Source organism: Vipera berus (genome assembly GCF_964194415.1).
Source record: "Vipera berus genome assembly, chromosome: 12".
NCBI classification, from domain to species: Eukaryota; Metazoa; Chordata; class Lepidosauria; order Squamata; family Viperidae; genus Vipera; species Vipera berus.
In genome coordinates, this window is record NC_138215.1 from 19325672 (window position 1) to 19565202 (window position 239531).

General features: G+C 46.0%; 9 protein-coding genes across 20 annotated transcripts; 5 read left to right on the forward strand and 4 right to left on the reverse strand.

The window, feature by feature from the left end:
- Positions 1-49700: 49700 nt before the first annotated feature.
- Positions 49701-53802, reverse strand: CIMAP1C (ciliary microtubule associated protein 1C; the record flags this gene model as incomplete). Its single annotated transcript, XM_081336997.1, has 4 exons — positions 49701-50179; positions 51106-51219; positions 52621-52731; positions 53673-53802. The coding sequence occupies 4 exons, from the start codon at positions 53800-53802 to the stop codon at positions 49701-49703; spliced, it is 834 nt and encodes a 277-aa protein (XP_081193123.1).
- Positions 53803-62351: 8549 nt separating this feature from the next.
- CSPG4 (chondroitin sulfate proteoglycan 4) lies at positions 62352-105499 on the forward strand (the record flags this gene model as incomplete). The annotated part of the gene is made up of 10 exons (XM_081337751.1): positions 62352-62448; positions 90361-90524; positions 91038-94610; positions 95268-95747; positions 96704-96880; positions 98676-98874; positions 99821-99955; positions 100333-100496; positions 101257-101440; positions 102332-105499. The coding sequence occupies 10 exons, from the start codon at positions 62352-62354 to the stop codon at positions 104281-104283; spliced, it is 7125 nt and encodes a 2374-aa protein (XP_081193877.1). The 3' UTR covers positions 104284-105499.
- Positions 105500-112249: 6750 nt separating this feature from the next.
- Positions 112250-134058, reverse strand: SNX33 (sorting nexin 33). Of its 2 annotated transcripts, XR_014027738.1 has the most exons (3): positions 130744-134058; positions 121885-122774; positions 112250-112570 (listed from the first exon to the last, which is right to left on the reverse strand). XR_014027738.1 is itself a non-coding variant. In XM_081337752.1 (2 exons), exons 1-2 carry the CDS (start codon positions 132179-132181, stop codon positions 122521-122523), a joined length of 1692 nt encoding a protein of 563 aa, XP_081193878.1. In that variant the 5' UTR covers positions 132182-134058; the 3' UTR covers positions 121481-122520. The 2 variants fall into 2 exon arrangements, 1 of the variants encoding a protein (XP_081193878.1); XM_081337752.1 differs by lacking the exon at positions 112250-112570 and having other exon boundaries at positions 121481-122774.
- A 1083-nt stretch (positions 134059-135141) lies between these two features.
- On the forward strand, positions 135142-144673 carry SNUPN (snurportin 1). 3 transcript variants are annotated; one of them, XM_081337702.1, is made up of 9 exons: positions 135180-135439; positions 136265-136439; positions 137171-137357; positions 139789-139893; positions 140451-140547; positions 140698-140795; positions 141520-141597; positions 142547-142627; positions 143453-144673. In XM_081337702.1, the coding sequence occupies exons 2-9, from the start codon at positions 136282-136284 to the stop codon at positions 143771-143773; spliced, it is 1125 nt and encodes a 374-aa protein (XP_081193828.1). In that variant the 5' UTR covers positions 135180-135439; positions 136265-136281; the 3' UTR covers positions 143774-144673. The 3 variants fall into 3 exon arrangements, 1 of the variants encoding a protein (XP_081193828.1); XR_014027732.1 differs by lacking the exon at positions 143453-144673 and having other exon boundaries at positions 135142-135439; positions 139789-140547; positions 142547-142629; XR_014027733.1 differs by lacking the exons at positions 135180-135439; positions 143453-144673 and having other exon boundaries at positions 135934-136439; positions 139789-140547; positions 142547-142629.
- Positions 144674-149557: 4884 nt separating this feature from the next.
- Positions 149558-171723, forward strand: PTPN9 (protein tyrosine phosphatase non-receptor type 9). Its single transcript, XM_081337698.1, has 13 exons — positions 149558-149827; positions 158740-158883; positions 159456-159545; positions 159825-159949; positions 160465-160570; positions 164154-164264; positions 164939-165267; positions 166422-166515; positions 167362-167431; positions 168054-168132; positions 168574-168724; positions 169261-169468; positions 169862-171723. The coding sequence occupies exons 1-13, from the start codon at positions 149795-149797 to the stop codon at positions 170074-170076; spliced, it is 1755 nt and encodes a 584-aa protein (XP_081193824.1). The 5' UTR covers positions 149558-149794; the 3' UTR covers positions 170077-171723.
- Positions 171724-178937: 7214 nt separating this feature from the next.
- On the forward strand, positions 178938-204714 carry SIN3A (SIN3 transcription regulator family member A). Of its 3 annotated transcripts, XM_081337598.1 has the most exons (22): positions 178938-179282; positions 185659-185768; positions 186238-186459; positions 186680-186856; positions 187685-187791; positions 188101-188383; positions 189646-189894; positions 190437-190589; positions 191413-191571; positions 192359-192439; positions 192827-192945; positions 193390-193600; positions 194723-194839; positions 195521-195759; positions 195995-196178; positions 196951-197512; positions 197948-198117; positions 198732-198905; positions 199818-199910; positions 200262-200356; positions 201037-201244; positions 201774-204714. In XM_081337598.1, the coding sequence occupies exons 3-22, from the start codon at positions 186271-186273 to the stop codon at positions 202002-202004; spliced, it is 3801 nt and encodes a 1266-aa protein (XP_081193724.1). In that variant the 5' UTR covers positions 178938-179282; positions 185659-185768; positions 186238-186270; the 3' UTR covers positions 202005-204714. The 3 variants fall into 3 exon arrangements, with proteins under 3 accessions (XP_081193724.1, XP_081193723.1, XP_081193725.1); XM_081337597.1 differs by lacking the exon at positions 185659-185768; XM_081337599.1 differs by lacking the exon at positions 185659-185768 and having other exon boundaries at positions 192362-192439.
- Positions 204715-208194: 3480 nt separating this feature from the next.
- CRABP1 (cellular retinoic acid binding protein 1) lies at positions 208195-214697 on the reverse strand. Its single transcript, XM_081337270.1, has 4 exons — positions 214546-214697; positions 213692-213870; positions 210409-210522; positions 208195-208899 (listed from the first exon to the last, which is right to left on the reverse strand). Exons 1-4 carry the CDS (start codon positions 214613-214615, stop codon positions 208849-208851), a joined length of 414 nt encoding a protein of 137 aa, XP_081193396.1. The 5' UTR covers positions 214616-214697; the 3' UTR covers positions 208195-208848.
- A 5210-nt stretch (positions 214698-219907) lies between these two features.
- Positions 219908-228534, forward strand: SKIC8 (SKI8 subunit of superkiller complex). 4 transcript variants are annotated; one of them, XR_014027700.1, is made up of 12 exons: positions 219909-220499; positions 220801-220828; positions 221544-221649; positions 222262-222434; positions 223015-223163; positions 224022-224115; positions 224222-224315; positions 224680-224772; positions 225418-225496; positions 225597-225782; positions 227039-227102; positions 228145-228534. XR_014027700.1 is itself a non-coding variant. In XM_081337486.1 (10 exons), exons 1-10 carry the CDS (start codon positions 220488-220490, stop codon positions 225684-225686), a joined length of 918 nt encoding a protein of 305 aa, XP_081193612.1. In that variant the 5' UTR covers positions 219909-220487; the 3' UTR covers positions 225687-225850. The 4 variants fall into 4 exon arrangements, 1 of the variants encoding a protein (XP_081193612.1); XR_014027699.1 differs by lacking the exons at positions 227039-227102; positions 228145-228534 and adding an exon at positions 225902-226030 and having other exon boundaries at positions 219908-220499; XR_014027701.1 differs by lacking the exon at positions 228145-228534 and having other exon boundaries at positions 227039-227180.
- Positions 226221-235607, reverse strand: DNAJA4 (DnaJ heat shock protein family (Hsp40) member A4). 4 transcript variants are annotated; one of them, XM_081337484.1, is made up of 9 exons: positions 235526-235607; positions 234328-234436; positions 233551-233688; positions 229869-230049; positions 229153-229257; positions 228086-228313; positions 227391-227621; positions 227206-227306; positions 226221-226781 (listed from the first exon to the last, which is right to left on the reverse strand). In XM_081337484.1, the coding sequence occupies exons 3-9, from the start codon at positions 233680-233682 to the stop codon at positions 226566-226568; spliced, it is 1194 nt and encodes a 397-aa protein (XP_081193610.1). In that variant the 5' UTR covers positions 233683-233688; positions 234328-234436; positions 235526-235607; the 3' UTR covers positions 226221-226565. The 4 variants fall into 4 exon arrangements, with proteins under 4 accessions (XP_081193610.1, XP_081193608.1, XP_081193611.1 ...); XM_081337482.1 differs by having other exon boundaries at positions 227206-227621; XM_081337485.1 differs by lacking the exon at positions 234328-234436 and having other exon boundaries at positions 235526-235575.
- Positions 235608-239531: the final 3924 nt, after the last annotated feature.

A 239531-nucleotide genomic window follows, 5' to 3' on the forward strand; every position in this document is an offset into this window, starting at 1 on the left:
AAGTTTCACAGACCTTCGTTAAAGAGTCTTCCATTGGACCTCTTCAGGAGATCTCATCGTCCTCAATTTCCTTGAATGTGAGAAGTTGCCTTAGTCATTTTCACTCTGAGGTATTTGCATAAATTTGTAGCTTTCCAAATGTTGTTACATCTCTTCACTTTGGACTTCAATGGCCTTAGCTGGAAGCTCCCAGTGCATCATAGGACAAGAACCTAACTAGAACTGAGGTCTCAAAACTTGCAACTTTAAGACTTCTGGACTTCAGCTCCCGGAATTGGCTGGAGAATTCTGGGAAATGACAAGTCTTAAAGTTGCCAACTTTGGAGATTCTGGATTAGAACAATTGGCACTAGGGAAAAGTCCGACATACTATACAGAGTCTACTTCTGAAAAAAAAGGCTATTCTAAATTTGATACATAAATAAAAATATCCAGAAGCAGAATGTCCATGAACAAGAAGCGCCCCCTGCTCCATACCCCTTGTTTGGTATACGTTTAAGACATTGGGTAATTTTACAATGCTGGAAATATTTATCCTCAGGCAAAGAAAAGTTATAATGGGAAATTTCTTGAGCTATGTTTCTCTTCCCCTGCATCTAAAATATGTATGATGCTAGGAAAAGACACTTCGTGAGAAAAGTTGCTCACCTGAGCTGAGCTTTAAGATAAACCTGGCCAGGTAATGTTACTTCGTGAGCAACTTGCTTTGTCAACAGTTGTTTAGGCGTCTAGCTGATTTTCCTCTGTTATGTTGCTAAACGGTGATTTAACCAGGGTTGGTGGGACATCTTCTCGGCGGGAAGGAAATTACTTCTCGTGCAAAATCGAGGCTAGAGGCAGTCTGAGAATCTCAGCATGGGAGAAATGTGCCAGAATTTCAGAAAAATAAAAGCCGCTTGTTAATCGGTGACATTTTGGCGATGCAGGCCTGCTCTATGCAGCTTCTCTGGAGTCCAACCACGGAAATGTCAGCTTGGAAAATGAAGCATATCTTACACAAATGCCACAAGTCTGCAGTGCAAATTTGTTCCCCCTCTTTTATCCAGGATCTGGATTGCAAAGAATCCACTGCTTGCCGGTGTCAGCTGACAAAAACACGGGACAGTCCTTGACTTACGCCAATAACGGGGACCACAATTTTCCACTGCTAAGCAAGGCAGTTGTTAAGTGAGCTGGATCCAATTTAAGAACATTTTTGCCAGAGGGGTTAATTGATTCACTGCCCTTCTTAAGTGAGCCATGCAGTTGTTAAGCGAATGCAGTTTCCTCCATTTGACTTTGCTTCTCTGGGAAAGTAGCAAATGGGGATCATGTGACTTTGGGATGTTGCAGCCGTCATATGTCAATGCTGCTAACATCGGATGGTCTTGCTTTGACAACATTGGAGATGCAGCCATTTTATGTTTTACTCTTAGAATTAGAGTTAGAATTAGATGATACTTGGGGGGGAGGAGAAGGAATGTGCAAGGGAATTTAGTTAGATATAACAATACTATAGAGTGTGTGAACCAAGATGATTGAAATAAGAGATGCTAAGAAATGGCGGGTTGGAGAACTGGAGGGGAAGCCTGCATTTCAAACGAATTGGAGAATGTGATTTATGACTGTTAATTAGAGGAGGGAATTGTGCTTTGATACCAGGTGTTCAGGGGAGGGGAATTCAGATTTTGGCGCTGCCTGTGTATGTGCCGATGCTATGTTTCTCGAATAAAGATACTTTAAGGTAAACAATGCCTTGAAGTTCTTTGAAGAGTTTCATGGTACATACATACATGTTAGTGGCCCACCGTTTGAATTACGTGAACTATGGAGACGCTGTGGCAGTTTAAGTGCAAGGATTGTTACAAATCACAATTGTTGTGGGTGCTTCATCACTGGAGGGTGTCAAGAAGAGATTGGGTGACAAGATAGCGATGTTCCAATAGCTGAGGGGCTGCCACAAGGAAGAGGTGGGTCAACCTCTTCTCCAAAGCCCCAGAAGGCAGGACAGGAAGCAACAAATGGGAACTAATCAAGGAGAGAAGCAACCTGGAATTAAGGAGAAACCTCCTGACAGTTAGAACAAGCAACCAGTGGAATGGCTCGCCTCCAGAAGTTCTGGGTGCTCCATCACTGGAGGTTATCAAGAAGAAACTAGACAACCAATGCTCTGAAATGGGTTTAGGGTCTGCTACTTGAGCAGGGGCTGGACTAGAAGACCTTCAAGGACCCTTCCAACTCTGTTATTCTGTTAACCCCAAGTTATGCTGGCTGGAGAATTCTGGGAGTTGAAGTCCGTCGCCTCCCAACTTAAAGTAGCCACTTTTGAGACACATTGGGCTAGTTGATCCAGAGTCTCCTTTCCTGGGACCAGATGTGGTTTGGCATCAGCTGGGAATCTCTTCTCTTTTCATGTGACTTCAGCACAAAACCTACTTCCTACCTCAGCACTCCAGTAATTGCTAAGCGAGGCAAGAACAATTTTAGAAAAATCATTTCTGCACAAGTAAACAAACACCAAGTCCAGCCTTTTAATCTAGCCTGTGTTTTGCCTGTGGGGGGGGGGGAGGGAAGAGGACCATCCCTCTTCCTTTTCAGCATAGTTGCACTAGCCTCGCATTAAACCCGGTTCATGTCAGCTTGAAGGTGTGTTACTTTTGTAAAAGTGAAAGGCACCTACCTTTCCAATGCTTCATTAAAACCAGAGTGCTGGTTTTATTTTCATTTCCCGTGTTCCAACCCTTTTGTTCCTTCCCCACCAGAGCTTGCAAAAAAACACACAAAAAAAAAACCACAGTGAGAGACAGTTTGGAGAAATGCAAGCATTTCCTGACTTCATTTAATGACCGCTCCAACTCACAGTGACACTGAACAAAGGGACTTCTGATCATTTCCCACCCTTAACAATCGTTGCAACATCCCCTCAGTCACATGAATCAAAATTCAGACACTTGGCAACTGACTCATATTTATGACGGTTGCAGAGTCCCGGGGTGACGGGATCCCCTTTTGTGACTTGACCAGCAAAGTCAATGCGGAAGTCAGATTCACTTAACAACTGTAGCAAGAAAGGTCCTAAAATCAGGCACAGTTCACTTAACATCTGTCTTACTTAGCAACCAAAAAGTTGGGGTCAATTGTGGCCATAAACTGAGGACCATCTGTAAATAACACCCAATTTTTCGGACGGTCTTTCGGAGGTAAATTTAATCTTTAATCACGGGATGGTTTATTTCCAAGACATTAAATCAAAGTGACAATTTGCTTCTGTTCCTTCTCCTGTCTGTTTTTTTTTCCCTGGTGGGGCTTCTGACATGTGATACCAAGGAAGCGACGGGCGCCTTCAATTTAGTTAACACAGGTCTAGAGATTTCTGCTTCTTGCTTCTCCTTAGTGGCATTTGACCTGCATTTCAAATTGGTTTCTGACCCAGATAACCTGGTTGCTAGCTGGATTTTCTTTTCATCTAGAGGCGAAATAAATTGCTGGTTTTTCAGACTGACTCCCTCCGGACATTTTTCCACCCCTTAGTGGGTGGGTGTTGGTGGAACCCCTGTTTTGTCTTTGATGACGTGACCCCAAGATCCAAAACGTGGCAGCCAAGTGCAACCATTAATCTAATATCTCTGGACCATCCTGATCAGTCAAGACACTCACAATCTGTGGAATGGCTTGCCTTCAGAAGTTCCGAGTGCTCCATCCTTAGAAGTCTTGAAGAAGAGATTGGACAACCATTTGTCCAAAATGGTAGAGGGTCTCCTGCTTGAGCAGGAGGTTGGACTAGAAGACCTCCAAGGCCCCTTCCAGCTCTGTTATTCTGTTAAGTTCTGTTTAGTGGTCACAATGATGGATCCAATGGGATAGGAACACCCTATCATCATCCATGATGATTAACCTATCATTCTCAATGATTACCTGATCATCCATGATGACTTCACATGTTCCATGATCCCTCATTGGTTAGGTTTCCTGTAGGAAGGAGAATGAAAGAGAAATAAACCATCATATCAAAGTCCCCAGTAACAGGGAACCAGCAGTAGCAAATATACTATTCATAGACAAAGATTAAAGAGCAGTGAGGACATATTTCAGTCCCAAACTACTTCAGAAGAACATTCAATACAGGCCTAGTTAACTTTGTCTAGAGGAATGAGAAATTCCAGTGGCTTCATAGGGTGCTGAAGTGTGCGCTTGTTAGCTCTTATTATATCTTATGATTGTTTGTTTGGGGGTTACCTAAAATAGCATCGAACATATATTAAAGGAAACAGCCCTTGCTCTCAAGATAACAGCTTAAGGGATACAGATTGTCAAGCGTGTTGGAAATGAGACCCTGCAAATAAAACAATATTTTGCTCACGTTAAGGCTCTATAAAAAGACCTGAATAAATGGATCTGCTCTTACAAGGCGTTCTTTCTTCATGGCTTTATCAAACAATCATCTGGATGTTAGTTAGGTAGGGAAATCTTTGTTGGGAGACTTGAAAAATCAAGTGTGGGACAGATCATCCTTAGGCTGGATTACTCCAACTTCATCTTCCTTAGAGAAAGCTTGGTTGAACTGCTTATCAGGTCAGTGATAGCCAAAGGCCAATGGAGATTCTCCATCATCCAGGTTGTCCCAAAAGTGCTTTTTCAGGAGGCAACTGGACTTTGGACTTTGTTCTTCTTTGAAGACGTTTCGCTTCTCATCCAAGAAGCTTCTTCAGCTCTAACTGGATGGTGGGGAATGAAAGGATTTGGAAGGATCTGCAAGGAGCACAAATCCTTTCATTCCCCACCATCCAGCCAGAACTGAAGAAACCTCCTGGATGAGAAGCGAAACATCTTTAAAGAAAAACAAGAAAGTCCAGTTGCCTCCTGAAAAATCACCTTTGGGTCAGTGATAGTCCTTAGCATCTGCTCAGAAGCAGTAATCATTTACTGAATTGATTTCTATAACCGCCTATCTCAACAAGTGGCTGAAATCCTAAGCCCAGTGGTGGGATTCAGCTGGCTCGCACCTCTTCGGCAGAACCAGTAGCTAATTTTTTGTTGCCCAGGCCCAGAATGGACTTCTGGAAGCAGCATCTACACAGAGAACCGGTTGTTCACCTATTTGAATCCCACCACTGCCTCAGCCCCCCTTTTTTCCGGCAAATTTGCTTTTCACAGCATCTACTTGCTTATCCATCTAGCTCTCTCTAGGTTCTCAAAGCTAAACATTGGCAAAAACCTTGATGGCACTCAAAGGAGCCGTCAACAGATCGATGGAACTAGATATAATCTACCACCCGGTCAAGTGCCTGATTCAAACTGTACACAATGAGGCAGGCCAATCAAAATAGAACTGGCACTCTTCCCGACCACCATCAACTGACACTTCCTAAGAAGCTCTCAACCCCAACCAACCTCACGGAAGTCAAATTCCACACAGACAATATCCTCCTTTTTGATCTGTTGCTCTGAGGAAGGCTTGTTAAGAAGCAGGGAGAAATATCTCTACTAAATGCCTCTGCATTGATCTCCTGCAGAGTATGAGGAAGAGGACCTCAAAAGAAGCCTTAGAAGCTTCGAACAGAACTGGAGAAATGGCTTGAAACTGGCCAACGCTTGTCAATCAATAACCCTATATAGCAGGAATGGGCAACTATGTCAACTTTATGAGCTGTGGGCTCATGGCTGGCTCAGGAATTCCAGGAGTTGAAGTCCACTGGTCACAAAGTTGCCAAAGTTGGACACTCCTAACTTAGATTGATCATTGATCATTCCTCAAGAATCTCAAAGCAACCTGCCTAGAGCTCACTCCTTCTTTTACTCTCAGAGTAACCTGAGAGGAACCCAATGAAGTCATCCAGTGAGCTGCTAGAGTTGGGTGGACTCCCAACTGTAGGTAAAGAAATGTCTCTACAATCAAAGATTGAGGTCCTTCTTTAACTTTTTTTTTAAAAAATATATCATCATTTTCTGGTGAGGAATAGACTTTGATCTTTGAATGTCCTTTTTCCTTCAACTCCCAACTAATTGAACCAACACAATTCAAGTGTTTGATCATTCCCTTGGCAGTGTTATGTTACTAACTCTTATTATTACGGAATCTTTGCTAATCTGTTATTTCACCTGATTAGTATAAAGTGTTCCGTGTGTCTTATATTTTTAAAAAGTTACAAGACGTCAAAAGTCATGTCTCAGAAAGTCAATGTGAAATATATTCCACCTTTTAGAAGAAGTGCAGACAGGAGCCATTCTGACACAGTCATCCAGTGAAGAAATACATTTCAATCTCCTTAAAGAGTCAGTGGAGAGAAACTTCATATAATAAACCTCTTTAAGATTTTGTTCCTCCAATGCATCAGTCTTCTTTTTTGTTAAAAAAAAACTTGTTAGAAAGGAAAGTGAGATCATCTAATTGATATTTTCCACCATGGAAAGCGCGCTAATGAAGAGGAAGTGTTTAGTGTTACTTTATATGTAGTCCTTGTTTAGTGGCTGCCTTATAGAGGACCATTTGCAGCTCCATAGTGATGAAATAAGGGACGTGGTGGCTCAGTGGGTTAGGACTGAGTTGTCGATCAGAAGGTCAGCAGTTTGGCGGGTCGAATCCCGAGTGCCGCGTAACAGAGTGAGCGCCTGTTACTCGTCCCAGCTTCTGCCAACCTAGCAGTTCGAAAGCACGTAAAAATGCAAGTAGAAAAATAGGGACCGCTACGGTGGGAAGGTAACAGCGTTCCGTGCGCCTTTGGCGTCTAGTCATGCCGGCCACATGACCACGGAGACGTCCTCGGACAAGCGCTGGCTCTTTGGCTTTGAAACGGAGATGAGCACCGGCCCCTAGAGTCGGAAACAACTAGCACGCATGTGCGGGGGAACCTTTACCTTTACCTTTACCTACCATGGAAAGGGCACCTGAATTTGGTGTGTTTGGTGGCATATCTTTCCATCATGACTTAGTTTTTTTGGGTTGTTCACATAACCCAGCTGGGAAGTTTAGATGGTCTCAGAATGCTGGAGAAACGATTGTCCAAGCAAAAAGCAGGATATTGACCTTCATTCTTTGGCCTTTTGTGACTAAATACATGCCAGAGCACCACATTCAGGCCACAAAAATCCCTCCGAAATTTTCTTCTTCTTAGAAAACAAGTTCAAAAATAATTTCTCTTGGAATAAGAATGGGGCTTCTTGGTCAAACTCCAGACTCTCGGCAACTGACTCAGATTTATGACGTTGCAATGTCCCAGGGTCACGTGATCCCATTTTGCAACCTTCTGAGAAGCAGAATCAATGGGGAAGCCAGATTCATGTAGTGACCGTGCGACTAGCTTAACAACTGCAGTGATTAACTTCACAACTGCGACAAGAAAAGTCGTAGAATGGGGGGAAACTCACTTAACAAATGCCTTGCTTAGCAACAGAAAGTTTGGGCTCCACTATAGCCGTAAGTCAAGGATTACCCGTAGCTCAGTTCCACTATGAATAGAGCTCGGGTTTCATATCCAGCTTTTCCTGGAATTCTTTCCTAATGGATTCATAACTTTTTCATAATAAACCTATTTGGTCGCTGTGTTCTTAGGAAACCATAGCTGAAGGAGAGTTTGTTGATGTGGTTGTTTCCACCGCCATCCCTGGTCCCGCTCTAGCATTTGACAAAACAGGGGATCAATTGTGATAGCTCCCTCCTCTTGCCGTAAATTCGTTTCAACTTAGTTGAAAGTGCCGAATGTCTCTCTTTTAATAAAATGCTTCCTCTTATTTTATTTTTATTTTTTATTTTAATTCCATTTATATCCCGCCCTTCTCCGAAGACTCAGGGCGGCTTACAAGCTTAGCAGTAGCCTTCATTCTATGTATATGCCTGCTTGTTAGGGCTTTTGCCCCCCCCCAAGCGGCATTATTACAAAGGCAGCTTAATTGCCCCCAACAATCTGGGTCCTCATTTTACCTACCTGGGAAGGATGGAAGGCTGAGTCAACCTTGAGCCTGGTGGGACTCGAACCTGCACTAATTGCAGGCAGCTGGTGTTACTTAAGGAGGCATTAGCCCACTGCTCCACCAAGGCTCTTGTTATGTGGTCCTCTCCCCATTTGTGCAAAAAAATGGGGACATCCTGATTAACAGAATATAAGCGGGTGGATTTCTTTCCTACCTTGACAAAAGCAGAGCAAATGTAGCCTCTCTCTCTCTCTCTCTCTCTCTCTCTCTCTCTCTCTCTCTCTCTCTCTCTCTCTCTCTCTCTCTCTGTGTGTGTGTGTGTGTGTGTGTGTGTGTGTGTGTGTGTGTGTGTGTTATTTGCACACCAAACACATAACCTTGGATGTCTGGAGAAGGTTTCTCCTTAGCTGGCCTTTGCTACCCCATCCATCACAGTCAAGCTTTCTTGACCATTTCAGCCCTACATATACGACTTGATAAGTGGCCCTTAAATTGCTCCACCAGTTTTGTGTTATGGCTGGTCTTTGCTCTCTTGCACATGTGTGAAATTGCTTTTTCTCACACGCAAACACGCACGGGGAGTCCTTGGGGCAACTTTGCCCTGGGGGGCACCCAGGCCTGTCAAGTTCAAAGCAGGGGTTCCCACCCAGCACTCTCCAAATTCAGAGGGTTTCAAACTTACATTCCTCCCAGTTAGCCACATGGCCAGCAGCTGATAGCAGAGATAATCCAGCATCCCGGCGGTCACGTGATCAGAATTCAGCCACTCGGCCACTGTCTCGTATTTATGACGGTTGCAGTGTCCCGGGGTTCATGTGATCCCCTTTCGGCAAGCAAAGACAATAACAATAACAATAAGGTTCAGTTGACTGAGGTTCATGTTTAATGAATAAAAGATAATAATAACAGTAGAGTTGGAAGGGACCTTGGAGGTCTTCCAGCCCAACCCCCTGCTACTGACTTAACAGTGGCCGTGATTCCCTTAATAGCCGTGGCAGGAAAAAGTCGTAAAATGGGGCAAAATTCTCCAGAGCCCCTGAAAGCAGGACAAGAAGCAACGGATGGAAACTGATCAAGGAGAGAAGCAACCTGGAACTAAGGAGAAACTTCCTGACAGTGAGAACAATCAACCAGTGGAATAACCTGCCTCCAGAAGTGGTGAATGCTCCAACACTGGAAGTTTTTAAGAAGAGACTGGACAGCCATTTGTCTGAAATGGTATAGGGTTTCCTGCCTTAGCAGGGGGTTGGACTAGATGACCTCCAAGGTCCCTTCCAACTACTTCTTCTTCTTCTTCTTCTTCTTCTTCTTCTTCTTATTATTATTATTATTATTATTATTATTATTATTATTATTATTATTATTATTATTATTAAAATTCACTGAGCAACTCTGTCTCTTAGCGACAGAAATGTCAGCCCCAGTTATGGTTGTAAATTGCGGACTGCCTGTATTTCAGTCTCAGTTCCTCCAGGAAAATCCCTGCAATCTCAGACATTCCCAAAAGAAAATAAAAACTTTGGACAGAATTTTAAAAACACACCCCTCCCTGCCCCTTAATATAACCACTTATTATTCATGTGGGTTTTTTTTTTTCCCTTCCCTTTTCCTTGCTGCAGGGATGAGAGCTGGTTTGGTCCTCCCTCCGGACTCTCGGCTGCTTTCGCAATCTCTCTACTGCAGAGAAACCTTCAAAACACACCTTGACATTTCACTCAAACTGAAAATTGAGCAGCCGGTTAGTGGTCTGTGGCAGATCTTCCTCCTCCCCCCTCCCACGAGACCCTTTCATCACATAAATAAAATTTTTCCTTCTTCGTAGTTCCCTTAGATCTTTTCATCTGGGCTAAGAAGCGAAGTCTCTCGGGGGGAAGGGAAAATAACCCTCCTGCTTTTGATGAAATTCAAGGTTGGCCAGGCAAATTAATCTCATCCTGAGCAAGTAGTTCACCTCCTTGGGGAAGCCCCCTCTCGTTGCTTTCTGATCTGGAGGCCGTCTTGACTGCAGGCCAGGCTGATGGAATGGGAACTTTGGCATCTGGATTGGGCAGACCTGGCCCCAAATTTAAGAGGCTCTTCTGCTTTGCTTAGCATTTGCACGGTAAGGTATGCCCAATGGATCTTCCCAAAGGTGTTTTTTCCAAAAGGCAACTGGACTTCCTTGGGGTTTTTTGTTTGTTTGTCTGTTTTCCTTGACAACATTTCGCTTCTTATCCAAGAAGCTTCTTCAGTTCTTGGATGAGTTCGCTTCTTCAGAACTGAGGAAGCTTCTTGGATGAGAAGCAAAACGTTTTCAAGGGGGGGGAAAATCAAGAAAATCCAGTTGCCTTTTTGGAAAAACACCTTTGGGACATCCATGTCCTGGATGATGGAGAATCTTCGCAGACAAATCCCAGTGGATATGCAGGTTCAGACGACAAAAGGAGAAACTCATAGAACGTAGAAGAATAGGGTTGGAAGGGACTTTAGAGGTCTTCTAGTCCAACCCTCTGCTCAAGCAGGAGACCCTATTCCATCCTGGACAAATGGCTGTCCAATCTCCTCTTGAAAACCTCCAGTGATTGAACACCCACAACTTTTGTAGGCAAGCTGTTCCACTGATCAATTCTTCTCACTGTCAGAAACGTTCTCCTTGGCTCTAGGTTGGCTGTCTCTTTAATGATCTGCCACCCATTGCTTCTTGTCCTGCCCCCATGTGCTTTGGAATTACAGAATTAGGGGCTAAGAGAGTTGGAAGGGGTTTTTGAGGCCTTCTAGTCCAGCCCCTGTCCATGCCAAGAGATCTATTCCATATGGTTGTTCAGTCTCTTCTTGAAAACCTCCAGTGAGGTTATTGACTCTGGAATCACTCTTGAAGTAGTTGGGTCCAATCCGGTACAGGAAGAGAAGCTCTCCAGCGCTCACTGCACTGAATCCAGACCAATATACTGGTGCCTTTCCAAAACAGCTTCTCAAAATTATTTGCACAATTCTACAAGATACAGAAACCAGGTCTGTTCGTGTAGGTTATTCAGGTCTTCCACCCTTATCTTATTTTTTTTATTTTCTTACGAGGAATTTGATTTCTGCAAAGAATTAGGCAGCTCCTGCAAATCTTAAGTCACCCTAAGCTTGGCTGTTAATTCCTCAGCCTCATCTTTTTATCCACTTGCTTCCTATCTATTAAATGCATCTGACAAAATCCACCTTTTTTTTTTGCTCTGGAGATCTCGAGAGAGAGCCAAACATGGCTGGCCAAACTCACGTGAGATTTCCAACTAATTTATAAAGGGGGTTAAAAAAACAACCACCACCACCAAGGTTTTTAAAACAATTCCAAAGAAGGCAGCTGGCTCTGAAATCTACTCTTCCTTTTGCCTTGGTTTTAAAACACAACATCAGGATGGGAACTTGCGCTCCACACCAAAGCTGGATTGGGTGGGTCTGAGGCTGGTTCCAAAGCTGGAGATAAGAACAAGCCAACCAACATCTCGTGAAGATCAGAAGTGAGGAAGAGGACATGCCAGGCCATTTTGACAAGTGACCTGCTAGTCCAATCCAACAGATGAGATGTTCAGCTTGACTTGGTTCCCAGAGTGTTTCATGGAGCAGATTCTAATTTTGCTCGATTGGCAGACCTGGAGCTGAGATTTTTAGCTAGGGAAAGGAGAGGTATCGGATCTGAATTCTGACTCCGGAGCTCGTCAGACAGGTAATTAATTTTTGGCTCTTAACTGAATGGTGTTTGGCGGTGGAGAAATATTTGAAAATAGCCATACTTATTCTAAGGTGCTTGCATAGGGAATATGCATAGTCTCATTGCAGAAATGCACCATATATGTCTTCTTAAATCTGTGTTCGCAAAGACACGGCTGTTGTGTTCCCATAACAGCTTCACTCAAAATATAATGCAGGTAATCTTCAACTTACCAGCAGTTGTTGAATGGTAAAAAAAATATGCCTGTTTGGGAGAATGGATTCAGACTTAGGACCACGAGATTTGCTTAACAATTGCCACAAAAATGGTTGAAAAAGTGGTAATGTGGTATCTGAACAACCACAATGACTTAGGACCAGAAATTCTGGTTCCAATTATGCTCGTGTCAAGTATTACCTGTAAGTGGCTTAATGCAGTATTTCTCAACCTTGATCACTTCAAGAGATGTGGACTTCAACTCCCAGAATCCCCCCAGCTAGCATGGCTAGCTGGGGAATCCTGGGAGTTGGTCCATCCATCTTAAAGTGGCCAAGTTTGACAAACACTGGTTTAATGTAATGTGCTGATTTATATCACTTGCTAATCTAAGTCAAAAGATGCTGCTTAGCTTAGAGCACTACGTAGCCCCTGCTGCAGTGTGTACGTACATATGTGTATGTAAAATGCAAGCAAAATGACAGGGGGATATTGCTGGCTGGGGATGTTGGACGCTGTAGTCCAATACATCCAGAGCATACAGCACTGAAGGAAAGTAGGTTCCTTAATAGAGAGCGAGAATTATTAGTGGTTTGAGTCTGATATAATTTTCTCCTCTTCAGGGGAAAAATGATGTCAACAGCACCAAGATAAATGGAAGTTACACAACCAAATATAGACATGATAGATGTGTTTCCAAACAAGTGAGAAATTAATGGCTAAATAATGGAGAAAAGAAGAGCTCAACCAAAGTTTTTAAAAACGCAGCCCTCCTCCCTCAAAGAATGAAAGTCACAGACAAACAAGAAGCAGAGCTTTAAAAGGAAAAAACAAAAATTCATCCGCAGGAGGCAATCCATAAAATTAAGCATCTTTTCTGGTCTCCTGAGAAGACATCCTGCGTCCTTTTGTCCAGCTTGTGAGTTGTCAGAAGAGTCCTTCCTTCTCCACCCCCGTCACTATTTTTTTTTTGCCTACCTCTCACCTTTTTAATCCTGGGGGGGGGGGGTTGATTGCATCAGATTAATATCTGAGCTGGAAAGACCCACTGGTGGATGATGGAAAAAAATCAAATCCATTCGATAAGGCATGTTCTGTGGTCTCCCCAAAAGAATGAGCCGAGTTAAGAAAGAGAAGGCAGTCGAGGCCCGGGCAATGTTTCTCCACCTCGGCCATTTTAAGATGGGCGGACTTCAACTCCCAGAATTCTCCTGCCAGCAACCACCATGACTGGTTGGGGAATTCCAGGAGCTGAAATCCTATATAAAAATGCATGTGGAAGGAAAGAAAGAGCTGAGCTTTTGAACTAAAGCCTGGCTCACGCCCCTCTGCAGGACAGCCATCCAGATAAGGCGGCTTCCCCAGCAGGTTCAGCAAGCTTTGCTTTCATCTAAATCTCTCAGCGGATCAAAAAGATCCTCTTCCTACCAGGCTGGCTCTGGGTCTGTTTGCCGCAGCTTTCAGCAGCTTTAGTTCGGCCTGGGCTGCAATCAGCAAGAGCTCGTAGTAATTCACAGAGCCCAATTAGCCCTCTACATCCCTTAACGTTTTTTACAAATAGGAGTAATCTCACTCAGCTGGGAAGGGGAGGGGGGGCGCTCCCAAAGAACCTGGAAAAAGAAGAAAAGAAATGGTGAGACAGAATTGCAGAATCCCATCTAAAGTGGTGCTAATGGGACCGTCGCCCACCTCAACACCTGAGAAAGCTGGACAATTTCATCTAGTTCAGCAAGCTTCAAGAAAGGGTCTACGACAACTCGTCACAGCCAACTTGGTGCAGCCAACTAGCCACGGGCCAACTCACTGCGGGAGTTCTACTAATAGCAAAGAAACAGTGGAGTGGAATCATTATGGAAAGGATGCCAAAGGAGGCACAAAATGAAATGGGAATGAGAAAAATGGAAATACGGTACTTTTTAAAATTATTCTTAATAATTAAACTGAATAGTCGAATTGTCCCGTGGCTACTTGGCCGTGGCAAGATGTCCCAGGGGAGCGGGGGGTGGAGTAGCAGTGGTGAATTGGCCATGATGAATTGACTGTGACGAGTTCACCGTGACAAGCTGGCCGTGCCGAGTTGGCTGCAGCAAGCTGTCGCATTCTGTCAAGGAGTCCATGTTTGTGGGCCTTTTCTTGCTGAGAAAAGATGACCTTGCAAAACCTTTGGATTCCATTCCTAGCCAAACATGTCAGGCAGAAATTTCTAGAAATGGCACTTCCAGCACGTTTGCAGCAGAACCACATTGAGGAAGGGGATCAGCACACTATATCTGGAGAGACCACCCACAATCCTGCTTTATTTCACGTTTTAATTTTAAAATCTTAAGCCCTTGAGGACCATCTAAAGGGAATCAGCTCCCCAAATGCAGCAGAATTCACTTTTCGAGTGGGCGCATGTAAAATTGTACTTGCAAAAACGGTTGAATCTACTAAAGCCCGTAATCCGGTATTGTTGTCATTGTTAATGTACTGCACGGAGAAGGTTTGAGTAAATACAATGGTTCAAACTAAGGCAAGCCCAGCAGTTTTCTATATACAGAAAGCAATCCACAATGTCTTGCTACCAGCCATCCCCATTTTGCTACAACATTTACCTTCTGTTTTCTCATCTCATCCATCTTACCAACAATGACCAAACAATTTTGCAGGGAATAAATCCTGATTTTATTTTATTCCTTCTAGGAGAAGGAGGTGGGGGGGGGGGTGGAACTGCAAAGCGCAACTCCCTCACCCAGGCTTTTAATCAACACCCATTGCTCCCAAATAATTCCACTCCCCGGAGGCATCAGTTATCTGCCAGCATTTTCCGAGTCTCAAATGGAAGTTGACAGGTGGCTGTGGAGGAGGGGAAGAAGACAGAAGACATCTTGTTTGGTTTGCTGTCACCTCATCCAATGAACAAAATGACCGTTTAATATGTTTCATTCCAACAAAGCAAAAAATAAGAAGCCAAGTATCTGAGACACATCTTCTCTCGTGATGACCATCACTCAAAGCTTCATAAGATTCTCTTGGGAGAATCAAGGACTTCTTTTTGGCCCCTAATCAGAACTGAAAGATTTTCTTCTTTGACGGAACACCAGGGACCAGGAAATTGTTGAGCTCTACTTGATGGAAGCAGATACTGGAGATTTAAATTGGGTGGACCATCTATAGAAGGAAAGAAGAAACACCACACTTTTTTGTACCTTGATGGCATTTTTCACATCTTTTTGTGTCGATTTCAATACGGGCCTTGAAAAATGCTGGAATGAGAAAAAGCTTAGATGAAGTGGACTTTGCTCAAGAGAATTGGGATGTTGGTAGGCCTAATGCCCTAATCCTAACCCTAATCCTAATTTACAATTATTCTATCGTAAAAAAAATCCTAGAACAGTTTACTATGCTTTAAAACATAGTAAAATATAGGCTTAACACCATGGATGAACCCAGTCTCAGAAGGAATTCCATAAACTTTAGCCACAGTTTTGGGACAATAATAGACAATAACCTGGTTTGGTTTTCCTCCCACCAAGCTCGTCCATCCTCACCTGAAGAAGTATTCCAAGGGAGATGGACCTGTTTTGTAGATGCCCTGCAATAACTCGGTAAGCGTTTTGTTAAGGAGAGTCTCTTTGACTTATTCCTACCACGTCTGGGATCATTAGAATCCACCCACTGTAATTTCTCACTTAGGAAAATGAGTATGTGGTAAGCGTTCAGGCTTAGCGCCACAATGCATTTTTCACCCTAGGTAGATATTAGGAATTATCCCGCATGCAAACGCTGAGGGTGAAGCCAAGGGCACCTTCCCTTTACCAGTAGAAGCAGAGAAGACCTACTGACATCTCAAGTGCCTCTTCTCCAAAGCAGCCGAGAAATTGGCCTGACCTCTCTGGTCAGCCCTTTAAGGGAGGACAATTAATTTTGCCTTTTCTTTTATTGCAAAGTTCCACTCTCTAGTAGGCTACGAGTTTTTCTCCCCCCACCCCTCTCCAGATGGTGGCTGAACAATCATGCAAGACAAAAGAGATAATTAAATATACGACTGAGGGTGCTACTCCTGGAGTCTGACTCAGCTGTAAAACGTGTGTAATTACCAGCATGGAGAAGGTTTTCACCCACAACATGTTGATGTTCCCAAAGCAATTTAGAGAGAGAGAGAGACTAAGGATGTGCACCTCGGAGGGAGACAGCCTGTAGGGGCTATTTAAGCTATCAGAGCTAACCTTTTGTTCCCGGCAGGGATTCACATTAAAGGACCTCCAAGAGGAAGTGGCTGTCCAGCTTCTATCCAAACATGCCTAGTGAAGTAGAACCCACAACCTTGCTTGGTTATTAGGTCTGTGGTCATTCAGTTCTTACTATAAGAATTCTTTTCTAATATTCAGTTGGAATCTGTCTGTGGGGTCCTGGGTGCCCTCTGTGCTCCGTGGTTTTCTTGCAGACGTTTCATGACCCAACTAGGTAGCATCATCAGTGCTAGTAAGGAGTGGGGGTTTTGGAGAGGAGGAGGAGGAGGAGGAGGAGGAGGAGGGGAGGAGGACAACTGTAGGGTCCTTGGTGCTGTCTGTGCTTGGTTGTTTTCTTGCAGACTTTTCATGACCCAACTAGGTAGCATCATCAGTATAGCTTTGATGATACTTTGATGGTGATGATCATCATCATTACTGATGATGTAGTTGGGTAATGAAACCAAGCTCAGAAAGCATCAAGGATCCCACAGTCCTCCTCCTCCTCCTCCTCCTCCTCCTCCTCCTCCTCTTTTCACCTTTTTTTGTAGGCCTTCTATCACATGGCTCCATGTGAGAAAGGATGGCAGGTAGGATAAAAGGTGCTGTCCAAGTCAACTGTACAATAGTGAATTGAAAGCCGCCGTGTTGTGTCTCTGCGTGGCCGTTCTCTAAGTACCCAATCAACCTTATTGGGGTGACCTTTCAGGTGTTGATAAGCTGCAGTTCCCAGCATCCCTTAATAAGGATGGGCAACTGGACTGCTGGGAGTTATAATTCAGCGACATCTGGAAGTCCAACTATCACCTAACGTGATGGCATTAGGATACAATTAGCACTGCCCACAGATGCAGTACAGAGCAGGTTGCTTTGGCTGATACCTCCTCTTCTAGATTATCTGCGGCATGATTGATGCCAGCCCCACCTTCTCCCCAAATCACATATTAAATTACAACTCCCTGTTATTGTTTCTTTGCCGGTTACCATTGGTCAGGGAGCAAATGGAACGAGGAAATGGGTTTTCTAACCTCAGAATCCTGTAAACAGTATACAAATGAAAACATAAAAAAAAGAGCCATAAAGTTTACAATGTAAAACGAGCAATCTCAACTAAAGCCATTGCAAGGAGGGGATGGCCCACGGACCATTAAGTGGAATGGCCCCCAGAACACCTCAGCCCATTTTCTGCTGCTGCTAATGAAATTTATATCTCTCCATTTGCATTGTTAGTGCCAAGAAAGCTATGACGTGATCGCAAACTTGTCCTGAGTTGTTGTTAGTAGCAAAAAGGTTACTTCTCTCTCTCCTCCTCCTCCTCCCTCCCTCCCTCCCTTCATACCATTTCTCCTTCCTTTCCTTTCCCTTCCTTCCTTCCTCCACATTGCCCAGGATTATCGGCTTCCAAGTTGACTTCAACTTGAAGGAGATTTTACTTTTCACCACGGGTGAATCTTAGCCTACTTACTTAATCAACAGTGCCAGATTGGGGCTTCTAATCCTAACGCTAGAAGGTGGTAATAAAGCTACTGAATCCAACCCCATCTGTTCAAGAACCCACATTAAGGCCACGGTGACAGATGGTGCCCAGCTTGTTCTTGAAGACACATGAGGAACATCTCTACATCATTGGTTCTACTCTCCAACTGAAGTCTTTCCTAACAGCCAAAGTGGGTCTGCGTTCTGGTACTTAAAGCACTCCTTTGGGGTCAGGAGCTCTGGTGATGATGGGGAGCCCTCCATGGCCTTCCTCTGCTTGCCATCCATTTGTGTATTTGGAAAATGACACACACACACATGAACAAAGATGCAGCAGTCCTGTTTTCTCAAGGTTAAGCACCCTCCGGCTCCTTCAATCTTCTCCCATAGAACTGAGGTTCTATTGTAATTTAAGGATTCCGGACTTCAGAACGCATTTCAATTTCACCGAATCTTTAAAGTGGGAAGCCCAGAACCAAACCTAAGACTTGGACTGAGGTTTGATCAATGAAGCATGAAATGTAATTTCCAATGATTTTGAAATTCCAATTATAGTATACCGCCACCAACCCCTCCCCACCCAAAAAAAATATCTGGTTATTTATCAAGCTAAGCTACCCTGTTTTATTGAACAACTCACTGAGTTTGCAAAGCATGTTAGCATTTTAAGAAAACACAGTCATGTGGCTTCTAAGATCCAGCGCTAGGTTCACTTAATTTGCTAATCCAAAACTAAATAAAGTCTTATGGATTAGTGCAATCTTTTACAAGGAAGCGCATTCTATACCAGACATTGATTGCATTTTTAAATCCAAGCCTTTATTGGAATCTTTTAGGGAAGAGGGAGACTTCGCTGATGCAATCAACTCACAATTCTTAAGAACAATAGATAGCAGCCAGTGGGAAACAAACATTTATTCCTGTTGTAAAGGTACTCTCTGCATTGACTTGTAAATTGCCTGCCAAACTCAGATTCCAGTGTTTGCCTCTCTGGGCAAAAAGTCACTTTCAGATAAGGAAGTAAAACCAACAGCTTCAATGGTCCCAATTGGTCTTTGCCAACAAACATGGCTTGGATGCTTCATGACCTAAACCAGCCACGGTGAGTCTTCTGGGTGCAGGGGGTCAAAAATTCAGACCATCTCTAACTTGACTCTGCTGGCATGTCACTGAGCCCCCTCCCTTTGAACAAAAGACAAATAATTCTTTATATATATTATTATTTTTTTAAAAAAAACACAGACCGATCATGAGTGGTGCTACATATTACATTAAAAATATCATATGAGTAAAAGGAACTCATTTTTGGAGGCTCAGGAGACTGTGTGACAGCAGACCCCATTCTCACACAACCTCTGCAGCCTCTGAAAATCACACAAGAATGGAGCCTGCGTTGGAGAAAAGTTGTTGGGTGTTGGTGAATGTTGGCGTGTCGCCCAAAACATCATGGTGTGCCACCTTTGACACGTGTGTCACAGGTTCGTCATCACTAATCGAAACCCTTTACAACCCATTTACTTGAAGATAATATTCTTCCTGATTATTTCGTTCCCTGAAACTGGCTGATAGGCAGGAACTGCAAAAAAAAAAAAGAAGACTTGCATGTTTGCCTATAATTAATCTGAATTTTAGTCTTTGGAGATGTTACTTACTCCCAAGAATTGTCTCCTTTTAACCCGAGGATGACTTAATAAATAACTTGAACTCATAAAACAAAACAAAACAAAACATTGTCGCTTCTGGGTGTTGTACGTATTGCAAGTTTGTTGGTGTTAAGTCTCAGCGATGGGTAAAAAAACCAATGCAATTAAAGAGATTCCATTCATAATGCAGGAGATGATAGCGAAAGGTTTCCCATATCTACGATGCCCTGTGGTGGAGGAATAGAAAAACTCACTCTAATCTTTTGATATTTATATTTGGCTGAGCTTTTTTTTAAACACCACCACCACAATAGCCAGATAATGATTGTAGCCCTCAAAATGTATTCTTCTCAGGAGAAAATTCTGATTCTATTTAGGAGTGAAAATTCTCCTCTACATTAAATTATGCTGAAATTATTTTTCCAGCATCTCAATCCCTTCAGTGCCCAAGCGGATGTCTCTGGATGCTAAAAGAAAGACATCAAGGCTGCTACGCTCCCTTGTTCTTTATCTTTTGTGTTGAAGATGTAGAAACATAAAATCCTAGGGCTGGAAGGAACCCTGGAGGTCTTCTAGTCCAACCCCTCCTTTAGGGTATTGTTTAAGTAAACAATATCCCAATCAAAGAATTGTCAAAGAAGCTAACAATAAACAGCCCAAATTAAGTACCATCAAGCCCCCTCCCACCAACACTGACAGGGCAAGCCACTAGAGTATAAAATGACAATATATCTCACTCCTTACCAGCACTGATGATGATGTAACCTAGTTTGGTAACTGAAATGTCTGCAAGAAAATAGCCAAGCTCAGAGAGCACCAGAGACCCTTCAAAGATTAGAAGGAAAGTCATCCAGTGCTGTAAAACCTCTTGACCCAAGGATTCCTAATAGCTGAAAAGCAGTTAATAAAACTAATTCTTTAAGTGATTGGCAAGGAAGTATGCCAATCTAGTGTCATTAAAGGCACCAATCATGGGTTTAGCAAGATGACTATTCCCTCATCTTCCCCAGCAATAAACCCAGCTGAGACCACTGTCCTGAAGCCTCCTTATCAGAAGCAGCTGTCTGGAGTACTTGTGGGTGATCTCAAGTCCTCCACTACTTGTCCAGAGAGGAGCCAGTCTACTCACAGCTCTTCATTCCACTCCATTTTTAGCTGAACCATCTTGTCTGGCAGTCTCTTGTTGCAAGCGCATTTGAATGTACGCTAAGAAAAATAACTCAGTGTGTTTCTTTGATGTGAAACAGGATGCTTACTTTGGTCTGCAGGCAGTGTATTGTAACTGAGAAGAGATGGAAGACTTGGTTTCAAATTTCTGAAAAGAAAGTCTTTGGAGTAAACTGAAAGAAGTACCATATTTTGTATGCAAATTGTGGCTGTGTTCCCGGGGTGTGGATGTTACACCGAGCCAAATGAGAAGAAAATATTGCCTAATTTAGGAGAAGCCCAAAGTTTACAGAAGCTGAGTTCACACAGCTATGCATTAAGCCAAAGCAAGGTTTTGTTTGGCTTCAACATAACCATCCAAGTGTGTCTTATGCAATAATCATGGCTCAACCCATCATAACTTCATGCCATTTTCTGAAAAGAAACCCCCGAGGAGGAATACAGGAGCATCAGATGTGTTGTAAAAGAAATTGCTGCACGCTTTAATTTCGTGGTATCTTGTTCATCGTTCCTGCTCTCCATTGGACTGCAAATGAGCTGGTCCCTAATGGGATGAAATTCACACCTCGGGAGAAGGTGAGGATCTGAGTACAAAAAAGAGGTCGAGGAAGAGATGAACTATCCCGTGGTTAATTTAATGCGCTGCCTCCCTCCTCCTGCTTAGGATAATATTCTATTCAGCGTTTTAAAAGGCAACCAGACAAGAATGAAGTGGTAGGCCCAGTTCAACCCAAATTGTGTCCTTCTGCCATTCTCTAAGGGAAGACAGGCGATGCTGATCCTAGGGATGGTCCGACAAGGATGGCAGAGGAGAGGTTTCTATGGCAACAGCAGGGAAGGCAGCACACGGGAAAAGTAGGTTTGGGGGCTAACGGAGAATTAGGTCAGAAAATAACTTTATATGCAACGATGCCCGGAGTGGGCCTCTGAGGAAGGCTGCAGAAGGCAACAAATTCACCTTGTGACCAGATTGCTATGGAAACTATCTGCAGACACAGCTTCGGAGCACCATGCACCCTCGGTACAACTCTTCCCGGGCCGTGGGCAAGCAATCAAGCCATCCTCGTGACTTGCCTGTGCAACAGGCAGACTGGTCTTGCCATGATCTGTCATCTTGATCCCTCCAGAAGTAAGGGAATCACTGTTCTGGAAATTCCTTGGTGTAATAAAGAAGTGGGAATTGTGATCTGAACGTTTTTGGAGGACATTGGCTTGGTCTAGACTGGTGTTCCTCAACTTTTAAGGTGTGCAGACTTCAAACCCAGAATTCCTCAGCTGGTTGGAGAATTCCGGGAGTTGAGGTTCACACATCTTAAAGTGTCCGAGGTTGAGAAACCCTCGTTCAGTTCTCACTGAAGTTGTGGGTTGAATGGTATCACGTCGCTTGGAAGGTAGTAATTCACACAGATCTTAACGTTCCCTATTACTAAGAAAAGAAAAGAAACACATAATGAGAAATCAGGGTTAGATCTTCTCAAAGGTATATTGAGATCCATCCATTTCCATTCTTTGGTCCCAGTGTTGGTTAGCTTTTTTTATTTACAGAGAGACCATCATCTCTTTTCAATATAGAGAAGCTGTTTAGCTTGAATGCAAAGAAATCAACGGTGAAAGAGTTCTGTAGGATCCCCTACGCTGGGTCTTCTACTTTCATCTCTGTGCCTGAGGTATTAAAACTTTATGCTCAAATATTTTTAACTTTCTTTAAAAAAAATCAGGTTTGCATTTGGCAGCCAGCACTATCGCTTTCTGTTTTGTCACCTCTCAACCGGTGCAGCTATTTTGAATTATATTTTCTAGGCTGATATGCATTCCATGCTGAGACTAGGGGCTGTGCCAGAAAGCTAAACCAAGTGAATGAATAAAACTCTTGGATGGAAGATGAGGGGTTTTTTTAAAAAAAAACAGACCAGTGTTCCCCGCCGCCAATGGCTGAATTCTGTCTGTTTTGCTCCCAAGAGTCTCACTTTACTTCAAAAACCTTATTTCCATCGTTGAAAGGTTTTTGCACAAATGCACACCCCATTCAGAATTGAGAAAGTGTAGCTGGGGGCAACGTAAGGCGCATATTTCATTCAAAGAGAGAGTTGGGCACCCATCCACCACCCCCGCCTGGCATCAATGGTTCTTGTTCATAAAAAAAGAAAAGAATGAGTGATGATGGCACCCTTTGTATACACCACACTAAAAGTGCCATGAAAGCCACAAAGCTGATTAATATCAGCATATAAATAAATCTAGTGCCAATAAGTAAGGAAATCAAGTCTAGGGGGAACAGAACTAGGAATGCAAGAGAGGAGAGAGGATAGAAAAGGGAGAAGCAAATCCTGTAAGGAAAGAAAGAATGATGTCTTCTTCAACACTAGCCTTAAGCATCTGTTCCAGCTGCCTTCGTCTGAAGAGGTTCTTCTCTAGACCCAAGATCCCAAAAATCTTGCTAGATTAATATTTGACAGCCAAGCAATCTTGTTCAGCATTCATGCTCTCCGTTGGATGGCCAATGAATGGACCCCTAATGGGATGAAAGTCACACCTCAGGAGAAGGTGAGGATTTGAGTACAAAAAGAAGAGATGAGCGATCCCAGAGGTGCTCTTAGCAAAAGCTGCTTCTGTATATCCTTCTTCTCAAATGCAGACATGGTGGGTGTACTGTGACTGTCTCATATCTACTCAGGAAGTCTCTCCCGATATGGTAGCGAGGTTTTAGACCCTCAGTTTCCATCTAAACCATTGTCTGTTTTGGAGCATGGAACTAAGATAGCAATTTTTTTTGTTGCCCAGGCCCAGAATGGACTTCCGGAAGCGGCATCCACACAGAGAACAAGTTGTTCATCTATTTCAGGGGTAGGCAACCTTGGCTCTTTTATGACTTGTGGACTTCAACTCCCAGAATTCCTGAGCCAGCCATGCTGAGGGGAAAGGGAGAGGTTTCCAAGCTGAGCCATGCTGGCTCAAGAATTCTGGGAGTTGAAGTCCACGAGGTTGCCTACCCCTGACCTATTCTAATCCCACCCCTAGTCTCTAAACTCTACAATTTGCAGATGCTGCTCGCCTCCCGTTGGCCTTGAAGCCAGCCCTGGCATTAGAAGCCAGCCCTCAGAGAGAGAGAGAGAGACTCCGTCTCCACCCTGTTCCACCATCATTTGAAAGTGTCTCATTCAAGGAGAAAAAGATCTGTCTGCCAGCTCCAGCAGGCCAAAGCAATCGGGGATGGATGAAGTGTCTCCCGTTCAGCCAGTTTTAAATTTGTTCTGCCGGCTTCATTCTTCAGAGTTTCATTCCAGAGTTCGACCTTCTGGGCCTCCTTATAGATGGCTCTCCAATTCCCACCAGCCGGCGTCAGAAACAAGCAGGCTTGACATTTCAGAAATGTGTCACCTTGCAGAGACCGCTAGCAGATCCGATCCGTCGCTGCCTCTTCTGCTCTGCTGCCACAGGAAGTCCTCGGCGTACGACTGCAATGGAGCCTGACATTTCTGCTGCTAAGCGGGACATGGGTTACGCGGGATTGCCCCCATTTTACGACTTTTCTTGCCACCCTTGCTAAGCGAATCACTGCAGTTGTTAAGTTAGCCACACTGTCATTAAGTGAATCTGGCTTCCCCCACTTGACTTTGCTTGGCAGAAGGTCGCAAAAGGGAATCGCGTGACACCCCCTGGGATGCTGCAACTGTCATAAATAGGAGTCAGCTGCCAAGCGTCTGAATTCTGATCACGTGATGATATAGATTTTAATTTAATTTAATTTAATAATTTGATTTCTATACCGCCCTTCTCCCGAAGGACTCAGGGCGGTGAACAGGGCAATACACAATAAAAATATTATACAAAAATTAAAAAGCCATTAAACATTATGCCCTTAAAATTAATACATATTACAATTAAAACTATTTATAAAAACCCAACCCCATCCCATCAGACCAGGCCAGCTTGTTCGAAAAAGAAAGTTTTGAGAGCGCGCCGGAAGGAGCGAAGGTCGGGGGCCGTCCGGAGCTCAACCGGTAAGCTGTTCCAAAGGTCTGGCGCGCCCACAGAGAACGCTCTCCCCCTGGGGGTCACCAATCGGCATTCTTTGATCGGAGGCACCCTGAGGAGGCCCTCTCTGTGGGAGCGCACTGGACGGAGGGATAGATGAGAGAGAGAGAGAGAGAGAGAGATGATGATGATGATGATGATGAAGAAGATAGAGAGATAGATGATGAAGATAGAGAGTGAGATGAAGAAGAGATAGATAGATAGATAGATAGATAGATAGATAGATAGATAGATAGATAGATAGATAGATAGATAGATAGATGATAGAATAAGTGTAGCTGCCCTTTCATGACATCAAAGCAAACTGCAAATAAGTCACCTCTCCTGGAATTAAAAAAAAACCCAGCTTGCTGGTTTGCTGATTGATCGGTTGATCGATTAATTAGATTGCTACCCACCGCAATCAAAAGACTCTCAGTAGTACACAGTATAGTCATCAAATACAGAATATCATCCACAATATAAACATTTTTTAAAAAAGATAAATGTGAAAGAGAAGACATTAAAGCATCCCCAGCAACTCTCCAGAAAATAACATTAGTTTGGGCTGAAGATATATTTAGCGGCGTTAAAAAAAAAAGTTAGCAATACTACAATTACACTGGAGCATTATTGTGGTGGAAATCTTCCTCTTGAGGAGCCGGGTTCATAGTGATTAAATAGGGAAGGAGATTTATTTTCTTCCTTTTAAAAATGTGATTTTAAACTGCTCTGAACAGACACCAAGATAAATGCTAGAGAAGAAGCTTGATCATCTCTCTCCAGCGCCTCAAAGGAAATATATCATTTCTAACAGAATTTCAAGATCTTTGGCATCTTACACTAAACCAGCACTGGGGATGTCTAGTCTAGAGAAAAAAAGGAGTAGGGGTGACATGATGCGTTTGAGAGGCTGCCCCAAAGAAGAGGGGCTCAACTTATTTTCCAAAGCACCAGAGGACAAGACAAGGGAGAAACAACAACAGATGGAAACTAATCAAGGAGAGAAGCAACCTGGAATCAAGGAGAAACTTCCTGACAGTGAGGGCAATTAGCCAGTGGAACTGCTTGCCACCAGAAATTATGGATGCCCCAACACTGGAGGCTTTTAAGAAGAGACTGGAGAGCCACTTGTCTGAAATGGTATAGGGTCTCCTGCTAAAGCAGGGGGTTGGACTAGATGACCTCCAAGGTCCCTTCCAACTCTATACTGATTGATAAGAGCTCTTTTCATCCAAGAAGCTTCTTCAGAATTGAAGAAGCTTCTTAACAGAAGAGCAGAATTGGAAGGGACCTTGGTGGTAATAATAATAATAATAATAATAATAATAATAATAATAATAATAATAATAATAATAATAATAATAATAATAATAATATAATAATAATAATAATAATAATAATAATAATAATAATAATAATAATAATAATAATAATAATAATAATAATAATAAGTTGGAAGGGACCTTGGAGGTCATCTAGTCATCTGCTCAGGCAGGGGGTTGGTCTTCCAACCTAAGCCCCAGCTCCGGCGGGAAAGCCTCTATCATTTCAGACAAACGGTTGTCCAGCCTCTTTTTAATGTTTTCAAAGAAAACAACAAAAACAAAAAATTTCCAGTTGCCTTCTGGAAAAAAGCACCTTTCAAAGTTTTGTGGAACTTACCTTCAATCCTCTTGTCAAGGAGCTAATAATCTTTGATAACTTGAAAACCCTACCGTGATATTTTTTTTAAAATATATTTTATTGTTATTTTTTATCATTACATATGTGTAGGGCTTAGTAAACGACGTGTTGTCTGGGTCCACATATTTAACTTAATAATAATAACAATAATACATCTTCCATTCCTACTGTCTACTCCCTTTTTCTAGCCATTTGTAGTATGAAAGCGGAATCTGAACCCATGGCACGGCAGGGAAGAAGGACCGAATGGGACCCTGAGCTGAATCCAATTGATCTACTTGGTATTCTCCTCGTGTCACCCATCCTTCCTTTTCTGATGGCTTTCCAGGTTCATCAAGGCAACTAGTAGGCTACAGAGATTTCCCCCTCCCTCTCTGCTTCTCTTCGCCTCCATAAGAAACTATCAGTAATAATTAAATTTGTCTGCCTCTCCCCTTCTCTTGCCTGCATCTGCAGATTTATAGGCGGTTTCATTTCCAGTCATGACACCTGTTCCCTGCTTTAATATTCCAGATACACACTGCAACAAGATCACCTTATAAACGACTATCAGAATACACTTTCCACGGGATGAAGCTGTTAGGCTAGCAAGCTGGGAAGGAGAGAAGCTCCTCTGACACGTCAGCTAATGAAGCCGTTCCAATCCACAGGCAACGATTTCTCTGCTCAACCAGCTCGACCAATTTGCTTATTAAAAAATGTGTCTGGTTATCTCGGCTCCTGGCTGCTTGGGTTTCATTAGACGGGGGTGGGCCATTCATTTTGCCAAGCAGACAGACGAGAAACTGGGACGGCGGTGGAGGATGGAACCAAGAGGGCTGTGAAGGTGCGTAACTGTGCACACATGCAGAAATCTAAACTGAAAAAAGCAAAACAAATCATAACAATAAAGCTACCCCCAGGGACAGGGCAGGGATAGCCAAAGGGGCAGATGTGGCCAGATCCTCCCAAATGGCAATGCAATGTTTGATTAACCGTCATTCCTTGAATAACTGATCCTTGGGAGAGTCCCTACACCCCACCTAGCCATCTGGAAACCTCATTGCCTCATTCTCATGACATGATAAACCCAGCTTTAACAAGCTGGGGTATTTGTGCTTACAACTTATTGAGTTAACACCTGGATAAATGCTGGGCTATGCTGTGTCTTCAGAAGGTTTGACGTCCCTCTGGGATGGTCGGTGTGTGTGTGTGTGTGTGTGTTTGTGTACCATTTGGTTAGTTGTTAACTACCATGCGTCATGTCCAGCCCACTCCTAGCCTTCCCTAGCCCCCAGGAGCAAAATTACTTATTGATTTTCGAAAGAGCTATCTCTTATTACTCTCTGGAATCTGATGCTGCATATAAACATCAGGCAAGCTACAGCGCTGAAGAATGAAGCCAGCAAGCAAATATATAAAACCAGGAGGCAGTCAATAAGGGTCATCTTTCAACTTATGGCCAGAATCAAAACCAAAATTTGCTAAGCAAGGGGGCTGTTAAGTGAGTTGGGTCTGATTTTATGACCTTTTGGGCCACAGTTGTTAAGCCAATCACGACAGTTATTAAATGAATCGGGGCGGTCGTTAAGCAAATCAGACTGTTCCCCCCACCCACCCCACAATTGGCTCTGCTGGTCCAAAGTTGGTTGGGAAAGTTGCAAAGGTTGAATATGTCCCCCCGGGGTCCTGCAGTCATCATAAATAAATAAATAATTTTGATCACATGACCGCGGCGGGGGGGGGGGTGCTGTGATGATTGAACTGTGCTTGTTTGTGGAGACTCTCCATCCTCCAGGTCCTGGATATCCCAATGGCACTTTTTTTCACGAGGCCACTGGGCTTTCTTGTTTCTCTTTGAAGATGGTTTGCTTCTCATCCAAGGAGAAATTTCCTGACAGTGAGAACAATTAACCAGTGGAACCACCTGCCTCCAGAAGTTGTGGGTGCTCCAACACTGGAAGTTTTGAAGAAGAGACTGGACAGCCCTTTGTCTGGAATGGTATAGGGTTTCCTGCCTGAGCAGGGGGTTGGACTAGATGACCTCCAAGGTCTCTTCCAACTCTGTTATTCTGTTATTCATTTGTGGGGGTGAATAGCAGGTGGAAATCAACCAAGTATCTGTGATAAATTACGAAGAATGGGAGACTTGCCAAAAGAGACCCATTTGCACTGAAACCAGAAATCACAGTATGTGTCCAGCCAATTAAATGCTTCTGCTGTGCTATAAGACAAAACTAGCCATTTAGTGCTCTTAATTTCTCCTTGCATCCTGCTAAGTTGCACTGACTTTCTTTATTGTAGGAAAGGCATCTCCTTTGACTGTTAAAACCTTTTTTGCTTTCTTTGAGGGATCCTCAATTTTCCTGCAAGGCTGTCCGACTTGAGCACCAGTGGTTAACTTTTATTTGGAAGGACCTATTTTAATATTATTATTATTATTACGACTTTCTTAATGAACCAGTAGTTTCAAACATTTTGCACCATAAACCCGAGATAAGCACTTGGAAAAGAAAGAAAGAAAGAAAGAAAGAAAGAAAGAAAGAAAGAAAGAAAGAAAGAAAGAAAGAAAGAAAGAAAGAAAGAAAGAAAGAAAGAAAGAAAGAAAGAAAGAAAGAAAGAAAGAAAGAAAAGGAGGGAGGGAGGGAGGGAGGGAGGGAGGGAGGGAGGGAGGGAGGGAGGGAGGAAGGGAGGGAGGGAGGGAGGGAGGGAGGGAGGAAGGAAGGAAGGAAGGAAGGAAGGAAGGAAGGAGCGGAGCTTGTCCCCTTTTTCTAAGAAGGAAGAGAATAAATAAATAAAGAATAAAGGGCGGTATAAAAATGTAATAAATAAATAAATAAATAGGGCTGACTTAGAAAGGAAGGAGAGAAGGGAGGGAGGGAGGGAGGGGAGAGTGAGAAGGAAGGAGAGAAGGAAAGAAAAGAGAGAAGGAAGGAAGGCTTGAGCACTTACTTTGAAACCGTTTTAGACCTTTAAACTTTAAAGAATTGGGAAATGGCAAAACCAGCCCTTTTCATTCTGCTTTGACACCTCACGTGAGCCCAGAAAATGATTTCATTAAGTAAAGCAGTTCATCCTGCTCTTTCAGAGTATCGCTTCCAGTCTTTAGATCCGAGGAAGGATTTCCATTTGATTATCTATTACTCCTTTCAAATCAAGGGCTTCCCAGTCTCTTGACTCCTGCATTTAGACGGTTACTCCAGCTAAATCAGGGAGAGGCAGATATTTCCAAGTATTCACAAATAGACTTCGAACTGCCATAAGCCCTTAATAGGGGCAAGCAAAGTGGAGAGTCAAGTCAGTCCGTTATCTTTGGAATCAGGTAAATTACGCAGTTCTATTTACTGATAAGTCTCACAAGTCAGGCAAAATAAATTTGTCCAGAAACCATCCAAAGAACCAGGAGCCAAATAATTCCAAAAAAAGAAGTTTCAGGGACGATCAATAAGTGCCAACCCATTAAATTGTTTGTCATTGCAAAGAGCCCGGATAGTCATGTTTTCACACTGAGTGGAGAAGCAACTTGCCTGTGGGCATAGCAGCTCCTTGTAATTATGAGGTTAGGGAAAGATCCTTTATGCCATTAAGTCTCATACTTCCACCTGGCACTTTCAAGAGTCTTGGGTTCCTAAAATCATCTTTACCAGTTCCACCTTGGCTTGGCTCATTTTCTGGATGCTGCACATCTGCAAGGGTGTTCCCTGCCCTCGATCCTTTTCAGACGGGGAATTCTCCTATCCTATGGGGATGTAATGGTGTGTGAGAAAGACCTTGAGAGGCGAAGAGATGCTGCTTAAGAAACAATCAGATAAGAGAAGGCACAGCCCTTAGCTGCAACATGGATGGAGATTGAGACTCAGAAGGAATCCTACCTAGCTTCTCCAGCAAGATCCTGTGGGAACACGGGAACATTGGCTGAGACACCATCTGTTGTGCCACTGTGAGTTGTGCAAATTCCGTCCGGCTGTTGTGTTAATTGCATCGTGGCATTCTGTCAAGGGGTCATCTGTGCATCCACTTGCTGCTGGTTGTTTCAACAGCACTGCTGCCGGATACTTAGCAGATAGTGGAGTTCCTTGAAGACTGGAGGTCATTTGCAAAATTCCCGTCTTGGAAGAGCGTAAGACACTTGCAAAATTGATGCCAGCCTTCCCAGGTAGACCAGGCAGGAAACACAGCCAGATGAACTAATGCTGCTTTATTGAATGGCTGCATTAACAGGATCTTGCAAGTCTGAAAGAAAAAAATCTCCCGCCATCTCTTTTACAGCCTGATTAAGTGAGGGAGATTCCTTTCTGAGTGTCTTTCTCTGTCCGTTATGCAGCTGTGGGCTATGCCTTCTCTTATCTGATTGTTCCCTAGGCAGCATTTCTTTGACCCATGCTCCAGGACTTTCTCACATACCATTACACAGGACAACTTAACAAGCACCAGGCCTAACATTTGACCTTTCACCCTATCAGAAAAGCCAGCTTGCATTTGTCTGTCTGCTTATGCACATACGTCTTTTCTGGCACTCCAACTAGCTGCCTAAGAAGCGGCTTTCTTTCACACATGGTGCATACAGAAAAGCATCTTCAGCTCCTGGGAACACTGGATGAGCAACGGAAAGCAAAGCAACTCAACCACTTTGGTTCATGTTTAGAAGGAATGGAATATTCCCTTGTAAAAGAGCTTAGAAGCGATGCTTTGCAGATGCCTTCAAACAAAAGCTCTCCTTTGAAGTTCTGCACACCGCTCTAATATCTACCATCTCCACACTTTCATCTTTTAACATCCACCTGTCTCCACGAAAGAAAATCATGCAGAGTTCAATTTGCATCAGTAGCTTTTTAGGTAGTGGAAAAATAAGGGATTCGGAGAATAAATGATGGGCCATGATAGATAAAGCTACAAATCCAGTATGGATTTGTTAATGATTGCAAAATCTTTAAGATGGATGGATGGATGCATGCATGCATGGATGGATGCATGCATGCACGGATGAATGGGTGAATGGATGAATGGATGAATGGATGCATGATGCATGTACAGATGCATGCACAGATGCATAGATGCATGGATGCATGGATGGGTAGATGGATGGATGGATAATGGACACATTCCTGCTTGAGCAGAGGACTGGACTAGAAGACCTCCAAGGTCCCTTCCAGCTCTACTCTATTCTTCTCACATTCCCACATAAAGTATACATGCTAAATCATGGACTCTCAAGCCTGGCAGCTTGAATATGTGTGGACTTCAACTCCCAGAATTCCCCAGGCTGTGACACGTGTCTTCTAGGCCCTACATTGATTGCCCATCAGCTTCCAGATTCAATACAAAGTGCTGGTCTTAACCAATTCACCTCTTTATGGCTTGTCACCTGCCTACCTGAGCTATATCTCCCTGCAAAGGCTGCCTTCCTTGTTAGACCCCTGCTGGGTCAAGCAGTTGGATGGCTGCTCTTTTAAGATTTAAACAGGTGAGAAGATCACCCTTGCCCATCGATCACTGTGGGAAGGCAGCTGTGTAAACCCAGCGCATTACCTGCAAACGGGCAAGAATCCTACTTTAACATGGCAAAAGTTTGGCTCTCCTCATTTAGGTTTGATCAATGGCCTACTAAATCGCACACTCGGTGGCTGGAAAGAGTTGCATTCTGACTGTTTTTGGAGAGGAAAAGGCTTTTCATCACCCAGTGAAGGTCAACACCAGTCGATAGATAACTTTGTTTTAAGAAGGAAACGAGGAAATTTACAGTAAGTTTCAGGTCTTGGGGTAGGCTGGTCCATTTGAAGACCTGAATTCAATTCAATTCCTGAATTATGATCCTGCAGCATCGTACATTTCAGGAGGCTGGAGGGAACTTAACACATTCTTGGCCTTCTTGTCATCACCACTTCCAAAACAGATACTTCGCCATGCATTGGATGAAAGTATCCCCCTTGGAGCGGTCAAATGTTTGTTTCATTTGGGTACTACGTTTTTAAAGAAATTTAAAATTTCATTGCTTCCTCTTCTGCCTTCCGGTGCTTTGGAAAATAGGATGACCCCTCTTTTTTGTGGCACCCCCTCAAATATCAGAACACTGCTATCATGTCCCCCCCAATCCTTCTTTTCATTAAACTAGACATACCCAATTCCTGCAAATGTTCGTATATTTTAGCCTCCGAATCCCCAATCATCTTGGTTGCTCTTCTCTGCACTCTTTCTAGATCTTTCTTATATCATGGTGACCAAAACTGGATAAAATATTCCATGGCTGTACTCAAGAACAAAAGGCCATCTCCAATGAAAGTGGCCAAGAATTATTTTCCAAGATCCAGAAACTCTGGTCAGAAATAGCAGGCACAATTTGCAGCTACCTAAATGTCATTAAACTATCTGTTGAATGATGTAACAGTCTACAGATGAAGGTTGTGGGTCCCTTATCTCTAGAGGCTTTCAAGAAGAGGCTGGAGAGTCATCTTTTTTGTGGTGGTTCCTGCCCATTGCCGAGGGCTGGACTGGGTGAACCTTGTAGCTTTTTCAAATTTTACCATTGTATGATTGTATCATTAATATAACTATACGGGCTTTCATTTTCAATATACGTATACAAATGGCTTTTAAAAGTCCAAATTTGTTCCCAGCTTCTGGAAGATCACTGAAGGAAGGGCCAGAATGCAGAGAGGGAATTATATCCACCCTGCAATTTTTAAGAAGAACTAAGCTCTAGGATACTACCTAGGTATCTAATACTACCTGCTCGCTTAAAATGAAATTCACTCACACATAAAATGTTGAGAGGATCACTCCTAATTACCAACATTTGTTTTGGCAGCCAGTCACAGGGCCTTGGGCTAGTCTTCAGACTATTTCCTGGTTCCTTCCGCCCTTCCAAATGAATTAGTCAGAAGCTGGAAATATTGCTCACCCACGGCATAAATCTCACCAAAGAAATATCCTGGTTGCAGAAGCATCACTAGGAAACAAACATCAGGCCTCTGGATTATGAGGCTCATAAAAATTCTTCTTCTTCCTCTTCCTCTTCCTCTTCCTCTTCTCCTCCTCCTCCTCCTCCTCCCCTTCTTCCTTCCTCCTTCTTCCTTCTCCTCCCCCTCCTAATTAGGGTTTCAATTGGTTTAGTTGGGACCATAAGTAACCTGCAATGTTGGCAGCTGTTAAGACAAGCATAACCAAGAAGCATCTTTAAGTACTAGGTAGTTATGACACTTATATTAACCAATATCAAATAACCGAGGAGGCTGTTTCCAGCTTCATAAGTGTCTTGCAAAAAGAAGCATTTTACTGCCTTTTTAAATTCCAAGGGATCAGACGTCATTCAAGAGTGAGTTGAGCCTTAATCCGTTTAGCAATGTTGCCCCATCAATTGCTCTCCTGAGACCGAAGGAGAGCCGAATCAGACAAACGGAAGTTCCTTCTCCAATCTTGAGTGTCAGAAACAGATTGTCCAGGTATTCTCCCAGTGCTTCAATCTTTCTGAGTCTCTGGTCTCAGCATGGGATGCTTTACAATTCTTCTTCTCAAATATTTTAGATCTGACAGCACGTAATTGGCCGTCTCCGATTATTTCTGGGCCGTGGCGTGACTACTTGACAGCTTGTGAAATCACAGATGGGCTGACAGTTGAAAGAAGCCTACAGCACTTAAATTGCAAATGTGAGCCTCAGGTTTTTTTTTTTCCCCTTGGGGGAGGGAGGGGTAGGAAATAGGCAAAATACCCCCTCGGCAACTGATTCAAATTTATGACCTTCGCAGTGTCCCTGGGGGTCATGTGATCCCCTTTTGCGACCTTCCGACAAGCAAAGTCACTGGGGAAGCCAGATCCACTTAACAACTGTGTCACTAAGCCACTCTGGCAAGTAAGTTCGTAAAATGGAGCCGCGCTCACTTAGCAGACGTTTCACTTAGCCACAGAAATCTTGGGCTCCACTGTGGTCGTAAGGCAAGGACTAAGCTGCATCACTCCCGCCAGCAGTGGTGGGATTCAGCCGGTTCGCACCACTTTGGCAGAACCGGTAGCTAATTCTTTGTTGCCCAGGTCCAGAATGGACTTCCGGAAGCGGCATCCACGCAGAGAACCGGTTGTTCACCTGTCTGAATCCCACCGCTGCCGCCGAGCATTTACTAGAAGCACCGCCGACAGTTGCGAAGGGCCTTTAATGCGCCCGCTTGCTCCGCTGACCCTGTTAAAAGAGTGGCTCAGAGAGACGGTTTATTATACACCTGGTAAATACTTGCTATTGGAGTTTAATTCAATTAGCACCACTCCGCAGTCGATCAAACGGAGAAGAGGGCTATTACCGAGGAACGTATATGACGATATAACTAACGCCGAGAGAATTGCGACTATTTTCCCCAGTCGGAATTATCTGGGAGTTTTCTCCTATTGATCCAGGAGTTCTGTGTGTACTTCAGGACTATTGAAAACAGAGCCCAGTGGAAAGATTAACTAGGCAGTTTTTGAATCCTTGACAGGCCGTTTACCGTTCTAGCCTTCTCATATTTCCTTTCTACTGCTCCCTTTATTCCTATATTTTCACTCAATTACCTGCCGAGGTCTTCCAAAGAGAATAATCATTTCGTTCCCCTCCCTTTTGCTGGATTTTTATTTATCATTTCATTTCTCTGTTTTTGCCCCCTTAAAAACCAATTCTCGGGGCATCGCACAATCAAAGCAAAAGAGAGCTATAATTCTACCATCTAGCCACGCAATCACGAAATAGACATGGTAGGTGAGAAGTTTAATAGCTGCTAGCAAACAAACGATTGCAGGGGGGGAGAGGGGAATAAAATAGGCTTGTGTTTGGTCAAATTTTGGGAGTGCGAGAGAGAAAGAATGAAGATGGCAGAGCTGCTAATTCAAATCACAAGCTACGATTGTTTCGGGATGGATGAGAAAAGAATTTGGCATGGATTTTTTTATTTTATTTTATTTTATTTTTGAAGCATACAAGGTCCCGTTTATGAATGACTGCAATTTGCCACAAAATAATAATTCTTAAGCATGCATTATGTTTTTCCTGGAAATGGGAGAAAGTATTGCTTGTGGAAGTCTGCAAACTACGAATTCCAAAAAAGATGAGTCACAGCATTCACAATGAGCAGTTGACTAGTCAAGTCAACTTGACTAGAGGCTTCTAATCAGAACTGTTTACTTGTTGGCTGATAAATGTGTTCCTCTGCTCTTCCTATAAAGTAATTCCAAAGCTGGGCACAGTTAATGGTATGCAGAAAATTAAAACCAAAAATTAGAACAATAAATCAGTGACCTTACAACAGCAGCTGCAATCCAGGTTGTTATCCTTGGTAGAGCAGTGGGCTAATGCCTCCTTAAGTAACACCAGCTGCCTGCAATTAGTGCAGGTTCGCATCCCACCAGGCTCAAGGTTGACTCAGCCTTCCGTCCTTCCCAGGTAGGTAAAATGAGGACCCAGATTGTTGGGGGCAATAAGCTGACTTTGTAATAATGCCGCTTGGGGGTGTGTGTGTGAAAGCCCTAATAAGCAGGCATATACATAGAATGAAGGCTACTGCTAAGCTTGTAAGCCGCCCTGAGTCTTTGGAGAAGGGCGGGATATAAATGGAATTAAAATAAATAAATAAATAAATATGGCCTTCCAATTCCAGATGAATGTCTTCTGCAATTCCAGAATTTCAGGACAGAACAGAACAGAACCGAATATTAGAGTTGGAAGGGACCTTGGAGGTCTTCTAGTCCAACCCTCTGCTCAAGCAGGAGTTCCTTTACCTTTCTGGATAAATGGTTGTCCAGTCTCTTCTTGAAAACCTCCAGTGATGGAGCACCCACAACTTCTGAAGACAAGCCGTTCCACTGGTTGATTGTTCTCACTGTTAGGAAATTTCTCCTTAATTCCAGGTTGCTTCTCTCCTTGATTAGTTTCCATCCGTTGCTTCTGCCTTCTGGTGCTTTGGAGAATAGGTTGACCCCCTCTTCTTTGTGGCAGCCCTGCAAATATTTGAACACTGCTATCATGTCCTCCCTTGTCCTACTTTTCACTAGACTAGACAAACCCAATTCCTGCAACCGTTCTTTATAGGTTTTAGCATCCAGCCCCCTAATCATCTTTTCCTCACTCTTTCTAGAATTTCTACATCTTTTTTTATATCGCAGCAATCAAAACTGCATGCAATATTCTAAGTGTGGCCTTTCTAAGGCTTCATAAAGTGGTATTAATACTTCAGGTGATCTCATATGATTTCAAGGCAACACAGCTCCAGATTTTGATTTTATTTTATTGTTAATGTTGATTTTGCTCAGGTTTTTACATGGCTCCCTTTGAAAGATTCTAAGCAACTTACAGTCCTGTATAAAGCGATAGAGGTAAAAATAGTACAGTTAAAAAAAAAGAACAGAAAATATATATTTAACTATTTTCATTTTATCTCCATCTCAACCATCCATCTGGTTCCCAAAGGCTTCTTTTTTTTTTTAAGTCAGGACTTCAAAGTGTTTTTTGCAACTTAATAGAAGTTGGAGAAGGCTGTGGCGAAGGATACAGCAGCTGTAGAGGAGGCCCCCCCCCCAAAAAAAAATGAGACAAGAGGGAAAGGAGGCTGAAAGCAAAAGGCAAACATTAGCTAGACAAGAAGGAAATTCCATCAGTGGGAAGCTGGTACTGATCAGCTGAATCACTGGTCTGTTTCAGCAAAGTTCTCGTAAGACTTTTCGGGCTGTGCAAAACAAATCAGTAAAATGAACTGCTGCTTATATTTAGCAGCTGGGAAACGCTGCCCTAAGTGGCTTTAACAGCTTCTCTGAATCTCTGGAGCCTTCCTGCGTACGAAAGGGAGGCGTTTGGAAACCATGGGCTTCCAAGAGAATCAATCAATCCTATTGATCTTGGAAAGACTTAACCAGGTAAGCTTCCGTCACTCGAATACTCTACCGAGGAGTATGTGTTTTCCTGATTTGCAACCCAGGTAGAGATTCTTCATTTCCAGGTCTGTAAAGCAATTCCCCCCGAAACGAAGCACATCACCATTCACACTTTCCACAACTGAAAAGAACAAGGTGTGAGGCCACACGGTCACTGGAATTATGAGAGCAGGGGTATCCACAGGTAGGACAAGGTTTCTCATCCTTGGCAATTTCCAGGTGTGGGGACTTCAACTCCCAGAATACTCATTGAGGATCACATGGGTGGTGGAATTCTGGGATTTGAAGTCCACCTAGCTGGAAATGCTCACGTTTGGGAGATACAGCCAAACAGGATGGTCCAAACAGCGAAGATGGCAGCCTGTACCTATTTTTTACACCGGTCCCATTTTGTTGTGGCGGTACTTGGTTAGGTTTTTGTTAGAAAAAGGAGTTTCACCACCGAAGGCAGAATTATAGGCAGCTCAGGAGAGACTTTTCATTCCTGAAGTGTCCCATCCATCGCCTCTCTCTGCAGCTATTGTAGCATCTCTGTGGGATCCATCTTTACAATGCACTGACATTTTATTCCTTTGTACTTTGTCTGAAAGGTCACGCATTCCTTTTTAGTTGTATGTTATTATGGGGCCTGGGTGGGGGGGGGAGGCGTAGACACCAACAAAAAAATCAGCAATAAATCTTTCAAAGAATGTAATTTTCCTGCTCTGGAAACCCCCAAGCAGGAGCCCTGCAGCATCAGTTTATTTTCTCTAGTTTTTAAAATAAACTTTGGAAGATGTCTTAACTTTTGAATCTGAAAACCCTGGCTGATGCACACATGTGATTCTCACAAAAGTGAATTCGTCCGTAATTGTCTTCTGTTTATAGAATAGAATAGAGCTGGAAGGGACCTTGGAGGTCTTCTAGTCCAACCCCCTGCTCAAGCAGGAGACTCTATGTACCATTTCAGACAAGCGGCTGTCCAATCTCTTGTTGAAAACCTCCAGGGATGGAGCACCCACAGCTTCTGGTGGCAAGCCGTTCCACCGGTTAATTGTTTTCACTCTTAGGAAGTTTAGTGCCTTGCAAATGCAAATCAGGTTGCAAATTATTTTGCAAAGTGTAAGTTTCCCTTAATGAATGCATATTGCCCCGATGTAATCTCTTACAAAAAATACCCACTGTCGCTGTTTATGCAGCACTTTCAATATTGCATCTTCTTTTCGAGGGCAAATAGAAGGCAGACCAAGAAAGGAGATTCCTGACCATTTTCCCCTTTTGCCCCATTTTAGGCTTTTGTGGCAGGGGAGCAATACATTGTCTTTAAGAGCCCACCCCAAAGTACCCCTCTCTACTTCATTTGTTGCAGAATTTCAAGGCTGGCTACAGTCCTGGGATTATCTGGCCTTCATAGGCTAAGGACTTCCCTTTGGGCGTTGCAAAAATTAGATTCTCCTGATTTTTTGCGGGATCCCATCTGAGTCCACCGCTGGGACAAACGGTTTATTCTTCCAAGCTTTTGGGTTCACGCTGAAGCCCATCCTCAGTTACTTTCTCTCTCGCTTTCCAGAATATATTCTGGAGATATTCAGATATTCTGGAGAGACCGAAGTTCCCTGAAGATGGGCTCCAGCTTAGAAGAATAAAGTTTTGGTCCCAGTGACTGACTCAGATTGGATCCTGCAACATTAACCTGGGCCACAAATATTTGCTTTCATTCGTACGTGCTTTTTGTCCAGAGTAAGTATCAGGAGTAAAGTAGCTCACCCGTTCCCCTGATTCTGGATTGATGCAACAGCAGAAGAAACCTGCTCTTAGCATCCCCTTTTCAGCTTTTGGAAGGATGGCTGAAAAGGAGTCTGTCTGTCAACAGCGGAAGGTGGCATCAATGGCCAAAGCATCACCTTGGCATGCTTCAACAAGCTCTCGAGGTGAGACGAAAGGACGGGCATCTGACAGCTCTTACAAACACTTGCCACCTCTCTTCCCGTTGTCAAGTGCCTGAAAGAAATCATTTAAGTGATATTTGTTTGTTCTGCCTTAGCGAGCTCACTTTTCATGTTTTCAATTAGGCTGTTTCTGCTTTTATTCCACCAAGACAAACCGGTCCAACTCCCATTCCCAGCCAGAGGTGCTTTGCTGCAAAGGTAGAGCGCTGAGGGCCACCAGGTGTGTTTGTTTGCGCATGACGCTTGCAAATTTGTGCTTCAGTCCGGTAAGCGCAAGCAAAAATGGAAAAAGCAAGAGGATTGCTCTGAGAATCGCATGGTGGGAGAAATTAACTTTCTGGTCCTCAAGGTGACTGCAAAAACACAGGTTGGGGAGACCTCAAGTTGCAGCAAAAATAAGAGGCAGGATTTCCCCCTGGGTTCCTCACTTCTCTTATCCAGAATCTGAATTTAAAACTTGTGCCCTAAACGATCCTTGTTCTGAATTTGCGGATTCCATGAAAATCTATCTTGTTAGATGGGGAAAAGGGTTTTATTAATTATTCTTATGGTTGATCACACAACCAGCCAGATGTTTAGACTGCATTTGGCATTTTTGGTCCATCCATTGAACCCTTCCCAGCACCTGGGATAGGCAGAAGTTGTTATTCAAAGGTCTCATCCTAGGATGTCAGCTGTTCTGAGTCGAGCTGCCTTTTGCAATTGATGGTGGAATTTTGTCAATGCCGATGATGTTTGAATGGTGCTCCAGATGTTTTGGAATTGTATCCAGGCCCCTATTACTATTGATATTATTTTTTCCCTTTCTTTCTTTTGTCACAGTTGTTTCACTTTTATTTTATTTTATTTTATTTGTATATTTGTTTCATTTGCAGATCTTCATATTTTAGAATTCCCCCCCCCCAGTTCTTTCTCTTCTCTTCTCCTGTCTCAAAGTACTGCCACATCCACTATCCAGACTTTTTGGGGTGTCTTTCATAGTGACAATTGCTATTATTATTGCATTTAGTTCACTCCTGTTGACGAGACTAGATAAACCTCAGTAGGAATGGCTAGATCATTTTGTTTCCAATCCAGGACACGTTTCGCTCATCTCTGAGCCCTTTTTTATTTGGTTTGCATTTTTTCCCCGTTAAAACTCCCTCTTGCAAATCTGCCAGTCTAGCCCCGTCATTAAAACGTCCACTTTTATATGCATCGCATCCTTGAATTCAAATTCTTCAAATTGGATGCCTTTTTGATGCTTTTATTTTTAGCCAGGATTGGCAGAAGTACAAACCCTGAAAGATCTGCAGTGACCTAAGTGCAATTCTCAAAGTCCAAATGAAGCTGGCCACTTGAAAAAAAAATTGCCACAGGCACAAAACCCAGAAGCAGGTCAACTTCTGAAGACACGATTCTAATCATCTACAGATGTCAGAGCAGGGGGCCACGGAGAACATTCCAGCCGCTGTTGCTCTTGAGTGGAGACGGCCTCATGAATAAATATGCCAGCACCCTAAAATTGCCATTTTCAGCCTGAGCTTCATGCTTTCTCTCCTGTCTGCTTTGCATTCTATTGCAGGAGATCCAAAGATGCGGGGATGGGGGGGGGGGAACGACACAACGGAAGAAGGGATGGTGAAAGTGATGGAGGGATGGTGGAGCCGGCAAAACTGACCTTTCGAATGAAGGAGAAGAATTAGTTTACTTTAGCTTTCGTTTTGGGAACCACCCCTGGATTTTTCCCTTGAAACCGAAAGCAATGAAACTTTAATTTGGGGTACGGGTGATTAGAATGTGACTTTGTTGCTATAGAAATGGTTCAAAGCATTTAGAAATGGAAAGGTTTGAAGCTGTCACTTTTTTCTGGGATTCGCTATTTTTTTCCCCCTCTTCCTTATTCACTTCTTTCTGCCTTTCACCAGAGAGAAGATGCAGTTCGGTTTTTAAAAAGACTGCGTGGCTGACTGGCTCTAGCAAGCATCAGCAGTAATTCTGTGCCAGCCCCTTCCAGACTCTTAGAATCTACAATCTTTTGTCGTTGCCTTCTTGTAAAAGAAGAGCAAGAGGGAGACGAACCCATAATTAAGTTTCCTTAGAAAGCATCCTTGCATCTGGACCTCCATTGTCATGAACAAGCTGATCAGAAGCTGTTCCTTGATTCCTGTTCCTAATTGCTAATTATTATTATTATTATTAGCATGATTACAGGATCCTTTGTTTCTCCATTATACATTCGGAACAATCTCCAGGAAAACACAGCAACAGAAAAGAGTCCTCAGAATTAGTATTTAGCAGGGCAATTGAACAGGAAGCAAGAATATGGCCGTCAGATATTGTGAATTTTGTAAAGTCCCAAGAAAATCCAAGAAGGGAACACATATTGTCAAGACTTCTAAGTTCGTGTGAAAGGTATAAATTAATATAGGCCTGTTTTATGCCGAGACTATCACTTCTTTTTTAGGTTAATGCATTTCCTCTATTTTTGGCAACGGCGTGCAAGTGATAAGCTTTCCATTAGAGTAGTAAGCACATCACGAGGAAACCCACATTACTCCATGTAGCCTTCATGCTCCTCAAGCATCACCTTCGGCCAATGTTTCTAGACACAATCTTCTTCTCTCCAGATGTTAAGGGAGTTGGAAAAGTCTTGATGGTAGCCAGATGTCAGCAAAGGAATATCTAAAGCCAGATTGGGTTGGCTTAATTTTTTCCCATATTTTCAGGTGTCCTGTCATCTCATTTGAATCCAAGTGGCCTCAGCTCTGGGCCTCCATGGATAGCTTCATTGATGCTGGTTCACTTTGCATGATGGTTTCTCCTCCTACTTTCACTTTGCATTGTGGTTCTCTTACTTTCACTTTGCATGATAGTTCTTCGCCTACTTTCACTCTGGATGGTGGTTTCTCTTCCTACTTTCACTTTGGATGGTGGTATCTCCTCCTCTGGATGGTGGTTTCTCCTCCTACTTTCACTCTGAATGGTGATTCTCCTCCTACTTTCGCTTTGCATAGTGGTTCTTCTCCTACCTTCAGAGAAATTCTAGTTGCTGGGTCAGTCCTTCCCCTCTTGCCCCAGTCATGCAAAAGCTCTAAAGCATCATGGGAAACAAAACAGTACAGAAATGCTGAGGCCAGACAGGCCTTCCATATCCCAAGAGGGGACCTTCCAGAGTCCAAGAGAACTTGTGTGGCAAGAAGAGATGTTGTTTTCCCTGTTCCTGCCTGGAGTAGACCCTGGTGGCTTCCTCCCCAGTGGGCAGTGGACTAATGACAATGACACAGCCATGATAAAAAGTTCTGGCAACAAGATTTTCTTGGCTGTCACTGCACTCTGGAAATAGCTTTATTTCCATCTACTGCCAGCTGACGGGTCTCCCCAAAGACTCCGCTGGATCCAGCAGAGCTGAGATGGCGCAGACTCTTCTGGAGAGGGGAGGACAAGCATGACTTTGGGAGATCTCTGGGGTGAGGAAGCTGCCAGCCTGAGTGACACTTTTAATATTATACTTATTATCAGTGGCACAACAAGGGCAGTCCGAGTCCTGCTGTTTGCTGGACTGCTTCCATCCTATATGTTGCCAGTCTTCCCATCTAAGGGGGTCTGGCATCCATAGGGCTTTGTTTTCATGGAAGAAGAGGAAGAGAAAGGACACCACTAGGTCCAGAAGAACCAGTCCATTTGCCAACTCTACAATGAACCTGGCTGCAGCCATCTTTCTCCTCATTCTAGGTTGCCAGATAGAATGGAGGGAGGGGGCTTGCCCAGGTGCTTCACTAATCAAAATAATCTTCTTTCCCGTGGGAACCAAGGTCATCTACTGCTCCCACGATCAGGGACTGGGCGTCATATAAAAAAGCCCGCCAAATAAATATATATGGGGGACATAGTTGATGGCATAGTTTTGTGGGTGGGATATTATACTTTGTAACTGGGTAATTTTTAGTGGGAAATTCAGATTTGGTTTCACTTTTGATTGTGCCGATACTCTGTAATGAATCAGCGAGACAAACTCAGATTAAAGTAACAGATGAATTATCAAGTTAGTTGCACCCAATACATTGGAGGAAGCTCCATAGCAAAATATGTGACTTAAGAAACTTATTCAGCTCTCTTTGATTAGCTTCCATCCATTGCTTCTTGACCTGCCTTCTGGTGCTTTGGAGAATAACTTGACCCCCTCTTCTTTGTGGCAGCCCCTCAAATATCAGAAGACTGTTATCATGTCCCCCCTAATCCTTCTTTTCATTAAGCTAAACACAGCCCATTCCAGCAACTGTTCTTCGTATGTTTTAGCATCCAGTCCCCTAATCATGCTCATCTCTGCACTCTTTCTAGAGTCTCAGCAACTTTTAAATTGAGAACATTTCCATTGGTGCCTATTAAAAAGAAATAACTAGAAATATGCTGCATCAGTCAAGTGGATTTTCCTAACATCTTAGTCACCCCCGAGCCAAGTTTCTCCTCAAAGCAGAGTTGGAGTAAAATGGGGTGAACTTTCTAACCACAAACCCTCAAATTGGTCCAGCAGAGAAATTGAGCATGCAGACCGTAAGCTGCCTTTCTGCAACCTTTCCCAAGAAGCGATTCAGATGAGGCCTGGAGCCCATCACCCACCCTCCAAGGCTGGACCTCTCCCCAGTCCAACTAATTTCCCCCACCGCCATGATGAATAGCTCTGTCAACAGAGTGACAACTTTCTAATCTGTTGGAAGACAGATGGGTTCCCTCTGGGAAGAGGGAAAACTCACCAATGAAGCTTGAACAGGACTGAGAAGAAAACAATGATGTGGAGAATTGGGCGGGGGGGGGGAGGGAGAGATAGGGAGTGGGAGGGATGAGGGGATATTTTCTTGAGATTTTCACAAATCTTAGTTTTCTACTTTCAATTAAAACTCAAAAGTTGTTTAAAGATGTGCCATTGAAGAAGGTGGAAACGGAGATGGTAATCTGAATATTTCTGCTTCTCCTTCTGTCTTCCACGTGCACACAGTCGCATGCACACCGTCACATACACACACAGCCAGCCACCAGATAATTGGCTAGTCCTCTGCGCTGAAAGATGCAGATAAATAGTCATATTTCAGATGATGAATTCTAGCTGGTAGTCTTATCCACTGTTTTGGCTTGGCTTGTCTGGTGCCTAAAATAGTTAAAGAGCTTTGAAAAATGAGGAGGGTTTCTGGGTTCTTACAAGGTTTTCAGCTTCACAGTTGCCAAGGGGCGGTGTGTGATGAATGAAGGTTGGGAAGGGAAGAGGGGGGAGGAGGAGGAGGAGGAAGGAAGGAAGGAAGGAAGGAAGGAAGGAAGGAAGGAAGGAAGGAAGGAAGGAAGGAAGGAAGGAAGGAAGGAAGGAAGGGGAAAGGGAAGAGACTGAGATTTCTGGGAGTTGAAGTGCATCCATCTTAAAGTTGAGAAACACTGCATTAGAAGAATCCTGCTGGACGGACACCAATTATTCAACTAATCCAACACAGATGCATTCATTGAACCCAGCTGTCCAATCCTGGCATCCGGATATATTGAGCTACACATTGTGGGAAACCTGGTTTAACACAGACTCAGAATCACACCAACCATACTTGGTGGCCGGCGTGGTGCTCTTTCACAGGGATGGTCATAGCCCAAGGGAGGATCATCTGCAGAAGATAACAGACTTGGTAGCCACATCCTCTGGATTTAAAAAAAAATGTCTCCGTGAGACAAAAAATCAAATTCTGGATAGTCCAGGAGCAGCAACCAGTTTTCCGTCCCCAAACGATAACCCTATTTATCAGTGTGATTCATTTTTAAAGTCTAGGTTTTAACTGCTGATAATTTAACCATATTTCTCTTCTTTTCCCTGCCGCTTCCTACAGCTTTGGCAGGGACAGCTTTCCCGCAGATCCAGATGTGTAGATATTTGAGGCCCAGTTTGTACAGGCCTGTTTGGTATCAGACGATGTTGGCAATTAAGCAAAGGCTGACAACAAGTGTGTCATAACAAGCACCAAAGTCCCAACACCACAGCAAGAGGCCTTCTAATTACTACTAGATCAACTGCCGCTCCGAATCTTTCTCACTGCATTATTTTTACCCTATTCTCATTCAGTCTGAGGGAGCAGAAGTGGCTTTTGATGTCTTCCCCCCTTCCCCACCCCCTCAAGGAGACAAAAAATTCTGCCATGCTGAAGAAATTTCCGGAGCCTAAGAGGGAAAAGGGAGGTTTCAAACCAAGGCAGAGGAGGAAGAGTTAAGACTTTTCAGCCTTACCGCCAGTGAGTCCTCAGTCCATCCATTAGGAAGTCCATGTGAAGTGAGATCAAACAGCTTGCCATCCCTCTGCCTTAAAGCATCACTAATTAATGAGAGCTGGAATATATATTTCACCTAATTTCTAGGATTCTGCAATCTAACTCTTCCCCCTCCCCTCCCTCCCCCCCCCCCGCGTTAAACCTGATTAATGAGATCTTGTTTGCTTGGTTTTGCAAGACCATCCTCAAGTTCCTTCTCAGAAGAAGCGATGTTCTTCAAAGGCAACATTTGCAGTATGCATTCCTCTCTCTAGAACGCTGCAACCCCCTTGGCTTCTCCTGCTTCAGCTGAAGCCCAGGAGAATTCCCCTTAGGGAGCTCTCACGTGGTCTTTCAGATGAGGAAGAGGGACAGCCAAGCAGATGAGGTGATACCTAGCTAGTTCAATCTAGGATGTCACATTCTTTCTAAGATTTCTATCTGGCTAGAGATGGAGCAGCTCAACTAGACTGCATGGCCAATACTCAACTGCTCAGGGACTTCTGATGATCACCATCCTGACCTGGGGTAAGGGGCAGGATGTCTGTGAAGATTCTCCATCGTCCAGGTCATGGTTGTCCCAAAGGTGCCTTTTCAGGAGGCAACTGGACTTTCTTGTTTTTCTTTGAAGATGTTTTGCTTCTCATCCAAGAAGCTTCTTCAGCTCTGACTAGATCCTTCCATTCCCCACCATCCAGTCAGAGCTGAAGAAGCTTCTTGGATGAGAAGTGAAATGTCTTCAAAGAAAAACAAAGGAAGTCCAGTTGCCTCCTGAAAAAATCACCTTCAGGATAAGGGGCAGGAACTGGTATAGCCCAGGGCACCAGCCTACCCCCATTGCTGTCATGGTGGCTTCCGTAATGGCTGGCACCATCTTCCTGCTTCTCCTCCTGGGGTCTCCTCAAGCAACTGCAATTGGAAGATTCAGCTTGAGACAGTCTCTGGTCAGTAGCAGCAACAGTTGGTGCTTCTTCTCTTTCTCCCCCAGCTTTTTCTTATTGTGCTATCTCTAAACCTTCAGCAGTTCCTGAAGCCAGCTCTTTAATGGCCCTGCTTTACAATAGTGTGCATTGTGAAATTCTGCAGTGTTAATCAAGCCAGTCACGGCTCAAATCATCGATTTGATTCAGCGAAATGATCCAATTTGATTGACTGTTCATCTTAGGCATTCAAATGAAATCAAGTTGATTTCATTTGGATTCTGAATTGATTTTCCCCCTCCCCCCCCCCCAAAAAAAAGCTGTTTCGGTCCAAGGGCAGAAGTGTGCACATCACTCGGCTCAATCCAATTCAATCCGACGCTTTAAACTGACTTTCTGATTTGGAGAATCGGAGCAGAACAGCAATGCAGTCCCAAAATCACCTTTGAATCAAATCAAATCTCCAAGTACCATACATGCACAGCCTTCCTTAAAACCCAGGGCTTTAAAGCAAATCCTTAGTTTTATCTATGGGGGGGGGAATAGCAGAGCAGATGAAATTCTAGAGAAGCTGATTTAGGAAAGGGATTTTCCTTGACTCCATGGATGGCAGGAGAAAACCAGTGTAGGAGAATGTTTGCTAATATATGGCCCGTAAGTCCAAAATCCTATCCAGAAGTGGTCTAATGGCAACCCGGCAGTTGTAAAACCGACTTTGGGGAAGTTGTGATGGGTATGGAAGTGAAGGTAAGGCAAGATCCTCATTCACACCCTAGAGTGTCTTCTAATTCAACCACAAAGAAGAGGGGCGTCAACCCATTCTCCAAAGCACCTGAGAGCTGGACAAGAAGCAAAGGATGGAAACTAATCAAGGAGAGAAATAAGGAGAAATTTCCTAAGTGTGAGAACAATCATCCAGGGCCCCTTCCGGCTCTATTCTTGCATCATGCCAGTTACTAGTGAGAAAATGGCCAAAGAGAACTCAAGGTCAACATTAACCATGGACTAGAAGGAAGCAACATCAACATGTTAAGAGTGGAGAGTTGGCACATTGTATTTTGACCAATTAACTCCAACCGACTTCCAAAAACTCCTCACTTCCCCTTCCTTCTTCTTGTTCTTCATCCTTCTTTACTGGATGGTCAAAATCCAGCAGACCCACATCCAAGGAAAATTACGGCCCCTCCTAACAATTTGTGGCTTTGGAACATGGCTGACATCCTCATGCAGTTGCATAACTATTGAGCATAAACCTGCAAAGTTTTCCAAAAGGAACAGGATCCAACAACATCTAGCCTGTATATTTAGTGGGAGGTTTCTCTATAGTATTACTTCATTTAGGAACAGATTCAGTCATTTTTCCCCCAAAGTGTTTTTTGACACAAAGTTCAGTACATTATACAGAGTAAGGATGTGCAGTCCATTGATCCTTCATGATCTTCTCTTTCTCTTTCTCTTTCTCCTTCTCCTCCTCCTCCTCCTCCTCCTCCTCCTCCTTCCTCACCATCATGGTCATCATTGTATTCATCTTTTCCACCATCTGATAATGCATAGTTCTCTGTTCATTTTTCTCTGGGCCATAAGATTATTTAAAATTGATAAATAGGTGATAGACAGGGAGACAGAAATATGAGTATGCATGTGTACATATATTATGCAACTAATCCCAATTTGTGATGTTCAGTTGCTCTGCAATCAAGATCTATGATGGTAAATAAGAACCCAACGAAGTTCACCAAAGGCACACACATCTACGGAGTTTATTTCCTAAGTGTAACACTTTATCTGGCACACTTAAATGCGTCTTTTGTACTTGCAAACACCTTCCCTAATGTGTGCAGGCAGGATTTGAATATTCCAAGTGCATTCTCATGAATGTGCAAGAGTGAGGTATCCCACGGCAAAGCTTTTTCTCTCAGACTTGAAAATATGCTTTATGGAGTAGAGACTTTGTATTTCTAGAGTCTTGGGTATGAGAAGGAAAGCAGCTGGAAGCTTGGAGAATTAACATAAGGGTTGGAGAGTTCAAGGCCGAAGAAAAATATCTTCGGAGGAAGTCTTCCATGACAAGCCATGTTGATTTATATCAGACATGTCAAACACAAGGCCCGGGGGGCCGGATCCGGCCCGCAAAGTGGTTTCATGTGGCCCGCGAAGCCATCCTGGAAACAGTGAGGGAACGGCCCCCATTGCCTTGGCCCTGGCCCAGAGACCCTCCTTCTGCCAGAGACCCTCAGATCTGTCCCACTCCTGCCCAGGCCCCCATAGGCACCCTTGATGCCAACGATGTAGAGCTGGCCACGCCCACCCAGTAGGCCATATGCACTCTAGCCACGCCCACCCAGTAGGCCACGCCCACCCAGGTCACACCCACCCAGCCCCCTGAGGGCAACCGCCATGCTGATGCGGCCCTCCATGAAATTGAGTTTGACACCCCTGATTTATATGAAGAAAACAGAAAGAAAAACAAGTTGGCAGGTCCGAGGGCGACCTTCTTCTCTAAGTGTAGGACAATGAGAAATTTCAGTAATGGAAACATGCAAAGTCTAATTTCTATGATCAGCATTATTGTCATACCAAGAGAGGCACCTAAAAAGGGCCAGAACCAGGTGAACTTTTCAGAACAAGATTCGGGACACAACTGGTGAGTCCAACCACCCCAATTCTGAATTAAATCAAGATAGCTTAGTTCCCAGATAAGGTCAATGTGAATTCCACCCATGGAGGATTTGATGAACCATGGGGTGACATCGGATGGAACATAAATAACTAAAGAATAAGGTTGGCTTGGGATACTGTGCTGTCCTTTCTTTCAGGATTTGCATTTCTGGGCAATCACAGAATAAACACTGGCCCATCCCTTTACCTTGGGGGTGGGGGGCTATTTCTGCAGGCTCTGCTCTCTCCTTGTTTTCTTGCCATGTTGGGTTGCTATCACCTACAAAAGGTAGAGATTGTGGAAGCTGTCCAGATTTAGTCCAAAATCGTAAGACGAGGGTGCCATCTTCTGGACAAGGTCTGTAATCCAAACAGTAAACTTCATATTGTATATTCCTTGGTGTTGAGTGTACTTTCTGAACTACAATTTCCAGGAGGCCAAGGCAACTTGGCTAATGGTGTGGGATGCTGGGAAATGTAGTTCAGCATCTTCTTGTAGTTCAACTTTTGGGCATGCAGATAGCCCCAAGTTATTATTGTTATTACTCAACTGATGTTTATGTATTTAGACAGAACCTTAAGATGAAACAATTCAATTCAATCTCTAGATTAAATAATCAAATTCCTTCCCCGAAATGGACAGCAGAACCCAAGGCCCAGGAGAACCTCTGCACCAAAGAAGGCATGCTACCAACTTATTATCTACAAATTATTTTATTGCACTTTAAATAATCACAGAAAAAGGACAATTTGTCTCGCTTCTCTTAAGAAACCTTTTCCAACCATAAATCCACAGGGAAGGGAAAACAATAGATAAAGTCACTTTCTTGAAAAAAATATTATCATTAGATTCCAGAAGGATGAGAAAGAAGACAGGAAGAAACTTGGACAGGATTTTGCAAAGGAGAACTTTGCTTCCATAGACTGAAAAATGACCCGCAGCTCCAAAAGAACCATCATCCACAACTCCTTAACACACACTCTCACCTCACCCTGCCCAGCAGCTGCTTTGAACCTAGCACACGAAGCTCTCCCGGGATGAGACCTTCGGCATCTGAACCTTGCTGAAGATCTTCTTGTCTTCCACTTGTGGCCCACGCTCATTCCTGGATAAGGCAAACCGTAGGCGTGCCATGGGCATATTCGGAGTGGCGAATGCCCAGACTGAAGCACGGGGCTCTGGGCTTGTGGAGGGTGACCCGTTCTGCGCTATAGTCCAGCGGGCCCGGCGTATGCTCCTTGCTGGAAGGAATGAACCTTTGAGACATTGTATAGGAAGGCTGATGTCGCAAGTAAACATCTGGCTCTGGAATAGTGTAGGCGGCTGGACCAGGCCCTTTCCTCACCACATAATCTCGTCCGGGAGCAATGGAAGTGATCGACAGGCAGGGAGCTGCCCTTTTATTGGGCACCTTGGTGCCCACAGTCCCAGGCAGTGCATATTTGTTGGGAGCTGGAGTTGGGTTATTCAGCCAATAGGGCGTTCGAGCACCTATGGTATACACTGGAGCATTCGGTTCATCAATGGGGTGCAACTTCTCCACGTGATACTCGTTCGGAGCGGGAGTTGTCTCTATAGCTAGGAAGCCGGAGAATATTATTATTATTATTATTATTATTATTATTATTATTATTATTATTATTATTATTATTATTATTATTATTATTATTATTATTATTATTATTATTATTACTATTGGCAATGACTCTAAGGGAATAACAGAACTGGAAGGGACCTTGGAGGTCTTCTAACCCCCTGCGCAAGCTCTGAAATGAGACGGGGTCTTCTGCTTGAGCTGTGTGTTGGATTCGAAGACCTCCAAGGTCCCTTCCAACTCTGTTATTCTGGAATCCTGCAATCCCATTTAAAAGAACGATCCTAGTTCCTGTAAAAGAGGAGAGCCTTGGTGGAGCAGTGGGCTAATGCCTCCTTAAGTAACACCAGCTGCCTGCAACTAGTGCAGGTTCGAGTCCCACCAGGCTCAAGGTTGACTCAGCCTTCCATCCTTCCGAGGTAGGTAAAATGAGGACCCAGATTGTTGGGGGCAATTAAGCTGACTTTGTAATAATGCCGCTTGGTGGGGGGGGGCGAAAGCCCTAATAAGCAGGCATATACATAGAATGAAGGCTATTGCTAAGCACATTGATTTGTGCTTTAGATTGTAAGCCGCCCTGAGTCTTCGGAGAAGGGCGGGATATAAATGGGATTTTTAAAAAAACAAAACACTTAGGTCTGTTGTTGGAACTAGTAATGAGGCCAAAGGAAGTGAATGTGGGGATTCCCCATCTTGACTAAGATTGAGCTTGGCGTTCCCAAGTTTTTTCAGAACTCTTGACGAACAGCATAGCAAGAAGTTACGTATCTTTTCATCGCAACCATGATTTCGAAGACTGGCCACTTTTGACATTGGCTGGGAAAAGGTTTGTTTCATTCTCAGGATTTTTTCTCTCCCCCCATAGCTTCACCCGGTCCATCAATGGAAGCATCTGCTACTTGCAACTTACTTGTGCTCTTTCCTCGCTGTTGCATGAAGAATGATACCGGCCTCCATATCCCTAAGCGGGAAACACTAGGATCCACATAGTAACAAGGCCCAGGGCTCTCCAGCACCATGACTGCTTGCAAAGGAAAGAAGAATTGTCTTAGGAAGCCAGACCTGGCTTTCTGGATTACTTCATGTGGTTCTAATGACCATCCATTTATCTAGCTACCAAAATGCTTGAGGAAGCAGGAAAGGCCGCTTTCCAAATAATCTGGTCACAGTCTTTCAGGAGGCAATTAACTTCTAGCTGGGCTACCGTCCTAAAACTGCAGATTCGGGAAATGAATGAATCAAAACGGCTCTTTATGAGTCATCTGCTCAAGAAAGGAAACCACTCAGTCCACTCAACTCCCAGCAGGTGGCCATCCAATCTTTTTATCAACTTCTAGCAAGGAGAATCGAGCATTTTCCCAGCCCTTTAGAAAGTCTGCTGTAATAAATTCTCAGTAGGACTTTATTTTCGAAACGATTTTGGGAAAATAGCCACTGCTAATCATCAAAAGATATGGAACACAGGGCTTCAATATTATACCACTTTCTTACTCAGTTGCCAAGTCCAACTGAACATCCCGTTTAAATCAATATGGACTGCTCTCACCCACAGATCCCTGATTATTCTGATCAGTCTTCCAATTGTTTGTGAACTGCAGCTCCTGTCAACCCTTAGCATTAGTCAAGCTAGGAATTGCTGGTGAGAACTAAAGTTCAACAGGTAGAGGGGCCACAGGTTGATCATCCTTCACTTAGATCACTCCAAACCTGGCAACTTTAAGACTTGTGGACTTCAACTTCCAGAATTGCTAACTGAGGGATTCTGGGAATTGAAGTCCACAAGTCTTAATGTTGCCAAGTTTGGAGACCACTAACTGAGATAAACTCAGAGGTCTTTCTCCAGGATTTCAGCCATGCAAGATTTGGTTATGAATAAAGGCCACTTCAATCATAACCTCATTACACTGAGAATGCCTTCTGAAGAAGCCCCAACGGAGTCTTCCACCATGTCCTTAAGACCTCATTTTCTCTAAAGCGTTGAAAAGAGCCACTTAGAATGTGTGAATTGCGTCATTGATCTGATTTCATTCAGGATTAGTTGAAGATTCTGTTTGAAATACATATGACAGAAAGGTTTGGCACTGTATGTTTGCTTCTGGACTGGGTCTTTTAAGCCCCCAAAGTCCTATTTTGATTTTTGCTATGAAGGTGAGAATAACAGAATGTAGTTTATTTCCTGGGCTATTACTCCCATTCAAATGGAGACTTTTTTAAAAAAAAAGAACAAAGGCGTTTTGGTCACAGATCTTCTGAGTTCGGTTCATTTTGGGCCTGAAAACATAGTACATCTCAGGAATACAAAGTGCACAATACAGGCAAAGTTTGCTTGGTGTGGTGATTAGGACACATGCATTCATGATTAGCATGAATCAATAAGAATCCTTTGTAAGTTTCTTTAGGATCCAGAATCCTTTTCTCTGCTTACATTTTGGGCTGGACTTCACCCGCATGGTAAAAGCTGGCTCAGCATACTTAGTGCAGTCGTGATTCTTAATACCAGTACAAGGTTGTCGGTTATACTTCCCAGGTCCTGGACCTAAAATGGAGTCAAAACCATCAGCTGATCATGGAACTCACAACCAGAGAACCAGAGAACGCTTTCCTAGAAACACAACAGGACAAGTGTAGTCACACTCAAAGTCTTGGCAGAAAGCAACAGGAATTGATCTGATCATTCTTTTTAGGGAGCATCATCCAAGTTCTCTAGGGAACATCTCACTTTTCCTGCAAGCTCAATTTTGGCAACACTGTGCCCTGTTGGGTCATCATTTCAGAGATATTTCCTTATCTAAACAAATAAACAGAATGACCAAAGACAAGCAAAAATCCAGTGGGAGCAAGAGTGACTTCCAACTTCCCGCTGGCTTCCCCATTGACTTTCCTTGTGAGAATCTGGCAGGGAACATTGGAAATCTTCCCTGCCCTTCCCTTCCCTTCTTGGCAGGCAGATAAGTGGCTGCCGCTAGATGGGGAAGGAAATGAGGGATTGCATGACTGGCTGGGAAACTGTCACAGAATGTCAAAAACAAAGATCACAGCAGCAGTGCAACAGCAGCCAGTAGCACTGAAGCAGCCACAACTTCCCCAAATTTCATTCCCTCAGGAGTCATGGGTCCCAGATTGTGGCTTCCCATTTGAGGTACCTTGATTAAAAAATTGTTGCCCTATAATGCACTGTTCTTCCCAGTTAGAAGTCACAATGAGAGTTGTATTAGTCTATAGTATGGTATGCTTTCCAGAAAATAAACATGATATCTCCTTTCCTTTTCCTGTACTTAGTTTGTTAGTGGTCTCATCCCATAATTCTGAGCTGGGCAGATGAGGTGAATGCACAAATAAAGCAGTGGGCTAGATTGGGTCCAATGGCTGCAGGCTGACAATTCTCTATTTGTGGAGACATCAAGTCTCTCGTCTCCTGATCATTAGGAACACTCTTCTATTTCATCAGCTTTTCTTTTCCCATGGCACCCAACTCACCTTTATATTTGGCACTGATTAAGGCGTACTTTTTCGGTCCAACTGGTGCTGTAGCTGGATTCGGAGACGAACCAGGCTTGATGAAGTAGGTAACTTTCTGATCGCTTTTTTTCAATGCAGATGTTGCCATTGGAATAACAACGCTACGCTCTGCGAGGAGGGAGGTTGTAAGTAATGCACCACTAAGTTCCCTGTGCATAAAATGAAACTGAGATGACTTGAGTACATGCAGATCTGGAACCCCAGAAGCTGGGGTCAGGGCAGAAGGGATCAACAAAAGCAAGATGACAGCCAGAATGCTGATCAAATCCTCACCCGACACAAAAGATTTGGGCTTCCTTAACTGCCCCTTGACTCCACCCAATCTCCAAGTAATTGATTGAGTTCATTACAAGATGCAAATCTTTCATTATAAGCTACAGATATGGGCCGGGCACCCTGGAATCAAGTAGTAACTGTCTAGTCTAGGATAGTTCAGATACGTTGAAGATCAGTTCAGATAAATGGACGATGAATGTAGATAAGGTAAGAAGAAAAAGATCTACATGGGTGTTGAATATAATTTCAAAAATGTGAATAACCATAAGGTTGAAGGAGATGAGAGAGGGGCAGAAGGAGGAGAGGGGAGGGGAGGAGAGAGGGAGGGAGGGAGGGAGGGAGGGAAGCTTGGAAAAGTAAGTATTTGACTTCTCCCTTTTTCATTCTCCAACCAATTTATACTGGAAGTACTTACTGACCTGTGTGATACATATACATATACATATGCATATACATATACATATACATACACACACATACACACACATATGTGACTGGTGACTTTTTTGCCCATCCTGCAGCTGCTCCTAGCAGCTTAGGGCAAACCCACCGCATCCTCTCAAAAAAGGCCATTCACAGAAGCTAACGCCCGGATGACGACGACCCGAAAGAGATGAAGGAAGAAAGAGACGGGGGATCAAGGCAAAGCAAAAACATGACTAGATGAAAGCAGCAATCGTGGCCACGTGAGAGACAGCTCTGACAGGAATCCGGAGGGAAGTTTCTCAGTTGGGAACATCAAACATCCTGCTGCCTCGGGATCAGAAGCGTCCGCTCAGAACTCAACAATGGAAATTGTTGCCATCACATGAGCTGACAGATCTCCAAACAGATGGATGCGAGCATTTAAAAAAAAAATCAATCTCCTAATTCTCTTTCTTTTCAGGAAGGAAAGGAGGGAGGGAGGGAGGGAGGGAGGGAGGGAGGGAGGGAGGGAGGAAGGAAGGAAGGAAGGAAGGAAGGAAGGAAGGAAGGAAGGAAGGAAGGAAGGAAGGAAGGAAAAAGAAAGGGAGAGTGGAAGAGGGAGGGAGGAAGGGAAGAAGGAAAAAGAAAGAGGGAGAGTGGAGGGGGAGGGGAGGGAGGAAGGAAGAAAGGAAGAGGGAGAGGGAGGAAGGGAGGAAGGATGGAGGGAGGGAGGGAGGGACAGTGTCAAAGACAAGAAGTGGACATTTCTTTTTATCCTGGCACTCTGAATGAGGAAAGAACCCCTTCCCAGCCATCTTGACCTACCCAACCTTGACAGATCTGGAAGCTGGCTAAGGCTGGGCAGGGAGATCCCTGGGAAGCCCAACAGACCTTGAGGCTTAGGCTATGGAAGAAGCCAGATGGCTCTCGTAACATTAATGGGGGATGAAGCTGGGGTTGTTCTTATGACAACCAATTAAAATAGCCTCTCTTTGCCTCCTTGGGGTACTCTGCTGCAGCAGCTTTTCGGCCTAGCCAGGAGATGAAGCGGGTGGTCGATTGGAAATAAATCACTCCTGCAGCATCTTCCCAGCCCCTTCCCCTGGATCCAAACGCCCACCAGCTGCCTTGTGGAACATCAACAGTTCCTCCTCTCCCCATTGGCTGCCTGGTTGCTAAGGCAACAATAACGCAGGCTGGAAGGCTAACTTGTTATTCTCATTTTACTATGATTCTGGCAGAATATGGCCCAAACTGGCCTGCATCGGGAGCTCATGGCTGGGCCTGTTCCTTGCAATGAACAGGAGCTTTGCAGAGTTCATTCTGGTCCTTGAATAGCCCCCGTTATTTTTCTTCCTTCCAAAAAAAAAGGTTTCTCTCTTTTCACTCTTCTTCTTGAAGTGCTCTAAATGTTGGTCCAGATGTTGGGTGGTATGGCTTAGAGTTTCCTCTATTGCAGTAAGAGAGGCCGGGGCATTGAGTTCGTTTTCTACAATATTCCAAGAGGAACAGCCAGAGGTCAAGAGAAGGAAGCCTAAGCCACACCAGACAACTTGAGATGGCAGGATCCAATCCAGGTCAGTCACCGGGACCAGAGATTTAGTCTTCCAAGCTTTCAGTCCATCCTTAGGGAACCTCTCTCAGATTGGACCCAGATTGGATCCTGTAACATCTTGACTGAAGACTCCTATCATACGTCCCACCAAAGCAAGAAATGGACATTCGTGGAAGCAAACATTAAATGGAAACCCTAAGATGGACTTTGAAGTCCAGTTGTGGTGGACAATTTTTGCTTGAAGGGATAGCAACCAGAAAATTGCACACCTTGAGAACATTTCCAACAGCAATGGCTTGGCGTGGTATAAATATCCACTGCAGCTTTGCTCTGTCTTACTGTGAAAACAGGAAGGGCAAATAAATTGAGAGAGAGAGAGAGAGAGAGAGAGAAGAAGAGAGAGAGAGAGAGAAGAAGAAGAAGAAGAGAGAGAGAGAGAGAGAGAGAGAGAGAGAGAGAGAGAGAGAGGAGAGATTAAAGTTAGAAGAAGCCATTCCAGAAAAATGAGCGCGGGGAAGTAATGAAATTATTTACTTGTTTGTTCATCAAATGTTGATACTGCCCATCTTGCTCTCATTCTCAGCTCCACTTAGCTGCTGTTGGACTAACCTGGATGCTGCAGATGACCCACTGGGACTGTTTTTAAATGGCAGGTGTTCCATGCTGCATTGTGGGACGCCAGGGGCGAGATATAATTTGCTTATTGACTCTTCAAAAAGCTCTTAAAACGTGACATTCTGGGCAGAGTTTGTTTTAACTGTGGATGGCTCCAATTCATTTTTCATATTCATGGTTTTCACCTTGGTTTTATGGCCTTATCGTAAACTGCCTAGAAAAGGTTGATAGCTGTGGTAGATAGGAAATTTGCCGTTATCCCTGTCTCAGGGAGAGATTTGCAGAAGTGATCACGATTCTCCCCCTTCTTTTAACCACTTGGGTGGGCGATGCACCATCCAAAAATAACAACCATGAGATGCATTGCAATTCGGTGAGATTTTTTTTAGGCAGGAGCCTATGTGTTCAGGATTTGGAAACCCCACACCATTGCTCCATGGATGGGTTGGGGTGGAATTGTTGGCATCCTGCTCCTCTGCAAATGTACGCATCAGGTTTGAGAGTGTTCAGGGCCAAAACAATTCACTGATTCCTCCTTGATGATTGGACATCATCCTGACAATGATGCTGTTTTGAGCCACACAAGGAAAAGGGGTGGGTTTGGATGGACAACATTTAATGGGCAACAAATATAAAAAGTAATTTAATGGATGATAAAGGGTCAGCAGGCAAGATATAAGAAGCATTCAGTGGAAGCTTGTTAAAGAGAGATTCAAACTAGAACTAAGGATAAATTTCCTGACAGTGAAAACAGTCAATCATTGAATAGCTTGTCTCCTGGAGTTGTGCGTGCTCCATCACTGGAGGTTTTCAAGAAGAGACTGGGGATGGCATGAGGCTCCTACTATTAGCAGGAGGTCTAAGGTCCCTTCCAGCCCAATGATTCTATGTTTGGGGTGAAATCCATGGGGCAGCTTTAACGAAGTGCCTCTTATGTTCGTCTCTTGAAGCAAGGTTCAAAGATCCTACCTTACATATTGTGGTGGGTATTTGAGTAAAAGAAAATGGATGGATCAGAGGATTAGTACTGGGTTGTAGAAGCCCAGAGTCTTCCAGAATCTGCTCATCTTTTCTGAGTCGGCCTACTTGTGGGGAATGTCAGCTGCCCCCAACTCCTGAAGAAAAATAGAATCAAAATCTGTCAAAATAACAATTTCTGAAGCGTACACCCCATTGACTAAAAGCATGGTTTGCTAGTTTGCTTGGAAGAGAAGAAAAAGTGGGATGACTCACACACCAGTCTCTGCTTTGGGCGCCAGGGTGGGGAGGAAGACACTCGAATGATCCTGAGTGGACTACAGGGTTAGGGAGAGAAGAAGAACTTGGCCAGGGCCAATCAGTGGCCGAAGGAGCCCAGAGCAGTTGGTGACAAAGGTTCTTCCCTCCCCAGCCATGTTTCTTGAGAAAGATAACAGCACCTCTGAGCTTCTCAAAGGAAGAACGCCAGAGAACTAGAATCTGTTGCAACCATAATAGGGATGTTTGGCTTGTAGGCAGGTGGCCAACATCTCATCCTTGGATGGAAGACACAGACTGAGGTTGAAGACATACGTAGCTGTCTGCCACACAGGAAGTCAAGCCCCCCGCGGTGGCTCAGATCCCTTGCAGTTGATTCTTTCCCCCCCCCCACATGGATCCAGATGTTGAGCTGGAAAGGAAGACAAGCCAACAGCTGCAGAGAAACAAAACGTTTCCACTGAGAGCAGTTTTGGCTGGAATTTTTTTAGAGATGGCTGCAGCTCCCTTAGACCTTTCTGGTGTTGAAGGAACCAGGGGGAGGGGACATGGCTATGAAGCGAAGCGCCCTATATAACTTATTTATTTATTTATTCCATTTGTTTGCCGCCCATCTCATCACGAGTTGACGCTGGTCCATCCCAATGTTTTCTTTGACAGGAATCAGCCTTAGGGGGCAAATAGGGGTGAAAAGGCACAGGTTGAAACCAGCTGGAAGGAGGGCTGCTTCACACAGGAGAGCCTAAGTATTCCCAGAATACCATAAGGCAGGCATAGCTATTTATTTTATTAATAGAAGAGGATATTTGTAGGTTCGAGGCCTCGTTGCCCTCTGAGCTGGGTGGTTTTCTTGCAGATGTTTGATGACCCAACTAGATAACATCATCAGAGCTAAAAGAGAGTGCAGCTTACAGAGAGGAGGAGGAGGAGAAGGAGGAGGAGCCATTTTGGGAGGATACCCTTGCATTAAGGAGTGTCTTTAGGAGGAGTATTGAAAAAAGTCAAGTGGGCCGCCCTAACTACCCAGTCAAAGCCCTCCAAACTCAGGGTACCCCCCCTCAAACTTGCCAGCAAACCTTCCCCCACCCTTTGTTTTTTCCATACTCCTATTTTGGCTTCTGTCCTGCTGTTGTTGTGATGAAAATGACAACTGGTTCCACATGTTCCCCCAGAGGCCTTTCAGAGCTTTTGCCCTTGGCTTTTACAAAGAGACTCTTTTTGTGTCTGACACAAACACGGTCAAGTGTTCGACGATCATCTGATAGGAGGATTAAGGAGGTCCTCAAATGGAAACGGCACTCGCAGGGTGTGATTGTGATGACATGATAGAGGGAGCCGGCAGAGCTGATGAACTGCCCTTCACTGAAATGAGATCTAGAAGATTATTGGTTGCAGCTCATTATGGTCTCCTTACAAGGTGGGTGGAAGCGGGCCAGATCTATAGTAAATAGTGGTTAGAATCAGGTTGTAGCGGGACAGAATCAAAAGGTGATTTTGAAGATGGAGTACTTTTTGCTATTTGTATCTATCCTTCCTTCCTTCCTTCCTTCCTTCCTTCTTTCCTTCCTTCCCCCATTCCTCCATTCCTCCCTCCCTTTCTCTTTCCTTGCCTTTCCTTCCTCTCTCTCTCCCTTTCTCCCTCCCTTGTTCCTTGCCCTTTCACTCTTCCTCCCTTCCTCCTTTCCTCCCTCCTTCCTTTCCTTCCTTCCTTCCTCCCTCCTTTCCTTTCTTTCTTTCTTCCTTCCTCCCTCCCTCCCTTCCTCCAACCATGTTAGAGGGAGCAACCAAACTGGAAAGAACCATCCCAACAGACTTTGTTGAATCTTAACTCCTGATGCTCAACTGGGCAAAGGTTTCTCCACCAAGACTCACTCCCAGCTGAACCCTGCGAAGATGCTCCAATAGGCTTTGTGAGTTATGCCTGCTTTCCTTCTCCCCGTGGCAGGATTGCAATCAGTAACACCAATAAATAAGGCTTGGAAATCTTGGCTTTGCACAGTGCTGACGATTTTATATCCAGCCTCTTGGAAGTGCTGCTATCTATAGGCATCAACAGTCCCAGGAAAGGGAAGGGAAAGGAATGATGTAAACAGGACTTAGCCAGAGCAATGATCTATACGTTGCATTGTTGTGGTGTGTTGCCAGTCGCCAGCCTATAAATAGGACTCGCAGAGTGGGCAGAGCAGTAGGCCTTGCATGAAGGAAATGTTTGTCCAGGCGGTTGTCAGTTGGGTGAAAAGAGAACTTGTGGGTCTGGAGCATGAAATAGTTGTGTAGGAGAAGAGACGGTCCATTAATAAATCTTACTGGCTTGGTCCAACTGTGGTTGCTGGTTTGTTGGTTCCATTTTTGGTTGGCCATAGTTCATTTCAAAATAGTTTGTTGAATAAGTCCTAGTTACTGAGTTGAAACACAATGCGAAGCCATAAACCATGACTTACAAACTGGCTGGGTTCATTCAACACGGCAAGCCAAAGCCAAGCAACTGTAGTTGCATAGGACAGTATGCAAATCAATTATCTGGACCGCTTCACATAATGTTGTACAAATCATAATGCCCATATTCACATATTGCCTCTGTCACCACAGCTCTTGTTTACCTGGTTTTTCCTTGTTTCCCACCTTTTTTCTCCTGTGTGCTCTGTGATTTACCTCAGAATGACGTTCCTGTGTGGATTTACCTCACGATGCTCCAGTTTGCCTGACTATCTTGTATACTGTAAATATATTTATTTATGTAAACCTACAAGTTCGTGTCAGCGTCTATGACTTCATTTGGACACCAGCTGCACAATTCCCTGACAGAGTCATATGTCTTCATGCAGTCGGCCTTCTTCTTCTGCCCTGCACATGTTAGATAATCAGCTTTGTGCCTCCATTAAAGCCATCAAGATAGGAGAAACATCTTAGCGGTCCCAATTGGTGGATGGGCAGTTTAATGTACTCAGAGAGGGATACTGAAAAGATCTGGGATGTATCGTATATTTGAATATTTGTCACCTTCTTCACAATAATGAAAAGTAGGGGAAAGGATGGAAGCACCTGACCTACCATGCGGAGCTACGATGGAGAAATAGAAAGGAATCTGTTGCAGAATCCAGTCAGTCCAAATCACTCAAGTTTGTCCAAAGAAGATATTCCAGAATCTTAATTCAATTAAACAATGAATTGACTAAAACCCAGAGGGAGAGGCTCATAAAAGTCTTCACAGAGCCAAGCAAGCACTACATTTACATAAGATCTTTATTAATGATCTCGGAAACAAGAATAAACAACCCATTAATTCCATTTCATAGTTCCTGTCCAAACGGGAGCCACCACAGTTGTTGATTCAAAAAAGAGGTCAGACTGTCAAGTAGGAGAGAGCAAACCTCCAAGCAAGTCCCCAGGCTGGATCAAAGGCCCTGGCTGCCTAGTGTGAATTTGGGGTATTTGTCAAAGAAGCAATACTTGTGCAAATGGGGGCTCCAGCAAAAAGCTTGCTAGATTGAAAGAAAGCCAGCTGCAGAAGCAGATGTTGTACAATGCAGACCCACCCAGAAACGTCACTCCAGAGCATGAAACCAGAAGCATCTTCTTTGGTTTGAAGACCCTCAAGGTCAGAGGTGGGCAGGTTCCTAAGGGGCCACATGCAAAACTGGAAGGGCCACATGAATAGGGCTGTGAAGGTACACAGAGAGAGAGAGAGAGAGATAAATTGAAAAAGAAATATAGCAGTCGCTCTCAAAAGCAATGCAGTTGTATGGCGTCCATTTATTTAGATTTGATTTCTAACTTCCAGTTGACCTCAGGTGGGCCAAACAGGGACAGCCAATGGGCTGTATATGGCCCAGGGGCCCTAAAATGCCCAAGTCTGTTCAGAAAGATCTGATGGTCATCCACATACATCCGTGTTACAAATAGCCCTTGGAAATGAAAATGGCCATTTATGTGATGGGTAGTCCACGACTAGAGGTTTCCAAGAAGAGACCGGAGTGCTTATCAATGGGTAGATATCTACCAAACTGCTTTCCTCAGGCTGAAGAAATGTTCCACACTCCCAAAGAAGTGAAAGAAAAACTGGACAAACACACAACTGGTCCATGATTTTTCAAGTGCAAATTCACCAGATCTGGATTACAAGTTCGCCTTCAGGTTTTAAGTTCGACTCTTCTTCCCTGCCTCGTGAAGCATCTTCCTGTCACAGTAAAAGCTGGAATGAGCTCAACCGCTCCTTTGGAGGCCCAAATGATTTGGGGAGAGAAAAGAAAAGAGAAAAGAGAGTGTTCTGTGCCTTTGCGTTGAGAGATGGGGAGGAACTGACGTTCCCTTTAAGAGGGGAACTCATCTGTAATATGAGAGGTGCTGCTCTAGCCCAGCCTGCTTGCGACTGCTGAGGAAATTCAGATTGTCCCTCCCTGTCCCAGCAGCAAGTTTATTAAATATAGTAGTAGCTGAAAACTCAATTGAAAACAGACAGCCTCTGTTTCTAACGCCTGACTCACCCACTTGATCCTTCTCGGAGCAAGAGGGATGATCTGAAGCCACGGGCCACACTTGTAGGCAATACCATGGCATCTAGACTTCCTCGGGGGACTTGGGCTTGCTGGCCAATATTCCAACTTCTGCTACATCTTCTTCCTATCTGCGCCAATCCAGAGTCAGGAGGTAAGTCATCCTTCGCCCTTTCCTCATCTCTTGTTCTTCTGGATTTGAGGGGATAAAAAGCAATGATGATGGAGCTGTAGCCAAAGTCAAGAATGAGCAAAATTCACATTTCGAGCCAAGTCAATGCATCGGATGGTAGAAGGTCTCCATCCCAAAGGGACAGAGAGAGGCTGACACTAGTCTGACAGCTTCGCAAAGAAAGGAATGGGGGCAAGGAGTGAGCCAGAAATTTGAAGAGACGTACCGTTTTTTGGTTTTCTATCTTTCCAGTTAGAACTTTTGGAATTCTCAAGCCTGGCGTTTGGTGATCTTTAGAAAAAGTTCCTTCTGGACTGTACTTAAATTCCAATTTTCAAGTAGCAGCAGTCTTCTTAAAGGCAGGCTCCACTGAATAGATCAAATCAGAGATCAGCTGGAGCTGAGGGTGACAAGAGCACCAATCTGAGGTGGACATCTCAACTATGTGAGATGTGGGCCCAGATGGTCTCGAGGTCCCAGTTTACACCAATGACAGGTTGGGTGATTGCTAGGCTATGAAATGAATCTCATCGGTGGAAAGTTGAGAGGAGTTGGCTTCTCTTTACCTTGTTATGGGAGATAAGAAATGAACGTAGTCTGAAGGTCAGTGTTCTACCTACCAAGTTATGGGATTTGAGATACCATCAGTATCTTTTTCAGGTCTTCTTACAGAGGGCATAACAAGGTTCTCGGCCTCTTTTCTCCTGCTGAGATTGCTCCGAGGACATCACTTCTTAGAGGGAAGAGGCATGGAGATCTTGAGGGCCAACTGCTGAATCGGAACATACCACCTGCCTAGTTGCTTGAATCTAGCTAAAAATTGGGTGATGAATAATGTTTCTTGAGATACAAGGAATCCTAGGTCTCTTAAAAAAAATCTGAACTGCTGATTGTTTTACTATGCAGAGAAACTGCTTCTCCACCATGGAGCTAGTCAGCAGTTCCTTGAAAAGAAGCATGACCCTAGATTTCATTATTATCAAGAGGAAACTGAAAATGTTACAGACCCAATAAAGGCTGTGAAGTCAAAAGGAAGCGGAATGTTAACTGCAGACCTCATGAAGCACCGATTTATCATTGCTGCCCACTTACAACGCCATGTGCTTCTTGCCCTTATATAGCAGAAGTATTTTGCCCGTATTTTGTTTATCTTTCCAAATGGAATATGCTAGGAGAAATAAATGCATCTATTTTTATTTTGTTGGGTTGGCCTAGGTTCCAAAAAAATGGCATACTGTACATGCATCCTTTATTTGCTCATGAGAGGGAAGTTTCTCATAGCCTTTGCTGTTTGGTTGCCTAGACAACAAATCAGCTTTGAGTTGAACTCCCGTGTAGGAAAGGAAAATCATCAAGCTGGCCAGAATGCAGAAACACTTATTTACATGATACTAGTTGGTTAATGACAAACAAAGACTTTGAGGTTTATTGCACCTCAAAGTCTTCTTTTGTCATTAACCAACTAGTATCGTGTACTAGTATCAACCAACTAGAAACAAGAGGAAAGATGCTTTTAGGAAAATCTTCAGACATTTGAATAAAGAAGTCTTGATCAGAGAGAAAAAATATATCTCATGGTTCTTAAAATTAGGAAGGGCTGATTGATTGAATGAATGAATGAATGAATGAATGAATGAATGAATGAATGAGGAAACAAATGTCATGGATGTTGGTCAAAGGTGAACCACTAAAGGTCACTCTTTAGGGTCCAAGACGGACAGGGGGATTTGGGTTAATTACAGAAGCCACAAGTCACAATTCCTAAATTATGTAGCTAGGACTATTTACTTAAAAATAACTTTTGTATCAGATGTCAGTGAAGGTCAACCTGAAAATGTCCATGTTTTTCTGATCCCCAATCTCCAGCCTCCCTCATCACCGACCAGGTACTGATTACATGGAAATTATAATAGTGTAATATCTAGAAGCCCTTAAGTTCTTTGCCCCTTGGCATAACCTTTGAAATAATTCCTCCATGGGTTTATTTTGTGCCTAGTATGCATGATCCACCGTGGATGGTATCAGGGATATTTCACGACACTTAAAGCTGGAGGCCAGCAAAGATCGTGGTGGTTTAGAATGAGAGAGGTTGAAGTCAAACACATCGGGGGAAGGTTCCTCTCCCCATTTCTCCATAAATATCTTGTGTATGTCTGCAGGCTTTGGGCTCCCTGGAGCCTACTGAAATATTCCTCTGTTTGTGGAGTGGTGCCACTTTGACTGGAGCAACCAGGGAGTGCCCATCCCACAGCCTAGAAATAGAGAAATCCCTGCCAATGAATCCATCTCTTTTGAATCTCCCTGGGTTTTTTTTGAAGGTGAAGTCAGGTGGTGCCATCTGGGTGGGGATCCGAGCCTGCAGAATGAACAGTTGCATTCATTCTGCAGGACAAACAAGCATGCAGAATGCCAACCAATTTCCAGAGGGCGTTGACCACATTTTATCCACTGGGTGGTTTCTATAACTTGGCCCTAAAAATTTTTGGCAGTTCTCCCTCATTGGCTGTACTGTCTTTTCTATTTCATCCTTATCCTTGCTAGAACAGCCCCCTAAATCATTAAGGAGAGGACCTTATCCATTTGGATCCAACGTAAGGCTGGATTCTTCTGATCATCCTAGACGTCCCTCCCCTTCCCACTGGCTTGAATATTTTGTTGCAGTAGAATACAGAATAACAGAATTGGAAGGGACCTTGGAGGTCTTCAAGTCCAGCTCACTCCTCGAGCAGGAAACCCGGCCTAGACCATTTCAGTCCAATTACTTCTTTAAAACCTTCCAGTGATGGAGCACCCATAACTTTCTGGAGGCAAGCTGTTCCACTGATGAATTGATCATTTATCACTGATCATTAATCACTGATTATTATCACTGATCATTAATCACTGATGATATATCACTATTACTTATATGTACACTGAGAGCTTTTGCACTGGAGACAAATTCCTTGTGTATCCAACCACACTTGGCCAATAAAGAATTCTATTCCATTCCATTCCATTCCATTCCATTCCATTCTATTCTATTCTATTCTATTCTATTCTATTCTATTCTATTCTATTCTATTTTCTTGCTCTACATTCTATTCTATTCTATTCTATTCTATTCTATTCTATTCTATTCTATTCTATTCTATTCTATTCTACTTTCTTACTCTATATTCTATTCTATTCTATTCTATTCTATTCTATTCTATTCTATTCTATTCTATTCTATTCTATTCTATTCTATTCTATTCCATTCCATTCCATTCCATTCCATTCCATTCCATTCCATTCCATTCCATTCCACTCCACTCAATGATAGGAAGTTTCTCTTCAATTCTAGGTTAGAATTCTCCTTAATTCATATCTCCCACTTTGCTCCTTTATTTGCTCTTCTCCATCTCTAAAGGATGATCAGGTTTGCAAGATGGAGAACTCTTCAAACAGCCTTGAATTTGCTGAAAGCCAGATTATTTTTTTCCAACATCTCACCCCTACATTGGAAATTATTGAGTTTCTTTGGTCAGTACCTGTCATGACTAATTTTTTTTTTCCATTATTGTTCATGCTTGTTCTGGCATCATCCATTGATCATGCTTTCTGTAAAACACACTGATTTGAATTTTTTAAAAAATGATGATGATGAGATGGTATTTTGGTTTTGTGCCACATGTTGAACTGCTCTTTGTAGCTGAGAGGTGGAAAAAAATTACCCAGAGACAGCAGAAGTAGTTGGGTTTGGGTTGGGGTTTTTTGTGCCCTAGGAAAATTGATTTGATGACTATCAAGAATGGCTGCCTTATGAATTCATAATCAATATTTAGTCCTGTGGAGATATATTGGGATTGATAGATAAGCTAATCTTCATTGCAGTTCTTGGAGAAACAGAGTGGACCATAAATAGTATGCTTAGATATGTGTATATCTAACACTTTGAAAGGTTTTGTCACTGGCTAATTGCTTAATTGATTGAGCTATTGGATTTGGTATTTTCTGGCATTTAAAAGAATAGAATTAAATTACATATACATGGATTCAAATAGCTTGTTTGCTCATCAGTTTAATGAGCCTGATTAACGGTAATTTATTTTCTCTTGAAAGCTAATGTGGAATTAATAGATTCATTATCATGGAGAGATCATCAGAAGAACAAAAGAACTGTTTATGTATTTATTATTGGAAAATCAGTAGATCATTAATGTGAGAAACGTTTCTGAGGTAATAACTGTATGATGATAAATACAATTAATTGTAGTACCTCAGATTAATCAGCCAAATAGCATTATGGAATATTTTACATTACTCTCTAATGTGTGCATTTCTGTACAATTCTTCGACCAATTGTGCTATTCATTAATTCCACAGTCTTGCACATCTGTTCTGACACCATATTTCTTATACCATCTGCTGACAAACCTTCGCGCTGATACAACCAATCGCTGGCTCAGTTCTAACATTATACTAAAGGTGTGCAGTTTCTCATTTTTCCCCCTTCTTTTTGGCTGCAATCATCTCACCCTTGATCATGTCACCCAAATTCTCTTCTCCTCTTCTTCATCCATCAAACTGGGGTTTTTTTCCTCTCTCCACTAGCTAAGATCTTCTCTTTTCCCAGTTTTTGCACCCAGATCAACTTGAACCAGACATAACCCCTGATTATCTCATTGGCTTTTGTAGCTTTGGCTGTGAAGTTTCATACAAGAGCATGGTTTCCAAAAAGAAGCTGGATCATCAGACTTGGGTCCAGCAAAATATCAGGGATGTTGAGTCAATATTCCTCCTGGCTTTTGAGAAGAAGAAAAGGACAGCTTCCAGCTACCTCAAAGAAAGCATTCTTCTCGGGACTTACCGTTGCACACTATTAGCACATGGAATTGAATTTTAGGGTGTGGCTAAAGCTGAAAGGAACGGTAAAATGTAATTATTTTTCTTTGATGCTGTTTGCCATTTCTTGACATTAGTTTAGATTTCCTGTTGGAACCTGTGAGTTTAGACACACTTTGTAGGACAATATCTGGATTCTCCTGATATTTTCCTTGGTTCTTGGACCAATGAGTTGCTCACCCAAAAGAGCCAAGCTATATCCAGGAATTGATTGATCCTGGCTGTCACTTCACCATCTGAATTTACCAGATTAATTCCTCTTCATCCTACTACTAATTCACTATCCACTTGTCAATCCCACCAGGTAGACCAACCCAGGGAATCAGCTCCATAACAGGCTAAAACTTTGACCAGGATTTGTCTGAGAAATAAGCCAAATTATTATTATTATTTTTCTGATGGAGGTCTTCTAGTCCAAACCCTTGCCCAGTGCAGGAGACCTTGCACCATCTTGGACAAGTGATTGCCCAAACTTTTCTTGAAAACATCCAGTGATGGAGCACTCACAACTCCAGTAGGCAAGCTGTTCCACTGATTAATCGTTCTCACAGTCAGGGAACGTCTTCTTATTTCCAGGTTGAATCTCCCTCTGACGAGCTTCCACCCATTGCTTCTTGTCCTGCCCTCAAATGCTTTGGAATAGAAATTGACCACACTTCCCTGGGGCAGCCCTTCAAGCACTGGAAGATGCTATCACATTTCTCCTAATCTTTCTCTTCATTTTGTTGTTGTTGTTGTTGTTAGCTGCGAAGTTGTGTCCGACCCATTGCGACCCCATGGACAACGTTCCTCCAGGCCTTCCTGTCCTCTACCATCTTCTGGAGTCCATTTAGGCTCATGGCTCCTGCTTCAGTGACTCTGTCCAGCCACCTCATTCTCTGTCGTCCCCTTCTTCTCTTGCCCTCAACCTTTCCCAGCATGAGGCTCTTCTCCAGTGAGTCCTTCCTTCTCATGAGGTGGCCAAAGTATTTGACTTTCAACTTCATGATCTGGCCTTCTAAAGAGCAGTCAGGGTTGATCTCCTCTAGGACTGACCGGTTTGATCGCCTTGCAGTCCAAGGGACTCGCAGGAGTCTTCTCCAGCACCAGAGTTCAAAGGCCTCAATTCTTTGGCGCTCAGCCTTTCTTGTGGTCCAACTTTCACAGCCACACATTGCAACTGGGAAGACCATAGCCTTAACCATACACACTTTTGTTGACAGGGTGATGTCTCTGCTTTTTAGTGTGCTGTCTAGATTTGCCATGGCTTTCCTCCCGAGGAGCAAGCGTCTTTTAATTTCTTGGCTACAGTCCCCATCTGCAGTGATCTTGGAGCCCAGGAAAATAAAATCTGTCACTACCTTCTCTTCATTAGACTAGGCATATATAGTTCTCTCAACCGTTCATTGTATGGTTTACCCGCCAGACCCCTGATCATCTTTGCTGCTCTTCTCTGCACTCTTACTAGAGCCTCTACATCATTTTTACATTCTTTGTTGCCTAAACACGTCCAGCTGATCTCAAGGATGTGGTTGATCATGGGTGATGAAGGCTTTGGGATTTTGATCATTTAGCAAACGGACATTTCTAGAGGGAACTTTACAAACTTGCTTTTCAGTTTCTACAGGCCTCTTAACCTCAAAAGTCAGGACAGCCCCTTGCAACACCCTTGGCAGGGCATCTATCTGGCTGAATTTTCTGTGCTACTTGGAACTGAGTAATTCACTCGTTCTCTCCCCATCCCGTCTGCCCCCGCTCTTCTTCGCCGCCTGGCTTATTTTAAGGCTGCTGTCCTGAAACAGATGAGAAAAGGAACTTCCAGCTGATGGGAACCAGGGGATAAAAAAGATTTGAGACAGATGAGGAAAGAACCACCAATATCATGGGAACCTAAGAGTGATTTGTTGATCTCAGTCTCATTTTTAGCAACCCAATGTAAATTCACAAGGCCATGTTCCCCACAAAGGTTAAACATGGGTTTAATCCAGGGGCTGGAATCCGTTTTATTTTTGTAGCCTGATTGAAAGTCAGCAGGAAATGCGGTTTCATCAGCAGATAAGGAAGGATGATGTAGATTCTGCAGGAGCCTCCATCCTTTTTCCCAAAGCTGGATGAATTTTACTCTTCCGAGGGGCCAAAAAATGAGTACAAAGTTTATTTTCTTTCTTTCCCCCCTCTCTCACCACCCCCACCCCCCCCACTGGAACCAAAGAGCAATGGCAAAATTGTTCATTTTGTTGCAGGATGCTTCAGGTTCTCTGAGATCTTGCCTGCAGAAGTTCTCTCCTTCCTGGAAGGCAGCTGAGTAACGCATAAGCTTTAGAAGGAGGGAGGGAGGCAAAGAACTAAAGAATACACAATGTGAAATTCAGAGTGAGTTACGAGCTGAGCTCTAACATCTCCAAAGTTGGGCACAGTTTGGAAATAGTTCAGTTGTGTTCACAGCCCAGCTTTGTAGCTGCCTGCCTTCCTTCCTTGCACCGACTGATGCAAGAAAATCTTATTTATAGTTTTTAAATGTAAAGGTATTGCTGTATTACCCTGATCTGTAGGGTGGGGAGGGGCCCTGTTAGGATATCTATCTATCTCTCTCTCTCTCTCTCTCTCTCTCTATCTATCTCTATCTCTCTCTATCTATCTATCTATCTATCTATCTATCTATCTATCTATCATCTATCATCCTGTGTCTCTATCTATCTGTCTGTCTGTCTGTCTGTCTGTCTGTCTATCTCTATCTATCTATCTATCTATCTATCTATCTATCTATCTATCATCTATCATCCTGTGTCTCTATCTATCTATCTGTCTGTCTGTCTGTCTGTCTGTCTATCTCTATCTATCTATCTATCTATCTATCTATCTATCTATCTATCTATCTATCTATCTATCTATCTATCTATCTCTCTCTCTCTCTCTCTCTCTCTCTCTCTATCTATCTATCTATCTATCTATCTCTATCTCTCTCTATCTATCTATCTATCTATCTATCTATCTATCTATCATCTATCATCCTGTGTCTCTATCTATCTGTCTGTCTGTCTGTCTGTCTGTCTATCTCTATCTATCTATCTATCTATCTATCTATCTATCTATCTATCTATCTATCTATCATCTATCATCCTGTGTCTCTATCTATCTATCTGTCTGTCTGTCTGTCTGTCTGTCTGTCTGTCTATCTATCTATCTATCTATCTATCTATCTATCTATCTATCTATCTATCTATCTATCTAGAATTTGATTAACTTTTAATGGCAAAGCTAGTTCTTTAGAACTAAATCAGACCTGCATCTCCATAGGAGAATGGCAAACAAGCTTAAAGCCAATTATTCTCAAGTCCTGGCAATATTGTTAGAAGTTATATAGCTCAGTTTTTGCTATAAATTGCCTGAACAGGCACACACTGCAGTAAACCATTATACGGTTTCCCTGTTTCTGGTTTAGCCAACAGTATAAAGCTGGCTATTTGAGTTATAACTATGGTTTATATCTTCACTTTCTCTGTGAGCCTAACCAGCTGTGCTTTATTCAACATCCATGGCTGAGCACTTAATAGCTTGCTGCAATATAGGGATTCACACCCTTAAAAATGATATATTTTAATTTATATATTCATCAATGGTTTGACAAAATTATCATGCATAGAACAAGAAAAAAAAGAATGTAACCAAGGGTCTTCAAGAGACTCTAGCCCAAAGATGTTACCTAGCTGATTTGATCCAAGTTACAAGGCTCGGTTGCTAAATTTCCACACGCATTTTTCCTAAGTCAAAAACTCGCCTGATGTCTGTCTGAATGGGACTGGACTCTTGCAAGCCCAAGCAAAGTTAGATCCTTGATGGATCCATGTCCAACATTTTGCAGATAGATAGTTTGTCCAAGCAAAATAGGGGGAAATGTGGACTTACATCTTAGCTCTACATGTATTGAAAATACTGGGATTCAAGCGTAGACTGAAGATTTTAATTTCTATTAATCCCTTTTTAATAGAACTTCATGGACATAATTGTGATTTAGGGATGAGCATTTCTCCTCTATTGGAATATGTACATATTCCTGTTTAGTCCAGTTGGACGCCAACTGTGTTGCCTCAAGCCAGGTTTAAGCAGAAGTGTGCCCAGTGAGTTCTAGATTACAGTGATGACTTTTAACTGGCAAAGCTCTTAAAATTGTTTTATCTATCACTATAACATACCTGCAATGTTAAAAAGAGAGAAGGGAAAGTTTAACAAGAAAAAAAATCTCTAAGTATTCGTACTTTCACCATCTACTCTCAATAGAGACATTAAGCTATCCTCCTTCTGTCTTCAGTCCTCTGAAAACTCAGATCGTCAAGCCTTTTATTCTCAAGAAAGGCCATCCAACTCAAGGGGAATTTTGGGTGTGTGTGGAAAATGTGTGTCTGGCAGTTTTAATATGCCCAAACTGCTACTGTACGTTTCCCCAGAGTTTGGATTTAACTTGAATTAATTGGGGGGGGGGGGTTAGAGCAGACTCTTGAATTTGAGATAGAAAAGTGATAAGGAAGGTCACCCTTACATGAAATGATGCACAACACCACAAAGACAGTTTCCCAGTTCCATCTGTTTGGGTTTAGGCCCTTGTGTGAATCCAGTTTACCAACTAGGATTTGCGACTATTAATGTGTCACCCACGGGGATGTCCACAGGATATGATCCAAAAAGATGTCAAAATGGTGGCCTCGACATGGTAAGCAGACTCCATCAGATTTTTCTAGGCAACCCAGATTTTTCCATTCAATCCCACCACTTCAGCTGTCATCGTGACTTTTTTTTTAAAAAAACTGTACCCTGAAGACCCCACCCCGCCCCCACCCCCCACCCCGTCATGCAAGCCAGCCCATTGTGGTTTATTCCACAGAGACAGATAAACCAATATATCTCAACATGATGGGTGAACCTCACCAACGTCAAATCCCAATAAATCACATGCTGGTTTGGCACCAAGGGTTGTAATTTGATTGATGCAGCCTTGGAGAGGAGATTTGGGGGGGTGGGAGCGGTAAACAGGCACAGGAGGGGGGTGTTTTGTATTCCTTGCAACCAGAGGCTGCAAGAACAACTAGGAAACAGAAGCCAGGGGAGATCTATAGTGGTTTTGGTTGCTTTTTGTTGTTGTTTTTTTAGTTTTAGGGCACCCTGGAGATTTTCCCAGTCCTAACAACCGTGTCTTCAAATGAATCAGAGTCATCTTCTGTTTCTCCTTTCTTTTTCCCCCAATTCCTTTCCGACTAAGGGAAAGGGTGAATATTTATTTTCAGCTGATGAATACATATTTTCCACTCCTCCTCCCTTCTAAGGCATGATCCACTCGTTGTAATATATATAATTTTTCAGGACAGCTTGTGCAGTACGGCTGGAAACCACCCCCGAGATATTACAGCACCATTGGCTGCTGGGCAGGATTGGCAAAAACTGAGAAACAACAGCCCAGAAAAAGAGAGAGAGAGAGAGAGAGAGAGAGAGAGAGAGAGAGAGAGAGAGAGAGAGAGAGAGAGAGAGAGAGAGAGAGAGAGAGAGAGAGAGAGAAATTTCTCTCTCTGACTGGCTGCAGTCAAAGAAAGCTGCAACTAGACTGAGCAATGGGGAAGGGTGGGGTGGGGTGGGGTGGGGCTGGGCATGTGGGCACAAAGAATAGGGAGATGCTTTAAAGGGGGGGCAGTGAGGATACCCAAGGAACGACTGATGAGTCAGCTTTTCAGAAATGTGTTTGCCTGGATCGCACAGAGGGAAAAATCCTTGAGAGAAAGAATGTTGCAGAGAAGAGCAACTAAGATTATTAGGGGACTGGAGGTTAACATATATGACCAACGGTTGCAGGAACCAGGAATGTCTAAGAGGAAGACTAGGGGTGACACGATAGCAGCTTTCCAATATTTGAGGGTCTGTCAGGGAGAAGAGGGGGTCAAAGCACCTGAGGGCAGGACAAGATGCAAGGATGAAAACCTATCAAGGAGAGAAGCAATCTAGAACTAAAGAGAAATTTCCTGACAGTTAAAACAATTAATCAATGGTACAGCTAGCCTCCAGAAGTTGTGAATGCTCCATCACTGGAGGTTTTTAAGAAGAGACAGGAGAGCCATTTTCCAGAATGATATATGATAAATGAGCAGGGGGTTGAAGTAGAAGACCACCAAGGTCCCTCCCAATTCTGTTATTCTGTTACTGTTTGTGTTATCTCATATTGTACTTGAATTGAGTTTCATTTGTGGTGCAATCCAGAACACTATGTGGAAGAAGGCTTCAAACGAACTAACCACAAAGTACAAAGGGTCCATTCTCATTCTTGGTCAACCACAACATGATCTAACACCTCAGTGGGGAACAAGAATACACATACGATCCCACAATTGATATTTAAATCTGACTCCTTCACAATCGGAAACAAAGAGGGCATAGGGAAGGAGGCCAGCCATTCAAAAAAGTCCTACAGTTGGGACACCATGCAGTAGATGCCTTTTGTGGTTGTTTTTGTTGGTGGGGGAGGGTCTTCTCTGAGCATGGTTGCTTTTCTGCAGACATCTCATGACCAGGTTAGAGAACATCATCAGGGCATTTTTGAAGCCGATGAGATGGTTCTTCAAAACTTACAAGATCTTGTTATGATGGACCGAGAACGAGAACCCTTTCCATTTTGTTGCATCACCAAAGGATCCAATAAAGTATGCCCATTGTCTTCTCATTTTTAATTCCCAAATTCAAAAAGACCCTCAAAGAGTCTTGAACTAAATGAGCACAGGAAGATGGCAAGCAACATACAAGACTTGCAGCTTCTTGTAACCAAAATCCATGTCCCAAAGCTGCTTTTTCAAAAGCCAACTGGACTTTCTCGGTTTTCCTTGAAGACTTTCGCTTCTCATCCAAGAAGCTTCTTCAGTTCTTCAGAAGCAAAAAGGTCTTCAAGGAAAACCGAGAAAGTCCAGGTCCCTTTTGAAAAATCAGCTGTGAGACAACCGGGACCTGGATGAACGGATAATCTCCACAAACTCCAGAAAGACAATGCTTTCTCAATTCTAATTGAGCAAATTTATGAGAATTAACTACACAATATCAGCTCTGTTAAGGATTCCCTTATCCAGCCACCCACTCCCCTAAATAAGAGCCCTTTCTGATGCCTCATTTCTTTTAAATTATTGTTTGGCCCCGCACAACAAATGCAGAATCTGGGGAGGCCTTCGGGGACAGATTGAAGATGATGCGTTCTACATCAGCAAAAAGAGGCTGGCTGCCAAGAAATGGAGTGTATTAATTAAAAGCAGATCTTTCCTTGCCAACAGACTAAACCTAGGAATGAGGCTATCTCTCCCTCTCTGCCTTTGGGAGTGAGGAAGCTCCCCGAGGAACGTGCCCATTCTCTTCTCTGCTTGCTTTTCTAAAGCAAGGATGCTTGGTGGTCTTTTTTTATGCATCCTGTCCCACAGAATTTCAAGGATGCTGGTGTCATTTCCTCTGAGAACCGAGGCGGGGGCTGGTTGAGAAGAAGACCGTGTTGGCCGAGAGAGGAAGGTGGGCCGGCAGAACGGAGAAGACGAGGCTCTGATTCTGCCTTTGTTTCCACGACCTTCACCGCCTCTAAAACTATCTTGGGGTTAGGGTTGAGGAGAGCCATCATTTACGCCTTCCCTACCTTGTTCTCGAAAGGAGAAGAAAACTGGATTATATGTTTGGGTCCTGAAAACTTGGCAAGTGCCTCTCCTGCACAAAACCACAGGAGGAAAGAAGCTCTCCGGTTTTTCAGGTGGGGTGGAAGAGAAGGAAAACCTCTGTCAGCCTCTTTCCAGAAGATAGTTGGGATGGTCTAAATGCGTTTTCTTCTAAGTAGAGCAATTATTTTTAAGAAAATGAGCATTTGTTTTACCACAGGGGGAAAAGGGGTGTGGGCAAGAGGAGGAGGAGGAGGACTGTGGGGTCCTTGGGGCTCTCTGAGCTGGGTGGTTTTCTTGCAGACGTCTCATGACCCAATTAGCTAACATCATCACTGCTAGAAGGGAGGTGGGGTTTGCAGAGAGGAGAAGGAGGAGAAGGAGAAAGAGAAGCATCCGTGGAATTCTTTACCATAAGATGTGGTGGTCTGACTAACTCAGATTGCTTTAACATGAGATTGGATAAATTAATAGAGGTATGGGGAATCAGAGCTAGTTGTCTCCTCAAGCTGAAGGCCTACAAAACCCAAGCAATGGATGGAATAATGACAAGAGAGGAACATCTCCAACGTCCGCTTGTGACACCCCATCCAAAAAAAGTCTGCTGGTGAGAAGCAAAATGCTAGACTAACGTGGCCCTTGGCCTGATCCTGCTGGTCTCTCCTTATGTTCTAGAGATCTCCAAATAGGGCCATTGTTAGACTCGGTCCCCGGCATCTTCAAATAGATCTGGCAACCATCGACTGAGTCAGCTTGAGGGGACCAAAACAGCTTCCTGTGTTCCTAATTTAATGCAGCTCTGTGTTTAGAACGTTAAGGACTGCAGTCCTACATTATTTTTAGGGGTAGACCATAATGAGTCTGTGGTAAGGGTGGGCGCCAGCTTTGCCCACAGAAGTTCTATCCTGGGCAATTCTGAAGAGAGCTGGCCAAGATGGGAATTGTTGAACATTACAAACAGGGGGCTGAAACTTTGGCTCAGAGAAGTTCTCAGTAGTCCTAATACATAAACGTCCTGGGTTCCTATATTATACTAAGACATGGCTTAATCTTGGCTTATTGAACAAACCCATTGTGGCTGAGTTGGCATAGTACAATACCTTAAGTCATAAATGATGGCTTACAGGGCAGAATTGTTGGGTTCACAGACTATATTACATCAATGCCAAAAATCACAGTATGACATGGGATACAACTACAGGCATCAACAGACCAGACATAAAGCAAATGAATGAACAGCTAAAGGAACTGGGAATATCTATAATGAAGTGAAGGAGTAGGGGTGACTTGATAGCAGTCTTCCAATATTTGAGTGGCTGTCACAGAGAAGAGAGGGTCAACCTCCTTCTTCCAAAGCACCTGAAGGCAGGACAAGAAGCAATGAATGGCAACTGATCAAGGAGAGAGTCATCCTGGAACTAAGGAGGAATTTTATGACAGTGAGAACAATTAATCAATGGAACAACTTGTTTCCTGGATTTGTGGATTCTCCATTGTTGGGGGTTTTCAAGAAGAGATTGGACAACAATTTGTCCAGAATGGTATAAGAATTTCTACATATAGGATATGGACTAGAACAGGGGTCCCCAACTGCCAGTCCATGGACCAGTGCTGGGTTGTGGCTTGCCAGCAACGGGTCTGCACAAACAAGAAAAGCCCCATCTGTGAGATGCAGGCAGCACACAAAACCACACACTCTTTGGTCCACAGAAAAACCTCTCTCCATGTAACTGGTCCCCGGAGCCCCAAAGGTTGGGGACCTCTAGACTAGAAGACCTCCAGGGTGCCTTGCAGCCGTGTGATTCTATGAATTTTTGATCCCGTGACATACAAGGAAATGTAATTAAATATTATTTTAAGGCACATTTTGAAATTATAGTGGGAAGGGGTTGTACTTCATCCCTTCAAAATTTACTCCACAATTGACCATTTGCTGCCCTGCCCACCTCCTGTAGTTGCAGAGATACCTGCCAAAATTGGGTAGGGGGCCATGAAGAGCCCCTGGCCCAACAGCACTACACACCCAACAGAGAACAGCTTCGAGTATGGTACAAATGTCTTTTCAGATGACGTTAAAGGATAAAGAATTCCACCAGAAATAAGAAGGGGTGATGTGGGAAGGAAGAAATAAGGATGCTGGACACACCTCAAGTGCAAACGTTACAACGGGGAGACCAGCTGAGTTCTGGATTGCACAGTAGAGACTTAATAATAAGTTGGCTTTCCACACCTGCCAAAGTTTCACTATTAATAGCTCTGAGTCATCCTTTTCCTTTCTTTATTTTGCTTTCTCCCCCCCCCCCACTTTCACGTCAAATGGAGTTTGCTGATCCTCCATCAGAGGCCCTTCTGGGCTTCCCACAGTTGTCTCAAGGCCAAGAGATCCCCCAGAAACCTTCCAGGGAGAGGTTCAAAAAGCAAGTTGGTGGCCTGCCAGCAGCTGCAATGGATGAAGAGAGAGGGAGTGGATTCCTAAGAGAAATTCATTGATGGGATCTGCAAACAATTGATTTTTCAGCCCACACAATCTGTCCTCTGAATTCACACAACCTGTCCTCTGGATTTGTGAGCAATGCAGCTCTGGCCTCAGCAAAGGTGGGGAATTCCTGAGGTCCAAATGGCTGTAGAAGACCCACAGGATTAGAGCTTTGCTCCAGTGAACGTCTAGAGGTTGGATGGGCTCCACCATGAATCCAAAAGCCCAGGTGACTAAACCTCTGGTCCCAGTGACTGACCCAGCTTGTATTTGCCTTCATTCATGAGTTACAACATCATCTCCATTAGAGAAGGTTGATAGCATGCCCAGAGACTTAGATGCTTTGTCCCTTCTCTTTTCCCTAATATTTACAGGATTCCCCTTTTTTCTGGACAGCAGTTCAACTGTAGATATTCTTGTAGACTTTTCCCTCGGGGAGAAAACAATGTATGAGTCAGCCACAGAAAAGCATTCTTCAAAGCTGATGCCTCTGGAGCTCTACTGATTCCCCTTTTAGCATCATTCCTCCAGAACAGGAAGTTTCACATTCCCAGAAGAGACTTTTCACCTTCATACTTCCTTTTTCTGTGACTTTCCGTGGCCCAAATCTACATGGCTGAGATGACAATTTGGGGTCAACATCTTGCAGGGAGCGGGGGGGGGGGGAAAGCTGTTCCTGTTTCTCTACATTCATGCACGTTAACAATGTGCTGTTTCTAAGCTACCACTTGACTTGGGTCAACCCCTCAAGTAGACCAGACTGGAAACACGACATGATGAGATACTCTTACTTTATTATTGACAGAATCTTGCAAATCTGAAAGTGTAGATCTCCCATCGTCTTCTTTTCCGCCCTGATGAGCTCGGACAGATCCTCTCCACATTTGTTTTTTTCACTTCCCGTTATTCAGCTGTGGGCTCCCCAGCCTTTTATCAGATCATTCTCTGCCCTTTGTTGCTTAAAGTCATGCCCAGATATCACTACATTTTGTATGAAGGAAGAGATGGGCAAAGAACCTCTTGGCCAAACTGCCACCTTTCTAGAATCTATGTTACATTTCTGCTTCCTCAATGAAGTGGGGGTGGGGGTGGGGGGAGGGAAGGGAGTCAAAAAAGCCAAGAAGGCATGCAATCCTAGCCCCACCTCTTCTTCACACATTGTAACTGTGACCCATATCTTTGATGGCACCATCATGTCACCATTTTGATATTTGGGTACCCACACTCAAGAGATCCCTACCAGGTATGTTTCATTGACACGGGAAAATCCCATTCCTGGGTAGACAATTACTTGTTCTAATGCTCAACTAAAATTTGATTGAACATTCTGGCCAACATTTGGACAAACCAGGCAGCACGAAAGCAATCTAATTTTTAAGCTCTCATTTACTCATCCACCCTCTCTCTCTCTTCTACTAATTAGCCGCTTTCCTTGAGAGTCGAGCATAATAAGATTTGTCACTCTTTCAGATACAGCGAGTCTTGGCTATTCATTGTAAGGAAAGATAATATAGCTACCTCTCTGGAAATTAAGTACCAGTGGTTGTACTTGGAGTATTAATGTTCATTGATTGAATATTATAAGAATAGATAAAAGTCACAAGTACATCAACCTCTTATTGATGGCTGCATTTCTCTATTGATTGCTTTCTTCCCAATTGAATCTGGTGCCATTGAATCTGTTGGAGAGCAGTCATCCCAGACAGGAGGAGGGATCAAGTGAGGAATTAGTCTGGACTCCTTACATAAACACAACAGGGCAAGGTCCGACCCCACTGAATGCCTTTGAGCCTTATCTAGTCTTTCCCAGGTGAAAGTTGCCAGTCCGGGAAGATTCCTGTATTATAGGCAGAGAACAATAAAGTAGCCAGTTAGAACTAGTCTTGGTCTAGTTGTCTGTACATGACAGAATAATTATTTTCCTCACCATGCCATGAAAGGGGGAAGACCAGTTCATCAAATGAAAACCCACCAACTTTGGTTGGTGCCTCTCCAAATTGGTTTGGGCCAGAGCGGTTGTAGACCTTCACAATTTCTCCTCTGCTTCCTCTTAACCAGGACTCCTATCCAGGTTGGAGATGCCTTTTTTGCAGAAGCTTCCCTACAGGATAGAGAAATCTGGGAGTCAGGGTGGAGTCCAGATGTCCACGCTGTAAAATAGAAAGAAGGAGAGAGAGAGAGAAAGCAGTGGGTGAAGTTGCAAACCACATCCTGTGGGGCTATGATGATCTTTCCAAGCCAAATTCGCTCTGGCAGGGCTCACCCCAAGAGCGCAGCTGAATCACACTACAAAGGCTTCATTTAGACTAAGAAAAACGCCGTCTTTTCCCTTCTCTGGCTTTACTTCCCTATCCTTGTGCAGCCTCAGACTTCATTTCCAACTGTTTGGGGAGAGGTTTCCAAGGCAGGACGTTGAAGGAACGTAACTTATCCTCATTTGTTCCACTCAAGAGCCCGCTAAAGATCCGTTCCTGGCTCGAATGCAGTCTGCTCTCGATGGGCATCAGGCCAAGCCATGGTCTGCCTTTCAATTGCGCATGTCTTCTTCTGTTGCTAAAAGAGAGCTTGTCAGTCGTAGTCCCAAACTTGTTGCAGAGATATATTTTTTCCCGTATTTCTCTGGAAAAGGTTTTGCAGCTGGTTTTGTTTGGGACGATGGCGGATGCAACTGTCTTTTTCTCTCAGCCACATTCTTCCATTTCTCCCAAAAAGGCTGAGGTGTGGGACTCTCTTTTGAGATCTTCCTCAGGATTTAATAACCATGTGAGAAATCAAGGCAGGCTGTAGACCATTTTAGGGCATCCATTGGAGGTGTCAGCCTCTTCCTGTAAAAAATCATGGCATTGCATGCATGCTGGCTGGAGCATTCTGGGAAAGGAGATCCACCCACCTTAAAGCATGCTGGCTAGGGAATTCTCGGAGCTGAACTCCACCTATCTTGAAGTTGTGAGATAGCTGAAAGGCATCTTTACAAATACACACTCGATTTCTCCTCCTCCTTCTCCTCCTCCTCCTCCTGTCTTTAAAGCAGCAGCCCCCCCAACCTTTTGGGCAGCAGGGACTGGTTCTGCAGACTGGAGTGGGGGGCCTGTTTTCGCATGCTACCTGGATTCCATGGATGGGACTTCACTTGTTTGCACAGCCCGGTTGGTGGCATGCCACTGCCTGGTGCCGGTCCTTTCCCCCACATTTCCCATTCTATTTTTGCAATCATTCAAGTTCCACCTCTGATCCCATCGTCCAATTCTTCTGGCTTCCCCAAACCAAGCACCTATTACAAGAAAGGGACATTCGCACAGGATTAGCTGGTCTGCTGCCGCAAAGTCTCTTTGTAACGCATTCAGCACAAGCTCAGCTTCAGAGCCCCACCCGTCTTGGGAGGTCTTGACTTCTCCAATCAAGCCTCTTGAGGTCTCTTTCTCCATAATGGGGGTCTTTGTCTCTCTCATCCAAGCTACCAAATCAAAATTTTTCCTCTGAGCAAGGGGGGGGGAGGAATAACCCTGTTATTGTTAGTCAGAAGCAGGCATGGAGTGGATGTTGTTATAATTATTATTGCAACTGATTTATTTACAGACTGGGCAAAAGAAGGAAATTGTTCATCCTGCGCAACAGAAGCAAAGAAAAGGCAGGCGGGCAGTCTGGCTAGAGCCTTCCTGTTGTTGGGAAAGGAGTGGCTTTTCCTCGGAGCAAATCGGGAGGGCCAACTGTGCAGGGAGACAAGTTGGTTGGCAAAGATTTACGAACCTTTTGGTGGGGCAGGACCCCATCCAGTGATTTCCTGCAGGGCCCGCCATGGGCTTCCCACCCTTCTTCGGCAAAGTTCTTCATGATTCATGAATGCCAGCCGCGTTACCTGGCAGGATGGACTTGAAATGCTATGTGGGTGTGAGTGTAATGTATAGTGTAGAGGTCTATCTCTATCACTATATATATATATATATAGCTGCATCCTAATCTATATGTCTATACTGTATATCCATATCTGTATCATCTATATCTATATCTAAATTTATTGATCAATTGATCTATCTACCTACCTATATCTTTGTCTAAATCTGTCTGTCTGTCTATCTATCTATCTATCCATAGTTGAGTGCCTATAGAAATTAAATATTTATAAAAATATCTATTATCTGTATGTATCTAGCATCTGTTTGTATATCTATCTATCTCTATTCATCTACATTATAGCTATATCTAAATCTAAATATCTTTCATATCTGTAATCTATCTATCTATCTATCTATCTCTGTATAACTATTCTATTTCTTTATCCATCTATCTCTATCTCTCTATTTCTATAATTCTTTCTATCTATCTATCTATCTATCTATCTATCTATCTATCTATCTGTCTGTCTATCTATCTATCTATCTATCTATCTATCTATCTATCTATCGCTATCCATACATCTTTGCAAAATGACGAGAAAGGTAAGAGAGGCCTAGTGGATGGTGATTTTTGATCCAGAGTTTGACAAATTCTGTTGAAGCCTGCAAGTATTCATGGTTAACTTGCACTCTGGAAGACAGGTCCAGTAAAGGCTGTTTATACTAGTTGGGTGTTGCCAGTTAAAAACCCCTTAATATTACACATTTTAAACAAGCTTCTCCTTTCTTAAGCTTCTCCTTTTCTGTGGCAGAGTAAATGGAAGCTAAAAGCAAGGAATAAAAGCCCCCTTTTTAAAGGTTGCAGCTGTGGGAGCCTCAGAGTGGTCCCTGGTGGGTTTATATATAATTGACTCTTTTTCCATGTGTAGAAAGTGGGAGGGGAATGCATTCCTCTAAAGAAGATGTGTTTGTACTGAAGCAGAACTGGAGATCTGGAAAAATGTAATTTAGACGAGGGTCTCAGAGCCTCTTCTGTCTTCACCAATGTGGGTACCACCACCCTTTCTGGTCTCTAGATTCCAGCTTGCCCACAAATGGTCTTTCAGAATTCTCCACCCAGATTTGTGGACAAAACAACCAGGTAGATGAATCTTTGAAGGTCTTCAGATCCAGACGAAATCCTTCAACCATCCCTAGCAATATTACTTGTGAATAAGATCCTGGGAAGAGATCCTTTAAGGTGGTCTTCCTTAGACTGGAAGGGTCAGGAGCCAAGAAGGCTGCAGATCCTTGGAGAAAAGGTTAAGTGACAATTGTTCCCGATCTCATTGCCCAATGGTTGACCCCTTTCTTTTCCTCTGAAAGTCTGAGATTCATCTGATGGTGGACCTTGGAGAGAAAAATGCAAGAGAATTTGTCTGCATTAACCTATTTCTTCTCTTTCTCTGCTCTCCTGCATCACGCCTCACCACTGCAAAAAAAAAAAAAAGGGAAGGATCATGCCCTCTTCCATCCATCTGGGCCTCTGCCTTTCAGAAGAATTTGGCCCGGTGCACAGCTGGCTTGGAGTACACCAAGTTTTTTCTAATGTCTAAGGTCCTCCAACCTCTGCTTACACGCATGCATGGAATAGGGCATGTGGGAGGGAATGGAACATCTAGATTCCTCTTAAAAGAACAGCCACAAAACAAGGCTGTTCAATGTGTCAAATCCTTGATCACCCCTCTTCCCTGGAAATGCAAAGTGCCCCCCCCATTTCATAGGACCTATGAAAACCAAGAATGATTTGTTGGGTTTCTTCCAACGTAATTCTGTTCCTCCTGCTTTAGCTTTTCTCGTCCTGTAAGAATTGTGCATACAAGTCCCAGAAATAATGGACTTAGTCAAGCCAGATGTGCTCAGGAATGTGGTGATTCCTCTCCTTTTCTCCATCCAGTTTCCCTTTGAGAATTCCCACTTGGCTTTCCTTAAATAAAACATTGAGATCCACAGTTTCAGGATGATCCTTTCTCTGCATACAATGGAGGCATTCTTTGTTCCCCAAAGCAAAAAGAAAAAAATAATTGGAAGAAACGTTAAGTCACCTGCTCTGCAATAGGTGCTATTCTTGCTGACATCCTTTTTTCCTAGTGCAGCTGGCAAGGGGAGCTAGATGCCTGCTTAGATGGATCTTCTTGAAGGACAGCCCTTCCCCACACAGAAGGACCTGGGGGGAAGCCCAGTCTGGATTCCAGTTTGGTGGTTGGGGAGTTGAGGGCAAAGAAGCTGCAGGGATTGTCTGACTCAAGAATGTGGGACTCTTGGGCCCTTGGAGGTTCATGGGAATGAGCACAACTTGCTTGCTTTTTCATTCTATGAATTGAGAAAGGGGAAGGAAGGAAGGAAGGAAGGAAGGAAGGAAGGAAGGAAGGAAGGAAGGAAGGAAGGAAGGAAGGAAGGAAGGAAGGAAGGAGAAGAGGAGAGGGGAGAAGGGAAGAGAAGGGAAGGGAAGGGAAGGGAAGGGAAGGGAAGGGAAGGGAAGGGAAGGGAAGGGAAAGGAAAGGAAGGAAGGAAGGAAGGAAGGAAGGAAGGAAGGAAGGAAGGAAGGAAGGAAGGAAGGAAGGAAGGAGAAGAGGAGAGGAGAGGAGAGGAGAGGAGAGGAGGAGGGGAGGGGAGGGGAGGAGAAGAGAAGAGAAGAGAAGAGAAGAGAAGAGAAGAGAAGAGAAGAGAAGAGAAGAGAAGAGAAGAGAAGAGAAGAGAAGAGAAGAGAAGAGAAGAGAAGAGAAGCTGTCTTCCTCATTAGCCATGGTGGGAGGTCATTTTCTTTGAAAGCAGCTTTGAGTTTTGCCTTCGGCCTCAGGATCTCGTGTGGTGGCTTAGCTCCCAACACGTTCCACAAACACGAGCAGACAAGACCCCGGCTGTTTGGCACAGCAAGGAGGACCATTCCCCCATGTGTTTTTCTGCCTTAAGAAAACGGCGCGACTGCAGCCAGAAACGGGCAAGAACAGATGGTCCCTTTCAGGGTGAGAACTCCTCTGTGTGCGCTGATAGATAATTAAAGAATTCTTTTAATAAAATCTTGCGCACACCACCGATTTCCTCTGGCACACCTGCCATTTTTTTCTCTCTCACACACAAACACAGCAAACTCCTGCTGATCTCTTCCTCAGAAACCTATATTATCTTACTATCGGCTGGATCCGCCCTGTTAAAACACCCTGCCTTTCTGCAGAAAAGCTCTTTTCCCAAGGATGGGCCGACCCATCGAGCTTCCAACCGTCAAACTGAGTTGAAGATTTAACTCCATTTGAGAGACCCTGCAAAATTCCCCCAACTCTTCAAGCGATTCAAAGATCCCGACTGGATTCCGTATCTCGGCTCCAGTTGCTCCACTACCCAATAGCAGCACGGCCCAGATGGCTGTCTTAACTTCTCCTGTGGCATCTTCTTCTGTCCGTTTATGTATCTGTCGGGATAGCAGAAATAATATTTATGCAGCCAGTCTTAAGGATGGCTAGGTTAGTTTTGGAAACAGCGACGTCCTTTTTTAAAATTTAATATTTTTCTTTTAAAAAAATTAAATTTGGAATTTTAGTCCATAGCAGCTGGATAATACCATCTTGCCGACCTTGTGCTGCAGGAAATGATGACTAAAATTTAGGATAGGAAATGACTAGATCTACCATGGACCATTAGGCAATTAATGCATAATTCATTAATCGAATTAATTCACATTTAATAGCATAAAAGTAAGTAAACACATCCTCCCTGCTGCTTTTCATCTCTCTCTCTCTCTCTCTCTCTCTCTCTCTCTCTCTCTCTCTCTCTCTCTCTCTCTCTCTCTCTCTCTCTCTCTCTCCCCCTTCCTCTTTGCTATCCAGATCAGCATTTGCTCTGGGAGGGAGCCATTCATTTTCGCGAGGTAGCTTAAAAACTATTTCAAAGGATTTAATTTCTTTGTTCCTAGACTCAGGAGTTCCTCTTTGCTGGCTGGCTCTTTTTTTGGATGAGCTACTTCTAACAGTACAAATGAAGTTCATGCTGGCACTGACTGTTTATTGTTTGGAGACAAAACAACACACAATGGCAATCAAATATACAAGAATCCTGGATGGCTCTTTCCATCTTTTGCAAGATTCCTTCTCTTCCTCCACCTCTCCAGCTTTCTTGGGGCTTGAGATGCAAATCTTTGCTCTTCAAATACAACAGAGTGAAGTTTTGAAAAGCAAGGAAGGGCTGAAGTTTAAAGGTCATGGACACATCTATCTATGGGGGTGTTGTTGTTTACCATTTGCAACACAAGGGATGCCTTAGAAAGTGAGTCTTTGGGAGAAGAGAAATGGAATGTCTAAACTATTTTTAAAATGAGATGGCCTGGGGGCCAGAGAGGAGGGACAGTCCTGCCTTGGATTCTTCTTTCGAGAAATAACAACCTGACTTTTGTGTATTTGGAGGGCAAGCTGCAGCAAAATATGCCTTGAAATTCGTATTTGGCTTTCCATCCAAATGTGATGTACAGGAGAATTAAATTCTAGTGGAATTCTGGGAATTGAAGTCCACCCAACTTCAGGTTGCCAAGATTGAGGAACACCATTATAGAAGAAGGACTGAGGGGGGAAAGCCGCATTATTGCCACTATTGTTTGTGCAAATTGGGAGTTTGGAAACATTGAACGGTTTCTTCTGTCTGATTGCCCTGCCAATACTCATCATATGCTCTGATGAAGCAGAAAGATCTAACCGAGGTTTGAAGCTGGGAATAAGAACTAGTGGCAGCCTGGAGAGCTAGTAAGTTGGAGAAGAGGGGAAAGAACCACACAACAGCCCTAAAAAACACGTATTCTCTCTCCCTGCAATCACTGTTAAGTCTCATCTTGAGGAAAAAATGGTCTAAGATCCAAACTCTCGTATCTCCAAGGTTGGACAATTTTCTGGAAATCTGGAAGACTGTTGATGATGAGTGCAAATGATTTTAGTTCTAACTGAGTAAATGAGACCCAGAACAGCTCATCTCAAAGGCCAAATTTGAACCAGACAATTTATTTATTATTTATTCATGAAAGACCTAACAAGACATGCCAACCTTAGTTAGCTTTGTTGTTATTGTTCAGTTGCTCAGTCATCTCCAACTCTTTATGACCCCATGGATCACAGCACAGCAGGTCCCCCTGTCCTCCACTGTCTCTCAGAGTTTGCCCAGTTTCACATTCATTGCGTCGATGGCCCTATAGAACCATCTCCTCCTCTGCCGTCTCCTTCTCCTTTTGCTTTCCATCTTTCCCAACACCAGGAGTCTTCTCCAAGGAGTCCTCTCTTCTCATTTGGTGGCCAAAGTATTTGAGCTTCAGTATCTGTCCTTCCAAAGGACCATCAGGATTGATTTCCTTTAGGATTAGCCAACTTTGATCATGGGTGATCGATGGGGGAAGGAGACAGTGTGTAATTTAGCATGGCATATAAACCAACTGGTTAGGTTGGTTGATTCCATGTGTTCTACAACTGCATTAATTTCCTTTATCTAGTTAAATGTTGATAGAAACCCATGCAGGAAGAACATAGAAGGAAAAACCCACTAGAACCGTGGTGGCGAACCTATGGCATGCGTGCCACAGGTGGCATGCAGAGCCCTCTCTGTGGGCACGCGCTCCGTTGCCCCGGTCCTAGGCCTTCAGCTGGGGTTTATAAAACCTTTTTGCTTTAGGCCTTCACCGCCGTGTGCAAAAAAAAAAGTTCAATTAATCAATTTCAACTTCTCAAGGGGAAAAAAAAGATCTCGCAAAGTTGGAATTGATTGCACTTTTTAGTCCCACCTAGTCTGCCATTACCACCGCAGCCACGCCCACCCAATTGGCCACGCCCACCCAATTGGTCACACCCACTCGGCACCCGACAATACATAAGTGTGTTTTGGGTTGCAGTTTAGGCACTCGGTCTCTAAAAGTTTCGCCTTCCCTGCACTAGAACAGGCCCTATTCCATGTTTTGCTTCCAGTTGTCAAGCAATGTCCCAGAGGTGCTTTTTCAAAAGGCAACTGGGCTTTCTTTTTTTTTGCTTGAAGATGTTTTGCTTCTCATCCAAGAAGCTTCTGAAGCAAAAACATCTTCAACGCCTTCAATCAAAAAGCAGGAAAGCCCAGTTCCCCTTTGAAAAAGCAACTGCATGGATGTGAATCTCCATAGACGCTTCTTAAGCAATGTTTGAAAAGAGTCGATATGAAAAAGGCCAGGGAGACATTATGGCAAGGCACCATCTCAGTCTGACCTATTGTCATGGTTAGGGTGACTGTGGCTATGAAGATGAACAAGAAGAATGGATCTTGGCTTGCCAGCCCACTTGGGGGGGAAAATGTGAACTGTAAATGACAGCCCTTGGCTGGGTTTCTAGTGAGCTATAATTTTTATCACGAGTTTGAAATACGCAGTTTGCATTCGATCTGATATGAAGTCAGTACAAATAGATATAATGGTTTCAAATTTTCCTGCATCCATTTCATACCATTTGTACTGTAGTGCTTCCTCTAATACATGCTGGAAATCAATAAATGAGCTTGTCAGTTTTATACCAGAGTGGGGAATGTAGACAATGAGCATTTATTAAAGGAGAAATAATTTCCTTTACTCTCTCTTATACATTTAAAAAATGGCTTTTTAAATGTAATGTTCTTCTCAAATTCTACTTGTTCCTGGGATTGTAAAGAGGACAGGGGAACGATAAATGTGGTATTCTATTTTTCATAAAATGAAAGCTGCAGTTCTGAGAAATGAAGATATGCCTTAATTAAAACCTGGAATGAGACCGAAATGTCAAAATACTTGCAGAAATAATTACGGGAGGGCCAATAGAATTGTTTTTGGAAATCAGCAATTCTGCAAATTATTAAACATAGAAAACCAACATGTAACACGAAGTACAATTTTCCTGTTAACGTGCTGGAAGACACTTCTTTCCCAATTTAATCCAAACTGATAGGCACGGTCTTGCTGAATTTTTAAAACGCAGTGCTCTAATTCTTTAGGGGGAAAAAAAGATGTGATGCTAAGAAAAAGCAATGTGCTCCTTCTTTCAGGTGAGTTCCGCTTCTCTGGGAGATGTCATTTCTTTTGAGTCTAATAGGGGCAGCAGCTGCCTTTTCACCAAAGGGAAGCAGAAGATTTATAACCAAAAGCTGACCTTCAACGTCCTCTACTACGGATAAAAAGGGAAGCTAATCCCTCCGTTTTGCAAAGGGCTGGGTGTGTTTGAGGCTCCAGATGCTGACCCAAGTGTCAATCTTCAGGCCAAGCAAGAAGTCCCATGGCCTGGTGACAGAGGATTTGAAAATGAGGACAAGGTTCCACTAGATCTTGACATCTCCTTGCTTTCTAAATTAAAAGATTGCAAAAGGCGAAAGGAGCAGAGGGAGTTGAAGGGAATTCTGAGGACATCTTGATCAGCTGGGAGGAGGAGGGGGGAAGGGGGAGGGGAAGGGAAGGAGGAGGAGGAGGAGGAGGAGGGTGGAGAAGGAGAAAGTTTGTTTGCCCAAGTGCATATCTTGCAAACAAGCTCTGAATTGTTTAAACAGGCCAAAGATGGATAGAATCTAGGTCAGTCTTTCCTCAGTCTTGGCAGCTTTAAGATAAATAGACTTCAACTCCCAGAATTCCCCAGTCATGCAAAATCTTCACATTCTTTAAAATTGGGCAATTAGAGTACGCAATTGAGAAAAGTGCAGCTTACAAAAGCTAATTGCGTCGCATGTCACAATATTGGCACTAGAATGCATGTTTGAGTAAAACTGCAGCATCAGATGTAAATAGAATTAATTTCTTCTGTGATCCTTAAATAGAAAGAAGAGGGTTTTTGAGAAAATTGGTCATTTGTCCTCCTTCTGCCTGGAATCTGACCAAGAAGCTGCGCTGTCAGCACACCCACTCTCGAAATGAATTGCTGTATTTGCAGTTCATCCCTTCTCCCTGAGAATCTGCTCCCCTAATCTGTTGGTTATCTTGTAGAGAGAGGAAACATAAAGCTGTTCTCTTCTTCAGAGAAGGTAGCTGGGCATTAGTGGACATGAAGTAGTTAATTGAGGAGAGAGCTAAAAGACCTTTTCTCTGGGTGGTGTGGATGGCTTCACCTGCCTTCCGACGTTTTCAAGCAAAGGTTGGATAGTCCATTGTCTGGGACAATGTTTCTCAACCTTAGCAACTTTAAGATGTGTGGGCTTCAACTCCCTGCAAGCCAACTGGAGAATTCTGGGATCTGAAGTCCACACATTTTAAAGTTGCCAAGGTTGAGTAGCACTGGTCTGGGACAATCTGGGGATTCCTGATCTGGTCAGGACTTGGACTAATAGAACTCCAAGATTTTTTTCCCCAACTTTGGGGTTCTGTGATTGGTCATCCCGCTAGAAGAACAGACAGACCCACGTCTCCCGCAAACTGACGCTGATGATCACAAAGCTTTCAAGATTCATTCTTGACATGACAGATTCTTCCAAAGAAAGCCCACCATTTTTGGAGCATGCAACTCTCCCATTTGATAGATTTCTTTTGGTCTTCTAGACTGTTTTTAATCCCAAGTATATGGTCCTCAGAAAAAAGACGTTCTCCACTCCTGCCCAAATGCATGGTGTGTGATGATTCTTTGGTTAGTGTTGCTCAACCTGTAGTGTCTTCCTTGGGTTGTGTTGCAGGTCTGTCCTTCTGTTCAGGTCTTGAAAATTGAGCTCCGTCACAAATTAAGCAAGAAGCGGGTTTTGTAAACTGTAAATCCAATCAACTAATAAATAGGTTCCATCAGCAGCTAACCTAGACCTGGAGTTCAGATGGACCAGCGAGTGTTCAAGAAACTGGTCTTCATTAGATGATATGGAGTTATCCCCCCATCTAATGTCTGTAATTGGTACTACAATGTTTACTCCTTGAAGGTTTTCTTGATTTTCCCACAGCCAACCACTTTGCAAAATCAGTTCTCTGTAGCATTTGCAGGAAACGTTCCCAAATGCCTCACTGAATCTATCAAAAAAAAATTTAAATTGTCCAATCCATCTGGTTGTGTGTTTTTTTTGCAAGAAATTCTCGGGGTGATGAACCTCTTCCTCAACGCTGCTTCTTTTTCAGTGTCTTTTTTTGGAGATGGCCATGTGGAGATCCCCTTGATCCACACCTACAGCACCATCCATCTTCACGTGCAGTTCCTCACCAGCTATCGTAGTGCCCTCCTCTTCTTGGCTGCTGGGCAAAAGGACTACCTTCTTCTAGAGCTTCGTGCTGGTGTCCTACAGGTCAGCAAAATATTTCCCCGATTGAGGAAAGGGGGTAAAAAGAATATTTAGAACATAGAATAATAAAGTTGGGAGGAATCTTGGAGGTCTTCTAGTCTAGCCCAGGGGACAATATACCTAGGTCCACTCTGCTGCCATCCCCATTGCTTAGAGCTATAAAGGCAGGGGAGGGAAGGAATAGAAGCCCTTGGGAACAGGGGTGCAATTATGGGATTAAGCTGGAGGAAGAACAGAGCTTTACTTCCATCAGCGGGAGAGGAAAATGTCTAAATTTTGAATGTCAGAAGGAGGACAATGTTTTTTGTTTCTTTCTTTGGAAAGGAATGGTATAAATTTAATGCGGAAAGGAGTTTGAACCAAGACTATTCCTTCTTGGTTGTACCATTCCGCAAGGGTGAAGTCATCTCACCCTCGTCAAGGCAGCTAGCAAAGGCAAAGTTCTCCTCAACCTTCAGAAGATGGGATCTGACTGTCCAATGTGTTTATGATGTCTTTTGTCTTCTCTTTGTGCAGGCCAGAATGGACCTGGGCTCCGGAGAACTGTCTGTCAGATCCCCAGCAGAACTGCAATTCAACAATCTTGTGACTCATGATGTTGATCTCCTGGTGACAGATGACAAGATGATATTGATTGTGGATGGCCTCTTTAATACCTCCACAGACATTCCAGAACCTCTTCAAGAACTGGACATTGATTATGGGCTCTACGTGGCAGGTACAGGAAACCTGGAATTGCCATATCTCGCTGGAGTGAGTTTGTCATTCCGGGGCTGTCTCCATACTCTGACATTTAATGATCATGATGTCCTCTCTGCACTGGCAACCAGCACTGGCATCAAAGCATCCCATGGCACCCGTGAGGGATGCAGTGAAGAATTCTCTGCTGGTCCTGAGGTTCCTTTGGGCTTCTTAGGATCAAACTCTTATATCACATTTCCTGGATGGGAGGCAAGGAATGGAGGAACCATAGAGTTTGTGATCACCACAAGTGTCAGACAGGCCCCTTTGCTTTACCAGTCAGGGGTGGGAAAGGATTTCTTCTACCTGGAGATCGTTGATGGACACTTAAGAGGTGTGGTGGAGAAGGGGAATGGCCTGGTGCTGCTTCACAACAACATCTACCTCAGCAACGAGCAGGATCACTACGTCAAGGTCTACATGGACAATCGAAAATTTGAGATCCTGGTTGACTACTATGTCTCACAGACCTCAAGCAAGGGGATCCATGGCTACTTTGATCTTCAAGGACCTCTTTTTCTTGGTGGTTTGAATGAGAAGGCTGCCAGCAGAATGAAAGGCCGTGGACTGGGCTTTATACCCGCAAACAGCTTCTTCAATAACTCCTTTGTGGGTTGTATAGAGGACTTGAGGATTAATGAGGAAAGGATGAGCCTACAAGATGCTCTTGTCACTAAGGACATAAATGCTGGCTGTGGAAAATCAGACCAGTACTCAGATTATGAGAACGTTTATGAACAGGATGAGGCCACCACAAGCTCTCCTCTAGACAGTTGGCAAGGCCCTGTTATGGAGCCCTGTCGCCCAGATCCTAGCTTGCCACCAGTTTTTACCAATTTCACCAAACTATTGCACATCAGTCCCCTGGTAGTTGCTGAAGGGGGCACAGCTTTTTTGGAGTGGTGGCACACTCAGCCGACCATTGACCTCAACCATGCGAACATCAGGCAATCTCAAGTGCTCTTCAGTGTCACTACAGACCCAAGACACGGGCAGCTGGAATTAAACCTCTCCAAAGTCAGGAGCAGAGGCAAGTTCACTCTCTTGGACATTGTGAATCGGAAAGTCAAGTATGTTCATGATGGTTCTGAGGGCCCCATGGATCAGCTGCTCTTGGAGGTGACTGTAACTGCCAGAGGAGATATTCCGGAGTGCTTATGGCAAGGCCAGATATATTTGCTGCCCATTAAGATCAACCCAGTCAATGATGCTCCCAAAGTGGTTTTTCCAAGTGGAGATCACATGGTCATCCTGCAACATACACGCAAACATCTCCACCCAGCCATCCTTCAAGCCCATGATGACGACACCCCCTGTGACAGCTTGCAATTCCAAGTGCTTGGTGGGATAAGAATGGAAGAAGGATATCTGGAGTACGACTCCCACCCTGGAGTCCCAATTGAAGAGTTTTCCTGTAGAGACCTGGAAGCAGGCCACGTGGTCTATGTCCATCAAGATGGGCCTGTATCCACTCTTACCATCCAAGTGACCGATGGCATGGTGATGAGCCCGGTGGCCACCTTGAGGATAGAAGCAGTGGAGCCAGATATCCAAGTCCACAACAACACAGGACTCTTTGTCCTACAGGGGGACAGGGTTTCAATAACCAAAGCCAACCTTTCTGTGGATCTTAATGCAGTCCAGCAAAAAGTGCCTGTGTTGTATCACTTGACCTCCTCTCTCCAGTATGGTGAGATCCAGAAGCAAGGAGGGTTGAGTGGAGAGTGGAAGAAGACAGAATCTTTTTACCAGCAGGATATTGATCAAGGACGCGTCCGCTACGCTAGCACAGATGACGAACATCGAGTAGAAGACACGATTGAGAAGCTGCAGTTCACCATCCAGGTGGGCCAGAAGATCTTGAACAACAACAGCTTCCCCATCAGAATTAAAAGGGCTGCCATCAGGATGAAAACCATGATCCCCCTCCGGATGAAAAACGAGAAAGAGAAAAACATCACATTTGCTGAATTGGAGGCAGTTTTGGAAGAAGCAGGTTCTAACCAAGTGACTTTCCACTATGTGATCCTTCAGACTCCAAAAAAGGGAAATCTTGAACTTCAGGACACCCGGCTGGCTGAGGGCTTGAGTTTTACCCAGGAAGATTTGCAGAGAGGACAACTGAGTTACGTTGCAACTGTTAGAGATTCCAAGGAAACAGAAGATGTATTCCAGTTCCGCATCATGGCTAAACCCCACTATTCCCCTGTATATACTTACAAAATAGAGATAGGGGGAGATCCAGATAGCCCTGTCTTGACTAATGTCCTTTTGTCCATTTTAGAAGGAGGACAGGCCATCATTACCAAGGACTACTTGTTTGTCAAGAGTGCCAACAGCATGAACTACATATATGAGGTGATTGATGGTCCCAACCATGGTAAGCTTCTCTGGAGAACCCCTGAGCCTGGGTCAACCAGGGAGGAGACAATAGCAACATTCACCAATGAAGACATCCTGCAAGGTCGCCTTGTCTACCAGCATGATGATTCTGAGACTCTAGAAGATGACATCCCATTTGTAGCCATCAAGCAGGTGGAAGGAAGCTTTGACTCGGAGGCTGAGGAGGTGAGAGGTGTCTTCAGGGTCTCCATTCAGCCTGTCAATGACCACACCCCAGTTCAGGTGGTCAACAAGGTTTTCAATGTAGTTCGTAAAGGTCAGCGCCTGATGACCACAGAAGACATCGCCTTTATCGATGAAGATTCGGGCTTCTCAGACACACAGTTGGTGTTGGTAAGAAAAGATATTCTTTTTGGTAGCATCATTGCCGCAGACGATAGAAGTAGCCAACTGTATCGTTTCACTCAAGATGACTTGAGGAAGAAAAAAATCCTTTTTGTCCACTCAGGAGCTGACCGGGGCTGGATTCAGTTCCAGGTTTCTGATGGTCTACACCAGATCACAACACTTCTGGAAGTGCAAGCTTCAGACCCTTACCTCAAGATCAACCATACTGGCTTGGTTATTCACCAAGGTAGCCAAGAGGCCATTGACTCCTCTGTCCTCAGAATGGAAACCAACATGGACATCAGGAATGACCAAGACATCCTCTTCCGTATCCTGGCCCCACCCTTGTGGGGAATGTTGCTACGAGATGGCCAAGAAATAACATCTTTTACAAAAAGGGATCTCCTGGCAGGAGATATTATTTATCATCACAATGGGAGCAGAGATTCTCAAGATACTGTTCACTTTTCTGTTGAAGCAAACCAGGTGTCTGTGGAGGAGACACTGAAAGTTACCATATTAGCAGATTCCCACCCTGACCCACTAAATCTTGTTCACAACGAGAAGATACACATCCTCCAAGGAGAAGCAATGGCAATTAAAAATGATTACTTGCTGGTAAGCTATACTTGCCCTAATTTTTTTGGTTTCCATATTTACTCTTCCTTCCTTCAAGACTAAAAGAAAAACTCTATAAGGAGATTCAGGCATCCAAGTTATATTTGTCTCAAGGCTGCTTTTTCAAAAGGCAACCAGACTGTGTTTTTTCCTCGAGAAAGAAGATGTTTCGCTTCTCATCCGAGAAGCTTCATCAGTTCTGTTTCCATCCTTCCATCCTCCCCACCATACAGTCAGAACTGATGAAGCTCCTTGGATGAGAAACGAAATGTTTTCTCCCTCGAGGAAAAAAACACAGTCCAGTGGCCCTTTGAAAAGCACCTTTGAGACTAAAAAATAGTCCTTAAAATAACAAGCAAGAGGACTAGGAACATTCTGTGAATTTAAGAATTAAGGGGTCTTTAAGACTTATTGTTTAAGGAAATTTAGATAGCGATCATGTAATATGTGTAGTTGTAGAAGTGCTGGAAGTTCTTGGAGGCTACCTAAGCTCACCAGAGTTTATTACATTAAGAGATTCAGATGTTTACTATTAAGCTTACCATGAGAGCAATTGGTTCCATTCACGAGTCCCCCTTATTAACAAGAAGAACCATCAGATGTGATCAGTGTGAAACCAAGAAATGTTAAACTGTTCCTTCTTCATCCAATTTGCAGGTCGAGCATGACGAAATTGAACCCCAAAACATCATCTACACAATCATCAACTCTCCCAACTCAGGATTTCTGGTGGCTTTGTCTGAAAACCATGCTTCAGATGAACCTCCAAGCCTGGATCCCATCCAGACCTTCACCCAGGAAGATGTAAATGAAGGCAAAGTCCTCTTCCTCCATTCCAGCCCTGAGATTCAGAGTGATCAGTTCATGGTTGATGTTACTGCTGATGGAGTAGATGCTCTGAAAGGGGTAGTGGTGGACCTAGAGATTCTTCCCATTTCAGTCCCTTTGGAGGTTCACAATTTCACAGTGACTGAAGGACACAGCCAGGTGCTTTCCATGGATATCCTGAATATTCCCACCACTTACTCCTCATCTTTTGATGTAGAATTTGTGGTTGTGGAGATACCAGAACATGGCACTTTCCAGAATATGGAAAGACCTGAAGAAGGCAGCTTAAATGTTTTCTCCTGGGATGAGGTAGGAAGCAACACAATCTCTTCAAGTTTTTTTTATTTGAAATAAATACATTCATTCATTCATTCATTCATTCATTCATTCATTCATTCATTCATTCATTCATTCCAGGCCTCTTGAAACACTTCTGCTGGCTTAGAAATAATGCAGGATTTACTATCATATTTGAGAAGCTCAAGCTGAATGGATAAACCCTAATTCTTTAGATCTTTGTAACTTACGTCTATAATGGGCAGGCTCCATTACAGTCATAAATCAAGGACTACCCTAGTTCTCCAATCTGCAGATCTGCAATTCTATAATTGTGTGCAAAAGGAAACTTCCTCCACCAGGAAAATAAAAGGGCATTTCTCTTTTAATTTAAAACACAGCTGTCATTTTTCGTCCAATCATATGGACACCTGTAGAGGAAATGTGAAATGCATAGGTGATAGTCATCCATTATGTGGAATATGGACACGCACCTTTGCTGGATGCAGACTTGGTATATAAAAAGTTGCCTTTTGCCGGCCCTCTTTGTGACATCCTCTTCCTATGCTATTTGGGATAATGTCTAATCTCTTTAAGATTAATTGGCTGGGTCAACTGATCCCGTTTTCCTCGTGACTCAACACGACCTGCTAAGCAGGTTATGCAAACAGAGCTACCAAATTAAACACTGTCCATTGGTTCAAACAGCGCACACCCATTATTGTCCATCTAATAAACCACATCTCTGGGTTTCTAGATTCCCCAACCCTCCATGGCACTGAACGATCATTCTATATCTGTGTATTCTCTGTGACAATTAGACATCAAGGAATATTGGCTTGCACAAACATCTTGGTGGACCCAAGTTTCAGATTTGATGGAGAGCCAATTTCTTTGAGATTTAATTTCCCCATCGTGTGTTTAAAATAAATGTGAGAGGGGTAGAATTTGAGCTGGGAATCTTGTCATAACGTCCTCCTTGCATTTAGGTGGAGAATCAGCTCATCAAGTACATGCACGATGGAAGTGAGTCCTTGACTGACAGATTCACAGTCATTGCCAATGTTTCTGAAGTTAATCAACAGAGCCAACCCAAGACCATCTCCATTAGCATCTCTCCAGTCAACGATGAGGCACCAGTGCTAACGGTCAACACACAACTGCAGGTATTTACTTCAAGAGTGGTGGGTGGAATTTTGAGGTTATTCCAATGGGTTGTCCCCAAAAGTATTATTCTACTTATAGCTATTAAGTAGAAGCTTCAGATGGTCATGGAGACACCTACAAGTCTTGGTCTAACCAGGGGAAGTAGTCTAACTCTAAAATATATATTTATTGTGGATTATTTTCAGTTGTTCAGTTGTCTCCAGCTCTTTATGACCCAATGGGTATCATTTTACCAAGACTGAACATCTTTCAGTTTAGTAAGGCTCTCCCTACAGGTGTCCTTAATGTGCAACCACAATTAGGACCAGAATATCCATCACTAACCAAAGCGGTTGATAAGTGAATCAACGTCCCCTGCAAAGGAGTACCCAAATACCATCTCATTCCTTTTGCCATCTTTTGCCTGGCAGTGTAAGACGCTGGTCGCAAGATGGCAGTAGAAATCCATGCAACAATTTCCAACTTGCAAGAGAAGTTATGGCCAAGTTATGTGTGGGGTTTTTTTAAAATATAAAAGAGGAAAAAAGAAAACATTCACTCAAATGCAGGCAGTTTTCAATCACTAGAGCATTGTTTCTTGATTGGAGGTTCTGGGAATTTCTTATTTATTAGGAGGTGTGTTGCAGCCAGTCCAATCCTACCATCAGGAATTTCTTCCCTTCCAGTTTTAACTCTCTAGATCTCATCCTTCCTTCTGGGGTTAATAAAGAATGGAACATCTAGTGTTGTGATGACTTAGCAAAGAGCTTTGTGTGAATCCAAATGAGGAATAATGATTGCAGGCAAAGGCTGGCCAGCAGAGTCCCTAGGTATTGATGACTGCCAAGAACCCTTCAGTCAGTTCTGCTCTAAACAGATCCCAGAATTAATCCCTTGAAGAATTTTAAAAACACCAAATCTGGGATGCAAAATTCCAGAGAGCCATTGGCAGGAAAGATGGAATTAGAATTAGAATAATAGAGTTGGAAGGGACCTTGTAGGTCATCTAGTCCACCACCACCACCACCCAAGCTGGAGACCCTACACCCAGGGTAGGCAACCTTGGCTCTTTTATAAATCATGGACTTCAATTCCCAGAATTCCTGAGCCAGCATAGCTGGCACAGGAATTCTGGGAGTTGAAGTCCATGAGTCATAAAAGAGCCAAGGTTGCCTACCCCTGCCCTACACCATTTCTGACAGATGACAGTCGAGTCTCTTCTTGAAAGCTTCCAGTGATGAAACTGCTCCTTCTCCTTCTCCAAGCAGATCAGGATAAGTGGTGTCAAAGGCCAACTCCTGAAGGACATTTTCCACTGGGCCAGCACAAAAGACCTTATGCCAGAGGAAGGCGGACAAAGTCCACATGGAGGGTTTTTTGTTGTTGTTGTTTAGTTTTATTTTGAGAGACAGGATGTTGTGGAGAACAAAATTGAGGGGGAAGATGTTATTAAGAAAGAATAAATCCAAAATGACCGAAGGCGATGTCCTCATTCTGTATGATCTCACTGTTGAACAGATGCTCAACAAGATCACGCAGGGGCCAGAATTTTCCTGTGATTCTTTTTTTTAAAAAAATTGTTTTGCTTTCAAGGACTTGTAGCAACTCAGGATTTATTCCAAAACTGAGGCTCTTGCTTAGCGCCCGCGAGCAAAACAAATTGAAACAAACAAACGTGAAATGATTTTTCGAGGTCAGAGGTGGACATTTTTGAGTTCTCCTCAACTGAAGCATTTCTTAACCTCATCCATATCCTATTCAGACTCAAAGCTGGGTTGGTGACCGACTTCGGTGTTTTCGCATCTTTCCTGCCAGGTCGAAGAAGGGGGCACTGCCGAGATTACACCAGAAATTCTCCAGAGTAAAGATGAAGACACCCCTTTAGAAGAAGTCATCTATTCCATCAGGACCCCGGTCAATGGGAAAGTGGTGTTGGAATCATCACCTGACAGTCCAGTCCAGAGGTTCACCCAGGCCCAGATAAACAGCCATCTCGTTCGGTTCATCCATGAAGGTCCGTAGTAGAGTGGAGGAGAGCAGGAGGTTTGGGAGCAGAGATGACAAAGTAAAGAACTCTTAACTTCGGCCAAGTCAGATGGTTGAATTAACTAGCTCAGCCTCGTCAGTTCTTCCGAGTTTCAGATATGGGTTCCACCCACCCACCCACCCAGTCCTCCCCAAAGATGCCAAGATTGTATTTGAGACCTTTCTCCAGACCAAGATATGAGATGAAAGAAATATTTCTCAATTCCCTATGGGAGATATCTAAAAGCAGAGTAATCTCAAAGAACAACCAGGGTATGGTTGGATTCTCTTTGGCTTCTCCTGGGTTGGTCTTCAAATTTCCAGTCGAGTCTATGTTTAATTTCCCATTTCAGTCTTACCCAAGGTCAGTCCTGCTTAGTTTCCAAGCCTACACGAGATTAGCCAGCTCTTTCCACCTGCTGAGACATACTGATTTTTAAATCCTTAATTTGCAGACCAGCCCAAGGCCACCTCGGGAGTGAAAACTATGTCCAAGGGAAGCTTGCAATCCAAAACATGCATTATGCCTACTTCCACAGTAAATTCAAGCAGGGGGTGCCACTTTCTACGTGGACAGGACAAGATAAGGAAATCCTAACTTTTGCAGACAGTACAATCAATCAGAAATCCCCAATAAAAGTGCAGATTAAAGAGCAGATTGTTTTAGAGATCACCAGGCAAAACAGGTACCCATGAAAAAGTGGTGGGTGAACATCAAATGAAAAAGAAAAGCAAGCAGGGCATTGGAGTATCCCATCAGGAGGGCCTAAGCAGAATTAGTCCTACCAAGAAGTAAAACTGCACACCAACATTTTTCTACAGGCCCCACTTGCAGTGTCCAATATCCAAAAGTAGAAGAGGTCAAGAAGTTAGGATATGAATGACCGTACCGTGTGTCCTTGTGTTCTAAGCTCCTTTTTGGTTGTCGTCTCTAGGACCTCTGGAGGGAGGGTTTTCCTTTGATCTATCTGATGGTGAGAACATGTCTCCGGGACACTTCTTTGCTGTGAAAGCCCAAAAGAAACTCATCATCAGTCTTAAAAATAAGCAAGATCTGATGGTGTGCCCAGGTAAGATGTCTACTGATGTCTTCAGTTTCAGAGACAACATTATTCTTTGTGAAAGGCTAGGCTAGTCTAAGTTATGACTAAGTTATGTCACCAGCTTTGCCATGAAACCCTTCCTGGAACATCTGTCTCCTGATGTCCCCTCCATTGTGTCCCCAGCTCTACTGTTAAACTAAATTTCCTCTCCTTTGCATGCAAGTCACTTGTGCATTCATGTGTTGTCAATGCATGGAAGCGCTGTGAGGTGAACGTGATGTGCATACGGAATACATCAAGCCTTTAGAACCTGGAGAAATCTTTTCCAATTCTTTCATAGATGAGCAACGTTTTCATTGTGTGGCATCCTAAGGGACGGTTCTCCCTGTCTTTTACTTTTCAAGGATCTTCTCAGCCACTCAGAAGTCAGAACCTGAAAGCAGTGACCAATCAAGAAGAAGCTGAAAAGTCTTTATTTTACATCATACGGCAACCTCCAGAGTTTGGCAAGCTGTTGAATAGCCAGAAGAACAAGGGGGAAGAGCTGAGAAATTTCACCCAAGCTGAGGTTAAAATGTTTGGGACTTTTTTGTGTGACGTAGGACACCAATCTTAATTATGTGCTTTGATCATCAACTCTAGAGGAAGGGTTAAAAGTGGTAATCTTTTGGGTTGGCAGAAATCATTTTCATTTCTTCCTGGTTTGAGAGATGACCAGATGTGGTATGAATCTGTTTCCTTTTAATCACGTGGAAACTGGGTCTACAATATTCTTCCTGAGAGGTTTTTTGGAACAAGGAGCAAAAAATGGGAGAAGAAAAGGAACACAAAATTCATTCACTTTTTCAGGCTGGTAAAGTCAGTTTACTATAACCTGAGTGCACCAACATTAAGTAGTGGAGGACAAACATCATAACAAGGATCTGATCTCTCCCCACTTGGAAAAACAACATCAGGGGGGACATGAAAGAGCATAACTGGTGGTTACAGACCATCAGCGCTTCCATGGGGGAAATAGAAGGACAAAAAGAGGAGGATTTGGTTGGAGTGATGAGGCAGCCTACATATCAACTTTCTCCAACTAGATGTTCTTATGTACTTCATCTCTCACCAGCCCCCAGCCAGAAAAAAAAAATTCTTTATGCTGACTTGGTTTTGTAGGAGTTGATGTCCATCATGTCTAGAGAAATCCAACTGGGGAAGTCTCCTTTTGCATGGATACAAGTAGACCGACCTAGAACCCAAAGGTCCAGAGAATAAGAGGATCCAATCAAACTAATGTTCTTGAGTCTTTTCACTTTAATGAATGTTTTGTCTTTGGCAAACAGGTAGATGCTGGAATCATTGCATACCACCATGAGATGCCACCAGAACCTTTCTGGATCCGTGAAGATAATTTCCACTTCCAAATTGCTTCTCCGTCGGTGACCACAGACCTATTTGTCCTTGGTGTGGTCATATCGTTCGAGGCCAGCTGTCCTCAGAGCAACTCTCAGCTGTGGAGAAATAAAGGTAGGAAGCAGAGACGTGGAGACATGCTCAGAAAGCAGATCGGTGGCTGCTAGGAGACTGGAAGGTTTTTAAGGGAGCGGAGTTATTCTGCTACGATTGGGCTGATCCATGAATCAGAACACAGTTATCCAACCAATTGCGCAATTCTCCATTTTTTTCTTTGTTTTTGGTAACAAAGATCTCAACTTCTGGGTGGGTACAAAAATGAAACGGGGAAGGCATGCATACAAAAATCAGAGTTTAGGATAACGTGGGTGTTAATCATCAGCAGTGGAGGAGAGGAGAAAGAAGTTCAAGGCTTATGTGCAAATATTCATGCCTTTAAAAATGTAGACACTGAGAAGAGGCGGTTGTGAAACAGGACTGGAGCAGAATGAAAGAGATCGATCCGTTTCTAGCAGCGCTTCTTCTGAGAAATGAGAGCAGGTGGCAGGAACAGAAGCCCTGGAGAAAGGGAAAGAAATGTTCTGTTGTTATTTGAAAACAAGGGGGTTATAGAAGTCCTCAACGTGTGGCCTAATGAGCCTGCCCACTCACATGACCTCAGGAGGGGCCAGCCATTGAAACTTTGGAAGTGGCTCATGATGTGCCCCCAGAGAGATCCATCAAAACTTCAAAAAGTCGCCAAGGACCAGTCATAAATCGAAGGCAATGAAGAAAGGCAGATTAAGTACAGGTCAGGTGGCACCTTCTGATGCTACTTTCTTGAGCTGTACTTAATCTGCCTTTCTTCCTTCTCTTCACTTTTTCCACTTCTCCTTCCCTTGTCCATTCTCTCTTTGATGCTCTCTTTCTTCCACAGCAGCTTCTACATTGCCTCCTTGTTTCGAACCAATGGCATGTTTCAGGAAGATGACCACCTCTTGTTTCTCCTTTTCTTCTCTCTTTCAGGCCTCACTGTCCCAGAAGCTCAAAGTGCAGCCATCAACGTCTCATTACTTGATGCATCCAACCTTCTAACTAAAGAAGTGGAACCAACAAGAGCCTCCTATGACGTGGTCTTTCTGGTGACCAAATTGCCCACATATGGGACCCTTTCTCTTCCAGATGGTCCAGTTAATAAGAGACACCCCTATTTTCTGCAATCTGACCTTGCTGCAGGTGGATTGGAATATTTCCACAATGGTCCTGGATTCCTGAATGATTATTTCAGATTTGATGCTTGGCTCCGACACAACACGGTGAAATCTATTCAGCCCCCACAAAACGGAGATGAAATCATGATTTCTGAGGTGTTCAATATCACAGTGAGAGACAGTAATGAGATTCCACCAAAACTGGTTAGCCAAACAAAAGTCCTACAAGTTCTCCAAGGTTCCTCCGCAGTGATCTCCCAAGAACATTTGAATGTCATAGATCCAGATAATTTCCCTGAAGAAATCCAATACCACATTAGTTCTGGATCTTCAACTGGATCGGTAGCTAAGGCCCATAATATGTCGGTACCTATAACCGAATTCACACAAGCAGATATCAATGCAGGATACCTAATGTTTATTGCTAATAGAACAAGTTCTACTGGAATCCTGGAGCTTGTTGTGTCAGACGGACTCCATAAACCCATTTCCACTTTTCTGAAAATCATAGTTCTTCCAGCAACCATATGGGCAACCAATCAGACCATCTTGGAAATACCCCAAGACCTGAACATGGCTTCACTGTCTCACAAACATCTTCTAGGCTCTTTAGACCAGGGAGGGCAAAATACGCTCTATGAGCTCATCAGAGACCCAGAGTATGGGCAAGTGGAAGTCAATCGAAAGCCCGTGAGAAGTTTTTCACAACGACAGGTGGACAATGGGGACGTGATCTTTACTTTCACACATTTGGTCTCTTCCAAAGATGAATTTCAATTCCTTGCCACATCAGGAGCAATCAATATCTCAGGGGTTGTGAATGTAACAGTCAAGGCCTTGGTCAAAACCCAGCAGGAGATCCTTTGGCCAAGAGGAACCACTATCCAGCTCAATACCAATATCCTTGATGCACACGATCTGGCCAACAGGACAAACAGCCTCCCCGAGTTCAGAATTCTCCAAGCACCTCAAGGGAGCAATTTGGTGAAAGTCTCCAGAGACAACAAGGATCAGCCCGTCTCCATCAATGCTTTCACTCAAGATGATCTTGAGAAAGGGCTAGTTGGGTTAGAAATATGGGAGACAGAAGATTCGGGGTCAAATCTCCAAGAGGACCGCTTTCAATTTGAACTGGTTGCGAAAGGTGTTCCCCCGGCCTTGGGCTGGATGGTGTACACCACTGAGACTTTCAACTCCTCAACCCCTTATAAGGCCACCTTAATCAATATGCCAGGTCCCCAGGAAAGCAGCCATAGCTCAACCCCACAGAGCATAACTTCACCCTTCCAGACTTTTACAACCATGCCTTATGAATCCAAAATGCCCCACTCTCATTCCAACAAGTCCCAGGTCCTCCCAACAACCAGGTCAGGCCAAGGAGCAACATCTGAGACAGAAAAGAGCTCTCTGCTGGGTTTCATTGAAGCCAATATGTTCAGCATCATCCTCCCCATTTGTCTCATTCTTCTGCTCCTGGCATTGATCCTACCTCTACTCTTCTATCTCCACAAACGGAACAAGACTGGCAAGCACAATGTCCAGGGGACACCCCCCAAATACAAGAATGGAACCGTGGTGGACCAAGAAACCTTCCGTAAGACTGATCCTAGTCAAAGCATACCTCTGACCACCATCAACACCTTGGAGGCCAAAGAACCAGGATCCAACTCAAAAGGATCAGGGCCGGGAAGAGAACAGGATCCAGAATTGCTCCAGTACTGTAGGACATCTAACCCAGCTTTGAAAAACAGCCAATATTGGGTTTAAGTACTGGAATCAAAGACTAAACAGGCCATCAGTCTCTCTGCAGAGCGCCACCATTTTTTGAAGTTTCCTTTCCTGCCATCCTTTCTCTTCTATCTGCAGTTATGTAGAAGAGACCAAAAATTTTTAAGAGTAGGAAGCTTTGGTGCTTTCCAAGATATTTATTCAGTGGGAATGATGCCTTTGGAATAGGGGTGGGCACTTATGGTCCCTCTGTGACCTGTGGACTTCAACTCTGAGGATCCCTTAGCCAGCCATGGCTGGCTCAGGAATTCTGGGAGTTGAAGTCCACAGGTTGTAAAGGAGCCATAGTTGCCCATCCCTGCTTCAGAGGGTGACATAAACTACTGATACTCTTTAGGAGAACTAAAGCTTTTTTAAATATCTATTTTTCTGTCTTTATGGACGCCACAGAGTCCTTGGGGGTCTGCAGCTGAAATTAGAGAACTCAAAAGAAAACCAGTTGTGATATCCAGAAGCTGGTGGAAGAGGCTTGTGGCAAGATTTGTTGACTAGCGAAGGCCATCATAAACGTATGGGAAAGTGGAACAATTGCAAAAGTAAAAGAGGCAAAATAGAAAAGGGAAGAAACGCGGCTAAAAGCACCATGTACCCTTGGGCAAAATCCCAGCTTTTGGAAGATCATGGAAGTGAAAATGGGTTTTATGCAGAGTTCTCAGGCTTCTTTATGCACAGAGATGTTCATCATCCTGGATCTTAGGAATTAACAAAACAGGGCACTTCCTAAAACTAGAGTTAAAACATGCAGACGGCTTAAAAGTTCTCAAAAGACTGTCAGGATATATATTTTTTCTTTCTCTTTGAGAAACTTTTTTTTTTTTTTGGTATTTAGGTGATTAAATGTCAGTTGATCCCACAAGAGAATAAGCGCACTCGAGTGTCTTGTTCCAACAAGCCAAACATGGCACAGTTCTAGATTACATTTCTGTCATTCTGAATCACTTGCTCCAACTCCTGACAGGAATTCCCCACATGGAAAGTTTTTGAAAAGTTGTTTGTAGAAGTTAGCTAGAAGTACAAATGTTGTTTCTCCCAGTATGAAGCCTAAAGAGATACTAACTCTGGTTTCAGAGGGAGAAATAGGTTTCTCCACAGATCTAAAAAAATCTAAGGAAAGGCCGTGGTTGAAATCTGGAATTAGAAATAAGAATCCCCAAATAAGAAAAAAAACAAGGGGAAGGAAAGAAGGAAGGAAGGAAGGAAGGAAGGAGGGAGGGAGGGAGGGAGGGAGGGAGGGAAGGAAGGAAGGAAGGAAGGAAGGAAGGAAGGAAGGAAGGAAGGAAGGAAGGAAGGAAGGAAGGAAGGAAGGAAATAAGATGTTAGACTAAGCTACTGAGATGGAGGGAGGGAGGGAGGGAGGGAGGGAGGGAGGGAGGGAGGGAAGGAAGGAAGGAAGGAAGGAAGGAAGGAAGGAAGGAAGGAAGGAAGGAAGGAAGGAAGGAAGGAAGGAAGGAAAAAAACTATTCCATCTACCTATACAACAAGCTTACTTCTGCTTTTCCGTGAATCAACAGCTGTGGGATAACTAAATGCTCAGCCCTTATTTTGAAGGGGATGCACATTTAATGCAATTTCATCATTTTGCAAATATTATATCTGTGTTTATTTATAAATTGGTTATCCTACGGCGATTCGCAGCTGTGTTACGACTTCCCCCAAGCCTAAAAAGAAGGAAAGAAATCCAGATTTTTCTTCTTCTGATCTTTCCCGAGCAACAAGTCTCTGAATAGGAGCAGTAGATTACAATATACAATATCCTAGCAGTAGATTACAATATTACAATTACAGCTTCGGAGAGGTTCTCTGTTTTAAATAGTCTCGAGTGGGGGGGGAGTACATTTTGCATGCAGAAAAGCCAAGTAGGGAAGCCAGCATCCATGAAGTCATCTACAAACACCTGATGGGCCATCCTATAGCAGTTGAAGCAGAGGTCTTCTCAAGGGTGGGAAAAAAAACAGAGAAGCAGAAGCTACATTCACACAACATAGTTGACATGGACTGTTGTCATATGGTTGCAAGTATGATGCGTTTGTTTTGTTTTAAGTGTGACTGTATGATTTGGGGTGGTTGAGTACTTCATGCAGAGCCAACCAGGTGATGGATACTCAGCCTTGTGTCAATCCAGAACGTGGGTTATCTCCCTTAATTGGGCAATGTGTGCAAAGAAAGATAATGAGGAGATACATCTGAAGGATAAATATTCTCCTACAGTGGACTACTCCACCTTGAGAAGGTAGGCTTTCTTTGACTGTAAGGACTTAAGCAACATCTGGATGATCTTTGCCCACAAGTTATAGCCAGCACCTGTATGAAGGATCGGGCTGGATTGATGAGTGTTTGGATCATGCTGTAACTGAGGAGGACCCACCGGATGTTGTCTCCGTGGTTCACTTTTCAGCACTAAGCATCCCTTCATCCTTTTCTCCACTCCCAAGAAATCCTCCAGAACATGACATCCTCTGCTTTGGTCTTCCACAAATCCTCAAGGAATGCTAGCAATATTTCAGGAGCACAAAGAGACCCTCAAGGTGCACACACACATATCCCAAAAGTTAATGAGAAGCACAGATTTCCATGGGTCAGTTTAAAGAGATGCCCAAACATTTTGGAAAAACATCTCCATGTTCCCATGTTGCTTCATGCTAATTGAGCAATTTGGCCAACTTTGTAAAGGACATCAAAATAAAGCCGGTTATTTTTAAAAATTGTGGGTATGTGGAAAATTCTTGGGGAGGGGGGAGAAGGCGCCTTGTAAAGCTAAGCAAAGCTATCTGTCTGACCTTCAGATTTTACAGCTGGAAACATCTGGAATCTGTCTTTGAACTCAGGGATACAGCTTTGAAGCCAAAGTGTTTATTTTCACCCCAATGTTTCTCAACCTTGGCAGCTTGAAGCTGGGTGGACTTCAGCTCCCAGAATTCCCCAGCCAGGGGAATTCTGGGAGTTGAAGTTCACCCAGCGTCAAGGTTGAGAAACACTGATTCTAGCTTATTTCTATCCGACAAGGGGAATACACAGGCTGGTTTATAAAGTTAATAATGTCCTTGAGTAATTCCTGGATAACTCCAGGAAATATCCTGGATAACTGCAAATAATCCTAGATCAACACATGGCATCATCTTGGCATCAGAGTTGACTTCTCCTGGACTAGCAGCAAGCCTAAAATACGGGCCAGAGACAGAATGTATGGCTATATAATTTCATCTACCACTGGTAGAATAGCAAATGAATGATCGTCTTAGTCCTAGGTGGTCTTTTTCAACTCCCCCTGCCGACGTGGCTGGGCTACACTAACCACCCTTACGGAAGCTGGAACCTGATCCATTTGACAAGCCACCCAGCTGGAGAAGACCGTACGGAGTGAGGTGGGGAAGAAGGATTTCAGGCTTGCTTTTTCATGCGGCCCAAGCAGAAATGGGAGAAATTCATTTCCTAATGAGCCTTCACCGGATATAGAACATCCTGTTTTTCATCTCAATTTTTCCAGGAAGAATCTTTTTTTTTCTGTTTGGTTTTCTTCTGATATGTAGAAATCCTGTTTTTTCCACCTTGCTCCACACAGGGAGGTGGAAAGTAAAATAACCATGTAAAGGATGTCAAGATCTCACCTAAGTTAAGGGTCCAATGGCCACAGCCATCCACAAACTGCTGCAGTCCACCCCCTTCCCTGCCCTTTTATGAGATTTTTTTTTTACAGCAAAACCGCATTCCTGACATGGTTGTGAGCCAAGATCTGGGCTTTGTCAGACCAGCTTCAACCACACATGCAATTCATCCAGTTTTTACAGGCAAATGTTGAAATTCCCCAGGAGACCATTATGTGTGTGTGTGTGTGTGTGTGTGTGTGTGTGTGTGTATGTATATGTATATGTATATGTATATGTATATGTATATGTATATGTATATGTATATGTATATGTATATGTATATGTATATGTATATGTATATGTATATGTATATGTATATGTATATGTATATGTATATGTATATGTATATGTATATGTATATGTATATGTATATTTCCGCATGCTATCTCCAGACTGAGGTTGTTAAGTGAGTCCCATCCAATTTTACAACCTTTGTCCGTCACGGTCATTGAGCAAATCACAGGGCCATTAAGCGAATCTGCCTTTCCCACATTGATTTTTCCTGTCAGAAGCCAGCTGGGAAAGTACCAAAGGGCGCCACCTGACCCATGCCACTCGCCAAGCACTTGAGGTTCAATCAGAGAATCACGGGGGCGCTGCAACGGTCATAAGTGCGAGGACAAATCCTAAGTCAAGGACTACCTGCCTAATTTTTTTGGGGGGGGGAAGCTACAGTGGACATGTAGCTTCAGAAGAGGTTAATTCATGAACGCAGGGACAGGCAGTCCTTGACTTACAAGCCCCAATTTTTTTGCTAAGTGAGAGATTTGTTAAGTGAGTTCTGATCCCATTTTATGACCTTCCTTGCCACAGTTTTGAGGTGAATCACTACAGTTGTTAAGTGGTTGCTGCAATTATTTAGTTAGGAACCCGGTCGTGAAGTGGATGCTGCTTGTCAAAAGGTTGCAAAACGTGATCACATGACCCCAGGATGCTGCAACCGTCATAAACACGAGACAGTTGCCAAGGGGCTGAATTTTGTAATCATGTGATCCTGGCAATGCTGCAATGGTTGTAAGTGTGAACAGAGATCATAAGACCCTTTTTTCAGTGTCGTTGTAACTTTGAACAGTCACTAAACAAACACTTGCAAGTCCAGGATACCCCCAACTGTTTTGAATAGACAGTTGCCGTCTCCTATTTCCCCAAAGTGTTGTCTTTTCTTTGGGCTATTTAAGATAAATATGAAAATAATGCTTGCCATTCCAGTTCAGAATGTACTTTGGTGAACTCTGCTTCAAATTAAATTCAGCCTCTTTTCTGTGACTGGGATAAAGGGAATGTAAATACATGAAACGAAAGGAGACAGGCAAACCCAGCCAGATTATCAATAGTTTCAAAGTCTTTCACTTTGTAGAATTCAACCCCAAGCATACAAATTGCGAAACGGGCACAGCAACAAGGTTTTTTATATTTTCCACCACGAGCTGCCTTTACAGCGGGGGGTGGGGACCCAAGGCTGAGCCCATTTTACACACGTAGCAGCTGCAAAATCAATATGGTCCCAAATGTACAGCTAACAAAATCTAAAGGCTTGGTTTTTGGCAAGCCTACTTAAGCTACACGTCCATTTGCAGAAAGCGAATGGTTGACTTTGGAATTCTGGGAGCTGAAGTCCATGGCTGACTGGGGGATTCTGGGAGCTGAAGTCCAGATGTCTTCAAGTGGCTGAGGTTGAGAACCACGGCTCTAGGGAAGCAAGTTGGCCAAACAAGACCACTTCTGTTAAGCAAAGGTTATAAATGAGGACCCAGATTGTTGGGGGCAATTAAGCTGACTTTGTAATAATGCCGCTCAGGGGGGGGGGCAAAAGCCCTAATAAGCAGGCATATACATAGAATGAAGGCTATTGCTAAGCACATTGGTTTGTGCTTAAATTGTAAGCCACCCTGAGTCTTCGGAGAAGGGCGGGTTATAAATGGGATTAAAATAAAAAAAAAATAAATAAAAAAAATAAAAGGGTGCTCATTGGAGACTGGACAACCCCTGGTTCTCTCGTGGTTGTCTCAGAAATTATACAACCCTTCCTGAGATAATCAGCCCAAAAAGCAGATTGTAGGGAGTCCAAGAATGGTCTTTGTTAACAGATTCTTGAAACCCTGTCCATGTTTCTCTCCATCTCGCGTTAGACCATAGAATATCATCAGATTTGGAAGGGACCTTGGAGGCTTTTTAGTCCAACCGCCTGCTCAAACAGGAGACCCTATGCCATTTCAGACAAATGACTGTCTAGTCTCTTCTTGAAAACCTCCAGTGATGGAGCACCCACAACTTCTGAAGACAAGCCGTTCCACCGGTTGATTGTTCTCACTGTCAGGAAATTTCTCCTTAGTTCTAGGTTGCTTCTCTCCTTGGTTAGTTCTTGGCTTATACCAAACAAAATCAAGGGGGATTATTTTGAGTTTCTTTCTCACCTTTTCTTCCATCTCTAGAAGATGTAATATCTTTCCCAATCCCCTCCTTAATATCCAGTTACTTCCTTGTTCCTTCCCTTCTTTACGTCTCTCTCAAACATTGCCCAAGGTCCGGCTGGATTTCCTTTATAGCTTGGAAATTCTGGAGCTACCAAATGAGTGAGGAGGTCCTTAACCCATCAAGTCTGCTGGCATTAAGGAGACCCCATCTCCCGCCTAAGAGTCTGAAAGCCAACAACCTTGGCACGGGGTGAGAGATACCTTGAGGGTTTGACAAAGAGACTATAAAGGCACGGTTCAAAGACTGGTTGAGAACCACCCAAAGATTTGGAGGAGACAACCAGGAAATCAAATGCTATTTGATGCTGGAAATGACTTAATGAAACACAGCTACAGATACAATGACTCACCAGGTATAAAATCATCTCCGCTATTGGTTGCATTGAACAATTCACAATTTGGTGCAACCTCCTGGATCAGGTGGCCGCTGGGCCCAAGGCTGTGTGGTCTTGCGTTGTTTGTGCAGCCCTGGTTTCGGCAAGATGTTCAGAAGAGGTGAAGTCTTGCAAAGTGCAAAGGAGGACTTACTGGAACAGCTATCCCCAGAAGAGTAACGCCCTCTTTGTCCTTACAAACCTCACCTCCTCTCTACACAATGACAGGTAGGAGAAGAAGCAGGAGGAATCAGAAGCACCAGCTGGTGGCTTTTGTGTTCCACAATAGGGGTTTATGTAAACCTGAGTCGGAACAGCGTCTTAAATAACTGGGAATTTGGTTCTCTCGCTAGTCTTCTGGTGGAGAAATACCACCCTTGGCTTAGGGCAGGAGGCAGCATCAAGTTTTAAGGTGTAGAGTAGACCATTCTCAAGAATGAAACAAGCCATTGCCTACTTTTACCATTCAGTCTAACATGTTGAAGGTCTAACCAGGGAGGCAAAACTTCCTGGTTTTGCAGACTGATGATAACATAAGCCTGGGCTAAGTTTAGTTGCTTATCTGCCATCCCATTAGCCTTAGATGTATCACTTTTGGACTTTGGGATTCAAAGGATGCACCATTAGCAATGGTCAAAGAGTAATCTTGAGCAGCTATCAGCTCTATAGAGATAAGCAATAGCTCAGCTGGGTAACTGGAGTCCCTGGAAATACTTGCAGTTGCAACTGAAATTTGTGAAGCTGTTAATCCTCATAGTCCTTTGCCCCAAAGTTTTGGTGGAGAACTTTCAAGAAGATTTCTACTGTCATTGATTGTTCAACATGCAAAGCCTCGGTCAATTATTAACTTTACAGCATGCAAAACACATACACACTCCTACAACAACCTAGTTGAGGTTCTCCAGAACATGTGCATGTCATTGCTCACATGGACACACGAATTTGCAAAGAAAATTGAAGCCACATCTGTTATTATTTTGCACCTCTTAGCCAGAGCAACTGCTTCTTCTCCAGGCTGGTGAATGCTTGATTCCCATGGAATCAAGTAATGCTTGATTCCCATGGAATCCCCATAGTCCCCAACCAACAGGTCTGGAGGATAATGGGTTTTCAAGTTCAACATCATAGGAAGGCACCAAGCAGAGCTAGGGAGGAACTATAAAACACAAGTCCTGTCTTGCAGTTGTGTCTTTTGGTGTGAATTTAAGAGTTTCCATCTATTGTCTGAAAGTTAAAGAACTAAGTGAGACCATAGTTGAGTTTTCTACTATGGACAAAAAAATAATAATGGGATTTTTGCTTCCAGGAGGCAAATGACTTCTGTTTAGACAAGTAACTGTTAAAATATGTTTTTGACTGTTATATGAAATGGAACTTGAGTAAAAAAAAAAGTATTGAAGATGAAATGGGAGATTGGAGAAAGAAAGGACAAGCTGCATAGGTCTGTAAATCCAGGTTTTTTATTAAAAAGAAAAGTGCGGGGTTTCTGGGTTTCTTGTTTTTCTGCCTGGCTTCCTCTTCATTTCCACTGTTAAGCATGTGGATTTTATTTTTGTAAAAATTCAGCTGGGAGGGAGTGAAGCCACATTCCTCAGATTCCAGAAAAGAAGAAAAAATAAGGGATATTTTGTGTGTATGGCACTCTATGCTGGAGTCCAAATTGCTGAAGGGGATTTATAAAAGCTGGAGGAGGAAAGAGTTACTGCTTTGGTCACCTCAGGAGCAATGGACAAGCATGATGGGGAATGGAGTTCCTTTCCTAAAACTTCTAGCCCTGGAAAATAATTCAAAATAATTCCTGTTACTTAGTGGATAATTCCTATCTGATCTCCTATATCTAGTGGTCCTAGCAAAGAGGAATGCAGAATCAAATCTGAAAATTAATCACAATCCTTTGGAAGGCCTGCCACAAAGCATGGCTGTGTATTTCGTGTATGTGTGTCTGCAAGTATCTAAGCTGTGAACCTACAAACCTTTCCAACAAGGTATTATTTCCTTCTTTCTCTTGGTTACTTTCAAGCCCCAGGGTTCTTCTGGACTGAAAAACAGCCCCATCTGTTTATATCCCTCTTATAATAAAAATTTGCCTTGCAGCTTTGGAGACTCAGCCAGAGCAGTGTTGAGGTCTGGAGCCAAACTAGCCAATTCTGGACTCATTTTGAAACCTGGCAGGCATTACCCAGGAAAAGAAAATGAAAAGACATGTCAGCAAGTGTTTTAGTGATTATGCATTTTCCACTTGCGGTTCCTGGCATGGCCTCGTTTTCAGATTCCAGGTTGCTTTGAGAATCGGAATCTTCTTGTGTATCTTCCCCAGAACAGCCTTAAGCCTCCTTTCACACAAAGGGGAGTAACTGACGTTACATTTCAAGAGAAGTCAGGGCATTTTGAGAGCCCCATCCGCGCAAAATGCCCTGGTTTTGTACACGTCCTGAAGCAATCCTGAAAACAATGGACTTTTCTTTATTGCACACTGAACCAGTCTGAATCTGCAGAACAGATGGGAATGGAATGGAATGGAATGGAATAAGGAGAAGGAGGAGGAGGAGGAGGAGGAGGAGGAGGAGGAGGAGGAGAAGAGGAAGAAGAAGAGGAAGAGGAAGAAGAAGAAGAAGAAGAAGAAGAAGAAGAAGAAGAAGAAGAAGAAGAAGAAGAAGAAGAAGAAGAAGAAGAAGAAGAGGAGGAGGAGGAGGAGGAGGAGGAGGAGGAGGAGGAGGAGGAAGAATAGAATAGAATAGAATAGAATAGAATAGAATAGAATAGAATAGAATAGAATAGAATAGAATAGAATAGAATAGAATAGAATAGAATAGAATAGAATAGAATAGAATAGAATAGAATAGAATAGAATAGAATAGAATAGAATCTGGAAGGGACCTCAGAGGTCTTCTAGTCCAGCCCCCCGCTCAAGCAGGAGAACCTATACCATCTCAAATGACTGTCCAGTCTCTTCTTAAAAACCTCCAGTGATGGAGCGTCCATGATTTCTGACACAAATTGCACAAAGAATTTTATTTTTATTTTTTGGTATTAAGCAACTGATGAAGATAGGGATCTGTTTCTAGTTTTGGAGAAGACAGTCTTTTAAAAACGAGAAGACTGGGTTTCTAGATTTACTGACAACTTTAAGGATGGATTTAATCTCACATTGAGCAAACGGATATTATCTGGACAGTCTAATTGCTGTCTCAATATTCAACAGTCCTCCCGACCTTCGCTCCTTTTGCCGCAACCCGAAGACTTGGCTATTTGAACTTGCCAGCCTGGACTGAGGGACTGGGATTTTAGATCTTAAATTTTAAAAATTTTAAATTTTAGCATGTGTTTATTGTTTAGGGCTATTTGATTTAATCTCATTTTAATTTTTATACATTATGTGTTGTTTATAGTGTTTTAATTGCCCTGTACACCGCCCCGAGTCCCTTCGGAGAGGGGCGGTATATAAATCCAAATAAATAAATAAAATAAATAAATAAAGGTAAACAAAGGGAGGATGATCTATCAGAAGCAAAGCCCATTAGGGGAAAAAGGGTGGCTTTCTATTTTTCCAAAAACAGAGAGCACAACAAAATGTTCAGGTTCTGAATTTTGCAAAGCCAGAAGACATTGATTCATCCCCATTAGTGAGGCATTTGAACAAGGAAGGCTCCATTCAGACACAAGAGGACTTCAAAACACATGGGGAACTCATCTGCAGTTTTAGCCCACAAGCCTAAAAAAGAGAGCGGAGATCCATCTGCCTTGATTCAAAAAAAAACAACCCAGAAACACACTGGACAATTCTGTGGCTCCCAGTGTTATTTTGCTTTTACCAAACCACAGGCAAAAAAAGAGGCTGGATTGAAAATAGCATTGAAAACCACTAAAGTATTTCTTTTAAAAATGGCCTTCCTGCATTAAATTAGCTCAATGTTTTTCCGTTATAGCCTGGCACGACAACGTGGACGTTAGAAGAATGGAAGAAGAAAAACGTTTCTGGTGAAGAGCAGCTAGACATGATTCAGAAGAAAGGCAGGACCAGATACAAATCCTTCTCACCTGGAACAGACAGTGGATGTTAGGAACTTGGAAGACCGTTTTTACACAACAGGGCCTCTTGTGACGTTGACCACAGACTGCTGTAGAGCGTGGAACACTCCTCGTTCTGTTTACTCTCAAGATCTGTGGCTAGCTGAGAGAACGATGCAAGTGGAACCTGTCTAGAAATCTTCAGGATTTCATCATCAAGGTGAAAAACGCAACACAATAATAAACGAAATAGTCCTTTGGCGTCTTCTCTTCATTGAAACCCTGGAAACGGCCCCATCTCGAGATCATTTCTCTTCTCTTCAAGGGCCTCGCTTTAGAAAATGTCAGAGGGTTGAAAGAAACCATCATCCCTACATTTCATCTCCTGTGGCAGTTAAGCTAAAATGCTCCTCACCACCTGGTATCCATTAATGTACCTCGGAGGCATCTTAAACACCAGCTGCCACTCCTGTTGATGGCTTCCGGCATGGATCCCATTTGGAGAACCAGACCTGCAGCCTGTCCATCTGCCTGATAGTCCAGGCCCACTTCTGTTCTCCTTGGAGAATTGCCTCTTGGCTTCAACTTCCCCTCCAGACATCTTGCCGGAGACAGCCGCTGAGAGATTAATTAATAAACTCAACATGAAACTCTCTCTCTCATTCTCTCTCTCACACACACACAGTAGACACCCTGTGGGCATGGGGTCAGTTGATATAGAGAAATGGAGGAGAATCTGCACGCTTGAGTTTCCTTTGCTTTTCTCGGGCTTGGCAGAGCCTTTTTTCACTGTTGTCCTTGAGCTGCCTCAAAGTTTGGACTCTCTTCATGTAGCCCAGGGTTTCTCAATCTTAGCAGCTTTAAGCTGGGTGGACTGCAAGTTGAGGTCCAAATAGTTGACCTCCACATAGCTCAAAGTTGCCACAGTTGAGAAACATGGATGCAGGCAAACAATAGTAAGGGAAGCTGGGGTGAAGCTACCTACCCAGCAGAAGACCAAAACCTAGGGTACCTGCAGAGCATCCTGCCCTGACTATCCCAAAGGCATGACAAAATTGGAGATTTTGCTTTTGCTAAACCACACTGAGTCCTTATGGCACAGTTGATTGCTATAGAGATGGGACGAACAGCAAACATGTTGGAAGAAGACTCTGGCCTCTGTTTCCTGAGCTTCCTATTGTATCATCCAGCCCCGTTGGAGGTCAGAGTTCATTTGGTGCCATATCTCCTCTTTGGTGCTCTGCCTCAAAGGTCAACATTTATTTATTTAGTTAGTTGTTTCATTTTGCTACTCAGTTGTTGACCCTACTTGGGTAGACGGGCTTTTTCCAAGTAGAGACCATCTCACTGCACACCGTCGGGTTCGTGGCAGGCTCCTTTGGCAGCTGGGCAGTGGCCCAAATTTAGAAAATGAAAGCCACACAGTCAAACTACAACTTGGTTAATAGCAATTGGAGCTGACCAACCAAACAATCTGGCCCACTTTAAGATGGGTGGGCTTCAACTCCCAGAATTCCCCAGCCAGCATGTTGGGGGTTGAAATCCACCAAGCTTAAAGCAAGCTGGCTGGGGAATTCTGGACAAATCTGCAAGTTGTCAAGTTTGAGAAACATTGTTGTAGTTTTTGGGGGACTTCAGCTCCTGTGACTCTCGGCTCACCTGCCAAGGAACAGTGAAACATTTCCTTGAAAGTTGGACGGAGAACCCAAAGTTATTGATCCAAGTTGATCCAGGCAGTCCTCAACTAACAACCACAACTGAGCTCAGAATTTATGTGGCTGAGCGAGACGGCTGTTAAGTGAGTTTTGTCCCATTTTTACGACCTTTCTTGTTGCAGTTGTTAAGTGAGTCACTGCAGTTGTTAAACTGGTAACAGGATGGTTCAATGAATCTGATTTCCCCTTGGACTTTGCTTGTCAGAAAGTCGCAAAAAAGGATCACGTGACTGCGGGGCATCGCAATTGTCATAAATGTGAGTCAGCTGCCAAGCATCCGAAGGGAAATCACATGACCGTGGGGGATGCTGCAACGGTCGCTAAGTGTGAAAAACGGCCATAAGCAGTGGTGGGATTCAGCCTGGTTTGCACCACTTCGGCAGAACTGGGAGCTAATTTTTTTGTTGCCCAGGCCCAGGATGGACTTCCAGAAGCAGCATCCACACAGAGAACTGGTTGTTCACCTATCTGAATCCCGCCAGTGGTCATAAGTCCTTTTTTTCAGTGCCGTTGTGAATGGCCACTAAGCGAATTTTTATAAGTCAAGGACAGCCTGTATATTTTAGACCATCGTAATGTGTCCAAAAACCGTCTATTTTTCATGTCTCCAGCTATCTGTTCTACTGCTGCCCACATTCTGTCAATCAAAGGCTGGCTGAGTGCCTGGAGCCCACAGCCCTGCTTGCCCCAGACCGTTCCTTCTCCTCCTCCTCCTCCTCCTCCTCCTCCTCTGAAGGTTGAACCCTCACCCCCATTTGACAGCTGTCTCTTAAAACTCAGGGTACGTGCCAACCGGCCTCCCTCTGCAGCCTCCAGCCGCCTGCAAAGAAAGACGCTGTTTGTTTGAGCTTTCTGCAGAGAACGTCTTTGTCAGAGGCAAAGCCCACGAGGACCACGCCTGGCCTGGCCTGTGGCCGGCTTCCCGCTGGCCCGCATACCTTGCCTCTGAGCTCACCCTCCTTGCGGCACGCTGGGCACGGAAAGGCATGCAGAGTGCAGGTTCTTTTGTTGCCCGGCTCATCGCACAACCCAACGGTGCCCAGGCTGGTGCAGACTTCTGCAGCCTGGGTTTTCACTCCTCAGGAAAGCCCCGCGATGTGGCCCTTGGCCTATTCGCCTCTCGTTAAAGTTTGCACAACCGGCTCGACCCACTTCCCAACTTTCCAACTTGGAGCCATCAACTCAGCAAAGCAGGGATTGACTCGGCAGAACACACTAAGCCATGTTTCTCAAAACTGACAACGCTGAAGCTGGGTGGACTTCCAATTCCTAGCACTGCTGGCTGGAGAATTCGGGGAGCTTGAAGTCCTCCTATCTTCACGCTGCCAAAGTTGAGGAACATTGGCTCAGACCCAAGTCCTTGAATTACGACTGTGATTGAACCTGCAACTCAAAGATGGATGGACTTCCAGTTTGGGGAACTGCTGACTGGAGAATTCCGGGAGCAGAAATCCACCCAGCTTCAAGGTGTCAAGACTGAGAAATCCTGCACGAAGCCCTCGTGATACTGTACAGTTAGATCTCTGAGTCTGAATTTCTGTTACTTCCTTTTCGGTGTGTGGAGCCAAAGTCCTGTTCTGACGCCGCACCGGACTTACCAAGTCTTCTTGAGAGGGTACAAGTGACATGTTTTCGATAAGCAGAGCCAGGAATCTGCTTCTTCCGGTCCAAAGTTCATTGAACTTCTACAAAAGTGCTTGCCAAGGAATTCTTAGGCAGAACAACACGGTCTAAAATCCTGGGGGGGGGGGTGGAATTGAAGGGGGGTTGTGGGTTGACAAGAAACAAGGGCCTCTGGTGAGTGATGACAACCTTTCTTCAACTCATCTCAGATTGGGGCAAAATTCCCCGGTTCACTGAAGCTTTTGCTGTGATCTTTGCACAGAGCTGCTGGGAGTTTCTCAAATGCAGGTAACAGAAAAGCAGCTATGTGTAGCACTGATGATGTTACCTAGTTGGGTAATGAAAGGTCTGCAAGGAAACAACCAAGATCAGAGAGCTCCAAGGGAAGAGAGAGAGAGAGAGAGAGAGAGAGAGAGAGAGAGAGAGAGAGAGAGAGAGAGAGAATGAGAATACAGCCGTCATCTCTACCAGCTGCTCTTACTCGCTGGGTAGAAAAATAGCTTTACTAAAAAAAAATCAGACAAAATCTGGTCATCATTTTGCAAAACCACCAAAAAAAAGCAGAATGCAACTTTTCACTGTGGTTTTCCACAAGCTAATTTTGCAAATGCTGCCTGGAAAAGGAGACGGACAAAATCATTAGGATGTGGCCAGTGAAGGTGAATGCTGCCACAGCACTGGATTTCAGCTTACTAGATAGAGCACAGGAGAAAATATTTCAGATTTGGAGATGGGGAGGGGGAATTCTCTCTCGTCTTCTCTCTGTCTTTCCTTCTCTTTCCCCCCTCTATTTCTCTTTTTTTCCCTCTCTCTCTCTCTCTTTCCCTCTCTCCCCTCCTCTTTCTCTCTTTGCCACCCACTCCCCAAAGCACAGGTGTGAGTTTGGAAGTTCAGATAGAGCCAAAAGAACAAACTTCTACTGACTTCAAGAAACTTGAGCTAGGTGGATGCTGGCTCTTTAAAAAGTCTGCAAAAATCATAGGAAGAGGGAAGAGCGGACACAGGCGGGCAGGGAACAATGGGGAGAGAAGTTTTCAACCTTTTTTCCAAAGCTGCTTTCCACCCACTTTAGAGAAATATCATAAATAAAAAGAGAAGGAGAAAAAGGGGGAGAATAATGAGGTTAACGATGAGTAACACTTTTTCAAGATCAGGGTCTCCGACATACTACTTTTAAACTGAAGGGGAGTGAACAACAGCGCAGCTGTTAATTGTGTGGATCCTCCTGCACCTTCTTCTCCTGCGTGGCTTTTCCAAAGGTGGCTCTGGACTCACCGCTGTGGCGGTGGCTGAGGGAACGTTGCCAGACCAAGGCATGTCTTCTCCCTGGCATCCCTTTTGTTTCAGTTTTCGTAAACTTTTCCTTCCTCCTTTCTTGCACTTTTTGCTTCTTTACTTTTCTATCTATCTATCTATCTATCTATCTATCTATCTATCTATCTATCTATCTATTCCTTACATTGTCTTAGTTTGGGCTCGCTTTTAATCTTCTAGTTTAATTAAAAGTTTTAATTAAAATGTTATAGGAAGGGAAGAAGGAAGGGAAGGCAGAAGAGAGAGAGAGAGAGAGAGGAAGGAAGGAAGGAAGGAAGGAAGGAAGGAAGGAAGGAAGGAAGGAAGGAAGGAAGGAAGGAATGAAAAAAAGAAAGAAAGAAAGAAAGAAAGAAAGAAAGAAAGAAAGAAAGAAAGAAAGAAAGAAAGAAAGAAAGAAAGAAAGAAAGAAAGAAAGGAGGGAAGGAGGGAAAGGAAGGGGAAGGGAATCTGATTTTAGGCTTGTTGCTTACTCGAAACAAGATTGGGACACCCTGAAAGTTGGTCCCACAAAGTACCAGGGACGGGAGGGCACAATTCAGAGACCCTCTTCATGCAACAGTTGAAACCTGATTCCTGAAGCCGCCACAGGCTGTCTCTCAATTTGCACAAATCCAAGGATTCGGTGCAAAATAATTTTTTAAAAAACAAAATACGATCCGGGCAGGGAATTCAGTGGCACCCTTGCTTGTTCGGGGCTCCTCCCGTTTCCCAGGGAAGCCAGGTTACGGCCTCCGTCGGCCACGGAGGTGCCAGTTGACAAAACAGGCCGCTGACACAACAATCAGCAGATCTCTCGCTCGTCCTGGGGTCACGGTGTGCTTTGTGCGCTTCCCGACAAGACTAACGATTTCCTTCTTGCTCGGAGTGACATTTGGGTTGGCCGGCTTCCTTTCCGCACTTTTGATTTATCTGCAACGTTTCCCCCGTGGAAACAAAGGCTGGAGCCTCCAGCCAACTGATCGCCCGGGGACGTCTGCAGGTTCTCCTGCCCCCCCCCCGCCCTCCATGCCCGGGAAGGAAGCGCCCTACAAAGTTTTAGGTGTCCAGTTCCTTCCCTAGAATCCTCTGCCCCTGCAAGGAACACAGGCAAAAGCGATCCTCGACTTACAACAGTTCGCTTAGTGACTGTTTCGGCGCTGAAAAAAGTGAGCCAGGACTGTTTTGCACACTTACAAGCATCGCAGCATCCCCGTGCTCTCAGGATTTGCATTCAGACGCTTGGCAGCTGACTCGTATTTATGACGGCCGCGGTGTCCTGGAAAGGGGGGGGGGTCACGTGATCCCCATTTGCGACCTTCGAGTCAAGGGGGGGAAAGCCTGATTCGCTTAACAACCGGCTTACCAACTTAACAACCGCAGTGATTCACTTAAGAACTCGTGGCGAGGAAAGTCGTAACACGGGGCAAAGCCGGCTTAAGGGAGGTCTCCCTTAGCCACATAAATCCTGGGCTCCATCGCGGTCCTTGAGGACTGCCGAGAGGCCCTCAGGGACAATGAAGAGAAAGCTCCTTTTATCTCGCAGACCCCAGATTTTATTCGACAGACATTGCAACGCCCCCCCCCAATTCTTTGGAGACGAAGAGAAGACGACACAGCAGGTCAGAGGGGAAACAACACGGAGCCCCAACGAACCTTTTCTTGGTTAAGGCCACCTAAGGCATCCTTGTCTGAGTCCCCTTTGCCCTTGACAAAAAACCCTTTTTCAAAATAAAAAAAAATAAAAACAGGCATCGACCAGCTTGGACATCTGAACATCCGTCTTGCAGAAACAAATCAAAACACGCAACTGCAGTTTCCATGGACCACTTTGATTTCAAAGAGGAAAAAGACAAAAGTAACTCTGGATTTACGCTGGTGTAGCGCAGAGGTGAGTGGCTGTAAAAATGCATGCCTGTTACCGCTATGTCTATATGCAAGTAGTCCTCGACTTACAATGGTTTGTTTTAAGTGACCGGAGTTACAAGGACACTGGAAAAAGCCACTTGTGACCGTTTCTCCCACTTTTGACCGTTGCAACATCCTTCTGGTCACGTGATCAAAATTCGGTCGCTTGGCAACTGGCAGGTACGTACGACGGTTGCAGCGCCCCAGGGGATCTGATCAAAATTCAGACGCTTCGCAGCTGACCCACATTTATGACGGTCGCAGTGTCCCGGGGACTCACGTGATCCCCTTTTGCAACCTTCCGACAGGCAAAATCAGTGGGGGAAGCCAAATCCACTTAACCACCATGTGGCTAACTTAATAACTCAACAACGGTGGCCAGAAAGATCATCACATGGGGAGAAAAACTCGCTTAGCAATTGTCTCACTTAGCAACAGAAATTCTGGACTCCATTGTGGTTTTAAGCCGAGGACTACCTGTAACAGACCTCAGAAGTGAGATTTGTGTTATTTTGTGCAACTTGCTCATTTTTGGTGTACCAACCTGTTCATTCCTTCCACTTCACCTCAGTTTTTGCTTTCTCTTCTCTTGCTTTGCACAATCATCGTATCTACAGAAAAAGAGAGAAAGAAAGAAACAACAACCCTTGACTGGGTTCAACCTGATTTTGTTCCTTTTCTGGAGGGGGGAAAAGGAAGGGCTGGTGTTGGAAAGGATCTGGATAAATAAGAGTATTTTTTTTTTCAGAAAGTCAAGCCTGAGAGAGAGAAAAAAAAGGAAGCTGGCTGGAGCGAAAGCTACATTTCCTTTGGAAAGCAAATTCTTTTACTTCCTCTGTAAACAACAAGGCTGGGAGAGCCAGAAGCTCAGCTTTTCTCGAGGAAAAGAATTCCACTCGTCAAAATGTCTTTTGTGCAACCATTTCTTGCCTGGGTCCTCGCGATTGGATCGGGATGGGCTGGAAGCACTCATCCCAAGCTTTGGTCAGGACAGGGCTTACAAGCTTTCCTCTCGACGCTCAAAGTTCAGCATCGTGAAGAGGATGGAGAGCACAGGTCAACTGGGAGAAACTCCCGTGATGCACCAGGAGGAGAAGACCTCCCTCTTCCAGAGGCAGAGAAGAAAACAACGCACGGTAGCGTTGAGGACCATCGTGAGCTACGACATCTGGCGGGCTTCCTAGAGGTTGTCGTATCTTCTCAGGGTCTCTTCCAGCTTCTGGCTGACTCTCTGGTAGAAGACAATCTGCTCCCTGATGTAGGACTGCATCATTTTCTTGAAGTCCAAGATGCGTCTCTCGTGGAAGTAGTTCATCTCCGCCTGGAGGGCAAAGCCAACCACTCGGCAACGCTTCCGGATCCCGTCTGCCTCCTCCTGGTCCATCTTCCCTTCGTCGCTCATCCGTTGGCTCTCCTTCACTTTGGCAAACGCACCTGTGGGAGGGAAGCAAAAGGACAGCCCACCAAGGTGATTAAGCCCTCCGGAGATCAAGCTGACCAACGTTGGGTTGGGCAAGCGAGAGGAAAGAATATTCAAGAATGAAGAGAACTGTGTTAGTCAGAATCATAGGATAACAGAATTGGGAAGGACCTTGGAGGTCTTCTAGTCCAACCCCCTGCCAAGGCAGGAGACCTTAGGCCAGGGGTAGGCAACCTTGGCTCTTTTATGACTGGTGGACTGACATTCTCACAATTCAGGAGTTAGGCAATGGCACCTTTGTTGCCACCTCCCCTTTTTCACAGCAACAACGTGGAGCTGGCTGCCTCAGGGCCTGCAAACATTTGCCCTCCCCAATGAATCAGACTTTTTGGAGAAAGGACCACATTAGACAGGGCCAACTTCACCTTGAATCAACAGGTGTGGCTGTGGCATTGTGTGTGAATCACCAGGGAGATAAACCACGCCAGCCAAACAACCTTGTCCCCAGATCCCCTTATGGAACGTGTTTGCCGAAGAGACAGGTAGCAGATTCTCTCACACCTGTCCAAATTTCAAATAATTCTGATATTGTTCATAAGATTTAAGTCTCAGGGGCATTTGCTACATGTACAGTAATTTTTCAGGGGTTTTTTTCCCCTTGCAGATGGCATTAAAATATAGATAGTCCAAGTCTTACAACAGTTTGTTTAGACTGTTTGAAGTTACAACGGTACTAAAAAAAGAGACTTATGACCATTTTTCACACTTAAGACCCGAGGTCATGTGTTCAAAATTTGGACACTTGGCAACTGACTCACATTTATGACAGTAAGAATAATAATAATAATAAATAATAATAATAATAATAATAATAATAATAATAAATAATAATAATAATAATAATAATAATAATAATAATAATAATAATGATAATGATAATAATAATAATAAAGTTGGAAGGGACCTTGGAGGTCATCTAGTCCAACCCCCTGCTCAGGCAGGAAACCTTATACCATTTCAGGCAAATGGCTGTCCGGTCTCTTCTTAAAAACTTCCAGTGTTGGAGCATTCACCACCTCTGGAGGCAGGTGGTTCCACTGGTTAATTGTTCTAACTGTCAAGGGTCCCGGGATCAAGTGATTCCCTTCTGCGACCTTTTGCCAAAAAAAGTCAATGGGGAAGCCAGTTTCACTTAACAACCGTGTTCCTAACTTCACAACCGCAGCGATTCACCCCACAACTGTGGCAAGAAAGGTCCTCACATGGGGCAAAAGTTGCTTAACAAGTGTTTCACTTAGCCACGGAAACGTGGGTTCGGTTGTGGCCGCTAAGTCAAGGACTACCTGAAATCTCTTCGAACCTCCTTCATTCCGTCTTGAGAGATTTCAGGCTGAAACTGAACTTGCTTCAGAAATTTGCACGATGCACCACCACCAAAGGCCAGTAGTAGAATAGAATCTGGAAGGGAGCTTGGAGGTCTTCTAGTCCAGCCCCCTGCTCAAGCAGGAGAACCTAGACCAGGGGTCGGCAACCTCGGCTCTTTTATGACTCGTGGACTTCAACTCCCAGAATTCCTGAGCCAGCATAGCTGGCTCAGGAATTCTGGGAGTTGAAGTCCACGAGTCATAAAAGAGCCGAGGTTGCCGACCCCTGACCTAGACCATCTCAGACAAGGGACTGTCCAGCCTCTTCTTAAAAATCTCCAGTGATGGAGCGCCCACGATTTCTGGAAGCAACTTCTGTTCCACTGGTTGATTGTTTCTCCTTAATTCCAGGTTGCTTCTCTCTTTGGTCAGTTTCCAACCATTGTTTCTCGTCCTGCCCTCTGGTGCTTTGGAGAATGACATGACCCCCTCCTCTTCTTGGTGGCAGTCCCTCAAATACTGGAACACTGCTATCATGTCTCCCCTGTTTCTTCTTTTCTTTAGACTAACCAAACCCAACTCCTGCAGCCGTTCTTCATCTCCAGGCCTTGGATCATCTTAGTTGCTCTTCTCTGAACTTTTCCCAAGGTCTCAACATCTTTTTTTTTTAGTATGGTGACCAAAATTGGTTGCAGTATTCCAGGTGTGGTCTTACTAGGGTTTTATAAAGCGGTACTCATATTTTGCGTGATCTCGATTCTATGCCTCTGTTTATACAACCCAGGATTGTATTAGCTTTTTTGGCTGCTGCTGCACACGGCTGGCTCATGGTCAAGCGATCGTCCACTAGGACTCCAAGGTCCCTCTCCCAGTTGCTGTTTTTAAGCCAGTCTGTACGACCACAATGGGGAGCAAAAAATGCACTCATGCCGGCTAAGGAATTCTGGGAGTTGAAGTCCACAGCCCACAGCCCTCTAGCGGAACGCAGCCATAAAAGACTGCAGCATCCGTGCTGTGTGGATGCTGTTAAGGAATTGTGACGCGGGCGGTACACATGAATGGCGCCTCTGTTCATCTTAGTTTTCTGTGCTGTCCAGGACTTGAGCCAGTGAGATAAGGCACTTGTGCGGCATGGCACAGAAAAGCCTGCAACTCTGCTCAGTGGCCCTTTGTGTGTTTTGAACTGGGCAGCCTTTTAAATATTAAACCTGACTGTGGGAGCTTCCCTTGGCCACATGGCTAAAAGGTAAGGCTTGTGGGTTGCCTTCCGACATACAACGATGCACCCAGGAGTGTGTTTTGCAAAAACTTGGGGCCTGATCTACAAAGTTACAGGTAAGTCCTCAACTTGCAACCGTTTGTCTAGTGAGCAAAGTTACAAATGGAACTGGGGGAAAAAGTAACTTAGGGCCGTTTTTCACACTCAACGAGCGTTGCGGCATCCCCAGGATCACGTGATCAAAATTCAGACCCTTGGCAACTGACTCCCATTTATGACAATTGGGATTTGCCGGGGTCACAGGACCCCCCCTTTTGTGACCTTCCAACCAGCCAAGTCAATGGGGAAAGCCAGATTCGCTTAACAACCGTGTTATGAACTGCACATCTGCAGTGATTCACTTAGCAACTGCCGCAGGAAAGGCTGTAAAATGGGGCCAAGCTCAATTAACATCTGTCTCACTTAGCCACAGAAATTTTGGCCTCAATGGTGGCGGGAAGTCGTATAACTCTCAAGCCAATCCCCCAAGTTTGTAACGAGTATAAGCGGAGAGGAAGTGAGCTGTTTTGCACTTGGTCGAAAAATGGGAGAGGCATTTCCAACTGGATTGCATACTGATCTGCATAACTAGGACAGACGCCTAGATACGGAAGCCAAACTGAATTATTTCTATCGTTGCAATGGAAATATAATTCAGGTTTATCACAGTCCTATGCAAAGGGGGAGGGACGCGGTGGCTCAGTGGGTTAGGACGCTGAGCTTGTCGATCAGAAGGTCGGCAGTTTGGCGGGTCGAATCCCAAGTGCCGCGTAGCAGAGTGAGCGCCTGTTACGTGTCCCAGCTTCTGCCAACCTAGCAGTTCGAAAGCACGTAAAAATGCAAGTAGAAAAATAGGGACCACTACGGTGGGAAGGTAACAGCGTTCTGTGCGCCTTTGGCGTTTAGTCATGCCGGCCACATGACCACGGAGACATCCTTGGACAAGCGCTGGCTCTTCGGCTTTGAAACGGAGATGAGCACCGGTCCCTAGAGTCGGAAACAACTAGCACGCATGTGCAGGGGAACCTTTACCTTTACCTATGCAAAGGGGAGGGGAAAAAAGTCTTCCAACACCTTTTTGTACTCTGGAGAAGTTCTGAAGAGATGAGGCTGGGATGGGGAGAAGATTATAGATCTTGTTTCTCGTACAACCTGGGTTATCAATACAACCTGGGTTATCAATACACAAATATTGAAACCTCTATTTCATGGAATCCTATTTAAGGGACGTCCTAAGCAGGGGTATATGCTGGCTGGGGAATTTTGGAAGTTGAAGTTGCCAAGCTTGAAAAACATTGGTCTCCCAGACATGTAGTCCTTGACTTATAAGCACAATTGGGATCAGAATTTCCACTGCAAAGCAAGCCAGGGAGCCGCACTCAATTTTATGACTTTTTAATCATGGTTGCTAAGCAAATCGCTGCAGTCATTAAGTGAATCATGCGGTCATTAAGTGAATCAGCCTCTCCCATTGACTTTCCTCGTCGGAAGTCGGCAGGGAAATGGCGATCACATGTCTTAGAGATGCTGCAACCGTCGTAAGCACCTGCCGGTGGCCATTTTGATGTGGGCACAGGGATTCTGCAATGGTCATAAGTGTGAGGACCGGTCATAAGTCAATTTTTTTCAGGGCCGCTATAACTTGGGTCACTAAATCGAGGACTGCAATTCTGATTATATAGCACAGTCTGCTTGCAAAGGCCTGTCTTAGCTTGTGCAAGATCCTCTCCTAAATCCACAACTGGCCAATTATTCAGAATTATTCCTGAGCAGGTGCCGATGTGTACATTCCTTGAAGGGCTGTTCCAAGCCCTTCTTTATCCTGGAGAAAACCATTTGTAAATCTCTGGCAAGGATTGCTCACTGTGGCTCTCCGACGATCTAGGATTTTTCCACTGGAAAGGAATTTACTTCATCCCTGCAACGTTTCTGCAGCCAAGCTATCATCCTGCCGCTTCCCTCCAGGGCCCAGGTGCGAACTTAAGAAGGTGGACATCCCTGATGTCACCCAAAGAAAGCCAATCAGAGCTCTCCTAGCTGGTTCCAAGATCTATTAAGAGCACATATCTATCTTTAGAGACAGCTTAATCTCGGAAGCTTGTTCCTCTAACCTCCGGCTAAAGTCAGTGTTCAACCTGCTCTCAACCTGCTCAACGTCCATGGAGGATGCTAACCTTGAAACCCATCTACGCAGGTGCCCGGCCTTAAAAATCATGTTGTTGTTTTTCTTCCAAAAGAGGACACGCCAGCTGCTTCTGCACTGCCATCCTGAAGCTCCTCCTGCCCTTCCGGCTGGTGGGCCTGGGGCTTCTGCGGGGGGTGGGGAGGGCCTTAGAAAAGTCACACACACAAACACACCCCTGTCAGCGCAGATATCCCTGTGGGGAGGGCTCAGGGGTGTCCATGGGCGCTCAGCTCCTCCTGTGCTCTCTCTGCAGGCAGGCCCAGAGGACTTTCATCCATCAAATCCATTCCCTGGTGGAAACATGACCTCTTTTGAAGGCTGTTTGGCCTGAGCAGGATCCCCAACTCACCTCCCAGGTTCCTCAGTTCTACACCACCGAAGGGATTTTGTCTTGCTTTATGACTGAGTTTAAGAACTGTATATATGTGCGTATGTATGTGAGAGAGTCTGCATCTCTCTCTCTCTCTCTCTACCTCCATCCATCCATCCATTTCTCCATCTCTCTCTATCTCCATCCATCTATCCAACTATCTATCCATCTCTCTATCTATCTATATCTACCTGTCTATCTAATCTCTCCATCTTCACGTTATCACTATTTGTGACTTCCCAGCAGCTTCCAACAAGCAAAGTGAACCGGGGGGGGGGGGGAATGCCAGATTCGCTTAACAGCCACGGGACTCACTTATCAACTGCAGCAATTGACTTAACAACCGTGGCAAAACAGATCGTGAAAGTCAGGTGTGATTCGCATATCCACCGCTTTGCTTAGCAAAGGAAATTCTGATCCCAGCTGGGGTGGTGAAGCCGAGGGCTGCCTCTCCTCCTCCTCCGCCTCTCCAGCTGCTCACTGCTTGCCCTTACGTGTCCCTACTCGTCTTCCAGCGTAGCAGCGTCCTGAACACCTGCCGCCTCTTCCCGCTGCTGCTCCTCCTCCTGTGGGAACCAATCGCTTCTCTCCGCCACGCGCAGACGCACAAACACACCAATTGCCGTCTGAGCTCTTGGAATGTCTGCAAACCTTTTGCAGCCTCCCGGCAGGTAAGGCAAAACTAACAATGCCACCAGTCAAAGATAAGATGGCTGCATGCCATTGCATCCTTCAGAGCGCGCGCACACACACACACACACACACACACACACACATCCTGTCTCTTGGTTTACCTGGATCAGTTTACCTGTGCAGGAGGCCCACTTCCTCTTAACCTTAAAAGGGAAACAGGTGGAGCACACCTGGGAGGTATGCAGGGAAGTGGTGTGATCCTGGGCAACAGGTTTGAGAAATCAGCCTCTCCTTTTCCTGCTCGGGCGATCCCTCCTTCCCTAACAGGAAAAAGGCAGCATTTTTTTTCCTAGAGATGTTTTAATGGTGGAATTCTTTAAATCGTCTAGTCCAGAGGTCCCCAACCTTTTGGCTACCAGGGACCAGTTCCACGGAGAAAGGTTTTTTCATGGACCAAAGAGTGTGTGGTTTTGTGTGCTGCCTGCATCCCACAAATGGGGCTTTGCTTGTTTGTGCGGCCCGGTTGCTGGCATGCCGCAGCCCGGTACCGGTCCACAGACCCGGGGTTGGGGACCTCTGGTCTAGTCCTGGCTGTGTAAACAGGCCGTCTTATCTCCGTCTGCTCTTCTCCTAATCATTGCTGGATTGAGGAAGTTGGCCTCCCAGTAAACTAGGAAATAGATAAACCCAGAGGTGGCTGAGTTTTTTGTTTCTTTGGGGGTTTTTTGGCAGCGGGGGGGGGGAGGTTGTGTTAAGCAAAATAAATGTTTCAGATCATTGTTGAACTTCTGGACTCTGAAAAACCACCATCTTCCTACCTCAAAAGTCCTGCGTACATTTTGCCATTTTCATAATCTCTGGCGAACAATCCATGCGGGCACTGCAAAATGATCCCTATAAACACAGCGGACTGCTACATTTACTGGGGAACAGATCCGTGGGGGTGGACTGGGTTAAGCAAAATAAATCAAGGCAAATCATTCACATAGCTCCTGAGTTTCACGTTTCGATTAATTCCCAGACTTCCTCAAGATCTCCAAAATAAATTACAAGTATTCCTCGGCTTGCGACTATAATTGGGATCGGGACAAAATGGTTGTTAAATGAGTTGTGCCAGATTTTACACACTTTTTTGCCAGAGTTGTTAAGTGAATCACTGCGGTGAATCGCAGTGCATGACCGTGGGGACACCGTGACGATCGTTAAGCGTGAGAAGTGGTCGTGGGTCCCTTTTTTTCCAGTGCAGTTGTAACTCTGAACGGTCACTAAACAAATGATTGCAAGTTGAGGATTACTTGTATATTTAAACTCTCCGTCCAGCTTGTCTCTGCCTGTGTTTCGCAACCTTGGGCTACTTTCAGGGGCTGCCACAACTTATTCTCCAAAGCACTTGAAGGCAGGACAAGGAGCAACGAATGGAAACTAACACAGGAGAGAAGCAACCTGGAACGAAGGAGGAATTTCCTGACAGCGAGGATAATTAACCAGTGGAACTGCTTGCCTCCAGAAGCTGTGAATGCTCCATCACTGGATTTTTTTAAGAAGAGACTGGGCAACCATTTGTCTGAAATGGTACAGGGTCTCCTGACTGAACAGGGGTTGGACTAGATGACCTCCAAGGTCCCTTCCAGCTTGGTTATTTTGTTATTCTGCTATTCTGTCTCCCTCCCTCCCCTCTCCTTTCTCCATCACGGAGGGGTTTCCATGAAGAGACAACCACTTGTCTGCAATAATCTAGAATTTCCTTCTTGAGCAGAGGGCTGGACTAGAAGACCTCCAAGGCCCCTTCCAACTCTGTTATTCTGACTTCAACTCCCAGAATTCCTCAGGGGCTGCTGTCCTAGCCCTGAGAACTGTGCATTTGCAATTGCAAAAGGCAGACTCTCCGCCCGCTGCAATTTGCAACCACCTTGCTCCTTCCCTTCTCCTGGGGGCCGAAACCTTAGCGCTGGCCTTTTGGAAAGCCTCGCAGGAGTCCTCATGGGACGAAAGGCTATGAGGCTGCAAGGTGAGCATACACTTGTGGCTCCAGCCTGTCTTCAAACAGGGAAAGAAGCCATCCAACCTCTCTTCCCTCCCCCCCCCCGCACCTCCCCAAAGGTGGCCCACGCAAGACAGGTTCTGCTGCCTCATTATCTCGGTCCTTCGGGGCCAAAGGAGAGGACCTACCTACCTTTCTGAAGGTGAATGATATCTGGGAAGTTGGAGAGGAGACCCTGATACAAAGAGAGGGTATCCAACATGAGGAACAGGTCGTTCTTGGGTTGCTCGGCAAACATCTCCCCCACCATCTCGTAGGTCTTGCCCGTGTGGGAGATGGCGTTGTTGAGGGCATCAAAACTGTAAGGTGGGTCCATCTGGAAGGCTTGGCTGATGGCTTGGAAAGCGTTGCCCAGTTTTTGGAACTCTTTGCGGAAGCCTCCAATGTGCTTCCTGGCCAGCTCAGAAGCCACGTTGGTCAACTGCAGGACGCTGTCATCCATCTTCTTGTTGAAGGCTTTGAAGGTGTCCACTCGGTCCTCCACATCCTGCAGGTCTTGGTGCTCAGTTGGGATCTGGAGGGTCAGGAGGAAGCTAGCCCCCACCATCTCGTCCTTCTCCGCCCGACGCTTCCCCATCTTCCACTGCTTGTTGTCCCCGCAGGTGAGGAAGTGCTGGAAGCCCTCGTACTGGGAAAGCGCCGGGTGGCTGGTCATGTGGTCCATCCACAAGATCAGCCTCCGTTTGCGCTTCTCGATGAAGTCCTCCCCGAAGCGCCCCGTGGCTTGCTTCTCCGGCAGGTGGGGCACCGAGATGATGGTAAACTTGTGCAAGAGACGGTTGTACAGCCAGTCGAAGTGTTTGTAGCGCCGGTAAACCGGCGAATTGCCATTGCTAGGCGTCAAGCGGTAGGAGATGTAGCTCTTGATGCCTTTGAACTTGGTCTGCTTGGTGGGCTCCTCCACGGAGCAGAGGAAAGGGTGTGGGCTAGACCTCCACTGAGGACCTCTGGAGCCCATGTCGATGTAGTAGGCCTCTGAGATCTTGCCCATCATGGGGACATCTCCCAAAACAAAGGCCTCCACTCCAGACCGGACAAAGCTGGAGAAACGGTTGAGGTTCCGACTCACCATGCTTCCTCTCTTGGAAGAGCCAATGCTGTCCTGCCTCTCCAAAGATGGCTTGGCCCGACTGCCGACGTGGTTGGGGTGAGCGTAGGGCCTGGGGCAGGAGAGGCTTGGCGAGGGGTGCCCGTTGGTCCCTGCCCCGCTCCGGGGTTCCTCCACCACCGTGCCATCATCATCCCAATCGTCCCAGTCGTCCTCATCATCTTCAAAGCTGCCCTGGTGGGAGATGCCGGGGCCGGACGGGGGGACGTAGAAGGAGGACCCGTTTCCAGGAGACCCGGTGGGGCTGTTGGAACAGTTGGTGTGAGTTGAGGAGGACCTGGAGCGAAGGATCTCCACGTAAGAGGCGGGAAAGAGGCCCGTCTCCCCTCGGGAGTTGGTGCCTTGCAGCCAGCCGTCCAGGGATGTTTCGTTGAAGAGCAGCAATTCTTCATTCTCACGGATGCTGATTTCTTCCTTGTTCTCACTCTGGAAATCGTAAAGTGCTCGCGCTTGGATTGCCATGGGGGTGTCCGGTGAGGCAGCCAGGTCTCGGCCACCAATCCCTCCCCCCCTGCCGTGGGCGCTGTTGAAAAGGGGGGCCTTTTCCCCAGGAAGCTACCAAGGCCTGCAGCGGACTCTGCAATGGCTCAAAGCAAAGAGAAGAAGGGGACTTTGTCCGAAAAAGAAAACCACCTGGTGGAGTCCTTATAGGAGGAGGTTTAAGAAGGGCAGTCGCATTTCACAATCGGCAGAGGGAGGTTAAGAACGGGGCGAAGCACAGAACCTCTTCCTCGGGGTCGCAGACCTCAAGCCAGGTCCAGAAAAACCAGAAAAGGCTCATTACTGCAGCCGTATCAAGCAGCCCATCGTGGGTTATCCGTAAATCTCAGCTCTCTTTTGGAATTATAGGTCAGAATTAAGCATCTCGATCTGAAGAGAGGCAGCTAAGATGTTTGATCTGTGCGCTCTAAATCTGTTTGGTCCACAGTTAAGAAAAACCTGCGGGGTCTTTTTTTTTTTTAAACAATAAAGAGAAATACGGGGCAATTCAGGATTTCTCAGGCTTTCAACCGCAGCCGCTCTGGAAAGGGGAAAAACCAGGAAGAAAAGTCTCTGTTGTTGTTAACCAGAAATGTTTTGCAAGGCTGAATAATAATCCCTGTTGGATTGGATTGGAAACCCACCAGGCTCCCGAAGGGTGGAGGAAAAATGTGAAAAGCTGCAAATCACTCCTCTGTGGAGAAGGTCACGCCTCAGTCCACACACACAACAATGTCCACGTGAATCTGTTGCCGTCTCTCCACCAACCCCCCTTTTTTGTTGTTGTTCACACCAGAAAAATGAGAGAAAAAGAAAAAACAGCTCCCCAAAGTTTTACCTCTTTGCAGGATCAAAAACTTTGGGGCCCGGAAGAAGCCCGCCCAAAGGAAGCAGAGCGTTCACACACACACCGAGGCGTCTTCTTCGCAAACCCACCGAAGGGCTCTCCGCAACCCGATTGAGATCCGCCAGCCAAGCGTAAAATCCCTCGGGGGCGCCCAGAAGAGATCTCTTTTGTTGTCCGCGCTCGCTCTCTTTCTCCCTCGTCGATTTCCAGCGGCTCACAGCGCTCAAAACAGATCACCGACAGGGTCGATTTCAATCAAAAATAGAAATCAAGAAGAAGAACGCGAATCGCTGCCGGGGAAAGTGGATTTCCGTGCACGCGCTTGACTTCGCTGCAAAGCTCCGGGAAAGCCGATGGCGTGAGGAAGAGGCGGCTGGTGGAAGGCCGGGAGAGGAAGAAAGAATACCCATCCACTTTTGTTTGCAGGAGTGTCAGGGAGACAAAAACCGGGGGGGGGGGACGGCGGAGCCCCCTTTTTGGACAGGCGCGCGGGGCCGACGGGCAGGCGGTCCAACCGGTTCCACGGCAGGCGCTTCAGGGAGGGACGAGCGACAGCCCCGGGGACGAGGGACAGGGCGCTGGCAGAGCTCCCTCTTCTCCTGGCGCCGGGCGGCCGAGGCGGCTACGCGGCCCGGGTCCCCTCGCGCGCAGCCAAACGGTTCTCCTGCAGGGGATGGGGCTGCGCTGCTCTGGCCACCTGGCCGGGGCGCGACGCCCGTCCGTCCCTCCGGGGGGCTGGCGGGGGGGGGTCCTCCGTGCGCCCTGCTGGCAGCCGCCGCCGCCGAGTCTCTCGGGGCGCAGCTGGCCTCGTTGGGTACCCCCCCGTTCCCCCTCCGAAGGGCAGCCAGACCACAAGGCTCGGCTGCCTCCGCGCTCCTGGGCGCAGCTCACCCGCCGGGCTGTTCCGTGACGCACGGGCGCAGCTGCTGCAGCTGCGAACTTTTGCCAAAGGCGCCGGGCGCAAAGCGCTCCCTGGACCCAGCAGGCGGGCGGGCCGGAGTGCGGCCGCCCTCTCTTGGCAGCCGCGGGGGGGGGCGCCGCCTTGACGCTCCGGCTCGGTCCTGGCACGGGCAGCCGCCCTGCCCCCTTCAGCCTGCGCGGCCAGCCCTGGGAAGGCCACCAGCCCTCGCTTCTTTTCTTTTTTTTTCCTGCGCGGAGAAAGCTTCGCCAGATTAGTCTGATTAAATGGGACATAATCTTATGCAGAATTGACTTGGGAGGCCGGTGTGTGGTGTAGTTGGTTCACACGGTGTGGTGGGATGGAGGGTTTGTTGTCACTGGGTGTTGGGGGGGAGAGAGCACGTTTGGTGGGAGGCTCAGATAATCTCAATGTACACATGTTGTACTTTGACAATAAAGGTTTATTTAATTTAATTGCACGCGCGCGGGAGGGGGGGCGGGGGGGGGTCAGTAGGAAAAGCGCCGAGCCTGTTGCGAAGGCCAGGATTGTGGCTGAACTGCGAGTGGTCGAAACGGCGTGGAGCGCTCGGGGCTCTCTGAGCTGCGCGGTTTGCTTGCAGACGTTTGGTGAGCCGACGAGGAGCATCGTCAACGTCTGCAAGCCAACGACCACCTTCCTCCGCTCTCCTCTCTAGCACTGGTGGGATTGCCTCGTTGGGGCACGAAAGGTCCGCAAGCCAACGACCAAGTTCAGAGGACCCCACGGCCCTCCTCCTCCTCCTCCTCCTCCCCCATTTCCTACTCGCACTGATGGCATTGCCTAGTTGGGTCATGAAACGTCTGCAAGAAGAACAACCGAGCTGCATAAAGCAGGCAATCGAAGCATCTGCATCCGTGCAACCTGGCTGCTTTCAGAGGGCTGGACTTCCACTCCCAGAATTCCTCCGCAAGCAAAGGAAAGCCAGCAAAGCAAAACGAAGCGGGCTGGGGAACTCTGGGAGTGGAAGTCCACCCCTCTGAAAGCAGCCAGGTTGCACGAACACTGATAAAAAAACATGGAAAGCTCGGGTCGCAAACCACATTTCGAGGTGGACAAGCTCTCCCCCCCTCCCCACAGTAACCGAGAGGGCGAGGGAGGGGCTTCTGGGAGGGGGAGGCGGAAGCTCTAGTTTAGCCCCGCCTCTTAATCCGCGCATGCCTGCATATGCGGCTTGTTAACAGCGAAGCCAGCTGGACGGTCCATTTAAAGAAGTGCGCGTGCGCGGTTTGCAACTTCCAAGAGGAGGGAGGGTAGCTGGAAGGAGAGAGAAGGCGAAGAGGAAGAGGCGGGGCGGTCCTTCGGAGGGCCTTCCGGAGGCCCCGCCCCTCGAGGTGCCTGCGGGTGACGCAGTTGGCGGAAGGGGCGGGGCGGAGCGCGCTTCCGTTAGCGGCGAGCGCTGGAAGGCGAGTTCACGGGTTCGAATCCCGCCTGTCGGCGAGCGAGGCTGGCTTGGGTAAGTGGCGGAGCAGCGACCTCCGAGCGGGGTTTTTTCACCAGCCAGCAGGCCTTCTTTCCCTCTCTGGTCGTCGTTCCCGAGCTGGGACAATTAAGCTGATGTTCAAAAAAGAAGCAGCAGCAGCCTCTGGGCATGTGCAGAGCGCATCCAAGCCGATCTCTGAAATGGGAATTGGGTGGCAGTCTCCTCTTCCCTGCTCTTTGGATCCTCTCTGTTCTTTCTACCTTTGCAAGGAAAGGTTGGACTACAGTTCTCATCCTGGCTGGGGATGATGGGTGTTGTGTCACCAGCCCTCTTGGGAAGTAGATCAAGCATCCCACCAGGATGGCAGGTGGCTTGGCATCAGGCTTGGTGCAAGAGTTGGAGCCTTTTAGCCAGGGTGGCTTAGCATTGCAAGGGAACCACAAACCCTGATGAGGAAATGTGGCGTGGTGCAAAGTTCCTGCAAGGGTTCCTTTCCCCCCCCCCCAAAAGTGGGAGAACTTTAGTCCTCAATTTACGACTGCCATTATGACCGGAATTTCCATTGCTAAGCAAGGGGGCTGTTAGATGAATCATGCCTGATTTTATGACCTTTTTTGCCATGGCTGTTAAGTGAATCACCTGGTCAGCCTAGTTTGGGGCTTCTTGCACGGCTGGCTGGGGAATTCTGGGAGTTGAAGTCCGCAAGTCTTCAAAGTGGCCAAGTCTGGAGACCTCTGCTCTACTGCGTGCATCCATGGCCTTATTTGGGGAGGGGACGATGGGTCTGTGGGCCCCTCCCCGTTTGGCCCACCTGCCCAGAGTAAACCTGACCCTCTCTGCCCCTCTTCCTCTCTCCAGGCTGCCCCAGAGGAAGAATGGAGGAGCTGAGCCAGGCTCTGGCCTGCAACTTTGTCGTCTCGCAGGACTTGAACAGCCCCGCGGCTCCACACCCGCGCCTGGCCCAGTACAAGCCCAAGTACAGCTCCCTGGAGCAGGGCGAGAGACGGCGCCGGCTGCTGGAGCTCCAGAAGACGTAAGGGAGCCCCCCCAGCCCCAGCCCCCTGGCCATTAAACCCAGCGGGTCGCTCGTCCAGCCCCACCGCGGGAGGCGGGTGGCTTCTCTGCTCCTCTGGAGAGTTCCTCCCTGTTTCTTTTCTACTACTTTTTATTTCTACTTTTTAAAAAAAAAAGTAATTTTTTTTAAAAAATTGTATTTCTTATGGCTGCCCCTAAAAAGTCTCAGGGTGGCTTACGGTATCCAAATAGCCAATTAAAAACAGTTTCAACAAAAATTTAAAAAGGGTAGCACAGAATGAAAATAAGGATAGAAATAAAAACATGACGCGAACTTCCTTCCTTCCTTTCTTCCTTCCTTCCTTCTCACTATCCCCCCTCCATTTTTCTTCCCTCCCTCGTTTCCCCTTCGTTCCTTCCTTGCTTTCCTTCTCACTCTCCCCCTTCCTGTTTTCCTTCCATTCCCCTTTTATCCTTCCTTCCTTCCTTCCTTCTCACTCTCCTCCCTCCAATTGTCTTCCTTCCCTCCCTCTTTCCCCCTCCCTTCCTTCTTTCTCTTCCCTTCCATCATAACTTCAGGCAGTCTTTAAGCAACCCATCCTTAAGCGAGGCGTCCGGTTTTTCTTCCCAAGGGGACTCTCCGTGGATAACTTCTAGACGTTGAGCTCGCCTTGTTTCTGTCCCTTTCAGGTGTTTCTTCCCCTGTAGGGTTAAACTTGATTTTACTTCTTTTTTTTTTCTTCTGTCAAGTAAGCGGCTGGACTATATAAACCATGCCAGAAGGCTGGCGGAGGATGACTGGACCTACACAGCGGAGGAGGAGGACAAGGAGGAGGAGGAGGAGGAGAAGGAGGGGGAGAAAGCCAAGGCTGATGGAGGTCATGAAGACATGGAGCTAGACCTTGTAAAGAAGCTGCCGAAACGCTATGCCAACCAGGTAGGCCTACTTCGAGCAGAAAGAGAGGGTGGGTTCTCCTTCTTTTAAAATTATTGTCATTTTACTAGTCAGCGGTTCAGCCCTTTGAATAGGGATCTAGGTTAACAGGTGGTTGCACTAGATAGATACTTTCAATATTTCTCTTGTGGATGGATTTTCATCAAACTCATCAATGCCTCCAAAAACTCAGCTAAACTAGAAAACTTAGGAAATGCGAGTTGGGGTTTTACAGCATCATTCGGTAGCTGAAGGTTGAATAAATCAAAACAAACTCGGTCTCAAAATATAAAGCTGATAGAGGTATGAAACCGCAGGCAGGCAGGGTGGCCCAATTAAAACAGTTTTAAAAAATTAACAAATTTGTTTCTAGTTGTTACAGTTTTCCAGGCTGCTCTTCCTTTAAAAGTAACACATGGATTGAATTTTTTTTCAAAAAAAAAAAAACACAACTGCAAAAACCAAGAAAAGGGAAACATAGGTAAAATAAACTATCCACTAGAGCAGAGATGGAAAGTCTTGATTTTTTTTCATGTAATCGTATTTTCACATCCAGTTTTTTAAATCTTGGTTTGATAAAATAAAATAGTGTTTGTTGTTTTTTTTTTTAAAAAGGAAAACCATCCATCATTTTCCATACGCCCTACAGAATACTTTCAGCAAATTTGTGTTGCAATTATTCTTCAGACTTTACAATAATGATAAGATCCCCCCAGGGAAAGAGAAACATTGGTGTTCAAACGTTTTGTGTGTGTAAATAAATGCACAGTCATGAAAATAAATTATATTCAACTCATGAAAATGGCGGGGTTATTTTTTTTCCACTCTAAATTCCTTTCTGCCCACAGACTTAAAATGATTTTCAGATACTCTAAATCCTAAAAAAAACACCAAGGAATGAATAGCTAGGGGAGCAGGGTTCGAGAATCCTTTTTTAAAAAATAGTTCATGGAAGAACAAAAGAGCCAAAATTCTTGATAATTTTTTCCTCTTGTTTTATTTCTGTTGATCAGATGGATAATCAAACCTCTTAACAAAATTATTCTCCCAGGAAAACAGGGACACGGTTCCTCCTCAGCCAGTTTCCACTTATCCCAAAAGGACCTTCTCTTTCAGAAAAAAATCCTAGAGAGGGACTATTCATTTTTTATACACATATACATGTTTTAAATCAAAGTTTTAGAAGTCAGACAAACTAAAGTAGAACGAGAAAGAAAGGGAGAAATAAAAGAAAAAGGTAAAGGTTTAAAAAAGAAAAAAAAAGGTAGAAAGAAGAAAATATAAAAAGAACTGACTTCTGAACAGAACAGCAGTTATACGTACAATTATATTTTAACTGCTCTCCTTTTTATAACCTGTCTTTTGATGACCTGTCATCAAACCATAAATCACATGTTCATTCCCCCCCCCTTTTTTTTTACACAAGTCCTTAAGTGACTGATAAATAAAGATTTTACACAAGAAGTCCTTTCCAGTCACTGATAAATGCAGATATTGGCTTTTCTGTGATTAAATAAGTCAGTCTGGCCATTTCCACAGGTCCTGTTACCTTCACTACTGTAGTGTTAATTCTTTTGATGGCTATGTGGATCGGCAAGGCCATCCTTATCACTCTTCTGAAAATTACCATCCCAGGCAGACAGGTCTTCTCATTAAAACCAAGGCCTCTGTGTTGCACCTGCGGCTTCCTTTTATTTTATTTTTATTTTTTTACAGAGACTGCCCAAGGCTGTTTTTTTCTTCTTCTGCTTATTCATTTCATCTTCTTAATAACTCACTCATTAGGCTTTATATTCTGCAAGGTGAAAAACAAGATGAGAAAAAGGCATCTAATAATCACAAAGAAAACGGTGGACACCAAGAAGGAGATTTTAACCTCCTAGCAAAAGCCAGGATGTGGTTTTACTCACATTAGATTCCCTTGGAAAATTAAGCATTGGCAGCTGGTCTAATGGTAGAGAGGTAGAAGCTAGTGTAATCTTTGTAAGAAGAGAGGAGCAGATGGTGGTTGTGGGGGGGGTTTCCCCTTAATGGGTCCTGAAGATGAAAGTCCAAGGAGTTTGAGGCAGGTCTACCTAGCTTGAAGTCTCTTTGATATCCAACTTCTGAGTCATCCTAAATTGGCTCAGGATGTTGGCTCAGAAGTTGGGTTGAATGAATCCTGTAGCCAGGCAGATGTCACGAGAAATGAGAATCTGTGCTAAGATGCGCCATTGGTTCATCTGAAGGGGGGAATCCAAGGCTTTCTCCTTGGAGACATCAGTGGAGAGCTGAAGATCTTGGACATTTACATCAGGCGCTCAGAAACTGGCCTACAGCATTTGTGTGTGTTTTTTTTCATTGGGGGGGTGAGATGGTTCCCCTTCTCATTCTGGATCTTTTCTAGGTTTCTCAGGACGGTTGACATACCTGTTCCCTCTCCCCTTCTCTGCAGCTGATGCTGTCTGAGTGGCTGATTGATGTCCCCCCAGATCTGGATCAGGAGTGGCTCTTTGTGGTGTGTCCTACGGGGAAGAGAGCTCTCGTGGTGGCCTCCAGGGTAAGAAAGCAGGGGGAGAGCCAACAGGGCGTTGTGGCTGAGGGTTGGACGGTCAATGGGAAACTCAGATGCGAGTTCAGACTGGGCCATGGAGAGTTGTGGGCGACTTTGGGCTGGTCCCTCCCAGCCTTAACCTGCTTCTTCAGGTTGTTAGGGGAAGAAGGTGAGAGCGGTGGATACGTCATCTTGTGCTTCTATATGACGAAGCAGGAAGTCCTTTTCCCCCTCCCTCCCTCCTCCTCCTCCTCCTCCTCTTCTTCTTTTTCTTTTTCTCCTCCTCCTCCTCCTCCTCATCTTTTCTTTTTTTTTTCTTTTTTCTTTTTCTTCTCCTTCTCCTCCTCCTCCCTCCATCCCTCCTCCTCCTCCTCCTCCTCTTCTTCTTTTTCTTTTTCTCCTCCTTCTCCTCCTCCTCATCTTTTCTTTTTTTTCTTTTTTCTTTTTCTTCTCCTTCTCCTCCTCCTCCCTTCCGTCCACCAAGCCAAGCCCCAAGTAAAATGGCTCCTTTGCCCTGAAAACTATGTTCTCATTTTTTTCCCCTCTTGCTTTGCCCCCTATAGGGCACCACAGCAGTGTACACCAAAAGTGGGTTTTGTGTCAATCGCTTCCCTTCTCTGTTGCCTGGTGGGAACCGGCTTAATTCGGCAACCGGGAAAGGTAAGTTTCCGACTTTTTCTCCTCACGGCCGCCATTGTTGTTCTTGGCAGGGACAAAATCGAAACAAATTGTGCACAATGTTCCACCTTCTGATTTATAACATCGTCAGAAGGGAACACAAAGACTAATCTCGGTTGGGGTCCCTTACAGAATACACCATCCTGGACTGCATCTACAGTGAGGTCCAGCAGACATACTACGTCCTTGACGTGATGTGTTGGCGGGGACACCCTGTCTACGATTGCCAGGTAACTGTGGCTGAGCTCACACAACCAGGTCAACTTGCGATGCCTCGGAGATGCCTCCTAACCTTGGTTAGTGTTAGGTTTAACTTGGTAAGGATTCTGAGGATTCTCAGTCCGAGTCATGATTGTCCCAAGGTGCTTTTTTTTTCAGGAGGCATCTGTGTTTCTTTGAAGACATTTTGCTTCTCATCCAAGAAGCTTCTTCGGTTCTGACTGGCTGGTGGGGGAATGGAAGGATTTACACTCCTTGCAGACAGCTGGTTGTTTGCTTTATTTTAGAGAGTTGTTGAGGCCACTTGGAGGTTTACCTGTGTCCTCAGGGTCACCTAAGTTGTGCAAATGGGTGTGGAGCCTTCTTGGAGCTGCTGAAAGGACTGTGTTGTAGACTGGAGATGGATGATGTTGTATCCCTCCCCCTCCGTTGAGGGAGGGCTGTTCAGTTTTGACCTAGATGGCCTCTTGGACCCCTTTTTCAAACCAGCGGTCCTCTCTTTCCAGGATGTGGACTTCTGTGTCTTCAAAAAAGTGGCCTTTGTCTTTTCAAACGCAGATACGGCTGAATCTTGCATTTTGTGACTTAGGGTGCTGGCTGCGCCTACGATTCAGTCGCTTGGGTGAACCCCAGAATTCAAGATGAAATCTACTGTACTGGAGTGTCTGGATAACCTGGGGGGATGCAGGGAGAAACTATTTCTCACCTCTTGGTCCCTTTTTCCCCCTTCTCCAGACCGATTTCAGATTCTACTGGCTGCATTCCAAAATGGAGGAAGAGATGGTGTTGTCAGAGAAAAGCCGACTTAATCCAGTGAGTCCTTTTTATTCTTATTTTGAGCAAAATGGGCAGGCTGGTTCGACTGCAAGGGGACCCTCGAGCGCCATTAGAAGCTTGTCAGTTTAGGATCATGTGCACATGAATCAGGCATTATGCAGTGGAGCATTTGCACAATTAGTCCTCCACTTACCACCGTTCATTTAGTGACAACAGCTTTGGGGGGGGGAAATGAGTTGTCGTAAGTCAGGGGTCTTCAAACTAGGCAACTTTTAAGACTTGTGGACTTCCAACTCCCAGAATTCCACAAGTCTTAAAGTTGCCAAGTTTGAAGACCTCTGTCGTAAGTCGAGGACTGCCTGTATTGTATTGACCCGCCCACATGGAATGCAGTGACATCAATTTCAGCGGAAATTTATCTCACTTGGTCCTCTTCCAAAGCTGGACGTTTTCTCCCAGGAGAAAAATGTCACCTTTTGAATAATTAAAGTCGGCCTTGTTTTTTATTGAACAAGCAGGCTGTGATGGGAAGAGACCTCCCTGTGGGTTTGAACAAAAAGAAATGGAAATTAACCAACTTATTTTCCAAAAAAGTTTCTTCCTGGTGGCCTATTCTGTTCTCTTATCAGGACAAGGAAACTGGCACAATCTAACAATTGTCCATAAATAAGGGGGAGACTTTTACAAAGCTGCACTTCCAATTTTATTCCGTTTTGCTTTTATTTTGTTATACTGAGAGCCACATTTTAAAAAAATGATTTGACTTGGCTCGGTTTATATAGCGCTGGCAGGGGAATTCTGGGAATTGAAGTCCGCCCGTCTTCCAAGTTGCGTTGGTTGAGAAACACTGGCCTACCCCATACTTGCTGGGTTGTTTGCAGGTACACTGCCTCTAAACCTGGAGGCTCCGTTTCCCAGTCATCCATCAACTAAAGCAGCAGGTTTATTTATGCATATAGGCTGACTTCTTTGACCTCTTTTCCAGTATAGATTTGTGGGTCTCAAGAGCTATTCCTGCAATGCAGCCAGCCTGTGTGAGGTTCTGGCCATGAAGTTCCCCTTTGAGGTGAGTTTTGCCCTTTCAGACATGCTTGTTAACACGGGTGCATCCCAGTGGATGCCTTTCATAAATTGCTTTCATTCCAGGCTGGGTCTGCAAAGGAGGGGACCTTCTCCTGGGTTCCCCAACGATGAGGTCCCCAAGGTAGCACCTTCCAGATACAGACCACACTCAAACGATCCCCTCACTCGCTGCCTGGGTGCAGAGTACTTGCCTCCAGAAGTTGTGGATGCTCCAACACTGGAGGTTTTTAAGAAGAGTTTGGACAGCTGTTTGTCCGGAATAGTAGAGGGTCTCCTGGTTCAGCAGGGGGTTGGGCTAGAAGACCTCCAAGGTCCCTTCCAATATGTATTCTCCTTAAGCAAAGCCGCCCTCTGGCCCAAGATGGGATTCTCCAAGCGTGGAGCTCCCCCTGCTGGGCTTTCAGTGGAAACACAGCTCCCCTGGTGGAGAAAGCTGGACACCCGCTAAAACTGCTAGACGCCCCCTTTGGAGGTGAATAGTGGTCACATGACCCTGGGACACTGCAACTGCCCTAAATATGGGTGGCCAAATGCTCAAATTTTGACTGCACGTTTGTAGGGATACTGTGACAGACATAAATGCGAGGATCGGTCCTAAATCCCTTTTTTCCCCCAATCGTGTTCTTGCTCCGAAAGCACCTAAGTTGAGAACTACATGCATTGTAATCAGAATGCTTAATCAGGAAGGATGGAGATTCAGTCACATTGCCGCAGCCGCCATCTTGACTTTTTTGCCCTCTGTTCCCACGGGCACCCGCGCCCTCTCCTCAACTGGACCCAGTTTTCCCCCTTCCTCTTTCTCCTGCAGGTAGACGGGCTCCTTTTCTATCACAAACAGGCCCACTACAATCCCGGCAGCACGCCGCTGGTGGGCTGGCTGCGCCCTTACATGGTCTCCGACATCTTGGGCATTGCGGTGCCCAGCTGCCCACTCACCTCCAAGCCGGGCTACGCGGGGCAGCAGCTGCAGCAAATCATCGAGCACAAGAGGAGTAAAAACCAGCAGCCGGGAGCTGCTGATGATCCCGCCTCGCAAGACGGGCGTTACGAACTGGAGCACTTGTCCACTCCTCGAGTGGAGCCATCGCGGCCCGTCTTGGAAGAGAGCGAGTGCCAGATGGATAACTGATTAGAGGCCAGGAAGTCGGCCGAGAATATCCTCCATAAACCCGGATTGGAACCCCGCTGTCTCCAAACGGGCATGTAACGGGATAGTTTCGTTCCGAGGGTTCCGGCCTCTTTGCCCTGCTTTAGAGGTGCTGTCATTTGCTCAGCTCGTCCGTGGAGAGTCAAGTAACATCCATGCCCACAACCGAGTTTCTCAATGAATTGGAATACCAGCCGCTACAAACCTGGGTTCAAATTCTCCCAGATCACACACACACACACACACACACTCTCAGCCCTTGGATTGCAGGGCGCTGCTTTCCCACATTCCTCAAGGCCCGACGGGTTTTATCAGTTCTGGATTCCAAGTTTGAAAGAGAGGTGTGAAGTTTCAAACAACAACACCACACACACACACACACACATATTGTGCCACTTGGACCGCAGTAAAGTTAATTTCCAGTCCGCCCCAGAGTCAGTGGCGGCAGAGTCAATTTCAGGGCAGGGCATGGTGGAAAAAGTCAAGATGGCGGCCACAGGGTGGTGATTTTTTTAGTGGGCGGAGCTTTGCTCGCATCCTGTGGCCGCCATCTTGACTTTTTTGATCGTATCTCAGGGTCATTGCTGCACAGATTTGACGTTAGGAGCTACACGATGCACTCCTCACATAAAAGGAAAGACAACCCAGGATAGATAAAAGACACAATTCACATGCTGAAGCCTTTTGGCTTCCCTCTAATTCTGCCACATTTCTGGTGTTGGGAATTTTGGCGTTGCACTCTTGAGATTCACCAAATAAAGAGCTTCTGAAAGAACTTTGGGAAATAATTAATCCTCTTTCTCTACCCGACTCATCCTTCTAATCACCCTCGACTTAGCTGGCTTAGAGAAGGACTGATTCAAAGTCATTAAAATTCACTGTTAGTCCAGTGCCTGAACCATTAGTCCAAGGGGATTCTTTACTTCAAATATATGATTCCTGATTTCAACTATTTTCTGATTCTCAGTTTCAGCTTTTTGATTCTTGATTTTAAGAATCTGTCTTATCTTTCTCGATTTCAAATATTTCCCGATTCCCTCAATTTCAAATGTTTTCTGGTCCCTGAGTTCAAGTAGTTCCTGATTCTCCCAGTTTTGCATATTTTCTGATTCCTGATTGTGAATATTTTCTGATTCTTGTTTTCAAATATTTTGATTCCTGATTTTGAATATTTTCTGATTGTTTTCAAATATTTTCAGATTCCTAATTTCATTTCTGGTTTTTGCAGAAATGAGGTTTCCATCTGGCAATAAGGCCTGGTGTAACCATGCTTGATGGACTGGATTGCAATTGCCATGTGAACACCACCTAAGCCCTAAATTGTGGCTTATAAACCTCAGTGAGCTCATGACAACATGCTTGGCCCCTAAACGAGAAGGGTACAACTTTGACCACTTTTAAGACTTACGGACTTCAACTCATGGCTGGCTGGGGAATTCTGGGAGTCCACAAGTCTTGAAGTGGCCAAGGTTGGACACCCCTAGCCTAAGCCAGGTTACAGGTGGACTTCACACCGTGGAACATCTTGAATTTTTTGTTAAGAAGGCTCTTTGGGGAGCTGAAAATTCATGCATCAATTTCTTTAAACCTTCTTGAGTTTCTCATGTTAGCACCGAGGGCTTTGGACCGCTGAGAATTCAGGGTCTCTTGAGAGAGAAAGCTAACAGTGTTTTGAGCTTGGGAAATTGGCTTTCCTCTCAGCCCCCAGACAGGAAATGCTCTCCATTCTGGGGAAGAAAAAAAACAGAGCATCATCTTAGCACAGAAAGGGACTCCCCACTTGGATCCTGGCCATTTTCATCCCAAGCCAACTCCCAAGCGTAGCATTTGGGGGCGAAATCTGCAAATATCTCTTGCTCTGTAATTTCACACCCTTGCCTCGTTCCTGCTCAACACTCAGCAATGGATCTTGACTTGCTGTGGCGGTGATGTCCTTTGCGGGTCTCTTGCAAAGGAAACATTTTGAGAGGACTTAAAAATCAAGACTTGCACTCAGCTCCTTCAGATCCTAAGCAAAACGAGGCCAAATTCTGCAAATTTGGCTGATTGAGGCATTCTGCACCTGGGTGTTTTGTACCCTGCCAAAGAAGGGAAGTTGGTCGCCTGTGTTCCAGTAGGCACCCCTTGCTACTTTTCCTGCCACAAGGACTAGAAGCTTCCCTTTTTCAAATCAAGGAAAACTAAACAGTTGGTCACCTGTGTTCCAGTAGGCACCCCTTGCTACTTTTCCTGCCACAAGGACTAGAAGCTTCCCTTTTTCAAATCAAGGAAAACTAAACAGTTGGCCACCTGTGTTCCAGTAGATACCCCTTGCTACTTTTTCTGCTGTAAGGACTAGAAGCTTCCCTTTTTCAAATCAAGGAAAACTAAACAGTTGGCCACCTGTCTTCCAGTAGGCACCCCTTGCTACTTTTCCTGCCACAAGGACTAGAAGCTTCCCTTTTTCAAATGAGAGAAATCGAGACCAACTCTCAGTACGCTTTCCTTATTTAATTTTTTTAAATACCAGAATGCCAGCAAGCCTAAACCCACTGGTTATTCAGCAAAGAAATGAAAAGGGGAAAAAATGTGCACACCAATGGGAAGTTTCAAAGCTGGTGGCTCACAAAAGTCCTGGGTTTGAGCAAAAGAAGCGCCAGGAAGCCAAATGAGAGCTAAAAAGCTTTCTCACTATAAATACGGCTGCAGCCTGTCTCCAATTCTCTGAATAGCCCAGGGTGGTTTTTCAAGAGAAATGACATCATGGTTAAGGGGCCGATGTGTTTTTCGATAAACTCGGAGTCGCTCTCCATCCGCAGACAGTGGGCCTTTTTAAAATCCATCCCGCCCCGCCCCCCAGCCCTCTTTTCTCAGAAAGCCACGTTTTCCTTGCCAAGAATGTAGGCAACTGGCAACTCATTGGGTGGCTGGTGCAGCCAGAGAGCAACCTGGCCCAGGATGAGGGGGGGGGGGGTGGAGAGAGAGAAAGAGAGAATTTGGCACCCCTTTGCAAGCTAGAGAAAGCTGCAAACTTAAAGATGATCAGGGGCCTGGAGGCTAAAACATGAAGGAATTGGGTATGTCTAGCTTAATGGGGGGGGGGGAAGAACTAGGGGTGACAGGATAGCAGTCTTCCAGTATTTGAGGGGCTGCCACAGAAAAGACGGGGCCCACCTCTTCTCCAAAGCATCAGAAGGCAAGAGAAGAAAAATTGATGGAAACTAATCAAGGCGAGCAGCAACCTGGAATTAAGGAGAGACTTCTTAACAGTGAGAACAATTAACCAGTGGAACAGAAGTTGCCTCCAGAAGTTGTGGGTGCTCCATCACTGGAGGCCTTTAAGAAGAAACTGGACAGCCACTTGTCTGAAATGGCCTAGATTCTCCTGCTTGAGCAGGGGGTTGGACTAGATGACCCTCGAGGTCCCTTCCAACTCTGTTATTCTATTGTGTTCTGTTTTGAAAATATATAGGAATGCAATCTGCAGACCCGCATCGCGTCACAAGGGCTGCCCTGAAAGGGTCTCCTGGCTGAGCTTTGCAAAGGCCAGACTCCCCCCCCCCATTTTAGGACGATGGGATGGGATTCTAGGAGAGCTGACTTAATTCTATTGATGGAGAAGGTGGTGTCCATCTGGGCATGCAGTTCAGAGTGGGGTTCTGCAGCCGTTGCTCAGATGGGACTCCCATCTGGACAAAAATAGCTTTGGGTTCCCCTCGCCTCCCCCACTAGGTGTGGGGAAAGACAGGATCAGGACGTCAACCCTGCAAGGTAGAGCAGACCTTGTAAGATGGCTGAGACCAGCCTGATGGAGACTTGCTCTGATAACTCAATTTTTGCAAGTCTAACTCTGCTTTCCCCTCCCAATACTGGCAGGTGTCTGCTTAAGCCATGTCCCAATGTTTACACCTAAAGAAATGTTTAAGAAACAGGCGTTGTGTATTTCCATCAAGGTCACCTTTGTTCTTCTGTAGGCTAGCTGCCCTATCATCTTCACCAACCAGGTTTTACCCCCAGCTTCTATGGCTCACTAATTTTAGAACAGGTAGCCCTCAACTAACGGCTTCAAGGTTACGACGGTGTTGGGAAAAAGCAAGTTATGACCGGTCCTCATACTTATGACCACTAGCGTCCCTGCAATCCTGTGAACAAAATTTGGACACTTGGCAACCCACATATATTTATAATGATTGCAGCGTCCTGTGGTTGCCGTTAGCGACCATGAGGGATGATGATGATGATGATACATTAGCCCCCAAGGTTGTTGAACGTGCTGACATAAATCTCTCCTGGCCCACCTCACAGGGTTGTAGGGAAAAAGGGAAGGGTTATTAGGTACGTTCACTGCCTTGAGTTATTGATACGAAAGACAATAAAGGTGGAATACAAATAAATAACAACAAATAAATAAATAATGTTCTTGTAGCCTCTGGATGGTTTGATCCCTGTTTGTGTTTCTCTCCATCTTTCCATCACCTTCCCTGGCCTCTGCCACCTCCTTCCCCTTGCTTTTCTTCCTCCTCCCTTCCTCCTCCCTTCCTCTTTTTTCCCTTCCCCCTGTTCCTTCCAGCTCCTTCTCCTTCCTTTTCTTCTCCTTCCCCGCTCCATCCTCCCCTCTTCCTTCTTCTCGGCATTCTTTCCCTCCCCCCCCCTTTCCTTCTCCCTCTTCCTTCCGCTTCTTCCTCCTCCTCCTTCTACCCCCCCTCCCTCCCTCTTCCTCCTCTTTCCGCACTTCCTCTCCGCATTCTTCCTCCTCCTCCTCCTCCTCCTCCGGCCCGCCTCTCCAGCAGCCTCCCCGCCCCGCGGGCCCACGAATGGGACGCCGTTTCCCCAGGCCGGGGAGGGGGGGCGGGTTGAGCAGCCCCGGCGCCGGGAAGGGCTGGCCTCCCTCCCTCCCCCTCCCTCCCCCTCCCTCCCTCTCTCTCTGCTTTTGAGGAATCAGCGCTGCGAGGAAGGCCGGGCAGCAGATCCGCCCGCCTGGGCGGGGAAGAAGGGGAGGGGGGGGGGCCGGCCAAGCCAGCGGGAGCGGATCCATCCATTTCCTAATCCTTCCCACCCCCACCCCACCCCCTCCACTTCTCAGCCCACACTCACCCGGAGAGACTCCTCCTCCTCCTCCTCCTCCTCCAGAAAGCAACAGTTCGAAGGGAAGTCTGCCCCCCCCCGCCTCATTTCCTCCCAGTCTGGGAAACGAGCCCATCCGAATCGGAGGGGGGGGGGCTGTGTGATTTGCGCTTTGAGCGAGCGGACAAACTTCCTCCTGCCCCCCTCCCCGATTCTCTCTCTCTCTCTCTCTCTCTCTCTCTCTCTCTCTCTCTCTCTGCAAGCGGAAAGGGTCCCCCCTCCTCTATTTTTTCTGCCTCCTCTTCTTCTTCTCCCCAGGTTTCTCCCCCACCCCTCCGTAGCTTGGCGTGCTGGGGGGGTTTGGAAGCCAAGAAGCCGTGTCCTGCAGCGATTCGGTCTTTTTATTTTTTATTATTATTATTATTATTTTATTTTTTAAAGCAGAACTGTTGCCAACAGAAGGCAGGAGGAAAAAAGAGGGGGTTCGCTTCTCTTCTCCCCTCCCCTCCCCACTCCCACGCCCACCCGCGATGCTCGAGAGGTCCGGGCTGGCGCGGCCGAACCAGTGAGCGGGGTTTCGGCTGGTCTCCTCCGTCGCTGCTGCCGCTGCTGGGGTTTCGGCTTCGCCTCGCTCTCTCGCCGCTCCGACCATCTTAATTCGGTTCCTCGGCTCTGCGCGGCCCTCCCCCTTTTGAGGGGAGCCGGAGGGACCCCTCCCCCTTCGTCCCTCCCCCCCCCCCGGCTCTTTTTCAAGCGCTCTATCCCCAGGCTGGCAGAGATGCGCGGCTCTGGCTTAGCGCGGAGGGCAGTTCTTTGCCGCTGATCCCCCCCCGCCCCCCATTATTTAAGAAAAGAAAAGAAGGGGCCGGAGAAAGCGTGAAGGCGGAGAGAGAGAGAGAAGGGGGGCGCGAGGCTGGCGACTTTGGCAAACTTGCGCCTCTTCTCCGGACTGGCAGGAGCATGGCCGCGCAGCTGACTCCCGAGGAGGAGCAGGTAAGAGGGGGAGACCCCCCCCCAAAAAAATATGTATGTTGGAGGGAGGGGGGATGGAAGAGCAAGGCGAGGGCCGCCCGGGCAGGATCGTGGCAATGACGTTGGCTTGGAGGGCTGAATTGTGTGTGTGTGTTTGTGTGTGTTTGCGATCCGAACTGGGGGTGAAAAGGGAGGGAACGGGGTGTCGCTGGAGATGCAGAGGCCGAGCCGGCTCAGGCCTGGCCTTTCCTTCCCCCCCCTTCTCTCTCTCTCGTGCCCTCCCCCCCCAAAAAATGACACCCCTTCATCCCTGGAGCGAAAAGGTGATGATGCAAAGGGCCAACGATCCTCCCGGGCTGGCTCCGGTTTGGGGGTTCGAAGGCAAAGCTTGGGTGGGGGGGGGTGGGCTGCCTGCCTGCTTTCCTGGGAAGTAGATTCCCCCCTCTTTTTCCTCCCCACTCCCACCCCCAAATGCATCCTCTCCTTACTTTGTACCCCCTGTAAATCCTCTCCTCGCCTTAGCGGGGGTGAGTAAAGTCCAGAATCCGGGGACTCCTCCTCTTTGTTGGGGGGTGGCAGTCTGGGCCCTGAACGGTACATCTGCCCCCCCCCTCGTCTTTGATGGACCCCCCCCTCCTTCCGTCAGATCAGTGGAAGGGGAGTACAGAGGTATCCCGGGGTGATGTTTCCACGGAAGTCAGAGATTTGGGGGGGGGGGGGTTTGAAAGCTGAAATGCAGGCGAATCGGGGCCCAGAGAGGGTGACTCTTTCCCTTGCAAAGGGGGTGCAGCCTCCCCTCCTCGGTGCTAGCATCCCATTTTGGCCCAAGTTCCCCAACCAGTGAGGATGCAGACCCCCATCCTGGCTCCCTCCTCTTATTCCAAAATCCCAGGAAATTTCTGACCAGGCCTGGGTGGGGGGAGGTTATAAAGGTAGCCCCCCCCCTTTTCTGCATTAAGAGAGAACATGGGGAGGGAAGTAGCACTCTTCCCATTGGGAGTTGGGGGAGCAAGAGATCCTGTTGTCCCCCCCTTTTTTTTCTTAAACGTGTCCCTGAAATCTTGGACTCTCTTGAATGAATTCTTTCCCCCCCTCTCTCCCCCCCCCAGGGTTGGTATGTTTGGGGTGGGGGGAGGGGGGGAACGAAAGCGGATACTTGACTCCATTTTTTTCCCATGTATAAAAAAAAGGATTAGAGGGAGGATGTGAAACACAAACATGTAATAACCCCCTGGATTCACGTCTTTTAATGTTTAAGGAAGTGAGGCGGGAGGGTGGAGAAGTTCAAAGCCACCCTGCCCTTCTGGGTGCCACTTAACTCGATCCTCTTTTAATTCCCCCCTTTTTTAAAAAAAATCCTTTTCCCAATCCTGTAACTGGAGAGTGAGGAACGAAAGAAAAAGAAAATATATACGTAATGGAAGGAAACTGGTTTTTCTATCTAGAGACTCTCCCAGTGGGGGGGGGTCATAAGAAATCTGCAAAGCTTTAAGCATCCTTGCTTTAATTTTAGAGCCTGCTTGTGGGGTAGATACGTTTCCTAAATGTTTACAAAATGCAATTCTTTGCGTGCCAAAAAATGCAATTATTGGGGAGCTGGCTGAGGAATTCTGGGAACTGAAGTCCACTCATTCTTGCCAAGGTTGAGAAACACTGAATATATACATTATATTAATTCCAACACTATGACTCTTTGCCAACCCTATTTAGCAGCATTAAGCTACATTATCAGTGTTTTCCTCCTAAAAACATGGCCCTGGCTAGCAAAAGAAGAAAGGAAAAAAAATCTGAATTTCTCAGCCTTTATTTCAGCTGTTTTGGAGAAGATTTACGCCTGGATAGCTGTGCCTCTTACATTCCTGCCTTTTCTAGCGCGTGCATGTTTTCTTTTTCCTGCTTTCCCGTTGACTGTAAACAGCAAACGTGTTGCGAAGTTTTCAGCTTGTGTAATTTTCCACTTCTGCATCTCCGAGGCTGAGGAAATGGGAAGGTGAACAAAACGGAATTATCCTTGTGCAAAAGGGGGGGGGAAGACTAGAACAGATGTAACAGAATAACAGAGTTGGAAGGGACCTTGGAGGTCTTCTAGTCCAACCCCCTTTAATTCAGCCTCCCCCCTCCCAGATACCTGGTTATGTATGCTTGTCTTCATTTTGACTTTTCCGGGTGTGCCACTGGGGAAGAAGAAAGCTCCGTGTGAAACCCTAATAGATCCAGGGTGATAATGGAGAAGAGAAGCTGATAATTGAGAATAATTGAGAAGCTGAAAAGATACTGAACTTTGCAAAGACGGTGAGAACAGCAGCTTTTTTGGAGCTGCTGACTCTGAAACGTGGAGCACAGTGCTGAGTCAGTTGGGCTTGGCCAAGCAGCTGGGTGTCCTGCAGTGAAGCTCTCTCCATGCCACCCCATATCTGAATAAGTCAGGCTCCTTCAAAATGCTTTTCTAGGTAAATATGGACCTTCCAAATCTTTGGGACTTCATTCCAAGTCAACTGGAGTATCACTAGTTAAGTCTTAAAAGCCAACGTGAAGTCAATCCTTATGGATCTCATCTGGTGCAACTAGTCCTGATGAATGTTCTGAGAATCCTCTCGGCTCAAAGTCTTTATTGGACTTCCGGAGTCATCGGATTCAGGCTCAAAGGGAAGCTGTGGCACAATTCCCTATTTATGGAATTCCTAGTAGCTGTGGCACAAGGCCAGTGGCTAATGGCCAGGATATTCTTTCTGAGATCCACTGTTCTTTGAAAGAAGGATGGTCTTCAGATCAGGCTCATGGCCTCCTAGACATGGCTGTGAATTTGGCTTGCCTCGGCTGTGACGTTTTCCAAGGATATTTTGCCCCCCCCCCAAAAAAATATTCCCTGGTGACCCCATCCAAGAATTAACTGTTTCTTATCCTCCTCGCTTGTTGAGTTCGGCCATTTTGAGAGTATCAAAAGTCGTCAATGAGTTTAAGGTCAGCTTTATTTTTTATTTTTTTATTTCCCCCCAGATCAGTGAGTCGTGAATGAGATCAGCCTCATTGATGACCTGACTCAGTTTGCTAGGCAGAAACTCCGTTCTTGCAAGAGGACAGAGAGTTTTCTAAGGAAGTGTTCAAAGGTAGTTGGAATAGGGAATCCTGTTCGGGAGATAAAAACAGGCTGTTCCCAGTGTGGAAATTCAGTCTGTGGGTCCCAGGGGAAAAGGGGTATCATGTATAACGTGATTGTAGACGGGTGAAGATTTCAAGTTTTTTTTTGTATGATTTTAAAATGAAATATAATATTGGAGGAATATTGGGCTTAATGTTCCTTAACTTCAGCAAATTTAAGATGGGTGGACTTCAGTTCCCAGAATTTCCCAGCCAGCCAATCAGATGTTGCCGGAATTCCAGCATGACTTTGAATTTAGGAATTGAAGTCCATCCATCTTAAAGCTGCGGAGGTTGAGAAACACTGACCTGATTGATCCTTCATCCACAAATAGATTCTGCTTTCTAGGACAAAACAAATCAGGAATGAGAACTCACTGACTTCTGGCTGTTCTGGCCTACAATCCCCATAATCCCTTGCCACTGAGTCACGTTCATGACATCCCGAATGTCTGGAGAAGATTTAATTGGATTATGTTTGGAGTCCAGTCATGTACATGCAGATCTAGGAGAGCAACGCTGCAGTACAGAGTAGATAAACCAGCAGTTAAGCAGTGACTAGCTTAAAATCAATTGGAGTTCCTTCTAGTTGCAAAGGTAGAGCCCTTAAATACATTGCATAAGATATTTTGCATATTTTGCACCTTCATTCCTGTGCCTTTTCACCTCTGTGGGACCAAAATTCAGATACTCCAGGATGGAGAATTGCAAACAGTGGCCTTGCCGAAGGAGATGTGTTACAGAGTTGAGCAATTGGAGACAGTAGCATCCTCAGAAGTAATTGATTATAGATAGTCCTCAACTTACAACAGTTCGTTTAATTCTGGGCTCCATTGTAAACATAAGCATTTATTTCAGCAGACACATTCATCTGCCAATGAAAACTGCACAGTCCTAACCTTAGGGATGCCTTCCCACTCGTACAGTATTTTTTTTTTCGTTCATCACGCTACAAAATGTCCCATCCAAATTTCCTAGAAACTCGTCAAGGGCATCTCTGTTTTGATTTGTGACGGAGAAGCACAACTTGAAATAGAAAGCTAATGTTCAGGGTTGGCCTTGCTGCCTCCTTTTTAAAAAAAATAAAAATTCGCATTTTTAAAATGTAATTTTTTTAAAAAGACTCAACCTTTCCCTCCTTTTTATTTAAAAAAAATTTCTTTCTCTCTGAATCGCACTGAATTTTGCTGCCTGGATAGAAACATCTACATCTGAATAGAAAGCTGATCAAATAAAATGCAACTTTTGCTGGCTTGGGAAAATCCTTTTAGTTTTGAAACCATTTCCTGTCGTCCCAGATGAGTGACGTCATGCTTTTTCTCCCCCCCCCCCTTTCCTTTTGTTAGGGACTCAACAAAAGGGAAGTTGAGTAAGGACGCGAAGAATGTAGCGGCTTTTTCACCCTGACAAAAGGAGATTACAAGCCACCCAGTTAGCGCCTGGGCTGCATTTTAAAAACTGGAAAGCTCAGGAGAGGCTTACGAAACGGCCTTTTCCTGGGTGCTTGCAGGACATATCCCTTGACTCCAGCTTTCATGGAAAATAAATTGCTAGTTAATCATTGCTCAAAACCTGAAAGGACCCCTTTTTTTTGGAAAAGCCCCGTTGTTTTTTTCCCCTTGCTTCTCAGGTGATCCTTGACTTAGGAACACAATTGAGCCCATCATTTTTGTCCTTAAGCGAAACATTGGTGTAAGTCAGGGGTCAGCAACCTGAAACAGTGAAAGAGCCACTCGGAATCGGTTCCCTCACAAAAGGAAAAACTGGGAGCCGCAAAAAATGTGTGCACATGCGCGTACATACGCACATGCGCAGAACAGGGTTTGACTGAAGAGTGGAGCCAAGGCGAGATATGCACCTACCCTGCATATTTGAATTGATTGGTTGAACTTTTTTAGTCCCACTTTTTTTTTTGGACTGCACATGGCAGAGGACTGGGAGCAGCAGGAGACGGCTGAAAGAGCCGCATGCGGCTCCGGAGCCACGGGTTGCAGACCTGTGGTCTAAGTGAATTTGCCCCCATTTTACGACCCTTCTTGCCCAGGGTCGTTAAGCGAATCACTGCAGTTGTTCAATTTGTAACACGGTCGTTAAGTGAATCCAGCTCCCCCCCCCCGCTGACTTTGCGCATCAGAAGGTTGCAAAACGGGGGATGGCGTGATCCCGGGACACTGCGACCGTCATAAATAGGAGTCGGTTGACAAGTGTCCCGAATTCAGATCCCGTGAGCCCGGGGGTGCTGCAACGGTTTTAAGTGTGAAAAACGGCTGTAAAGTCACTTTTTCTTAATGCTCCTGTAACTTTGACCGGTCACTAAATGAACTTGCGTAAGTCAAGGACTTACCTATAGAAAGGAGTAACGGGAGCACCAAAGGCAGCTTGAGAAAATTGCACGCTTGACTTTCAGCCTGGCTTCCCTCAAGGGAGAAGGCGTGTTGGATAGAGGCAGTCCTGTATTCACTTAGTGACTGCTGGAAGTTACAGCGGCACTGGGGAAATTGACGACCGTTTTTCACACTTAACGACCGTTGCAGCCTCCCCGCGGTCACGTGATCCAAATTCAGACGCTTGTCCGCTGACTCACATTTATGACCGTTGCCATGTCCCGGGGGGCGGGGGGGGACTCACGTGATCCCCTTTTGTGACCTTCCGACAAGCAAAATCAATGGGGGAAGCCGACCGTGCTACTGACTTAGCAACTGCGGTGATTCACTTAACAACCGTAGCAAGGAAAGTTGTAAAATGGGGCAAAACTCACTTAGCAACAGAAATATTGGGCTTCCTTGTGGTTATAAGCCGAGGTTTCCCTGTAATGGACCACAGACACACATCACAGCTGTGTGACTAGGATGGTAGCCAGTTTTGGGGGCTGCCAGCTGTACCCGGGTCTGAATTGGCAGCCTCTTCCTCAAGGACGTTGGGGCCAAAGCGTCGGCTTTCTTGGAAAGGAAAGCCCTCCGAAGTCCTTGCACAAACCCTCGTTAAAACCCTCGTTAAAGGAGGAGGAGGAGGAGGAGGAGGAGGGGACAAACCAGGATCTGCAGGCAGGATAGGGATCGCTTCAATGTCACGCTGCTCTTCTCCCGGATCTGTTTGCCGTTTCACTTTAACCTTGTCCTCGTTTGTCCCGACAGAAGCTTAATATTTGCAGAACGTGGGAAGTGGCTTGTCAGCCAGACAGGAAGGCCTGGATTAGGGCTTGAAGCGTTCAGGAACGACAGATGGGCCACAGAGAGAACCTCTTGAGGAAATCGGGAACAGGGCAATCGGAGCAGGGCGCAAGGTGGGATTAATGGTCCTTTTCCCCACCGGAGCCCAAGAAGCTTTTGAAAGCGGAGTCCGGTTAAGAAGCCCCGTTGCCAAGGGCTTTTTCCTCAGCCTTTGCTGCAAGTGACTGGAGGTGGCCCACCTTGAGAGGAAGGAGGGATCGATGGATGATAGAGAGGGATGGATAGGTGGAGAGAGAGAGAGAGAGAGAGAGAGAGAGAGAGAGAGAGAGAGAGAGAGAGAGAGAGAGAGAGAGGAATGCAAACAGATGGTCGATAGATAGGTAATAGACATTTTTATTGATATTTAATTTCTATAGGCACTCAACTAAGTGACTAGATAGATAGATAGATAGATAGATAGATAGATAGATAGATAGATAGATAGATAGATAGATAGATAGATAGATAGATAGATAGATAGATAGATAGATAGATAGATAGATAGATAGATAGATAGATAGGCAGGCAGGCAGGCAGGCAGGCAGGCAGGCAGGCAGGCAGGCAGGCAGGCAGGCAGGCAGGCAGGTGGAAAGATGGGTGGATGGATAGAAAGATGGGAGGGTGGGTGGGTGGATGGATGGATAGAAAGATGGGTGGATGGATAGACAGATGATAGAGGAAAGAGAGAAAGAAAGAAAGACAGAAAGAAAGAGAAAGACAGGGGGGATAATAAGAGATACAGACGATAGAGAGAGAGATGACAGATACGGAGAGAGACGATAGAGAGAGATTGATGCAGATATGGAGAGAGAGGCTGAATGCTTTGCACTTTGCTGGATTCTGCTCAGCCCAGCATCGCCCCAGCCTGGCTGCTCCCGGTGCCTTCAAGCCCTGGTTTGAGCCTGAAGGAACATTAACGGGGCGGAAAGTGGCGCTAGTCATCCCTGTCCGCCGCCATCCCTGCCAGGGCGAAGCCGTTCGGGGCAAGGGGAGCGCAGCCTTCTCTTTTCCATGAGTCACTCCTTCGAGATGTCTGTCCTTCCAGCACAGGAGCTGTTTAAAAACGAACGGACACACAGTTCTCCCTGAGGCCCCAAGCCGAGGAGCTGACTCGATGTTTCCCTTCCAGAAATGGGTCCAGAGGGAGCCCCGAACCCTTTGCAGGAGGGAGCCGCTGAGCGAGTTTTGGGGCCTGAATTTCAGCTGAGCGCTGGGATCCATTGGACCTTTGTTTGACTGACATCAGGAAGAGGGCGTAGGTCGTCCTCGACTTACATCCACACAGACGAGCTCGACCTTTATGTTGCTAAGCAAGATGGCATGGCCGGCTGGGGGGATTCGGGGAGTTGAAGTCAATCACGTCTTAAAGTTGCCGAGTTCGGAGATCCCTGTCTTAGATCAACTTCAGCGAGGTCTCCAAAGCCGTCTCCAGGCAGTGAAACAGAAATACCGGCACAAGCCTCATGCCGAAGCTTCATCCACCCCTGATCATGCCACCAGAGAACTGTAGGCGTGGAAGGGGTCCCCGAAGATCATCTAATCCAGCCCTTCTGCTTTCAGGCAATCCCTGCTTTCTTTTCCTTTTTCTTCCCCCCCCCCCTTGTAGCATCCTTCCCTCTTTCCTGCCTCCGCATCTTGCAAGCCACTCCTTCCCCGTGACTCATCTCATCCGACATTTTCATCTGCCCGTTTTTGTTTTTTGTTTTTAAACAGTAAAAGGCGTGACTGCTCAAAAATTGGGCCTTGGGAGCGGCTGACGTTTTTCCTAGGAATATCTAAACCAGGACTGCATCTGAAGTAGGGAAGGGAAGGTGGCCAGAAGCGGTTCTGGATGCTTATCCTTACAACCCCTTCATGGCCCTGGTGACAATAGCGGGTGCTCAACGTACGGCCTTTTGCAATAGTGGCGAATATCTGTACCTCGGGTGTAGGATGAGGGTGAAGTTTTGTTCTCCAAGCCTCCCGCAAACACTGCGAACGAATCTTCGCCCTCACAGACCATTTGAAGTTACGAAAAGTGACTTATGACCGTTTATTCACTCTTATGACCATTGCAGCATCCCCGAGGTCACGGGATCAAAATCCGGGCGCTCGGCAAGTGGTACAACGCTTGCAGCATCCAAATGTTGTGGTGATCAACATTTGTAGCTGGCGAGATCAATGGGGAAGGCGGCAGGGACGATCACAACTCCCAAACCCGCAAAGTCTCGTTTAATGACTGTGACGCTTCACCTTAACAGCCATGACCAAAAAGAAAAAAAAAGTCCTTAAATTGGGAGTGGTTCTGCCCTGCCTCGCTTCACAATTGCACCGTTTAACACCAGGTTTTCCAGTTCGAATTGTGGTCGTAAGCCGGGGACGACCGTTATTTTGCACAATGTCCAGTTGCTCCTGATATTAAGGAATTCTGTTGCTGAGTTTTGCATCTCCTGTAGCCTCCAAGGTCAGGCCGAGCTTGGGACCGTTGGAAACCACAGCTCTTTACACAACATTCTGGAATCCATAACAAAACACGGAGATTAACCGTTTTGCTTTCTTCCTTCCTTCCTTCCTCCCTCCCTCCTGCGTTCCTCCATCGGGGTGAAGGCCACCAAGCAGTTCCTCGAAGAGATCAACAAGTGGACTATCCAGTACAATGTCTCGCCTCTTTCCTGGAATGTGGCCGTCAAATTCCTCATGGCCAGGAAATTTGATGTTCTCCGAGCGATTGAACTCTTCCATTCCTACAGGGTTAGTGTTCGGGCCATGCTGGGGTTTCTCTGGGTGGGTGGGTGGGCTTGGGGACTTCCCTGGCTGGATTTCCACAGGCTTAAGATGAACCCAGGAACTTTGCCTCTTTCCAAGATGGCTTAAACCCCTTTGCTGAGATGTAACTGTTTCCCAGAATGGTTGCTGGAATTGAGCATCTCTAATTTAATGGGGGGGGGAAAGGACTAGGGGTGACATGATAGCAGTCTTCCAATATTTGAGGGGCTGCCACGAAGAAGAGGAGGGGGTCAACTTGTTCTCCAAAGCACCTGAAGGCAGGAGAGGAAGCGACAGATGGAAATTAATCAAGGAGAGACCCAATCTAGAACTAAAGAGAAATTTCCTAACAGTGAGAACAGTTAACCAGTGGAACAGCTTGCCACCAGAAGTTGTGGGCGCTTCCTCACTGGAGGTTTTTAAGAAGAGACTGGACAGCCACTTGTCTCAAATTGCATAGGATCTCTTTCTGGAGCAGGGGGTTGGACTAGAAGACCTCCAAGGTGCCTTCCAGCTCTATTCTGATTGGTTGATTGATCCTCTTCCCTCCCCTTTAGGAAACGAGGTTCAAGGAAGGCATCGTGAAGCTGAAACCTCACGAGGAGCCGCTGAGGTCAGAACTCCTGAGTGGAAAATTCACCATCCTGGTAAGTTTTGCTTCCTGGGAATGTGTGAAGCCAGGAAGTTGTGGGCGACAGGAGAAATCCCCCTGCCCCCAACGCCTGGAGCTCTTACAAGCCATGAATGTTTTCCAAAATATTTGTGCTGCTGAATCACCCGGTCTCTATTGCCCTTCGCCACGGACAAACCCAGTTTCTTGGCTGCTTGCAAAGCGTTACAATTCCCCCCCAACCCCGATTTTGCAAAGGGTCATTCAAACCCCGTTTGGTCACCGTGCTGATTGTCTTCACTGGCTTTCTTTGTAGAGTGTGCGGGATCCTTCTGGAGCCTCAATTGCCCTCTTCACCGCTAAGTTGCACCATCCCAATAAAAGTGTCCAACACGTGGTACTTCAGGCCCTCTTCTACCTGCTGGACAGGGCAGTGGAAAGGTAAGGAGGGCCATTTGCAGTCCAGCGAGGTGCCTGGTTTTGGCTTTTCTGCTGTTTCAAGAGCCTGGAGAAATTTATAATCACTTCCTACTTCTCCCTGTGCAAAAAACCCTCAAGATTAGGTTTTCCATTAACTGAAAGCATTGCTTGCTTTTAGGGCTGATCACCAAAGTGGCAAATCTATTAAGGAATAGAATAGAATAGAATAGAATAGAATAGAATAGAATAGAATAGAATAGAATAGAATAGAATAGAATAGAATAGAATAGAATAGAATAGAATAGAATATGGAACGGAATAGAATAGAATAGAATAGAATAGAATAGAATAGAATAGAATAGAATAGAATAGAATAGAATAGAATAGGAAGGGACCTTGGAGGTCTTCTAGTCCAGCCCCCTGCTCAAGCAGGAGAGTATATACAAATAGTCTCCCTGTCCGGATGGATCCTTGTAGAAGGGAGGTGTGTGAGCCCAGCAACTTTGCGTGTGACTTATTTTCCTTCCAATCACCAGCTTTGAAACTCAGCGGAACGGCCTGGTGTTTATCTATGACATGGCGGACTCTCACTATTCCAACTTCGAGCTGGATCTCAGCAAGAAGATCTTGAACTTGCTCAAGGTAATGAGAAAGCCACCGTTGCCCAAGCTGACCCCAGACTCCTCTGGGACTACAATCCCAAATTGAGGTTCTTCAGATGTTTGGCTTCCCTCCTCGCGCGCTGTCTAACTTCATCAAGGTCCGAAGCTCAGTTGCTTTGATCTTTCTTTTTTTTCTTAAGAAACAGTCTTGAGTTCCAGAGCATTGAGGAGAGAAGCCTGTAAGTGGAGCCGTCTGCTTTTTATAAAGGGCAAACAATCCCCATCCGAAAAGATACTCCCTCCCCCAAAGATCCTTGGTGCTTTCTGAGCTTGGTAGTTTTTTTGTTTCATGATTCATGTCCCAAGCTAAGTAACATCATCAGTCCTAGTAAGGAGTGGGGGGTTTGGAGAGGAGGAGGAGGAGGAGGAGGAGGACCGTAGGGTCCTTGGTGCTCTCTGCGCTTGGTTGTTTTCTTGCAGACGTTTCATGACCCAGCTAGGTAACATCATCAGGGCTAGTGCATCGTCAGACTAAGCATGGTCATTATTAGTCATTAAGTGAGACGTCACATGGTAGCGATTTGAGGCCTTCCCTGCGATTGGAGTTGCTGAACATTTGCAGCAAAAAGGTGGTGAAATCAGGCAGTGGGGGGGTGTCACGTGATGTCTCACTTAATGACAGATGGTCCCAGATTATTTTTTATTTTATTTTTATTTTTAATTCCATTTATATCCCGCCCTTCTCCGAAGACTCAGGGCGGCTTACAAGCTTAGCAGTATAGTATTATGGCCGTATAGTCAGCACTACCTCTACTTTGAAGATGGTAATGACCTGGCTGAATCGAAAGAGGATGTTTTGGCTTTCCACCCATTCCAAACCCCCAAGCAGTAGCCTTGGATGGCCCTCCCTAGCTCCAGCTCTTCCATGGAAGCAAGGCTTTTGTTTCCAGCTGCTTTACCCAATGTAACTAAAACCCTTAATTGCCCCACGCAAGGCCGTTCCATTAAAGAATCAAATCTAAACCACGAGCCTTTAATCCAGCCAGCTACGCTATGACCTCTGATGTGTTGACCGCGGGCGACACTCTTCTCTGTCCATCAGCCTGCGGTCTCCTCAAGCCACGGATGAAGAATTCGGGGTCATTTCCCAGAAAAGTTAAAAACAACCCTTTTCCTGTATTAAAGTGCCCTTTTTGAAAAATGTCAGCCAAGCGCAAATATTTGAGATCCTCAGATATGGTTATCTGGTTAAAGTCCTCAGCCAGTCGGTTGACCCAGAGTGTGGAGAGCTTCTCTGAAGGACCATCACGAGGAAAACTGACTCTCCAAGCTGAGGGTAGAAGAATTAAATGTAGAGTTCAATGTGCGGCAGCTAATTTCAACCATGGTTGTCTGTTGGGTCACCATAGATAGAGGCTTCTCGTGGCCCAGAATTATTCTTGACCTCCAACTCTTTCCCCTTTCAAATTTTATTGAAAGTAACAGTGTGTTTCCAAACAAAAAAACAAAAAAAAGATAATACCCACAAATGGCAGTTACTTACTGAAGTTATACAATTAATTTATTTAATCCCATTTATATCCCGCCCTTCTCCGAAGACTCAGGGCGGCTTACAATTTAAGCACAAACCAATGTGCTTAGCAATTAATTATAACCTTAGTAGGAGATAGCAAGCAAAACCGATATTAAAAAAAGAGAAATATTTATTTAGCATTGGGTACATCACATTTCGATAAAAACACGAGATAAAAATACAACGTATGAAACAGCACATCGAAAATATGATAAACGTCTGTCTAGATTACAGACAGACATTTTTGCTTTGTATGTCACAGTCAGAAAAATCAGCAAAGTCTCCATTATAGGCTCTGTTTTGGCACGCTGTCAGTCTAGGTTGCTTTTCGGCCCTGCAGTCGCAATTGGGTGAGGGTATTTTGTCCCACTTATAGAGATAAAGGAAATATACATTTCCTGTTATAAAGAAAAGAAGTATACATTTTGAACTGGATGCCAAGAACTCCCCAGTGTTATTTGTAGCCGTGAAATGCAACTAACTCCGTTCATTCCATTGTATACCAAGGAGAAATTTTCCAGCTTAATGCCAAAAGTCCCACTATGTTATTATTTGGGGCCGTGAAAAGTAACCCTCCTGTGCTGCTCTTAGCCAGAATTTACTCAGATCTGCATTTTGAAACCAGTTGGACCGATACAGATAAACATTTTACTTCCTGTAGCAATGTGGTTCCCAGTTCTTCTTTCTTGACCCTTACAAGGAACTGCTAGAGTTGGGAAAAGGATTAGCTTTCCGTGGGAGCAAAACGGCCGGCTGGGCCAGTCCCTCTCTCTAAGCCCACCCCACCCCGCAGGGTTGTGGTTGCAGGGAAAAGAGGAGGAGGAGGAGGGTGTGTGATGGATATGCCCTCACTGCCTTGAGTTGTTTGTAAAAATGATAAAGCAGGATATAAATAAATAAATTCAGCATCCCAAAATTGGGCACAGAATGTTTCTAAGTTAGGGGAGGTTACAAAAAAGTAGGTAGGTAGGTTGATTGATTGATTGATTGATTGATTGCAGCAATTTAGTGGTCTCTATCCCAAACTTCCTCTAAAATCTCTGATCATACACATGGATAGTGCCAAAGACTGAACTTTGATGGGTCAGTTTTCGTCAACAAAACTTCAGGTTGTAGGAAAAATTAGGGGATTGCTGCCTGTGCCTGTTAGCATTCACTAGCTGAGATGGGTCTCGAGTTTACTTGCCTGGAAAGGAAAGCCTGCAAAATAAATCCATCTTCTAAATTGGTTTTCAAACATTTTAGTTTCTGAATTTCTGCTTTCTTATCAATGTACTTGGGCCTCCCCCTACTGGCCAGAGGGAGGAAATGCAGGCAAAAATCCCCTTTTGGGTTGAACTCGGCTCCCAAGACTGGGATTTTCCTGGTGGCCTCTTATCCTCTCTCCCAACCATGCTTAGCCAGGTGCTCCTTACCTGCTCAGGTAAATAAATGCCATACCATAGATGGTGTCATTGCTTCGCTGGGTTGAGTGGGGATGATGAGGGCTATAGTCTTGTAATTTAGCACAGGCCATAGTCCAGCTGTGAATGGCACAGAATATAAGAACAGTTAAGGGAGGGAAGAAAGTGAAGAAAAATGCAAGGAATATCAAAAGAAAGTTCCTTTCCCCCACACACACTAATTGACCTTTGACCCATTGATTAATACAGATTCCCAATAAGTACCAAATGTCCCTTATTCCACATTCAAAATTTGGGTTTCTCCTGACAACAACTTAATAGTCTGAACTTCAATGATCCATTTGACGAGGATTGATCGTCCCACTGCAATTCCACTTCTCATTCTATGATTTATCCTGCGCTGATTATTGCTTTGCCTTCTTGCCTGAATGCATTGACAACGGTCTGTAGTTTTTAAAAACCATGTAATATTTCTATAGCAATGGCAAATATAAAATGTGCCCCTAATCCTATGAGGCTTAAAAATTGCCTGCATTTTATTTTTCTGGCCTTGCTTCCTGGTCTGTGTTTTCTTTTTCCAAAAATGCTGGGTTTTGTTTTGTTTTAAAAAAAATAGAATAATTTTTAAATATCGCCTTGGTTTACAGGGAGCCTTTCCAGCGCGCCTGAAAAAGGTCTTCATCGTAGGCGCCCCAATGTGGTTCCGAGTTCCTTATTCCATCATCAGCTTGTTGCTGAAAGAGAAGCTGCGAGAAAGGGTGAGTTGCAGCAGGAAGGATCTGAGGAGGCTTCAGCGTGCCGAAAGAGAGAAGCTGCCACATTCACATGCCTAGTTGAGAAATTTAGGCTGAGCGCAATGAAAACACACAATGTGCTATGAGCTGGGGAAATTGGTACTAAAATTGGCAAATGAGAGCCAGTTTGATATGGTGGTTCAGCTGCTGGGCTAGAAACCAGGAGCCTGTGAGTTCTAGTCCCCCCTTTGGCAGGAAAGCCAGTTGGATGACTTTGAGTCAATTACCAAGAGATGGTGAGTTCTAGTCCCTCCCTTAGCCATGAAAACTGGCTGGGTGACTTTGGGCCAATCACCAGGAGACGGCGAGTTCTAGTCCTGCCTTAGGCGTGAAAGCCAGCTGGGGGCCTTTGGGCCAGTCTTTCTCTCTCACCCAACCCACTTCACACAGTGGTGATTGTGGGGAAAATAGTAAGAGCATGGAGTATTACATATGTTTATCACCTTGAGTTACTTATAAAATAATAAAAGTGGGATTTATTTTTTAAAAAAATCCAATAAATAAATCAGGAATTCAATGCAAGCCAACCTAAATGGGCGCACTTTCAATACGGGGAGCCTTCATTACTAAAAAGCAGGGAGTAAACGCCTGCGAGGCTGTTTTGTTTAGCACCACAACGTGCCCCTTCCTCTTTCTAGGTCCAGATGGTGAAAATGTCGGAGCTCAGGCAGCACCTGCCCCACGACTGCCTCCCCGAGTATTTGGGGGGGTCTCTCAAGCTGGACCCCCTCAGCTGGAACTGCAGATTCCTCCCGCAGCAGAACGGGCACCCGGACCCCCTGGATGAGCTGATCCTGGTCCCCCTGGCTCCGCCTCGGGACAACGGTTCCGTCCATGTCCCCGGGCCCAAGTCCATGACTCTGCAGGAACTTCTGGAGCACGTCAACCAGAAGCAGAAGCGAGGAATTTATGAGGAATATGAAGGCATTCGGCACCGAAGCCCGATGGGCACTTTCGGCTGTTCTCTGTAAGCATCCAGATAGCGGGAGGGTCTGAGGTTGGAGAACGACAGAGATGGGAGGGACCGTGGAGGTCTTCTAGTCCAACCCCCTGCTTAAACAGGAGACCCTATACCAGGGGTAGGCAACCTTGGCTCTTTTTTATGACTCGTGGACTTCAACTCCCAGAATTCCTGAGCCAGCCACGCTGAGGGGAAAGGGAGAGGTTTCCAAGCTGAGCCATGGTGGCTGAGGAATTCTGGGAGTTGAAGTCCACGTGTCATAAAAGAGCCAAGGTTGCCTACCCCTGCCCTACACCATTTCAGACAAATGGCCAGTCTCTTCTTAAAAACTTCTAGTGTTGCGGCACCCACGGCGTCTGGTGGCAAGCTGTTCTGCTGGTTGTCCTCACTGTTAGGAAGTTTCTCCCAGGTTGCTTCTCTCCTTATTTTCCATCCATTCTTTCTTGTCCTGCCTTCAGGTCCTTTCGTTGACCTCCTCTTAGATGTTGGATCCCTTGGTCCTTCTCTTCGTTAGGCTTGACATACCCAATTCCAGCAACCGTTCGGGGGGGGGGGGGCAGGAGAGACCCCATCTGAAGGCCCGTCTAAGGAGAACCAAACCCGGAGGAAGGAGGATCTGTCCCTCAGCCCATGGAGTTCCATTGTTCTCCTTTTATTTTGAGCCGCTCTGTTTCTCAACTTGGGTTGAGAAGATGGGTGGACTTCCTCTCTATTTTATCCTTGCTGGTGGACCCCGTTTTTTTTTTATTTTAATTCCATTTATATCCCGCCCTTCTCCGAAGACTCAGGGCGGCTTACAAGCTTAGCAGTAGCCTTCATTCTATGTATATGCCTGCTTGTTAGGGCTTTCACACACACCCCAAGCGGCATTATTACAAAGTCACCTTAATTGCCCCCAACAATCTGGGTCCTCATTTTACCTACCTGGGAAGGATGGAAGGCTGAGTCAACCTTGAGCCTGGTGGGATGCGAACCTGCACTAATTGCAGGCAGCTGGTGTTACTTAAGGAGGCATTAGCCCACTGCTCCACCAAGGCTCTTTTATTGCCCTTTCTCCTCACAGAAATTTTTAACTTCTTCGCTAATAGCCTCCCGTTGCTGGGAGCCATTCCTGGTCTTTCCTTGTTCATGCCTCTGTCTTTTTCTGCCCTCTTCCCCAGAGCACCTTTGAACCAGGAGAAAAACCGATACGGGGATGTTCCCTGCCTTGACCAAACCAGGGTGAAATTGTCCAAACAGTTCAACTATCAGGAGGTAAGTGAAGCTGATAGCATTGCAAGGAAACCGAAACACCCCCACCCACCCCCAAATCATAGCAAAGAACTCAATTTCTGGCTGCAGAATTGAAGCAGATTTGAAACAGAACCTTTACGGTGGTCGTACTACCTGCCAGGGATGTTGTGGGGGGAAATTGGAAGGGGGGGGGCATCCATATACTGCCTAGGGGAAAGATGGGCTGTGCTTCAGCTGAATAACATTTGGATTGAAAAGATATTTGGGATAAACAGAAATCCATTCTGTTAAATTATAACTCTACTATATCAGATATAAAACTTCCAGTTATGACAGATGACAAAAAGCTCTGATTCTCCATATTTTCTACTCTACTGATATCCCTCTGCTAAGGGAGACATCCATTTTAAACATGTAACAAAGTTGCCCGATATTAAACACATTGTTCTGCGGAAGTAATTTGTGAAGTTTAATAGAGTGGGGATATGCTCTTCATGTTTAATTACAGGACATGGCTTATGCAGATAAAATGTTAAAAATTCTGTTCCAATTTTTTTTGGGGGGGGGGCTGAGGAAGATAATTCTCTGACTCTTGCCTTAGTAGAAAATAGAAAAGCAAAAGGGTGGTGGTGGTAAGTCCTCTTTTGCCTGAGAATTTAAGGAAGGTGCTCTAAGTTGCAAGGGACAATATCAGATTAAAGAAGGAAGTTAAGACGACAGAACTATGCTTTCATGAGCCTTTTGTTAAGGACCAGGGAGTAAAATTTTAGTATAAGAAATGTCCTCCCACATCTACCTTTGCTCGCTCCTCAAATGCAGCTTCTCTAATTGGTCCAAAAGGATTGACAAATGCCATTGTTTCCATAGATGACTGACTACATCAATGCCAGTTTCATGGATGGGTACAAGCAAAGGAATGCTTATATTGGCACTCAAGGTATTTATGCTCCCAGATCTTGAAAGTACCACCTGGTTCTTTAGAAACCATTGAGAAAAGGGAGCAACATCTGCATTCCAGGTCTGGAGTCTGTCAAATCACAGCTCCCTCTTCTCACCTTGCTCCACAGGTGCTCCAGAAAAGCCCAGCTAGAAGCAACCACATTTGAGTTGTTAAATTTTGATCCTGCCCAGAACAGATTGATCTCGGCATACTACCATAATGGAATCTGCCTAATATATTGTATGTCATAATGGCCTAAGAAAGGCTGGTCACATGACCAACCCAATTTTATGACCTTTTTAGTAATGGTCATTAAAGCAAACCAATGATTTGCTATCAGCACATTTCACCACTTGCTTATTCTCTTGTAATCCTTTTCTCTCCAATATTTCCACTTTGTAAAGGAGGGAGGTAATGGGTTAGCATACAAACATGTGCCGATGTAATGGTGATTATATGACTGGTGCTGCGAAGGTCATAAATGTGGGCATTGGTCATAAAGTTATTTTTTTTCCAGCACCTTCGTGACTTTGGTCACCGAACAAAGCAGTTGGTAAGCGAGGACTTCCTGTAATAATAGGCTTCTAGTATCATCTTGGAATTCCTTGTTTCATTCTAGGGCCATTAGAAAACACGTACAACGACTTCTGGCGCATGGTGTGGGAACAGAACGTACTGGTGATCGTGATGACCACAAGGTAACCTATGAATGCATGAAACAGGAAATGAGCATAGCCTTGATGGATTTTAGCAGAGAGGGTGGCTTGCCCATTTGCAAAGATGCTCTTCTGAGGGTGCTTTCGACTTGTGACATCAAGTGAAAACCAAGCTTCTTCTGCTTTTGACAAGGCCTTATGCTAACTGGGCCAACGGTGGTTCCTTCAAAAGATGAGTCTTCATGCTTCTGTTGGGCTCCAAGCTGACACCTTCCAGGCATGCCGACATTCCATATTTTAATTTAATTTAATTTTATTAGATTTATATACCGCCCTTTCCCGAAGGACTCAGGGCGGTTTACAGGGTATTTTAAAATCACACTAATACAAAATACAAAAGTTAAAAAACAATTAAAAAGATTAAATTATCCCTGAAAATAAAAACCCCAGTTAAATATTCTCCCTTTCTTCTTTGCATGACAGGATTGAAGAAGGAGGCAAAAGGAAGTGCGGTCAATACTGGCCACTGGAGAAGGACTTTCAGATCGGTTATGGCACCTTAACGGTTACCAACCTTGGAACAGAGAACCTCAGCCATTACAAGAAGACACTCCTGGAGATGTTCAGCTGTGAGGTAATTGCACAAACCCTTCAGCAATAGGCCACAGGGTGTCATACTGCTCTTCCCTTTCACAGCAGTTCCACTCTGTTGTTGCTCACAACCTATCCTCCTCCTCCTTTCAACCCTCTTTAGCTGGTACTTCCTGGATGGAGAATTGAATTACACAAGATTATCTTAACAGGTTTCTGCAACAGAAGCAATCCTGGTGCCTCCTGATTTCTGGTCATAAACTCTCTAATTCTCCATTGGTTTGGCTCCATAACAGTGTTTCTCAACTGTGGTAGATTGAAAATGAATGGACTTCAACTCCCAGAATTCCCCAGCCGGCCATAGGAGTTGAAGTACACTCATCTTCAACCTACCGAAGTTGAGAAATGTTGATCTAAAGAGTGCCATAGTGTCATAAACTCTCAAAGTAGAAGACAACCCAACCCAAGTAGAAGACAAACCAGCCCAAGTAGAAGACAACCCAACAGAGGCACAAAAGTGGTAATCTGAAAACTTGGGTTCAACTCTCTCTACCCTTCCCCCTTTTCACCTACCTACAGAACAGAGAGAGACGCCGTGTGACCCATTTCCAGTACGTGAGCTGGCCCGACTACGGGGTCCCTTCCTCAGCAGCCACACTCATCGACTTCCTGGGAGCCGTCAAGCAGCAGCAGAGGGTGGCCGTTAGTGCCCTGGGACCACGTTACAAAGGTCATCCAGGCGGGCCACCCATTGTGGTACACTGCAGTGCCGGTATTGGGAGGACAGGTAACTGACTGGGATCTTGAGTGGAGGGTTCGATTTCCCAAAACTTCAGAAGCTTTCTCCCATGGGGCTACCCTCTGCCTCCCAGCATGCCCCAAGTAGCAAAGCCAGAGCTTAGGAGCCTGGGAATTGAAGTTCACACATCTGCTGGTGGTCCACATTGGAGAAGACTTCCCACTTGTAAAACTGGGAATAGAGGAGGTCATTTTTTCCTCTTTTAAATATTTTCGGGATGCAGAGAAGCGATCTTCTCCAACACACACACACACACACACTACAGGACCTGGAAGCTCAATATTTTCACCAAAAAGCCGATTCAAAGAAGTTGATGTTCTATAGTTTCAGAGGGTGGCGCCGATGGGTGACCTGTCCCTTCCCCCCCCGTCCTTTCTCCAGGTACTTTCTGCGCACTGGATATTTGTCTGTCACAACTGCAAGACGTGGGTACCCTCAACATTTACCAGACGGTGGTGCGGATGAGGACCCAGCGCGCCTTCAGCATCCAGACCCCTGAGCAGTATTATTTCTGCTACTTGGCCATCCTTGAGCACGCCTACAGAGAAAGCCTCCTGCCCTACTCCTATCCCAGGATGGGTCCGGAGAAGAGCTAATTCCAAGGTCTAGATTAGAAGTTCTGGAAGCTCACCCAGGCCTCAGCCACAGCAGGAACTACTATGCTGTCAGATTCCTTCCTTCTCCCTTTCTCATCTTCCTTCTCCTTCTCCCTTTCTCATCTTCCTTCCTTCCTTCCTTCTCTTCTCTTTTTCTCCCTTTCTCCCTTCCTTCCTTCTCTCCCTCCCTCCCTCCTCCTGCTCAACAACTGGGTTTGGCTGGAGCTTCCAGCTGGACTTAGCCAGTGGCAAGCCCATTCTCCACTACCAAAGTTGGAGGCCATTTTTCTTGGACTACTTGGCCACAAGGAGCCATGACCAGTAGCCACGGACAAGGGATCTCTTGCACCCACTGCCTTGACTGACCTGTGCCTTACTGAAAAACAAAAACACAAAGCAACGAATGAAGCAAGCCTACAGGCTGCACTGAGTCCATGAATTGAAGACCCTGACTCTTCTCCATGGGCCTGTCCTTCAAGAGGCCGGCTTGGAAGAGCCACCCAACGCTTCAGTCTTAACGACCGCTAGGCCTACCTGTGTGTTGTCCATGTAACCTCCGTCTCCTGCCGGGGATCTAACCAGGATTCCCACTTATATAGGTGTAGCTGCTTCTAGCCAAGATTCAGCATAGCCTCATTCCAAGGCCCAGCACTACTGCCAAAGTTAATGGCTCTTATCTATCTCCCACCCACCACCCATCTCTGCCCCCTCCTTTGCTCAACCACGCATGTTGACAAGGAGCTTTCGCCCGCATGCCTTGAACAGGGGCACAGATCCCTAAGAGGGTGACTTTGGTGCAGAAAATGGGAGAGGGGTCCCCAAACTGGTGTGGAGGAGGCAAGTTAGGGTTATGTTCTTCCCCATCGTTTTGTGGCCCTTTTAGAGGGGTTCATTCAAGGGGTCTCTGGAGCCCGCAAGGAAGGCAAGAGGCGGCAGCGAATAGCTTGCGTGTTTGTCCCTAGCCGGAAATGCTAAGTGGCTGGTACGAATAGGGGACCAGAAAAAGGGTCCTCGCAGGATTGGGGGCCATAGGCAGAGAGAGGCAGGGGCTTAAGCTGGAACAATTCTCTTCCATGGAGGCTCTTCTTCCAGATAAAGCTGGGGAAGGGGGAAAAAACACTTTAAGGCATCAAGAGACAGCGAAGGTTGTATGAAAGTGGGGTCCCCGATAACCCCCCCCTTGTAGCATGTGGGGCCCCCATAGCAGCAAGATGGCACGGGTCTCGTATTCCGGAGCCCTGGGGTCTCCTCTCTCTCTCTGCTTGCAGAGGAGAAGTGGCCACATCAAGCCACGTAACTTTATACTGGAATCAGATCTTTAGAACGTGTATATTTTTTATTTTTTACACCCCCTCCTCTTTCTTTTCCCCCATTTTGGTTTTTATATTTAATCTTAACTTGCTCATGTCCAAGTTGGAAATAATTGTAAATGTTCCTGGTCGCTGTTTTACAGCGAATTATGGGGTCTTTTCTTTCGGGAGGGTTTTTTTTTTTTGGTATTCACAAATAAATATGCCTACAACCCACAAGTTTAGTGCTGTTCCTTTTGTGGCTTCTGCAAGTCAAGTGTTTTATGATAGAGGTCAGCAACCGGTAGCCCCTCTCGTCTCGAAGGACCTTGGCCCAATTCCAGAACCTTCCATGCTAGCTAGATGCTGGCTGAGGAATTCTGGGAGTTGAAGTTCATGCATCTTAAATGTTGCCAAGATTGAGAAACGCTGTTTAAGGGATGTTGCCTTTCAGGCATGTAGCAAAACAATTGATGGAGGTTAAAAGAATGGAAACAAGTTTGCAAGGATGCTTCAAATTTTAGCTGTTTTTCTAGGTTGGATTCTTTTGAAGAACGATTGAACTTTTGGCACACTTAGTATGCGGGGGGGGGGACTAAGAACATGGGGTTCAAGTACTCACCATTATGGGGCTGATGTGACTAAACATGCAAATTGAGGCTGAATGCATCAGTGAATTAATGCAGCAAGGTCCAACTCCTGAATTTCTCCCATCCTCTCGCCCGGCCTAGTTTGTAACCTGCCTCCCTTAAAAAGAGGGGTAGATCTAACCCCCAAAGGGGGAGGAATAGGTTATTTCAAGGAGGCTGAGTGGGGAGGGGGGATATGTAAAGTGGACAAGGTGATGTAGGAGAAGGGATGGCAGAGCCTGGAGTCCAAAGAGGGATTAGGCTAGAATCCTTATGTAGCCCCAAGCAAACCAAGTCTTGTATGCAGCTTATAAGATATGAGATAACCTTTATTGTCACTTTTTCTGTGATCACACTGGCACGTACGTAAAAAAAATGAAATTCTGATGCCCACTTGCAAAAGTATACCTATACTCATACGTGTACATATACTATATACATATACATATATACCTATTTTACAATCAGAATACTTAGCAGAAAAAGGCTCTTGGGAGTTAAGGTTGGTACTATATGGTATAAAGCTATTACAGAATTAACTAACTCCAAGCAGGTGCTCACCATTAGTTGGGAAGATTCCTGCACATAGGCTTTTAGCAATGAATCGGTTTAACTGAAATCTTCATTCGTGGTCCGGATCTTTATTGGACCATCGGCATCGGGAGTCGTAGCAGGTGGGAGTCTGGGACAGGTACAGGCTGCTGGCCTCTCATAACCACAGAAACTAATTCTACTCAATTGTAAAGTGAAATAAATAAATAAAATAAATGAAAATCCAGCTCTTTCTCCTTTACCGCTGGAGAAACTAGGGAGGGAGGATTTTTTTCACGAGAGTCTTGCCCCACCTTTGGTATCACTGTTTATTGTTTTCATATTTTACCTTGTTGCTTTTATGGCTTGTAAGCCGCTTAGAGTCCTCTCTAGGCGAGATCAGTGGCATAATCGCAAAAATTTCTGCAGTGGCAACTTTTTTTTCCCCTCCTAAAGTTGACGCTGGGTGCCCAGGCGGTTTCAACACTCCCAGAGCCAGGCTTTCTCAATTTTTCCAAACACGGATCGAGAACACCATTCCCACGTTTCCCGGATTCCCACCCGCTACGACTCCCGAACACTTACAGATGCCGACGGTCCACGAAACCCTTTTTCATACAAAGCCCGGTGGGCGCCACTTCCGGGAGGGGGGGGAGAGAGAAGAGAGGAGGCGTGGCCTAAATCGTAGCTTTAATCCCCGCCTCCACCACAACGGTCTCTCTCCCTCGGCCAATCAGCGCCGGGGGGTGTGTCCCCCCCATTCAGGATTCCTCGCTTGGGGCTTTAAGGTATGGAACAGCTGCTTTCAATTGACTCCCCCCCCCCCGAATGCTGGATCTGGTGTTTTTTGCTTTTTTTTCCCTTGCTCCTTCTTTTCCCAGCGGGGGGGAGGGGGGAGGGGAGGCGCGGAACTTCGGGAGCTTCCCCCTCCCCGCGTGTGTGTGTGTGTGTGTGTGTGTGCGTGCGCGCGCGTGCAAAAGACCCCCCTCCGAAATCAAGAGTAAATGAAGGAAGGGGGGAAAAAAGAAACGGGGTGCGTGTGTGTGTATAGGGGGGGCAGAGAGAAGCAGGCTGAGTTTCCTTAGGGCGGGAAAGGAGTTGGCGTGGGGAGGGGGAATTGGAAGAAGGGACGAAGGCGGACCCCCCCACCCCATGCCCGGTTTCCCAACAGGCGGAGGGGGGGGCGCCGTGTTCGCGGGGTTTTTTCCCCTCCCTCGCTCGGGGTCCCGAAAGGAGGAGGAGGAAGCCTAAGAGACAACCCCCCCCCAGCCTCCCCTATAAAAACAAAGCGGGGAGGGGGCGATCCTTGCGCTGGGCTTCCTCGCCGGAGTTGGCAGCGCCCGGGTTAAGCCAGCGTCTTTCTCCTCCTCCTCCCGCTGTGAAACTTCGCTACGTCTCGCCCCCCCCCCGCCTTCGCTTTTGGGGGGAGGGAGGGAGGGGGAGGAGCCAAGGAGAGCCCTGGAGGGGCTGCGCGGGTGGGGCGAGCGCTAAATGCGAGGGAGGAGCCAGGGCGCTTCCCCCCTCCCCCTAATTCTTTCCCCCCCCCCCTTCCACGCGCCCACCTGGAAGCCTGGCTTTGCCCCCGGCGGCCGGCCCGCGGTTCTCTTTCGAAACGGTCCGGGCTTCCCCGCCTCGGCTGCGGTGCCGGAGTCTCTCCCTCGCCTGATTTGGAACGGAGATGGGGAAGGAGGGACTGTCCACGCGGCCGCTGGCCGCACAGATGCGCCTCGACACGTGGAGGAATGGCTCGCCTGCACGTGTGGACGGAGATCGGGAGGGGGAGGGGAGCACGGCGTTGCCTCGGCCTGCCTGGGAGGTGAAGCCGGGGCACGGCGAGGCGGGGGAAGGAGTCCCCCCCCCTTTAACTCGCCATTGTTCTAGTATTCAAAACTGCAGATTTTTTGGAATGCCGGTTTTTTATTATTTTTCCCTGTGGGCTGGGCTAGGCTAGGCTGAGCTACAGCGGCCGGGGTTGGTGGCCGCGTCAAGCTTGAGGACACACACACTGCCGCCGCCAAAAGCTAGGAACGGCATTCAGACGTTAAACTTGGTTTTCCAATCGGAGTCGTGGGTGATTTGTTGGAGCGAAACGTGCGGGTCGTGTGCATGATGATCCCGGCACTTAACGGTTGCAACCCGGGTAAACAGCTCGACCGGCTCTCCCCGCTTACAGACTGAATCGATCCGGCTTGGCGGCGGCAAAGGAGCCGCGATCTCGCTTCCCGGGCCGACCCCGGGCGCGGGCTGGCTTCGTTATGTCGGGATGCCTGATCCGTTCCGGAGACGGTACCGATGCAGCCATTCGGACCCCGCTCCTTCAATCCAGACGGAAGCATTTTTCGGGGGGGGTGGTCGAGCCCCCCCGTCTCCAGCCCAGAGCTGGGCGGGGGCGGAGGGTGGCGCCGCTAGCCCCTCCCACCAGCGGCATTGGAAGAACACCATCCCGGAAGTCAAACCCTCTAAACCCGGTGCTGGGAGGGGGGGGAAGATCCCCCCCATCTGGCAGTTGCAGTGCAGACTACCAGGAGAGCGGGAGGGGGCAGCATTTCCGGTCTGGAAGGGAGGCGCGAAGCCCCTCTGGGCTGGGGTGGCGGGCGAAGGAATGGAGCTTCCCTCCCTAGGGGAAGTGTACCCATAAATGGGCATCGGATCGTCCCTCGCTCGCTCGCTCGCTCGCTTTCATTCGCCGCCCATTCATTCGAGTAAAGAGCGCTGCTACTATTATTGGAGGACTTTTATATCAGAGAGAAAATGTGTGTATGTGTGTTTGCTTATTCAGCAGCGTTTCTCAGCCTTAGTAACTTGAAGATGGGTGGACTTCAGCGCTCCCAGAATTCCCCAGCCAGTCATGCTGGGAATTGAAGTCCGCACATCTACAAGCTGCCAGGGAGGAGAAAGGCGGCTTTAGTGTCACAAAAAGGCAGATTTGCCGTCTCAAAAGGGCCTCTGGGTTAGTACCTGGCACAATCTTGCATGCAGGTCATCCTTGACTTATGGCCACAACGGAGCTAAGTGAGACGTTTGTGAAGGTCACAAAAGAGGATCGCATGACGCTGCAACCATCGTAAATATGAACCAGTTGTCAAGCATCCGGACATAAATCACATAACTGTGGGGATGCGGCAACAGTCATAAGTACTGTTGCAACTTTGAATGGTCATTAAATGAGTGTTAGTTGAGGACCGTCTGTGCTTTCCTTTTTTGCAACATGAAAAGCAAGGAGTCCTCCCCTCTCAGGACAGGAAGCTCTGAGCCCCCCCTTTGAGGAGAAGAACCTGGCTCGAGTTACATGAAAGCCGTAGCTTTACTTAATCCCAGTTTATAGAATAATTTGTAGATGGCTGGATTCATTCATGTTCATTCATTCAGAATGAACACGAGCCCTGCCCTGCCACAAGGTGTTGGATAACTTTAAAAGTGGGGAGGGAAAATCAAGCCATCCTTGGCTGCAGTTTACCACGGCTATGTAATTTCTTCAAAATTGGAGGTAATGGCCAGGCCCATCAGGCAAAGATGAGGTTTCTTTTAACCAGGGTTACCTAAATCAAGTACGTTGGCTAAAAGTATACAATGCAACAGTTTAAAAGCCAAGGATTGCAAAACCCCTTAACTTGCTACTGTAACTCTGAGGTTCTCGGTCCTGGAGGGGGGCAGAGCTGCTCCGTTTTCAAGGGGGCTTTGAAAGGCAATTCAGAGCCTTGTCCTAGGAGGGGGAAATCCAGACAGCTGAGAGAGCCTGCCTCCAGATAAGGATTTATAGATTTCCTCCGCAGGAAAGGATTTGCACCTCTGTTTGTCTTGCCTGGGGCAAGAGGAACATTGTTCTGTGCTTGGCCAAGCCAAAGGTGGGGGGTGGGCAGGGGGACTCTTGAGAGCTGCCGGTGGCTATCTTGCTTCAAAGATCTGGGGAGGGGGAACAGGTAGAGGAAAATAGAGGGGGAGAAAAGCATTAGTTGTTCAAGTGGATACAATCACGATTACATTTTGCTTTGTTTTGAAGGCTACATCTCCCTTCCTTCCTATCGACAGCCTTGATTTAAGATCACCCAGGGAATTCTAGGGATTCCTCAATCCTAAATTTGAACGTTCTGGGACCACCCTGAGGTTGTCATTGTACAACAGCTTTTCCTTCCTTAGCTAAGGCCCTCCAGCTATGTTTGGTAGATAATTCAAGCCACCGCTGGTCACCAAAGGTGTGGGGTTCAAAAATGCAGGTTTGCTGAGTGCTGGCTGGCTTCGTGTTACTAACCTGGCCCTGCTTTTCCCTGATGCTTTTCTTCAAGTCTAGTCATGTTGGCTGACTTTTTTACAAGCCAGATGGGGAGGAGGGGAACCTGACTTCGAATTGTAGGCGTGCCTGGCAGTGGAGAGGACTCAACTGCGGTGTGATAGCAGCTTTCAGCCACGTGGAAAGAGGTGGATGTCAAAGGAGGAGGGTGAAATTGTGAGTGAGGACGCCTGCCGCTGTTTTGCTTTACAGTGAGATGTGTGCAATTTTGAAGTGAATTGGCCATTCGGGAGTCGGTATATGTGAGTTGGGCAGGCATATGAATTTGTGGAATAAATAAAAATAAATTTACTGCACATTTCCAAAGCTGCGTTTGAGAATTAGTTGTGCTTCCCTTCCAAAGCACATCCTGTCCTCTTACTCTGAATTGTAATTAACTTGATTATTCCAGACGCCAGGAGGATGGTGTCACTTGCTTTCTGAGCCATCCAGGATACGGGCTGGAAGGATCAGAAGTTTAATGCAGTGTGTAATTGGGCAGAGACGGGATAGCAAACAGTCATGTAATTCAGGTTGTGTGTTTGCACTGACACTGCCCCATGCGTGGCTGGCCATGCCATCACATGGCAGGATGAGTTAAAATATACCTGGCTGACCTGGGGCTTGGTAGAACATGTAAACAGACACTTAAGTGTTGTGTTATAAAATATCGTTTTTTCAGTAGCAGAACACAGCTTTTTTTACAGATCTTTCCATTTTTTCAATCTGATTCCTGATTTACTGTAAATATTCTATAGCTTTATGTATGCTGCAGTATTTATGCTCAGTGCAAACAAGGGACTCCAGAAAAATCCATGCTGGGAATCTGTAAAATTCCCACCAGACCTCAGGCTTAAGTACCGACGTTAAAACTGGGCATTTAAAAGTAAATAATCACCCGGAAATACAAACTCGTTCTGGGTTTTGTGGACTGCATCGTAGAGAGCCCATTTCCCAAAGCTGCTTGAATTACATGTAATTGGGTTTTTTTTTTAAAAAAAAAAAGAAAAATGAAGCATCACATGCGATTTGCATAGTGCTTATTTCAGATTAGGATCATCTTATTCTGAGGCGTTCGAGTAAACCGTCTGTGGTAAAGCTATCTTATTTTTAAAAGGAGGAGTTTACTTTATTGGGCTTTAAAAGGGAAACAGAGCTGCTAGCTAGGCTCTCTGAAACCCTGTCCAAGTGCCACGTTTGGTCTTCGCCGCAGCGCGAGCGGTTGTTTAAGAAGGGCAGAGCCAGTTAGCGTCCTGCTAATTTGGCAATGCAACCAACAATTTTATTTATTTTGGGATTGTTGGGTTTGGGGGTTTTTTCCCCAGAAATTGGATTGGCCCCAGGTTTTAATTGGGGCGGGGGGGGAATTCATTTGGGAATTGGTGCCCGGCGCTTGCAAAACGTGCACGGAGACCTGTTGCCTCCGCCCCCGAGAACGGACGGCCTGTACTCCCTTTGATTAGACTTCCGGGAAGGAGAGAGGTTGGCTTGCGTGGGTTTCCCGTGTCGGGGCGTGGGGGAGGGGTAGAGATGCAGTTGCAGCAACATCAGCGGAGAGGTTTTTATTTATTTATTTATTTATTTATTGCTTTGCAACCGAGCGCGCCTCGCATTGCAAGCTTTGGCTGCGAGTTGTGGTTGTGGTCCTTCTCCTCCCTTGCCAGCGTGGTTGCACGGGGCCGGTGGCCTTCCTGCGCTTGCACGCGAGCCACGATGCCCGGGCGCTGCGCGGTTTTGCAAGGGCAGCAGCAGCAGCGGCGGCGCCGATGTAAACATTCCACAATAGGGCTCCCCGGAGAAGGGGCGGGGCCTCCCGCCAGCCAGGGGGGCGGAGACAGGCCGAGAGCGTCGAGGGGCGGAGCCGGCTCTTTCCTCGCCCGCTCTCTGTAAATCCCACCCTTTCGCCTGACTGGCAGCGCGTCTCGTCCAAGGGACGGCGGCGCCCGCGGAGCTCCAGCCAATGAACGTCGCGCAGGGCGGGCCCTCCGAGTCCCATACGGACATTTTCTCGGCTTCTCTCCACCCCTTTTCCTACACTCCCCCTCCCTCTCCCAACCCGCCTTTGGCATCCCCTTCCTGGGAGCTGGCAGCCAATCGGGCTGGCGGAAGGGAGGCTGCGCTGCGCGGGGATTGGCCGAGGCGCTGGAGTGGCAGCCGAGCCGCCCTGTGGCCGCGCGGAAGGCCTCCCCGGAGCAGGGGAGGGGCGGGATTTCTCAGGGAACAGAGAAGCGGGCAGCGCTCGGCGGCGGCCGTCCTGAGACGGTTGGTCTGTGGCCGCGGTCCCCCTTCCTATTCCCCCGGCCCCCTCACGGGAGCCCGAGGCCTGCCTGGCCGCCAACTCGTCCGCCCAGGCTCGGCCCGGCCCGGCCTTCTGCCTTTTCCTCAGCGCGGGGATCTGGCGCCCGGAGGAGAAAGACGGGAGCCCCGGACGAGGATTCGCCGCGCCGGCTCTGAGGCGAGGCGCTCACCGGCGGCCGCGGCGGCACGCAGGTGAGAGGTGAGGGGGGGCGCTAGGCGGGGAGGGAGGGAGGGGGCAGCGCGCGCGGCGTGACGAGAGTCGAGGCTGCGGGAGGGGGGGCGCGCGCGGCTAGAGGGCGGGGCCTGGAGGCGTGTGGCGCGCGCGCTCGAGCGTGCAGGGGAGGGCGGGCCCGGCCGCCGCCTCTCTGCCAATCGCAGCTCCGGGTGCTGCCCGGCTCCGCCCCGTCGCTCCCGAACGGCCGCGGCGGGCAGCCGCGCCGCCCCCGCTGTCCCTGCAGGCTCCGCCCCCTTTGCTCCTCGCCCGCCGCGGGGGCGGGCCACCCGCCAGGCTCCGCCCCCTCCCGTCATGCCTTCCCCCTCCCCTCCGGTGGCGGCATCCGCCTCGGCCCGGCCAGGCTCCTCCCCGGCGACGCGGAGAGGCGGGGCCGAGCCGGTCCCTCCTGCCGCCGCCGTGGGCGGGCGGGCTCCCCGAGCCCATCGTCCCCAGCCGGGGCGCGGTTCCTCCCTGCGGAGTGCTGCGAGGCCTCCTTCCCCTCCCCCCGTGGCCTTTGGGGCGGGGGCTGCGGCTCCAGATGGGGAGGGGCTGCGTTCTTTGATGGGGGGTCCTTTAGCCCTTCCCCCCCCCGCCAGCATCGCCCTTGCCCCCCTTTCCTCCCCCTTTTAGACTAATTAGGAGGGGGGGGCAAAGTCCAGCACATCTGGAGAGCCACAGCTGGTCAGTTTGCTTAAATACCGAATTACAACCTCTGGCCCTTTGCAACTCCTTGGTATTTTATTATGGTTTTATTTTAACTTAATATCTGCTGTGTAGTATTGTCCACATATATTTTATATTGTTTATTTATATATTTATACACACACACACACCACACACACACAGAGGTAGTCCTCAAGTTAGACCCACAATGGAGCCCAATCATTTCCACGGCTAAGCAAAGACACTTGCTAAGTGAATTTTGCCCCATTTTACGTCCTTTCTTGACAGAGCTGTTAAATGAATCACTGCAGTTCTTTAAGTTAGCAACAGGGTTGTTAAGTGAGTCTGGCTTCTCCATTGATGTTGCTTGTGAGAAAGTTGTAAAAGAGGGTCACGTGACACGTGCATACACACACACACACACACACACGCACACAACCCCGGGGGGGACACTGCAGCTGTTATAAATGTGAGTCTGTTGCCAAGCATCCAAATTTTGATCACGTGACCATGGAGATGCTGCAACGGTCATCATAAGTGTGAAAAAAGGTCCTAAGTCACTTTTTAACGTTGTAATTTTAGTCACAAAATGAACAGTTGTAATTTGAGGATAAATATACTGATGCTTCGTTTAGACTGTATCAGTGATTGCATGACCTCTGTAGATTTATGTTAAATAAATAAGAGAGTGGGAGGAAGGCTGCTGGGCCCAAATCTGCCCCCTTGCCCTTTGGGGAAGGGGAGCTCCCGTTGCAGCTGGGGGGTGTTGTTCTTTTATGGTATGGGGGTCCCAGCCCCCTCCCAGGGCTTCCTCACTTCCATCACCGCCTGCTAAATCCCTTCTATGCTTTTGAACACAAACACACTTGGCTGAGAGACGCCCAGCCTGCTGGAAGGATGGAGCTTCTAAGCAAAAAAAGGGGGGGCAGAAACTTCCTTAATTGTTGGGGCAGCAAAGAGAAATTAATGTAGGGTATTCAAGGCAGGGGATCTAAGGATTTTCTTATTGCAATTTGTAAATGGACGGGATCTTAAGAGACCCTCTAATCTGGTCTTTCCTAAAGTTGGTGGCTTTAAGACCAGAATTCCCCAGCCAGCATCTTCAAGTTGTGGAGGAGTTCAATTCCCAGAACTGCTCAGAGCTTATAACCCATACCATGCTTTTTAGATCAGTGTTTTTCAACCTTGACATCTTTGAAGATTTGTGGACTTCAACTCCCAGAATTCTCTGCCAGCTGGCTGGGGAATTCTGAGAGTTGAAATCCATACCTCCTAAAAGTTGCCAACTTTGAGAAACACTGCAGTCTGATCTCACCCTCTCAACAGGGCCGGAATCCACTCCTCCTAAAACACACTGAGAGATGGATGGGTTATCCAGCCTCTGGATCCACCATTCTTCCTTTGATTATTTCAGTTTTTACTTTGGTAGCCGCATTTTATATGCTGCTCTTCAGGTATCCAATGCTTGGGGGGGGCACATCACTGACAGAGAGGGAGGGGAAAGGATTGGTCAGTTCTAACCTGAGCACCGAATTGCAAGCACAAGCGATGAATGCAGCGTCCCTGTGTCTGCTGGAGGAATCTTTTGAGGTGGTGGTGGTAGTCCAGACGCTCTGGCTTAGTGCAGTGTGTGGGGACACCCTTGTGAGACCTCAGTGGACTTTTGCATATCGGCTCCTTGCTGTTCAGCCCGTTGCTTTGAATCTTGTTTGACTCCCTTGTGTCTCTGCCGGGCTTTCTGTCCTCAGATGCTCCATATCGCCACACCAACAGGCAGTCCTCGGCCAGACACCAGGGTGTGCTAAAATGGGATTTACTCCTATTAAGTCTCCTCTTGAGTGTGCTTTAAATGGAATGATTCAGTGCGCAGCCTTTTGTGAGAGGCTGTTTAAATATAATAGTTGTTAGCGGTATGAAATTGTGAGGACAAGCGGCTGGCGAGCGAACCTTTTCCTCTTGTTTATTTCCTATTTTAGGAAGGCAAAGCTTAATTAATCCCCTGCTCAGAAATAGACAGCTAGCTTAGCGTGGATGAGTGAGCACCTAACATTTCTCTCGGTTATAAGATTGTGGGTTTTATTTTTTTTGTTTTTTTAACAGCTATTTTTTCTTCTTTGAGAAATATGAGATTTCTTCACGTTTTATTCTGCATTGCTACTTAAATGTGCAAGGATCTATTTGCAAAGTCTTTTGTAATGTTGTTAAGATTCCTTTATGTTTGGTTTGCCATCATGATGCTAACTACTGAAAATGCAGTAGTATTTATAGTTCCTTGGGGCTAAAGTTTCATTTTATTTTATTTTTTTCATTTTATTTATTTTGCTGCTTGGATACCAAGAAAAAATGGCTTTGATCATCTGACAAACTGTTGGGTTTGCATAAGTATATTAATTTTAATAATGTATATATTCATATCTTGAACTAAAAACACAAACTGGGCTTTATAAACCACGGTAGCTGTGTTTGACTAAATCAGACCCGAGCAATGTTTTGGTTTAGTGTAAAATACTTAGATGCAAATCTGTTGATTTAGTGGGATAAAGATAGGATGCTAGTCACAGATTATTTTTTTTATTCAAAAGGCTGTGCAATTACGAACTCAAAACTCAAGGAACTATACTTAGATGTCACTTACATTACACACTTTATGGCAGGTGAAGAGTTGTTGGACAGAAGCTTTTTAGATCTTGAAAAAAAAGTTGCATTCTGAACTTCCAATTTTTACTGGATTATATTTTACGCCTTCCAGTACATCATAAAATGTAATTCTGTCAGGTATCAGATCCGCTATTGCTTCAGTGAGCTTTTCACCCAGTCTAATGTAATGCATCAACAATAAAATTAGTTCATGCCTTTATTAATAATATGTATTTCACAGATTGATGTCATAATCCAGCTTTTTTCCAATTTATGGCATCCCAAATGTGTTGTATCAATAGATACATGGAACTGATGTTCAATATATCTAGTGTTCCCCCCCCCCAAAGCTTGGCAACTTTAAGATGTATGGACTTCAATTCCCAGAACCCTTTATGGGTACCTGAGGTCAGGATTTATCCAAGACTGTCCCTTAAAGATGTTCCAGAACTTGTGAACGTTTGAAATGTGAGTCATGTCAGAACTGGTGTGGGCAGCCAGGTTTTATGAATGGTTTCCCTTTCTTGATCGTTGTTCAGATTTAATCCAGCGATGGAAAGCTTGAACAATGAAGTCGGAACCAGAAATACACTTTACTTTTTTCCCCTTAGCCTTTCTTTTCCCGTGCATTTCCACAATTTTCTTCCCGAGTAATAAAATTAAATCTAATTCATAAAGTCCCTCCCACTTTCTTTCTGCCATGGTCCAAAAGACTGAAAGATCTTCTATGGAAATAACTCACTGGAGGGACTAACTGTTGATTATGCATTCCTTCCCTTATCAAAGTTGGACCTGAAACTTTTTATTGAAAACAGAACAGGTGATTTATTTCCCCCCCCCCCCCTGCTTTCATTTCTCCTTGAACGTTTAGATTTACCAAGTGGTAGAATGTTAGTGTATCCTTTCAAACCTCATTGAGGATTCCCTCCCCCCTTAATTTTTGGCCTGGGTTTGTATATATTTGCTATTCCAATAAATATGCCTCAGGTTTGGGGGTCAAACCACGGTAGGGAACCTTCTAGTGTCAGCACCTTCAATTTCCCCCTTACTGGTGAAGGTTCATCTTTTGACGCCAGTTGCGGCCCTATCTGAACCGGGATGCCCTGTGTACGGTCACTCATGCGCTCGTGACCTCTCGCCTTGACTACTGTAATGCTCTCTACATGGGGCTTCCCTTGAAGACCACTCGGAGGCTCCAACTGGTACAGAATGCGGCCGCGAGAGTTGTCTTGGGAGTTTCCCGGTACTCCCATGTTACACCTTTGCTCCGCGAGCTGCATTGGTTACCAGTTGTCTTTCGGGTGAGGTTCAAGGTTTTGGTTACGATCTTTAAGTCCCTACATGGCATGGGTCCGGGATACCTCAGGGACCACCTGCTGCCGGCATCAACTCCCCTCCGCCCTGTGCGTTCCCACAGAGAGGGCCTCCTCAGGGTGCCGCCAGTCAAGGAATGCCGACTGGTGGCCCCCAGGGGGAGGGCCTTCTCTGTGGGCGCTCCGGCATTATGGAACCAACTGCCGGTAGAGCTCCGGACGGCATCAGACCTCCGAACTTTCCGTCATGGCCTGAAGACCCACCTATTTGAAATGGCTGGTCTGGCCTGACGGGGGATTATGGGTTTTAATTTGTTGTTTTAGATTTGTATTACTGTTTTAATTGGGCATGGGTTTAATCTTTTTTAATTTTTGTATTGTCTTTTTTATATATGCCCTGTGAACTGCCCTGAGTCCCTACCAAGGAGAAGGGCGGTATACAAATTAAATAAAACTTAAACTTAAACTTAAATGTTTTCTTCAGGGATATTTTCACAGATTAATTTTCATGTATTCAGTGGCTCATTAAACATGTTCAATTATTGCAATGAAATGCCCGTACATTTGTATAATTCATCTTCACTGCCGGCAGAAAGACAAAAAGCACAGTCCACGTAGAAGGAACTAATACCTTAACTCGTTAAATGCTTTCATTTTAGGTGCCGAAGAAGGGAAATAGGGTAACCTCAGTCAACCTTAAAACGGGATGGTCATTCACATAACACAGATCTGCAGACTCTGGGGCTTAAGCACGGGTACACGTATGTTAATTAGACCTAAGTATCTTTTCTGCTCTATAAATAAAAGCTGATAGTAATCAAAGGCAGATGTTGACTTCGGCGGGCACAGATTTGATTTGAGGGTGTGAAGGATGAGTTGGGGAGGTGGGGGGGGAAATCCATTTCATTTAATCCATTTCTATTCTGGCAAGCGAGTTTAAAGGAGGCCAGAGGGACGGGTGTTGGTTTCAAAAGGCTTGTTTGCTCATCGTTCTGAAAGAGAAAAGGGTTTCTAATTCTTCAGTATCCTTTCCAGCAGCTCTCTCTGCCTAATCCTGTGGGCAGTTCACTAGCAGCTGCTTCAAAGCACGCGCAAGGTGTGTGTTTCGTTGGGAGCAAAGCATGAGAGGATATTTACTATGCTTCTCTGCTGCTGAATCCAAGTGACTCATTCACGCAACTGTGGTGCCAGTAAAGCGTACAATAAACGCTTTAGATGCAATTAAGGCTCTCTCTCTCGCTCTTCTGACATGTTTCAGAATTAATACGCCAAGGGAAGATGATGCATTGCTTAATTCGCTTCTGTTTGGCCTCTTGAGCCACACGGGTTCTTAGATGCTGCAGATTACAATCGAGATATATGTGATTCTGGAAGTTGAAGCCCACAGGTCTTAAAAGAAGTTGCAAAGGACGGACACCCTTCACTTAGATCATTTAAGGTTGAGAGGGGGTGGCTGATTGCCTTTCCAGGTAGTCCTTGACTTAGAACCTTTTGTTTAGTGACCGTTTGAAGTTACAACAGCGCTGAAAAAAGTGATTTATGACCATTTTGCACACTTAGCGATCATCGCAGCATCTCCATGGTCACATGATCAACATTCGGCCACTTGGCGACTGACTCAAATTGATGATGGTTTCAATGTCCTGGGGTCAGGTGATCCCCTTTTGCGACCTTCTGGCAAGCAAAGTCAATGTGGGAGCTCAACAAGTGTGTTACTAATTCAACTAATTACTGATTTAAGAGCCGTGGTGGCGCAGTGGTTAGAGTGCAGGACTACAAGCTAATTCTGCTGACTGTCAGCAGTTCGATTCTCACCAACTCAAGGTGGACTCAGCCTTCCTTCCTTCCGAGGTCAGTAAAATGAGAATCCAGATTGTTGGGGCAGCAAGATGCTGTAAAGCACTGTGAAGGGGTATATAAGTGCTATTGCTATCTATCCTCTATCTGTGTATCTGGTGGTACAGTGGTTAGAATGCAGCATTGTAGGCAAACTGCCCACAGCCAGGAGTTCGATGCTGACAGGCTCAAGGTTGACTCAGCCTTCCATCTTTCCGAGCTCAGTAAAGTGAGGACCCAGATTGTTGGTGGCCAAATGCTGACTCTATAAACTGTTTAGAGGGCGCTGTAAAGTACTGTGAAGCGGTATATAAGTCTGTGCTACTGCTATTAACGGCAGTGATTCACTTAACGATTGTGGCAAGAAAGGTGGCAAAACGTGGCAAAGCTCCCTTAATAACTTTCCCCCTTAGTGACAGAAAGTTTGGTCTCAGTTCTGGTCGTTAAGTCGAGGCCTATTTGATCCCTTTCCGTCTCTCCACAGGATTCGTAGCGCTTTCCTGAGCATGAATTCAGAATGAAGCGGCGAGTGGAGGAACAGGAATCGCCCGTCTATGCGTCCCAGCAGAGGCGCATCGCCAGCAGCGCCGAACCCTTCCAGCACCAACATCGCGTGCTCGCTCCGGCCCCCCCTGTATATGAATCTGTTTCGGAGACCATGCAATCCGCTACCGGGATCCAGTACTCCGTCACTCCCAGCTACCAGGTAAGCGCTGAAGTGACTCCTGGGAGAAGGAGCTGCACAACAGCGAAAAGTTGTGTTTGTTCTTCTGCCTTTGAGAAATCCTTTTAGACAGTTCAGCTAATAGCATCACCCGAATTTCTTTTTTTCCCGCCTCAACTGAAAGGAGGATTCCTTGCGTGAACGTGGGCGGGGTCCTGCTGGTCCCTAACCTCTGTGCCTTTTCTTCCCTCCACCTCACCAGGTGTCCACGGTTCCTCAGAGTTCCAACAGCCATGGACCCGCCTTAGCCACCGTCCACAGCGGGCACCACCACCCCACCCCCGTCCAGCCCCACGGGAGCCAAGTGGCGCAGAGCCACGCTCACCCGACTCCGCCAGCAGCGCCAGTCCAGGGGCAGCAGCAGTTCCAGAGGCTGAAGGTGAGTCTGGCCGGAGGGGCATCTTCAAACTCAACCGTAAAAAGAAATTCCGTGGGTTTTGTGCAGGTTTGTTGAGCTGCGTTTTGATGTGTGGCGATTGTGCCTTTTGTTCACGGGTGAACTATTGGTGCTTTTTTGATGAGTTTGTTTTATCCTTCCCCCCCCCCCACACACACACACACAAAGCCACATTGGATATATTTGTTGGTTTATTCGTTTATGTGCTCCATTTTACATTCTACCCTCTTCATACTTTTAGGTGGGAAGCCAGTAAAGACACAGCAGCATTGATTCACTCCACTCCTCCTTCCGTCCTCAGTGGTGTAGAAAATGAAATGGCTGCTTTGGCTGCTAACAGCTTTGGAAGACTTTGTATTTAGCTTAACATTTAATCACTTAATCATTTTCCTAAACGCTTTGTGCTGAGCAGTGCAAAAAGCATTAAAGCTTTGGAAGCAAAGCCAGTTCTGAATGCTTTGAAGAGAGTGTATCTCTAGGAGAACATTAGCATACCTCGGAACCATTCCTTTTAATCTAATAATAGACTTAAATTGAGATTAACCTTTTAAATTTAAGTTTATTACACCTCATTTCTTTTTTATCAGCCAAACCAATCTTCCTGATCCCACGGATGTTCAATTCTTTTACTTAAAATTTGTTGGGAACTTGCTGCTTCATAAATGTTTTTAAGCCTTTAGTTCAGTTTTGAACATTTAAATAAGGTTCACTTTTATCAGTATTCTATCTGGACTAAGTTTACTCTTGAAAGCGTGGAGATGAAATGTTGTTGGAAAGGGGTGTTTTCAACTTGAGTTATTTTGGCTGCAGGTGGAAGATGCTCTTTCCTACCTTGACCAGGTGAAGCTGCAATTTGGTAGCCAGCCTCAAGTCTACAATGACTTCTTGGACATAATGAAGGAGTTTAAATCTCAAAGGTATACGGAATGGCTGCTTGTCTACGCTGGTTTTTATTTTCCTTCATTTGACGGGCATCCAACCGGTAACGAACAGTAGTGAACATAAATGTAGTCTAATGCATAAAACTTGACCAATCTTATAATAATTTTCTCTTATCCCCAAACACTAATGTCTGCCTAGGGTTTCCTGTAGTTATTTTCCTCCGTGGCGGACTATAGAATCTAGTGGGCTTGTGGCCATAAGGGATGCATCTGAATACGGCTCGTCTTTGACCGTGTCGGAATTTGTGGCAGGTCTCTGACCTCTTTCTTTTCCTCCCTGCGCAGCATCGACACTCCCGGGGTGATCAGCCGTGTCTCCCAGCTCTTCAAAGGCCACCCAGATTTGATCATGGGTTTCAACACCTTCCTGCCTCCCGGCTACAAAATCGAAGTCCAGACCAACGACATGGTGAACGTGACCACCCCGGGGCAGGTGCACCAAATCCCAGCCCACGGCCTCCAGCCCCAGCCGCAGCCCCAGCCCCAGCACCCGTCTCAACCTTCGGCACAATCCGCTCCCACCCCAGCGCAGCCAGCACCGCAGCCCCCACCCGCCAAGATCAGCAAGGTCAGTGCAAGCTAAGTAGGCGGGCTTGGCTTAGAAACGGGGGAAGGGAGGGACTCAAGCCACGAGGGTTTCTGGGCATCGGAGGTGCTGACGAAAGAATGGAATATGGGATGGAAAGTAGAATAGAATAACGAGGAGGGCCTTGGAGGTCATCTAGTCCAACCCCCCCCCTGCCCAAGCAGGAAGTGCTCTTGAAGGACAGGCGAAGACCCTAACAAATGACATTTAAGGGCGGAGTTTACAAAATAGCTGGAAGATTTACAGCAGGGGTGTCAAACCGCTGGCCCAGTGGGCCGGATGCGTCACACAGAAGCCGTGTGCACCCCGGCTTCAGCCAGGGGGAAAAAACCTCATGATACGTTGCGACACGTCATGTGACGCAATGACTTTGACACCCCTGATTTACAGGAAGTCCTCAGCATGCGATCACAGTTGGAACTAGAATTTCTTTTGCTAAGCAAGGGCGGTTCTGGAGTGAACCACACCCAATTTTATGACCTTTCTGTTAAGCAGATCACCACGGTCGTTAAGCAAATCCATCTTCCCCCGTCAGCTTGGTTGTCGGAAGCCGGTTGGGACGGTCATAAAAGGCTGACCCTGGGATGCTGCATCTGTCGTAAATGCAGATGGTCCTCGACTTACGACTACAATTGAGGCCCAGATTTCTGTTGCTAAGTGAGACATTTGCTAAAGTGGATCTTGCCCCGTTTGAGGACAATTTCTTGCCACAGTTGTTAAGCGAATCACTGCGCTGGTTAAATCAGTAACATGGTCATTAAGTGAATCTGGCTTCCCCCGTGGACTTTGCTGGTCAGAAGGTCGCAAAAGGGGATCAGGTCACACACAAACACACACCCACACACACACACACCCAGAACACTGCAACTGTCGTAATACGAGTCAGTTGCCCAGTGTCCGAATTCTGATCATGTGGCTATAGGCTTGCTGCATTGGTCCCAGGTGAGAAAACCACTCACGTCACCTTTTTCAGTGCCAGTTTAATTTCAAACAGTTGCTAAGCAAGCTGGTGTAAGTCGAGGATTCCCTGTAGATGCCGCTTGCCAAGTGCCTTAATTCTGATCACGTGACCCTGGAGGTACTGCGGTGGCCTTAAATGTGAGGACTGGTCCTAAGCCAGTTTTTTTTTAAGTGTCCTTGTAACTTCAAATGGATGCTAAGCAGATGGTCATAAGTGGGGGACTGCCTGCAGTTACCTACCTCTGTCCCAAAGCCACCCTAACCCTTTGGCTCTGCTTTTCCAGCCCTCCCAGCTACAGGCGCATACGCCCGCCAGCCAGCCAGCCCCTCCCGCCCCCTATGCGTCGCCCCGCTCTCCGCCGGTCCAGCCCCACACGCCCGTGACAATCTCTCTGGGGACGACCCCGTCCCTCCAGAACAATCAGCCCGTCGAGTTCAACCACGCCATCAACTACGTCAACAAGATCAAGAACCGTTTCCAAGGGCAGCCGGACATTTACAAGGCTTTTTTGGAGATCCTCCACACCTATCAGGTGAGTCAGCCAGCTGTTCCTTCCAGAGGTTGCTCTGAAATCGGAGAGCGGGGGGGGGGGCTGTTGAGCAGAAGAAAGTTTGTTGGTTTTTTGGCAAAGCAGGAGGAGTTTTGTCGATGGGCAGTGGGACAGAGAGTAATGCCTGCTTGGCGATAAATAGTTGGAATTTGCTGCTCTGGGTTTGCTGCAAGAGTGAAGCTTTTTCCACAAGTGTAAAAAAAAATAACCCTGAAATAGATGCAGGCGGAGCTAAGGAAAGGTAATTTGCCTCTCCAGTGTCTGCTTTTTGGTGACAACTCTGGGGCAAAGCACAAACTGCCTCCAGTGTCTTTTTCAGCGGCTCTTCTTTTGAAATCTCCAGCTGGGGTGTCCTCATTTTTTTAAAAAATATTTTTTTTAAGGCTCAGAGAGCAGAAATGGCTGACGAAGGGCAGCTGCCTTTAAAGTTGCCCTTCCTTCCTTCCTTCCTTCCTTCCTTCCTTCCTTCCTCCCTCCCTCCCTCCCTCCCTCCCTCCCTCCCTCCTTCCTCTGTCTCCTAACAGAAAGAGCAGCGAAATGCCAAGGAAGCTGGCGGGAACTACACCCCGGCGTTGACTGAACAGGAAGTCTATGCCCAAGTGGCGCGCCTCTTTAAGAACCAGGAGGACTTGCTCTCCGAATTTGGGCAGTTCTTGCCAGACGCAAACAGCTCAGTTGTGAGTGATCTCTATTCTGACAACTTGCATTGACTTCCAGTTCCCGGCAATCCACTTCCGGGTCAACCATGGGTTCATTTAGTTTAGTGACCGCTGCAAAAAAAAAATGATTGTAAAATTGGGTCGGTCTCATGAGTCGCCCTATTTAGACCATCACGAGTTTTTTTTATTTTATTTTTTTTATTTTAGTATATTGGTAAAATTTATTGGCCGCTCATCTTTCCAAAAGGTAACTGGGTGGCTTACAGTCATAAAAGACAGATCTACATTAAAACGCAAATAAATTAAAACCACAGAACATGTGGGAAGGGCGGGGGTGGAGGAGGGTGGGTGGGTGGGATCTGTTATTACTCAATCAGCCACTTCCACTGTGCTGTTTCCCCATTGGGCCTCAAACCAATGGCCAGAGCCAAGTCTTTAGGGCCTTACGAAAGGATGGGAGGGTTGGGGGGGACCAGATGTTCCAGAGGGCAGCAGCCAAAGCAGAGGAGGCCCTCCTCCTGGATGCCAAGGCCAGCCGGAATAATCAGGCTGACGGGACCCGCAGCAGGCCGCCTCTGTTGGCACGTATGGGGCAGGCCATTCCTGATGGGGTGAAATGGTCCCTCAAGTAACCTGGACCCACAAGTTACGGCTGTGATGGGCCAGCTCTTTTGCAGTCATAACTCGAGGAGTATCTGTATATGACCTGAGCAGAACGTGACCCTAGGGTCAAAAATCATTTTTCGGATGGCCTGCATTCATAGCCTCTTAGCTGGTTAATTCTTGTGAAACATTTTTACACGTTCTCAACACAACCTCGTTTGTGCTTCTTTCCGATCAGCTCTTGAGCAAGACCACTGCGGAGAAAGTGGAGTCCGTGAGAAACGACCACGGAGGCACCATTAAGAAGCCTCAGCTCAACAGCAAGCAGCAGAGGCCCAATCAGAACGGCTGCCAAATCCGGAGGCACGCCACCACGGGGGTCACCCCACCCGTGAAGGTGAGGACCTCCGTTACCACTTTCACCTCAAGGCTGCAGCTGGTGGCAGTTGCACAGTACTTGGCTACAAGCACTTAGCAAATAAAAACAATATATGGCATGCTAATGTTCCGCCCTGATTTTCTCCCGCTAATAATATAGTGCTTTAATTTTAGGAACTAGTTAAGAACACCTAAGGGATCTTTAATGTTATAAAGCTATATTTTCTACAGCACTTTCCCATTTTACCGACGCTACTGAGTTAAGAATGTCAGTGGGATAGACTGCGCTACGTGAGGCACACCAGAAACTTAATTTCTTAATAGTTCAGGTCTGGTCTGGCCCCTGGAAAAGGGAATGGGAAAAAAGTTGTAACCCCGAGTCAAGTAGGGAACAACTGATCTACAACTGCAGTTTTTTTTTAGTTCCACGTTTAGGCTGTCTGGAGTAATAATTTAAATTTAAATTGATTACTTAATTACTCCGTATTTCCCAAGGAAAAGGTGCAGAGAACTATAACCCCTGTCATTCAGATTTTGCGTCCCTTAATTCAGGGGTCTCCAACCATGGCAACTTTACAACTTGTGGACTTCAACTCCCAGAATTCCTCAGCCGGCACAGCTTTAGCCTGCCTTAATTAACAAACGCTTGTCCTATCAAAGTGGTATTGATAACTGTGCAGTTATTCCTCTCCTGTTGTTTAACTACAAGGTAGCTCAGCAAATTTAAAATGTGTTGTGGTAGATGTCACTTATTTATTATTTTTTGGTGGTGGGGGGTTGTTTGCGTGCTCTCTCTCTCTCTCCAGAAGAAACCAAAGCTTAATTTGAAGGACCCGTCCTTTGCAGAAGCTGGCAAACATGGGACAGAGTCTCTGTTCTTTGACAAGGTAAGAGCGCGGATCAGACCCCTTTGCCTTGCTTAGCAAAGGAAATTCTTACCTCAATTGTTGTAAGTCGAGCATTATTTGTAAGACAGAAGTTGAGTTTATTTTTTATGACGTTTTTCAGCTGTTCAACGGTTTACTGCATGTAGGGGTTTATCTGGGGTCCACAAGGGATTATATAGTTTGGGTCGTGATGCATTTCCTCCTTGCCCTTTGGCTCTCCCTGGAATAAATACACCCATTTCCCAGCCCCACCTACATTGTGACTGTTGGTTGGTTAGCTTAGAATTGTGCTAATGGGAGAGGGTTGAAATTGTTCCTTTGCGGGAGAGGCTCACCACCTCTTTTCCAACTTTCTCGTCCTTTTTCTCTTCCGGTTCCACCGTTCAGGTCCGCAAGGCGCTGCGCAGCACAGAGGCCTACGAGAACTTCCTCCGCTGCCTTGTCATTTTCAATCAGGAGGTCATTTCCCGAGCTGAGCTCGTACAGCTGGTTTCTCCATTTCTGGGGTAAGCGGGCTTAACTGACTGGCCCTTTAGTGTGCTGCCTTGTGGGCCAGACGACATGCAGCGGGGGACTGAAAATAAGCTGCCTAAAGTTGCTTGGATAATGAAAATGGGCAGGAGGTAAATTTAATAAATAAATAATACATAAATCAACAGGCGGAGGGCATCATGCTTGTTCCCTCTGCCAGCCAGCTCAGAGTTCAAGGAGTAGAGATTTTTCTTTCCCAATTATTGGCGAGGTCTGTGGTACCAGAATAGCAAATTTCACCACCGAAGGGGAAGGGAGGAATGTTTTAAATAGGCAGAGGTTGCATCTTTCTCTGTGTAAGATCGTTAACAGCCCATCAAACGTTTAAAACCTCCTAAGAAACATAAAAATCTCTCTGCCCCGGCAATGCTAAGCCAGTGTATTCTGTCTGCATTGGTTTTCATTTTGTTCTTTTTCAGAAAATTCCCCGAGTTGTTCACTTGGTTTAAAAACTTCCTGGGCTACAAAGAATCCGCACATCTGGAGAGCTTCCCGAAGGAGCGAGCTACCGAGGGGATAGCAATGGAGATAGACTATGCTTCGTGCAAACGGCTGGGCTCCAGCTATCGAGCCTTGCCTAAAAGTTACCAGCAGCCCAAATGCACAGGCCGGACACCCTTGTGTAGGGAGGTAAGCTGGCCATCTTTCCCTCCTTTGGGGATGAGGATGCTGCTGAAACCTAGCAAGAGTGACGTGGCCTCCAGGGATTCTTCCCTCCTCCCCCCCAAATAATTACAGGTAATCCTTGGTTTATGACAGCCATTGGGACTGGAATTGCTGTAACTAAACAACACACGGTCGTTTGACCATGTTACAGCAGTCCTGGTGGTGTGGTTAAGCAAGGACCTCGCTTGACTTGAGACTTCTGATTTCCTGCCGTCTTCCCCATTGACTTTGCGGGAAGCCGGCAGAAATTGTGATCATGTGATCGCAGGACACTTCAGTGGCCAGAATCCCAAGGACCTGTCGCAGGTCCCCTCGTTCAGCTCCGTTGTAAGTTTGAACAGTTGCTGAACAAATGGTCATAAGCTGAGGATTCCCTATATTGATATTACCACTTGGCCTTTTTCCTGTATCCCCTGGGCTCCATTACTAAACTGCGTGGAACTGATGAGAGCCAGGAGTCTGAAACATAGCCAGGGAAGACGTGGAGAAGACCAGCAGGATACCCAAGAGACTTAAAAATGACCAGTGAAAAGGATTAAATCTCTCTATGAATGTGAAGTTCCTTCAGTGGGGGATACCCATAACATGAGGTCTTTATTGAATGCATTATCAGGTTGGGCTTAAAATTCCCTTTTTAAAGCCTGGCCCACTAGGGCAGGGGTCCCCAACACCCAGTCCGTGGACCAGTAGCGGGCCGCGACATGCCAGCAACTGATTCACATAAACAAGCAAAGCCCCATCCGTGGGGTGCAGGTAGCACACAAAACCAGGCATCCTCCAGTCCGTGGAAGAACCTCTCTCCACAGAACCGGTCCCTAGTGCCCAAAAGGTTAGGGACCTTTGCACTATGGGATGTGCTAATAGTATTCCCGTAGTATCTCGGCAGCAATCCCCTTTTCGCCCACAAGGGGGCATCCTTGCACAGCAGGCCATTCCCTTGTGATATTTCCTGATGATTTTCAGACCAAGCCGGCCACCGAGTCAGCAATGTCCTCTCAGCAATCCGATCAGCCTTTTTCCACAGCTGCCAGAATAAGGTTTTATCTCGTCGGCAGCAACAGTCTTCTTTCTTTCTCCCCTGCTCAGGTTTTGAACGACACCTGGGTCTCCTTCCCGTCCTGGTCTGAAGATTCCACGTTTGTGAGCTCGAAGAAGACCCAGTACGAAGAGCACATCTACCGATGCGAGGACGAACGGTTTGAGGTAGGTCAAAGAGGCCTTCAATTTCCAGGTACGGTTATCAGGGGACTCATCTCGGATGGCAAATCAGAGTATTAACAACTGGAAGAATGGGCACCAGGCAGCGTTTCCCGATTGGACAGCTCCCGGCTACAAGCAGTCCTTGGTTTAGCGACCACAATCGAGCGCAAATTTCTGCTGCTAAGCGAGACCGTTGTTAAGTGAATTTGGCCCCATCGGGTGACTTTCCTTGCCAAGTGGATCACCGCACTTGTTAAGTTGGTCACACAGTCGTTAAGTGAATCTGGCTGGCTTCCCCATGGACTTTTGCTTGTCATGAGGTCAAAAAAAGGGATCACGTCACACACACACACACACACACACACACGGGGACACTGCAACCCATCGTAAATAAGAGTTGTCAAGCCTCTGAACTTTGGTCACATGACCAGGGAGATGCTGCGGTGGTCGTAAGTGTGGGAAAATGGTCATCAGTCACTTTTCCCAGTGACAGTCACAAAATGAGAGGTGGTAAATCGAGGACTACCTGTACATTTGTAATCAAATCCCACTTGGGAAGCTGAAATGCAGCCTTTTCCTGCAATGCTATGGAATTTTCCCAATTCAGAGGGTTAACTAGCGTTATGAGCTCACTTCGTTGTTAGCCTGGCTAATTGAGCTTTTCTTTCCCTCCCCTTTTCTCAGCTGGATGTGGTCTTGGAGACCAACCTAGCCACCATCCGGGTCTTGGAAACGATACAGAAGAAACTCTCCCGCTTATCGGCGGAAGAGCAAGCCAAATACCGTCTTGACAACACCTTGGGGGGCTCTTCCGAAGTCATCCACCGCAAAGCTCTGCAGAGGATATACGCAGACAAAGCTGCCGACATCATCGACGGCCTTCGGAAAAATCCAGCCGTCGCCGTCCCCATTGTGTTGAAAAGGTATCCATTTGCTCATCTGATCAAGCCACCAGATGTCCTAAACCAGGGGTGGGGGACCTTGAAGACTTGTGGACTTCAACTCCCAGAACTCCACAAGTCATAAAGGAGCCATAGTTTTCCCCCATGCTGGCTCAGGAATTCTGGGAGTTGAAGTCCATAAGTCATAAAAGAGCCAAGGTCCTAAACAAAGATGTCTCTCTCACGCCCCCTCTTTTTTTTTGGTCTTCCGACCTAGGTTGAAAATGAAAGAAGAGGAATGGCGGGAAGCCCAGAGGGGATTCAACAAAGTGTGGCGGGAACAGAACGAGAAATACTATTTGAAATCCCTGGACCATCAGGGCATCAACTTCAAGCAGAACGACACCAAGGTCCTGCGATCCAAGAGTCTTCTGAGTGAGATTGAGACCATTTACGACGAGGTGCGTTTGAGGTGCCTTTCTCTGCCTTCGCTCAGGCCATTCTCTTGGAGTCCGCTTTGGCTTCTCCCTGACCACTTGCTGAGAAGAAGAAAGTAGTTGGTGTTCCTAGGACTTCAGAATTCGTTGGAGGGGCTCCAGGCATCTGCTTTTTGAAGGCTTCGTACTTCATCATAAATTCAGTAGACTTTCCTTATGCGATTGAATGGTAGCTTCCGTTTTTCTTCTTTCCATTCCTTCGTGCTTCCAGAAGGAACTCGAATGACATTCCTGGCCCTTGGCTGATAAATCTGTTATTGAAAGGTGTCCAGCCTTAGTTCTTCTCCAGGAAGGGCCCACTTTCTGCCCTATTCCCATTTGCTACAGGCAGATGAAGGTGTCAATGCTTCCAAGAGTTGAGAATAGTGGGGCACAATAAGCCAGAGGTCCCCAACCTTTTGGCTACCAGGGACCGGTTCTGTGGAGAAAGGTTTTCCACGGACCAGAGGATGCGTGGTTTTGTGTGCTGCCTGCATCTCGCGGATGGGGCTTTGCTTGCTTGTGCGGACCGTTTGCTGGCATGCTGCGGGCTGGTACCGGTCCACGTTTCGCTTCTCATCCAAGAAGTTTCTTTGCCTCTGACTGGATGATCTGACTGGATGGTGGAGGATGGAAGTCAGACCTGAAGAAGCTTCTTGGCGGAGAAGCAAAACGTCTTCAAGGAGAAACGAGATGACCTGGATGGCTGAGAATCTCCATAGATCTTCCAGCCTTGTTTGTTTCTCGGGTTTTTCAGAGGCAAGAACAAACATCTGAAGACAACACCGGCCCTCACCTGTCCCTGGCTTACGAGGACAAGCAGATCCTGGACGACGCGGCCTCCCTGATCATCCACCACGTGAAGCGTCAGACGGGCATCCAGAAAGAGGACAAGTACAAAATCAAGCAGATCATGTACCACTTCATCCCGGACCTCCTTTTCGCTCAGCGAGGGGAGCTCTCCGACCTGGAGGAGGAGGAAGAGGAGGAGATGGATGTGGACGAGAACTCGGGGGCGGTGAAGAAGCACAACGGGGTGGGGGGCAGCTCCCCCAAAGCCAAGCTACTCTTCAGCAGCACCGCCGCTCAGAAGCTGCGCAGCCTGGACGAGGCCTACAACCTCTTCTACGTCAACAACAACTGGTACATCTTCCTGCGCCTCCACCAGATCCTGTGCCTGCGGCTGTTGCGGATCTACAGCCAGGCGGAGCGGCAGATCGAGGTGGACAGCCGGGAGCGGGAGTGGGAGCGGGAAGTGCTGGGCGTGAAACGAGAGAAGAGCGACACTCCGGCCATCCAGCTACGCTTGAAAGACCCTCGTGAGTGGCGCTCTGGGGCGGGGGAGACGTTGGCTGGCCTTGGGGGAGGGTGCTGCAGGTGGACCCCCAGCCCGGCCCAGGCTTGGTCCTTTAGTTAAGAAAGGCCCCCGGCTCCCTCTGTGGCCGAAAACTCTACGCTTTTACCAAAAGCCAAGCCCTCTGCTGTGATCTGCATGGCTTTTAGTAAAAGCACAGGTAGTCCTTGACTTACGACCACCACGGAGCCCAAAATGACTGTGGTTAAGTGGGGCTTGCCCCCATTTTACGACTTTTCTGGCCACGGCTGTTAAGTGGATCTGGCTTCCCCATTAACTCTGCTCGCCTAACTGGCAGGGCTGGCGCTTCCCTTGCAAGTCCTTCCATTGAGTATGTTCTGCCCCTCTCTCCCACTTCTGCCCCCTCCTCCCTCCCACCCCCCCACCCCCCCAATTTTAGTGGACATCGAAGTGGAAGACTACTACCCTGCCTTCCTGGACATGGTGCGGAATCTCCTAGACGGCAACATGGATTCCTCCCAGTACGAGGACTCGCTGCGCGACATGTTCACCATTCATGCCTACATTGCGTTCACCATGGACAAGCTCATCCAGAGTATTGTCAGACAGGTGATTCGGAGGGGAGGGGAGAGGAGAGGGAAAGGAGGGAGAGAGGAAAGGGGAGGGGGAATAGGGAGAGAGGGAGAAGGGTGTGTGTGTGTGGGGGGGGGGTTATGTGTGTACAGTAGTTGAAAGAGAGAAGGGGGAAAGCAGTGCCAGAGATGGCTGCTTATCGTCTGTATAAGTCTACAACTTCAAAAGTTGACGCCCCAGCAAGAAGCCGGGAGTCTTCATGGCTTCAAGGACCTTTAAGGGGGGAAGGCACCATTTGCCCTCCCCAACCCTGCACCAGGCAAGCCATGGCCACTGCTGGGCTGCGCCTCATGGCTGTAGAGACTGGCTGCTGGAAGCAGAGCAGCAGGGCAGGACAAGGCCGCGTTGGTGGCACAGAGGAAGCATCTGCTCAGCTTCCTGCCCTGATGGCCCCGGGGCCGAGGGAAAGAGGTTAGAAGTTCAGCCGTTGGAGGTGGTTTTGCCTAGACATGTGTTGCCTGCTGGCACGGCTGGCCTCAGGCGCAGCATCTGTACGGCTGAAGGAAACCTGCACCTGGTGCTTGAGCTTCCCCCCAAAAAAGCATCTTAATGTTCTTTCTCTCTCTTTTTTTTTTTAAAAAAAAATTCAGCTCCAGCACATAGTGAGTGATGAAATCTGCGTGCAGGTGACTGAGCTCTACTTGTCGGAGAGCCACAACGGTGCAACGGGAGGGCTGCTGACCTCACAGCCCTCTCGCTCCCTGGTGGAAACGGCCTATCAGCGCAAAGCCGAGCAGTTGATGCAGGATGAGAACTGTTTCAAGGTAACCAGGGTTGTTGGGCCTGCTGGCCTTGGAAGAGCAAAGGCATGGAGAGGGAGGGTTGCTTATTAGAAGCGGGGGGGGGGGCGGGGGAGGGAGGGGTAGGTTGGTCTTCCTACAAATCTGCAAAGATGCATTTCGTATTCCCCAAGTCCATTTTATTTCATGCGGCCTGTAGAGATGCAACTTTTGGGGCTGCATCAATGAAGGAGATATCAAGGATTTTCTGGGCAACTTTAACTGCAGTCACTTGTCTCGAGCAATTACAGAGCGCCAGATTTTTGTGGGAACTTGCACGCTTCGTCAAAGGCAGGAGTTGGGTAGAGGGTGGGGTGATTTTTGATCAGTTTTTCTTCTCACTGGTGGAAATATGACTCCAGGTTGCTTGGAATGATTTATGACTGGCAGAAGCTGGGAGAAATCTGCTGTTCCTCCTACTTTCGATGTGCCATTTTTCCTGGAAGCTTTTCAGCTTCCTCTTCCCAGTGAACAAAGCCCTCTTCTCTCCCTCCCCCCCCCCCTCCACTCCCATCAATCTGAGCTTCTCACACACAAAAACACTCATACTACAACTTTCCTCTTGGCTTTATTAAGCTGACAGTCTGTTCTCTGCTTTTATCGTGGGTTATGACTTATGCCAAAATCCTTCAGGGTAAAATACTGCAACTGTCTCTTGACGGAAGCTGCGTGCCAGCGATGAAATTCATGGCTGCTTGGGGCAATCCTGACTTCTGGCTGCCTTTTCAAACCGAACCCTTGGCTAATCTGAAGCGTCGGCTGTTTTCATAGTGCCCTGTACAAAGCCAGCTCGTGATTCACATCACTGATTTTGGGAAGCCTGGTTTTTTCTTTCTTTCTTTTTTTTTCAACGACCATTTGGCCAGCAATTTTGACTCTCTGTGTTTTGTTGGGTAGATGATGTTCGTTCAGAGCCGAGGCCACGTTCAGTTAACCATTGAACTGCTGGATACAGAAGAGGAGAACTCTGACGATCCTGTTGAGGCAGAGGTAAAAGGGGGTTCTGGTCAGTTAGCGGTTTTACAGTCTTCTTGTGCCCAGCCAGGCAAGTAAACATGCAAAGCCCAACCCAGCTGGGATGGCCTTGGGAGGAAGAGCTACAGACTAGCCCCCAGAAGGAAAAAGGGGCACGGGAAGCATCTCCGAAAGGATCTTCTCAAATTTTGTGGAAAGTAAAAACAAAGGAAGGGAAAAAACGCTTTCAGGCTTGCAAGCTTCTGTTGCTATAACTTTGCAATAAAGGTGGTGTTAGAATTCCTCATACAGCAGAAAAGCTGTTTTCCCCCTCCCTCCCCCCTCCCCTTTAGGAGTTGACTGACCGTCTCTTGGTTCCCTTTTCAGCGTTGGACGGATTACGTGGATCGCTATGTCAACTCTGACTCCACGTCTCCGGAACTGCGGGAGCAGCTGGCCCAGAAGCCGGTGTTTCTGCCCAGGTGAGAGAACACAGCCCATCCTCCACCCGTACTGAAAGCACCCATGCGCTGTTTTGAGGCATGCTTTGCTTCTAGCCCTGCTCCCTGCTCTGCTGGGCTGGGGAGGGAAGAGGGAAATGGTGGAGTCCTCGGTGCTTTTTGAGTGTGGTGGAAGGTTGTCCGGATTCCCAGGAGGGAGGAGGGGCTGCAAGGAGGAGGAGCAAGGGTTTAGATACTTGGTGTCTGAGAAAGCGGGTGAAGACAGCTCCTCCTCAAGAGTTCCCAGAGACTAGGTTTTTCTTTTGGTGCAAAGATTGTTTGGCCAGATTTCTGTCTTGGGGGTGAGGAATAATAAAGGAAACAGCTTGTCTGTCTTGCTTTTGGGAACCCGAGCCCAAGCTTGGCGGTTCTCCCGCAGACCTTTAGATAAGCTCTTCAGTGTTAACGAAACTTCTGCAGTCAAACCACCAAGCTCAGAGAGCGCCGAGGATCCCACAGCTCAACCCTGAGCTGCAGAGAGCCTTTGCTTTCGTCATGGGTGGCCAGTCGGTAGCTCAGTGGCTCAAGATGGCACCCAGATGCTCCCAGGGATGGCCTCCGGATGGCCCTCTGCCTTCCGTGAGCCAAGCCTTGACCCCCTCCGGCAGAGGGTGGGGCGTTCAGGCAGACCCTAACTCCAGCGGGGGCTCTCCGCTTCTCAGGAACCTGCGGCAGATCCGTAAGTGCCAGCGAGGTCGGGAGCAGCAGGAGAAGGACGGCAAAGAGGCGCTGGGCAAGAAGCCCCTGGAGAACGTGGAGAGCTTGGACAAGCTGGAGTGCAAGTTCAAGCTGAACTCCTACAAGATGGTCTACGTCATCAAGTCGGAAGACTACATGTACCGGAGGACCGCCCTGCTGCGCGCTCATCAGGTGGGCCCAGGAGGAGGAAGCCAGGAAGCCTGGTCCTCTTTGGGGGGGGTGTGCATCTAGGGAAGGTGGTTGTTTGGGGGGAGGGGGCTGGAGGTGGGGAAGAACCGTTGGATGGGGCTGACATGCGCAGCGGTCAATCCGAGCCAGACACGAGAGCAGGGTGGGGATGTCCACCGCTTGCCCTTTACTCTTTACTCCCACATACCTTTGGGGGGGGGAAGGGGCTCCTTGGAATTTAAAATCGCCCCGTTTTAGGCCTCACGCAAGCGCTGCCCCACGTTTTTTGTCTTAAAATGCAAGGTGGAAGGAGATGGATGGATAGACAGAGAAAAAAAGAAAGAGAAGCAGAAAGATGATCGTCCCTTTGGATGATCACCATCAACCACACGATCAGAAAAGGCTTGTTCTGCCCTAGTTAGGATCTGGTCCATGCCTGACTGCTTGCAGGGCCCCCCCACCACCACCAGGGTGTCCATCCAGGGGGGCATTTTTCCAAGATGGCCACCCTAACTCCCTCCCCCTCCCACAGTCCCACGAGCGGGTCAGCAAGAGGCTGCACCAGCGTTTCCAGGCCTGGGTGGACCGGTGGACGAAAGAGCACGTCACCCGCGAAATGGCGGCCGAGACCAGCCAGTGGCTCATGGGGGAAGCCCTGGAGGGGCTGCTGCCCTGCACCACCACCTGCGAGGCCGAGGACTTGCATTTTGTCAGCATCAACAAATACCGCGTGAAGTACAGCGCAACCTGTAAGACGCCCTAAACGCCGGGAGGGGGGAAAAGAGGGAAACCGAAACGTGTTTGGCTGGAGGGGAGGGCAGGAGCGCAGCCCCCCCTCCCCTCCCTTCCCGCGGGAGGGCGTGCGGGCGGCGCGGGGCAAATAAAAGAGGGACGGCTTCCTCTTTCCCCGCTTCCCCCTCCTCCGCGCGGCTCCGCAACCCGCCACTTCACTCCGACCGGAGACGTCCCCGGGCCTGTTTCCCCATCAGTCTTGTGGAACCGAAGCCGGTCCAGCAGCCGGGAGCGCTGACGTCGGGCCCGAGGCCGGCGCGGGAGGTCCGGGAGGCGCCCGAGGGAGACGCACCTGGCCTCTGTCCACCAGCAGCAACAGCAGCAGCAGCCACAGCCCTGATCTTTTAGGGGCTGGCAGTAGCTTGGCGAGACTTGGTGCGTGGCATACACCCCCCCTCCCTTTATGACCCCCTCCCCATCTCCTCCCCCCCCCCCCGGCCTGCCTGCCTCCCGAAAGACAGGAGGTTTCAAGCCAGAATCTTTGAAGGAGCACCAGAAGTGCTGCGTCCCTCCTCTCCACGGGACTCGGCGGCAGACTTTTTGCCAAACTTTTCCGCCGCTTTCCGAGTTCTGCAGACTGAGCAGGGGGTGGGTGGGTCAGACCCATCGGCGCCTGGGGGGGTGTCTGCCATTTCGACTTTTCCTTCTCATCCGTTGCGTTCCTGTGACTGGGACTCGTCCGACGTCCCTAAACCGATTTAAGATCAGTCTGTTCTTTCTAGTGCCAGTGGAACTCTTGTTTTATTTGGGTTTTATGATGACGATGACGATGACGATGACTATTATTACATTTTGTACCTGCTTGTTTTACTAGGCTCTTAGTGCCGTGCACCAGCTGTCCACACAAACACACTCTTTCTCTCTGTCTCTCTTTCTCTCTCACACAGACACACACGCACACAGACACACAAAAATCTGCTCAGTCACACATGCACGCTTTGACAATAGCAGCCACAACCAATTTTAAACCGGTTCTTTCTCCTCCGCTCCCCCTTCCTGGTTTTTTGGTGTTTTTTTTTTGTAAATAAATGTATATATTTGTCGATTTTTTTTTAATTAAAAGAATAAGTGTGCTTAATGTGCTAGTACAACTCTAACTAGCCTTTTTTGAGTTACCAGATGGTTTCAGGGTTTATAGTGTTTTACAGGCGAGGGCGGCCAAGTCATTTTATTACACTTTCTACCAAAGGGAGTTTTCATTGTAATGTTTTGTGTGAAGGTTTCTCCTTTTTTTTTCCTTTTTTCTTTTTTTTTTAGTAAAAATAAATGAAACCCAACCCACCACCACCCCAGCCAAAAATCATAATAAATGGAGAAGGATCTTAATTCTTCCTGGGAAAGAGAGACAGGGCTTGCCTGCCAGGTCTTCCAGCCCAGCCAATTCACACTTTGGGGAAACTGAGCCTGGCCTCCCTCGTTGAGGAGGATTTGCGCTTTTTTGTGCAGATTTCTCCGCAGCATTGGGGAAATAAAACGCTGTAGGGGACAAGCCAGCATTTAACAGACCTGCCTTCCTCTGCGCGTCTGGGTGGAGACGGGTCCCGAAATATCGAAAGAGGCTGAGATGAAAGACGGGATTTTGGCTTTTGAGCTGGGTCTTGGCAAAACGACCCTGGCAGCTTGTGAGCAGCCGTAAGATTGGCGGCCTTGTGCTTTTCAAAAAGATGGGCTTCCCTGCACATGGGGTGTTGGTTTTTGCTTGTGCAAACACACGCACTCACGCACGCACACACACACACACACTCAGTCCAGCAGTCTCAGAACAGTCTTGTGATGGTCCAAGGCAAGCAGACGGAAAGGAGGAAAGACATCGGCAGGAATTCTCTCACGCTACTGGAAAGGGGGGGGAGGTGGAGTTGGTAGGGCAGGGAGGGGGAAACGCCCCAGGGAAGAAGACAACACAGCAGCAACAGCAGCTCCTCCGAGCCAGAACCCAATAAGCAAAATCTTGAGTATGCCAGCAATAAACTAACCTCCCCCCACACACACACTCCCGCCCGGCCCTGTTAATAAAAGAGGTTGGGAAGGGGCTTGGTGGGGGGGGGCGGGGATTGGCAGGGGCCATTGCGGTGTGCCCTGCTCAGCTTGTGTGCTTCTTCCCTCTGCTCCACTCTCAGAATCCTCTCTGGAGCTTCTGTCCCTCCACTCCCTGGCGGGCTGTCCAAACGAGAAGGTCTTGGGCGAACTGCTTCTGCCCTGGTTTTCTTCCATGAATTTTGCCCAAGATTCTTCTTGAGCCAGGCAGAAAAATTGTGATTTCCCAAGTGTGGGAGGGGACAGAATCGCCTTCAACCGTACCAAAAAAACCCCCCAGATCTCTCTCTAGTGGGGATTCCCAATGTTGCTCTTCCCCCTCTCCCCTGTTCCCATTATCCTGGTGTCTGACATCTAAGATTCAAGGTGCAATCCTGGCCTGTGCCAACAGCAACACAAGGTGCTCCTTCTGATTTTAATATGGCTTTCGTATTCTATAATGTGCTGCTTCTTCCTTCTTTTTCTTCTCTTTTTCTTCTTCTTCCTCTACCCTTACTTTTCCTTTCCTCTTCTTGTTATCCTCCCCCTTCTCTTTCTTTTTCTTCTCTTCCTTCTCCTTTTTTTGCCATCTAATTCATGTGATGATTTCTATACAGATGTTGTAAACTTGACTGTAGTGCAGTATGTCCATTAAACTATCAGGGCTAGTTGTGTGCCAATATGGGTTGTCCTTCCTGATCACTCCTGGTCAGCCACAAAGGATCTGGGCTGTCTTCACAGACGGTATCTCCAAAGACACCTAGTCAGATCTCTTCATTCTGATGTGGCGTCTCTGGTGTGTGCAGAAGGTTGGCATCAGCCCGGATTCCCCTCATGGTTCAAAAGCTACGGTAGATTTTGCAAAGAATGGCGGAAGCGCTGGTTCCGGTCTCTCTGCTGCTGAGATAGAGGCTCGCTTATTTCTTCAGTTTGTTGATGTTGTTATGGCCGTCCACTCCAAGAGGTTCTGTTGGTTTTTCCCCCCGCCTCCAAACACGTGGACGCTTGGTAGATGGTGCCAGGCTCCAGGTCTAGAAGTCAAACACCCACCTAAGACTGTCCTTATCTCATAAAGCAGGGGTCTCCAACCGTGGCAACTTTACAACTTGTGGAGTTCAATTCCCAGAATTCCTCAGCCAGCATAGAATTCTGGGAATTGAACTCCACAAGTCGTAAAGTTGCCACGCTTGGAGAGTCCTGTCGTAAAGGAAGGAGAACCAGCCCAAGAAAAGGGTCCCAAATGGTTTTCCTTTGCTCTTCTGGGAGCTATCCAAGGTCCTGCAGCTTGTCCCTGATATTTTACTTCCCTGACCCAGCTGAGAGATTCTCCAGCATTCCTTCCTTAGATCTCACAAATGTAAAACAGGCAAGGAATTTTTCTGGCATCCTGCCTGTTTTTTTATAATGCTGGGGTAGCTGTCTAAATAGTTATATGCAGCCACACTCACGGCATAGCAAATCTGAGCTTGGTTGCAGATGTTAGATAATACTTCTGTGGTGGGGTGCTGTTGATACTGATCGTCAGGCACTGATGATGTTGCCTAGTTGGGTCCTGAAATGTCTGCAAGCAAACAACCAGGGTCAGAGAGCACCGAGGACCGCACACACACACACACACCCAGCACAACCCAAGCTTCAAACATTCTCTTCTGTTGGCGTGTAGCCCTTCATTTGCAGAATACCTGCAGATCCGTGGCTTCCTTTGTTTTATGCTCCCAACACGGGAGCAGTTGACCAATTTGGGGATGTGCCATAAAGGTTATTCATAGGGAGTGTGGATAAGATATCTAAACCGGATGAGGGCATTTAGGTTTTTAAAGGAATTGAGTATGTCTAGTCTAGAGAAAAGAAGGACTGGGGGTGTGTGTGACATGATAGCAGCCTTCCAGTTTTTGAGGAGCTGCCACAAAGAAGAGGGGGAGGTTTCACCTATTCTCCGAAGCTCCAGAAGGCAGGACGAGAAGCAACAGATGGAAACTAATCAAAGAGAGAAGTAACCAGGAACTAAGAAATTTCCTAACAGAGAGAACAATTAAACCAGTGGAACAGCTTGCCTCCAGAAGTTGTGGGTGCTCCAACACTGGAGGTTTTTAAGAAGAGACTGGACAACCCTTTGTCTGAAATGGTATAGGGTCTCCTGCCTGAGCTGGGGGTTGGACTAAAAGACCCCCAAGGTCCCTTCCAATTCTGTTAAAGGGCATTTGAGAATGCCTGTCAATGGACTTCAGGTTCAGACACATTGGAAAGCCAGCGAGATGACAAATTCTCCATTTTCTCTTGGTTTAGCTCATCATTTGCAAGGAGTTTAATAAGGACCGAGTGGACTTGCCTGCAGGGTGTGTGTGCACCAAATGTCGATCGAGAGTTCATCCAATGAACGCGCTGAGTCGTGTGCACCAGATGCGATGCGAATCCAAGAGCAATATTGTTTTGTTCGCCTTTTGATCAGAGACTTTTTTCCCCCTCTTTGTTGATAGTTGAGTCCATTTGGAAATATTTTCCAGATCCCTCCGCCGATTGTTGTTGTTGTTTTCCTTAAATACTGGCCTGGCAGTTTTTGTTTTTATATTTTCTTTTGAGCATGTGAAACAGTCATACAAAATCTGGCCCAGGGTTCTTGTCTCTAATTAGGTCAGCTTCTGAATGGCAAGCTTGGGATGAACACACACACACACAAAATATAATTGCTTAGTTCAAAGTATCCATAAAATTAACGTGGCCTGAATGAATTCAGACTTAATTTAACAGGCCACTGCTTCGGTTGTGAACATGTGCCACGTCGTCGTGTTCCAAATTAGCCACGGAGGGCTTCCCTTTTCATTAAGGATTGGGGTTGAAGGCAGATGAAGCAGTTGGTTGTCCTAATGAGGAAATGTCACACAATTAGGGGAGCTGCACCCTCATTTCTGTATGAAGGCTAGCTTTAAAAAAAAACCATTAAAAGGAAAACATTCGCTGAGCTTTCGTTCTGTGGCCAAGAGAGACCTTTGGGAACTTCTGATTCAAAAGAGCTTGGCCGTGGATAGTTTCCATAAAAATTAAATTGTTGAAGAAATGTCTTTTTTCCCCCCCATGCAAATGTCTTAAAAGAGGCACGGGATCTGCGGGGCCCGTGCTGCCCTAAAATCCTTGGCCCAGCACAAGTTCCTAAAATAGTTCCCAACTTGAAAACGTCTACGTGATGGAAGCAGATAATGGGGGAAAATAATGTCATTGATTAGATCGAAGACAGCTTTTTGTTATGGCCTCTGATTTTCCAGAGTGTGATTCTCATCTGTTGCTCTCAGCTACGTCTGTTTCTCAAACTGGATAAGAGGAATCCTTTACATTTGCACCTTAAGGAAATGCCACAAGAGCATGGAAAGTTAGGATAAATGTTTCCTTAAGTTGCTGATTTTCTGTATTCAGGGACTCTTTGTATAAAAGAGCCTTGGTGGAGCAGTGGACTAATGCCTCCTTAAGTAACACCAGCTGCCTGCAATTAGTGCAGGTTCGAGTCCCACCAGGCTCAAGGTTGACTCAGCCTTCCATCCTTCCGAGGTAGGTAAAATGAGGACCCAGATTGTTGGGGGCAATAAGCTGACTTTGTAATAATGCCGCTTGGGGGGGGGAGGCGAAAACCCTAATAAGCAGGCATATACATAGAATGAAGGCTATTGCTAAGCACATTGTGCTTTAGATTGTAAGCCGCCCTGAGACTTCGGAGAAGGGCGGGATATAAATGGGATTTTTTTAAAAAAAGACTATTTCTGCACAGATGATTCTTTTGGGTCCTTGGTATTCTCTAAGCTTTTCTTGCAGATGTTCCATTTCCAAAGTAGGTAACACCATCAGTGCTTGGGGGAGGCCTGCTCCCTTCTAGCACTGATGATGTTACCTAGCTGGGTATTGAAATGTCCACAAGAAAACAACCAAGAGCAGCAAGGACCCTACAGTTGAACCTTGAGCTACAAATATTCTCTTCCAATTATTCTTTCTGGATTTAAGTTCTACTTCCTCGTTTACAGAAGTTAAATCTGGGGGCAGAACTAGTACAGTCATCTGAAAAACACATGGAAGGGCATGATTTGGGATGGGAAAGGTATAACCAAAACGACAACCCTGGGTTTTGTGGCTTGACCTGAAATACTCTCCAACTTTAGAGGCCATAATTAGGTAGTTGACTGTGATGTGGGCAGAGAACAACAACCCTTGTCTATGGGGACTGATTTCCACTACAGCAACAAATTCCTTAAGTTTAAACAGAAAGCAGCTTTGTGCAAAACACAGCACCATGCAATTGCTGCTGGTTGGGAAAGCTGTTTTTTTAAATAAATAAAAAAGGCTAAAACAACCAGGTAAGACACCTGTTGTAGTAAAAGTGTGGGTTTGGAGTTTCTACACCTCCTATTGTGTTGTTTTACTTGTCTGGGTGTGCTTTTATATGTAAAAGAAACATCGGTTTGCGAAGCGTGCTGAACAAGAACCAAGGGATTTTAATCACTGCTCGGATCATACAAATGTGAAGCTATATAAATACCAGTGAGCAGCAGAGAAAATGAAAGGATTATTTTTTTTTTGTACCCGCAAACACGCACGCACACACGCAAATTCTACAGGGACCTGGATCCGCAATCTAAGCAAAACGGGGGGGGGGGGGAATACAAGTTAGGGCTGGCGAGCTGGGATTTGAGACTGACATGTACCATCATGCCGGAACCAGCCCGTTAAAACAACACGCAAGGATGTTTACTCTGCAGGACTTTTCCAAACATCTGCTGTTGATCCTCCACTTCTCCTGCAAGAGGGAGATTGGCCTTTTTTCACTCTCGTGTGTAAATCCTCGTGCACACGACGTCATCGGCACCAAAGGTCTGCAAAGAGAAGAGAAGGAGAACCTGAAACGGGGGGGGGGGGGGAGACTTTCTGACCGTCTTTCGTGGAGAAGACCACCGCGGTTGGGGAGCACTTTGTCGGCTGAGACTAGAAAACCAACCTCTGCAGAAGGCACCAGCCTGGGGGAGAAGCTGTTCAGCCGCTTGGAGGCCTTTCATCTTGGTTCAAAAGTCTCTTAAAGAAACTCCCTTCTATTCCCCACCATCCATCCAGTCAGAACTGAAGAAGCTTCTTGGATAAGAAGCAAAACGTCCTCAAAGAGAAGCGAAAGTCCGGTTGCCTCCTGAAAAAGCACCTTGGGCTCTTTTTGCACCTGGTCTTGAGGAGAGCTGAGCTCTTGGGTTGCTGGAATGTAGCAAGAACCTGAAGGCCTTCCAAGATTTTGCCAAGTCTGGACACCTTCAATTTTCATGTACAGATAGTCCTCAACTTCCCCCTGTTCATTTAGCGACCATTCCATGTTTCAGCAGCACTGGAAAAAAAGTGGCTTAGGACCGTTTTTCGCATGACCGTTGGAGCATCCCCATGGTCACCTGGTCCAAATTCAGATGCTGGGCCACTTGGTTTCCTATTTACGACGCTGGCAACATCCTGGAGTCAGGTGATCCCCTTTTGCGACCTTGTGACAAGTGAAGTCAATGAGGAAAGCAGATTCGCTTCAAGCAACCCTGTCACTAACTGGAACAGCTGCAGTGGTTCCCTTGCCCACCGTGGCAAGAGAGGTCATCGAATGGGGCAAAACTCACAACTGTCTCAATTAGCGACAGGAATTTGGGGCTCAGCTGTGATGGTAAGCCGAGGACTTACCTCGACTGCTCAGGGTTGGTTTCCGGATGCTTCCCCAGAACATGCAGATGCAGGATTCAAGCTAGGTTGGGCCCCAAGAGATGCCTTGGGGGGGGGATGTTGGCAGCACTCTAGATCAAAGACCTGTCAGGACTTTCAGATTTGATGTTTTGAGTGTTTTCACCTGCAGCGCTCAGTTTGGGAGAAGGTTCATTGGTCTGCGTCCCACTGTGACGTGTGTGTGTGTGTGTGTGTGTGTGTGTGTGTGTGTGATCTAGAGAAGAGGAGGAGGAGGAGGACAAAACGGGCTTTCATACTGACAGGTGATGGAGGATCTTCTCTTATGGAAAATCGTTTAAAATATTCAGATGGAGGTTGAAATCTCAGTTGCAATTTTCTCCCGGTGGAACAGACTTAACGGGGGGGGGGGGAGAGGGGGGATTAGAGGCTGACACCTTTCACTTCCAAAGCACCTTTTTCTTTTTTAAAAAAAATGGGGTAAATGCGAGAATGCAGTCTCTTATCCTTGGCTGAACCTTGTTGCCAAATTCCAGGCTTGAATATAACAGAATGGAGCCCTCAAAATGCCCAGCCATGCTATCAGCTGCCTTCAACCCAGTTTAAGCTTGGAGGGGGGGTTACTTCTCTCCCCCCCCCTTTTTTTTTAGTGGGGGTTGTTCAGGCCTCCTCAAAACTCTTACCAGAATCAGCTCCTCTCCAGCCAGCTCTCTTGTCCAGTATGTTTTGGGGCCCTGGCCGTCCAGAAGCGTTTGCTTGCAGTAAAGCTTGTTTTCGTTCTCCCAAGTGGCCAAACTCTGCAAGAAAAGATGGTGCTTCGTGGGAGTGGGAAGTCAAATATTAGGATAATGGTCGCAGTCCAGCAACAGGGAGAAACTGCTGGCGGTAACCCTTTCAACATCTTTATTATTGTTGAATTGGATGAATTTCCATCCCTGAAGCAGATATGAGGCACAGCGAAGCACACTGGTTCAACTTCACGGGCAGCTCAGAATAGCCTAACCTCCAGTTAGGGCTGGAGCGGGGGGGGGGGGGGGAACCTAAGGCTGAAACTCTGGAGAATTGAGAAAGAAAGAAAAAATCTACTGGTCAGATCTGGCAGTTGGGCAGATGTTTCTGCGTCTGAAGTTTCAGACCTCCCAGAATTGATGCTTGCTTTTTCTCCAGGAAACATCCGAGACAGACTTTTATCATTAAATATTTTTTAAAAAAATGAATTTAATGCCAAATTGCATCAGACCAGATTCATTAAACAAGCCCAGCCAGAGAGAAAAGTTTGCCCTGTTGGATTCCTTCAGCCAAAGTGTTGGCTGGTGGTTCCATTTTGAGTTTGGGAAAATTGCTGTTCCAGGCGTCTTCAGACAATTAAGGTTTTGCTTTTGTTTTTTTGATTGATTGAATGGGTCATCGGATCAAGCCACAACCCACATGAAACTGGGTATAATTCTTCTGATAGTTTCCAGGAACATGACTTACTTCTCTTGTGGGTTTTTTGCACGCCACACCTTGTTTAACTCTCTTGTTTCCGCCTTGCCCATTCGCTGTCTTCATCTATGAGCCCCAATAATTCAATTTAATCACGATCTTTCTCTTTAAGCTGATGAACGGACAGACTGTGGGGCACCCCATTCTCAGTCTTATCCCTGCCCGTTACTCTAAGGCAGTGTTTCTCAACGCTGGCCACTTTTAAGAGGGGTGGACTTCAACTCCCAGAATTCCCCAGCCAGCTGTAGTTCAACATTCCATTTCCCCAACCGCTTCCAAGAAGTGCAGGCAGATTGGCTTCTACTTCCAAAAGGGTAGCAGAAGACCTGGGGGCAAAGCCTATTGCTTGTTTAGCTCAACAACTGTTATTTGCTGGGATATCGCTTCTGAAGGAAGCCAGTTTGTGCAGTCATTGAGGCACTTCCTGGCTAGACACTAGGAGATGGTGAGTTCTAGTCCCAATTTAGGCACAAAAAAACCCCAACCCAGCTGAGTGACCTTCAGCCAATGCCTCTGTCTCACCCTAGGAAGAGGAAGGAGACAAGGACCAACCACTTCCAAAATATTCTCAAAAAGATTCTAGAGACTTGCCCAGTGAATCATGAGGAGCTAACGCTGACTCAAAAAACCACAGACAAAAAGGAACACTGGATCATCACTACCAGGGCTTTTTTTTCTCATAGAACGCCCAGAACGGAGTTCCGGCACCTTTTTTGGATGGAACCTTGTAGGGTAGGCATGGCGGGTTGTATGACGTGTGAGTTCCGGCACCTTTTACTCTTACAAAAAAAGCACTGATCACTACCAATTGGTTTGGTGGGATTGGGTGTCCACGCTGAGGCAGAGAGAATTCCTGGTGACAGCAAGGGTCAGAATAACAGAATAGCAGACTTGGAAGGGACCTTGGAGGTCTTCTAGTCCAAGCCCCTGTTCAAGTAGGAGACCCTCTAGCGCAGACATGTCAAACACAAGGCCTGGGGCCCGGATCTGGCCCGGGAAGTGGTTTCATGTGGCCCCCGAAGCCATCCTGGAAACAGTGAGGGAACAGCCCCCTCTGCCTTGGCCCTGGCCCTGGCCCAGAGACCCTCAGATCTGTCCCACTCCTGCCCAGGCCCCCATAGGCACCCTTGATGCGAACGATGTAGAGCTGGCCACGCCCACCCAGTAGGCCACGCCCACCCTGGCCACACCCACCCAGCCCCTTGAGGGCAACCGCAATGCTGATGCGGCCCACAATGAAATTGAGTTTGACACCCCTGCTCTAGCGTTTCAGACAGATGGCTGTCCAATCTCTTAGAACTTCAAGAACACACATTCTTCAGGTTCCAATCTTTCCCCATCAACAGGAATAGACATCCCTAAAAATCTTTCCCAAAGCCAAATCAAACTTGCACGCTTTAAAAAAATGCTCTTCAACTGCCACGCTGGGCAGTTATTCAGAAAACTGCCAATCTGAAAGGAACTCCTGAAGTGCAAATATGATACTACGGGCATGTTGGATGAGGCCGGTGGGGAAATCCCAAAGCAAGGCCATTGGACAGGGCAGTCCAGCCTCCTGAGTCCCTGGATGCTTTATGACAGGAAACCAAAGCTTCCCTGTGCAAAATCCTGATTCATCAGTCCAGGGAATCCCAGCACAGCTCATGAAAGGTGAGTTAGTTTCTTTAGAAGATCCCCAATGAGGAAGCGAGAAAGGTTTTGTGGCTCCGGTTTGCCCCGCAAAGAATAGCAAACCTGTTTTTTCAAGAAATTAGTCCCCTGGTTGGTGGCTTGTGGGGAGAGCAAAATTCACCCAGTCTTCCCTATTGGGGATGGGTGTGTGTGTGTGTGTCTGCATCTATGTTTAAGGTGCACAAGAAAACAACGCAGGGAAAACTTTTATCTGCCTTCTTAGCCTGCTGGGAATCTCGCTCAGTTTTTCCACTGGATTATGGATAACTTGCTAGCTCCAAAGTTGAGGAGGCAGCAGCAGGTTAGGGTCAGACACCATCGCAATGTGATGCCTGTGGCTAGATGGGGTCAACTCACCCCACCAGGTCTTTTTCCAGGGGTTTCTGCGTGGCGCAGCCTTTCCAGCACATTTTTTTGGAGGGGAGGCATACGGTCAAGTTATCCAGCTTGACTTCAAGAGCTTCTCCTAGAAGAGGACAACGGCCAAACCCTCCTGTGGTGTTCTCCATGGAACAGATCTCGATCGGAGAACGCTTAGGATAGGGGTGTCCGACCTTGGCCACTTTTAAGACTTGTGGACCTCAACTCCCAGGATTCCCCAGCCATTCCACAAGTCTTAAAAGCAGCCAAGGTTGGACGCCTCGGTGCTTTAGGGGGAAACTCATCCCCAGGACGTTTGTCATCTTCTGGGTTGCTGTTATCTTCCACCCCAAAGTTCAAGCTTGGAAAGAAGAAGCCCCCAAGACCACCACCCCCAGCCTCTCTCGAATTCCCAACCTCAAAGGAAGGCAGCCTGACGGGTTGCCCTACCCTGCATTTCCTCCCGTCCACCGTCTCCTCATCAAAGCTCTCCCCCACTTTGAAGTTGATCTCGGTGGTCCGGACGGTGGTGGAGGTCTTGATGTAGAACTGGTCCCCGTCCTGGCGGATCTCCACGTGGGGCTTCGAGGCGGCGGCCACGGCCACTTTCCGCAGCATGGCATTCACTCCTGGGGAGACATTGGGGGTGGGGTGGGGGGCGAAGCGGCAGGGTAAGGAATCCTTTCGGCGCTTGCATTGACTGGCCTAAGCCAGGGGTCTAATTTCCCAGCAGCTCCCTCGTGGAAGAGCCACCCAGCCCTGCCCTTGGGTGGGCAGGGGGACCTGGGACCGCAAGAGCTGGCCAAATGGCAAGGGGGGGGAACTAAGCAGGTTTACTTGAGAGCAAGCGCCCCTCCCTTGGCCATAGGAGCCTGGGTTCCCCTCCCCTTCACGTCTAAATCCCCCTTTTCGGGATAGAGAAGTGAGGGGGGGGGGCATAGGAGTGCCAGGGAAGAGCAGCGCTCCGAGCCGGGACACCCTCGCTCCCAGCCCGCGAGGATTCCCCGAGTCCCTCCAGAAGAGACCTCTGGCCCCGTTCTCACACGCCTTGGACCCGCTTCTGCCCCCTCCTCCTCCTTCCCCCCCCCCCCCGTCGGCTCCAAGCGCGCTTCCTCTCGAAGAACCGGGTGGCTGCCTCCGTCCTTCCCTCCCTCCCCGCTGACTCGTGAGTAAGCCAACACGGCTTGCGGGGAGTGGGGGGACTTGGCGAGGTTTCCCTCCAGCCGCCAGTCTTGATGCCTAGCGCCTTGGAGAGCCTTATGACACCCGACCCTTCCTGGCTAGCATCCCTTTCCGCGCCTTACCCAGGACTTTCAGGAGTTCGTCGAAATTCTCGCTGCTTTTCATCTTCCAGGTGCCGGCGAAGTTGGGCATGGCTGGCGGAGGCGAGGCAGATCCGGGATGGGACGGGACGGGTCGAGAAGCGAGCGAGGCAGCGGCGAGGCGAGCCTCAGGAGCTCTGCCTCCGTCTGTCCCGCACCGCGAACTGGCCAAGGGACTCTTTTACCCCTCCCTCCCTCCTCCCTCCCTCTTCCTCCGCCCCCCATCCATCCATCCATCTGCCTCTTTTCTATCTCCCCCCCCCTCCGCTCGGGGCACACAAGCGACGCCTCCCACCCCCCCCCATCATCCATCACCCACCCACGCGCCCCGCCAGCAGTGCCCTCCCTCCCCGTCCCCATCCATCATCCCCTACCCCATCATCCCCTACCCCATCATCCCGCCAGGCCCCAAAAGGAGATTCCCGGCCTTTCCTTGCAGCGCTCTCCCCCCCCCTCCCCCATGGCACCTCGCTTTGCAGCTGGGAGGCAGCGGGAAGATTCATGGGCCGAGAAGGAGGCGATGACACCGGGAAGGGGCAGAAGCTCCCCTTTCCCCCTAGGCCCAGCGCTGACTGGTGCAAGGATGCTGCTTTTGGGGGGGGGGGTCTCCAAAGGGCGAGAGAAGAGAAGGACGTGGGGCTTATCCAGGAACCTTCCCTGCCTCTCCGTCTCCCCTCCCTCCATTCCAGGGAGGATCTTTGGGGCTGGATACAGAATACAGAATAACCGAGATGGAAGGGACCTTGGAGGTCTTCTAGTCCAACCCCTTGCTCAAGCAGGAGACCTACCATGTCAGACAAACGGACGTCCAGGCTCTTAAAAAACCTCCAGCGATGGAGCCCCCACGACTTCTGGAGGCAGGCCTGTTCCACCTTCCACCGGTTAATCGTTCTTGCTGTCAGGAAATTCATCCATAGTTCCTGGTTGCTTCTCTCCTTGATTAGCTTTTAGGTGCTTTGGAGAATAGGTTGACCCCCCCTCTTCTTCTTTGTGGCAGCCCCTCAAAAACTAGAAGGCTGCCATCACGTTCCCCCCTAGTCCTTCTTTTCGCAACACTAGACCTTCCCCGCTTCTTGCAACCGCCCATCGTACACTTCAGCGCCCTGACATTTCGTCTTCCCCCATCCTTCCTTGCTCTGATGGCCAGGCCATTTTTCCATCCAAGAGAGCCAAAACTGCGCTTGTAACTGGGCCACAGGAAGGCGGGAGGTTTCAGAGAAAACAGAGAATGCTGAACCAAGAAGAGAAACGGTTTCTCTCTTCTGTGCTTGCTCCTGTTCCTTGTGCAGGACCCTGGTCGGAGCTGGTTCTCTGGACACAGACCGTCACCGCCATCCTGCCTCAAACTGCAGACCTGGAAAGGGGAAAGGGGAGGGGAGGGGAGGGAGAGGAGGGGAGAGAAGGGGAGGGAAGGGAAGAAGAGAGGAGAGGAGAGGGGAAGGAAAGGAAAGGAAAGGAAAATCACCCCAAGGTTTCCCCTCTCCTCCACCCAGCTGCCCTCACCCCCAACCACCTGTGTCCACCGAGAGGCCATTTTCAAGAAAATAAAATTCATCCCCATGGCTTCCAAACCCAACTCTGCTTTTTATTTATTTTATTTGTTAACCCAGTTTATATCGCAGCCCAACTCCCGCGTGGGTGACAGCGGATGGCTTACAGTGCTGGAGGCCCAGAGCCGTGTGTCTTTGTCTGTGCCTCCCTGCGTGTGTCTTCAGCAGTTCTTTTATTTCACCTGAACCAGGGTGCCCACCACCCCATCCCACCCCTCCCGCCGGCCCTCCTTTCTTCCCTACAGATGGATCTCATCCATCTTTTTTTGGCAAGGCCTTGCGAGACAAAAGGGCCGGGTCACTCAATCATCCCTCCCTAATGGCTCTCCAAGGGTCCCCCAGCGTTTATTGACCGAGGACGAGGGACGGTGGAGTCAGGAGAGATCACCGGGAGGGGGTGCGAATTAGGAAGGTGTTGGCCAAGAAAGGGACGAGTTGGGGCAGGAGGAGAAAGTAATAAACGGGGCTGTGACACAGATAAATTATCCATCTGGAAGGCAGGAAGGCGGTCGTAAATTTAGCTGCCAAATTAAATTGACAGCGGGGCTCCCCACGACCTGACAATCGGGGAAATATAATCTGACGGATGCAACCAAAGAAGCAGCGTTTCGGCACTTTTGCCCTGCTGCCCGTTGTGCACGAGGCACTCATTAAAACGACACTGTTGTCGCTGCATTTGGCACCCGGAGCAGCAGCAGCCAGAAATGGGCCTTGTAAAAAAAATGCTAACAAAAGCCACTTCTTCAGGGGGTGGGGTGTGTTTCCTCCCCTTTCTAATGTCTTGGGATACCCGTACGTGTTCTCAATGGCAAAACAAACAGGAGTGTCTGTTTTGACCACAAATGGTCAAAACATTCGAGATGACAGCCCCCCCCCCGCCCCCGGTACAGCGGAAGCCCTGTCTGGTTTTTATGGGCACTGTAATTATTTCAATTTATTAAAATTTATCTCCCCGATCGGGCAGTATGGACCTTTGTGACTGCCAATATGGTTCCACCAGACCGAATGGACATCTCCCAGTGCACAAATCGTCTTTGTTATGGAGCACGTTTAATGCAGAGAACCCACGGCTTGCTAACCTGGCAAGAATTGGCTTGTTGAGCGTATCGGCTCCAGGGCAATTATCCATCTCTGATCCAGAGTTCTTCTCCCGGCTCTGGGATCCAAGCCCCACCCCTTCCCGTGTGATGTATGTAAAAAAAGGTGGAGCTTTGAGCATTCGGTAACAGACATCTTGACTTTTGTGACTCTCTCTGGCTTCCCCTGCTCTTATTGGACCAGAATGGAGAACTCTGCAGCTCTGGAGGGATAGCAGTGCTAACTGGATGCGTTCACAGATGATGATCTGCCTAGGATGAAGCTGAGGTGCTGACTTGAGATTTAGTTGAATTAATTAGACTGCAGACAGGAGGAATTCTAGGAGTTGAAGTCCACCCATTTTCCTGAGATTTAGAAACACTGTGTTAGAAGAAGCTGGGAGAGCAGACAAGCCTGCATCCATTCTAAGATACCTCTTTTTTTCTTAAATCCAAAACAGAATGTTTTAATCAAAACATTCATCATTTATTGCTTCAATAGCTGGCCTCGCAGCTCAAGAATTTCTTAAAGTTTTTTTAACCTGCTGCTTAGATAATAGGACGCAAATAATTATTAAAGCTGGATGTCTATGGAGATTCTCAGTCATCCAGGTCACGATAATCCCAGAGGGGCTTTTGCAAAAGGCAACTGGATGTTCTTGTTTTTTTTTTCCTTTGAAGCTCTGAAGAAGCTTCTCGGATGAGATGCGAAATGTTTTCAAGGGAAAAAAAAACAAAGTCCAGTTGCCCTTTGGAAAAAGCACCTTTGGGACAATAAAGCTGAACCGAACTGTTTGCAAGTGAGCCTTTTTTCCACATCTCCAACAGATTAAAAAAAAAGCCACTTTTGGTTGACTGCTGGCCATTCTCATCTTCCATAAAACAGCAGCTCCATATGCCAAATGAGCTTCTTTGTCTCAGCTCCCTAAATGAGATTTGTCCGTGAAAGGTTAGCCCATCTTCCTGTCCTAATGAGAAACCTCATCAGCCAATTATCTGAATTATTGCACATTAGGAACGATCTTGACTTCTCCCCAAGGGACAAAGGAACGCTTCTTTAAAACCTCCAACTAACTCAAGACGGGTTAAAAGCCTATCAAAATTATATTTGCATCAACCTCAGGGTTGAATATGTAATTGGACAGTTCAGTTCTGCAAGACAAAATTTAGCTGCCCTTCAAGGGGCTCCAGATTTATTTTTTTAATTGGATGAATAATCTGACAGCAGTCAAAATAATAGGCTGATAAGGCTGCATTGATGCATTGAAAGAGATTACGTGATAAAAAGGTGATTTTTGCCACGTAAGTCAGAATCGAGGCTCAATAAGAAACTCATCTGGAACATCGCAACGGTTAAAGGAAAGATCTGATGGCTATCACAATCTTTTAATCCAAGATTTCTGCCATCAGCTCCAGTCCCAAATTGTCAACCTGCTAAAGAATACGTGAGAAATAACCTCACGGTGTATCAGAAATGTATGTTTGGTTCTGCCACAGCTATGCCCACCATCTAACCTCAAAGAAAGCGGGCTATTTAATTTGGATCCACAGAGGATGCTGAGGCTGGCAAATTAAACTCAAAGGATGAATAAACCAAAGATTTGTGAATTAAGGAAGCTTGGCACGCTAATGGGGGGCGGGGGGGGGGGAAGGATACTTTATTTTATTCAAACATTAATAGGTTGCTCTTCTATTTCTTTCGTCAGTGAGATTTGCTGAAGAATGGAACTCCAAGCCTTTATGATGTTGTTTTTTAAAAATTTCCTTTCTCTCCAGCTGGTCCCAACCAGATTTATGAGGCATATCAAAGGCAGTTTGGAAAGGACATCTATTTTACCCCAGGAAGAATCTGCCAGGCTGACTCAGGCCGAGAAGAATGGAAACCGAAGACAGATGTGGGGCAGGAGGGATCCAGATGTGCAAATCCCAGTTAGGGTTTTTCCTGGAGAGAAGAGCCGGGCTGGGGGCAGAAGAAGAGGGGCTGGGCTCGCTCCAGGGGGGCAGCTGAAGCCCCTGAAAAGCCAAGAAAGCTACTATTACAGGAAGTCCTCGTCTTAGGGCAGCAAAGGAGCCCATCCTTGCTCTCCTTCTCCCCTGGCTGCGAGGAAGGAAGGAAGGAGGTCCTAATAGTGGGGTGCAAAGGTGGGGGGAGGGGGTCCTGGGGGGGTCCTCTCTTTCAGCAGGGCGGGGGAGAGCTCCGAGATCTTGCAAGCTGCCCCTTCCAGATGGGGCCGCTTGGCTGGGGTTCCAGCCAGGAAAATCCCCCCCCAAAAAACCGACTTCGGATGAGTCAAGATGCAGGAAAGCGAAAGGGGCGTGCAAGCAGGAGACCCACGCGTGTGCACGCACGCTCCTGCACTGGGGCCGCAATGCAATTCCCGGGTTGCAAGACTTGCAGGGTCCCTCGGGCGCCCCCCTGGCAAGGGAGGGGGGCCGAGAAATGCTTCCCAGATCCCCCCACTCCCCTCCTCTGCTCAAGCGGCGCGCCCGGGAACCCGCCGAACGCCCCGCGATCCAGGCGCCAAAGTGAGCCGGGCCTGCGCGTCCCTGCCGCGCCGCCGTGGGGCAGCAGAGAGCGCTTTACGCGCCGCCGTTCTGGCCGCCGTCTCGGTGGCGAGGCGTGTCGTCATCGGCAGGCGCCCCAAGCGCTGGGCGGCGACGTTGCAGCCTGGGCGGGTGAGTTGCTGGGGGCGCCGACCGAGGGGAGAAGAAGGGGAGGGGGGACGCCAGTCTCCATAGCAACCCCCTCTTGCCCCCCCCACATCTGGGCTCTTCCGCCTCGCCGCCCCCCCACATCGGGGCTTGTTGCCTTTTAATCATGGCTGGTGTGTGTAACGCAGGGGTCTTCAAACTTGGCCCTTTTATGACTTGTGGACTTCAACTCCCAGAATTCCTCAGCCAGCTTTGCTGGCTGAGGAATTCTGGGAGTTGAAGTCCACAAGTCATAAAAGGGCCAAGTTTGAAGACCCCTGGTGTAACGTGTGTGCTTATTCGTGGTTTTTACGTGTGGGTAGTGGACAGCCCTCACCTTCGTTGTGAGTTACTCAATGACAGTAAAGATGATTTTATTCTATCCTATATTCTGTTCCCTTCCCTTCCTGTTCCTGTTCCCTTCCAATTCCCTTCCCTTCCATTTCTCATTTTATCTTTTTCAACGGCGGCTTTGAATCGAACGGAGAATTGACGGCATATTTAATGGAATGTATTTTTTCCCCCCTCTCCTCAGCAATTTCTTCTCCTTCCAGAGCTCTGATGCACACAATCGGTTTGTGAGGGGGAAAAAAATAATTTAAAAAAAATGACAACTCAGGTAAGTAGACATCATCGCCTGGCTTTGCAATTTGACATTTGTCACTATATATATATATATATATATATATATATATATATATATATATATATATATATATATATATATATATATATATATATATATATATATATATATATATATATATATATATATATACATACATACATACACACACACACACACACACACACATACATACATACATACATACATATATATATATATATATATATATATATATATATAAAGAGGATTGAATGGTTGATTGAATGGTTTTTTCCCCCCCTCTCCTTTTCAGTACAGTATTCTCTTCAAGCAAGAACAAGGTAAGGAAATTCTGTGTTTCTGCACTGTTTGGTTTGTTTGCTTTGGAAGGAGTTGCCTTGTGGTAAGATGGGCGGCTGATAAGTTTAATAAAAATAAAATGAAATGAAAAATATGGTGGCGTGCTCAGGTCATGGATGAAACAAGGATATCTCTTGCCTTTAAAAAAGTATATATTCATTTTATTTATTAAGCCCAGCTTGCTTACTGTGAGTCTGAGCGGCTTACAGCAATCAAACCACAATCAAACCCCAATACAAACCTCAGTAGCCCTCCACCTCCCTGGCAACAACAATTAAATTAACCACTTGATGGGGTCCGTATCACCCTGGGGTCCTCAGACCTGGCAAATGTATGTCTTCAGGGCCTTTCAAGCCCATCGAGGGGGGCAATCTTATCTTCATGGGGATGATGTTCCATAGGGAGGGAGCCACCACGGAGAAGACCCTTCTTGGTCCCTTAAGAGAGGGGACCCTTAACGTGTGGGCAGGCTCAAGCCAGGTTTGCTTTCCACGGGTAGAAAGTGTGGTTCACCAGACTAGCTGGGCAATGACTGGGGAAGGGTTGGGATCCCCCCAAAATCGAATCATCAACGCCTGGAATTCTCTTCTGTAGGGTTTTTCAGGTTTCTTGCTGGTGAGGCTGGCTTTGCTCAGTAGAACTTGTTTCTTGGAAGAGGCTAACAGAGTCATCTCTCTCTCTTTTTTTCCCCCTTAGCGCACGACGATGCAATTTGGTCGGTAGCTTGGGGCAAAAACAGAAACGACGGCTCGGAGACCGTAATCTCGGGCTCTCTGGATGACCTGGTGAAAGTCTGGAAATGGTAAATTCCAGGAGGTTTTCTAAAAACGCTGTGCAGTTTTACAGGTGTGCAAAGCTGTCCTTAAACAAGTAAGAGAAACACGTGCAGGTAATCCTTGTTTAACAACCCGTCACTTAGAGACTACTGGAAGTTCCCACGGATCTGCCCAGTACGATTTATGACCTGTTTTCAAAGTTCTGACAGACCTACTTGGAGGTCATCTAGACCAACCCTCTGCTCAGGCAGGAAACCCTGGCCTATACCATTTCAGACAAATGGTTTTCCAATTTCTTCTTAAAAACGTCCAGTGTTGGAGCATTCACAGCTTCTGGAGTCAGGTTGTTCCACTGGTTAATTGTTCTAACTGTCAGGAAATTGCTCCTTAGTTCTAGGTTGCTTTTCTAATGACTGCCATGACTTAACATCATCATTCTGGGCTCAAGAATGGCCGTAAGTCAAGGACTACCTGTAGTGTTCCTCCAGGTTTGGGAGGAAAACGTGATTTGGGAGCGGAGTCTGTATCAAGAATGGAATTTTAGGAAGCCTTGCTAGATACACCACATGGAAAACTATTGATAGGTGTACCACTTATTCTTTTTTAGGGAAAAAATGCTTTCTTTTTGTTTCTCCAAGGAATGAGGAGAAGCTGGACCTCAAGTGGACTTTAGAAGGTCATCAGCTGGGTGTCGTTTCTGTGGACATTAGCCACACAGGCACAGTTGCTGCGTCCAGCTCATTAGATGCTCACATCCGCATTTGGGACTTGGACACTGGCAAACAGATTAAGTCAATAGATGCTGGGCCAGGTAATGTTCGACCCATCGCTGGGAACTGAGCAAATGTCATTTGCTTGTGGCGTATCCATTTTAATTAGTAGATGAAAGGTTATGGCTGACTTTGTTATGACAGTGACTGTTACAAATTTTTTTATTTACTTATAAGTAAATAACTAAAAGGACAGTGAATAATGGTTATATTCACAGTCTATGGAGATTCTCAATTACCCGGTCGTGGCTGTCCCAAAGACAACTGGACCTTGTCTATTTCTGAAGCTTCTTGGATGAGAAGTGAAATGTTTTCAAAGGAAAAAAACAAGAAAATCCAGTTGCCTTTTTGGAAAAAAAAGGACCTTTGGGATGTGTATTCACAGCCCACGTTGAGACAATGAACTCATAACCCAGATCCAATTAACGTTAATCATGACTAATCACAACTGAATATAGCTTTACTAAAATAGCTGAATATAGCTTTACTAATTCTGGTTTGCTTATTCAGAACACTATTTGCTTCCTTGCCAGACCGGCATTTGAATATTGCACAAGAGAAATAAATGCAACTTACGCATTACTGGATATCTCACTGTTTTGTTCTCTTCCTTTCACGCAGTTGATGCTTGGTCGCTGGCTTTTTCTCCCGATTCCCAGTATGTGGCAACCGGAAGCCACATCGGAAAAGTCAACATATTTGGCGTTGAGAGTGGAAAAAAGGAATATTCCTTGGACACTCGAGGGAAATTCATCCTAAGCATCGCCTACGTAAGATGCTTGATTTGTCTTTTAATAAGCATGTATTTTCACCTGTTATAATCACTCTCCTTCTGCAAGGTCATCCCAGATACTTTGTGCTGAATTATAACGGTTTTACCAGCAGCACTGAGGGAAGAGAGAGGAGAGAGACTGCTGGGAGGGTGTCGGCACCGTAAAATATTTTCCAAATAAATCCGTCCTCTTTTCCCTTCATAATTCGAGCACATCAATTTAACAGAGATAAATAAACTGCATTTTTTTTGGTATTTGGAACCAGGGTAAAAATCTACACTAGAATCCAGAAACATTCAAAGGGAATTCTGCTGACGTCACAGCAGTGATGTATTTTTGTCAGCCATCAATCCAGCCCACCTAAATGGGATTTACAGATGTGTCTCCATTAGTTCTTCCTCACTGGATGTAGCAGTGTGATCTAAATCAGGACGGATGTATTTTGCGCTTTTAATAGGTCCACAACTTATTTTTCTTTCATTGATATCCTTCCTAAAGTCCCATGTGCCGATTAGATGGGTAGCATCCATGCTTACCTTGCTACGTTGTATGATCCCAAGGTTAGGTAAGATTTGTTTCTCTTCTGCATTCTAGCTGGTAGGTGGATTCACAAAACACACTTCATTGGTTGTGACGTAATACCCCATTTAGGCCATTTGAACAAAATATACTGCAAATAATTCTATCTGGGTTTTCAAGCTTACTAAAACCAAAATGTAACCAAGGTCAGTCACCAAATTTCACACTCTGTAAATGCAAAAAGGTGAAGAGGACTAGTGTGTTGTGTGAATATCGTGGCTTCTTGTGGTATAGGAGAAGAGGGCGGGGCTCAATACTCGTTTCTGACTGTTATAGAGTCCAGATGGAAAATATCTAGCCAGTGGAGCTATCGACGGGATTATCAATATTTTTGATATTGCAACCGGGAAACTTCTCCACACGCTGGAAGGTGAGGTTTGGAATTTTTGGGAAGTAGTTCAGTAGATTTATAGAGCAAGATGCAAACTACATTTCAAGCAGCCCAAAATAGAGAGTGATTATCTCTCGCCCTTCAGGTCACGCCATGCCTATCCGTTCCTTGACGTTTTCTCCAGACTCTCAGTTGCTTGTGACTGCGTCAGATGATGGCTACATCAAGATATATGATGTGTGAGTGATGCTTTTGTTGAACCCTCTATCTACTGTTTCGGCTCCCTTCTCCATAAATCCTCCAGCCAGCTCTCTTTGCTGTTCCCCTTTTGTATTTCCATTTCCCGACTCCTGAGTTTTCTGAATCCAAGGAATTACGGTAACACTCTTGAAATGGGCACGTATGTTAAGAAGTTCTTGCAAGATGTTGCACTCTCTCTCCTATCTCAAAAGTCTACCTGTGGTTACAAGCTGTCATTGATAGCTTGTTAGTTTGAGCTTGTCTATTCCTACCTCTTATTAGAAGGATCTTGGGGGCATTCTGTGCAAGAGCCTGAATGTTAAGATGTTTTCTCTAACCCAGAATCTGTTTTTGAATTCACAGACAGCACGCCAACTTGGCAGGCACTCTGAGCGGCCACGGATCTTGGGTATTAAATGTAGCCTTTTGCCCTGACGATACCCATTTTGTTTCCAGGTAAGTAGAGCAATATATATTCTGTCCACAATTGTAACAGATTTGGGGGAGGGCGGAGGGAGGGAAGGAAGGAAGGAAGGAGGGAGGGAAAGAGAAAATAATAGAGGGAAGGAAGAGGGGAGAAGGAAGATGAGGAAAGGAAAATGGAGGGAGGAATGGGAGGGAAAGAGAAAATAGGGGGAGAAGGAAGATGAGGGAAGGAATGAAGGAAGATGGAGGAAGGAGTAGGAGGGAAGGAAGGAAGAAGGGAAGGATCTTTCTAAAATTGGCCATTGCTGGATTTATCATCCACATCTACCAAGCAGTGAACTTTTATTGTACAAAAGGCAGGATAGAAACCAAATCAATACTTTCCTAAGAGCACATAACTGTGTGGTGTAGTTGGTTCACATAGTGTGGTGGGATGGAGGGTTTGTTGTCACTGTGTGTTGTGGGGAGAGAGCACGGGGGGAGGCTCAGCTAATCTCAATGTACACATGTTGTACTTTGACAATAAAGGTTTATTATTATTATTATTATTATTATTATTATTATTATTATTATTATTATTATTATTATTATTATTAAAGCAACTGTAGCCGGACTCAAATCAGATACGGGAATCCTGGCATTAAACGAGGCAACCACCCTTTTTTTCAATCCTAGCTCATCAGACAAAACGGTCAAAGTCTGGGACGTGCCTTCCAGGACCTGCGTCCACACCTTCTTTGACCACCAAGACCAGGTAAGGGAGAGGGAGGCTGGAGCTGCCCTTTGGGATAGCCAGTCACCGGCTCTCCTCCTGTCTAACCTGTTGGGGGGGGAACCTTCTCTCCCACCCACAGGTCTGGGGCGTGCAGTACAATGGGAACGGCTCAAAAATTGTCTCTGTTGGGGACGATCAAGAAATACACGTTTACGATTGTCCTGTGTAAAAAGATTTCTGCTCACGAGAACTATTGATGTCGGCTGTCTGAAACATATTTTGATACTCCAAAATCTTAATAGATGGGCATCTGAAAATTATTCAGGTGGGCGTTTTGCTGTTTTTTTTTGTTTTTTTTATTGTTTTAAAGCTAAATAAACCCCTGCTGTGGCATCTGGGCAGCAATTCAGTGTTTTCCTCCCGGCGCTGTTGGTTGTTTTGCAGACTTAACAATATTGCCTTCCAAAGTTGTGTAAACCTCTCCTAAAGCATTTGCCCGTCGATGACCTCACAAAGCTAAGCGGAATCGGGCTCAGTTCCTATGTGCAAAGTGTGTGAAGGACCGTTCCAAACTCTTTCCGTGAGGTTCCCCACAGAAATAAACACACAATTCCCATCCAGAGTAACCATGAAGAGTTTCATACACACAAAAAATGGTCCTGATATTTTATTTGATAAAATATCTATTAAATAAATAATCTAGCATATTGAGACAGTCTTGTTAAGGTGACGTGGCAATGTTCAAAGTAACTACTGCTGGGGAAAATCTTTACATGCCTATTTCTCAAACACTCGGCTCTCTTGATCAGTCGCGGTTTCATCCCCAGCAAACATTCTTCGTAGCCCCAGACAGCCAGAAAACCGCAGGCCTGGGACGGTTATTTTTTTTTTGTGTAAATGAAAAAAAAAAAGCTTATTTAAATCGAACAGCAGGACATTCGGGTTTCAAGTTACGCAGTTACGCAGATCCATTTCTTTTTTTACAACATGAACACAAATATGGAATACGAACTAATATACAGCCATTCGTCGTGCCGAACTCGACAAGCCTCGGAGTTCAGCGACGGTTCAAGTTCTCTGACAAGTTCGTGTGCCGGGACTGCTCGGTTCACGAGGTCTGGCACTGGACCCCCGTTCTTGGGCCTTCATCGTCCTCTTCGTAGGCTTCCCTGTGGTTTCGGTACGTCCGTTCCTTGGGATCGAATTCTGCTAGCTCAACTTGATCCATATCTTCGGAAACGGTTACCTCTTCCCTGGGAGGCAGCAGAGCTTCTAAGAGAGGGAGCTGATTGTTGGAAAGCCAGTGATGCTCGGGGAAGGCCACCTGGGAGAGGAAGAGAGAATTCGAACTTGAGTCAAGCGCATGTCCCAGATTGCCACAGGTCTGACTCTCTTGCGAAGCCGTAATTGGTTTGTTTTTATTGAAGAAACCGTTAAAACTGGATAGATTTGAAACAGGCTATGCCTCACAAACAAGCAGCTCGGAGGTTCATTACGTATAAACTCCATCACTGATCATTCGAAACTAAATCTGGTAAAAATGTGGCTTTTGCTTATTCAGCGAAGTGTTTCTATTCACAGCTATCGAAAACCATCACGATCCCTCACCAATTCCGAGTTCAGCGGGAATTTACAGCAGGCCCAGGTAATTAAAGGCACAAAACCCAAATTTTAGTTGCTATATCAGCTCAACCTTCCACGCCGGCATTAAGTAATCATATTTTTTAAAAAGCAACCGCCTTGCTTACCAGAAACTGTATTATCAAGGAACCTTTTTCCAAGGGAGATTTATAAATCGGCATTCCTTCATTTATGATGCATTTGATGTCTCCGTGCTTTATCACTTCACCTGTTGGAAGATGAAATGTAATGGATAAAATGTAATGTAGTTCTACACACACACATGCACACACACCCAAAAGGCCAAGCTTACCTGGTTTGGAGGAGATTAAAAGGACTCTGTCATCCAGCGTTTCAATGGTCTTCTTAAAGCCGCACAATGCCTCTGTCAGCTGGATTTTCATTTTCATAACTAAGTCATTGCCTCTCCTTTGAAACACAGAGTGATCTTTTTGATCCAGTACGATAATGACATCTCCCGGTTCCAGGTCAGGTTCTTGATCACCTTCTCCGTGAAATACTAGCTTCTGGCCATCTTTCATACCTAGAAAACGGGGGGGGGGGGGGGAAAGAAGCCTTGATCACAGCAAGATATTTCTATGGGATGTACTTCCAATGATCGGGAATTTTTATGCAATTGCAATTCAGCACGCCTTCAAACTTCTATTCATGTATTTATCTCTGTGTACATGTAATTATCCTAAAATTAATTTCAGAAACTCATGATTGAACAGGAAACGAGCCTGTGGTTTGGCCTATGCTGAAATTGTTACGAGCAACCAAAATTTAGTTCCAAAGAACGTAAGAACAGCCTTTCACAACAGAAGTGCAATTTTACCACTTAAAAAGGTTACTTCTCACAGAACAACAATCCTAAAATGAGGCCATGTCTACTGGGTTTCAAAGTCCTGGTACTTAAAGTGACCAAGATTTAGCCTCTGAGTTTCACAAGAATAACTGAGCTGCACAGCTGTCTCCCACGCCCTCTCGTCCATTTCCAACACTTACCTTTATCGATGTGAATTTCGATGATTTTTTTCTCCCTAACCACCTTGTTGCCATTGCAGTTGGTACACCTGTCCTTGGGATTTATCCGTTCTCCTTGGCCTTTGCAGTCTGGACACACGGTCTGAATCTGCTGCACCATGCCGGGTCCAATCTGCTGGACCAGCACCTGCACGCCTCGCCCTTTGCATGTGGGACATTTTTCTACAGCCCCTTTTTTCCCACCGTAACCTTGGAAGAAGGAACACAAGACACACAACATACATACATAAATAAATAACACAAACCGCACATACACAAAATAAGTTTTGGTTCAACTCTCCAAACTGAACACTAATTTCAGCAATGTGCAGAGTTCCCAGCACTCTGTGAGAACAGGATTAAGATTGCATTACACCTCTCATTCAGTGGAGTGAATTGTATTCCAGCTGTCTGCATTTCAGTCTATAATAAAACACAGTATTTTTATGCATTCTCCCCCCCCTTCCAAAAATCATGTAATTTGACCTATCAAATTTATTCGAGTAGGACACTCAACCAAACTATTAAGCTAAATTTATCGTTCTCATATTTGCAAATGGTTCTGAAAAGCTGGGTGGGAATCCTCTTGTTAGACGGCAGGATGAAATTTCACAAACCAGGGCAGCTCACACGAACACTATACTCCAGTTTCCAAACAGGTTTATTTTTTGCTAATGCTTCTTTTTAATGGCAACGTTCTATTACTAGCCTAGCTTTCCAAAGGCCTCTGAAAAAGCTGGATTGAAGCAGAGGAAAAATAAATGCCCCAGCAGATTTCATTTGGGATATTACTTCAGAGCAATCTCCATGAGATGAATCTAACACAAATATAGACTAGTGACCTATTCCTGTGGTTGGATTAAAACACTTTTGGTGAGTCACCACGCCACAAAATCTGCTTTACTTCAAAGACAGCTGGTGTCTTAAAATACACTGTATGAAATGATCAGCATTTTCGGTCAAGAAGGCAAGAGCAGTTTCTAAAATTCCCGAGACGGGTCCAACTTTTGTACTCAATTCTTGCAGTCGTCTAATCGAGGAATTGTTACCTTTGCACTTGTCACAGATAACATTCTTCTGAAGTGCTAGTTTTCTTGTGGCTCCCATGTACACGTCTTCCAGTGTGATACTCAACTGATGGACAACATTCTTACCTGATTAAAACATAAGTGCAGTTAACAATATCCAAGGTGCCTTTCGAGTTTTTCAGCAGAGCTACTGGCACACCTAACATGGCAGCCCCCACCCTTTGTAGAAAAGTTGGACAATTGCAACTATTGCCCCACGGCTAACATCGAAATAAAATTTATCTCCCAAATTGTTTTTCAAAAACAGTGCAATCGCTCGTCTCTAGTCAACCACCTCAAGCAGGATTTAAACTGCAAAACTCATGGCCTCCTTCCCTACACAAATTTCTAGGGGAGCTCACTAACTCTGAAAATGTCCAGAATTTTCAATTATTCAGACAGAAAACCAAACTGCTACGAATTCATTACAGCAGAGGTCTGGGAGTTGAAGTCTGCAAGCTGTAAAGTTGCCAAGGTTGGAGATCCCTGTACTACAGTATTCAGCTTTGCCATTCTCTTCCCCCCACCCAAACTACTTGACTCTGAATAAGTCACCTGTATCGAAGCAGGTTTGCTGTAAAAAATTACCCCTTTCTCCGTGATCATTGGCGAAGAATGCGTTAGAAGCGTTTGACCTCTCCAGTTTCTCTCAACTGCTTGAACTGAGGCAAGGCAAGTAAAAAACCCAGGCCCCCTACCTCTTCTTTCTCGATTCATCCGGCCGCCGCCTCCAAAGAACATGTCGAAGATGTCCATGGGCGAAGAGAAATTGCCCCCGCTTAAGCCCCCTTCTTTAATGGCTTGCTCGCCACCCTGATCGTAGAGATCTCTCTTCTTTGGATCCGACAGGACCTCGTAAGCCTGGGAAATGAGCTTAAACTAAGGAGAGAAAGAGACCCTCTGAATTAACTGGCTAGCACACAGGGGAAACTAACTTTAAAAAAACAAAGTCTGAACCTCCACACACGAGAATAGCACACCAGCCACATTATAAAAAAAGGTACAGATCTCAGATCAGCAGTCGTACGCTCACTTGAACGTTTCCCAAAGTGCCTATGTGTGGCGCTCAGAGTTCTGGCTACACATGCTAAAAACTGAAGGGCTAATACCCCAATTTCCAGAGGGAGAATATATAGAGCGGTAGTGTGAATCCCCAAACAGGCCTACTGGTTTAAATATCAAGGGAACCTTGTTTGCATCCCCTCTAAAATGTTAAAACACATTTCCAAGCCAGAATTGTGTTTTTAACATTGTACAGGGGGCGCCTTCTGCCCAGTCTCAGGCGGTCCAGAGTGAGGAGGGTTTTTCATCTTTTCAAGTGAATGCTCTTATTTGGAAGTCGCCATCAAAATAAATACGACGGGTAACAGATTCTGGAGCTGATCTGGAAGATCTTTTGACTGTCCACCTCCAGTCAAGTCCATGTGTGTACCCAGTTGTGTGTTTGTGTCTGCAGAGATAAGACAGGAGGTGTTTTAGAGGCACAGTGCTTCCATCCAGGGCAGACTTTGAGTGGACAATAACTGACCGAGCAACCAGCTCGTCTTTCTTTGACTTTCTCTGTTTACTTATGCAGCACAAAATGAAGCTATGGGCTCCTGTTCCTCAACTTTAAAGCCAAGGGTGTTAACAGGTTTGGGGCCATCCCAGCAGTTTCTCCCTACAGCAAATACTCTACTTCTATCTCATAATTAGTAATTCCTACGTCCCCTCGTCACATCCTTCTTCTCTTGTTCTGTGGTCAAGGGGCTGCCTCTTGGATTTTAGAACACCTCCCCCCACCCAGTTTTTGTTTGCATTCCGTATCTCATGTCTGATACCAGTAGCTAGAAAGAAATCCAGCAAGTGTGAAGATGTATGCACAAGTTTGGCTCCTGTACAGCCCCTGCCATTCTTATGCAATGTTGAGTGACATTTGCATTACGGAAAACATATCCTGTAGGAGAAAGAGCTTTCATCCTCCCAGCAGCTATTTTTCCTTTTCTAAGTTTCAATCAGTGCATTGTTATAATTCTTTGGAGATAATAAACATGTTGGCATTTCCTTCAACTTCGACGTTTTCCACCTGGGGAAAAGACTGAACTCAACGCTTTTGCATGAGGCAGCTTTGTATCATGGCAGTGCCATGCATCACAAGCTGGGATCACAAAGGATGCTACACTGGTGCAGCAAAACTGCAGTCGGCCACTGTTTTATTTATAATCCAAAGAAACTGGATGTTGTGTTTGGGATGCCAGCAAAGGACCATATGTCTCTACGCTATGAAAAATTAAATGTTCCCTGCCAAAGTTCAAATAAACTACCATTTCCAGATAGGCCATTTTAATCAGTGCTGAAATGAAAATATGCAAGTGACAAGTTTGATAGATTTTATTAATTTGAATTAACAGCTTTTTGCTCATACAGAAGTGTCACACGTATTGTTGCTAAAAATAATCCCCCCCTCAAATTATTTTGTGACCCAACACCAGCATGTTAGACTCGCCTTCTTAAATTAAAAAGTTCATGCACAACTGTGCATTCACATCAATTAGCTTTTCCCCTCTACAGTGCACTGCAATCGAGCTTGAATGTATGTTAGTCGTATCTGCTGCTTTTCCACCAGTCCTTTTAGAGCTAAGCCAGACTCTTTAGTATCTCAAACATAGGAAACAAATGAAAATACTCTTAAACTTAAAAAAGGTAAAGGTAAAGGTTCCCCCGCACATGCGTGCTAGTCGTTTCCGACTCTAGGGGCCGGTGCTCATCTCCGTTTCATAGCCGAAGAGCCAGCGCTTGTCCGAGGACGTATCCGTGGTCATGTGGCCGGCATGACTAGACGCCAAAGGCGCACGGAACGCTGTTACCTTCCCACCGTAGTGGTCCCTATTTTTCTACTTGCATTTTTACATGCTTTCGAACTGCTAGGTGGGCAGAAGCTGGGACGAGTAACAGGCGCTCACTCTGCTACGTGGCACTCAGGATTCGACCCGCCAAACTGCCGACCTTCCGATCGACAAGTTCAGCGTCCTAACCCACTGAGCCACCGCGTCCCTTCCCTCTTAAACTTACTAGATATTTAAATCAGGTTTCCAGAAAAAATTGTACCGCTGACTACACCCAGTTATTTAAAAATAATTACTGCTTGCTTTTTGGTCAAATGTAAAGCTCAACAGTCTGATAATAAAGGATAATTGCATAACAGAACAATATTATTTTTCAGCCAGTAGGATGTCTCAGGAAAGTTCTCAAGGATGGGAAAAACAGGTGTACTCCAAACTCTATCAGCACTAAGCGGGATGATCAATAGAGAACCGACAGTTAATTTTTTAATAGAAGTATTCCTAGACTTTGGGACTGGGATACCTGACACTAAACGATGCAGCCATATAGTGTGGCTGCACTACTTAGTAACAGAAGTCCTGGTTGTTATCAGTACTTGAATCCCAGATTTGCTAGGCAAGATAACTTCCTGTTGGCTTCCCATAGCCAAGGTCAGCAGGAAACGACCTTGTGGAATGACCAAAATTACAATGGCACTCAATGAGGGGACTTATGACTGCTCCTTGCAGCTGTGGCTGCTGTGTTGCTTGCAGTAACATCACTGCCATTTGCGACCTTCAGTGCCGGTTTCCCAAAAGCAAAGTCATTGGGGAAACCAGCAGGAAGTAACAAACAGGATTTGCCTTCCAATTGCAATGGACACTGCTGCAGCTGCTGTCGTATGTCAGTGCAGTCACACTTTACAGCAGGGGTCCCCAACCCCCGGTCCGTGGACTGGTATCAGGCTGTGGCATGCCAGCAACCGGTCCACACAAACAGAGCCCCATCCGCAGGATGCAGGTAGCACACAAACACATGCATCCTCCGATCCGCAGAAAAACCTCTCACCACAGAACCGGTCCCTGGTGCCCAAAAGGTTAGGGACCTCTACTTTACAGGACCTTCTGCGTAGTACCCAAGGCAAGATTTAGAGTAGGGTGATTTTTCCATGCAACCCGTGCAAACAGGTCCATCCTGAAAGCATTAATAGTAGCAATGTTGGGGTTTGTACTGCTCTCTGAGCTTGGTTGTCTCATTTCATGACCCAACTAGGTAACATCATCAGTGCTAGAAATAAGTGGGGGTTTTGCATTTCCTTCTGTGACTGATATTACCTGGCTGGGTCATGAAACATCTGCCAGAAAACCACCAAACTCAGAGAGCACCAAGGACCCCACCGTTCAACCCTTAGCTACAAATATTCTCTTCTGTCAGTAGCATGTGTGTGTGTTTGTGTGTGTGAACTGTGCCTCTTCTTGCTACAATTGGAAATGCAGTCAGTCGATTATACAGATTACATGGCAAAGGCACATTTAGGTCCTGGGTGCTAAAGTTGCCCCCATGTAACTCAGCTCATACCCGCTCGCCCTCGCTGGGGTTCTTATCAGGATGGTACTTCAATGCTAACTTGCGGTAGGCACGCTTAATTTCATCGGAGGTGGCACTGGGTTTCACACCCAGAGTGTCGTAATAACCGGTTTCCTTCACCATGGTTGCCTAAGAGAGAGAGAGAAACAAATCAACCATTCACTCAATGCCTCAGCATCAATATTTCAATATTCTTTTTATTTACTGGCAGGGCATTTTTCCGCTTTGTTCTCACACACAGAATTCTATTTTTCTGGTATGTTTTTAATCCAATCTAGGTCAGGGGGGTGTCCAACTTTGGCAACCTGAAGATGTCTGGGGAATTCTGGGAGTTGAAGTCCACAGGTCCTAAAGTTCCCAAGGTTGAACGCCCCAGTCTTGGTCTCAATGGGAAAACCCGTGTTTTGTATTTTCTTTAAGCAACCTTCAACAAATTTAGCAATTCCATGCATAAATAATCATCCCTTCGTGGGTGGCCTCTTTTCCTTATAGCGCAACATGTTATGCACTGTTCCAGGGACGAAGCCAACTTGCTCATATCAAATAGCTTATCTTGCTGTTGAAACTGGGACCAAAAAAATCAACTCCTGATCTGGATGCCTAAAAGCAGAAATGAGCAGCCACTTGGAGGGGAGGTGTGGGCAGAGCCAGTTCTTGCATTTATGGCCCCAAAGTTTCATAAAGTTAACTAACTAAATCACACAATAACTAGCAAGGGCAAGCAAATACACACCACACCTAAGTTCTAAAGATTTATTTCTACCTCACCTTATTATTTTTAACAATTACTCAAGGCAGCCAAAGACATCCAATACTTCTATTTTTCCCCACAACAACACAAGGCCATGGAAAATGACAGGTGCGCAGCTTTTCAGCCCTATGGACAGTCACAAGAGCTTATTAATAACAACTAGTTAAGCACCAGTATTGTATAACCAAAAAAATCTGAATTATTTTTGATCAGCTACAGTTTATCACAATACACACACACAGCTTGCTCTATTCCAAATAAATGGTATACTAGGTGGGCTGCAGATAAATTTAACAAATAATAATAAAGCAGGCTCACGGGACTGCTGAATGGGGATTCCTTTCCAGCCATCCTATGGACCGACTACGAATCATCAGCTTTTTCCCGGCTTCCCCCTTTTTCTTCCCAAAGACCCAGTTTATCCCGATCAAGTCCAACGGCAGCAAGTAGGATTAAGAATTTTTCTTATCACTCCCCTTTTGGATTTCTCCCCAATCCTGGATTTATTAATATTAGAGCCTGGTCCTATTAATGTTCTTGCCCTTCCAATGAAGGCCTCCTGGGGAGTTGGGGGGCTTTCAGATCCCCCCCTGGGAAGCAGCCCAATTATTTTGCAATTCCCCATCTGGAATTGCAATTCTGGCCAAAAGGAATCCCCCCCCCAGATTTTGCCAACTAACTGGTACCAACACAACTGACCTCTCTGCCTGCCCGCCCATCTCTTCCCAGAGCTTTATAACTCCCATGATCCCCAGCCAGAGCACCTCAAAAGCAGGGGGTTGGACTAGAAGACCTCCCAAGTCCCTTCCAAATTATTATTATTTTTTTTAAAAAAACTGGACTACAAGCCCCATCATCCCCAGTGCAAAATCTACCTCGCTGCCCCGTTTTGGACTGCAACTCCCATGATCCTCGCCCAGACCAGCACCTCCTCCTCCTGCTGCCTCGCCCCTCCCGAGCTCCTTGATCTACAAATCCCATGATCCTCGGCCGCTCACCCACCCGGTTAACCGCACCTCCCATCACCCTCTGCCCACCCTGAAGGGAGAGGGCGATTGGGGCTGGCCGAGACAGGGGAAAGGATGCAACAAGTGGCGGACGATGGGATTTGTAGTCCAAGGTTGCATTCCATTTAATGACGCCATAGATTTGAAGTCTTTCTCCCTCCGAAGCTTCGCCTGCCCGATCACCGCTCCGGGAAGCCCCGAGTCTCACCTTCGCCGGCCGGGCGCAACGCCTCCTCCACCCGCCCCGATCACTCGCTCCTGGCGCGGCGCCGACCGGCTGCGGCGCTTTTATAGGGGCCGCCGCGAACTTTCTGGAACGCCGCCGCCGTGACGTCACGACAGGCTCTAGAAACATCTGGACGGAGCCTCGGCGGCCGGTGGGGGACGACCAATCGGCGCGCGGCCGGGAATCAAGGGGCGGGGCGAGAGCAAACGCGGCCACGCCCTCCTCGGCGGTCTTCTCCCGCCCGCCGCGAGGAAAAGCCCGCCTGAGCTAGTGGCGTAGCGACGCCTCAGGTCTCCTGTGGGAAGACTTTTCCTCAAGTTTTGTTTTAAAATTCAGGTTTCTGTGGGAAGACTTTTCCTCAAGTTTTGTTTTAAATTTCAGGTTTTTGGTTTTTTTTCAGGCAGTCCCGGCAGGTGCTGACCCCTGTGAGTGATCCTGAGGAGGTCCAGGGCTTCAGGAAGGCTGAAAGAGGGTCTCGGGTGATTCCAATTTGCTCAGCCTGGCCTACCTCGCAGGGTTGTCTTGAACAAAAGTAGCGGTCTGCTTGGAGTGCTTCAATGCAATGCAAACAGAGCTCCAAATAATAAGAACAGTGACATGGAACTTTTCCCCAAGAAAGAGACATTTTTAAAGGAATTGGATCCAATTGCATGGGGTTCTTCTGTTGCTACATACACTGGATTGCCCGGAGTAACATACAATCAATTCTAAATATATAACCTTTGACAGAAATTGGAACCGGCGTTCTTAAGGGATGTGGCCATAAAGTGCAACATCAAGTGCAAAGGCAATTCCGGCAGTCTGGTTGCCGTTCTTAAGTGAGGACTTCCTGTAACCAAGATTTGTGACTTCCTGCTGGCTTCCCCATTGACTTTGCTTGTAAGAATTTGGAAAATCACTATGTGACGGCAGGACCAGTGCAATTCAACGACACTGCAGTGGCCAGAATCCAAGGATCCAACTAAGACCTAATTCAGTGCTGTTTGAATGATGACTGAATGGATAACGGAGGCCTACTTGTATATTATTAGATCAACATCATCCAGGACAGATCTAGTTTGGGAATCTAGTTTTCTCCTTCAGGGTACAAACTGCACACCCACGAATACTGGCAGGGCAAGCTGCTCCAAATAAACCTAGCAGCCAACCTCACATCTACTGTCACTGATGATGGTGCCAAGTTGGGTAATGAGATGCCTATAACCACCAACCTCAGCGCTGTCAAGAACGCCACAGTTCAACCTTGAGCTACCAATATTCTCTCCTATTGGGAGAAAATTTGCATGGCCTCCAAGCTTTTATTCTATAATTAATCTGCAATTGCTTTATGAAAAACGGGATAATTATAAAAATAGCCCTGGAAGGAACCAGAGTCTCTAGAATTAAAAGGGAAAGTGCATGAAACAAATGATAATTTTGCCTTACTGAGTGGCCATCAGCTTCTTTGGCTTCCTCGTTCTCTGTGGGATTCTCACTAGGCTTTTTGTCCTCTGCATTGGACTCCTTACTTTTTTTCTCTTCATTGGACTGATCTTTGGATTTTTTATCTTCTGATGATGATTGCCCAGAATTTTTTTCATCGTCTTTGGACTCCATGACTTTTGTTTATGCATAAAAGTGGGAAAAAGACATAGATATTATCACAAACAAAGCAAAGCAAAAGGTTTGGTTGATTCAGGGGTGTTCACAAAGGAAGGTCAAAGATCTCAAGATGCTGGCCACCTAGGTGTGTGTGAAAATCTGTTTTTATGTGCAATGCAAAAGCTTGAAGCTGCATCTTGACTTTTTTTTTTACTATACCCAATGGATATCCGTTAATTTATTTTTAATTAAACCCATTTTACTTAAGTGTTTATAGAGCAGCAACCCCAGCAATCCTATCATTTTGGCAAGGAACTTACCTACATTGACTGTGACAATTCATCTAATGAGTGAAAAGCTGGAAGACATTTTGACCAACTTGGGAAGCAGAAGATGGAACAGTGGTGATCATTTAGGAGAGGCTGCTGAATTTTAAAAGAGAAAAGAAGCTGAGAAGTTTCATCCTTTCACCACCAGAGAATTTTCCATCTATTTTTTCCTCTAGCCAACTGTCAAACGGAACCCATGGAATGTTGCTATCCTTAGTCTTTATCGTTGCTTAGGAACACTTAAATTTTTTCTGCAGGTCTCATGTTCCTCTTTCTTCCGTCATAGTATTGGACAATTCAGGAGGGCTCCAAGCTTCAGATGGTCCACAAACTTTTCTGAGATCCAGAAATAACCTGATGCTTTATTCCAGTTTTGGGAAAATCCAGAACCGGGAATGTACACCTCAAAAGAGGCTTAGCACAATCACAAAAATAATTTAATATCTATTTTTAATTCGTGCCACTGTCAAGTAATTTTACCACAACGATCATCCCAGTATAATGTCATCAGGGAGCATTTCTGCAGAGTTTATTTAAAACCTAGGAAAAATAAAATTAAAAAACCCCCTATTCTTCTGCTTAATAAAAAGCTGCCTTTTTTACATTCTAATCTAGGCTCACCCAAACTCCTTGTCAATCTCAACCCCAAATTAGATGTGACTTCCAGTCTTTAAAAAAGCAGGTCATTTTTGTTTTATCAGATCTTAATTTGTACATTGGCTGAAGGGCATAGATAAACACTTTTTGGAAGAGTGAACTGTATTTTTGTACATTATTACAATTTATTAGTTTCTAAAATGGAGAAGAATAGAGTATTGATACTTTGAACTTTGGAGCTAGGGAAGACTTCTGAGAATATCCCAAAGTGCTTTTTCAAGAGGTGACTGGACTTTCTTGGTTTTTCCTTGAAGATATTTCACTTCTCATCCAAGAAGCTGCTTCAGTTCTGAAAAAGCTTCTTGGTTGAGAAATGAAACGTCTTCAAGGAAAAACCAAGAAAGTCCAGATGCTTCTTGAAAAAGCACGCTTGGGACAACCGTGACCAGGATAACTGAGATTCTCCTTTGACTTTTGGGAATACCATGGACAACCAAGAAACAAATGGATGGATCACTGAATCAATCAACCCAGAATTCTTACTCAAGGATCAAATGACCAGGTTCAAATTGTCCTGTTTTGAATGTTAAGTTTCCGACGTATGGGCTTTTCAAGTGACTCTGAGGCATTGTTGACCTTAAAAGTCCTTTATTAGCCTAATACACCAGCAAATGCTTGCTCGAAGGAATCTGGAATCTGAAATTTCCGCCCCTTGCACAATATATTAAAACACAATTCTCCACCTTTCTAATTTTGTCATTAATCGTGTTCTCCAATTAATTTAAAGAATCAGTTTCCCTTCTGTTAGGAAACCCGCCAAGGCCTTATCATCTCTAGTTAGAGAGATGGCCTTGAAGGTGCAATCCTACTCATTCCCCCTCCCAACCTTAAACTAAATCTTTTAAAGCAATACACAAGTTTAACATATGACAGCTCTCTGGAAAAGGCTCTGATGCTGGGGAAGATGGAAGGAAAGTGAAAAAGAAGGCAACCAGAAGCAGGGTGGTGGGACTCAGTTGTAAGGGTGATGCGGGCACCCTTGGAAGATCGGAAGTACCCAGTTGGAGTAGATCATCATCAGAAAAATCTAGATATGTGGTCACTAAGAATCAACACCGATTTAATGAGATTTTCACACGATTAGCAGCAAACAGCAGGAAACCAGAATGGAAGGTACAGGATCAGGTTACCAGCATTCTACTTAATTTGATTTAATTTTATTTCTATATCTACCTGTGCCTTAAGAACTTGCAGTGAGACCCTCTTCCAGGTCCCCCCAACCAAGGAAGGCAAGTTCAGATGTAGAAGAGGAAGAGCTTTTTCTGTGGTGGCCCCCTTGTTGATAGAAACTCTTCCCCAGAAAGGCTCACCTAGCAGCATTTTGGTCCCAGATAAAGGCCCCTTTATTTTCCCCTTTATTCAATTGGCTTTTTATTTGTATTGCCTTGTCATTGCTGAACCTGTAGTGTATTCTTCATTTT

What these genes read in the sequence shown, in the direction of transcription:
- SNX33 (XM_081337752.1), bottom strand. Translation starts at nt 132,181, where the DNA reads ATGGCAATCCAAGCGCGAGCACTTTACGATTTCCAGAGTGAGAACAAG. An exon ending in TATCATTCACCTTCAGAAAG is followed by an intron (nt 122,775 to 130,743) that starts GTAGGTAGGTCC and finishes TCCCTCCCACAG; the next exon opens with GTGCGTTTGCCAAAGTGAAG.
- SNUPN (XM_081337702.1), top strand. Translation starts at nt 136,282, where the DNA reads ATGGAGGAGCTGAGCCAGGCTCTGGCCTGCAACTTTGTCGTCTCGCAG. An exon ending in CTGCTGGAGCTCCAGAAGAC is followed by an intron (nt 136,440 to 137,170) that starts GTAAGGGAGCCC and finishes TCTTCTGTCAAG; the next exon opens with TAAGCGGCTGGACTATATAA. An exon ending in CTCTCGTGGTGGCCTCCAGG is followed by an intron (nt 139,894 to 140,450) that starts GTAAGAAAGCAG and finishes TGCCCCCTATAG; the next exon opens with GGCACCACAGCAGTGTACAC.
- PTPN9 (XM_081337698.1), top strand. Translation starts at nt 149,795, where the DNA reads ATGGCCGCGCAGCTGACTCCCGAGGAGGAGCAG. An exon ending in CTGGACAGGGCAGTGGAAAG is followed by an intron (nt 159,950 to 160,464) that starts GTAAGGAGGGCC and finishes TCCAATCACCAG; the next exon opens with CTTTGAAACTCAGCGGAACG. An exon ending in TGGAGATGTTCAGCTGTGAG is followed by an intron (nt 168,725 to 169,260) that starts GTAATTGCACAA and finishes ACCTACCTACAG; the next exon opens with AACAGAGAGAGACGCCGTGT.
- SIN3A (XM_081337598.1), top strand. Translation starts at nt 186,271, where the DNA reads ATGAAGCGGCGAGTGGAGGAACAGGAATCGCCCGTCTATGCGTCCCAG. An exon ending in CTGGTTTCTCCATTTCTGGG is followed by an intron (nt 192,946 to 193,389) that starts GTAAGCGGGCTT and finishes GTTCTTTTTCAG; the next exon opens with AAAATTCCCCGAGTTGTTCA. An exon ending in GCTACGCTTGAAAGACCCTC is followed by an intron (nt 197,513 to 197,947) that starts GTGAGTGGCGCT and finishes CCCCAATTTTAG; the next exon opens with TGGACATCGAAGTGGAAGAC.
- CRABP1 (XM_081337270.1), bottom strand. Translation starts at nt 214,615, where the DNA reads ATGCCCAACTTCGCCGGCACCTGGAAGATGAAAAGCAGCGAGAATTTC. An exon ending in TGGACGGGAGGAAATGCAGG is followed by an intron (nt 210,523 to 213,691) that starts GTAGGGCAACCC and finishes CTTTTCTTGCAG; the next exon opens with AGTTTGGCCACTTGGGAGAA. An exon ending in CTGGAGAGGAGCTGATTCTG is followed by an intron (nt 208,900 to 210,408) that starts GTAAGAGTTTTG and finishes TTCTCTTTGCAG; the next exon opens with ACCTTTGGTGCCGATGACGT.
- SKIC8 (XM_081337486.1), top strand. An exon ending in GTCAATAGATGCTGGGCCAG is followed by an intron (nt 222,435 to 223,014) that starts GTAATGTTCGAC and finishes CCTTTCACGCAG; the next exon opens with TTGATGCTTGGTCGCTGGCT. An exon ending in TCATCCTAAGCATCGCCTAC is followed by an intron (nt 223,164 to 224,021) that starts GTAAGATGCTTG and finishes TGACTGTTATAG; the next exon opens with AGTCCAGATGGAAAATATCT.
- DNAJA4 (XM_081337482.1), bottom strand. Translation starts at nt 233,682, where the DNA reads ATGGTGAAGGAAACCGGTTATTACGACACTCTGGGTGTGAAACCCAGT. An exon ending in TATCTGTGACAAGTGCAAAG is followed by an intron (nt 228,314 to 229,152) that starts GTAACAATTCCT and finishes CCTTCTTCCAAG; the next exon opens with GTTACGGTGGGAAAAAAGGG. An exon ending in CGAAATTCACATCGATAAAG is followed by an intron (nt 227,622 to 228,085) that starts GTAAGTGTTGGA and finishes CCCGTTTTCTAG; the next exon opens with GTATGAAAGATGGCCAGAAG.